The sequence below is a fragment of the Lepus europaeus genome, chromosome 5, assembly GCF_033115175.1.
Source record: "Lepus europaeus isolate LE1 chromosome 5, mLepTim1.pri, whole genome shotgun sequence".
Classification (NCBI taxonomy): Eukaryota; Metazoa; Chordata; class Mammalia; order Lagomorpha; family Leporidae; genus Lepus; species Lepus europaeus.
This window is the reverse complement of record NC_084831.1, coordinates 27,912,719-28,140,832: the sequence shown is the minus strand read 5'-3', so window position 1 is coordinate 28,140,832 and position 228,114 is coordinate 27,912,719. Positions and strand designations below refer to the sequence as shown.

At 43.9% G+C, this 228,114-nt stretch overlaps 2 protein-coding genes across 10 annotated transcripts; both read right to left on the bottom strand.

Moving 5' to 3' along the window:
* Positions 1-18,115: 18,115 nt before the first annotated feature.
* On the bottom strand, positions 18,116-152,774 carry LOC133759636 (protein argonaute-3). Of its 7 annotated transcripts, XM_062190953.1 has the most exons (20): positions 152,627-152,672; positions 151,230-151,307; positions 139,326-139,497; positions 104,081-104,201; positions 100,702-100,910; positions 99,422-99,558; positions 61,670-61,804; positions 57,210-57,297; positions 56,938-57,085; positions 56,413-56,532; positions 52,980-53,102; positions 52,516-52,649; positions 50,840-51,024; positions 41,682-41,841; positions 38,790-38,880; positions 32,376-32,570; positions 31,673-31,807; positions 28,981-29,082; positions 21,509-21,708; positions 18,117-20,957 (listed from the first exon to the last, which is right to left on the bottom strand). In XM_062190953.1, exons 3-20 carry the CDS (start codon positions 139,469-139,471, stop codon positions 20,849-20,851), a joined length of 2,538 nt encoding a protein of 845 aa, XP_062046937.1. In that variant the 5' UTR covers positions 139,472-139,497; positions 151,230-151,307; positions 152,627-152,672; the 3' UTR covers positions 18,117-20,848. The 7 variants fall into 7 exon arrangements, with proteins under 7 accessions (XP_062046941.1, XP_062046942.1, XP_062046943.1 ...); XM_062190957.1 differs by lacking the exons at positions 151,230-151,307; positions 152,627-152,672 and adding an exon at positions 121,449-121,513 and having other exon boundaries at positions 18,116-20,957; positions 139,326-139,412; XM_062190954.1 differs by lacking the exons at positions 151,230-151,307; positions 152,627-152,672 and adding an exon at positions 152,738-152,774.
* A 9,316-nt stretch (positions 152,775-162,090) lies between these two features.
* AGO1 (argonaute RISC component 1) lies at positions 162,091-203,787 on the bottom strand. Of its 3 annotated transcripts, none has more exons than XM_062190949.1 (19): positions 203,600-203,785; positions 198,391-198,574; positions 193,105-193,225; positions 192,522-192,703; positions 191,989-192,125; positions 191,629-191,763; positions 191,391-191,478; positions 190,627-190,774; positions 186,211-186,330; positions 185,750-185,881; positions 185,491-185,624; positions 181,268-181,452; positions 171,876-172,035; positions 171,569-171,659; positions 169,649-169,843; positions 167,511-167,645; positions 166,825-166,926; positions 166,137-166,336; positions 162,091-165,895 (listed from the first exon to the last, which is right to left on the bottom strand). In XM_062190949.1, exons 1-19 carry the CDS (start codon positions 203,622-203,624, stop codon positions 165,787-165,789), a joined length of 2,583 nt encoding a protein of 860 aa, XP_062046933.1. In that variant the 5' UTR covers positions 203,625-203,785; the 3' UTR covers positions 162,091-165,786. The 3 variants fall into 3 exon arrangements, with proteins under 3 accessions (XP_062046933.1, XP_062046934.1, XP_062046935.1); XM_062190950.1 differs by having other exon boundaries at positions 185,759-185,881; XM_062190951.1 differs by lacking the exons at positions 162,091-165,895; positions 166,137-166,336; positions 166,825-166,926 and adding an exon at positions 167,838-167,891 and having other exon boundaries at positions 167,561-167,645; positions 203,600-203,787.
* Between the last annotated feature and the right edge of the window lie 24,327 nt (positions 203,788-228,114).

Genomic DNA, 228,114 nt, shown 5'->3' with positions numbered 1-228,114 from the left:
GGGATTGCAGTGGAGGATGCCCCAGGTGCTTGGGCCCTGTACCCGCATGGGAGACCAGGAGGAAGCACCTGGCTCCTGGCTTCGGATCAACGCAATGCGTCACCTGAGGGGTGAACCAACAGAAGGTAGACCTTTCTCTCTGTCTCTTTCTCTCACTAACTCTGCCTGTCAAAAAAAATAAAAATACAAAAAATAAAAAAAAGAACATGGGAAAAAAAGGTCTTCCTTTTGCCGTGGGTTCACCCTCCAATGGCCGCCGCGGTAGGCGTGCTGCGGCCGGTGCACCGCGCTGTTCCGAAGCCAGGAGCCTGGTGCTTTTCCTGGTCTCTCATGGGGTGCAGGGCCCAAGCACTTGGGCCATCCTCCACTGCACTCCCTGGCCACAGCAGAGAGCTGGACTGGAAGAAGGGCAACTGGGATAGAATCCGGTGCCCCGACCGGGACTAGAACCCGGTGTGCCGGCGCCGCAAGGCGGAGGATTAGCCTAGTGAGCCGCGGCGCCGGCCAATAGATTTTTTTTTTTAAAGAAATATTTATTTGAAAGGGAGAGTGACAGATGAGAAAGGGAGGGACAAAGAGTCCTTCCATCTGGGGGCTCACTCCCCAGTGGCCGCATCAGCTAGGCCTAGGCCAAGAATTCCAACCCCGTCTCCCTTGTGGGTGGCAGAGACCCAGGCCCTGGAGCCATCGCCGGCTGCCTCCCAGGGTGCGTGTTTGTAGGAAGCCGGAATGGAAGGCGGGATGCGAGCGCCCCCAAGCGGCAGCTTAGCCACTGCGCCAAACGCCGGCCCCAACCCAATTAATGTCTTGAAAAGTACCCGCAACCCAGGCAAGGATCCCTATCCTAGCAGAATCTTCCCAGTGGTCAGACGGTGGAGATGCGGGAGCCTCACCTCTCTGAACTCTTGGCTCCCTTTCCGCGGCATGGTTCAACAAGTGGAACTCTGAGGTATTGTTTTTATTATTTAAAAAATATTTATTTGAAAGGCAGAGTTACAGAGAGGCAAGAGAGAGAGAGAGAGAGAGAGAGAGAGAGAGAGAGAGAGAGGTCTTCCATCCGATGTTCACTCCTCAAATGGTTGCAAAAACGGCCGGAGCTGGGCCAACCCAAAGCCAGGAGCCAGGAGCTTCCTCCAGGTCTCCCATGCGGGTGCAGGGGTCCAAGGACTTGGGCCATCTTCTACTGCTTTCCCAGGCCACAGCAGAGAGCTGGATCGGAAGTGGAGCAGCCGGGACTCAAACCAGTGCCCATATGGATGCCATCACTTCAGGCGGAGGATTAACTTACTGTGCCACGGTTTTGGTGTCTCCCCTCCACCCCAGGTCCATTTTTAAAACTGAGACCCTTTGGGAAAAATCACTTCAGCCTTCCTATCAGAGCTTTCTGTTGGTAACCTGTTTGTGTCTGAGCCCTGACAGTCTCCCTTGCCTTTGTTTTTCTCATCATATTCCTGCCCAGGTACCCTCCATATCTGAGTAACAAAGGGGAACACAGAGGGTGTATGGATGGCTCCAGGGAGTTTTCGTAGACCCAGGGTAGAACTGGAACAACCCCACAAGGAATGCACACCACTGTCCCAGGCTTCAGCTCAGATGTTAGCGCCCAGGTGGGCCGTGGCGCTGAGGCAGAAGGCAGGCCCCGCACGGGGCAAGGGCTCTGCAAACACCACCAGCTGAGCCTCCCGAGAGACGCTGAAGCGCCGAGCCGGAGCCACCGTCCGCCCCAAGCCCGAGGCTCCGCCGCCCGCCACAGGCCAGCTTACCCTGGAGCATATTCTTATTTTTTAAATATTTTATTTATGAGACAGAAAAATCTTCCATCTGCTGGTTCACTCCTCAAACGACCAAGCAGCTGGGGCTGGGCCAGGTTGAAGCCAGGCATTCTATCAGGGTCTCCCACATGGATGGCAGGAGCCCAAGCTCTTGGGCCATCATCCATTGTCTCCCAGGTGCATTAGCAGGGAGCTTGCTGGGACGGGAACTTGGCACTCCAACATGGGATGTAGGCTTCCAAGTGGTAGTTTAAGCCACTGCGCTTCAGTGCCTGCCCACGCTGGAGCACATCTTACCAACCAGAGCAATGGGCTGATGATGTGTGCCTGGCTAACTGTGGTGCTTTTTTGTTGGTACACTTGCCTATACAAGAGCCTCTGTGATTCTTTCAGAGCAGGGTCTTGGTGGCTTTGTCACACATATTTCCCCCATGTCACTGTAGGAATTTGGGTAAAGTTACTGTTTTGAATATTTTTTTTTTTTTGTATCAGTGTAGTTACTGGGCAAAGACTGACATAAAAATGATTCTCTTCAGCTTGTCAGATTTATCAACATACACAAACCATGTGAAAACAAGCTGAGTGGCAATTGTTAGCAAGCTTTAGTAACAAGATACTTAGAACACAGGCTGTCCTGTTGGGACTGTGCAGAGGTGGGGGACAGGGAGTGGGGAGAACAGTGGGTAGACAAGGCAATAGCAAGAAGGTACAGCACTTAATTCTCTGATACCTCTGGAGAACGTAAATAGGGTAAGTGGAAATTATAGAGCGGCATTTTTAAAAAATAAATATACAAGGCCGGCGCCGTGGCTCAACAGGCTAATCCTCCGCCTTGCGGCGCCGGCACACCGGGTTCTAGTCCCGGTCGGGGCACCGATCCTGTCCCGGTTGCCCCTCTTCCAGGCCAGCTCTCTGCTGTGGCCAGGGAGTGCAGTGGAGGATAGCCCAAGTGTTTGGGCTCTGCACCCCATGGGAGACCAGGATAAGCACCTGGCTCCTGCCATCGGAACAGCGCGGTGCGCCGGCTGCAGCGCGCTACCGCGGCGGCCATTGGAGGGTGAACCAACGGCAAAAAGGAAGACCTTTCTCTCTGTCTCTCTCTCACTGTCCACTCTGCCTGTCAAAAAAAAAAAAAAAATAAAAAATAAAAAATAAATAAATAAATATACTTACGCTGGAGGACTTAAAAGTAGTAACTCTCAGGGTGGGTATCAAGGCATAGAGCTTAGGCCACCACCTTGGAATGCCTGCATCCCACATCAGAGTGCCTGGATTGCAGTTTTGCCTTTGTTTCCCATCCAGCTTCTTGCTAACATGCACCCCAGGACGAAGCAGATGATGGCTCAAATGCTTGGGTCGCTGCCACCCATGTGGGACACTTGGATGGAGTTCCTGGTACCGTGGTCCAGCCTGGCCCAGTCTTGGTTGTTGCGGACATTTGGGGAGTGAACCAGTAAACGGGAGATCTCTCTTCTCTGGCTCTCTCCTTTTGTCTCTCTGCCTTTCAAATACACATTTTTGTTTGTTTGTTTGTTTTGTTTTGTTTTTGACAGGCAGAGTGGACAGTGTGAGAGAGAGACAGAGAAAGGTCTTCCTTTTGCTGTTGGTTCACCCTCCAATGGCCGCCGCGGCTGGCGCGCTGAGGCCGGCACACCGTGCTGATCCGAAGCCAGAAGTCAGGTGCTTCTCCTGGTCTCCCATGCGGGTGCAGGGCCCAAGCACTTGGGCCATCCTCCACTGCACTCCCTGGCCACAGCAGAGAGCTGGCCTGGAAGAGGGGCAACTGGGATAGAATCCGGTGCCCCGACCGGGACTAGAACCCGGTGTACCGGCGCCGCAAGGCGGAGGATTAGCCTGTTGAGCCACGGCGCCGGCCTGATACACAGTTTTTTAAAAGGTGGTAATCTCCAGGCAAGCAGCATGTCCCCAAAGGGATTCCTGCGTTGTTGGGGCCCTGACCTTTTTGCTAGGATTCCTTTAGTCCAGTGATGGCACAGGACAGCTCTACAAGCCCAGCACAGTGGCTGTGGCCATGGGGCTGGCTCCACCCCAAGGGGTCAGTCACCATTGCTTTCCTGATGGGAGCTGTGAAGGAATATTGGCAGTTAACAGATCTCATTTTTTTAAAAAGATTTATTTACTTATTTATTTGAAAGTGAGACAGGGGGAAAATATCTTCCATCTGCTGGTTCGCTCTCCAAATGGTCACAATGTTCAGGGCTGGGTCAGTTGGAAGCCTGAGCTTTACCCAGGGGCCCAAGCACTTGGGCCATCTTCCACTGCTTTCCTAGAATCAGATGGGAAACAGAGCAGCCAGGACTCGAACCAGCGCTCATATGGAATGTAAAACGTTGGCCCCAGAGATCTCCTCAGATGGCCACAGTGGTTGGGGCTGGGCCAGGTGGAAGCCAGGAGCCAGGAGCTTCTTTTAGGTTTCCCATGTGGGTGCAGGGGCCCAAGCACTTGGGTCATCCTCTGCTGCTTTCCCAGCTCATTAGCAGGGAGCTGGATTGGAACCAACATCCATAAGGGATGTTCACACTATAGGTGGTGGCTTAACCTGCTACACCACAGCACCAACCCTGAATATTCTAATTTTTAAATTTTTTGTGTATTTTTTTTTTTAAAGATTTACTTATTTGAAAGTCAAAGTTACACAGAGAGGAGAGGTCTTCCATCCGATGGTTCACTCCCCAATTGGCCACATCGGCTGGAGCTATGCCAATCTGAAGCCCCAGGAGCCAGCTTCCTCTGGATCTCTCACGTGGATGTAGGGGCCCAAGGACTTGGGCCATCTTCTTACAGTTTTCCCAGGCCATAGCAGAGAGCTGGATCGGAAGAGGAGCAGCCAGGACTCGAACTGGCACAGATATGGGATGTCAGCGCTTCAGGCCAGGGTGTTAACCCGCTGCGCCACAGAGCCGGCCCCTTTGTGTATTTGAAAGGCAGAGAGGGACAGAGACAGCATGCATTCCCATTCTCTAGTTCATTCCCCAAATGCTCACAGTAGCAATATCCATAATCCTCATCTCCCATCTGGATGGCAGGGCCCAAATGACTTACACCACCTGCCGCCTACCAGGGTTTACATGAGCTGGAAGCTGGAATTATGGTGCTAGAACTGAAACCCAGGCTCTCCAACATGGACTGCCAGCATTTTTTTTTTTTTTTTTAAGATTTATTTATTTGAAAGAGTTGCAGAGAGAGAGAGAGAGAGGCTTTCATCTGCTGGCTCACTCCCCAATTGGCCGCTTCTTCCAGGTCTCCCATAAAGGGGCAGGGGCCCAAGGATTTAGGCCAACTTCCACTGCCTTCCCAGGCCACAGCAGAGAGCTGGATTTGGAAGTGGAGCAACCGGGACTTGCACTGGCGCCCATATGGGATGCAAGCACTGCAGGTGGCGGCTTTACCCGCAATGCCACAGCACTGGCCCCCCCAAGTACTGTCTTAACTGCTGCACCAAAGGCCTGCCCCCAAATCGAGACTCCTGATTCTAGTTCAATAATTTCAATTCTAAAACAAAGTGACATACTGAAATTACACAGTTATGAGACTTGAGAGCTGGTTTCCAAAATTTTAGTCCAGTGTTTTCTTACCTGGGCTGTGCATCTACTTCTGTAAGGATCCTCCCACTTCACTCTGCTTTTTTTTTTTCCCCGCCCATTTTAAAATTTTTTCACCTTGGGGCAAAGTTTTTAAGCCTGTTTTTTTGTGTCTACCCATTTGTACTCCACCCAATATCCTTACTCAAGAAGTGCAAGAGGGGGGAAGAAGTAAGGAATTTTTTTAAAGTTTGAGCCTGCCGGCAGGCTTAGCCTAAAGGCTAAGACGCCCATTCCATAGGGGAGCAGTTGGGTTTGACTCCAGGCTCCAGCTCCTGATTCCAGCTTCCTGCTAATACAGACCCTGGGAGGCAGCAGTGACGGCTCGAGTAATTGGGAGACCTGGATTGAATTTTTGGTTCCCAGCTTTGGCCTTGGCCCAGTCCCCACCATCATGGGCATCTGGGGAGTAACTGTTGAAAAGGAAAACTTTCCCTCTCAAATAAAAACAAACCAAATAAATAAATAAATAACCCAAGGAAAAAACAAAAAACAAAACAATCCAGCAAACCTTCCAAGCTCCATTCACAGCAGCAGCATGTTGAACACTTTCCACACGTTATCTCACTTAAGGCCCAAACAGCTGCATTATCTTCTTTCTCATTGCAGAAAACCGAGATTTAGAGTCAAGGTTTGAATCCAGGCTGTTACGGCTGTGCAGCCCGAGTTTCCCCAGCCCAGTCTGCAGAGCTGCATGGTGACCACACAACACAAGGTCTGGAGCAAAAAGCATTTCTTTTTATTGCAGATATTAGTGAAAGTTACACTTCAAACTGAAGCTAAGCAACACTGAGACCATTAATTTTTCTTTAAATCAAGGATTAAAAACAAACATGATATAGAACCCTTCCACTACACAGAATGGCAGAGAAAAGGAGACGTGGTTCCGTCACAGGACATTTTAGCGACTGTTTGGCTCAGAAGGAATTATGACCATTTCTTTAGTGTAAATTATGACAAGTGACTGAATTGCTTAAAAACATGCTTCTTCAAGTTTCGCAATCACACCCCTTAAGGTTTTTTTGGTTGTAAATTTTTGGGGGAGTAATTTAACAGAAAGTAGAAAATTTACTGTCAAACTTCAAATAGTGAAAACAAGCACTTTAGTTTAAAAACTTTATTTGCCTCTGTTCATCATAATTACATAGCTTCAAAGAGTGAAAATGACAACCAAAGTCAGAGCCTGGCCCCAAGTACACAGTGATCACGTATCTATCCCAGATGTCCTCTCCCATCTACTCCTCGCCATTAAGTTCCAGTTTCCTCTTAGTAAAATGTGGCCGTCAAGTTTGGTATCACTCAGGTCTATTATCCACTGCTTTAAGTGATATTACTATGTAACCAGACATTCTAAGAGTTAACATTGTGAAGCACTACAGTAAATTGTCCTCACTTAGGAAAAACCAACGGAAAATATATAAGGCCAGGCCAGTCATAAGACACGACAGGTAGGGGAGATACGGAAGGAGGTTTGCGAGTCCTATCATTTTGCCTTGCTGAAACTTGGTATCAGTAGAAATATTTGGCAAGAACAGTTTGTGTGAAAAGGAGGATGGAGAAAAAGGTTAGTCTGATTATATGCAATAATTCAGTTTCAAAACATACTGGTATCAACCCCCCAAAATAGTAGTTCACATGTGCAATACAAATAGGCACACACGGTCAAGATGGTTAAAAAGTAAAATTTCAAAGGCTATTTGTCCATCTGCAGGACATTCTTCAGGTGGCCCTGCCCTCCGCACATGTCCTGCATTTACAACTTACTCTTCAGAAAAGCTCCTTTAAAAAGAATCCTACTTCTTCCTCCATGAGTTAAGGTTTTAAACAAGGCAGCAGTTGAAGTGGGAACAGTCAGCAGTGTCTTAGGGGTGTGTGTGTACGCGTGCACTGTGTGTGTCAGAAATTCCTCCAGAGTGTGACTGGTCAGATTACACTGGAATGGTCATACTTCAACTTTAGTCTCTTGTACACTAAAGAAAAGCTTTTTCCTACATAAATTTGTGTATCACACCTAGTGCTATGAAGTATTTCAATGTACACACACATTGCTGCCTCTCATGGCCTATGGATGCATCCACAAATGCTTATTCACAAAATCATCTTCATTCACAAGATCCAGTAATACTTTTTGCGGTCTATAACTGAAGAGAGACATTAAAGCTACATATTACAGCAAAACCTGTTTAAAAGTGTTCCTGATATATCCGTGCCAGCTACTCAGCGTACAACGTGGATTTTTGTTCTTTTACAATCATGAATCTCCCTACCTTTCATTTTCAGTACCTGAAATTCTCACTGTCCCATAAAACTAACGCCATGAGCTGGAAAAACCCAACTGCCTGCAACAAGGGGGAGGTGAGATCAACGTTGAACACTTCCATACCCTGTGTACCTAAAATACATCCATTTTTCTTTAAAAAAATTTCTTGTTACTTACAACAAGGAATTGCTGCACCTCCCTGTGGTGATATCCTAGAAACGGGCCACCTGGCCCCTGGGGAAGTGCATAAACCTGTTGAAATGTAAGGTCCATAAAGGCGATGGGGTCAGATACTTGGTGTCCCCTGCAGAGCTCAGAAATGAGTTAACATGGGCAAAGATGATAACTGGAATTGTTTAAGTAAAGCAAAGTTCAATGCTGCAAAGGACACTTTTCTTCTTACAACCAACCCCATAATCCAAAGAAAGGTACCAAACCTCTGCCGAGAAACAAGGGAGCAACCATCTGGCTGTACAGCAGCTCTGGTGCCCACAGCGCAGCAGGGGTGCCCGGAGGCGGAAGGCGAAGTTGATTTCTGAGTAACTGGTAGCTTCAGCACACGACTCTTAACTGAAAACACAGTGCAGCTGCCACAGCACCACTAAAAGGAGTTTGGCTTTTGAAAATCCTACACTTTTGCAAGGATTATTATGAAGAAAAATACAACCTGCGCATGGATATCTGGCAGCGAGGACAGAACAAGGTGGGTCTGTGAGTGAAGACCCCACGAGGACAAGCCTACGCTTCTCTTATGCCTGTTTCAACAATGATCTGCAGGGGCCGGGTGCTGTGGCATAGCAGTTTTAAGCTGCTGCCTGCAGCACCAGTGTCCTGTGTGGGCGCTGGTTTGAGTCTTGGTGGCTCTGCTTCTGATCCTGTTCCCTGCTAATGCACTTGGGAAAGCAGTGAAAGATGGACCACGTGCTTGTGCCCTTGCCACCCTTGTGGGAGACCCAGGTGGAATTCCAGGCGCTAGGCTCCTGGGTTTGGGCTGGCCCAGCCCTGGCCATTGCGGCCATTTGGGGAGTGAACCAGAAGACAGGAGATCTGTCTGTCTCTACCTCTTTCTCTGTAACTCTGCCTTTAAAATAAATAAAAATATAACCTTTAACGAATGAAAATAAAATGATCTACAGTAATCAAAGACATTCACAAACTGGGAAGGAATCCTTCACCATCACACCATTCTAGAATCCTGAACTTCTGAATAGCTTTTCCCTTGGAGAACACAAATATTTTCATGCATAAACATCATATTATTATTATAACAACTGAGTGAGGTAGTGAGGGCAGGTGTCATCACTTCCGTCCACCAGGGGAATCTAGGCACACAGAGCCGGGACACAACTCCAAGTCTCTGGCTCACTTCTTGAGCTCTTACTCTCAAAGGCAGTAGAGTTCTCAATAGTCTTTCTCCAGTTTGTTATCTTTTTAAAGTCCCTGCATTTGAAAGTCTCCTTTACAGCTTAGGCTAGATGAGGAAATGGGTGGAGTTAAAATTTTTTAGGGTGGAATTTTGCATTCGTCAAGGCTGACCTAAGAAATACAGCCATAACACTGAAGACAGAACAAATAAATACATTAAGAGGACTATGGCACCTCTGTGGCAGAGGACTGAAATATTACTTTCAAGAATCATCTTATCCCTTCGCGGTAACACCTCGTATCCCGGTTCACACGAGCACACTACAGCTAGCACAGTTAGGCTGGAGGGAGCACCTGCAACTCTAATTCTCACTTAACTGAGTTAGGGGTTCCTTTCATCTATATTAACTAAAGCTGCATTCTAATTATTCTATCTCCATCTTGCTTTACCCTCTCCCTCTTTTAGATCTAACGTTTATGTGTATGAACATATGTGTGGGGGATGAGAAGAACACGACTCATAAATGCCGTGAACACTGATTCTATCACAAGAATGGAGGCGCTCGAGGAAATCAAAGAACGGTATGTCAAAGGAAACAAACTTTAGAATGTGAAAAACATGCTAAAACACTCTTCCCCTCTTCTTAAAAATATTTATTTGAAAGTCAGAAAGACAGACAGGGAGGGTTCCCATCTGCTTGTTCACCCCCCAAATGCCTACAACAGCTGAGGCTGGGTCAGGCCAAATCCAGAAACTAGGAACTCAATCTGGGTCTCCCATGTGGGTGGCAGGGGCCCTACTATGTGACTCATCATCCCTGCCTCTCAGGTGTCATTAGCAGGGAGCTGGACTCCGACGTGCAGCTGGGACCAAGCACTCAGGTATCGGATGTGGGTGTCCTAAGCAGCATCTTGACTGCTATGCCAAGTGCCCACCCCATAACAGCCTCCTAACCCAGTTGTGACTTGTGACAGGTGACCCTCCTTTCCCAGGCATTTTAAAGTACCTTAAAATTACCCAAGTAATGTACCCATAGAAGAATTTTCTATAAACTGCTTCTATATTCTTTCACCTTTTTAAAAATTTTTTGTTTTAAATTTTTAAAACTTTAAAAAATTTTATTTATTTGAAAGTAAGAGTTAGAGAGAGGCAGAGGCAAAGGCAGAGAGAGGGAGGTCTTTCATCTGCTGGTTCACTCCCCAAATGGCCACAATGGCCAGAGCTGCACCGATCCAAATCCAGGAGCCAGGAGCCTCTTCCAGGTCTCCCACGTGGGTGTGGGGGCCCACTCACTTGGGCCATCTTCTATTACTTTCCCAGGCCATAGCAGAGAGTTGGATCAGAAGTGGAGCAGCCGGGTCTCCGCATATGGGATGCTGGCACTGCAGGTGGTGGATTTACCTGCTATGCCACAGCACTAGCCTGTTTTTTTCTTTTAAAAGAAGGGAAAGTGGCTGTATCCTGGGTTAATTAAGAAAGCTCCTGGAAAATTTTTAAAGAATCTTATAGGGGCAAACTACTAGAAAATTTCAGTTAGTGCCTGCTGTTTGTGGTTTTTGAATTAGAAAACGAATACATGCCCTTTTGCAGGGCAATCACCAATGTAAGAGGTCATTTCTGGGGCTGGCATTGTGGCATGGTGAGTAAAGTGCCGCCTATGACATCGGCATCCCATGTAGGTACCAGTTCATGTCTCGCCTGCTCAACTTCCAATCCAGCTCTCTGCTAATGGCTTGGGAAAAACAGTGGAAGATGGCCCAAGTGGTTGAGCCCCTGACACCCATGTGGGAGACCCGGATGAGAGTCTTGGCTCACAGCTTTGGCCTAGCCTGGCGCACCCAGTCCTGCCTGTTGTGGCCATCTGGAGAATGAACAAGCAGATGGAAGATCTCTCTCTCTCTCTCTCCCTTTCTCTCTCTCTCTCTCTCTGTAACTCTGACTTTCAAATAAAGAAATGTCTTTTAAAAAAAAAAAAAGAGCTCATTCCCATCTGAAACAGGGAGATATCTGCAATTAATTACCACTAGACACACTAGACATAGTCTGTTGCTACCAAAATCAAAGCTGTATCTTGTTAAAGGATCAATCTGTACCCATGAACTGGATTAGACTGGGCCAAAACTCCTTCTTCATCACCATCTACCAGTGTTTTCCCCAAATTGTTCACCAAAAACTCTCTCTTTACAGGATGGACAAGCTTGTCTGGAAAGGCCCCGTTTGGTGTTTTCTATGAAAAGGAGGAAACTGGAGAGGCTGTGTTGATAATAGTGCCATGGCTCTATTTAAGGACAAATACTTCATTTAATTTCTTTATTATCAAATGAATAAAAGCAACTTGTAAGATCTTTTAAAATGTACTGACAATAGATGCAGCTTTGGTCTGGGACAACAAAATATAAATTTAAATTATAGAGGCTCTCTTGAGTCTCTTCTGCAGGTTCAAAAACCAACAGCTGCTGTATTACTTTGTTAAGAATTTGACAAATATTTGAGCCAGGGTTGTGGGTTAGACCACTGCCTGCAGCGCTGGTATTCCATATGGGCACTGGTTTGTGTCCCAACTGCTCCACTCCTGATCCAGCGCTCTGCTAATGTGCCTGGGAAAGCAGCGGAAGATGGACCAAGTCTTTGGGCCCCTGTAACCATGTGAGAGACCCGGAAGAAGCTCCTGGCTTCAGTCTGGCCCACGTAAGACTGTTGTGGCTATTTGAGGAGAGAACCAGCATATGGAAGATCTCCTCCCCGCACCCCTTAACTCTGGCTTTCAAATAAAATTGATAAATCTTTTCAGAAATTTTTGACAAATATTAAACAATTGTAAGGTTTCTGTTCAAAGATCCCAGCAAATAAACCTTTTCCCCTTATTACATGCTCACAGATCCCACTAGTCCATTTCTCTGGGAAGACTTCCTATTTTCACAATTATAACACAGAAAAATAGAGCCACATCGTGTCACAATTTTGCAGAAAGAATCTGTCCTTCTTTGGTTCTAAGAAGATTATTAAAGGGCTAAATTAAGGGATTTTTATTTGTTCTAACCAAAAGCCATAAAGTAAAGACGGAAAGTTTAGGCACTAAAAACCAGAACAGTCTCCCTGTCTCCTCTCTGGTGCAGCCTTTTAAACTGCAGACACGGAGTCATGGATGTGCACACGGTCCATTTTTAGAAAGAATATGACCAACACAAAGTTCTACTGATCAACACGCCTGTCTGTTTTCTACTCTTAAGACTGCTCATGACAGTTCTGTTTTGGGGATGACCAATTACTGCACAAACCTATCTTTCTCAAGAGGTGGACTATAAACCCAAACAAGTCATCAAGTACTTCACTGTGCTAATGTAGTACTGATGCCAGGTGCCTGGATTTGTGGAGTCATTTGGTTAAAATAAGCTCTGTGTGCCAGGTTCCTATGAATTTTCAGGAGGAAAAATGAAAACACAGGACTAGAGACAGCCTTAAAAATGTTGGTCCTCAAGCATTACATGTCTGTCAACCCAGGACAATGTTGAAATATAATGCATAAAACAAAGTTATAAGCACAATGAATATCCTTAAAAGAGGGACATATACTTGCAGCAAAAACATATCTGACTGCTGGAAAAAGATTTGGTTCTTAGTTAGAAATAACACATTCCTATAATCAGAGTACCAATCTTTAATGAGTACTTGACATGAGGGTAAAGGAAATAACTTAGAGAAGTATATTATAAAGCAAACTAATGTAACGGGCAAAAATGCGTAAAGAAATGATATGACTAACGTCTGTAGGAAATCACATGCTGGTTCATTTTAAACTGTAAAACTTTACATAATATAAAAATAAAGTTTTCCTATTTATAGTTACTTAAAAAATTTTCCCATTTCCCTCCCTCTCAGTGGAACAGAATACAGTACAACAAAATGTTATACATTGAGCTCCAGTAATTTAGAATTTAAAAACCAGAGGATGGGATAAAGTTTATCTCTTAATCTCTTACAGAAAAAAGATTCCTTACCAAATCCATGGTGTAAACATACAATGGAAATATTTTTCCTTCTTAAGGGAGTACATTTTTCTCATGTACTTTTATGAAAAAGTTAATGTGCCAATACAAGTAACCTTGATTTATTCGCCAGGAAACTGGAGTTACTATACATGCTTTAAAGTAGTCTACTATTATACTTTTCACTGCCTTCCAATGAATTCACATTCATAAATCATTATTACTTAAGCAGTAAGAAGAAATACTCTTTTAATCGTCTATTTTCCTGGCTTTCCCTAGCCACTTTTTCTCTGGTTCCTTCACTGATAGCCCAGGGTGGAATCAACTTTAAAGGAATGCTAGGGAAAAGATCAGGGTAGCAGATCCTCCACATAACGTAATCACTGGGGGGGTGGTGGTGGGAATCCCATTTCAAAGTGAATCATTAGTGATTTCTGGATCCGTTGCTATTTGCTTTCCTGGTCTATTAAATGGTATCATAATCCTACTGCTGACCAATGTGGCCTTTTAAGCAGTTTCAATGTACCTAAAGTCAAAAAAAGAAGTATGATAATTTATTTGACAAGTTTTCTGAAAATTACTGTCAGGTAAAATAAATCCAATCTGCTACTGTCAGTTTGCTGGTACAGGAAAAAAAGATCTAACTTATTAGAAAAGCCCAACTTCTCTTCCACACATAGAAATCTGTCTAAAGTCTGTCTTTAATGCCCACTATATAAACAACATAAAATATTCTGAATTAGAAAATAGTATTAATGGTTTATTGGTAGAAATCCAAACTCTAGACCTTATAGAATTAGTAGTTTGGTGGTATATTAATACTCCATCTTAAATTTTGTTAACATTACAAAGAAGGAGGAAAAGCTCGAAATATCTATAAAATAAAATCTTAAAACCAACATCTAAGCAAAAATATAAAAGTTGCACACAAATTGCCAATGAATAGAAACATCACAATAGAAAAAAAAATCTTAAAAAAAATAAATCCATAATTGCTATGAGACATTAAAAAATGAGTTTAATGTGCATGTATATTTGCAAACAGAGTACACGCCAAACAATCAATTTTTGATTTTACTATCATTATTACATAATGCAGCATACAAGGTTACTGAGGTGTGGGTTTTTTTTTAGTATATTTCTTTTCTGGAGGAATGCTCACCAAATTCACAAGAACAGATTAGAGGATTGTTTACTGTTTCTTAGTGTGGGGGGAACTGTTTTCTGGTAGATTAGTAAATTTCTAGTAAGTATGTCTTGTCCTGTTTTTCCCCCTTCTTTTGTTATTTATGCCAAAGCCCACTTTCCCATGTTCTATTTTTAGAACCTGTGCCCTTTTAAATGCATTGTCATAATTTTTCATAGTTCCCCCATCTTAGGGAAAAAAAGAATCATTTAAAATATGCGTTAGTTTCTAAAAAAGAAAATTTCCCTTAAAGACAAATATAGCTAATACTTTGTTTTCTTTCTTAAAATCATCTCGATGATGACGTGGCTCTCTGTGAACAGTTTTCTCCAAAAATAATGACCAATTAGAAAAGGTTACCTCTACAGCCTTTAGTATCAATCTGTGCTGAATTAAAAAAAAAAAAAAAAGAAAGGTAGCATTTAACAATTCCCTGCAAGTTTCCTTTTCCTTTGTGAACCTGCTGCTATACCCAAAATCTGAATAAAAAGGACTAATTCTGTTAAAAATTTTGTTTTTAAATTTACAAACTAAATTTGGTGAGCATTTACTTAGCTACTTTACGGCAATAAAGCTTTCCTTGGTTCCTTGGTTCAGGACAACAAGTAACATTATTGATATTTGCATGAAACTGTCACATTCTTGGAGTTCTAAAATAATTTAAAATTTTAGCCTCATGCTATTTGAAAAATAAAAATCTACAGCACCATCTTCTGTAAAGGCACTTTCTAAGAACCGCCTTGCTTTAAAAAATGACCTAAAATTTAATTCAGAGTTGAACCTGAAGAACATCTTTGCTTTACTGAGGCCCCAACATAAATACAACATGAGGTTTTGGTTACTTCAGACACTGGTTTCCAGAAGGAAGGAAGCCCAATGGTGGGACAGATGATCTGACAGGATCCCTACTTTGTCACAATTACCTGATAATCCAATAGGGTTTCTCATTGGTAAGTTTTAACTTTCCTCATTAATCATCCTTCTATCTTTAATTCAAATATTTAACTTCTATAATCTAAGAACAAACGATTCTTGAGATTTTATCAACAATGTAAAATCTGAGTGCTACCTTTGATGGGTCAAATAAAATAAATTTGAGCTAGCAGTAGATAATACTAGCACAAGCCATTAAAAAATTTATGTTACATGGAAAATTATAAACTTAAATGTACCATTTTTAAAAGTACAAAAAAATCAAAACATCTTTTCCTTTTATGATACATACATACCCCTACTCCCACAAATGTATATTATGAAAAGAGCTATGAATGGATTTCAATTTTTTTTTTACACCAAAATAAACTTATCTTTTAATTCCATTTCCCACAAACTTTTTGAAGTACCTTTGTGTGTGTGTGTGTGTGTGTTTCCTCTCCCTCTCCTGGAACTCAGTTTGGCTTTCACTAATAATCACAGTATCATTTTTAACATTGCCTTTGATGAAGAATGTTCTTAGTATAAACAGGATTTTTGTTTTAAAGATTTTTTTTTGGAGAAAATTCTCTTTCCAATTTCTGTACTTTCTTTCTTTTTTTTTTGGACAGGCAGAGTTAGACAGTGAGAGAGAGAGAGACAGAGAGAAAGGTCTTCCTTTTTCCGTTGGTTTACCCCCCAAATGGCCACTATGGCTGGCGCTCTGCGCCGATCCGAAGCCAGGAGCCAGGTGCTTCCTCCTGGTCTCCCATGCGGGTACAGGGCCCAAGCACCTGGGCCATCCTCCACTGCCTTCCCGGGCCACAGCAGAGAGCTGGACTGGAAGAGGAGCAACCGGGACAGAATCTGGCGCCCCGACCAGGACTAGAAGCTGGGGTGCCGGTGCCGCAGGTGGAGGATTAGTCTAGTGAGCTGTGGCGCCAGCCCTGTACTGATTTTTACATATCCATTCTTAGCTTATTTTTGGCTCCTATAGAATCCCATAAGTGCTTTATGTGATCCAATGGGAGGGAAACAGGACAACAAGGAGAGACCCTAAATCAGGTTCATACTACCACTCAGGAAGGCCTCACTCGATGTGCAACCTCTCAGCCATCGCTACTGATGCTTTAAAGCATGGGTGGGGCAACTTTTTTTCGACCCAGAGGCTTTTGGATATTTATAACATCATTTGTGGGCCATACAAATGATCAACTTAAAAACTAGCCTGCAGTTGCCTTGGCAGGGCCAGACAAAATGATTATACGGCCCACAGGCTGAATGGTGCCACCTCTGCTTTAACACATCCACAAGTTCTCAAAAAGAATGAAAAGGACTAATAATTCAGATAGATTAGAAAGCCAAAATAAAGGGGGCATGGTGGGAAAGCTGCTGTCTGCAGTGCTGGCATCCCATATGGGTACTGGTTCAAGCCCTGGCTGCCCTACTTCTGATCCAGCTCCCTGTGAATTGGCCTGGGAAAGCAGTAGAAGATAGCCCAAGTACTTGGGTTCCTGCACCCATATGGGAGACCCAGAAGAAGCTCTTGGCTCCTAACTTTGGGTTGGCTCACTCTGGCTGTTGAGGCCACTTGAGGAGTGAACCAGGGGATGGAGGATCTCTCTCTCTCTTTCTCTCACTCTGTGTGTGTGTATCTCCCTCTTTCTGAAACTCTGACTTTCAAATAAATAAATCTTAAAAAAAAAAAAAATGGAGATGCCCAACTGCTGATGTCTTTTTGCAACTTGGCCAATTCATAAACAGTAACTGAAGTAGCAAGTCACTGTTAACGCCAGCCTTCCTCTTCAACAGGTGCACACCGGGGAGGAGGAGCTAAGCACACATTTAACTCCAGTTTATCGATACCCAGTGAAAACTATGCAGAGTTATCAGTCAAACTTCTTGGTCTAAAATTACCCTCAAGTTTGAAATAGGAAGACTACAAAATATTTTAGCTATGTCCAAGTGATGAGCTTCTTGAATTTCACAAAAAGCACAAGGGACATCACGTAGTGCTGAGTCACAGAGAACTTAGCTCAAAAAACTAGGACAGGTCTTCAGAGGCTGCAAGTCCCTAGGCTACAAGGCAGAGATAATCTTCATCAAGTGCCCTCCAAAACACGCAGTGTTTGGGTTTTTCTACTAAAATTCCTTCTAGAATCTCTTCTAGGAAGAAAAATAAATCAATAGGGTATAAACAGGAATATTTCCATACAACGATTTTCCCAAGAAATTTTTTAAAAGGTAACTAGTAAGAAAAAAGAAAGGGCATCTCTAGTTCTGTGAAAATGTGCCAAAAACCAGTACTGAAGAGGCTGAAGTACCCTTTGCAAACTGTAAAAGTCAGAAACTATACTTCTAAAATAATATTCTGGTTATTGAAATGTAACTAAAATGGCAGCACCCTTTGTCACCTTGATGATTTTATGTCCTTAATCTAATTTAGGAAAATGAAACAAAACAAAACAACAGGCGTAACACTAGCCTTGAATCACGCTCATCTCCTTAACGGTTTAGTGCACTAACTGTCAGACTCTACTTAAATAAATATAGCAGCTACAGTATTACCAACGTGTGGTCCTCACTGCCAGTCACTGGATACTGTAAGAACATGTATCAGCACTTTTCACAGACATTGCCATTAAGAATATACATTAAACTCCCAGCATTTCTTCACATGAAAATTATTTATAACAGTTGCTGGGATTGACATTTTAAAGTAACTCCTGTATGACATATCACAGAAAATAGCAGAATAAAATTTAGCATTCAATATATAATTAATGAGCAAGGGAAGAAGCAGAAAGGTCATTGTGAGTTTTATGATGTCTGAATTTAAAAAGAAACCCATAACAACCTTTTTAAAATTTTAAGATAAGAAAAGATCAGGAATTCTACACCAAAAGTGCAATAATAATTAGAACAAATTTCAAGATGTGCCACTTAGCCTTTATCTTAAAATGCTAAGCACAGGTTTTTAATAATTAGGTTTATATACCAATTTGTTAGTAAGCAAAATAGAAATATATTATACATATTCTTTCAAGTTAATCAACCTTAAACTAGCAGTGTTGGATAGTGTAAGACACTCTAAAAAAGAAATCACTCAAAAGGTAAAGCTTTATATTTTAGAAAAAATACTTTTCCTCTTAAAAAAGTCCCTCCAAGTACATTTAAATTAAGGGCTTCACTCTAGCACATATGAGACTAAGTGGCTGCAGATTAGGTTCAGCAGGGAGTAGTGAGAGGGTATCTACAGTTGCTCCCTGAAGCTTCCCAACGAGTCTATACAGCTCCCATGGATATAGGAAGATGTTTTACTCATTCCGAGCAAGCATAGACCAAACTTATTTCACCCAGGATACACTATTGTCTTCTCTAGCCCATGTTCCTGACTGTATTCAGTGAAGTTTCAATGTAAGAAAACAAACATGTTTTAAAGGAATTTTTTTTTGAGAAGGAGGCAGAAGGCTGGGAGAAAAAAAAGTATATACTATATAAATATTATTATGTAAAGTGCTTTGCAACAGTGTTGTAAATTTCATTTCAGACACTTCAAAAATAATAAACATACAAAATACAGTACTTTCTTAGTTTTCTGGCATTGGGCCAAAAGATTTCATGCCTGTTGGAGGACATGGGCTCAGATTTTAGGCTCAAAATACAGTAAATTGGCAATATTAGTGGATTACAAGTAAGAGACAAACTAAAGATCTAAATCCATTAGTTTTCATGTGCAGATGGAATTCTGAGAGGCTAACAACAATGCCCACTGGAAATAATCTGTAGTATTTACACTCTTAACCAGTGCAAAAAAAAAAAGTCAAAATGTAATTTTCATGAGTTACAAAGTGCAAAGCTCCCCTGAATCCAATGTTCTTGATAAAGTTAGTTTTGACAGCTTTTTAGTACTTTTAATATCTTAAAGTGAAATCAACAGACTGTAAAATTTGCCCCCACACTTCAGTGATTAAATCATTTAAAACGATCAAAGTCCTGACTTCCTTCGCCAGTATCACCTTAATTTTAAAAGGAAAGTCATACCAGTAGTAAATCAGCAAAAAACTTAAAATATCATCATTCATTTTTCTGATTCATTTTAGTAAGTAAAAATTGGCACCTAGCCAGTACAGTTCTTCAATAAACATGATCTCAGTCAAGAAATTTCACTTCCTTCATTTTCATTATGATTTTTAAAAGATATGCTTTAAAACTGAAAATTAGAAAACTTTCCTTCTGAAATTAAGGCTGTATTACTTTGCCCTTGTAAAATTACGGAGGTGCCTATTCCTCCCATTATCCATGGTAGAGATGTCAAAAAGACACAACTTTTAAAACTGCTTATTGCACTAAAAGGCAGCAAAAACAAGTTGTCAGTTCTTAAAATAAACATGATTATATTTCTATAAAAGATGTTAATATGGTTCTGTAATTATTAAAGCACTATTCTAATAAATACAAAAGAAAAGGAAGCTATACTTCAAAACACATACATATATGTTTATATATATACATATATATATAAAAATATATATATGAAAATCACATTAAGGTATGAGACGCAGCAAGTTACCTAGCAAAAAGTGAATCAAAACAAAACAAAAATTCCATAGCCTCTTCTCTTTCTCTACCCAATTTCAGAGGCCTCAACCCTACAGAGTTCCAATCTTTTAAAATATTTATCCTTTATAAAAGCTTTAAGGGATTTCCATGTCTATCCCAAAGAAACAGAAGGCTTTAGAATAGATACCACTTATCAGAGAGAAACAGTTACAACTTCTGACAAGGTTTCATATTTATAGCAGCTTTAACAAACTTGCTAAAGAAAAAGAATATTAGATTGCTACTGCTTATGTACACATTGCACAAGTGGCAAATGTTCAGTTCAGACAGGAGACACACAATCTCACCAAAACATTATATATATGTATATATAGATAGATAGATATAAAATAATTCTGTTTCTTAAGAAAGCACTATCAGGAGTTGAGGACTCAAAACTGTGTATGAGATAGGAGACAGGAAAAGGATGTGCAAAATAAAAATAGAAATCTAGTTTGCTATGCTTCACATTCAAATGAATTAGATATATGAACATTTGAATGTCACTGGTGGCATTAGGATAAAAAATATAGGTGATGAAGGCAAGGGATGTCAGAGAAATAAAGGTGGTAGTGAGGCAAGAATAAAGGGAAAGATAGTTTCCCAATGGAATGAACTATAAAATATATACACAGATACATATATATCTATTATCAATCTAGACCCAGATATATATGCACATGAAGTATACATGTATATATTTTAAAAATACAGACTCCTTTTACAAGAATATATGAGTGCACATTAATTTTTTTGCACACATAATTGTGAACAATCATTTTGATTATTCACATAGGTGTGTGTTTTTTAAACCATCATTTACATTTTCTTACTTTTTTTTGCAAAGATAGTTGTGCTGCCAAGCAACTTGAGGTAAAGGCATTAAAAGGGTTAGACTATAAGAAGTGAAAACAAAACAATCGCAATACTTCCTACAGAGACTGCACAAAAAGCAGTGGCTGGTTTCATATTGCATAATGGTGCCGACCTCCTTGATGAAGCAGACACTCTTCCTTGTATCACCAGAAGGATCAGACCCTGGCCCGACACAGTGTTGGTTTCTGTACGGCTGGAGGCGTCGCTCCCTACTCAATTGACTTTACTGGAAACATATAGCGTATGTCAATTCAGTTTTTCCTCTCAGAAAATATACTTGGACTCTTTAAGCAAAGTACATTGTGCGTAAGGTATCTTGGTGAATCTGTACAGCCTTGGCAAGAGCTTGAGGATCTCGCCCATTGCTCTGTCCTGAAACATGACTTCCTTCAGCACTGTAAGAGAAGTGACAATGAACACAAAAACAAACCTTCTATTCTGATGTAATAATTCTGAAAAATGTTATTGCAGCAAATTTCAAAATACAGACTTGTCTAACAAATCATGTATGCATCACCCAGCTTCCGTAATTATTACTCAAGGTCAATTTGCTTTACATCTCTTCTCACCCCAGGATTAGTTAGAAACAAATCACAGACATCATTTTCTCTACCAATATATGTATCACTTTACTAATATTATCGATATTCTCTTCTTTGAATTAGTTTTGTAAAGCAACTAAATTACTACATTATTCCACTACTTATGAGTCTTAGGTAGCATACTGCAATAGAAAACTTTATCTTGGGCAATGAGTTCTGACTTTCATGGCTTTTCACATGATCACTGGCCAAGGAACTTTAAATCTAAATAGCAGTACTTTATGGCAAATAGAGAGGCACATACTCCTAGGGAAGCACTTAAAGAATTTACTAGGAAAATCTTAACACTCAGATAATATTTGGATTTGGGTGAGAATCTGTACTCGATATGCTTTTTATATTACCTGTCATGTTCTTTGTCCACGAGATGATATCTGGCTCGGAATGCCACCAGGTGAGCATAATACGCTGGTGCAGGTATAGAAACAGACCGTGTACAGCGCACATACGTGTGGCAGAGTTGGTAAGTTAGCAGCTGAAGTTCATCTGCAGTAAAGCAGTTATCATCCCATAAAACATGATAGTGGGAAGGACGGCTGGTACCCTGCAGAGAAGGCAATGAATGGCATGTTCTTTTGATTTCCAAGCTTTTAAATATTCAGCATAGATTAAATTCTAGAAGAAAAAACAGCTTTGTACATTTGTAAAGCATATTGTAATTTAATAGTCAATTAAAAAAAATTGTTGATTCTGGGTATATACCAAGCAAGAGTGGAAGCAAGGGCTCTAACAGATGTTTGCACATCTATGTTCACAGCAGCATTATACATAACAACCCAAAGGGGGAAGCAACCCAAGTGTCCATCAGTCGATGCCTGGGTAAAAAAACATGGTATACATAAGCAATGGAATAGCATTCAGCTTGAAAAGGAAGAAAATTCTGACATATACTACAAAACAGATGAACCTAAATGAAATAATCTGTCACAAAATGGCAAACACTGTATGGTTCACCTACATGAGGTACCCAGAACAGTCAAATTCGTTGAGACAGAGAGAAGAATGGTGGAGGGGAAGAGGGCGTTGGTGCTTTATGGGTGTGATGAGTCGGGGCAGATTAAAACGTTCTGGAGAAGCATGGGGCCGAGGGATGCACAACAATGTGAATACACTTGATGCCACTGGAGTGCACATTTCAAAGTGGCTAAAATGGTAAATTTAAGGTAAATTGAACACACACACATAGGGTGTGTTATTTATTATGTTAGGTATTATAGACTGAAAACAAAACTCACAGAGATAAGGGTTTTTTGTCTTTTGGAAAACAACTTAGTACAGCAGAGGAGACAGAGCGCTTCCAAGTATAAAGCAACTAGTGAATGGTTATAGTACTACTGGTCATGTGTAGTCTTATAGGAGAATGCCAAAAAAAGTAATCGGGGAAGTGAGCTGTGGGGGGGTACTTCATCAAGGGGGGGAAAGTAAGAGTTGGCATTTTGGGGGCAGATAGAAAGAGGAAACACTAGGCAGAGTGAACAGCCTTAACAAAAGCACAGGGAACGTAACACTTCCTTTTTTTTTTTTTTTTTTGACAGGCAGAGTTTAGACAGTGAGAGAGAGAGAGACAGAGAGCAAGGTCTTCCTTCTGTTGGATCACCCCCTCCAAGGCCACTATGGCCGGCGCTGCGCTGATCCGAAGCCAGGAGCCAGGTGCTTCCTCCTGGTCTCCCATGCGGGTACAGGGCCCAAGCACTTGGGCCATCCTCCACTGCCCTCCCGGGCCACAGCAGAGAGCTGGACTGGAAGAGGGGCAACCAGGACAGAATCCGGCGCTCCGACTGGGACTAGAACCTGGGGTGCCAGTGCCGCAGGCGGAGGATTAGCCTAGTGAGCCGCAGCGCCGGCCTAACAATACCAGTTTTCAAAAGTATTCCTATCAGTTTATACTTCCACCAGTTTTTGAGAGGTCCAGTTGCTCCACATTCTTAACACTGTCTGCCTTGCTCATGTCAAGAGCACTGACATGTATCACTGACGTCATACATAAGAGTGTTAACTGTTAAATTAACAACAGGAGTCACTGTGGACTAACTCCTCATGCAGGACCTCTGTCCTCAATGAGTTGTTATTATGAGAGTTAACAGTAAAATTAGTTCTCAAATAGTTTGTGAGTGTGTGAGTTGTGTATGTGTGTGTGTGCGCACGCAAACTGTTAAAATCTTTACTTAGTATAGAGTTGGTCTTCTGTGTACAAAGTTAATTAAAAATGAATCTTAATGGAGAATGGGACTGGCAAGGGGAGAGGGAGGAGAGAGGGTGAGAGTGTGGGTGGGAGGGCTGATATGGTGGGAAGAATAACTATATTCCTAAAGTGGTACTTATGAAGTTTGTATTCTTTAAAAAATAAATTAAAAAAATATTGCCTGCCTTTTCAAACTGTAGACTTTCTGATGGGTGTACTTGGGCTATTTTTTTTTAAAAAATTATTTATTTGAAAGGTACAGTTACAGAATTAAGGAGAGAGAAAGAGAAAGAGAGATTCTCCATCCACTGGTTTACTCCCCAAACATCCACAAACAGCTAGTGCTGGGTCAAGCAAAAGCCAGGAGCCAGGAACTCCTCTAGGTCTCTGACATGGGTGGCAGGTTCCCAAGGAAGAACTTGGTCCAACCTCTGCTGCCTTCCCAAATGCATTAGCAGGAAGCTAATGGAAAGTGGAACAGCTGGGACTTGAACTGACAACCGTTTGGGATGCTGGTGTTGCAGGTAGCTTATGCTATTCTTTTTAAGGACAGTTTGGTGGTAAATGGAATAAAGACATGGGGCAATAACTTACTGAAGAACAGCAGGATCAAGGAACTATATATACATATATAAAAAAATATATATATTTATTTATTTATTGACAGGCAGAGTGGACAGTGAGAGAGAGAGACAGAGAGCAAGGTCTTCCTTTTCCATTGGTTCACCCCGCAATGGTCGCCACGGCTGGCGTGCTGCGGCCAGTGCACTGTGCTGATCCGAAGCCAGGAGCCAGGTGCCTCTCCTGGTCTCCCATGTGGGTGCAAGGCCCAAGCATTTGGGCCATCCTCCACTGCCTTCCCGGGCCACAGCAGAGCTGGACAGGAAGAGGAGCAACTGGGACAGAATCTGGCGCCCCGACCGGGACTAGAACCCGGGGTGCCAGGGCAGCAGGTGGAGGATTAGTCTAGTGTGCCGCGGCACTGGCCCAAATAAACAAGTCTTTAAAAAAAGAGAATGATGGCTGGCGCTGCGGCTCACTAGGCTAATCCTCTGCCTTGCGGCGCCGGCACACCGGGTTCTAGTCCCGGTCAGGGCACCGATCCTGTCCCGGTTGCCCTCCTTCCAGGCCAGCTCTCTGCTGTGGCCAGGGAGTGCAGTGGAGGATGGCCCAAGTGCTTGGGCCCTGCACCCCATGGGAGACCAGGAGAAGCACCTGGCTCCTGCCATCGGAACAGCGCGGTGCGCCGGTCGCAGCGCGCCAACCACGGCGGCCATTGGAGGGTGAACCAACGGCAAAAGGAAGGCCTTTCTCTCTGTCTCCCTCTACTGTCCACTCTGGCTGTCAAAAAAAAAAAAAAAAAAAAAAAGAGAATGAAGCTTCAAGGAGAATGAAGACCTAAGAAAGAAGATAACTGCTGAATTAAGGTCATCTTCAGGCAGGCAAGGGAGAATACTACAGAATGACCCTTTACTACGAAGGAGGAGCACAGAAAGTAGGGGGGTAATGTGCTGAATGTGGGGGCAACAAACCAAGGTTGGAAATCTAGGAAAACTGGCACAGAGAGCTAAGGAAAGGGACGTCAAAGGACTGTTAAACAGCAGTGAAGGCTGTCTTGGAAGTTTTGGAGATTGTATTAGGAGGTTATGATTTAGGGCACTGCCTACTCTCTTCTTCTACAGGAAGCAATTATTTTTTGGGGAATTTCCTTTGGTAGGTCAGACAGAGGGGTTACACGCTCTAAAAGTATGTCAATAGAGACTTTGCCCTTCTCTGCTGTTATGGAGTTTCAACTAAGGCTCAAAGGTGAGAAGAAAAGGTGTTAAAAATCCTACATTCTAAAGAGCTAGACACCATAGGCGCCTGGCATCTTTCCCAAGGGCCCACTGAAAGGAACCAGTTCAAGTCAGGCCTCACCATCAATATCCTGGGGTCTGGTTTCTTCTCACCTATCTTCTCAGTATAGGAAGAGTGATTGTGGGTTTTGTGGGAATATGTACTTTACCTCCGAGGAAAGTACATTCTCTCCCTTGAAGAGAAATAAGGGGGACTCCAAGAGACTCAGTCATAAAGATAAGAACCTATGGAGCCAGTGTTGTGGTATAGCAAGCTAAGCCTCCACCAGCGACACTGGCATCCCACATGGTGCCAGTTCTCAACCTGGCTGCTCCACTTCCAATCCAGCTCCCTGCTAATGTGCCTGGGAAACCAGCAGAAGATGGTCCAAGTGCTAGGGCCCCAGCACCCATGTGGAAGACCTGGAAGAAATTCCAGGCTCCTGGTTTTGGCCTGGCCCAGCCCCAGCTATTGCAGCCATTCGGGGAATGAATCAGCAGATGGAGGATCTCTCACTCTTTCTCTGCAACTCTGTCTCTCCTCCTCTAACTCTGCCTTTCAAATAATTAAAAAATAAACCTTAAAAAAAAAAAAAGATAATAGACCATTAGAAGTGGAGACTATCGGCCGGCGCCACGGCTCACTAGGCTAAACTTCCGCCTGCAGCGCCAGCACCCAGGTTCTAGTTGGGGTGCCGGATTCTGTCCTGGTTGCTCCTCTTCCAGGCCAGCTCTCTGCTGTAGCCCGGGAGTGCAGTGGAGGATGGCCCAAGTGCTTGGGCCTGCACTTGCATGGGAAACCAGGAGGAAGCACCTGGCTCCTGGTTTCAGATCGGCATAGTGCGCCAGCCTTAGCAACCATTTGGGGGGTGAACCAACGGAAGGAAGACCTTTTTCTCTGTCACACTCTCTCTCACTGTCTAAACTCTGCCTGTCAAAAAAAAAAAAAAAAAGTGGAGACTATTGGGGACCCCTTTTATGGCCTAGGAAAGCAGTGGAAGATGGCTGAAGTGCTTGGGCCCCTGCATCTGTGTGGGAGACCTGGAAGAAGCTCCTGGCTCCTGGCTTCAGATCAGCTTAGTTCTGGCCATTGTGGCCATTTGGGGAGTGAACCAGCGGATGGAAGACCTTTCACTTTGTCTCTCCCTCTCTCTGTAACTCTACTTCTCAAATAAATTAAAAAAAATAAAAAAAGTAAAAAATAAAAAAATAAAAAAAAGACGTGGAGACTATCATCTCATTCTCTACCTGGACGCTTCCTGAGAGTCCACAAGTCTGCAGTGCCAGCATCCCATATGGGTCCAGTTCGACTCCCGGCTGTTCCACTTCCAATCCAGCTATTTGCTATGGCCTGGGAAAGCAGTAGAAGATGGCCCAAGTGCTTGGGTCCCTGCACCCATGTGGGAGACCTGGAAGAAGCTCCTGGCTTCGGATCTGCGCAGCTCTGGTGTTGCGGCCATCTGGGGAGTGAACCAGTGGATTGAAGACCTCTCTCTCTTTCTTTCTGCCTCTCCTTGTCTGTAACTCTGCCTTTCAGATAAATAAAATCTTTTAAAAATTTTAAGTTTTAAAAAATTGTAAAAGGGTTGGTTGGGCATTTGGCATAAAAGTTGAGGCATTGCTTGGGACACAAAACAGATCCCACCCATACAGTAGTGCCTGGGTTGGAGTCCTGGCTCTGCTCTCAGTTCCAGTTTCCTGCTGATGCACACCCTGGGAAGAAGCAAGTGATGGCTCAAATAGTTGGGACCCTGCCACCTACATGGGTTCCCAGCTCCTGGCTTCTGCCTGGCTTAGCCCAAGCTGTTGTGGAAATTTGGGGAGTGAAGAGGCAGATGAGAGCTGTCTGTATTTGCCTCTCAAATATATAAAATTATTTAAAAAGAAGAAAAAATCTTAATAAAGCTGAGAAGACATATAAACAACAGTCTTTAGTCCCTGTGAAATATTCCACATTATTTGCTGACTAGAGCAGAAATCTGACACTAGTGTCCCAAAGGAAAACTGATCCCTAAGATTTTTGGTTAAATGTATGCTGCACCCATGTAGGAGACCCGGAAGAAGTTCCTGGCTCCTGGCTCCCGGCTCCTGGCTCTTGACTTCAGACTGGCCCAACTCCAGCTGTGGTGTGCATTTGGGGAGTGAACCAGCAGATGCAAGATCTCTCTCTCTCTCTCTGCAACTCTCTGTCTTCCAAATAAATAAATGAATCTTAAAAACAACAACAACAACAACAATAAAAAACTAACAAGGGCTGCAACTGTGACGTAGTGGGTAAAGCCACCGTCTGTAGTGTTAGCATCCCATATGGGTGCTGGTTGGAGACCTAGCTGCTCCACTTCCAATCCAGCTCTCTGCTATGGCCTGGGAGGGCAGTGGGAGTTGGCCCAAGTGTTTGGGCACCTGCACCCATGTGGGAGCCCTGGAAGAAGCTCCTGGCTCCTGGCTTTGGATTGGCCCAGCTCCAGCTATTGCAGCCATTTGGAGACTGAACCAGCAGGATGGAAGACCTCTCGCTCTGCCTCTGCCTCTTTGTAACTCTGTCTTTCAAATAAATAAATAAATCTTAAAAAAAGAGAAATATGTACTACATAGGGAGTATCATTATGTCTTAGAATTGTATATATGAAATACAAGAAATTTGTTCCCTTCTTATAAATAAAAAATAGAACAAAACAAAAAAAGAAATATGTGCTTTAGTGATACAGGCTTTATCCCTAGAAGGTGTCATTAACTTTATTTTTGTGATTGTTCCCACTCACTCTGAAGACATATAACATTGATTCTAAAGAGAAACTGACAGAAGAACATAGATAAAAGAGTGTGATAGGCCGGCGCCGTGGCTTAACAGGCTAATCCTCCGCCTTGCGGCGCCGGCACACCAGGTTCTAGTCCCGGTCGGGGCACCGATCCTGTCCCGGTTGCCCCTCTTCCAGGCCAGCTCTCTGCTGTGGCCAGGGAGTGCAGTGGAGGATGGCCCAAGTGCTTGGGCCCTGCACCCCATGGGAGACCAGGAGAAGCACATGGCTCCTGGCTTCGGATCAGCGCGGTGCGCCGGCCGCAGCGTGCCTACCGCGGCGGCCATTGGAGGGTGAACCAATGGCAAAAAGGAAGACCTTTCTCTCTGTCTCCCTCTACTGTCCACTCTGCCTGTCCAAAAAAAAAAAAAAAAAAAAAAAAAAGAGTGTGATAATATTTTAAAGATACGAGTTTGAAAGGGGTTAGTGCATGTGCGGCATGCGAAACTGTAAGACACAGCTGTCAAATAAGGTACATCTTTCTGAAATTTCTATCTTAAAGACAGATAACTTAAGAGAGTTTTGGGCTACATCCTCTCAGATACCCTTGGGATATGAGTTTACTTCTTATTGCTGCAAAGTCTGAGAAACACTAAATTAATTAATTATCAAGTAAAACGAACAAATTAATGAAAAGATTCTTTGGAAATAAGAAAAGATTCTTAAAATCATTTAACTGAAACAGAAAGCTATAATTCTGCAATTAAACTCTTTCACAAGCTCACTATCTACCAGGAAATATGAAAGTTTTCTATATAATATTATCAACAGGAAGCATAGTCGAAGGAACTCTTAGTTACTTTAAGTTTTTTCAAAGATTTAGGCTAAATTAAGGAAGATTTATTCTGTTACACTAATTGTATTCTAATTTTTATAAAAATAGCACATCTGAAGGTATGGGAAGAGTTGAAGAATACTTTCTTCTCCTTGTGAGATTTAAAAAATACACATAAGAACGTAAGTTTTTGCATTAAAAGATTTTGCCCAAATGGTAGGCTTACCTGTATTCCAGCATGGCTACAGAGGTAAAAATCAAACTCATATGGGTGTGTAATGTCTGTATCAACTGTTGTTCCAGCTGGGATATTGCCACTTCTGCCAACCTAGATTTGTTTGGTCAAAGTTTAAATAAATAAGACAAAGGTAAAGAACATATATGAAAAATATAATGTATACGCATTGGCACAGGTTGTGTTGCACAGCAGTTAAAACACTACTTGTGATATCCCACACTGAAGGGCCGGGGTCGGAGCCCTGGCTCTGCTCTCAGCTCCAGCTTCCTGCTACCGCGCATGCCTGAGGGCAGCAGGTGATTGATATCTGCCTATCATATCTTTGTCTACTTTTGTAATTGCAACCTTTCTGTGTTAGTTTGGTTTCAAGTACATTTCTTATAAACTTCAGACAGTCTGCTAGTATTTTACACATTTTGAAAATCATTTCAACTTAACAAATGGCAATATTCTGAAAATACCTCAGGTGGGTACTCTTCTATCAGTGAGTTAAGAAAACTAGAATTGTCCTTGGAGAACACTACACTGTATGTTTAGAAACAAAGAATGCTGACCACAAGATCAGCAGTAGTTACCACTTGTTAATTACTTACACGTCACTTAAATCCTGACAACAATCCTGCAAGTTAGGTATTATCCCATCTGTATGGGAAAACTGAGGTTCAGGACTCACATGCAGTATACGGAAGAACTGGGATTTGAACATAAACGTGACTTATAGGCTCTCTCCTTTTACTGCATATGGACAGTTTCACCATCTCTGAAGAAAACAGTTATCATGATTTTCCTCTGAGTAGGTATGTTACTGAAATAATTCAAAATTCCTGATAATGAAAAGCTCTCAGTAAAACACTTTTAAACTGTGTATTATACTCATATCTACCCCCTTATCAACAACACATTTAAAATCTTATTTGTATAGGTTTATATAGCTAGTAGATAAGAAACTATCTGACTGACTCAGACATTATTACTGCCATGTGAAGGATTGCTACTGCATAAGTGTCTTGAATTACAGATGTGTGGATTAACCAGCTAGACTTGCCAAGCCTAAAACAAAGACAACAGTTCATAATCTTCTCAATCATGCCTAATCTTAAAAAAAAGAAAACAAAAAAAAAAAAAACAAAAAACCACAAACTAATAAATTATCAACACATGAGCCTTTTATCAAAAGTTGCACTCTTGGTGGGAATTGTGGGGTGGGGTGTTCAGCTTAGCAGTTAGGGCACGTACCAGAGAGCCTGAGTTAGATTCCTAGTTTTGTCTCCTGATTTCAACTTCCTGCTAATGTGGACCCTGGAAAACAGGAGGTGATAACTGGCTGGATGAGTCTCTGACACCAGTGTAGGAGAACTGGATTGAGTTCCTAGATTCTGGCTTGGGCCTGGCCCAGTCCTGGCTGTTGCAGGCATACAGGGGAATCAAACAGTGAGTAGAAGCTCTGTCTGTGTTATCTCCCCAACTCTAATTTAAAAACAAGAAAGAAAATGTGCATGGATTGAATAATTTTTTTTTTTTAAAAGTGAGCTCTTGGGGGCTGGCACTATGGTGTAGATTAAGCTGTTGCCTGCAGTGCCAGCATCCCATATGGGCACCATATCCCACCTCGGCTGTTTTACTTCTGATCCAGCTCGCTGCTAATGTACCTGGGAAAGCAGTGCAAGATGGCCCCTGTACTTGGGCCCCTGAGCCCACGTGGGAGACCCAGAAGAATCTCCTGGCTCCTGGCTCCAGCCTGGCACAGCCCCAGCCATTGCAGCCATTTGGGGAATGAACCAGTGGATGGAAGATCTCTCTCTCTATGTCTGTAACTCTGCCTCTTAACAAAACAAAAAAGGGTACTCTTGTTTAGAGAGGCAGCAAAATGTCTGGATTCATATCACAGCCTCACTGCTTTCCAGTTGTGTGATCTAGGGAATGGCTTTTCATTTACTTATTTATTTTTTAAAGGTTTATTTATTTGAAAGGCAAAGAGAGAGGGAGAGAGAGTGAGTGAGCAAGTGAGCTATCTTCTATCTGCTGGTTCACTTCCTAAATGCCTGGCAAAAGCTGGGGCTGGGTCAGGTTGAAGCTAGGAGCCTGGAACCCCCTCTAGGTCTCCCACATGGTGGCAGAGGCTTAAGAACTTGGGTCATGTAATGCTGCTCTTCCAGGATTACTAACAGGGAGCTGGAACAGAAGCGGCGTAGCCAGGAGTTGAACTGGTACACATATGAGATGTTGGCAGTGCAGGCAGTGGCTTATCCTGTTGTGCTACAATGCTGGACCCTGGCTCCTCTGCTTCTGATCGTGCTTCCTGCTAATGCACCCTGGAGGCAACAGAAGATGGCCCAAGTGCTTGGGCTCCTGCCACCCATGTGGGAGACCTGGATGGAGATCCTGGCTCCTGGTTTTGGCCTGGCCAAGCCCCAGCTGATGTAGGTATTTGGGTAGTGAACCAGTTGATGTAAGATCTTTCTCTCTCTCACTCACTCACTCTGCCTTTCTAATAAATAAAAAGTAATAATTAACTTATTTGGGCACTGTTTTACTCATGCATAGTCCAGTGGTTGAAATCTGGTACTCTATAATGGAAATCCTGCTACTGGGAGACAGCCCTTGCCAAGTGCTCTGTGAATTATGTGAGCCAGGTTTAGCTTATGACAGTAATACAACAAGTAAACAAATATATGCTTACCCTTTCCGTCCTATCGGCACAAAATAATCGAGTGTGATGTCTCTTCTGAACTACAATGTAGGTTATTCCAGGTTGATAGTCTTTCTCCAAACTGATGCAGGCTTCTCGAATTGCTAATAATTCATAATATAAAACCTAGAGAAGATGAAATGGAAAGATTAAAATAGTTGTTCTCTTTTATACACTTCGAAGTAAGATATGACTTAGTCTTAGGATTTTTTTTAAAGATTTATTTATTTATTTATTTGAAAATCAGAGTTACACAAAGAGAGGAGAGGCAGAGAGAGAGAGAGAGAGAGAGAGAGAGAGAGAGAGAAGAAGTCTTCCATCTGTTGGTTCACTCCCCAGTTGGCTGCAACGGCCAGAGCTGCACCTATTTGAAGCCAAGAGCCAGGAGCCAGGAGCTTCTTCTGGGTCTCCCACGTGGGTGCAGGGGCTTCTACTGCTTTCCCAGGCCATAGCAGAGAGCTGGATTGGAAGTGGAGCAGCCAGGTTTCGAACCAGCACCCATATGTGATGCCACCGCTTGAGGCCAGGGTGTTAACCTGCTGTGTCATAGCACCAGCCCAACTTATGATTTCTTAAACTCATCATTTTATAACTAAGTATAGGAACTTGATGTTTTAAACTTGAGAACTAGAGGCCATATTACCAACACAGTATCTGATTCAACCACAGTCTGATGGGATTCCAGGCAACCAACCTGTCTAAATTGTCCCTCTGAAACACCATCCCGATAAAAGATGATACGAGTAGGTTTGAACCGAGTTGACTTATAAAACTGAATGAGAAGTTCCCGGACCATGGAAGCTAAATCCTGAATAATCTCCTGTCGGGGTCTCTGAACTCGAACTGTGGCACAGTATCTGCTTGGGTGGGCGTCCATACTACCTACAACCTGGCAGGAAAAAGTAAAGAAAAATGGAGATTGAGATAATAAAAAATACATGGATTTCATTTACATTTGTATTGTACTATAATCTTATTGTTTATAACCATTTTCTTTTTTGAAAATTTTTATTTTTTTTTATTTTTGACAGGCAGAGTGGACAGTGAGAGAGAGAGACAGAGAGAAAGGTCTTCCTTTTGCCATTGGTTTACCCTCCAATGGCCGCCTTGGCCGGTGTGCTGCGGCTGGCACACTGCGCTGATCCAAAGGCAGGAGCCAGGTGCTTATCCTGGTCTCCCATGGGGTGCAGGGCCCAAGCACTTGGGCCATCCTCCACTGCACTCCTGGGCCATAGCAGAGAGCTGGCCTGGAAGAGGGGCAACCGGGACAGAATCCAGAGCCCCAACCGAGACTAGAACCTGGTGTGCCGACGCTGCTAGGTGGAGGATTAGCCTGTTGAGCCATGGCACCGGCCACCATTTTCTTTGAAAGTAATCAAAACCAGCTAATTCTCAGTGAAAAACAATAATATATACAAAACAATAACATATACACCATATGGTAAAGAACTATTTTGTTGGGGTAGGCATTCAGCATGATAGTTGACACTTGGGACATGCAAATTTCATATCAAAGTGCCTGGGTTTGAGTCCCAGATCTACTTTTTTTTAAAGACTTATTTATTTGAAAGTTGGAGTTACACAGAGAGAGAAGGAGAGGCAGAGAGAGAGAGGTCTTCCATCCACTGGTTCTACTCCCCAGTTGGCCGCAACAGCTGCAGCTGTGCCTATCCAAAGCCAGAAGTAAGGAGCTTCTTCTGGGTTTCCCATGCGGGTATAGGGCCCAAGGACTTGAGCCATCTTCTATTGCTTTCCCAGGCCATAGCAGAGAGCTGGATCAGAAGTGGAGCAGCTGGGACTTGAACCGGCACCCATATGGGATGCCAGCACTGTAGGAGGTGGCTTTAACCACTACGCCACAGTGCTGGGCCCCCCAGATCTACTTTGATTCCAGTTTATGCTAACATATACTCTGGAGAGCAAGAGGTAGCGGTTCAAGTAGCTGAGTTCCTGCCACCCATGGGGGAGACCTGGATTGGGTTCTAGTGGACTGAACCAGGACTGCACCAGTGGATGGAAAATCTCTGTCTCTCTCTACCTTTCAAATACATCAAAGAAAAATTGAAAATAATATAAAGTGATACAATAAATGCCAATTTTATTCACTAATGAAAATCGTTTTGAAAACTAAATGAAAATTTTTATTTTATCATTTTCTTTTTTAAAAAACTTTTGACAGACTTAAAAAAAAAAAGATTTATTTATGGAGCCATATTGTGGCATAGCAGGTAAAGCCGCCAGCATTCCATATGGGTTTCAGTTGAATCCTGGCTGCTCTGCTTCCAATTCAGCTCCCTACTAATGTGCCTGGGAAAACAACGGAAGATGGCCCAGGTGTTTGGGCTACTGCACCCACGTGGGGAACCTCAAAGAAGCTCTTGGCTTCATCCTGGCCCAGTCTCATGGCATCTGGGGAGTGAACCAGCTGATAGAAGATCTCTCTTTTTTCTCACTTTTCCCAGCTACATCAGCAGGGAGCTGGATTGGAAGTAGAGCAGTCCGGACATGAACCGGCACCCATATGAGATGCTGGTGCTTCTGACAGTGGTTTAACCTGCTGCATAATAGTGCCAGCCGCTAAAAGAATTTTTTTAAGAAAGATTTACTGCTTATTATTTCAAAGACAGTGTGTGTGTGAGAGAGAGAGAAAGAGAGTGAGAGTGAGGAAGAGATCTTCCAACCACTGGTACACTTTTTTTTTCTTAAAAAATTTTTTTTGGCCGGCGCCGCGGCTCACTAGGCTAATCCTCCGCCTTGCGGCGCCGGCACACCGGGTTCTAGTCCTGGTCGGGGCACCGATCCTATCCCGGTTGCCCCTCTTCCAGGCCAGCTCTCTGCTGTGGCCCGGGAGTGCAGTGGAGGATGGCCCAAGTGCTTGGGCCCTGCACCCCATGGGAGACCAGGATAAGCACCTGGCTCCTGCCATCGGATCAGCGCGGTGCGCCGGCCGTAGCGCGCTACCGCGGTGGCCATTGGAGGGTGAACCAACGGCAAAGGAAGACCTTTCTCTCTGTCTCTCTCTCTCACTGTCCACTCTGCCTGTCAAAAAAAAAATTTTTTTTTAAGATTTATTTTTATTTATTTTATAGGCAGAGTTACAGAGAGAGGTAGAGACAGAGAGAGAGAGAGAGAGGTCTTCCACCCACTGGTTCACTTCCCAGATGACCACAACGGCTGGAGCTGCACCAATCTGAAGCCAGGAGCTAGGAGCCTCTTCTGGGTCTCCCACAAGGGTGCAGGGGCCCAAGGACTTGGGCCATCTTCTTCTACTATCCCAGGCCATAGCAGAGAGCTAGATGGGAAGTGGAGCAGACGGGACTAGAACTGGCGCCCATATGGGATGCCAGCGCTTCAGGCCAGGGCATTAACCCGCTGCGCCATAGCGCCAGCCCCCAAAATTTTATTTATTTATTTGAGAGGTAGAGCTACAGACTGAGAGAGGGAGAGACGGAGAGAAAGGTCTTCTATCCTCTGGTTCATTCCTCAAATGGCCACAATGGCTGGAACTGGGCCCATCCAAAGCCAGGAGCTAGGAGTCAGGAACTTCTTTCAGGTCTCACTCTTTCCAACCACTGGTTTGCTCCCTAAAAGACTGCAACAGCCAGAGCTGGGCCACGCTGAAGCCAGGAGCTGGAAAATCCACCCAGGCTTCCTGCATGGGTGGCAGGGACTGAAACAGTTGGGTCATTTTCTGCTGCCTTCCAGGTGCAGAACAAGAAGCTGGGTCAGATTTGCTGGCGCCGTGGCTTAACAGGCTAATCCTCCACCTTGCGGCGCCGGCACACCAGGTTCTAGTCCCGGTTGGGGCGCCGGATTCTATCCTGGTTGCCCCTCTTCCAGGCCAGCTCTCTGCTATGGCCCGGGAAGGCAGTGGAGGATGGCCCAAGGGCCCTGCACCCGCATGGGAGACCAGGAAAAGCACCTGGCTCCTAGCTTCGGATCAGCATGATGCGCTGGCCGCAGCGGCCATTGGGGGGTGAACCAACGGCAAAAAGGAAGACTTTTCTCTCTCTCTCTCTCTCTCTCACACTATCCACTCTGCCTGTCAAAAAAAAAAAAAAAAGAGAGAAGAAGTTGGGTCAGAGGCAGAGATAGGACTCGGTCCCAGGTACTCTACTGATATGAGAAGTGGCCATCCCCAATAACAGCTTAACCTACTGTATCACAAAGCTTGCTCCAGGGTTTATTTATTTGAAAGCCAGAAAGAGAGAGAGAGAGACAGACAGAGACAGAGAGAGACAGAGAAATATGTTCCATCTGCTAGTTCATTCCACAAATGCCCACAATTGGTAAGTCTGGGCCAAGCCAAAGCCAGGAGCTGGAATTCCATCCAAGTCTTCCACATAGATGGCAGGGATCCAAGTATTTGGGCCATCATTCCTGCCTCCCAGGGTGTACATTAACAGGAAGTTGGATGGGTAGTAGAGTCAAGACTGGAACCCAGGGGACAGCACAGTGGGTAAAACCACTGCCTGCAGTGCCAGCATCCCATATGGGTGTTGGTTCAAGTCCTGGCTGCTCCATTTCCGATCCAGCTCTCTGATATGGCCTGGGAAAGCAGTAGAAAATGGCTCAAGTCCTTGGACCCCTGCACCTGCATTGGAGACCCATAAGAGGCTCCTGGCTCCTGGCTTCAGATCGGTCCAGGTCTGGCTGTTGTGGCCATTTGGGGAGTGAACCAGCAGATGGAAGACTTCTCTCTCTCTCTCTCACTCTTTCTCTCTCTTCACCTCTCTAATAAATAAATAAATCTTAAAAAAAAAAAAAAAAAAAAAAAAAGACTGGAACTCAGGCATTCCTAAATGGGATGTGGATATCTCAAATGGTATCTTTTTTTTTTTTTATAGTATTTTTTATTTATTTTTGACAGGCAGAGTGGATAGTGAGAGAGAGAGAGAGAGAAAAAGGTCTTCCTTTTCGCCGTTGGTTCACTCTCCAATGGCCGCTGTGGCCGGCTCATCGCGCTGATCTGAAGCCGGGAGCCAGGTGCTTCTCCTGGTCTCCCATGCGGGTGCAGGGCCCAAGCACTTGGGCCATCCTCCACTGCCTTCCTGGACCATAGCAGAGAGCTGGCCTGGAAGAGGGGCAACCGGGACAGAATCCAGCGCCCCGACTGGGACTAGAAACCAGTGTGCCGGCGCCGCAAGGTGAAGGATTAGCCTGTTAAGCCACGGCGCTGGCCTTTTTTTTTTTTTTTAAGATTTATTTATTTATTTGAAATAGTTACACAGAGAGAGAAGTCTTCCATCCACTGGTTCACTCCCCAAATGGCTGCAATGGCTGCAGCTATGCCGATCTGAAGTCAGGAGCCAGGAGCTTCTTCCAGGTCTCCCATGTGGGTCCAGGGGCCCAAGGACTTGAGCCATCCTCTACTGCTTTCCCAGGCCATAGCAGAGAGCTAGATCAGAAGTGGAGCAGTCGGGACTTGAACCGGTGCTCATATGGGATGCTGGCACTGCAGGCCGTGGCTCTACCTGCTACACCACAGTGCTGGCCCTTCAAGGGTTATCTTAATTATTGCACTGAAGTTTTGCTACATCATCATTTCAAGGTTAAATAAGATTTACCAGATCATTAAAAAAATTTGTGTAAAGACTATTACAATGTTTGATAGGAAATATATATAAAGTCTTGTAGTACAATTTCTGAAATTTGTGAACTATGTCTAAAATATATTGCTATTTTCAAAATATTGCTATTTGTTAAGTTGAAATGATTTTCAAATGGGTAAAATATTCGCAAGCTGTCTGAAGTTTATAAGAAAAATACTTAAAACCAAATGAACACAGAAAGGTTACAATTACAGAGGTAGACAAAGTTATAATAGGTAGATGTTAGAAGTAAGAGTAGCAATATTAAAAAAAGAATTTAAGTGCAAAGGATTGAACTAGATGAATGTAGAAGACAATGTAGATTGAAAAAAAAAGTAGGGGCCAGCACTGTGGCGTAGCGGGTAAAGCTGCCGCCTGCAGTGCCAGCATCCCATATGGGCACTGGTCCAAGTCCTGGCTGCTCCACTTCCCATCCAGCTCTTTGCTGTGGCCTGGGAAAGCAGTAGAAGATGGTTCAAGCCCTTGGGCCCCTGCACCTGTGTGGGAGACCTGGAAGAAGCTCCTAGCTCCTGGCTTCGGATTGGCGCAGCTCTGGCAGTTGCGGCCAACTGGGGACTGAACCAGTGGATGGAAGACCTCTCTGCCTCTCTTTCTCTCTGTGTGTAGCTCTGACATACAAATAAATAAATCTTTAAAAAAGAAAAAAAGTGTAATCTACCAACTTTATATATAAGGTATCTTTTTGTAACAAATACACTACTGAAATACATAAACTCTTCGAAACCACAAAAAAGTAGCTGAAAATGTACAGTCATGGAGAGGCCAAGTAGACAAATTAAAATAGGACACAGAGCACTTGAGCATTGAACTTGATTTAATCAATATAGAGGTGAGTGTGGTGGTGCAGCAGGTTAAGCGGTGGCTAGGGACACCTGCATTTCATATTGGAGTACCTTGGAAAAGCCCTGCCTCAGCTTCAAATCCAGCTTCCTGGACGATCTCTCTTTTCCTACAGTTCACTCTATCACTCTGCCTTTGAAATAAAAATAAAACTTAGATACAAGTACACAAATCAGAATAAGCATTCTTTTAAAAAACTCAAGGAACATTTATGAAAATCAGCTACATTGAAAATATTAAAATTAAAAAAGTTGAAACCAAAGTTGCTCTGACGTTGAAAAAAATTTTTAATTATTTTTTATTTATTTGAGAAGCAGAGTGACAGAGAGGTTGGTCTTCTATCTGCTGGTTCACTCTAGTAATATCTACAACAGTTGGGAGCTGAGCCAGGTGAAATCAGTAGCCAGGAACCCCATCCAGGTCTCTCGCATGGGTGGCAGGAACCCAAGTACTTGGGCCATCAATCTGCTGCCTCCTAGGTAAATTAGCAAGAAGCTGGATCTGAAGTGGAGGTGAGACTCTATTCCAGTCTATCTGCTATGGAATTCCGGCATCCTGAGTGGCTTAATCTGCTGGGCCACATTGTCTGCCCCAGGGACCTGGACTTCTTAATCACTGGTCTAATCTTAAGATAAGATAAACCTAATGGTACTCACAGCAGCAATCGAAGGCTTCTTCCCATCACCAGCAGGTGGATGCGTGACATCTGCTCCCAAAAAGATCACTGGTTGCTGGAACACAGAAGGTCTTAAACACATTTTTTAAAAGGTTAGATAATCCATTTGTTCATTATCCATTTATTTATTTCACGATTGCAATATAAGTGCAAGTTATTGACAGGACAGAAGTCTGTAGATAGCGTCATAGGCCTGAACTACTGATTGCTATTAATTCATGAATCCCCAAAGAAGTAAAAGCTGCTATAACAGGTCTAGTCAATGTCTTCTTTGGAGCAGGTTTTTGTCTTAAGCAGTGGTGCTGGTGGTTGCTAAAGGCAACTGATACTAATGGTTTCTGTAACAGAAACAAAATGATAAACTTCCTCATATTAACCCACCAATTTTAATCAATCTTTTTTTTTTTAAATATACTTACATTTTAAGCCTATGTATTCACTCAAGGAGAAAAAGAAGCATTAACCTTCAGATTGGAAGGGATTATGTGAGCCTACTACTCCCCCAGTTCTGGCTAAAAGTATAAATTTGAAGAACATATTTAAAAGTCAAAAGGTAGTTAGTCTTTTAAATCTATTTATTTATTTGTTTTTTATTTTATCTAAAAGGCAAAAAGTGAGACAGATGGAGAGAGATCTTTCATCTGTTAGCTCACTCCTCAAATGCCCACAGACGAAAGCCAGTAGCCTGGAACTACAGCATGGTGTCACACATGAGTGGCAGGGATCAAAGTCCTTGAATCATCACCTAATGCCTTCCAGGGTGTCCAGTATCAGATTACTGGTTTTTTAAAAAACAATTTTTTAAAAAAGATTTATTTATTTACTTGATAGGCAGAGTTACAGGGAGAGAGAGAGGGGGAGAGAGAAAGAGAGAGACCTTTCATCTGCTTGTTCATTCCCTTAGTGGCTGCAATAGCTGGATCTGGGCCAATCCAAAGCCAGGAGCCAGGAGCTTCTTCCAGGTCTCCCATTTGGGTGCAGGGGTCCAAATAGTGGGTCATTTGCTGCTGCACTTCCCAGGCACAACAGCAGGGAGCAGGATTGGAAGTGGAGCAGCCAGGACTGGAACCAGTGCCTACATGGGATGCTGGCACAGCAGGTGGTGGCTTTACTTGCTATGCTACAGTGCTGGCCCCTGTTTTATGTTCTTCTTTTTTTTTTTTTTTAAAGATTTTATTTATTTTTTGAAAGTCATAGTTACAGGGGGCTGGTGCTGTGGCACAGCGAGTAAAGCCACCGCCTGCAGTGCCAGCATCCCATATGGGCGCTGATTTGAGACCTGGCTGCTCCACTTCCAATCCAGCTCTCTGCTATGGCCAGGGAAAGCAGAAGATAGCCCAAGAAGTCCTTGGTCCTCTGTACCTGTGTGGGAAACCCGGAAAAGGATCCTGGCTCCTGGCTAGGTTTGCCGCCAATTGGGGAATGAACCAGCGAATGGAAAACCTTTCTCTCTCTCTGCGTCTCCTTCTTTCTCTTTGTAACTCTGACTTTCAAATAAATAAATAAATCTGGAAAAAAAAATAAAGCAAGTCATAGTTACAGATAGAGACGGAGAGCAAGAGAGATTTTCCATATGTTGGTTCACTCCCCAGATGGAGTGGGGCTGGGCCAGGTTGAAGCAAGGAGACTGGAGTTTCTTCCTGTCCATGTGGGTGGCAGGGGCCCAAACACTTGGGCCTCTGCTGCTGCTTTTCCCAGGTCATTAGCAGGGAGCTGGATTGGGAGTGGAGTAACCCGACATGAACTGGTGTCCCCTATGGGATGCTGGCACTGCAGGCATCCCATACCAATGCCAGCCCTCCAAGTGCTGGTTTGAGTCCTGGGTACTCTGCTTCTCACCCAGCTTCCTGCTAATGCACCTGGAGAGGTAGCGGAGGATGGCCCAAGTATTTGAGTCCCTGCTACCCATGTGGGAGATTAGGCTAGAGCTCCTAGCTCCTGGTTTTGGCCTGTCTAGACCTGGTTGTAGCAGCCATTTGGGAAGTGAACCAGCAGATGGAAGCTCTTGCTCTCTTTCCTCCTCTATCTCTGAGGTTCTACCTTTCAAGTAAATAAATAAATCTTAAACTTTTTTGAATTGTATCTTTTAAAATCCAAAGGACTATCTCTTAGTTCTTAGACATGTTGACTAAATTCTATATTCACCTCATTCACTAATCTCATCTCATATTTACCAGGGATAGGAAGTAGAGGCAGGATGAAAAAGCAAGGGGAAAAAAGGCTTTGTGTCAAACACATGTGGGTCAATCTTTATTCTAAAGCCCATTTCTGGTGTTTGGGGGTCAAGACACTTAAATTTTGGAACTCCAGTTGCTTCACATATTGAAAGAGAACCTGTTGTTCGAGTTCTCACTGGCCTTTTCCCCAGCGACCTAGATAATGCACTACTTCCTGTTTCTATGTCACATATTTCCTAGGAACTCTAATGAAGGCCATCTACTACATGTGTTGTCCTACTGACTGTGGTAGGGTTAATATAGTTTACTTAATTGACTAGCCAAATGCTCACTCTATTCTTTCCCTCCCCACATTCTAAGCAAGCAAATAATCTCATGACAGAAACCAGACTAAAGACGATTTCAAGCTGTACTCTCCAGTGAAAATTATTAAGTTCTCAACACTTTCTGGCTAGGCAAGAGATACTTTGAACATACTAAATGAAAAGTGGGGTGGGGTGGGGAGTGAGATTTTCAAAAGGGAATCTCTTAACCTTGTCAATCCAAGCTATTTTAATCCAAACTATGTATCTCCCATGGCAGAAATAATTAAGGTAGTCTTTCATATACATTCTATAGTAATTATGGCTATAGTTGGAGAAATGGAAATAGAAAATCATCAAAATTTTCTGAAGTGATTAATTAGCTTAACTTACCTTTGATGAGGTACAAGAATATTATTGATCCCTCCGAGTTTAACATTTATCTTCAGGCACAAGTTTGAGAGAGTTTGAGGAGATGTTTTTATTACATTCTTGACTTGAACACACTGTGTAGCCATACCCAAAAGGGTGTCTCCCACACGTTTCACCTCCGCTATGGAACAAATGCAAATATCTCTAGTCAAAAAAAAAAAAAAGACCTGAAAATAAATTTACTAACTGGAAATAAAGATCGTATGATTCCCTTTTGAAATATATCATTGCATTACAAGACATCAAAAATTACACCAAAATTAAAACAAGGCTGTTAAAATTTAAAATACATTGCCTTGAAGATTAGCTTAAGCACATAATAATAAATTTGTATTTTTTTGCATAAAATTGCTCACTTTTACTATTGAGAGAAACCAGAATATGCCTCCCGAAGATCTGAAGGATTACTAATGAAGACCATTAAGATGCAGGGGAGCTCTCTGCTTCTCTCTCGGTTTGCTTAAAAGCAAGACACAGATTTATAAAGACAAAGATCTTTCTCACCCTCCCTTGTAAATTCTCCTTTATAAACCTTATCAGCTCAAAAGAATCTGGGAGCAGACTATATTCCATTACTGTTTCCATCTCTGAAAGCCCATGACTGCTTTTCTTTTCTTTTTTTAAGTTGTTCTGTGTTAAATACACTATGTAAGTCAGGACTCTTACAGCTTTGTCTTGCCATTTTTCCCCATGTGATGTGCACTGAACATGTTAATAAACTGGCTTTGTTTTTTTAATTAACCTGCTTTTGGTTACAGGAGTCTGTCCAAACTATAAACTGAGGAGGTTCAGGAAAAATCACTTTTTCCCCTTTCAGAACCACTATAAAAATAGAATACCAAAAATAACATAAGGAAAATTATAAATAATCCCTTGTTATCATTTTATTGCTTTTTCTCCAAGCAATTTTCTCATTTATATTATTTTAATGCACTTGTAACTACAGTATACTTAGAACTTTCAATTCTATTCTCTCATCTTTAAGAATGCAGAAGAATTATAGTATGAAAGAATAAAAAGATCTGTCCTTTCCCTTAGAGGTTTCAATATGCATAACTTCTTATATATAAAATACATAGAAAACATTTTAAAATAAAAACTGAAAACATACTATATATTCTATTTCTCAACTTGTCATCTCAACCTAATACAGTGTGTTCTCTTTTTTATTTTATTTTAAATATTTATTTATTTATTTGAAAGGCAGAGTAACAGAGAGGCAGAGTCAGAGAGAGAGAGAGAGAGAGAGAAAGAGACAAAGAGAGAGGTCTTTCATCCAAAGGTTCACTCCCCAAGATGGCTGCAGCAGCCGGAGCTGTACCGATTGGAAGCCAGGAGCCAGGAGCTTCCTCTGGGTCTCCCATGTGGGTGCAGGGGCCCAAAGAGTTGGGCCATCTTCCAGCACTTGCCCAGGCCATAGCAGAGAGCTGGACTGGAAGTGGAGCAGCTGGGACTCGAACTGGTGCCCACATGGGATGCAGGCACTGCAGGGAGAGACTTCACCCCCTATGCCACAGCCCCAGCCCCACAATGTGTTCTCAATCTCAATGTACAGACAGCTTTTTTTTTTTTTTAAAGACTTATTTATTTATTTATTTGAAAGTCAGAGTTACACAGAGAGAGGAGGAGAGGCAGAGAGAGAGAGAGAGAGGTCTACCAACTGCTGGTTCACTCTCCAGTTGGCTGCAATGGCCAGAGCTGGGCCAATCCGAAGCCAGGAGCCAGGAGTTTCCTGCGGGCACCAAGGACTTGGGCCATCTTGTACTGCTTTCTCAGGCCTTAGCAGAGAGCCGGATTGGAAGTGGAGCAGCCGGGACTCAAACTGGCGCCATATGGGATGCTGACACTGCAGGCGGCAGCTTTACCTGCTACGCCACAGTGCCGGCCCCCAGGCTGCTCTTATTATTTATAATAGCAGCAGTTATTCTGCTTTCAAATACCACAAAGTATATAGCCAGCCATATGCTGGTTATATTTTTAAGTTTTTTCAGGTTTTCATTATTTCAAACAATGCTATGAAGAATATCCTTATATGAATATATTTTATTTTGTTGTATAACTGTAATTTCAGGATACATTTCTATAAATAAATATGAAGGGTTTGGGCCGGCGCCGTGGCTCACTAGGCTAATCCTCCGCCTTGCGGCGCCGGCACACTGAGTTCTAGTCCTGGTCAGGGCGCTGGATTCTGTCCCAGTTGTTCCTCTTCCAGGCCAGCTCTCGGCTGTGGCCAGGGAGTGCAGTGGAGGATGGCCCAAGTGCTTGGGCCCTGCACCCCATGGGAGACCAGGAGAAGCACCTGGCTCCTGCCATCGGATCAGCGTGGTGCACTGGCCGCAGCGCGCCAGCCACGGCGGCCATTGGAGGGTGAACCAATGGCAAAGGAAGACCTTTCTCTCTGTCTCTCTCTCTCACTGTCCACTCTGCCTGTCAAAAAAAATAAAAAATAAAAAAAAATGAAGGGTTTGAACATATATGTATTTAACCTTGAACGACAGGGGTCGGCGCCGTGGTGCAGCAGGTTAAGCTGATGTCTGCAGCACCAGCATCCCATATGGGTGTGGTCTGAGTCCCGGCTACTCCACTTCCTATCTAGTTCCCTGCTAATGCACCTGGGAAAACAGTAGAAGATGGCCCAAGTCCTTGGTCCCCGGTACCCACGTGGAAGAACTGGAAGAAGTTTCTGGCTCCTGGCTTCAGCCTGGCCCAGCCCCAGCTGTTGCGGCCATTTGGGGAGTGAATCAGCGATGGAAGATCACTCTTTCAAATAAATAAATAAATCTTTATTTTTTTAAAAAAAAGGTAATGACAAACTGCCTTCCAAAAAGGCACATTCATTCACTCTACAAACTTTTTTTCCTAAAGTTTTAATTTATTTGTTTGAAAGGTAGACTTACAGAGAAAGAGGGAGAGACAGAAGGTTCATCCACCTGTTAGTTTACTCCCTAAATGGCTGCAAGAGCTGGGGCTGGGTCAAGCTGAAGCCAGGAGCCAAGAACTTCACCTGGGTCTCCCACATGCGTGCAGAGGCCCAAGTACCTGGGCCATCCTCCAATGCTCTCCCAAGGCATTAGTGGGGAGCTGGATCAGAAGTGGTATGTAGGGGCTGGTGCAGTGGCCTGAAGTGCTCACATCCCATATGGGTGCTGGTTCTAGTCCTGGCTGCTCCTCTTCCAACCCAGCTCTCTACTATGGCCTGGGATAGCAGTGGAAGATGGCCCAAGTCCTTGGGCCCCTGTACCTGCGTGGAAGACCCGGAAGAAGCTCCTAGTTCCTGGCTTTGGATTGGCGTAGCTCTGGCCATTGCGGTAATCTGGGGAGTGAACTAGCAGGTGGAAGAACTCTCTGTCTCTACCTCTCTTTGTAACTCTTTCAATTAAATAATTTTTTTTTTTTTTTTAAAGAAAGAAGTGGTATGCATACAGGATGCCAGCATTGGAAGTGTTGGCTCAGGCTTTAGCTCAATCCGCTATGCCACAAAACTGTCCTCCACTCAATGAACTTTTTAAAAATTGTTTTTTTTTAAAGATTTATTCACTTGAAAGTCAGAGTTACAGAGAGGCAGAGGCAGAGGCAGAGAGAGAGACAGAGGTCTTCCATCTGCTGATTCACTTCCCAAATGGCCACAATGGTGGGAGCTGGGCCGATCTGAAGCCAGAAGCCAGAAGCCAGAAGCCAGAAGCCAAGAGCTTTTGGGTCTCCCATATGGGTGCAGGGGCCCAAGAAATTGGGCCATCTTCCACTGCCTTCCCAGGCCACAGCAGAGAGCTGGGTTGGAAGCAGAGCAGCTGGGACTCAAAATGGTGCCCATATGGGGTGACAGCATTGCAGACAGCAGCTTTACCCGCTACTTTACCCCTGCTTTTATTTTTTAATTATTTATTTATTTGAAAGGCAGAGACACACACACACACAAACAGAGACACAGAGAGATTTTCCATCCACTGGCTCACTCTCCAAATATTGGCTGGGACTGAGCCTGAGCCAGAAGCAGGGTATATATTAGCAGTAAGCTAGAATTTGGAGTGGAGCCCAGATTCAAACCCAGGCATTTTTGATATGTGGTGTGGGAGTGCTAGTAAGCATTTTAACTGCTGCACCAGGCACCTGTCCCACAGATGTATATCTTTAAAAGATTGCAATGGACTTTGGTTATAGCTCTAACATTTATAGCATCATGAGTCACTGTTTCCATCCTCACAAGAAAAAAAAGCTGAATTGAAAGTCAATTACTGCTTTTATTTATCATTTAAAAATACTCATTTTTATGGCAGAGTGATACACACATACACACAAACACACATACACACAAACACACATACACACACACAGAGAGAGAAAGAGAGAAAGAGAGAGAGAGAGAGAGAGAGAGATATTTCCCATCTGCTGGTTCACTCTCTAAATGCCTGTAACAATTGGGGTTGGGCCAGACCATAGCCAGGAGCTAGGAACTGAGTCTGGGTCTCCCATGTGGGTGGCAGGAATCAAGCACTTGAGCCATCTCCTGTTGCCTCCTAGGCACATTTTTCATCAGCAGGAAGCTGGATTTGAAGTGGAGATGGGATCCATCTCAGGCACTCCTAGATGGGACAGATGTCCCAAGCAGCAGCTTAACCTGCTGTGCCACAATATCCATCCTCGTTACTGTTTTTAGATCCACCAGAAAAGGGCCCAAACAGACAAATAAAGAGAATAGCTGAGATCGGCCTACTCGGAGCAGAAGCAAACAAGACCAGTAACAAGAAAGAACACTTAAGGGCTGGTGTTGTGGCACAGTGGATTAAGCAACTCCTTGTGATGCCAGCATGCCATATGGGAGCATCTGTTTGAGTTTCAGCTGCTTCACTTCTGATTTGGCTTCCTGTGAAGGCATCAGATGACAGCCCAGATACTTAGGCCCCCATCACCCTTGTGGGAGACCCAAATGGACTTCCTGGCTTTCTGGCTTTAGCCTGGCCCAGTCCTGATAGTTGTAGCCATTTGGGGAGTGAACCAGGGAATGGAAGATCTCTCTGTTTCTATCACTTTGCCTTTCAAATACATCCTTTTTAAAAAAGAAAGAACAGGGGCAAGCACTGTGGTGTAACAGGTTAAGACTCTACCTGCAGAGCTGGCATCTCACATGGGCATTGGTCAGTGTCCCGGCTGCTCCTGTTCCTATCTAGCTCCCTGCTAATGGCCTGGGAAAGCAGTGGAAGGATGGCCCAAGTACTTGGGCCCTTGCCACTCATGTGTGAATAATTAAAAAAGCAAAAACAAAAACCAACACCCTAGACTCAAAAAAAAAAAAAAAAAAACCAAAACAAACAAACAAACAAACAAACAAAACCAAAAAAAACCTTTGGGGTGAGTGTTGTGGTATAGTGGGTTAAATGGATGCCTGGGATGCTGGCATCCGATATAGGCACCGCTCTGAGCCCGGGCTCCTGGCTCAGGAGCTGGGAACGTAACCTAGGGATTCTGATACAGAATGTTTGTGTCTTAATCTGGTTTTACTTAACTACCGAACATCTACTCTGTAGGGTTTTTTTTAAGATTTATTTTATTTATTTGAATGGAAGAATGACAAAAAGAGGAAGAGAAATAGAGAAAGAAATTTTTTATTTGCTAATTTATCCCTCAAATGACTTCAACAGCTGGGCTGGGTAAGGCTGAAGCCAGAACCCTGAAACTTCATCCAGGTCTCCCAAATGGGTGGCAGGGGCCCAAGCCCTTAGGCCCTCTTCCACAGCTTTCCCAGGAAGCCCTGAGGCCATCTTCCACAGCTTTCCCAGGTTCATTAGCAGGAAGCTGGGTTAACCCACTGTGCCACAACACTGGGCCCCCACCCTCAGTTTTTTTTTTTTTAAATCACAGGTATCATTATAAAAATTTTGGGCATATAGTGCTATCTCATTCTAAAAAAAACAGATGTTTTTCCTCTTTGAATCCAATTATCAATTTGCACAAATATTTTAAGTAATAAACTAGTCTATTGCTTCCATTTGTTGAAAATATTTTTCACAGTCTATTGAATTGTAGTACATTTGTGACACACAGAAAAATTTGATAGGTAGAGACACATGAGCACGTGCACACAGACACACACACAGCTCTCATCACCTAGCTCACTTCAAATGCCTGCAATGACCAGCGGCTGGGCCAGACTGAAGTTGGGAGCTAGAAATATAACCCAGGTGGCGGGGACCCAACTACCTAAGGATCATTTGTTGCCTCCCAGGGAGAACATAAGCAGGAAGCTGGAATCAGCAGCCAAAGCTGGGACTCAAACCTAGGTACTCTGATAAAGGACACAGGTACCTTAGCTGGTGTATTAACTACTAGCCCAAACATCTAGCAAAGTTGCTTGCAAGGCAGAGAGGTAGAGAAAGAAACAGGATAGACAGAGAGTGCTCTCATTCACTGGTTCACTTCTCAAATGTTCACAATGACTAGTGCTAGGCCAAGCTGAAGCCACTATTTAGAACTTAATCCAGATCTCCCACACGAGTGGCCTCCCACTTCTCAAGTGGTCTCCCACCTGAGCCACCACTAGTACCTCCCGGGGTCTGCATTAACAGGGAGCTGGAGTCAGGTGTTGAACCCAGGCACTCCAATATGGGAAGAAGTCATCTTAACTGGAATCTTAACCACTAGGCCAAACGTCTGCTGCTGCCCCAGAAAGAAGAAAGCATGCACTCCTGTGCGCTAGTTCATTCCCCCAATGCCTATTAACAGCCAGGGCTGCGAAAGGCCAAATCCTAGAGCTGAGAACTCAATCCAGGACTCCCATGTGGGTGTCAGCGACCCAGCTTCTCCAGCCATCACCTGCTGCCTCCTAGGGTGCCCATTAGTAGGAAGCTGGAACCGGGATCAGAGCTGGGAGTTGAACCAGGTATTATGGTATGGGATGTGAATGTTCCAAGTAGTGTACTAACTGCTACGCCACACAACTGCCCCAGAAAATGTAAAGCATACGATTTTTTGGTTTTTTTTGGTGCTCAGGAGAACTTCCTCCCACCCTCCCTTCCCTTACCCTCCCTCCCTCCCTCCCTCCCTCCCTCCCTTCCTTCCTTCCTTCCTCTCTTCCTCTCTTCCTCCCTCCTGCTTTTCCCTCCCTCTCTCCCTTTCTTCCTTCAATATTTATTTAAAGTCAGAATGACAAAGAGAGAGAAAGGGGGAGAGAGCGAGAGAGAAACAGAGAGAGCTCTTCCATTTGTTGATTCAATCCCCAAAAGACTGCACTGTGACAGGCTGGAGCCAGGACCCTGAACTCCATCCTGGTCTCCCACATGGGTGGCAGGGGTCTAAGCACTTAGGCCATCTTCCACTGCCTTCCTAGGTTCATCAACAGGGAGCTGATGGGAAGAGGAGTAGCTGAGACTTGAAATGGCACTCCAATACAGGCTGCCAGTAACCTGCTGCACTACTATGCTGGCCCTTAAGTCACATAATTTTCTTTTGTTATTTCTTCCATAATATCTAAGATTGAATGGTTTTATACCACTCAGTGGTTTGAGAATTCTATTTTCTTCAGGTTCTATGATTCAGTGATTTATATTTAGCATCAATTTCATAAAACTTATTTTTAATAATAATTAACATACTGAGTGTTTACTGTATGACACATATATTCTAGCCCTTTACATATGCAGATATATAAGATTTAATTCTTATAACCAACTCATATATGGGTAAGGTATTAGTATTGCAGTTCTACAGATGAACAAACTAAGGTTTAGTAAGTAATTCAGTCAAATCACACAATTGGCAATGCCTGAATACTAGGCAATGCACCATGGCACCAGAGCCTATGCTTTTAACTATTACATTATATACTGATACTCAAGTTATCTCAATGCAATTTTTACTAAATAATTGCTCCCTTAAGTGCTGTTCTGTGCTTTCTCCTTTAGTTACCAAAATTCTTTTTACAGGGTCCCTTCTTGAACTATTTAGTACTGGTCTGTCTTAAAGTAATAGTACATGGGGGCCGGCACTGTTGTGCAGTGGGTTAAAGCCTTGGCTTGAAGCACTGGCATCCCATATGGGCACCAGTTCTGGTCCTGGCTACTCCTATTTCGATCCAGCTCTCTGCTATGGTCTGGGAAGATAGTGAAAGATGGCCCAAGTCTGTGGGCCTCTGCGCCCACATGGGAGACCTGGAAGAAGCTCCTGGCTCTTGGCTTTGGATCGGTGCAGCTCCGTCCATTGTGGCCATCTGGGGAATGAACCATTAGATGGAAGATTTCTCTCTCTGTCTCTACCTCTCTTTGTTAACTCTCAAATAAATAAAATAAATCTTTAAAAGAAAAAGTAATAGGGGCTAGTGCTGTGGTGCAGCAGGTCAATGGCCTAGCCTGAAGCGCTGGCATCCCATGTGGGCACCGGTTCGAGACCTGGCTGTTCCACTTCTGATCCAGCTCTCTGCTATGGCCTGGGAAAGCAGTCTAAGATGGCCCAAGTCCTTGGGCCCCTGCACTCATGTGAGAGACCTGGAAGAAGCTCCTGACTCCTGGCTTCGGATCAGCTCAGCTCTGGCTGTTGTGGTCAATTGGGGAGTGAACCATCAGATGGAAGAATTCTCTCTCTCTCTCTGCTTCTCCTCTTTCTGTGTAACTCTGACTTTCAAATAAATAAAATAAATCTTAAAAAAAAAAAAAAGTAATAGTACATGGCTTTAAATAGGAGTTACTGTAACTTTTTTTTTTTTTTTGGACAGGCAGAGTTAGTGAGAAAGAGAGAGAGAGAGACAGAGAGAAAGGTCTTCCTTCCGTTGGTTCACCCCCCAAATGGCCGTTGCAGCCGGCACGCTGCACCGATCTGAAGCCAGGAGCCAGGTGCTTCTTCCTGGTTTCTCATGCAGGTGCAGGGCCCAAGCACTTGGGCCATCCTCCACTGCCTTCCCGGGCCACAGCAGAGAGCTGGACTAGAAGAGGAGCAACCGGGACAGAATCCGGTGCCCCAACCAGGACTAGAACCCGGGGTGGCAGCGCCGCAGGCAGAGGATTAACCTAGTGAGCCGCGGCGCTGGCCATAAAATATGTTTTAATACTTGAAAATTTTGGAATACACTTTAGTGCAATCCTAAAAGGAATATCAAGTATTTGCGGGAAAAGGCAGTTTTATGTTATCCTTACCATACACCGGTGTCTTCCCTGGCAGGATGACGATAATGAGCTGCAGCCCTGAGTAGGTGTTCTTGAGATGCCGGAACATGGGCTCCACGCTGTCTGCCCCCTGTGCGTATTTGCAGAAGCAAGGCTGACCCTGGATAGGCATCCCTGCATCCTTGGAAATCTTCCGCAGCTGGTCTGTGAACCCCCTAGAAGGAGAAACCACTAAATATAAAACTTGTGTCTAGTCATCAATACCTGCAAACAAGTAATGGAAAGTAAGGGAATGGTGGATGAAGCAAAGATCTGTGTGCTCCACATGTGAAGGGTCTTCACAAATGTTCATGAAAAAACATACATCATGAAAAAACTGCATGGATTTCAATTTTTTTTTTGTACCAGAATAAACTTTTAATTCCATTTTCCACAAACTTTTTGAAGTACTCTTCTATTTTGAGAAAAACAGTGGTAGGAAGAAAGCAATACAGGAGATGCTCCAGGAACCATTTACAACAGAGCCTAAGATTTCAGGGAAGAGAGGGAGTAGAATTTTGGAAGCCCAAGAGATTGTCAGGTAAATTAAAAATTCCAGATTAAAAAAAATTTAACAGAAAATTGTTTAGTACTTACAAGTTGAAGATAAGAATCTGAGGAAGAGGAAAAAAGTGGTGAAGAAGGAAGTCAAATTCTGGAAAGTAAGTAAGTAGAAACAAGAAGTCTAACCACTTTTTCAAGATCCTCAGTTGAGAAACAAGGATCTAACTTCACTTGGCAGGCAAGTACTATTATCTCTATTTTGCATAAGTGAAAACTGAAGAATAAGGGATTAAATAAATTATTCATGGTAACAAAGCCAGGAAGTAGCAAAGCTGGGAATTAAGTCTAACCAATCAGCCACCAAAAGACAGTGCTGCTACTATGCAAAAGCTAGTCTCTTAGGATGTTAAGAATAAATCAATGATTTTACTACGACTAATGAATTCAGGAATCTTTAGCAAACTATTGAGAAGAAAGACTCTGAAAGTTTCAGTGATAAACTATACTACAATATTGAGAAAATATTTGTTAGAACATTAGATGAGTAATTTATTTATTTTATTTTTTAAATATTTATTTATTTATTTGAAAGGCAAAGATACAGAAAGAGAAGGAGAGAGAGAGAGCTTCCATCCGCTGGTTCACTCTCCAAATGGCCACAAAGGCTGGGGCTGTGCTAGGCTGAAGGCAGGAGCCAGGAGCTTCTTCCTGGTCTCTCACATGGGTGCAGGGGCCCAAGCACTTGGGCCATCTTCTGCTGTCTTCTGAAGCGCATCAGCAGGAAGCTGGATTGGAAGTAGAGTAGCTGGGACTTGAACCAGCGCCCATATGGGATGCCAGTGCTGCAGGAGGAGGCTTAACCTTATATGCCACAGCACTGGCCCCAGAGATGAGTAATTTACAATGTAAACACAAGGGAAGGCAGCAGAAGATGGCCCGAGTGCTTGGGCCCCTGCATCCACGTGGGAGGCCCTAAGGAAGCTCCTGGCTGCTGGCTTCAGATTTACTGAGCTCCAGTCGTTGTTGCCATTTGGGGAGTGAACCAGGGGATGGAAGACCTCTGTCTGCCTGTAACTCTGCCTCTCAAATAAGTAGGTAAATCTTCAAAAAAAAAAAAATGTAAACACAAAAGGTCTTCAAAGCAAAGTAATGACATGCCTTACTTCAGTATTTCTTCTCTGCACTGCCTCTGTGTGGCAAAACAGGCAATTGCCCACATTTTTATTTCAACTCCTGTGTGGAATTGTTTTCCTCGCATGTCCCATACTCCATGGCTTGGTGTTGCTACTGTTCGATTCTGTAGAAGAGGGAGAAAGAGAAATAACAGGGCAGAAAAGAATAAAAGCTTAACAAACCATGTATCCCAATGAGCTGCAAATAAGTACTTCAAGTCACTGAACTGGTATATTTCTGATATTCTACATGGAATTGGCTGTTCTAAATTGATATTATTAATACTTTTATCATAAAAACCCATAATTTTGCTAAACTCAAGCAGACACTCATCTTGAAACAAAAACATGTACTTCCAGAACAACAAAACACTTTGTAAATTTCAAAGCTAGGATGCCTTTATCTCCAAACTTACAAATTATATGTGTGGTATTAAAACATCGAGAGCTTTTACCCGTCCTCCGTACTGGAGCATAGGTGCTGGCAGTACGCGTCCAGTTACATGTGCCATCTCATCCCGAACTTTAAACTGAAACTCCTGAACAAATGGATCTGTCTCATAATTTGCACTTCTTACCTATCAACAGAAAAAGTCTGCAGTTACTCTCAAAATCTCCTGAAATCCCCTACTTTACTCATTAGAATCCTCTTTGTTTTCATCACTGTGTCAACTATATGTTTTACAATGGGTTTATCCAATGGTCACTAACTATAGAGCACAGAATCTTAACCTGGAGACATGGGGTCATGAGTGCACTTGCAGGAAGACTGTGATCACCTGGTAATTTTTTTTTTTTTAATTTGACAGGTAGAGTTAGACAGTGAGAGAGACAGAGAGAAAGGTCTTCCTTCTGTTGGTTCACCCCCCCAAAATGGCCACTATGGCCAGCGTGCTGCGCTGATCTGAAGCCAGGAGCCAGGTGCTTCTTCCTGGTCTCCCATGCAGGTACAGGAGCCCAAGCATATGGGCCATCCTCCACTGCCTTCCCAGGCCACAGCAGAGAGCTGGACTGGAAGAGAAGCAACTGGGACTAGAACCCAGTGCCCATATGGGATGCCAGAGGTGCAAGCAGAGAATTAACCAAGTGAGACACGGCGCCGGCCCTCGCCTACTAATTTTTACAAAATTTAAATGTATATAGGTTGAAGAATAAAAAATTTTAACTATTTATGACTCTCAAAATTGTAACTTCTATGATTCAGCCTAATATGTTTTAGGAGGGAGGAAGAAGCACCTCACTTTAAAAATGGGAAGAGGGGTAAGCATTTGGCCTAACATTTAAGACCCCTGTGTCCCATACTGGAGTGTCTGGGTTTGACACCCAGCTCTGGCTCCTGACTCCAGCTTTCTGCTAATACAGACCCTGGGAGGCAGCGATTCCTCAAATGATTGGAGTCTTGCCACCCATGTGGGAGACCTGGATTTAGTTGTTGGCTTTTGGTTTTCACTAAGCATTTTGGGAGTGGAACAGTGGATAGGAGCTCTCTCTCCCTGTCTCTCTGCCTTTCAAATAAATTAAAATAAAGAAAGATCTTAACCTCTAATTACAGGAGATCCAGACACATACTACTAAAATTTATTTTATGTGGTCTGGTAGTAAATATTAAAAATACTAAAGCTTTTTTCTAATGACTTTATAACTTATACAAAATTTACTTTAATATTTTCAGATAAATAGTACCGTATTATGAAATTTACTTAATGGGGTATACTTCAGACAGACAAGAAAATCAGTACGAGTTATAGGCTATAATTTTGATATAGTATATTCATAAATCCAATCAAAGATAAAGAATTTATTGAGTCTCATTGTAAATTATGCTATATTAACTGTTTTCTAAAACATTTTTAATTGCTCTCAGGGTGAAGGTCAAATAAGGTTACCACAAAAATAGATGATGTTCAAGTCTGTGACTAAAAGTCCGTTTAAAAGGCTGTGTGTAATTTAAATATACAAACAGAATCTTCTCACAATAAGCAGGAAAAGTCATTTTCTAAATTAGGCGCTACTATCAAAGGAGGAGGTACCTTTCTCTGAAGGGAGGAGAGAACATCCATTTTGATTATGGCCCTGTCTAAATAATGTCAGAGTCTGTGAACTCAAGAGGCTTCCATAGCTTTGGCAGCTCATGACAAGAGGCTTGGGTGATTACTGACATCATAAATAAGAGTGTCAATTGTTAAATCAACAACAGGAGTCACTGTGCACTTGCTCCCCATGTAGGACCTCTGTCCTTAATGTGTTGTACTATGAGAATTGACAGTAAAACTTGTCTTCAAACAGAACTTTATACTTTGTGTGTCTGTGTGGGTGCAAACTGTTGAAATCTTGACTTAGTTTAGAGTTAATCTTCTGTATATAAAGATAATTAAAAATGAATCTTAATGAAGAATAGGATGGGAGAGGGAGTAGAAGGTGGGATGGTTTTGGGGTGGGAGGGCAGGTATTGGGGGAAGAACCACTGTAATCCACAAGCTGTACCTATGAGATTTATATTTATTAAATAAAAGCTTTCTAAACCGGCGCCGTGGCTTAACAGGCTAATCCTCCGCCTTGTGGTGCCGGCACACCGGGTTCTAGTCCCGGTTGGGGCGCCGGATTCTATCCCAGTTGCCCCTCTTCCAGGCCAGCTCTCTGCTATGGCCCGGGAAGGCAGTGGAGGATGGCCCAAGTGCTTGGGCCCTGCACCTGCATGGGAGACCAGGAGAAGCACCTGGCTCCTGGCTTCGGATCAGCACGATGAGCCGGCCGCAGCGGCCATTGGAGGGTGAACCAACGGCAAAAAGGAAGACCCTTCTCTCTGTCTCTCTCTCTCACTATCCACTCTGCCTGTCAAAAAATAAAAATTAAAAAAAAAAAAAAAAAAAAGCTTTCTAAAAAAATTAGACCCTAATGCATCTTTTTCTTCAGGCTTAATAGCCATTCATTTCCAGTGTGTACCTCCAAAGAAAGGTTGGAAAAAACAAGCATTTACCAAGACTTGCTGTGTGACATGCTTGATGCTAAGTGCTTAATAATTAATTTTCACCATTATCTTATAGCTGTAAAATTAGTTTTTTAAAAAAAATTATTTGAAGGGCCGATGCTGTGGCTCACTTGGTTAATCCTCCGCCTGAGGCACCGGCATCCCATATGGGCACCAGGTTCTAGTCCTGGTTGCTCCTCTCCAGTCCAGCTCTCTGCTGTGGCCTGGGAAGGCAGTGGATGATGGCCTGGGTGCTTGGGCCCCTGCACCCACATGGGAGACTGGGAGGAAACTCCTGGCTCCTGGCTTCGGATCAGCATAGCTCCGGCCGTAGCAGCCATCTTGGAGGTGAACCAATGGAAGGAAGGAAGACTTTTCTCTGTGTCTCTCTCTCTCACTGTCTAACTCTATCTGTCAAATAAAAAAAAATATTTGTTTTCATTTTATTTGAAAGGCAGAAAGAGAGAGAGAGAGAGAGAAAAACTGAGAGATCTTCCATGTACTAGTTCACTCTCCAAATACCTGCAACAGCCAGGGTTGGGCCAGGCTAAGTCAGGAGCCAGGTTCTTCAAGTTTGGCCATTTATATATGTATTTTTAATTGTATTTATTTGAGAGGCAGAGAGATAGAAAGAAGTGGGAGAGGGGGAGAGACAGAGGGAGCAAGCTTCTATTCGTGGTTCACTCCCCAAATGCCTTCAACAGTTGGGCCAAAGTTGGGAGCCAGGAACTCAACCCAGGTCTTCCCCAATGGGTGGTAAGAACCCATTGAGTCATTGCTGTTGCTTGGGAATCAGGAGCTGGAACCAGGGATCAAACGCAGGTACTCTGGACAGGACATGGGCATTTAATCACTAGGCTAAATGCCCACTACTGTATATAATATGTTTTAAATTCCCATTTCAGGAGTTAAGTACTAACCAATCGGCTAATTTCCTCTTGTCTATCTGGTGCAGATCTTGCTGTAGCCTTGATCATAGTGGAAGTCTGATTGTCTGTTAGCTTTTTGATACACCGTTGCCCTGCCACAATATTACAGACCTATAAGAGGAAATAAGTTTTATGCTAAATGTACAAATCTATTTTTTAGCTCGCACTCAATGCCAATTACATGTAAAATACAAACTTTAAATTTATTTCATCAAATCGCTTTTCAATATCATAAAAAAGTAGCCAACAAAATTCTTTATAATGATTATAAAGAGGAAAAATATATGCAGGATAAAAAGGCAGCAATTATCATACCAAAATGTTAATGGTGATTACATTAGAGTAGCAGGCTTATGAATGAACTTATTCCATATTATTACAGAAAATTTAAAATAAAATTTTCCAAACAGTTCATATTACAAAATAAATGTGAAAGTATGAGGTAAGTTATGGATCATGAAAGACTCCAAAAAATAGGGAAGGAGAGACTACTAATAAGCAGCATAAAGGCATTACTTCTAGGGGCAGGTAAGTATGCTTCTGCTCCTGCCCCACTTGCAGACAGGGAAGGTGTGGGTACTTCAGCTGAAGAGTATACTTTTCTCTGAAGTACTGCGCTACAGTTCTTTCCACAGTTTGGCCATTTTCTAACTGTAAAGGAAAGCTGAAAAAACAAGGTAAACATTAATGACTCTTATCCTATTATGAGCCAGCAAAACTCCCAACCCACCACTTAGAGCAAGGTGCGTCTCACTATCCCTGCTCAGACAAATACCATCTTTTCTTACGTTTGATGACTGGCAGGCCTTCTTGTTACATTACAAACACGGTATTTCCGCCTCATTGTTCCACAATGAGTCACTTCAACCTTCAGACCTGTTCCCAACAAGAAAAACAGAAGTTACAGAATTGTCTCATGTAAAATATGTATACTCCTAAAGCCTGCTCACTACTATAAAAATTCAATTCTGAACAGAGAGAAAATCTGTGGTACGATGTGAATTGAACAAAGGGTTTTATTTATAATACTGCTAATAATGGTTATAATCACAATAGACCTTTCCTCTACCCCATCAGCTCCATACATTAAAAAGTAGAATCATTAAATTTATAAAGTTCATATATCAAGGGAAAATTTTTCCATTAATAAAAAACATTGTAATAAAGTCAGGTATTTATTCCAGGAGAGGGAAAGAGGAACGGAAGAGGAGTTGCAGTAATACTCAAGGTATTTTGTAACCTTCAAAGTATGTGATATTTAAATGGCCTAAGTCATCACATACCAAATGAAGATCAGAATTTCCTAAAGTTCAAGGAGGAAGCTCTTCAAAGCTTTATAAAGCTGGAAGAAAAAAAGGCCAGGCCCTTAAAAGTGTAACATAGTGACACAGTTCTTTGACAACACTGATTACTGGAAATCAAATGCAAACAAAATAATTCTTAAAACAGGGGATCCCTTTCTTAGGGAGTCACTAACCCTTTTGAAAATCTGAAAACAATAACTTAGAAAATGCACATAGTTTAGCACACGAATTTAGGTGTTCCTAAGTTTCTGCAGTCCATCTACAGACTCTAGCAATTTGAGGTTCCCAGCCTAGCTCTAGAAAGTGAAGAAATGGGCTTTCAACCATCTGCTGACATTCCTGGGGATAAATTTGCTTAAGGAGTACTGTCAAACAGAATTAGTTCTGAGATGATGGAATGTTCCACATCTGTGCTAATAAAGTAATTACTAGTAATAGGTGTTAAATGTTAATGAGCACATGAAATGTGGCTAATACGCCTGAGAAACTGAGATTCCTAATTAGTTCAAATTCAAATAGCCACACATGGCTAGTGGCTATCATACTTGTCCACACAAGTGCAGTTTTGGAGCCCAGCCCTTTTGACAAAAGTGAGTGACAATTTTATTGAAGTATAATATAGTGACACAGACCTTTTACAATATTGACTATTCTAAATCAAATAGAGAAGGATTAATGATCAGATACACAGGGGCTACTAGTCACAGGTAAGCACCTCCATTTCTAAAGTTTGTTCTAGACTCCAATGGGTGAGACTCTAAATAGGGATAAATAGAGGACAATTTTTAGTTCCCTGATAATATTTATGGTTATCATTCTTTGTATTACTATGTTTTATATTTATGATTCCTACAGTGCTCCTACTAGGAGCAACTTTGTTCCTTAGGGGACATGTGGAGATGTCCGAAGACATTTTTGATTACTGCAACAGGGGGAAGGGGGAATGCTATTGGCATCCAGTGAGTAGAGGCCAGGGTACTCCTAAGTGCCCTACAGCATAAATAACAGCCTCACTCTGCATCCCAGCAAAGAACTACCTGGCCCACAACGTCAGCAGTGCCACATCTGAGAAATCCTGCTAGTGCGTAAGTTATCTTATCTAATTATTAACTATAATATCAAAGGTTCTTTCCTAGTAGATAACATTTTCTTCTAGGAGCACAAAGCAAGCCATTAAGCACACACAGTGTCCTGTACTAGAATGGTATGTATGAGCTTTTCTTGAGAAGTGCTCCTATTCAGTCAGTGAGTAGTTTTTTTTTTTTTTTACAACTATCTTTATAAAAATTTAAGATCAATTAAAATATTATGTCCTTATATCATAAAGGAGACTAGAAAATACAAGGGAAGGTCTTATAAGAAGGAAATACCAGTAACACAAAGTAAGCAAGATATACAAATATGTTTGGGGAAATCACAACAGAAAAATTTTAAAACAAATTTTTGCTATTTGTACCACTTAGCAATTTCTTTTTAAGCCTTCTCCCAAATTAAAATATACTAGTAAGCCTCTACAAGCCTATAGAATAAGCTTTTACCAAAAATAAATTGGTACTTTTATATAATATAGTACTTTTACCATATATTCCCCTCAGTATTTCTGTTGTTTAACTACCATGAATTATTGAACGGCAAAAAAATCATCCCACTGTTATTATTAAGTATTTAGGGGAAGTTCAACTGGAATTTGAATGTATTTCTAAAACTTATTCATCATAGCAAACTTTCTGTTTTAAGAGATATCATCAAATTCCTCATGCCAGCTAAAAATTAAAACCCAAATACACAGCACAGAACACAAAACTCTGATACTCTTCAGTTGCTGAGTGAGGAGTACAAGATGTATGTTAAAGAACCCTTTTTAAAAAAAGGTCCTTTGGACTCTGAATGGAGAAGAAAATCATCAGCTAATCAGAACAAATCCAGATTTTTCTGCCTCAAATCTGGTATTTAAGGGACCTAAGAATTAGACCAAAATCCAGGGACCAGCAAAAAAAGTGGAAACTTTAAAATTCTTTGCCCAAGTCCCTCCCCAAACCCTCCATCCAACCAAAAATATTTTTGGTTTAATAAATATTTAACCTATAAACTTGGCTTTACCTTCACTATAACATCAACTTTAACATGCTTTCTAGTCATTTTTTCAGTCATTTCTTTGGGCCCCTGAGCAGCTGAAGTTAAGCTCGAGTCCATGCTCTTCGGGCAGCAGTTGAACCCTGGTTCGGTACATCTCGTGTTCTCTGTGATAGAGTGGTGATATGAGTTGATTGCATAGTTACCGCAAAATAATGTTAAGTGACTTCATGATATCAGAGGTGGTAACTAAGCAGCAACTCTGCTGGATACCATGGCATATAGGTGATCAAATACATAATGGCAGATAATGCACTAACCTCCTGACAATTAACTGTGCAGTTAATACGGATCATGAACAGACAATGATATGATTGTAAAACAATTATATTGACAGTTTCTTATTTTGGTACTTATATAATCTGAGATCAATGGGTGCTTCTTTCTTTTTTTTTTTTTTTTTTAATTTATTTTTTTTGGACAGGCAGAGTGGACAGTGAGAGAGAGAGACAGAGAGAAAGGTCTTCCTTTTGCTGTTGGTTCACCCTCCAATGGCCGCCGCGGTAGCGCGCTGCGGCCGGCGCACCGCGCTGCTCCGATGGCAGGAGCCAGGTGCTTATCCTGGTCTCCCATGGGGTGCAGAGCCCAAACACTTGGGCCATCCTCCACTGCACTCCCTGGCCACAGCAGAGAGCTGGCCTGGAAGAGGGGCAACCGGGGTGCTTCTTTCTAAGACAGAAGGATTTCCTTTTAATGTTTTATTACAGTGATTGTCTCTCATTGTTACTGAATGGTAAAAAATGAATAGGTTACTGGAGCAAGCAGGATGCATTTAGCTACTCTAATTGATTCGGGAAACTGAAAGGTGTGCAGGGAACAAACTTGAATGCTTTATCAAACCACAAGCTGAAAATTTTCTGCAATAAATAGGTCAAATCTTAAAATAAAAACAGCAAGTATATTTAATATCTAATATTTAAACAGGTTTTAGACTATTCATCCTGATTAGAGAATATCTAATTTCTCTTCATATTTAAATAATAAACTAAATATAGTGGAGTCACATCTTACATGAGGATTGGATTCTAAAATCATTAACAAGACAAGAATTGCACATCATCAAAGATTATTCTTTAAAAATCCAGTAAATTGCAGGTAAAGTATAGTATATATCAGTTTGGACATAAAACTGTACATGTATATCAAAATTGTAGAGAAATATAGATTGATATAAAAAAGTAACCATATGTAAAAAATAAATTTTAGAATACTGTCAAAATTATTTATTTTCTTTTTGGGAAACTATACGGAAATGAATTTACATGAGTTAAATGTACATATGATGCGGCACCACTAAATAAATTTAGCTACTAAAAAACAGGTATCAATGATCAATTTTATAATGTACATCAATTAAATAGCTATCACAACTGTACAATACCACATTAAGCAGGCTATCTCATATTCATAAATTTTCAAAGGAATAAATAAGCCTATCATTTTAGAAAAATAAGGAAATCATTATGCTAGAATATGTTCAAACATTGAGTCTAGTTATAAAGTAATAATATTCTTACAAAATAAGCTTCCTATTTTTAACAGAATTATAGATGCATTTTCCCTTCAGCTGGTAAGGGAAAATATTAACAAAAAATTACTGGTAATGATATTGATTTCATTGGCATATCTTTCATTCAAATACTACCTAAGATGTGATAATAATGAATTTGTTGATAAATTTAATGTATGTAATTATCTGTATTTTTACTGGAGAAGTTACATAGATTTTAATTACAGAAAAACATTTCAATAAAAAGTTATACTATCCATGCATTTTATAGTTAAATTGTTCTAAATGTTAATTAATTCACCTTTTATCTCTTTGGTGAATTTTACCCGATGAGAATCAGTCAGAGGTCTTGGTTGTTCATCAATATTATGAATGTCAAGAACTTCACACATGAACTGAATTACAGGTTGTGCTTTGTAGAAGGCAGTGGCAGAAACTAAGAAGAAAAACACAAACAGTACAAATTAATGTCTTAGTAAAAGATTCAAAAATTTCATTTTAGGCTTCACGACAATTAACTAGCTAAGAGTTAAATTGACCCCTTACATACATTTATATACATACACTTACATATATAAAGATATATATATATTTGTTTTCATACATAATAAACATCATAAATTTCATATATTAACATATCAATTATAGACAAATATATCCTTAACATATTTTAACTGCAAAATTTAAAGTTTTAATTTGATCTCTGAAGCAAAGGAACACAAAGGCTAAATATTACAGCTATTACGGTCCTTCTTTCATCATAAGTAAATGAATCGGCCGTCACCGCGGCTCACTAGGCTAATCCTCTGCCTGCGGCGCCGGCACCCCAGGTTCTAGTTCCGGTTGAGGCGCCAGATTCTGTCCTAGTTGCTCCTCTTCCAGTCCAGCTCTCTGCTGTGGCCAGGGAGACAGTGGAGGATGGCCCAAGCGCTTGGGCCCTACACCTGCATGGGAGACCAGGAGGAAGCACCTGGCTCCTAGCTTCGGATCGGCACGGTGCACCGGCCGCAGCACGCTGGCTGTAGCGGCCACTTGGGGGGTGAACCAAGGGAAAAAGGAAGACCTTTCTCTCTGTCTCTCTCTAATTCTGTCTGTCAAAAAAAAAAAGATAACTGAATCACCCCAGATGAGAAGGTTAGGTATTCTTTTTTTTTTTTTTTTTTTTTTTAAGATTTTACTTATTTATTTGAGAGGTAGAGTTACAGACAGTGAGAGGGAGAGACAGAGAGAAAGGGCTTCCTTCCACTGGTTCACTCCCCAAATGGCCGCAACAGCCGTAGTTGTGCCGATCCCAAGCCAGGAGCCAGGTGCTTCTTCCTGGTTTCCCATGTGGGTGCAGGAGCCCAAGCATTTGGGCCATCTTCTACTGCTTTCCCAGGCCACAGCAGAGAGCTGGACTGGAAGAGGAGCAGCCAGGACTAGAACCGGTGTCCATATGAGATGCCGGCATGCTGGCGCTGCAGGCGGAGGATTAACCTACTGTGCCATGGCGCCGGCCCCTAGATATTATTTCTTTTTCTTTCTTTCTTTCCTTTTTTTTTTTTTTTTTTTTACCGCACCACCCCAGTATTATTTCTTAAAAAGGCTTTCTATGCCACTTCAGACTGTTTATCCTTTTTTTAAGATTATTATTATTATTGAGAGTTAGAGTTACAGACAGAGGGAGGGAGAGACAGAGAGGTCTTTGATCCATTGGTTCACTCCCCAAATGGCTACAATGGCCAGAGCTGGGCCAATTCTGAAGCCAGGAGCCAGGAGCTTCTTCCTGGTTGCCCACGTGGGTACATGGGCCCAAACACTTGGTCCATCTTGGACCAGATCAGAATAGGAGCAGCTGGGACTTAAACCAAGCCCATATGTATTGCCACAGTGTGGGGCCCCATGTTTATCTATTCTAATGGGAGTTTTTCTTGCCTTGTAATTATTTGAGAAGACAATGGTACTAAATGTTGTTGGTGCTAAACCAAGCTATAGTAGTGATATTAAGGAATATCTTCTAAATGTTACTGAGCAACAGTTGGTGGTTTTCTAACAATCAGTATGATTTGTTGGGTTTGGGAAGTTTAAGAAATTTCCACTAAGGGCCGGTGCTGTGGCACAATGATTTAAGCCCAGCCTGCAGTGCCAGCATCCCATATGGGCACTGGCTGAGTCCTGGCTGCTCCACTTCCGATCCAGCTCCCTGCTAATGCACCTGGGAAAGCAGCAGAGAATGGCCCAAGTACTTGGGGCCCTGCACACATGTAGGAGACCCAGAAGAAGCTCCTGGCTTTGGCCTGGCACAGCCCGGGCCGTTGCCCCATTTGGGGAGTGACCAAGCAGATGGAAGATCTGTTTCTGCCTCTCCTCTACCTTTCAAATAAACAAACAAATCTTAAAAAACAAACAAACAAAAAAAAACCAAAACTTCCACTAACAGTTAATAGATCATCATCACTCATTTCTTTGTTTTTTTTTTAAGATTTATTTATTTATTTGAAAGTTGGAGTTAAGGCCGGCGCCATGGCTCAGTAGGCTAATCCTCCGCCTGCGGTGCTGGCACCCCGGGTTCTAGTCCCGGTTGGGGCACTGGATTCTGTCCCGGTTGCTCCTCTTCCAGTCCAGCTCTCTGCTGTGGCCCGGGATTGCAGTGGAGGATGGCCCTAGTGCTTGGGCCCTGCACCCGCATGGGAGACCAGGAGGAAGCACCTGGCTCCTGGCTTCAGATCGGCGCAACGCACCGGTCATAGCAGCCACTTGGGGGGTGAACCAAGGGAAAAAGGAAGACCTTTCTCTCTGTCTCTCTTTCACTGTCTAACTCTGCCTGTCAAAAAAAAAAAAAAGGAAAGAAAGTTGGAGTTACACAGAGAGAGAAGGAGAAGCAGAGAGAGAGAGAGAGACAGAGAGAGAGAGAGACAGAGAGAGAGAGAGACAGAGAGAGAGAGGTCTTCCATCTGCTGGTTCACTCCCCAAATGGCCGCAACGGCGGGAGCTGCACAGATCTGAAGCCAGCAGCCAGGAGCTTCTTCTGAGTCTCCCATTTGGGTGCAAGGTCCCAAGGACTTGGGCCATCTTGTACTGCTTTCCCAGGCCACAGCAGATAGCTGCATCAGAGGTGGAGCAACAGGCACTCGAATCAGCGCCCATATGGGATGCCAGCACTGCAGGCAGCGGCTTTACCCGCTTTGCAACAGTGTCAGCCCCCCATCACTCATTTCTTAAACACATACTGATAGCTATTCCATGTTAAAAAAAATCACTGGTGAATACAATGATAAATACATCTAAAACAGACAATAAGCTGTGTTTTTTAACTAACTGACAAAGAAAGATTGATACAATTGTAATAGTATGCTGGACATCTTACTCTTAGAAAGCTCTTAGTATGGCCATACTGAAAATAGTAGTGGAGGGGCCAGCACTGTGGTGTAGCAGGTAAAGCTGCTGGCTGTTCCATTTCTGATCCAGCTCTCTGCTATGGCCTAGGAAAGCAGAAGATGGCCCAAGTCCTTGGGCCCCTGTACCTGTGTGAGAGACCAGGAAGAAGCTCCTGGCTCCTAATCGGGACAGCTCCAGCCATTGTGGCCATTTGGGGAGTGAAGCAAAGGATGGAAGACCTCTCTCTCTCTTTCTCTCTGCCTCTCTGTGACTCTTTAAAAAAAAAAAGAAGATATCACTTGCAATCAGAATAAAAAAATATAAGGCACTTGGAAGAAACTTGGCTGGCGCCGTGGCTTAAAAGGCTAATACTCCGCCTTGCGGCACTGGCACACCGGGTTCTAGTCCCGGTCTGGGCACCGGATTCTATCCCGGTTGCCCCTCTTCCAGGCCAGCTCTCTGCTTTGGCCCGGGAAGGCAGTGGAGGATGGCCCAAGTGCTTGGGCCCTGCACCCGCATGGGAGACCAGGAAAAAGCACCTGGCTCCTGGCTTCGGATCAGCATGATGCGCTGGCCGCAGCGGCCATTGGAGGGTGAACCAACGGCAAAAAGGAAGACCTTTCTCTCTGTCTCCCTCTCTCACTATCCACTCTGCCTGTCAAAAAAAAAAAAAAAAAAAAAGGCAAAAGATGCCCAAGACTATAGAAGTAACAGGTATTTAATCATTGAAATATATTATATTAAAAAAGGAAAAAAGAAAAATATTATAGAAGATCTAAATAAATGGAGTACATCCTATTAATATAAACTATACCCAAAATAATCTGCAAATTCTAAGCAATTTCAGTCAAAATACTAAGAGGAGGTAACCCTCTCACCCCCTGGAATTTAAGAAGCTGACACTATAAATAAAAATGAAGAAGCAATGAAACAAAAATAGCCAAGATAATTCTTAAATAACATGTATCCTATCATCCATCAAGATTTGTTCCAATAACATTCAAACCAAGGGACTATGGGGAGAGAAATACAGGTAACCACAATCAACTTGAAAGTCTACCTTACAGCATAAACAGAAGCAAATCCCTATTCAGAGAACTAAATATACAAAGGAAAACAAATATTAGAAAATGTAGAATTTGATATTAGAGGTAAAGAGAATTTCTTAAGATACAAAAAGAGAAAAATATGCCATAAAGAAAACTTTAAAAAAAACCCATGCATTAGAAGGCATGTACAATATTTATAACAAATAATTAGTATCTAGCATATGCAAAGAGTTCCTACAAATCAAGATAAAACAATAAATAATGGCAATGGTGGGAGGGCTGGCATTGTGCCATAACAGGATAAGCTGCTGTCTTGTGAGTGCTGGTTTGAGTCCTGGCTGCTCCACTTCCAATGCAGCTCCCTACTAATGCAACTGGGAAAGCAGCAGAAAATGGCCTAAAGGCTGGGACTGGGCCCCTGCCATCCTTGTGGGAGACCCAAATGGAGGTCCAAATTTTTGGCTTAGGCCTGGCCCAGTCCTGGCTGTTTCAACCATCTGAGGAGTGAACCATCAGACAGAAGATCTCTATCTCTGCCATTCAAATAAATAAATAATCTTTTTTTTTTTTTTAAAGCAACAGACATAAGCAGACATTTCATAGAAGGGAACATCTAAATTCCAAAAAATTGTAATACTTCACTAATCATCTTATTCATAATTAAGAAAATATATACAAGAGCACCTCAAAAAGAGTGACGGTATGGAAATTTGTCCTAGTGGTTAAGGTACTATTGGGACATCTGCATCCAATATTAGGGTGCCTCTATTTAATGCCTGCCTGCTCTGTCTCTTGACTGCAACTTTGTTAATATACATCCTGGTTGGTGGCCATGATGACTCAAGTAACTGGGTTCTTGCCACTCATGCAGGAGGCCTGGATTGAGTTCTCTATTCCCAGCCTCAGCCCGGACTAGTCTCAGCCACTGCTGGTATTGTGGGAGTGAACCAGTGAATGGGAGCTCTCCATGTGTATCTGTCTGCCTCTCAAATAAGCAAGCAAACAAAAAGATGTTTATATTGGTACAATAATTTTGAAATTCATGCACAGTTTTTTCATAATACACATTTTCCATGAACTTTTGAGGACTCTGTATACATGGGTTTCAAAAACTTTTTGTATTAAAATACATTAATTCTACAATTGTTAATTGTTAAAATTAATTTTACCTTTAAAAAAAGATTTATTTGAAAAGCAGAGTTACAGAGAGAGAGGGTGAAGCAGAGAGAGAGAGAGAGATCTTCCATCCACTAGGTCACTCCCCCAAATGGCTGCAATAGCTGGAACTGGGCAGAGCCAGAGCCAGGAGCCAGGAGCATCTTCTCGGTCTCCCACGTGGATGCAAGGGCCCAAGACTTGGGCCATATTCTGCTTTCCCAGGTGCATTAGCAGGGAGCTGGATTGGAAATGGAGCAGCTGGGACACAAATCAGTGCCCATATAAGATGCTGGTGCCACAGGTGGTGGCTTAACCCACTGCAGCACTGTGCTGGCCCCAAAAAGATATATTTGTTCGAAAGGCAGAGTTACAGAGGAGAGGGAGTGAGAACGAGAAAATCTTCCATCCACAGGTTCACTCCCAAATCGCCTTAACTGGCTGAAGCCAGGAGCCTGGAAATCCATCTACAACTCCCATGTAGTGGCAGGAACCTAAGCACCTGGGCCATCTTCCACTGCTTTCCCAGGTGCAACAGAAGGGAGCTGGATTGGAAATGGAGCATCCAGGACTTAAACTGGTGCTCATATGGGCTGCTCTATAGAGGCTTAACCTGCTGTGTCACAGTGTTAGCCCCACATAATGATTTTTTTTAATATATTTTTTGCCAGGCAGAGTTAGACAGTGAGAGACAGAGAGAAAGGTCTTCCTTCCGTTGGTTCACTCCCCTAATGGCTGCTACGGCCGGCGCTGTGCCCATCCAAAGCCAGGAGCCGGGTACTTCCTCCCTGTGGGGAAATTAGGCACACATGGCAATTCAAAGATGGCGCCCAAAGGAAGTAAGGTGGGCGGTACCCAAAGGCGTTTACCACCAAAGCTGATTGGCCATGCAGCATCAGGGAAAGTGACAACTGATGATGAGTGTACAGACATGTGGCTGGTCCTGTAAAAAGTCACCCTGTAAAATGACCTTTTAAGTAATTGGTTGGTCCTTATGCCCTGCCCCAGTAATCCTGCGGCCTTGTGCTTTATAAAGCTTTGCTACACGTGCAATAAACCGAGTTCTTGATTGCTTGACTTGACTCCCTGCTGTGTCTGATTGTCTCCGGGATCGGAGGCTGGGGAACGGCAAGCGAGCGGTGCACTTACCTTTCTTCGGACCCAGTCCATCCTCGTTTGGGTGGACTAAGACCCTGCATCTCCCAGTCTCCCATGCGGGTGCAGGGACCCTAGCACTTGAGCCATCCTCCGCTGCCCTCCCAGAGAGCTGGACTAGAAGAGCAACCGGGATTAGTACCCGGCGCCCCAACTGGGACTAGAACCCGGGGTGCCAGTGCCACAGGCAGAGGATTAGCCAAGTGAGCCACGGTGCCAGCCCCCACATAATGAGTTTTTAAAAAAGACTTTATTTATTTATTTGAGAGGCAGAGTTCCAGACAGAGAGGAAGAGCCAGAGAGAAAGGCCCTCCATCTTCTGGTTCACTCCCCAAATGGCCACAATGACCTAAACTGAGCTGATCCAAAGACAGGAGCTTCTTCTGGGTCTCCCATGCAGGTGCAGAGGCCCAAGCACTTGGGTCATCTTCCAATGCTTTCCCAGGCCATTAGCAGAGAGCCAGATTGGAAGAGGAACAGCTGGGACAGGAACCATGCCCATATGGCATGCTGGCGCCACAGGTGGAGGCTTAGCCCACTACACCACAGCACTGGCCCCAAAAATGATTTTTTATGGTAATAATTAGTAAGCACTTTATCTGCTTTGGGGGTCTCAATAAACATCTCTATTTCCTACATCATCTTGTACAACAAAATACTCAGGAAATATTGATAAAGGATTGCTTGTTGTATTTTCATGTAAAAAGTCATATGTTTATCAAAATGCATAAAATAGAAATCTGCCACTTAAGAAGTTACTATAAAGTGAATATCCATGTAATCATCACTCAGATCAGGGACTAAATATTGCCAGAACCCTAGAAGCCTTTTTGCTAGCCCCTTCCCAGCTCTTTCTCCTTTAAAGGGAACCAAAATTCTGACTTCTAAGGTAATCCTTTCCTTTTCTTTACAGATTTACAACAAACACATATCCTAATTTTCCTAGTTCTCATATTTCATGTAACTGGAAACATAAAGGTGTAATCTTTTCGAGACTTTCCCTGAAGAGTGCTTCTAACTCATCTGTATTAATTAAATGTAACTAGTTTCTTCACTTTCACTGATGCACAACTGTTGAAGAAATATCCTAGAGACCTTTGTGTTGGTACCTTTCTTTGGTTATTGTGAATAATGCTACAACACGCATAGATGTCTTTTTGATGTGCACACACACAAATTTCTCTAGTAAAACAGACTGCATCTGGGAGTGGAATTGATGGATCACGAGGGGCAGGTAACTCTAACTTTCTTAGGTAACACCAGATTCTTCCATAGTGGTTTTAACAACTAACCCACTTACAAGCAATGTGTAAGAGTCACTGTTATGTCAAATTCTCACCATTTGTTAGTATTGTCAGAACTGAATTACAGCCTTTCTGGTGAGTGTGTAGAGATATATTTTTGAAACAATTCTGAAATATAACTTCATATAACAAAATAATTTTTTTTTTAAATTTTTGACAGGCAGAGTGGACAGTGAGAGACAGAGAGAAAGGTCTTCCTTTTTCCGCTGGTTCACCCCCTAATGGCCGCTGCGGCTGGCGCGCTATGGCCAGTGCAAAGCGCTGATCCGAAGCCAGGAGCCAGGTGCCTCTCCTGGTGACCCATGCGGGTGTAGGGCCCAAGGATTTGGCCATCCTCCACTGCACTTCTGGGCCACAGCAGAGAGCTGGACTGGAAGAGGAGCAACCAGGACAGAATCCGGCGCCCCAACCGGGACTAGAACCCGGGGTGCCAGCGCCGCAGGCAGAGGATTAGCCTATTGAGCCGCGGCGCCGGCCCAAAATAATTTTAAGTATAAAGTTGAATGATTTTGACAGAGCATTGCAAAATTTCTGTGCTTTCCTGTCACTTCATATGAGTTCCTTTCACAAGCACTCCAGGTAACCCACTTATCTGTGTCCTTTCATAATAGATTAACTGATTCCAGAATTTCATATAAAATGGAATTATACCACACAGGCCACTTTGTGTTTGGCTGCTTCTACACGTTAATTAGTTGAGTTTCATCCATACTGTATGAATTAATAGACTATTTAAAAATTTTTATTGAAATGCATGTGTATATAATATATAATAAAATATATATAATAAAAAATATAAAGTCTGCTGGCTCACTCCCCCGTATGCATATTAGCAGGAAGCTGAATCAGAAGAGGATGTAGCCTGGACTGGAGCCAGGCACTCTGATATGGGATGTGACTTAATCTACCCATAGATTGTTCTTTTCAATTGCTGGGCAGCATTCCGTTGAGTGAGATTACACTTGGTTTCTCATTTGGATGTTCTGCTCTTGTTGGCACTTCGGAGTTTCCAGTTCTAGCTATTATGAACATGGAAACATACATGTACAAATCTAGGTATAAACATAAATTCTCATTTCTCTTGGGTAAATAAAGACTTAGGGACATAATTGTGGGTCACACGGGAAGAGAAACTGACTAAGTATTTTTCAAAGTAGTTGTACCATTTCATACTCTATTTCTAGTTGCTCCAAGTCCTTGTCAACACATGGTCTTGCCAGCCTTTTAGCCAATCTAGTGGGTATGAAGATGCATCTCTTTGTGCTTACTTGTATTTCCTATAGGTCTAATGATATTTATCATATTCTCAAGTGCTCACTGGCCATTCACTTATCTTTTCTGAAGAATCTGTGTTGAATCACTATTTTTTCCATTATCTTATGTGTTTTTTCATATATGAGTTTGGAATATAAGTCTTTTTGCTCAGATATATATTTTACAAAAAATGTTTTCTCAGAGATGTCATGCCTTTTGATATTTTTTAAAAGTTTGAAAAGCAGAGACACAGAGATACAGAGAAATTCATGCATGTATATAGAGGGGGGGATTTCCATCTGTGGGTTCATTCTCCAAATGTCCCAGGAGCCCAGAACCAAATCCAGGTCTCTCACGTGAGTGGAAGGGACCCAAGTACTTGAGTCATCATCACTTGCTGCCTCCCAAGATGTGCATTAGCAGGAACTGGATTAGAAGCAGAGGCAGGACTCTAACCAGCCACTCTGATATGGGATGCAGGCACCCCAACCACCACCTTAACAGGCCACATGCCCAGAAATTACATTTTTAAAAAGTTGCACAGGGTTTCAATTGCATTGAGATTACCAAGTTTATGGATCAATTATATTGTTTATAAATCAATTTTGGGAGAATGACATCTTAAGAATTTGAGTCTTCTGATTCAAGAACATGATATGCCTCTTTATATCTTTCTCAATAATGCTTTGTAGTCTTTAACATAGGGGCCTTGGACATCTTTCCTTGAATTTATTCCTAAATATTACATGTTTTGATGTTATCATAAACAGTCCTTAGTTTCTCCTCATTTTTCCAAATACTGAATTTGTTATATTGCTAGTATTCATTTTTTTGCTAGTATTCACTTTTGTATATGCAACACGTATATTGTCATTGTGCTAACTTAATCTAATTCTCATAGGATTTTTTTTTTTTTTTTTTGACAGGCAGCGTGGACAGTGAGAGAGAGACAGAGAGAAAGATCTTCCTTTTGCCGTTGGTTCACCCTCCAATGGCCGCCGCGGTAGCGCGCTGCGGCCGGCGCACCGCGCTGATCCGATGGCAGGAGCCAGGGGCTTCTCCTGGTCTCCCATGGGGTGCAGGGCCCAAGGACTTGGGCCATCCTCCACTGCACTCCCTGGCCACAGCAGAGAGCTGGCCTGGAAGAGGGGCAACCGGGACAGGATCGGTGCCCTGACCGGGACTAGAACCCGGTGTGCCGGCGCCGCAAGGCGGAGGATTAGCCTAGTGAGCCGCGGCGCCGGCCCAGGATTTTTTTTTGATATGGGCTTCTGCGGTTTTATTTCTTCCTTCACAATATTATGTCTTTTCTTTTTCTTGCTCACCAGTGATTGAAGCTGCCAGTATAATACTGGATATAATTAATGACAGCAACATCATTGCCTTTTTGTTCATCTTTGGCTGAAACTGTTTAATCTTTTAACCATATAAATGAAACATAAGCCTGTATTTTTTCACAGATTTGTTTGTAAGCTGAAGAAGTTCCCTTTTATTCCTAGCTGGCTGTAAATATTTATCAAGGGAATTAAATGTGTCAAATGATCTTCTGATGTGTTGAGCGGATTCTATGTCAGATATTTCTAGTGTTCTAGCTTCAAAAATGAGTTTTTGGAAGTCTTCTATTTTATCAAAGAATTCGTGAAAGGCTAGTATTATTTTGTTCTTAAATGTTAGATAAAATTTACCAGTGAAGTAATTTGGGACTGGAGTTGTCTTTATGAGAAATTATGATTCAATTTCTTTGCAACTGGGTTACTTAGACTATACTAGAGTCAATTTTAGTAAAGTTGTCCTTGTCAAGGAATTTGTTTAACCTAAGATATCAAATTATTTGGTATAAGCTGTTCATCACATTGCCTTATTAGTGTGTTTTAAAATGTTTATTTTCATTTACTTGAAAGGCAGAGTGACAGAGAAGGAGATCTTCTATCTGCTGTTTCACTCCCGGAATTTCCCCAACAGCCAGGGTTGGGTCAGGCCAAAGTCAGGAGCCTGGAACTCCATCAGGGCCTTCCATGTGGGTGGCAGGGACCCAAATACCTGAAGATGCATTAGCAGGAAGCTGGATGGGAAGTGCAGTAGACAGGCCTCAAATCAGCACTGATATATAGTATGGCCACATCCCAAGTGGCAGCTTAGTCTGCTGTGCTACCACGCCTGCCCCTTCCTTGTTAACTTTTTAATTCTGAAAGACCTTTAGTGATACCCCTCTTTTTTCCCCTGATACTGGTACTGCTTTTTTCTAGAGTTTATTTTATTAATTACTCTTTTTTTTTTTTAAATTTATTTGACAGATAGACATTGAGATAGAGAGACAGAGAGAAAGGTCTTCCCTCCATTGGTTCACCCCCCAAATGGCTGCTACGGCTGGAGCTACGCCGATCTGAAGCCAGGAGCCAGGTGCTTCCTCCTGGTCTCCTATGTGGGTGCAGGGGCCCAAGCACTTGGACCATCCTCCACTGCCTTCAGCAGAGAGCTGGACTGGAAGAGGAGCATTCAGGACTAGAACCTGGCGTTGGCCCCTTATTAATTACTCTTAAGCAACAAGTGGCTTCACTGATTTTCTGTACTGTTTGATTAATAATTTTGCTCTGATCTTTAGTATTTATCTTCTACTTTGTGCTTAACTTGCTCTTCTTTTTCTAGTTAGCTTAAGATAGAACTGCAATAGTAGCCAGCTTTTAGGATGGGCCCCAAGGAGTCTTGACTTAAAGGATTTACAGCTTTGTATAGTTCCTTCTCACATGAACATACCGGATCAGTGCAGCTAGAGGAGCACTGTGAAAATGGCAGAATGTAACTTTCACTGCTAGGTCTTAATCGTATTGCAGCTCTTGTCTTGCTCTCGCATCGATTACTTGCTCGGGAGAAGCCAGCCGTAAGGCTGTGAAGACACTCAGTCCTATGGAAGGTCCTACTGTAACAGACAACTGAGGTCTCCAGAATTAACTTGCTAACAATTGACTGGATTGTTCTGCAAGCATTCTGCAAGCGGGTCTTCCCAGCCCCAGTAAGCCTCCAGATGAACGAATGCTCACGAGGGGCCCTGAATCAGAACCAGCCAGATAAGCCTCTTGTAAATTCCTAACTCAAAGAAACTGTGTCAGACAGTGTTTATTGTTTTCAATCATTAAGTTTGGGGGCAATTTGAAATGTAGCGATAGATAACTAATAAAATAAGACTCACTTAAACTTTACTAAGTATCTATTGTATCACAGATTTTTTTTTTCTGAGTTAGAATTTAGAGATGAAACAAACCCTTGCCCGTTAAGAACAGATTCTAGATTAAGACGGCAGATGAAACATGACCTTCTCACAAAAGAAAAAAGGAGGCATAAACATGGAAAGAGGGGAGAACAGAATAGTAAATATATCAATGTTTTGGAATTTAGAACGTTAACTAGGAAAAGTTGTAACTGACAAATCGGACCCTCGAGAATGGTACCACATGCTAGCTGTGTTGGGAAAGGTAAGGACCAAGTATACTACAGAACCCTAAAATGGCACAAGGGGCAGTACTAGGTACCTCTGAAACTGGTGGGGAAAAGATGGGGGTGGTGCAGAAAACTAAAGAGAAAAGTAGTTTGAAAAGCAGGTAGAGTCCTAGATCCCCTCACTAGATCCACACTGCAGAAAAGCTGCTATTTCTTCACCCTTTTCGTAAATCTGGATACTTATGTTCTGAGAAAGGAATTTGTTGATATGATAATCTTTTCCAATATGTACATTGCAATTTTGGAATTTGTTGATATAATTTTCCAATATGTACGTTGCAAAAAAATTTGAACTTTTTTCTCATGAAGATTCTGAAAATTAAGAAAAATAAGGGGGCCGGCGCGGTATACAGTAGGTTAATCCTTTGCCTGCGGTGCTGGCATCCCATATGGGTGCTGGTTCTAGTCCCGGATGCTCCTCTTCCAATCCAGCTCTCTGCTATGGCCTGGGAAACAGTCAGAAAATGGCTCAAGTCCTTGGGCCCCTGCATAGATGTGGGAGACTGGAGGAAGCTCCTGGCTCCTGACTTTGGATCAGCACAGCTCTGGCCGTTGCAGCCATTTGGGGAGTGAACCAACGGATGGAAGACATTTCTCTCTGTCTCTCCCTCTCACTGTCTGTAACTCTACTTCTCAAATAAATAAATAAAATCTTTAAAAAAAGAAAAAGAAAAGGTGTAGAAAAGCAAAGAAATATTGTTACAGAAGCAAGAAGGAATTCTCCAGGGCAATAGTAAAGTGTGATTTCAAGAGAACAACTATGTACCAAAATATAAAAGGCACACTCAGGAGCTGGTGCTGTGGCATAGCGGGTAAAGCTACTGCCTGCAGTGTTGGCATCCCATAGCGGCACCAGCTGCTCCACTTCCTATCCAGCTCTCTGCTATGGCCTGGGAAAGCAGTGGAAGATGGCCCAAGTCCTTGTGCCCCTGAGCCGGAGTGGACAGACCTAGAAGCTCCTGGCTCTGGATTGGCACAGCTCCAGTCATTACGGCCATTTGTGGAGTGAACCAATGGATGGAAGACCTCTCTCTCTGCCTCTCTGTAACTCTGCCTTTCAAATAAATAAGTAAATCTTAAAAAAAAAAAAGGCACACTCAATCACACTGAAATGGTGTGAATCAAGAAAAAGATTTGATGAAGGCTGTCACCGAGTTCCTTACTGCCATTATACTGTTTTTCTGCCTTTCTTTTTTAAAGATTTATTTTAAAAATAGGCAGAGTAATAGAGAGAAAGATTTTCCAACTGCTTGTATACTCCCCAAATGGCCAAAACAGCCAGGTCTGGGCCAGGCTGAAGCTAGGAGCCAGAAACTCCATCCTAGTGTCCTGCATTGGTGGCAGAGGCCCAAGGATGTGGGCCATCTTCCGGCTGCTTCCTCAGGTGCATTAGCAGGAAGCTGGATTGGAAGCAGAGTAGCTGGGGCTTGAATCCGTACTCCAGTGTGAGATGCCAGCATCACAAATAGCAAGCAGGTCCCTATATACTGCTTTCCTAATGTGAGGACAGACTGCCTGAGTAAGCCTGCCCCAGTCACCTTTAGTTGGCCTTGCTTGACCACATGTTGATAAAGTCCTTGTGTGAATCAGCTGATAACTCATTCCAACCCCCCACAAAATATTCTGCTTTGATCTACTTCTGAAAGGACTAATTTGAATATTATAAAATTAAGTTATTTCTTAATCTTAGTAAGCTTATAAATGAACTCAAGGCAAACAAAAATAGTAATGCTAATATTGTGATTAATAAATTATTTACTGGAAGTCTGTTTTCCTTGCAGAGAAAACAAATTCAGTATAAGCTTCTGACTCTTAAGCACAGATAAATTAGAAAAACTAAATTCTGTAATCATTTATACATGACGACCACTCTTTGCCAGAAGCAAAATGGGCAATGAATATTTTATAGAAAGCTACTTTTTATTGAAAAGCACAAGAAAGTAAGGAAAAAAAAATTGTTTTAAGACTGAGATTCCGAGATTGCCTGCCAGGAGTCTTCTTAAGTGATACAGTACAGAGCTATGAATATTAAGTGCGTAAGTTTGAGTCAGAGAAGTTGACCTCTACCATTTAACTGCCAACCATGTGATTTTGGACAAGTGGCTTCGTCTCTAAACTTCTGCTGAGGGTATCATCTAACTCACACAGTGGTGGTGCAATAATTTATGTAAAATGCCTAGCATTCTTTCTTGTATATAGTAAATGCTAAATAAAAATATCTTAATGGAGATAAAATTAATAAATATCAGATTCACTGCGATGCTCTTCAAATGTGTGTATTACAATAACAAAATGCAGTTAGTTTGGCTTGAAGGCAGGCTAAACTAAAGAAATATTTGGCATTTCATCAAACCTAGATGCTACTGATGTAAGATGCAGCAGTATTTTATATATCTTTCAAAATGGAACCCATCGGGGCCGGCGCCGTGGCTCACTTGGCTAATCCTCCACCTACGGCACCGGCATCCCATATGGGTGCTGAGTTCTAGTTCCGGTTGCTCCTCTTCCAGTCCAGCTCTCTGCTGTGACCTGGGAAGGCAGTGGAGGATGGCCCAAGTGCTTGGGCCCTGCACCTGCACGGGAGACCAGGAGGAAGCACCTGGCTCCTGGCTTCAGATCAGCGCAGCACCAGTCATAGTGGCCATTTAGGGGATGAACCAACAGAGGGAAGACCTTTCTCTCTCTCTGTCAACCAAAAAAAAAAAAAAGAAACCCGTCAACTTAATTGTGACAAATCATCGATAATAAGATATATCCCCATTTCAGAAATGTTGAAATGTAAACAAAAAATTAGTCTTAGGATGATAAAATACAGTAAGTTTAATCACACAGTTGAAAATTAGTATATTAAATAGTAGAACCATCATTCTCAAGACAAGTTTAGTCACAATTAGAGAAAACTATAGAAAACTATATCACCTCCTTTCTTAGAGTACTTTTCCCTGATTATCTCTCCCACCAATCTCACCCAGCTCCCATCTGCCAGTTCCTTCAGGGAAACGTTCCTCAAGAGACTAGAATGGATTCCTGTTACGTGTTTCCATTGTACTTGATATTCTCTTCTGCAGAATTTATATTCCTCATAGCCAGTCTTCCCCATTTGATTTTAAGTTCAATGAAGGCTGTTTTGTTCAATGCAGAATACCAGTACAAGGGGTGCAAAAACAAAATCAAGGAAACAAGAAAAGAAATATAAGTAAGCGGTTTATGTGATATTTCTTCTCATTACTGGTAATTAGTAAACAAGCCCTTGGTACAGCCATATTGAAAATAGTAGTGAAGGGCCCGGTGCTATGGCATAGCAGGTAAAGCTGCCGCCTGCAGTGCTGGCATCCCAAATGGGCGCAGGTTCGAGTCCTGGATGCTCCACTTCTTCTTCTTCTTTTTTTTTTTTAAGATTTATTTATTTATTTGAAAGTTATAGAGAGGCAGAGGCAGAAAGAGAGAGATCTTCCATCTGCTGGTTCACTCCCCAGATGACTGCAACAGGCAGAGCTGGGCCGATTTGAAGTCAGGAGTCAGGAACTTCTTCTGGGTTTCCCACGTGGGTGCAGTTGGATCAGAAGTGGAGCAGCTGGGTCTCGAACCAGTGCCCACTGCAGATGGTGGCTTTACCCGCTATGCCACAGCTTCGCCCCCGCTCCACTTCTGATCCAGTTATTTGCTATGGCCTGGGAAAGCAATAGAAGATGGCCAAAGTCCTTGGGCCCCTGCAACTGCGTGGGAGACCCAGAAGAAGCTCCTGGCTCCTGGCTTCAGATTGGCACAACTCCGGCTGTTGCAGGCCATTGTGGCCATCTAGGGAGTGAACCAGAGGAGAGAAGACCTCTCTCTCTCTGCTTCTCAAATAAATAAATAAATCTTAAAAAAAAAAAAAAGAGAGAGAGAGAGAAAGAAAGAAAATAGTGGAAGTTCCTTAGAAAATTAAAAATGACGCTACCATATGATTCAGCAATACTTCTGAATTTATACCCAAAACCACAACCTCAAAGAGACATCTGCACTCCCACATTCACTGCAGCATTTTCCACAATGGCTAAGATATGGAAACAACCTCAATGTCCATCAACAGATGAGTGGACACAGCAAATAAGATATATTCATATGTAATAGAATGTTACTCAGTCTTAAAAAACAAGAAGTCCTGCCATTTGGGACAACATAAATGAACCTGGGTGAATGTTAGGTGAACTAAGCTAGATATAGGAAAATAAATACTGCATGATGGCCGGCGCTGTGGCTCAATAGGCTAATCCTCCGCCTTGCGGCACTGGCACACCGGGTTCTAGTGCCGGTCGGGGCACCGGATTCTGTCCCGGTTGCCCCTCTTCCAGGCCAGCTCTCTGCTATAGCCCGGGAGTGCACTGGAGGATGGCCCAAGTGCTTGGGCCCTGTACTCCATGGGAGACCAGGAGAAGCACCTGGCTCCTGGCTTCGGATCAGCGCGATGTGCCGGCCGCAGGGCGCCGGCCGCGGCGGCCATTGGAGGGTGAACCAATGGCAAAGCAAGACCTTTCTCTCTGTCTCTCTCTCACTGTCCACTCTGCCTGTCCAAAAAAAAATACTGCATGATGTCCCTTGTAAGTGGAACATAAAACAGTTGAGCTCATAGAAACAAGGGTAAAATGGTAGTAACCAAGGACTTGGAGTGTAGGAAATGGGGAAATGTTAGTCAAAGAGCACAAATTTTCAGTTGTAAGTTCTGGAGACCTAACGTATAGTAAGGTAAATACAGTTAATAATATTAAATTGTATACTGGAAACTTGCTGAGAGTAGATCTCAAGTGTTCTTGTCTCAAATGCACACACACAGAAACACAAAGGTAACTATGTGAAGTGAGATAAGTTAATTAGCTTAACTGTAGTAATCATAATATGTATACATATTATTGAAAGTCATGCTGTATACTTAAACATATACAATTTTAACTGTCAATGATACTTCAATAAAGCTAGGGGAAAAATAAACTCATTTGAGTATTTTAAGCTGTATTTTCATTTCCTTTAGATACCTGGGATCTTTTGAATAAAAGATCAGTCTTATTTCCTTACTTCACAATGGCACAAGTTATTCATTGTTCATACAAATAAATACTCTCATAGTTTTCTTAAACATGAAAACTTTTTGCTCTATCTCTTCTCCCTATACTAGCCAACTTTCCCATTCTTCTATGTTCTTTCTTCCTAAAGGGAATCACAATTGTAAATTTTGTAGGTATTAATCTTTTGTATATTTTTATGTTACTGCTTTTACAGATATTCAGTGTATATTTTTTGCTTTAAACTTATGTAATAGCATAACTTTTGCTTTTTACTCCTCCAATATTGTTTTTAATAGCCCATGTTGGTACATAGAGATCTGGTTCATTCATTTAACTGTTACAAAGGTGTACCAACCAGTGTCATGTAACAATTTATGTACTGTTTATTGATTCTGCTACTTCTATGAATTGAAGCTATTTCGAAATTTCTGCTATTACATAAAATGCCCCAGGCCCATCTGTAAGATATCACTATGGTATATTATAAGTTTGAAGATATGTGAACATTCATCGTTATGCTCTCTTTTCAAGATAATGAAAACTGTTCTCCAAAGCAGCTGTGCCAAGTCATATTTCTTCCAACAATGATTTGTGAGAGTTTCTTTTACTTCATCCTTATCAACTTTGGTACTTTATAAGACTTTTATTTATTTATTTATTTATTTTTTTGACAGGCAGAGTGGACAGTGAGAGAGAGACAGAGAGGTTTTCCTTTTGCCGTTGGTTCACCCTCCAATGGCTGCCACGGCTGGTGCGCTGCGGCCAGCATACCGCGCTGATCCGAAGGCAGGAGCCAGGTGCTTCTCCTGGTCTCCCACGCGGGTGCAGGGCCCAAGCACTTGGGCCATCCTCCACTGCACTCCCGGGCCACAGCAGAGAGCTGGCCTGGAAGAGGGGCAACCGGGACAGAATCCGGTGCCCCGACCGGGACTAGAACCCAGTGTGCCGGCACTGCAAGGCGGAGGATTAGCCTAGTGAGCTGCAGCGCCGGCCAAGACTTTTAATTTTATAAATGTAACAGGTGTGAAATGGTATCTTATTGATTTCATTTATAATATCTTGATTATTGAGTCTGAGAATCTTTTTTTTTTTTTTTGACAGGCAGAGTTAGACAGTGAGAGAGAGAGACAGAGAGAAAAGTCATTCTTCCGTTGGTTCACACCCCAAATGGTTGCTGCGGCTGGTGCACTGCGCCGATCCAAAGCCAGGAGCCAGGTGCTTCCTCCTGGTCTCCCATGCGGGTTCAGGGTCCAAGCACTTGGGCCATCCTCCACTGCCTTCGTGGGCCACAGCAGAGAGCTGGATTGGAAGAGGAGCAACAGGGACAGAAGCCAGTGCCCCAACTGGGACTAGAACCCGGGGAAGTCTGAGAATCTTCTTATGTGTTTACTGGCCACTGGGTTCCCTCTTTTGAGAACTACATGTTTCTTTATTCATCTGTCCTTTAATTTTGTAAAGCCCTCAGGTATATGAGCAGAAAATATTCTCCCAGTATTTTACCTTTGTTTATAGTGTCTTTTGCACCACACAAATTTAGGTAGTAATCAAGTTTATTAATATTTTAAGTTCATATTTTGTATTTTGTTCAGTGTTACAGATATTCTTATTTTTTCTAAAAAAATATCAGTTTTGCTTTTTCACATTTAGCATTATAATCCAAGTAGAAAATGTGTACAAGAGATGGATCTAATTAGTTTTTCAAATGGTTAACAATTGCATAAATACATTTTATTAAATATTCAACTCTTTCCCTGCTGTGAAATGTTACCTCAGACATTTACAAAGTTTCCATAAACATATAAGTTTGCCTTATTTCTAAGCTCTCTTTCTGCTTCATTAATATGTCTGTGCTTACACTAAGAAGTGTGTTATACTTCTTATGGTTATATAATAAGTAGGGCAATTCTTTCTTTTTTTGTTTTTCTTTGAAATTATATTGGCATTCTCTAGTCATTTGTTTTTCCAGATAAAGCTTACCATTAAGTTATCAAGTTTCCTGACATGCTTTATTGGGATTTTAATTAGAATTCTATTTATATATTAATTTCGGGAGAACTGCCCTCTTACAAGACTGAGTTTTCTCAGGAGGTCTATTTCATTTATTTAGATTTTCTTGTGTCTTTCAATCAAGTTTTATAATATTTCACAGACTTCTTTTATGCCTGAATACCTTCTTTTCTATTCAAACTCTTGATCTCATGATATATGTTAAAGCTCAGCTAAGACATGACTCCTATAAGTATTTCCAACCTTCTAGACTCTTGTGTATGCCCCTCCTTTATGGTCTTCGATTTATTCTTTTTTTTTTTTTTTTGACAGGTAGAGTGGATAGTGAGAGAGAGAGAAAGGTCTTCCTTTTTGCCGTTGGTTCACCCTCCAATGGCCGCTGCGGCTGGCACATCGTGCTGATCCGAAGCCAGGAGCCAGGTGCTTCTCCTGGTCTCCCATGGGGTGCAGGGCCCAAGGACTTGGGCCATCCTCCACTGCCTTCCTGGGCCATAGCAGAGAGCTGGCCTGGAAGAGGGGCAACCGGGATAGAATCCGGCACCCCAACCGGGACTAGAACCCGGTGTGCCGGCGCCGCAAGGCGGAGGATTAGCCTGTTAAGCCACGGCGCTGGCCCGATGTTTATTCATTCTTTGCTTACTATGACCAAGAGTTCTGCTACACGGGGAAGGTACACTGATGAGTAAGATGGACAGTCCTTAGTTTCATTCTGATAGGAGACATGGAACTGTAAAGATTTGTAATTCAGGGTAATGCATGCTATTACAGAGGTAAGTACACTGTGCTATGGGACTATGTAAGCGAAATACCTAACTCAGACTTGGGGGATGGCTGGATGGGGAGAAAAGGGTGAGACACTGCTTCTCAAGGAAGTAATATGTGGACAGAAACCTATAAGAAGAACAGAAGTTAGTAAACACAACAGTGACTACAAACCATAGCACTGATATTCTCATGTTGTTCTTATTTTACTGAGAAAGCTCTCACGGCTTAACTATGAGATCATCTGGTTTTTGAGTATGTTTTATGTTTCAGATTCTTCAACACTATTTTTTGACTCTCAAACTGCTTATGTTAATCATTACTTGCTTATAGGTTGTTCTTTCTTCCTTAAATGCCAGTATTCCCCATGTTTTTACCACCTTTCTCTTCCCTGTTCAATCTAACTACTATTCCTAAAGATTTTTTTCCCCTACTTTTGTTGTTCCATAAATGGGATTTATATTCTAAGTAGTCCCAACACTCTTTATTTTTTAGCTCCTACCGCTAAAGGTTTTCAGAAATTAAATTCGTTTGTTTTAAATGAATTATTTTATTTATTTGAAAGAGTTACAGAGAGAGGTAGAGGCCTTCCATTCTGCTGGTTCACTCCCCAAATGACCGCAACGGCCAGAGCTGAGCTGATCCAAAGCCAGGAGTCAGGAGCTTCTTCCAGGTCTCCCATGTGGGTGCAGGGGCCCAAGGACTTGGGCCATCTTCTACTGCTTTCCCAGGCCATAGCAGAGAGCTGGATCAGAAGAGGAGCAGCCGGGACTTGAACTGGCACCCATATGGGATGCTGGCGCTGCAGGATGGGGCTTTAACCCACTGCGCCACAGCGCCGGCTCCCAGAAATTAAATTTCTAACTATGAGATGTCTCTATTCATATGTTCCATAGAATCCTTAAGCTGATGTGGTGTAGCAGGTAAGGCCACCGCCTGCAGAGCCAGCATCCCATACGGGCACTGGCTTGAGACCCAGCTGCTCCACTTCTGATCCAGCTCTCTGCTATGGATGGCCTGGGAAGGCAGTGGAGGATGGCCCAAGTGCTTGGGCCCCTGCACCAGTGTGGGAGACCTGGAAGAAGCTCCTGGCTCCTGGCTTGGATCAGTTCAGCTCTGGCCATTGCGGCCAATTGGTGTGTGAGCCAACGGATGGACAATATCTCTCTCTCTCTCTCTCTCTCTGTGTAACTCTTTCAAATAAATAAATAAATAAATAAATCTAAAAAAAAAGAATCCTCAAGCTTTGTACATGTTACCATTTGATCTATTTATACATTTATACATTTGATCTATTATACAATATATACATATATATTGCCAACTAAACAGCAACAGCAACAGATCTACCTCCCATTATCAGTTGACAGTATCACCATTCATACCTGTTAAAAAATCCCAGAGTCAGGGGCCGGTGCCATGGTGCAGTGGGTTAAAGCCCTGGACTGCAGTGCCAACATCCCTCATGGGTGCCGGTTCAAGTCCTGGCTGTTTCACTTCCAACATAGCTCCTTGCTAATGTGCCTGGGAAAGCAGCAAAGGACAGTCCAAGTCCTTGGGCCCCTGTACCCATGTGGGAGACCTGAAAGAAGCTCCTGACCTCTGTGTTTGGATCAGCTCCAGCAGTTGCAGCCATCTGGGGAGTGAATCAGCAGGTGGAAGACCTCTCTCTCTCTCTCTCTCTTTCTGTGTGTGTCTGTCTGTCTGTACCTCTCTAACTCTTTCAAATAAAGAAAATAAATCTCTGAAAAAAAAAAAAATCCCAGAGTCACTATTGTGAATATATGCCCTTCTTGGAAGCCATTTTATGATACAGCATAGTCATTGAACTTGAAGGTTTTTTAAAAGGATTAAAGTAACCACAAAAATTTTCTGGCAGGCAGTTTTTTTGTTTTTTAATGCATCAACTTGGCTCAACTACTAGTTGCCATTCATTTAACAAAACACAAATGAAAGTGTTGCTCTGATGGTATTTTGTAGATGAAATTAAAGTCCATAATCAATTGACTTTAAATTAGGTAGACTACCCGACATAATGCAGATGGGCCTAATTCAATCTTGGAAGGCCTTACCAGCAGGGCTGAAGCTCCCTTAAGAGACAAAAAAGAAATTACACCTATAGACAACATCTTCAGCCTGGGCCCAAGATTTCTAGATTGTCCTTCCTGACAGCCTGCTGTAAGGATTTCACAGTTGCCTAGTTATCACCAACAACTGCATAAACCACATCTCTCAGTATACTCATATAGCTCCTATTGGTTTTGCTTTTCTGGTTAAACCTTTATGGATATACCAGACTTAGAGTTTATTTGCAAAAACAATTCCTTCAAAAACCTGGTAAAGCTTTTGGTCTACGTGTTTTTCAATCAGTTCCACATACCAGTACTATACCCCTCTCTGGACATGGCTTTTATACCTATTTTTCCCCACTCAATCCTTGTAATACATTCCTGCCTCTTCCTCCCACATTAGACCATCACCATCTCTTACCTGAACTAGTGATTGAAAAGCCTCCTAACTGGCTTCTCAGATTAGTTTTTTCTCCTCTATCTATTCTCCACACTGCTGCCAGAGGTCTCTTTCTGGAAAACAAATATGATCATGTCACTATTCTTAAAAAACCTTTGAATTCTCCCTACCTACAGGAGAGAAATAATTTTGTTTTTATTTATTTATCTCTAGTTTTATCTCTCATTTCTTTCTATTCTCTTTGCATTTAATTTCCTGTTATTTTTCTTATTTGTTGAAATGAATGCCTAGGTTAATGACGCATTTAGTTTTAAATTCTCTCTAAGCATTCCATAGCTGATCATATCTCTTCCGAATGTGCCATATTCATTACCTTTCAATTCAAAATACTTTAAATTTCCTTTGTGATTTCTTTGACCAACAGGTTATTTAATTATTTCTTAATAATGTTCAAAGTGGACTTCAAGTTCCAATGGGAACATAATAGCAATTTTGTTCCAATTTTTCCCATCTTTCTCCCAGAATTTGTATAGAGCATCAAAGAGACTGCTGAAAAGAAAACCTAAATATTTTCAATGAAACTAGGAGATCGTAAAACTAGAAAAATGCCATATTATAAGTAAATATGGTCCAAAGTACTTGGGACTAGTGGAACCTATGTAAGAAGTCACATCTGAACACGGGAGTATAAAGGACCCTGGTGGAAGAATTGCAAATTTTCACTCTCAGCAAGGATTCTATCCTAAGTGGGAACTGCAATGTTTAGAGCTGAGACTGAATGGAGATTCTCAGGAAGAGGAAGAGATGGGAAGTACAGAAAGTGTCATGAGAGTAAGTGGAGAGTGGTTTAGAAGTGCCACTCCCAGAAAGTACTACCCCTTCAAAAGTGATGCATGCACTTTTCCTTTGTTAATTTCTTATTTTGAAATAATTTCAAACTCAGAGAAAAGTTATACAAATAGTACAAGGGCCTCCTATATACTTTACACAAATTCTCCATTAACATATGAAGCAGGCAATTTAAAAGGCAGAAGCTTTATCCCTCAGTAACAGAAATGCGTGAGGACTTGGGGAGATTCACGGTTAGTTCACATTACTTAAGCCACTTCAGTTACAGAGAGGCAAAGAAGACATGATTATATTTTGAAGAAAGAATTCATCAAAACCAAGGACAGAGGGCTTGAGCAGAGAAATCTGGAAAAGTGCCCTGTTACTAAGGTGCTCCTAATGTTCCTGCTATATCCCTAATGTCCCTTCTAATAGGAGGTTTGGGGAATTTGAGCATAAAATGATAGTTACATATCCATACAAAGATACCAGAACACAATGCAGAAAAGCAGAGCAACATCTCTGACAACAAAAACTCAACACAGTATCATCACAAAACAGGAAAATTACAATGCTTTTTTATGAAACATAAATTAAAAAATTCTCAATGTAGATATGGAAGACAATCTCAGAGCAGAAATTTAATAACTCAAGAAGAGAGAAAGACAGTTAACCGGAGGAAGTGAAACAAGCAGAATTCAGGAATGGAAGAAAAATATTTTTAAAAATCCAAAAATGAAGACTATGGAGTTGGCATTGTGGCGCAGTGGGTTAAGCCATGCTTGCAATGCCAGCACTGCATATCAGAGTACCCACATTTGAGTCCTGGGTGCTCTGCTCTGATCCAGCTTTCTGCTCATAAGTCAGGAAGACAGCAGATGATGGCAGAGGAACCTGGCCCTGACACCCATGTGGGAGACCAGGATGGAGTTTCTGCTTCCCAGCTTTGGCCTGGCCCAGCCTTGACTGTTGCGGTCATTTGGGGAGTGAAACAGCAGGTGGAGGAACTCTCTCTCCCTGCTTTTCAAATAAATAAATAATAAATAACAAATCTTTTTTTTTTTTTTTTTTTTTTTTGACAGGCAGAGTGTGGACAGTGAGAGAGAGAGAGACAAGTCTTCCTTTTTCCGTTGGTTCACCCTACAATGGCCACTGCGGCCAGTGCGCTGCGGCCGGCGCACCGCGCTGATCCGATGGCAGGAGCCAGGTGCTTCTCCTGGTCTCCCATGGGGTGCAGGGCCCAAGCACTTGGGCCATCCTCCACTGCACTCCACACTAAGCTTGCCTGGAAGAGGGGCAACCGGGACAGAATCCGGCGCCCCGACCGGGACTAAAACCTGGTGTGCTGGTGCCGCAAGGTGGAGGATTAGCCTGTTGAGCCACGGCGCCAGCCCAAATCTTTTAAAAGAACCTCCATGAATATACTGTAAAATAATGCCACAAGGAGCACAGTAAGGGTCATGTAGAATAGAAACTTTTTAAAAAGAAACACAAAATGATAGATTAAAAAAAACAAAAACAAAAACACGTGGCTTGTACCAATATCTTCAGTGGAAATTTCATGTTCTTAAATAAAACTGACCGGCCGGCGCCGCGGCTCACTAGGCTAATCCTCCGCCTTGCGGCGCCGGCACACCGGGTTCTAGTCCCGGTCGGGGCACTGATCCTGTCCCGGTTGCCCCTCTTCCAGGCCAGCTCTCTGCTGTGGCCAGGGAGTGCAGTGGAGGATGGCCCAAGTCCTTGGGTCCTGCTCCCCATGGGAGACCAGGATAGGCACCTGGCTCCTGCCATCGGAACAGCGCAGTGCGCCGGCCGCAGCGCGCTACCGCGGCGGCCATTGGAGGGTGAACCAACGGCAAAAGGAAGACCTTTCTCTCTGTCTCTCTCTCTCACTGTCCACTCTGCCTGTCAAAAAAATAAATAAATAAAACTGACCCAAAATGGCCAACTAAAAAGAAAATCTAGGAAAATAGGAAAAAAATACTTTCAGCAAACAAAACGACAGATGCCTTCTAAGAAAAATAAAAATCAAGGTGACATCATACTTCTCCATTAAACATTCAATGTCAGAAAGCAGTGGAAAAATGCCTCCATGTACTGAATAATATAGCAGCAAAAAAGAGAAAGCAGAAATTATAGGAGATACAAGACAAAATAGAAACACACTAACAATAGTAAATTTAAATTTATTTCTCCTGGTCTGAGAGAACAAAACACCAAAATAAATAAGGAAATAAATGACACAGACAATATAATCAAAATGGTAGCTCTGATGGATAATAATTTCAATCTGCCCTAATAAATATACTTTATTTTGAAATATTCACTGAATTATCACAAATTAACCACATATTTGGCTACAAAAATATATCATCAAATTCTAAAAGTAGTAATACAAACCACATTCTTGGAATAATAACACAATGAAACTAGAAATTCCTAAGAAGCTAAAAACAAAAACACCTCCAATATGAAAATTTAGTTTCTCAAATATTTGGATAATAAGGGAAATAAAATGTGTGGTCTTTCTAGGAAACAATCTAATAAAATATTACATTTAGAAGCTTTGTAATGTAGCTAAAATAGTAATCAGAAGAAAACTCCTAAGAAAATATGAGGGGCTGATGCTGTGGAACAGCAGGTTAAGCTGCTACTCGCAATGCCAACATCCAACATCAGAGTGCTCTTTAGGAGTTCTGGCTACTCTGGTTCCGATCCAGATCCCTGCTAGCGTGCCTTGGAAGACAGAGGAAAATGGCTCAAGTACTTGGACCCCTTCCACCCATGTGGGAGTCCTGGATGGAGTTCCAGGTTCCTGGCTTGGGCCTGGACCAGCTCCAGTCATTGTGGCCATTTGAGGTGAACCAGCAGATCGAAGATATTCATATTCTCTCTCTCTCTCCTTTCTCTCTGTCACTCTACCTTTCAAATAAAATATGAAAGTAAATAAATTGCAAATCTAGTTAAAAAAGAGAAATAGCTTTAAATCAACTTGGCTAATTGAAGTAGAGAAAAAAATTATAAAGATAAAAGTAGAAAGTAAGAAGACAAAACTCCACAACATCAAAACAAACAACACACTTAAGAGATGGGCCAAGGACCGACCTCAATAGACATTTTTCAAAAGAGGAAATCCAAATGGCCAACAGACACATGAAAAAATGTTCAGGATCACTAGCAATCAGGGAAATGCAAATCAAAACCACAATGAGGTTTCACCTCACCCCGGTTAGAATGGCTCACATTCAGAAATCTACCAACAACAGATGCTGGTGAGGATGTGGGGAAAAAGGGACATGCACCCACTGTTGGTGGGAATGCAAACTGGTAAAGCCACTATGGAAGTCAGTCTGGAGATCCCTCAGAAACCTGAATATAACCCTACCATTCAACCCAGCCATCCCACTCCTTGGAATTTACCCAAAGGAAATTAAATTGGCAAACAAAAAAGCGGTCTGCACCTTAATGTTTATTGCAGCTCAATTCACAATAGCTAAGACCTGGAATCAACCCAAATGCCCATCAACAGTAGACTGGGTAAAGAAATTATGGGACATGTACTCTATAGAATACTATACAGCAGTAAAAAACAATGAAATCCAGTCATTTGCAACAAAATGGAGGAATCTGGAAAACATCATGCTGAGTGAAATAAGCCAGTCCCAGAGGGACAAATATCATATGTTCTCCTTGATTGGTGACAACTAACCGAGCATCAAAAAGGAAACCTGGTGAAGTGAAATGGACACTATGAGAAACAGTGACTTCATCAGCCCTTGTCATCACTGTTGATATACAATTTAAAACTTTATCCCTTTTAGTATTTTTTGTTGTTGTTGTTCTATTTAATACTATGGTTGAACTCTGTAATTAACACACAATTATTCTTAGGTGTTTAAAGTTAACTGAAAAGTGTTCTCTGTTAAATATAAGAGTGGGAATAAGAGAGGGAGGAGATGTACAATTTGGGACATGCTCAAGCCAACTTGCCCCAAGTGGTGGAGTTAGAAATGTGCCAGGGGATTCCAATACAATCCCATCAAGGTGGCATGTACCAATGCCATCTCACTAGTCCAAGTGATCAATTTCAGGTCACAATAGACCATAATGATAGGTCTAAGAGTCAAAGGGATCACACAAACAAGACTAGTGTCTGCTAATACTAACTGATAGAATAAAAAAGGGAGAGAACAATTCAACATGGGAAGCGGGATACACAGCAGACTCATAGAATGACAGATGTCCTGAACAGCATTCTGGCCTCGGACTCAGCCCTTAAGGCATTCGTATCTGGCTGAAGAGCCCGTGAGAGTACTTTAGGCATGGAAAGCCAAGACACTCTGGAAAAAAAAAAAAAAAAACCTAAATGAAAGATCTCTGCGAGTGAGATCCCAGTAGAAAGAACGGGCCATCAAAGAAGGAGGTATCTTTCTCTGAAGGGAGAACTCCCACTTTGACTATGGCCTTGTCGAAATAAGATCAAAGTCGACGAGCTCAGGGGACTTCCATAGCCTTGGCAACTCATGACTACAGCCTGGGGAGATTGCTGACGCCTTAAACAAGAGTGTCAATTTGTTAAGTCAACAACAGGAGTCACTGTGCACTTACTCCCCATGTAGGATCTTTGTCCTTAATGTGTAGTTCAATGTGAATTAATGCTATGACTAGTGCTCAAACAGTATTTTGCACTTTGTGTTCTGTGTGGGGGAAAACTGATGAAATCTTTACTTAATATATACTAAATTGATCTTCTGTTTAAAGATAACTGAAAATGAATCTTGATGTGAATGGAATGGGAGAAGGAGTGGGAGATGGGAGGGTTGCGGGTTGGAGGGAAGTTATTGGGGGGGGGGGGAATCCATTGTAGTCCATAAACTGTACTTTGGAAATTTATATCTACTAAATAAAAGTTTAAAAAAAAAAAAGTAAGAAGACAGAAAACAAAGCCAGAAAAATAACTAAAAAACAAAATTAAAAAATTCTATCACTGGGGAAAAAAAAAATCAATTGACTAAACTGCTAGCTATTTTAATCAAGAATAAAAAGAGAGTGGGCACAGTGGCCTGGTCCAGCATCCCATATTGGAGCATTGGAGCACCTGTTTGAGTACTGGCTGCTGTGTTTCTGACTCAGCTTCCTGCTAATGCACCCTGGAAGGCAACAGATTATGGCTCACATGCTCAGGTCCTGTCACACACCTGAGAGATCTGGATGAGATCTGGATGGAGTTCCAAGCTCCTGACTTCCACCTGACCCAGCCCTGGCTATTGTGAGCATTAAAGGGGACTGAACCAGCAAATAGAAGAACTCTCACTCTCTCACATTCTTTCTGTCTTTCAAGTAGATGAAAATAAATAAACATTTAAAAAAAAGTCAAAAGGACAAAGCATAAACATACAAAATAAGAAATAAAATTTCAAAAAAACTATGTTGTAAAACTCTATACAATTAAATTTAATATGGCTAAGAAAAATAATTTTCTAGTAAAATATGACCTACCAAAGTAAATCCAGACACCCTGAACAGATTTTCATAAAATAAATGGAGAAAGATTTAAGAGTTGCCCACCAAACAAGATGAAACAAAAAATATGAGTATTATGATTTTATAGGGGATTTACAAGAGTTGATAACTTTAATATTATTTTAAAACTACTATATGGGGCCAGTGCTGTGGCATAGCAGGTAAAGCTGCTGCCTGCAACACCAGCATCCCACATGGGTGTTGGTTCGAGTCCTGACTCTTCCACTTTTGACCCAGCTCTCTGCTATGGCTTGGGAAAGCAGTAGAAGATGGCCCAAGTCCTTGGGCCCCAGCACCCACATGGGAGACCTGGTAGAGGCTCCTGGCTCCTGGCCTTGGATCAGCCCAGCTCCAGCCACTGCGGCCATTTGGGGAGTGAACCAGTGGATGGAAGCCCTCTCTTTCTCTCTCTGCCTCTGCCTCTTTGTAACTCTGTCTTTCAAATAAATAATCTTTGAAAAAAAAAAGAGAGAGAGAAGAAAACACAGAATCTTCTTGTATTCAAGCACAAAAAAAGAACTGAGTTTGTGTTAAACCAAAAACCAAAGTAAGAAAAAAACAACTGCTGTACATTTTGGAAAATAGAAAGCTTTTGAATTTTTAATGAAATGTATTATTAATACTGTAATTTGGAAAAGATTGTACAAAGAGAAGTCTCCAGATCTTTTGTTTTTGTATTTTAATTTAAAAAGTAAAGTATTACCAAACAATATCACATTAAAGTGAATCTATGGGTTGAGGATTTGGTGTACTGGTTTAAGATGCCACTTGGTACACACACATCTCATACTGGAATGCCTGGGTTCAAGCCCTGCTTCTGCCTCCATTTAGCTTCCTGCTAATGTGCACCCTTGGGAGAAGGCAGGTGATTGCTCAGGTAAATGGGTCCCTTCCACCCACAGAGGAGACCCAGATGAAGTTCTGGCTTCGGCCTGGCCCAGCCCAAGCTGTTGTGGGCATTTGGAGAATGAACCAGTGGATGAAAGATACCTATCTGTCTCTCTCTGTCTCTGCCTTTCAAATAAAGTGAAAAATAAAATAAAATTGTTAAAAGATTAGAAGACTCTAGAGTAGCAGATGTTTAAGACATTCACATTCCATATCAGAGTGTCAGGTCAGTACCTGGCACTTGTTCCTGACTCCAGCTTCTTGCTGGTGAAGATCCTGGGAGTATGAAGTGTTGGCTCAAGAAGTTAGATCCCTGTCACCCACATGGGAGACCTGGTTTGAGCTCCCAGCTTCCAGCTTTGGCCTGCCCAGCTCTGGACACTGAAGGCATTTGGGAAGTGAATCAGCATATGGGAGTTCTGTCTCTCAAATAAATTGATTTTTAAAAATTCAGGAATGCCAGTTTGGTTCAATGTTTGTTAAAAGAAAAAATATAGGCCGGTGCCGCAGCTCAATAGGCTAATCATCTGCCTATGGCACTGGCACCCCGGGTTCTAGTCCCGGTCGGGGCGCCAGATTCTGTCCCGGTTGCCTCTCTTCCAGGCCAGCTCTCTGCTGTGGCCCGGGAGTGCAGTGGAGGATGGCCCAAGTGCTTGGGCCCTACACCCACATGGGAGACCAGGAGAAGCACCTGGCTCCTGGCTTCGGATCAGCACGGTGCACCAACTGCGGCGGCCATTGGAGGGTGAACCAATGGCAAAGGAAGACCTTTCTCTCTGTCTCTCTCTCTCTCACTGTCCACTCTGCCTGTCAAAAAAAAAAAAAAAAAATCATCAACTCTACAGATGCTAAAAAGGCATGTGCAAAATTTAATATGCATTCTTAATGAAAAGTTCTTAAAAAATAGGAATAACAATGTTCCTTAACATGATAATATATACCAACACACAGGAATGCATAAAACTTAATGCAGAAACACTGAGAACATTCATTCTAAAGCAATGAATGAAAAAAGACACCTACTAATTGCTACTGTTTAATATTATCATGTCTAATTAGTATATCTGATAAAAAATTAGAGGTATAAAAATTTAAAGGAAGAGATAAATCTATCACTGTAGAGAAAATGATCATAAGCTAGAAATCCCAAGAAAATAACTTGAATTCAACAAGGCAGAGAGATAAAAAGTTAGCACATGGAAATCAAAAGCCTTCATGTATATAAGCAAAAACCAGTTAGAACCTACAAACCTATTTAATAGCAACAAAAAGGAGAATAATTCCAGTAACAACATAAAACATGCAAAGTTTATGTGAAGAAAACTTAAAAACTCCTTAAGGAAACAAAAGTAATCTTGAACAAGCAGTATATGTTCTTGGACAGAAAGACTCAATATCTTAAATACAATCATTTTTTCTAACTTAATTTATAAATGTAATGAGTTTTCAATAACAATAACAACCTGTTCTTTCCTACTTACCTGATCTAGACAAGGGATTTCTAACGTACATAAGGTACAGTAAGAGTTGCCTTGAAAATCTTGAAAAGAAAAAATGGGACTAGCCCTACTAGATATTTTTTTTTTTTTGACAGGCAGAGTGGACAGTGAGAGAGAGAGACAGAGAGAAAGGTTTTCCTTTTGCCGTTGGTTCACCCTCCAATGGCCGCCGCGGTAGCGCGCTGCGGCCGGCGCACCGCGCTGTTCCGATGGCAGGAGCCAGGTGCTTCTCCTGGTCTCCCATGGGGTGCAGAGCCCAAACGCTTGGGCTATCCTCCACTGCACTCCCTGGCCACAGCAGAGAGCTGGCCTGGAAGAGGGGCAACCGGGACAGGATCGGTGCCCTGACCGGGACCAGAACCTGGTGTGCCGGCGCCGCAAGGCGGAGGATTAGCCTGTTGAGCCACGGCGCCGGCCATAGCCCTACTAGATATTAAAAGTCACAAAAGAAATCAGCAAATAATACATACATGTATGTGCACATGCCAACACACAAACTTCTGCATGGAAAAATTAAAAAATAAACAAACTAAAACTCCACTACGCCAACGGTCAAAAGACAACTCACGTAACAGACAAAATTAGGGGCCTGCATTGTGGTGCAGTGGGTTAAGCCCCTGCCCGTGAGGTCAGCTGGAGTGCTGGCAGGAGTCCCAGCTGTTCTGATCCCAGTTAATGCACCGAGGAAGGCAGCAGAAAATAGCCCAGGCTCAATAGGCTAATCCTCTGCCTTGCAGCACCGGCACATCGGGTTCTAGTCCTGGTCGGGGCACCAGATTCTGTCCTGGTTGCCCCTCTTCCAGGCCAGCTCTCTGCTATGGCCCGGGAAGACAGTGGAGGATGGCCCAAGTGCTTGGGCCCTGCACCCGCATGGGAGACCAGGAGAAGCACCTGGCTCCTGGCTTCGCATCAGTGCGGTGCACCGGCTGCAGTGCGCCGGCCGTAGCGGCCATTGGAGGGTGAACAAAGGAAGACCTTTCTCTCTGTCTTTCTCTCTCACTGTCCACTCTGCCTGTCAAAAAAAAAAAAAAAAGAAGAAGAAGAAGAAATAGCCCAGGTACTTGGGCCCCTGCCACCCACGTGGGAAATCTGGACAGAGTACTGGCCTGCTAGTTCAGCCATGGCTGTTGTGACCATTTGGGGAGTGAATCAGCAGATGGAAGATCTGTCTCTTTGACTCTTCCATTCTCTCTGTCACTCTGCCTTTCAAATGAACAAAATGAATCTTGGTAAAAAGAGAAAGAAAGCACTCCTAGTAAATCAGATAAAATATGCAACAAGAAAAAAAGTAAAAATGTAAACTAACAGTTCATTTAAAAACACAAATGGCCCTTACATATGTGAAACATCTGTCAAATGTACATTGAAAGTATGGGGTCGGGGCTGTGGAGTAGCATCCCATATGGGTGCTGGTTCGAGTCCCAGCTGCTCCACTTCCAATCTGCTATGGCCTGGGAAAGCAGTAAAAGATGGCCCAAGTCCTTGGGCCCCTACACCTACATGGGGGACCTAGAAGAAGCTCCTGGCTCCTGGCTTCGGATCGCCGCAGCTCTAGCCATTATGCCCGACTGGGGAGTGAACCAGCGGGTGGTAGACCTCTCTCTGCCTCTCCTCCTCTCTCTGTGTGACTCTGACTTTCAAGTAAAATAAATACATCTTTAAAAAAAAAAGAAAGTACATAACAGGGATGGTCATTTAGCATAGTGTTTAAGATACTGGTTAAGATACCTGTGTCTCAAATAGGAGTATCTGGGTTCAATACACACCTATCGATCCTGACTGAAGTTTCTTGCTAATGCAGATCCTGGGAGGTAGCTCAAGTACTTGATAGACCTGGATCAAATTTTTTTTAAAATAAAGAAATATGCAAACTACCAAATCTAATAAGAGTTTGAATCTCTAGTGGCTAAGATACAAGGAAAGAAGTTCTTTTACTCATTAATGTAAAATGTTTACAACCTCTATGAAGTTCAATTGGGCAAAAATGATCGAAGTTGCAAACACAGGGGAAGGCATTTGGCCTACTGGTTAAGACGCCAGTATACCCACTTGGGACAACTGTATCCCATCACAGGAGTGCCTGAGTTCAGGTCCAGCTCTGTTTTTTTTTTTTTAAACAATTATTTACTTATTTGAAAGGCAGAGTTTACAGAAAGAGAGAGAGGCAGAGACAGCTGGAACCGGGTCCATCTGAAGCCAGCAGCTTCTTCTGGGTCTCCCATGTGGGTTTAAGGGCCCAGGCACTTGGGCCATCCACTGCTAATTTCCCAGGCACATTAGCTGGGAGCTGGATCAGAAGTGGAGCAGCCGGGACTTGAACTTGAGCGACACAGGCAGCAGCCTCTATCAGCTATACCAAAACGTCGGCCCCTCCAGCTAAATTCTTGCCTCCAGCTTCCTGCTAATGAACTCCCTAAAAAGTAGCAGGTAATGGTTCAAGAACGTGAGTCCTTATTACCCACATGGGAGACCTGGAATGAATTCCTGCTTCTGGGATTTGGCCTGGCACAGCCCTGGCCATTGGCGGCATCTGGGAAGTGAACGAGCATATGGAGGATTTCTTTGTCTCTCTCTGCCTCTCAAATTAAAACAAACAAACAAACAAACAAAAAAAAACCACAGTACAATTACCCTTGAGCCATCAATCTCACTTCTAGGATTTATCTTACAGATGCACATATATCTAAATATATTGAAATGATGTTCTGATATGACGAATCATAAAATAGTCCTAGTATATGTATTAGGGAACTGGTAAATACTCCCTCCTTGGGGTGAACATTTGGTATAGTGATTGATATCCATTTCCCATACTGGAGTGCCTGGGTTTGATACCCAGCTCCAGCTCCTGACTCCAGCTTCCCACCAATGCAGATCCTGAGAGGCTGTGGTGATGGCTCAAGTGATGAGGTTCCTGCTCCCCATGTGGGAGACCTACACTGAGTCCCCAGCTCCAAGCTTCAGCCAATCATTTGGGAAAGTGAAAACTGTGGATGGGTTCTCTCACATTAAAAAACAAAAATAAAAAAAAAAGTTTTTTGAAAGTACATATTTCCCCCTCAATCATATTTCCACAATGGCAGATACAACTGAACACAATGAGGATACTATATACTGATGTGGAAAGATTCAGGAATCCTTGAAAGAATGGCTAATTATAAGTGCCAGGCAGGAAACATCAGACAAGCCTGGAATATCTTGCTGTGCCAGAAAGCAAGAAACTATCAAACATTAATAAACTGAAAAATTACCCGTTGGTAATTCCTACTGAAGTGAATTATTTGGATAACAATGATCAGTGAATACAACATCAGTAATTAAAAGTGGGAAATTTGGGGCCAGCGCTGTGGCGCAGTGGGTTAACGCCCTGGCCTGAAGCGCCAGCATCCCATATGGGCGCCAGTTCGAGACCTGGCTGCTCCACTTCCTGTCCAGCTCTCTGCTATGGCCCGGGAAAGCAGTAGAAGATGGCCCAAGTCCTTGGGCCCCTGCATCCACGTGGGAGACACGGAAGAAGCTCCTGGCCACTGGCTTCAGATCTGTGCAGCTCCAGCCGTTGCGGCCATTTAGGGAGTGAACCATCAGATGGAAGACATCTCTCTCTCTCTCTGCCTCTCCTCTCTCTGTGTAACTCTGACTTTCAAATAAATAAATAAATCTTAAAAAAAAAAAAAAAAGTGGGAACTTCACAAAGAGGGATCCTTATATCTAGTGATTAATTTCTGGACCTATAGATTCATCTTAGCCTCACTAAAATTAGGATCACTAGATACTGTATGCCTCCTAAAATGAAATAATATAAAACACTTAAGAAGTATTTTCAAGCAAAAGTGAATCAAACTTCTAAGGTCAATTTTTGTTTTCTAAGGAAATACAGGGGATAGAGGCAAGATAATGACACAGGAAAATAGACAAATTCAGATTTGAGGATATCCTACAGGTGGAGTGACTATAAGTTTCTGCAGTAGTCAAAAGCATAAAAAAGGAAAAAAGAAAATGACAGACAGAAGAAAATAGAATTATTAGGTTTAAAAAGGCATAACAGCCAAATGTGATACGTGAACCTGGTTTGGATTCTAGTTAGAATCAACCGGCCGGCGCCGTGGCTCAACAGGCTAATCTTCCGCCTTGCGGCGCCGGCACACCGGGTTCTAGTCCTGGTTGGGGTGCCGGATTCTATCCCGGTTGCCCCTCTTCCAGGCCAGCTCTCTGCTATGGCCCGGGAAGGCAGTGGAGGATGGCCCAAGTGCTTGGGCCCTGCACCTGCATGGAAGACCAGGAGAAGTACCTGGCTCCTGGATTCGGATCAGTGCGATGCGCCGGCCGCAGTGGCCATTGGAGGGTGAACCAACGGCAAAAAGGAAGAACTTTCTCTCTGTCTCTCTCTCTCTCTCTCACTATCCACTCTGCCTGTCAAAAAAAAAAAAAGAATCAACTAACCAGAGGCCGGTGCCGTGGTTTAACAGACTGATCCTCCACCTTGCAGCGCCGGCACACCGGGTTCTAGTCCCGGTTGGGGTGCCGGATTCTATCCCGGTTGCCCCTCTTCCAGGCCAGCTCTCTGCCCAGGAAGGCAGTGGAGGATGGCCCAGGTCCTTGGGCCCTGCACCTGCATGGGAGACCAGGAGAAGCACCTGGCTCCTGGCTTCGGATCAGTGCGATGCGCCGGCCACAACGGCCATTGGAGGGTGAAACAACGGCAAAAAGGAAGACCTTTCTCTCTGTCTCTCTCTCTCACTATCCATTCTGCCTCTCAAAAAAAAAAAAAAAAAAAAAAAGAAAAGAAAAAGAAAAGAATCAACTAACCAGAAAAAGACATACTTGAGACAAATAGGGAAATCTGACTATAAAGAGGATATTAGAGGGTAAAAATAAATAATTGTTTTTAATTTTCTTATATATGAAAATGACACTGCTGTGTAAGAGAACACCCATATTCTTAGTGGTGCACAGAGAAACAGTGGGAACAAAATAACATGCTGTCTGGGACTGATTTCCAAATACCACACTAGAGGAAAAAATGTAGATAAGTTAAGTAATGGTGGAAAAATTCTGGCAACTTGAATAACAGCTACATATATAGTGGTTCATCATAGTATTCCATTTTTTTTATAAACTTGAAAATATTTGTAAGGAAACACCTAAAACTGAATACAACTGGCACATTATGCACTAGCACCAGGCACAATGCCTGATGTGAGGCCACCATGACCAAAAAAAATTTTTTTTTAAAGATTTATTTATTTATTTATTTGACAGGTAGAGTTACAGAGAGAGAAAGAGAGACAGAGAGAAAGGTCTTCCTTCTGTTGGTTCATCCCACAAATGGCCGCTACGGCTGGCGCGCTGCACTAATCCCAAGCCTGGAGCAAGGTGCTTCCTCCTGGTCTCCCATTCGGGTACAGGGCCCAAGCACTTGGGCCATCCTCCACTGCCCTCCCAGGCCACAGCAGAGAGCTGAACTGGAAGAGCAGCATTCAGGACTAGAATCCAGCACCCATATGGGATGCCAGCACTGCAGGCGGAGGATTAACCAAGTGAGCCACGCGCTGGGTCCAAAACTCTTTCTTTTAAAATACCCATTTCCATGGCCGGTGCCGTGGCTTAACAGGCTAATCCTCCGCCTTGCAGCGCCAGCACACTGGGTTCTAGTCCCGGTCGGGGCACCAATCCTGTCCCGGTTGCCCCTCTTCCAGGCCAGCTCTCTGCTGTGGCCCGGGAGTGCAGTGGAGGATGGCCCAAGTGCTTGGGCCCTGCTCCCCATGGGAGACCAGGATAAGCACCTGGCTCCTGCCATCGGAACAGCGCAGTGCGCCGGCCGCAGCGCGCCTACCACAGCGGCCATTGTAGGGTGAACCAACAGCAAAAAGGAAGACCTTTCTCTCTGTCTCCCTCTACTGTCCACTCTGCCTGTCAAAAATTTAAATAAAAAAAAAAAATACCCATTTCCAGTGAAATGTTGACTCAGAGTTAAAAGGACAAAGGTGAGTTAAAATACAAGATTGCTCAGATGATCATGTTAGGGCTTTTAAATTTGTTTTCATGTACTTGTTTCATGTTCAGTAGCATTCCAAAACAAGTTCTTTGTAGAAGCATTCTAAACGCAATGTAATAAAAGTATAAAGGTTTTTCCTGTTGTCATAACATATCCAAATATTATGTCAAGTCACCAGTACATGCCATTATGTATAAAGTTTACACACACACACTCATGGGCCATATAGGAACCAACTGCCCAATATAGAATATGGCTTCAGTTCTCTTACCATCAATATTCAGCATCATTTTCCACATGGCAGGCCGAACAGACTGATGGAATCCAAACCATACTTCCCTGCCCCCTCCTAGAGGGTGGTCATATCCTTCTGGAGCTGAGAAAAAGGAGCGCCCCACAGGCGTATATCTAGAAAAATTAAAAAGGCATGTTCAATTCTTTCTTTCCAATACAAGCATACAAAAATCTGAATGAAGTACAGCGGAGACTAAAGCACAGACAACTAATTTATCATAATGATGTTTATCATTATAAATATATAAACCTAAACATTTTCCAAACTCATAAAAGCAAAAAGTAGCCATTCTAAATGAAAACATCCATTAGCATCCTCACTGATATTCTCAATGTTAGTTTGCATAATAATTTAAAAATACTTTGTGAAAAGTGGCTTAAAAAGTTAACATTCCAATTTTAAAAATGCTCAAGAGTAAATAATTATTGATCAGAAATCTATTTGTATAAATGTGTTTGTAAGACATACTATTTTTCTTTAAAAAATAATAGTCTGGTATATGTGTATATGTATATACACGTATACACATACATATGTGAGGTGACAGTGTGATTAAAAGAGTAGCAATTTCAAAACAATTTGAAGCTATTATACTGACAGTGAAATTTCTTTTAAAAAGCAAGGAGAGGGGCTGGCACTGTGACATAGTAGGCTAAACCTCTGTCTGGGATGCCGGCATCCCAAATGGACAGTGGTTCAATCTAGCTCTCTGCTATGGCCTGGGAAAGCAGTAGAAGATGGCCCAAGTGCTTGGGCCCCTGCACCCACATGGGAGACTTGGAAGAAGCTCTTGGATCCTGGCTTTGGACTGGTTAAATTTCAGCTGTTATGGCTGTTTAGGGAAGACCTTTCTCTCTGTCTCTCCTTCTTTCTGTCTGTAACCCTACCTAACAAATAAATAAGTAAAATATTGAAAAAACAAAAAAAAGCAAAATGATTTAACTATAGAAAGTATCTAAAATATATCAGTCACTCAAGGTTTACAGCTACTAAGAGAAAGGGTCAGGTATTTTTCTGTGAATGCATTAGTTAGAATAATTTAGCTAATTATGTGCATTTATTGGCAAATTTCAGATAATTTTTCTGTAACTTAATTCTCTCAATGAATTTACATATGCATGCGATTCCCGTTCAACTGAAATAATCAAAAGATACAAGATATGAAAGTTAACCAAGGGAGACCTGCACAACTTATTCTTAGAAGGAAAATCTTCATATTTAAAATGTAAAGAGGAATAAAAGCCAGAAGCACCCACTTCATGGAGGGCAGATGACGTAGCACCACATCAACGGCATGGACAGGGTTAGTGCTGATTGGCTTGTCTAATTCCAGTGGCTCAGGCAAGGTCCGTCCTGTCAGTACTTCATGCAGTAGGTGCCAACTCACCCGAGAAACAAATTTGATTGACACCTTGAAAGGTCGATCTTTTCCACCTTCCCCAGGTAATGTGACATCTAAATCTACCTGTTGATAGGAAAAGATTCAATTGGCAAATGCTGAAAAAGATAAATACAATTTAAAGTTTAACTTATAAAGAGATCGAAGATCTAAGAAAAAATAAGACAAAAATTTAAAAAATCAACCTCAATGTCAAATCAAATACAATAATTTAAATAACAGAGTTACTCATGTCAGCATAATCTGTCATTTAAAAATACTGGAAACTACCCAGACACTCTAACATTTAGGTAGCTATAACAAAAGGAATGGGGGTGGGAGTTTGTTTGGGATGCCGCTTGGGATGTCTGCATCCCATATTGGAGGGCTTTGGTTCAAGTCTCAACTGTACTTCTGACTCCAGCTTCCTGCTAAGGCACACCCTGTCAGGCAGCAGATAGCAGCTCAAGTATTTGCATCTCTGCCACCCATGTGGGAGACCTGGATTGAGTTTCATATTCCTGGCTTCCACATGGCCCAGCAGTGGGCAGTGAAGGCCTCTCTGTCTGTCTGACTCTGTCTCTCTCTGCCTTTCAAATAAAATGAAAATAAGAAACAAAAATTTTTTAAAAGGAATGAAAAATCTCTTGCAACTGATATGAAATAATTTCTAAACTATATTGTTAAATGCAAAATGCAGCAGTACAAAAGATTACAAATAGTATGACATCTTTTGTATGTGAAAGAAAGGAAAATGAGTAAATATTCATTTATTTGCTTATTTTTGCAAAAAGAAACAGTAGGTATGAACTGTACAAAAGAAAATTGGTTACTTTCTTTTTCTTTTTTTTTTTTTTTTTTAAAGATTTCATTCATTTATTTGACAGGTAGAATCACAAACAGTGAGAGAGACAGAGAAAGGTCTTCCTTCCATTGGTTCACTCCCCAAATGGCTGCAACGGCCGGAGCTGCACCGATCTGAAGCCAGAAGCCTGGAGCTTCTTCCGGGTCTCCCACGCGAGTGCAGGGGCCCAAGCACTTGGGCCATCTTCTACAGCTATCTCAGGCCATAGAGAGAGCTGGACTGGAAGAGGAGCAACCAGGACTAGAACCGGCACCCATATGGGATGCTGGCGCCACAGGAGGATTAACCCAGTGCGCCACAGCGCCGGCCCCAGGAAATTGGTTACTTTCAAAGGATGGGAAAGAATGGATTGGAAGAAAAAAGGGAGAAAAATACTGAGTACATTTTTTGGTACAATTAGGAAGCACATTGAAGTTATACACATTTAAATTTTTTTTAAAAATCAACAAGGATGGAAGGAAAAAATTAAAAGTGAATGTAGACATATTCAAATGAACCCAAATGTACTTCAAATGAATAACATAACTAGAATAAAAGAAATCACTAATGCAAGAAATTCTTTAATATAGTGTATTAACTATACCCTCAATTTAGGGGATGGAGATGAAGAAAAGGTAGGTTTAGAGGAACTGCATTAAAAATAAAAACTTAAATTCTCATTAGATCTTTTATGCAGTGGTATAAAATAATTCAGAAACTATCTTGTTTGAGCATATTTCAAAAAGTTCATGAAAACTGAATTAAAAGGTATGTTTATTTGGGTGCAAAAATTCTGAAATTCATGCATAGTTTTTTTTACAACACATATTTTCCATGAATTTTTTGAAGACCTTTCATATGAACTGCAGGACTGAGCAAATGAGAAAAGGTGAAATGTTCTGAGGCACCAGGGGACTAACTAAAGAATAAGGAAGACACAAACCTGGAATGGGGTTAGGAAAGGAAGAATCCTGGGAAAACAGAACTGGAAGAATCAGTGTGAACTCATGTTTCCAATAAACATATATAACTTACTAGACAAGTATATTTACTGTTTAATGTTTCTATTTTACTTACTTATTGGTCTATTTATTTATATTTCCTGCTTCAGTCTATTGAAAGGGCTTACAAGTACATATACTCTGGCAGCATCAAGCACACCTGGTTTCAAAATTGCATTCTCCAACTAAAAGAAATCAAGGCTCCTCTGAGAAACAGTCATTGAAGGGTTACAGCAGGGAAAACATAAAATGAACCTGGCACATTTTATTTTGCCATAAAGTAATGAAGTATTTGTGGAAAAGTGTTAAGGGGCTGGTGCTGTGGTATAGCAGGTTAAAGCTCCAGCCTGCAGTGCCAGCATCCCTTATGGGCACCAGTTCAATTTCCAGCTGCTCCACTTTCAATCCAGCTCTCTGTTATGGCCTGGAAAACCAGTACAACATGGTCCAAGTGCTTGGACCCCTGGACCAGCATGGGAGACCTGGAAGAAGCTCTTGGCTCCTGGCTTTGGATTGGCACAGCTCTGGCCGTTGCAGCCATGTAGCCAGCAGATGGAAGATTCTCTCTCTCTCTCTCTCTCTGCCTTTCAAATAAAAATAAAATAAATTTTTTTAAAAAAAAGTAATTCTGGGACTGATGCTGTGGCACAGTGGGTTAAGCCACCTTCCATGATGCCAGCATCCCATATGAATGCTGGTTCAATTGCTGGTTGCTTTACTTCTGATCTGGCTCCCAACTAATGAGCCTGCAAAACCATCGGAAGATGGCCCAAGTACTTGGGCCCCTGCCATCCACATGAGAGACCTGCCACTGTGGCTATCTGGGGAGTGAACCAGCAAATGGAAGATCTCTCTCTCTGTCTCTTCCCCTCTCTGTTAACTCTGCCTTTCAAACAAATAAGTAAACCTTTTAAAAATTACATTAACATTAAAGGGGCATGATGTGTGCCACCTATTCATGAATGGTTCAGGAAAAAAAAGTATGTATGTGTCTCTATTTAGCTATACCTACTGGTAGAAGGAACAAAGAGAGAGAGAAAGAAAAAGTGATATAATAAATATGGCAAATGTTAAGAATGTTGGTGATTCTGCCCAAACGGAAAATGAGAGCTCTCTGCATGATTCTTGCAGTCCTCTTGTTAAGTGTGAAAAGTTTATGGAAATGTTGTTATAAAAAACTATGCATGGTTTTCAAAATTTTTGTACCAAAATAAACATCTTTTAATTCTATTTTTCCACAAAAGCTTTGAAGAATCCTCCTATATTACACACATACACAAGTATTCAAATTTTTTAATTATATACAGAACAGATTTCATGTGTTTCATAACACATATTATAGTTTAAAATTATAATAAATTAATTAATTTAAAAGAAGACAATGCAAAAATATAAAGGAATGTGTATCTTACCCCAGTGGTTGCCACAGGAAGTGGATTGGCTGTATAAAGGCTTCTTTTTCCATCATAAACTGGTCTACGGTCTCCAAATATAGTTACTTTAAAATGCTGAACCATTGAGTCAACCACCTCCCTAAGAAGGGAAAAAAAAAAATCACTTAATCCTCTGCAAAATAGAATACCAAAATGCTAACTGAAGTAATTTCTAGTATTGCTTAAAGCTGTCAAAAATCTAAGATATTCATTCATACCTGATGCAGATTTTGCTTTCAGAGTTATGGCAGAGGTTACCAAAAATACTGATTACTATCCAAGATGACAGGCATTTCACCAAAGAGAAGAATAAACCCAGGACACAGCTGGCCTGCAAAATGCTCGTATTCTTAGAAACTGACTTAAAATCCCATTCACTTATCTCTAAGCGCTCCTTAACATATTTACCTCTCTTTCTCAAAGAGATACTCTTTCCACTTTACTAAAATAGCACCTAGGGCCAGCGCCGTGGCTCAATAGGCTAATCCTCCGCTCTGCGGCGCCAGCACACCTGGTTCTAGTCCCAGTCAGGGCGCCGGATCCTGTCCCGGTTGCCCCTCTTCCAGGCCAGCTCTCTGCTGTGGCCAGGGAGTGCAGTGGAGGATGGCCCAAGTGCTTGGGCCCTGCACCCCATGGGAGACCAGGAGAAGCACCTGGCTCCTGCCTTTGGATCAGCGCGGTGCGCCGGCTGCAGCGCGCCGACTTCGGCGGCCGTTTGAGGGTAAACCAACAGCAAAGGAAGACCTTTCTCTCTCTCTCTCACTATCCACTCTGCCTGTCAAAAAAAGAAAAAATAAAAAAAAATAGCACCTAGTACCTATCTCCATTAGAAACTTAGTCTAGGGGCTGGTGCTGTGGCATAGTGCATTAAAGCTCCAGCCTGCAGCGCCTGCATCCCATATGGGCGCCGTTTCGAGTCCCAGCTGCTCTTCTTCTGATCCAGCTCTCTGCTATGGCCTGGGAAAGCAGTGGAAGATGGCCGAAGTCCTTGGGCCCTTGCACAGTGGATGGAAGACCTCTCTCTCTCTCTGGCTCTACCTCTCTCTGTAACTCTTTCAAATAATTATTAAAAAAAAAAAAACTAGTAAATTATAATTATACATAATTCCTTTCTCTAAACAGTGAGCTTTGTGAGAGCAACAAACACACCAGAATCCCTTGTATTTCTCCATCCTTACCACAGTATCTAGCCAGTAAGGATATTTATGAACCTTCCATTTTTACCCAGCAGACATTTTGATCCCATATACTGACATGGAAAGACAGTCAAGACTTACACATTCTTTTGAAATTACAGACTATATAGAGAATGATACCAAATTCCCATAAATCATATTTGTAAAAACTACAAAACAGGATATCTGGAAAGATATGTGCCAGAGAGGAAATTGATGGGGTGATAGGGTGACTTTTGTTTATTCAATCTAAATATATTACAATGAGAGTAAACTCACCAGAATAATTTAAAATAAATTTAAGACATTCAAATCAAGCCCAACCATTTGAGGAGGAGTAGGCAGAAAAAGAAACCAGCAATTTCTGGTGGGAGTAGATAGGGAGTAGGGGGAGGTAACAAGTCATACTGAGAGTAATTTTTTCTACATGACACAAAGTTTTTATGTTTCCCTTCTTATTAATTTTGCTTTGCTGAAACTATTAATTCAATATCAAGTCTTTCTACAGTACATTTAAGAATAAAGATTTGATTCTCCTTCAGTTTTTGGTTTTAAAACAAATTTCAATGATTTTCTTTCATTTTAAAGTTTTCTTTTGAGGCCATTACTACGAAATCCAATTTCTCAGGTGAAATTTTACTGATCTAATTAGGATATTTTGACTATTGTGTCATTTCTTTCTTTTTTTTTTTTTTTTTTTTTTTGGACAGGCAGAGTGGATAGTGAGAGAGAGAGAGACAGAGAGAAAGGTCTTCCTTTTTGCCGTTGGTTCACCCTCCAATGGCCGCTGCGGCCAGCGCATCGCGCTGATCCGAAGCCAGGAGCCAGGTGCTTTTCCTGGTCTCCCATGCGGGTGCAGGGCCCAAGCACTTGGGCCATCCTCCACTGCACTCCCGGGCCATAGCAGAGAGCTGGCCTGGAAGAGGGGCAACCGGGATAGAATCCGGTGCCCCAACCAGGACTAGAACCCGGTGTGCCGGCGCCGCAAGGCGGAGGATTAGCCTATTAAGCTACGGTGCTGGCCTCATTTTTCTTTGTAAAAGATTTGTGGTTTTTTTTTTTTTTTTTTTAGATTTTTATTTATTTACTTAAGAGGCAGAGTTAACAAAGAAGAGACAGAGAGAGGTCTTCCATCTGCTGGTTCACTCCCAAAATGTCCACAATAGCCAGTGCTGGGCCAATCTGAAGCCAGGAGCCAGGAGCTTCTTCTGGTTCTCCCATATGGGTGCAGGGGCCCAAGCGCTTGGGCCATCTTTTACTGCTTTCCCAGGCCATAGTGGAGAGCTGGATGGAAGAAGAGCAGCCAGGACTAGAACCGGTGCCCATATGGGATGCTGGCATTGCAGGCAGAGGATTAATCTACTGTGCCACAGTGCCAGCCCCTATTTATATATCTGATAGTCAGAGTTACAGAGAGAGAGAGAGCTTTTCCATCCATTGACTCACTACCCAAAGTTACAAAGGCCAGGGCAGAGTCAGGCTGAAGCCAGGAGCCAGGAACAACTTCTGGGTCTCCCACATGGTTGATGGGGCCCAAGCCTGCTGCTTTCCCAGGTGCATCAGCAGGGAGCTGGATCAGAAGTAGAGCAGCCAGGACTTAAACTGGCACCCGTAGGGGATGCTGGCACTGCAGGCAGCAGCTTTACCGGGCACGCCACAGCGTTAGCCCCTTGCTGCAGTATTTTTTTCCACTAGTTTTCATTCCCGATTACCATCATTTTCAATTAAGACCTCAATTCCTAGTACCTACATTTTCTTAACTTTATTCTTTTTTATGTTCTCTAGTTTTTTCCTTCTGCAACCAATTTATACACCATTGCCAATGAGTCTACAAATTTCATTTTTATTCCTCAAGCACAAAAGCTTGAGTTCATCCAACTCCTCAGCTCATGACACACAACATTATCTATATATGACCCCTCTGGTAACTGATTTCTTCCCTTCCATCTCCTATCCTCATTTCCTTTCCCAACAAGTTGTTCCCTGCAATGTGTTTGGTGAATAGAATGCTGTTTATATTCCTACCTTTACCCTCCACACTAGATTTTTTTTTAAAGGGAGGGTATTATCTTTTTTTTTTTTCCAGATTTTTAAAATTTATTTATTTGAGAGACAGTTACAAATAGAGAGAGGGAGAGATAGAGAATCTTTCATCCACTGATTCATTCCCCAAATAGCCACAAAGGCCAGAGCTTGGCCAATCCGAAGCCAGGAGCTTCTTCTGGGTCTGCCAAACACTTGAGCCATCTTCTACTGCTTTCCCAGGCCATAGCAGAGAGCTGGATCAGAAGAGGAGCAGCCGGGACTTGAACTGGGACCTACATGGGATGCCGGCGCTGCAGGATGGGGCTTTAACCCACTGCACCACAGCGCCAGCTCCCAGAAATTAAAGTTGTGAGAATTAATCTCTGGTTATACAATCAGAAACAGACTATAGGTCAAAGTGAATTTTTAAAGATTTAATTATTTATTTGAAAGAGTTACACAGAGAAGGAGAGGCAGAGAGAGACAGAGAGACAGAGAGAGAGAGAGAGAGAGAGAGAGAGAGAAAGAGAGAGGTTTTCCATCTGCTGGTTCACTCCCCAACTGGCTGCAACGGCCAGAGCTGTACTGATCTGAAGCCAGAAGCCAAGAGCTTCCTCCAGGTCTCTCACATGGGTGCGGAGGCCCAAGGACTTGGGCCATCTTCCACTGCTTTCCTAGACTATAGCAGAGAGCTGGACTGGAAGTAGAGCAGCTGGGACTTGAACCAGTGCCCATATGGGATGCCAGCACCATAGGTGGCAGTTTTAACCACTACACCACAGCACCGGCCACAGAAACACTAAAAGCATGTTTTAATTTAGATTTATCTTAATGCTAATGAATTCGGCCATTCTTTCATCTGTCTACGCTTCTTCTTTTTATTTATTTATTTATTTATTTTATTTATTTATTTTTGAGAGGCAGAGTGGACAGTGAGAGACAGAGACAGACAGAAAGGTCTTCCTTTGCTGTTGGTTCACCCTCCAATGGCTGCCGCGGCCGAAGCACTGCGGCTGGCACACCGCGCTGATCTGAAGCCAGGAGCCAGGTGCTTCCCCGGGTCTCCCATGTGGGTGCAGGGCCCAAGGATTGGGCCATCCTCCACTGCACTCCCGGGCCACAGCAGAGAGCTGGCCTGGAAGAAGAGCAACCGGGACAGAATCCGGCGCCCCAACCGGGACTAGAACCCGGTATGCCAGCGCCACAGGCGGAGGATTAGCCTATTGAGCCGTGGCTCCAGCCTATGCTTCTTCTTTTGTAAATTCCCTGTTTCTTTTGCCTTAAAAAAAAAAGATTTATTTATTTATTTATTTATTTGAAAGGCAGAGAGACAAACAGAGGGTGAGACAAAGACCTTCCATCCATTGGTTCATCCTCCTGATGGCTGCAACAGCTAGGGCAGGGTGAAGCTCCAGTCTTCATGTTATAGTGAAGGTGTTTCTTTTGTATTCTAGTTATAAATGAGTTATTGATAGGTTTAGTTATTGCAAATAACTGCAACCAAAATGTTATCTGCCTGTTCAAAATGTCCATGTTGAATTGAAATCATATATAAAAATATATATTAATATATTTTATAATCCATAAATATATAAATATATATAATCCATATATAAATATAAAATTTGAAAAGCAGAATAAGACAGAAAGAGAGGGCCGGCGCTATGGCACAGTGGGTTAATGCTCTCGCCTGAAGCACCGGCATCCCATATGGGCGCCGGTTCGAGACCTGGCTGCTCCACTTCCAATCCAGCTCTCTGCTATGGCCTGGGAAAGCAGTAGAAGATGGCCCAAGTCCTTGGGCCCCTGCACCTGCATGGGAGACCCAGAAGAAGCTCCTGGCTCCTGGCTTTGGATCGGCGCAGCTCCAGCCATTGCAGCCAATTGGGGAGTGAACCATCGGATGGAAGACCTCTCTCTCTCTCTATCTCTCTCTCTCTTTGTCTCTCTCTCTGCCTCTGCTCTCTCTGTGTAACTCTTTCAAATAAATTAAATCTTTAAAAAAGAGAGAGAGAAAAAGAGAGAGAAGGAGGGAGGGAGGAAGGGGAAGAGACCAAGACAGAGAGATGTTCCATCCTCTAGTTCACTCTCTAAATGCCCACAATAGCTGGGGATGGGCCAAGCTGAAGCTAAGAGCCAAGAACTCTATCTGGTCTCCCACGTGTATGGCAGGAGTGAAAGTACTTAGGCATCATCTGCTGCATCCTGGGCACATTAGCAGAAAGCTGGATGAGAACAGGTGGCAAACCACATGGGAGACCCAGATGGAACTCCTAGCTTCAGCCGGGCCCAGCCCCAGCCATTATGGCCATCTGAGGAGTTAACCAGCAGATGCAAGCTCACTCTATCCCTTTTTCTCTGTAATTCTGCCTTTCAAACAGATAAATCTTGAAAAAAGACAAATATGAGGCAGGACTCAATCACAGGCACTCCACTATGGAATGTGGGTGTTCCCAGCAATAGCTTAACCTGCTGAACCACAATGCCTGCCTCTGAAATCCATAAATTTGACTTATCAAGTTAATTGTTTTTTTCTACCTCATGGTTTCAGGCTTTTAAAGTATTAAGAAATATTTTCCCAATACATGTTGAGTATCACTTATTGGAAATGCTTAGGACCAAAAGAATTCTGGATTTTGAAATTTTTGGATTTTGCAATATTTACATATACATAAAGAGATAGCTTATAGATAAAACCCAAGTCTAAATATAAAATTCATTCATGTTGCATACACACCTTATATACATACCTTGGAATATAGTATTTTAAATAATTTTGTGCATAAAATAAAATTTCATATTGTGTACTATTCATACTATTCATACTGTGGCATTATGTCATTACTCAAAAAGTTTTGCATTTGGAGTGTTTTGGATGTTTGGATTAGGAATATTCAACCTGTACTAAACAACAAATGTAAATTATGATTTATTAACTTAAATTGTGTAGTTTTATTTGTATTTTTAGAAAAGATTTATTCATTTATTTCAAAGGCAGGATGAAAGAGAGACAGACAGACAGATCTTCCATCTGCTGGTTCACTCCCCAAATGGCTGCAACAGCTGTGGCAGGGCCAGGCTGAAGCCAAGAGCTTGAAATTATATCCATGTTTCCTACATGGGTGGCAAGAACCCAAATACTTGGCCATCTTCCACTGCCTTTCCAGGTGCAGGGAGCTGGATAGAAAGCAGAGCAAAGAAAGAAAGAAAGCAGAGTGGCTGTGACTCAAATGGGCATTCGGATGTGAGATACTGGCGTTGCAAGTGGCAGCTGCATCCACTCTACCGTAACACAGGCCCTTGATCTGCATATTAACCCACTTAAGGGTTTCCTTTATACACAGGATCCAATTTTATCTTTTCTACATTATGGGCCACTTCCCCAACACCATATACTAAACAGTCTATACTTATCAATGTGTAATGTCATTTTTATCTTATTAAATTTTCATATAAAAATCAGGGTAGCGCCGGCGCCGCGGCTCACTAGGCTAATCCTCCACCTTGCGGCGCCGGCACACCGGGTTCTAGTCCCGGTCGGGGCACCGATCCTCTCCCGGTTGCCCCTCTTCCAGGCCAGCTCTCTGCTGTGGCTAGGGAGTGCAGTGGAGGATGGCCCAAGTCCTTGGGTCCTGCACCCCATGGGAGACCAGGAGAAGCACCTGGCTCCTGCCATCGGAACAGCGCGGTGCGCCGGCCGCAGCGCGCTACCGCGGCGGCCATTGGAGGGTGAACCAATGGCAAAAGGAAGACCTTTCTCTCTGTCTCTCTCTCTCTCACTGTCCACTCTGCCTGTCAAAAAAAAAAAAAAAAAAAATCAGGGTAGCAGGGATGGTGTTGTGGGATAACGGATTAAACCACCATCTGCAACACCGGCATTCCATATGGGTGCCAGTTCAAGTCTGGGCTGCTCCAATTCCAATTCAGGTTGACAAACCTGGGAAAAGCAGCGGAGAATGGCCCAAATTTTGGGCCCCTGCAACCACGTAGGAGGCCCAGAAGAAACTCCTGGCTCCTAGCTTTGGCCTGGCTCAGCCCTGGCCACTGCAGCCATCTGGGGAGTAAACCAGAAAATGGAAGCTTCTCTCTCTGTGTCTCTCCCCCTCTTTCTAACTCTGCCTTTCAAATAAATAAAATAAATCTTTAAAAAAATCAAGCTGGCAGTCAACGGAGGAGTGAATCAGTAGACAGAAGATCTCTAATTCCCCCCCTGCTGCTCTTTCAAATAAGTAAACAAATCGGCTGGCGCCTTGGCTCCGCCTAGCGGCGCCGGCACACCGGATTCTTGTCCCAGTCAGGGCACCGGATTCTGTCCCGGTTGCCAGCTCTCTGCTATGGCCCGGGAAGACAGTGGAGGATGGCCCAAGTGCTTGGGCCCTGCACCCCATGGGAGACCAGGAGAAGCACCTGGCTCCTGCCTTTGGATCAGCGCGGTGTGCCGGCTGCAGCGCGCCGTGCCGGCTGCAGCGCGCCAGCCGTGGCGGCCATTGGAGGGTGAACCAACGGCAAAGGAAGACCTTTCTCTCTGTCTCTCTCTCTCTCACTGTCCACTCTGCCTGTCAAAAAATAAAAATAAATAAATAAATAAAAACTTAAATAAGTAAACAAATCTTTTTTAAAAAATCAAGCTGGTTCTGAGTTCTTTATACTTAATGTTTCAGTGACCTATGTTTATGTTCTTGTGTTAGTACTGTATGTTTTTACAATTATTAGTATGTTTGGCCGGCGCCGTGGCTCAACAGGCTAATCCTCCGCCTTGCGGCGCCGGCACACCGGGTTCTAGTCCCAGTCGGGGCACCGATCCTGTCCCGGTTGCCCCTCTTCCAGGCCAGCTCTCTGCTGTGGCCAGGGAGTGCAGTGGAGGATAGCCCAAGTGTTTGGGCTCTGCACCCCATTGGAGACCAGGAGAAGCACCTGGCTCCTGCCATCGGAACAGCGCGGTGCGCCGGCCGCAGCGCGCTACCGCGGCGGCCATTGGAGGGTGAACCAACGGCAAAAGGAAGACCTTTCTCTCTGTCTCTCTCTCTCTCACTGTCCACTCTGCCTGTCAAAAAAAAAAAAAAAATAAGAAAAAAAAAAAAGTATGTTTTATTGTGTTGTAACATGGGGCAAGACAAGTTCCTTTACTTCTTCTAAGTCATTTTGAATTTTTAAGGAAACATAACTTTCTACTCTAGAAAACTATCAATATTGTAAGCAAAGTAAATACATCTAGTATCCTATACATAATAAATAATCAATCAGTATCTGTTTTGTTAAGGTACTCCCAAATGCCACATAATTGGGAGATGTGACTAATATGCCATAAACATAAATCAGTATGTTAAAAGCTACTAACAAAGTACAGCATGAACCAAATGAAGATTAACCATAATAATGGCAACATTAACATCCAAATACTTAAGATTTGAGAACTTTGGCCAGCGTTACTTAAGATTTGAGAACTTTGGGTGGCGCCGCAGCTCAATAGGCTAATCCTCCGCCTTGTGGCACCGGCACAGCGGGTTCTAGTCCCGGTCAGGGCAGCGGATTTTGTCCCGGCTGCCCTTCTTCCAGGCCAGCTCTCTGCTATGGCCCAGGAGTGCAGTGGAGGATGGCCCAAGTCCTTGGGCTCTGCACCCACATGGGAGACCAGGAGAAGCACCTGGCTCCTGGCTTCGGATCAGTGCGATGCACTGGCTGCGGCGGCCATTGGAGGGTGAACCAACGGCAAAAGGAAGACCTTTCTCTCTCTCTCTCTCTCACTGTCCACTCTGCCTGTCAAAAAAAAAAAAAAAAAAAGGCCGGCGCCGCGGCTAACTAGGCTAATCCTCCGCCTTGCGGTGCCGGCACACCGGGTTCTAGTCCCGGTCGGGGCACCGATCCTGTCCTGGTTTTTGCCCCTCTTCCAGGCCAGCTCTCTGCTGTGGCCAGGGAGTGCAGTGGAGGATGGCCCAAGTGCTTGGGCCCTGCACCCCATGGGAGACCAGGAGAAGCACCTGGCTCCTGCCATCGGAACAGCGTGGTGCGCTGGCCGCAGCGCGCTACCGCGGCGGCCATTGGAGGGTGAACCAATGGCAAAAGGAAGACCTTTCTCTCTGTCTCTCTCTCTCTCACTGTCCACTCTGCCTGTCAAAAATAAAAAAAAAATAAAAAAATAAAAATAAATAAAAGAAAGAAAAAAGAAAAAAAAGAAAAAGATTTGAGAACTTCAACCACAGTAAGAACAAATTAGAGGGTCTCAACCCACTGCTCCTATGGAAAGAGGATTTAGATGATAACAAGGCCAAAAAGAGCTCATAGAGTAGGGCTGGCAGGTTAAGCATCTGCCTGTAGCACTAGCATGCTACAAGCACACCAGTTTGAGTCCTATCTACTCCAATTCCAATCCAGCTCCCTGTTGTTGGCCTGGGAAAGCAGAAGATGGCCCAAGTGTTTGGCCCTGCACTCATGTAGGAGACCCAGAAGAAGCTCCTGGTTCCTAGCATCAGATTGACCCAGCGCCAGCCATTGTGGACATTTGGGGAGTAAATCAGCAGATGGAAGACCTCTCCCTGTCTCTCCTTCTCTGTGTAACTCTGCCTCTCCAGTAAATAAATAAATCTTCAAAAAAATTTAAAAATTTAAAAAAGAGCTCAAAGTGTGATCTTGCTTCTTTAAAATCAAAGAATTCAGGTTGCATACACTGTAGTATCCAAATACCTGGATAATAAGGCAGGAACTATCTTAAAATATATTACATAGATCATTTAATGTTTTGGAGTAAACTGTTCAATTTGGGAAAAATTTAAGGCCCCCAAAATTGAAATAGAACCATAAGAAAGCAATCCTAATGGGAACTCATGTAATATGAGTAAAAATAAATCAAACTAGGAAATTTTAGTCTGGAATAGAAAAGACTCAAAGGAAATTATGTAACTGTTCAGCTATTTTGATATTGTTGTGAAAAAAAATATAAGTAGAGGGACCAGCACTGTGGCACAGTGGGTTAAAGCCATGCCCTGCAGTGCCGGCATTCCATAAAGGCACTGATTCCAGTCCTGACTGCTCCACTTCTGATCCAGCTCCCTGCTAATGCCCCTGGGAAAGCAGCAGAAGATGGCCCCAGTGCTTAGGCCCCTGCACTCGTGTGGGAGACTCAGAAGAAGCTCCTGGCTCCTGGCTTTGGCCTGGCCCAGCCTGGTGGTTGTGGCCATTTGGAGAATGTACCAGTGGATGGAAGACTCTGTCTCTCCTTCTTTCTCCCTGTTCTCTGCCTTTCAAATAAATAAATCTTTTTTTTTTTAAAGTAGAAAATGTATTACATATTGAGGATAGGACTAGAAGAAAGAGTTGGAAAAAATATAGGAAGCTGGAATTTGAACAAAAACTTCCAAAATTTTCTAACAGCCAGAGTTATTAATAAAGTATATTATAGGGCCAGCGCCGCAGCTCAATAGGCTACTCCTCCGCCTGCGGCGCTGGCACACTGAGTTCTAGTCCCAGTCGGGGCGCCAGATTCTGTCCCGGTTGCCCCTCTTCCAGGCCAGCTCTCTGCTATGGCCCAGGAGTGCAGTGGATGATGGCCCAATCCTTGGGTCCTGCACCCCATGGGAGACCAGGAGAAGCACCTGGCTCCTGCCAACAGATCAGTGCGATGAGCCGGCCGCAGCGTGTTGGCCACAGCGGCCATTGGAGGGTGAACCAACAGCAAAGGGAGACCTTTCTCTCTGTCTCTCTCTCTCACTGTCCACTCTGCCTGTCAAAAAAAAAAAAAAAAAAAAAAAAAGCATATTATAGGCCGGCGCTGCGGCTCACTAGGCTAATCCTCTGCCTTGTGGCACTGGCACACCGGGGCTGGCACCCTGGGTTCTAGTCCCGGTTGGGGTGCCGGATTCTGTCCCGGTTGCCCTCTTTCAGTCCAGCTCTCTGCTGTGTGGCCCGGGAAGGCAGTGGAGGATGGCCCAAGTGCTTGGGCCCTGCACCCCATGGGAGACCAGGAGAAGCACCTGGCTCCTGCCTTCGGATCAGCGCGGTGCGCTGGCCGCAGCGCGCCAGCCACGGCAGCCATCAGACGGTGAACCAAGGGCAAAGGAAGACCTTTCTCTGTGTCTCTCTCTCTCACTGTCCACTCTGCCTGTCAAAAAAAAAAGGGGGGGGGGGGGCGGCGCCGTGGCTTAACAGGCTAATCCTCCGCCTTGTGGCGCCGTCACACCAGGTTCTAGTCCCGGTTGGGGCGCCGGATTCTATCCCAGTTGCCCTTCTTCCAGGCCAGCTCTCTGCTATAGCCCGGGAAGGCAGTGGAGGATGGCCCAAGTCCTTGGGCCCTGCACCCACAAGGGAGACCAGGAGAAGCACCTGGCTCCTGGCTTTGGATAGGCACGATGCACCAGCCGCAGCGGCCATTGGAGGGTGAACCAACGGCAAAAAGGAAGACCTTTCTCTCTGTCTCTCTCTCTCACTATCCACTCTGCCTGTCAAAAAAAAATAAATAAAATAAAGTATATTACAGGCCGGCGCTGCGGCTCACTAGGCTAATCCTCTGCCTGCGGCACTGGCACCCGGGGTTCTAGTCCCGGTTGGGGCACCGGATTCTGTCCCGGTTGCTCCTCTTTCAGTCCAGCTCTCTGCTGTGTGGCCCGGGAAGGCAGTGGAGGATGGCCCAAGTGCTTGGGTCCTGCACCTGCATGGGAGACCAGGGGGAAGCACCTGGCTCCTGGCTTTGGATAGGCACAGCGCACTGGCCTTAGTGGCCATTTGGGCGGAGAACCAAGGGAAAAAAGGAAGACATTTCTCTCTCTCTCTCACTAACTCTGCCCGTCAAAAAAAAAAAAAAAAGTATATTATATATACCTTATAGAGAATCTGAGTTCATCCTTGCTTGAATGACTCAGGGGCAGCTATGTGTCCAGTTTCAGGGAAGATATAAGATTTTTTTAAAAGAGTTATTTATTTATTTGAAAGTCAGAGTACACACAGAGAGGGAGAGGGAGAGGGAGGGTGTGAGGGAAGGAAGGGGAGAGGGTGGAAGGGAGGAGGTGAAGAGGGAGGGAAGGAGGGAAGGAGGGAGGGAAGGAGGGAAGGAGGGAGGGAGGGAGGGAGGGGAGGAGGGAGGGAGGGAGGGGGAGAGGGGGGGAGGGGGAGAGAGAGAGAGAGAGAGAGAGAGAGAGAGAAAGAGAGAGATCTTCCATCTGCTGGTTCAGATGGCTGCAACAGCCAGGGCTGTGCCAGGCCAAAGCCAGGAGCCAGGAACATCTTCCAGGTCTCCCATGTGTGCCCAAGCACTTGGAGTATCTTCTACTGCTTTGCCCAGGCCATTATCAGGGAGCTGGATGGGAAAGTGGAGCAGTAAGGACTCAAACCAGCGCCCATATGGAATGCTGGCGTCGCAGGCTTTATCCACTACACCACAACATGGTACCCGGGAAGATAGAAGTTTACAACTGAAATGGGTAATCTCTGCAATGCCCTCTGACAGTCAAATATAATTATGATACTACCAGCTAATGAAAAGCTGTAGAGTTTATAATGGCATCAAGTACAGAAACATTTTTATGAATAATTCCACTTATATGTGATAATTTGCTTCAGAGCCTTAACAGAATGGCATTAGAATTCTGTAATACACTGGGCGATTTTATTACTCAACTACAAAGGGAATCAGCTTTCAGAGGATCAACAGTTATCATCACATGTCTTAACTTTAATCCCTTGCTAATATGATGTTATTATCTGATATACTTGGATTTCAATGAACTTTGGGTATGCAAGTTAACAAAATGACAAATCCTGGAACTGCACATTCTTATTCCTTATCTCAAAAGACACTATGGCAAAGGGTAGTTTATTAGAATGATTGTGAGGCAGACATAGCAACTTGAGAGAAAACTGCAACCTTAACATATCCAGCTTCTCAGTCAGCTGTGGCAGCAAAGGTACTACTGCATTATGAATAAAGTTGGAATCAGGAAATTGCCAACTTGAGAAATCTTTAAATGTATGTTACACAAGTAATACAGAAGAAACAAGTAGACACGAGTTTTTACCTTCACTTTGCCACTAAGTTGTTATTTAAGTTACTTAACATCTCTGACTTCAGTTTTAGGATAATTGTCTCAGGGATTAAATGGGATACTAGAGAAACTGTAATTGGATGAGGGAGCAAATGCATATGATACTATTTTTATAGAAAAATTTAAGCATAATTATATCATCAATATACTTCAGGAATTATTATATAGTTTTCAAAAAAAAATACATGGATAGGCCACAATGCTTTAGTGTCAAATATAGTAAGCTAACAAAAAGAATGAATTCTGGTAATTAACAGAAACTGTTAATTGAGTTTTCTATGTAGTTGTTGAATACCAGCCTTTTGGGTGGAATCTTCAGCTTGATTGCAGAAATTCTAGCAAAATATTTGAGTATATTGTTGCTATACCGTGTTAGATATTTAAGAGATGTTTCCAAATACAAGTATTCTTAAAATTTATAGAAGGCATTGGACCTTCCAATAAATGTTTTCATAAGTTGTTATTTAATGGTTGAAACTGCTTGCTAAGTTTTCATTTAATATTGTTATTGTCAGTAAGCTATCTGGGAAGCCTGACTTTTTCCATCATTTCTCTATTCTCTTAAGATGGGAAACTGACTCTGTACCGAAGGACTCTCCAGGATGTACAGCTTGATTTGGGGATCTTATAAAAAGGATGGCTAACATTTTTTAATAGCATAGCTAGAATGAGAGCTTAAATTACAATGTCATGGGTAAATTTACTTTGCCATGGGCACAGTAAACAGGCAAATCTCCCTTTCAGACCAAACAAAGGGAAAGCTTTAAAGTAAGGATGTAGCTTTCCTCATGAGCACTGTCTACCTCACAGAAAAACCACTATGGGGCCAGCGCTATGGCGCAGTGGGTTAACGCCCTGGCCTAAAGCACTGGCATCCCATATGGCGCAGGTTCAAGACCCGGCTGCTCCACTTCCTGTCCAGCTCTCTGCTATGGCCCAGGAAAGCAGTAGAAAATGGCCCAAGTCCTTGGGTCCCTGCACCCACGTGGGAGACTGGGAAGAAGCTCCTGGCTTCTGGCTTTGGATCGGCACAGCTCCGGCTATTGCGGCCATCTGGATAGTGAACCATCGGATGGAAGACCTCTCTCTGTTTCTCTCTCTCTGTGTCTCTCTCTCTGCCTCTCCTCTCTCTGTGTAACTCTTTCAAATAAATAAATAAAATATTTTAAAAAGAAATTTACTCTAAAAAAAGAAAAGAAAGACAAACCACTATCAGAACATGCCTGTGACTATAAACATCTAGTTTAGGCCACTGAAGATTAGAGGTGGGACTTGAGCACCCTCCTTGACTTGCATCCTCTGGTCTGCTTTAACAAAAACCAGGAGGTAAAGAAAGCTAGACATCAGAAGCCATGTAAAGCTAGGTAGCAGGCCAATTAATGGCTGCTTTCCACAGTGATTTGCCATCAAGGAGAACTAACAGGCAAGTCCACTGCATTGGTTTATATGGAAAGCCAGGGCTTCAGCAGAAGTCAGCTTATGAAGAACTCTGGCAACTCTGCCAACCAAGAGTTGGGTCACTGGAAATAGAACTGCCCTGGAGTTGAAGGACTTTAGGTCAGAGCCACAGAACTTGCTGGCTCTACGCTGAAAAGCCCTTCACTCAGCCCAGCTTCCAAAGTAACCACTGCTGCTGAGAGGACGGCTAAGTAGGGTCAGCAACACTGCCAGCAGAACTGTAAATTTCCTGCTAGAGATGCCACCTGCCTTCACCTGGTCAGCTCTCCTCCCAGATCAGCTAGGTAATGGAAGTCAACAGGGTGCCTTCCCAAGGAGGTTCACACCTCCCTTAGGATGTATTACATGGGGAGAGATAGATAGGTTTGGGCCCCATAACTGGTAAGGCCATAAAACCCACGAGATTATTATCAGGCCCCTTCTGTCAGTTTAGTTTGGCCTCTTCATCGGAAAACTTATTTGTGGCTTAGACAGAACCTTTCTTAGGTCCTCCAATAATGACTCTGTCCGTTGTTCTAGACCCTGTCTAGCCCACTTGGAGCCTCATTCCTTTGTAATCATGGCCTCTACTCTAACATCAATGGCTCTACTCCCAAAATCATACCAGGCATCTTCTTGGACCACAATGGAATTTGTAACTGTAAAGCAGTATAGTTCAGCATACATTCCTATGGACTTACTCCTAAGGGGATAGTTTAAAAACTTGTCACGGGACTCTAAATCCCATTAAACTTGGTGGTAAAAATGCCATTTTAATTGTTGAAGTGATCATATTAAGTGTTAAAGTGAACATATAGATAGGATTAAGTGTTAAAGAGATCATATAAATAGGATCAAATGCCTGGTAATTATAGATAGAATTAAAAAGAGAGAATGTCCAACATGGGAAGCAGTCCACATAGCAGACTCATAAAATGACGATTGCTTTAAGTAATACTCTGACCTCAGAATCAGCCCTTAAGGCTTCCTGGTCTGGCTGAAAAGCCCATGAGAGCATTTCAGGCATGGAAAGCCAAGACATTATGGCAAAAAATGTTCTAAATGAAGGATCTCTGTGAGTCAAACCCCAGTGGGAAGAAGTGGCCATCAAAGAAGGATGTACTTTTCTGCAAAGGGAGGAGAGAACTTCCACTTTGCTCATGGCCTCGTCCAAATACTGACGGAGTTAGTGCACTCAAAAGGCTTCCGTAGGCCGGCGCCGTGGCTCAACAGGCTAATCCTCCGCCTTGCGGCGCCGGCACCCCGGGTTCTAGTCCCGGTCGGGGCACCGATCCTGTCCCGGTTGCCCCTCTTCCAGGCCAGCTCTCTGCTGTGGCCAGGGAGTGCAGTGGAGGATAGCCCAAGTGTTTGGGCTCTGCACCCCATTGGAGACCAGGAGAAGTACCTGGCTCCTGCCATCGGAATGGCGCGGTGCGCCGGCCGCAGCGCGCTACCGCGGCGGCCATTGGAGGGTGAACCAATGGCAAAAGGAAGACCTTTCTCTCTGTCTCTCTCTCTCTCTCACTGTCCACTCTGCCTGTCAAAAATAAAAAAAAATAAAAAAAATAAAAAAAAGGCTTCCATAGCCTAGGCAGCTCATTTCAAGAGTCTCGGGTGGTCACTGATATCATACATAAGAGTGTTAACTGTTAAATTAACAACAGGAGACACTGTGCACTAATTCCCCATGCAAGACCTCTGTCCTCAATGAGTTGTACTGAGAGTTAACTGTAAAACCAGTTCTCAAACAGTTTTGTGTGTGTGTGTGTGCAAATTGTTGAAATCTTTACTCAGTACAGAGCTGGTCTTCAGTATACAAAGTTAACTGAAAATCAATCTTAATGGAGAATAGGACTGGGAAGGGGAGAGGGAGGAGGAGGAGGGGTAGGAGGGCTGATGTGGTGGGGAGAATAACTATTTTCCTAAAGTTGTACTTATGAAATTTATATTCCTTAAAAAATAAATTTATAAAAAAAAGTATATTGTTGCAGCCAGCTCTTTGGCATAGTGTGTAAAGCTGCAGCCTGCAGTGCCAGCAACCCCTATGGGTGCTGGTTCGAGTCTCAGCTGCTTCACTTCCAATCCAGTTCTGCTATGGCCTGGGAAAGCACTAGAAGATGGCCTAAGTCCTTGGGCCCCTGTACCCATATGGGAGACTCAGAAGAAGTTCCTGGCTCCTGGCTTTATATCATCCCAGCTCTGGCCATTGTGGCCATTTGGGGACTGAACCAGCAGATGGAAGACCTCTCTCTCTCTGCCTCCGCCTCCCTGTAACTCTGCCTTTCAAATAAATAAATAAATAAATAAATAAATCCTAAAAAAAAAAAAAAAAAAGAGTGTACTGTTGAGCCAGTTTCTTAGCTTATAACATGAGGTACGACTCTAATAACCAAAATACATAAACTATTTTCACTTCCAAAACAGTACTTAGGAAAGCGATTTGGGAAAGAAAATCTGAGGAAATGGGGAAAAAACCTTTTACCTGTCTTCAGTGGCTTCCTTTCACTACTAACCCTTAGTCTGAGTAGACAATTCTTGCAGATTATATGATGCATTTTTTTCAGAACCTTAAGCTAAAATGTAAAAATCCTTAAGGGTAACTGGTAATTACTCCAAAAATGGAACCTACCGAGTATGTTAGGTTTTATAAAGGTCTACAGCCTACCTTCCCACTCTTACCTCAACCACCACTCCCTACATTCTGGTACCAAGTCTTTTGACTCCATCATGCTCTGGTGCACAGACTGCAAAGTAAAATTGAATAGTGATTCAAGTAAGTTCCATTTTACCACCTTATTCACACAGCAGAAAAATGATAGGAGAGGGAAATTTTAATGGTAGAAAGAGAAGAAATTATTTTTCTGTGAATTCTTACTATAAGCTCATAGAGATGTACTTTCATCTCATTTTTAGGTCTCTCTTAAGTCTCTGCTCCCAAAAGGTAAAATGGGAAATATTCTAATCTATAGAAGATGATATGAAAGTGTATTTTCCCCAAAAGCAGGTTCACATTAGTTTAGTATTCACAGCTACAATAAATTAATCTGTCATTATAGGATAGGTGGAAAGAAGGAAGATTACTAAGGCATTAACAAAATGCCAAAATCGTCCACGGCTTTATAAAACACAACTGATGGCCAGTGCCGCAGCTCACTAGGCTAATCCTCCGCCTGCGGCGCTGGCACTCCAGGTTCTAGTCCTGGTTGGGCACCAGATTCTGTCCCGGTTGCTCCTCTTCCAGTCCAGCTCTCTGCTGTGGCCCGGGAAGGCAGTGGAGGATGGCCCAGTTCCTTGGGCCCTGCACCTGCATGGGAGACCAGGAGGAAGCACCTGGTTCCTGGCTTCGGATCTGCGCAGCACGCCTACCGTAGCGGCCATCTGGGGGTGAATCAACAGAAGGAAGACCTTTCTCTGTCTCTCTCTCTCACTGTCTAACGCTGCCTGTCAAAAAAAAAAAAAAAAAACAAACAACCCACAACTGACACAGCTGGCAGCCTCTCCTATGTCCTTCCAATATCTAATTTATCTTCATAACTCTGTGGTAAGCAACAGATAAGGTAGCCAATGGATACTTTTGCAGCAAGATAAAGTTCAGCAGATGTAGTAGAGAAAGCAATTGTATTTTAGATAAAATTTTTAATAGCTTATAATATAAAATCTGTAGTACACCAGAGCATTTTACTGTATACTATCTCTGTAGTCATTCACATATAAATTATATTAAAAACTAGATTGGAAGAACTATTGCATTCTCATATAACAGTGTAGTAAAATTTCTAGTACTGTATTCACAAATAATTGAGAGATTACTTTAAACTTTGAAAAAATATTTTTAACTTTTTTATTTATATAAAGGGAACAAATTTTATGTATTTCACATATACAGTTTTTAGAGCAAAAATTTTAAAATTAATCTTGTTTTCATGAACAACTCTCCTTTACTTTTTTTTTTTTTTGACAGGCAGAGATATAGACAGTGAAAGAGAGAGAGACAGAGAGAAAGGTCTTCCTTCTGCTGGTTCACTCCCCAAATGGCCGCTAGGAGCCAGGAGCCAGGTGCTTCTTCCTGGTTTCCCACACAGGTGCAGGCGCCCAAGCACTTGGGCCATCCTCCACTGCCCTCCTGGGCCATAGCAGAGAGCTGGACTGGAAGAGGAGCAACTGGGACTAGAACCCAGTGCCTATATGGGATGCCAGTGCCGCAGGCGGAGGATTAACCAAGTGAGCCATGGCGCTGGCCCAGAACTCTCTTTTAGAAAATTTTTCCCTCAAACCACCAACTTAACACCCACATGTAATGGCCTCTTCTTAGATTACACTTCTGGCTTCTTTTAGGTTTTGCTACTGTGATCAAATTTTGTTATTCAAAAAAAAATCACAATCCATGCCTTGCCTTCTCCGAAATAGCTTCAACTTTGTCCTGGTTCTCCTCCCTTTCCAATCTCTATGTGTTTTCACTGGCAAACCTGAAGTAATATCCTCAGAGATCTAATCTATTCTCTTTTTAAAGATTTAGTTATTTATTTGAAAGGCAGACTGACAGGGAAAGGGGGGAGAAAAGAGGGAGAGGGAGAAAGAGAGGGAGAGGGAGAGGGAGAGGGAGAGGGAGAGGGAGAGGGAGAGGGAGAGGGAGAGGGAGAGGGAGAGAGATATAAAATCAATGGATCTTCTATCTGCTGTTCACTCCCCCTCTGTCCACAACAACCAGGGGCCTGTGACTCCATCCAGAGTCTCCCAGGTGAGTGTCAGGGACTCAAGTATATGAGCCATCATCTCCTGGCTTTCCCAGGTGCATTAGCAAGATGGATTGGAGGCACAGTAGCCAAGACTCAAACCAGGCACTATCATATGTGATATGGCCATTTCAAGCAGTGGCTTAACTTGCTGTGCCACCATGCTCAACCCAGTTATCTTGACTCTACAAACTTCCCTAGCCTTCCACTTTTCATTATTTATTTACTTATTTATTTGAGAGGCAGAGAGACAGAGGGAACTCCCATGTGCTGGTTCAGTCCCCAAATGCCCTTGAAAACTGGGGTTAAAGCCAGGAACTAAGAACTCAATCTAAGCCTCCCATGAGGGTGGCAGGGACCCAACTACTTAAATCATTACTGCTGCCCTTCGGGGTTTACAATAGCAGGAAGCTGGAGCCAGAACCAGGAATCAAACCTAGGCACTCCAAAGTTTTAACCACTAGGCTAAACACTTGCCCCTCTTCCCTAGATTTTAACTATCATGCTGACATGTCTTAAATCTCAGTGTCCATTGGGACTTATATCCTGAGTTCGTGGCATTTATTTCCAACCCACTGAACTACTCCATTTGATATTCCTTATACAATTCAACCTCCAAATATTCAAAATGGAATACAAAAAACCTGGTCTTAGGCCACCTATATTTCTGGTAATGCCATCATTAAAAAGTTAAGTTATAAAGCCATTGTTATCTCCCTACACACCTAAATTATTCATTCTTTTTCTAAAACTTACATCTATGCCCTTTCTCATCATCACCATTGCCACAGATCTTAGAACAAATTATCTTTAATCCAGAAAAATATGCACTTGAACTTCCAGGAAGTATGCTGGAGTATGAGAACATTTAGAAATATTTATATTTAATTTCATTTGACAATTAGTAATTATGATTTCCTAATATTCATAAACATGGATTGACACTGGTGCCTTCACTTAGTCCATATCAGATAGTCATGTATGATGTATGGTATATCAGGAATTGAGAGAGTAACAGGAATTCGGCAAAAGAAGAGTTAACAATGAAGCTCTCATTATTCATTTTCAGCATGTTGCAACATACTGTACTCCATGTGGGTGGCACATATTTAATCAGGTTTCTGATGTCATTTCTCTGAAATGTTAAAGTTATTTAAATATATTATAGGTAGTTTATTTCAAAGTATTATTTATTCTTTTAATTTTTCTGTAACATTAAAATAGTATATATCAATAAGTTATAACTTAAAATGTATATATACATAGTTATTTATTTATTGCTGAGTACCTGGTCAAATAGATTTCAATTAAAGGGGATGTGTGATCAATGGTATGAAGACTACTGATTTGAACTTCTACAATCAACTTCCAAATGTTCTCTAACTCATCTTTCTCTTCCATAATTTATTCTCCACCCTGCCATCACTATGGTTTTAAACACAGATAGTTCTCTCATTTGCTTGAAAGTCTCCAATGACTCTCTAGTTTCTGAATTTATAAGCCTTAGCACAGAATTAAGATTCTTCAGGGGCCAGTGCTGTGTCGAAGCAGGTAAAGCCACCATCTGCAGTGCCAGCATCCCATATGGGTGCTGGTTCAAGACCTGGCTGCTCCACTTCCGATCCAGCTCTCTGCTATGGCCTGGGAAAGCAGTGGAAGATGGCCCAAGTCCTTGGGCCCCTGCACCCGCATAAGAAGACCCAGAGGAAGTTCCTGGCTCCTGGCTTTGGATCGGCAAAGTACTGGCTGCTGCAGCCAACTGGGGAGTGAACCAGTAGATGGATGACCTCTCTCTCTGCCTCTCCTTCTCTGTGTAACTCTGATTTTCAAATAAATAAATAAATCTTTTTAAAAAAAAAAAAAAGATTCTTCTTAACCTACCACTCCCTGGTTAACTTCTCAGGCTTCTCTCTGGCTACTCTATTTATACTGACCTACTTTCATTACACAAACATGTCTGCTTTTGCCCATGCTTTCTCTTTATAAATTCTTCTACCTTCCCCACTAAACAACTATTCCACTCAGAATCCATGTCATATACTTATATCCTCCTTACTCAAAGGCAGGAATTATTACTCTTTCATCACGTACATCTCACAGGTTTGTCACTACACACATACTATGAAATTTCTTTTAAAATATTTGCACTAATTTAAAATGAACAATTTTATCATTAAAGTTGTTATGTATTTACATTTTATTTGAAAGACAGAAAGACAGACAGATGATATTCCATTTGCTGATTCACTTCCCACAAGCCCGCAATAGCCAGAACTGGGCCAGGCCAAAGCCAGGAGCCAGGAACTCAATCCTGGATGGCAAGGACCCAAGTATTTGAGTCATCACCTGAAGCTTCCTAGGGTGCACTCTAACAGGAAGCTCAGTAAGAATTGGCATAGCTGGCTCTCGAACCAGGCATCTTATAAGATTTATTTGAGGCCGGCGCCGCAGCTCAATAGGCTAATCCTCCACCTGTGGCACCGGCACACTGGGTTCTAGTCCCGGTCAGGGCACCGGATTCTGTCCCGGTAGCCCCTCTTCCATGCCAGCTCTCTGCTGTGGCCCGGGAGTGCAGTGGAGGATGGCCCAAGTGCTTGGGCCCTGCACCCCATGGGAGACCAGGAGAAGCACCTGTCTCCTGCCTTTGGATCAGTGTGGTGCACCGGCCATGGCGGCCATTGGAGGGTGAACCTAAGGCAAAGGAAGACCTTTCTCTGTCTCTCTCTCTCATTGTCCACTCTGCCTGTCAAAAAAAAAAAAAAAAAGATTTATTTGAAAGTCAGAGTGACAGAGATCTAATTAGGCATCTTAACCACTAAGCTAAACACCAACCCCAAGATTATGAAATATTTAAAAGGGGTCATGTCTTACCTACCTCATCTTCAGAACCTAACACGGTGCTTGACACTAAACAGGAGTACAATAAATTAAGTATGCATTGAAAATGCAGATGACCCAAAAATGATCTTTGACAAAGTGAATGCAGGATTTATAATTATAATTCTAGTCATCTCTAGTCCAGTTATATCCTTTAAATCTTGTACCAACAGCATTCTACTTTGATACAACCATATGGTAAATTCAGATAACTGTTTAAATTGTTTAATTTAACTTAGGGGAAAAAAACTGGATCAGACTAAAAGTAAATCAAGAATCAAGGCACAGCTATACAAACGAATACCACCAAGTTTTTAGAATTTAAATCTACACAAATGGATAGACGTTAGTAATACTGATCAACATAACCCCGGATGTTTAGACATACATGTATATTTATTTATAAAAGTATCTTCAAATTTCAAATATATTGTTAAGAATATAAGCCAAAATCCCAAATTCTACTGAGTACTTCATTTAGATGATATTTTTAAAGAATCTGGAGATTTGTAGTATTTATCATCTGTTAGCTTTCCTATTTTCCAAGTGATTAACAAAGAAATAAAACTTATTAACTGATGGATTTCATATGGTTGTATTTTGTATCGTTTTGTATTTTGTATGGTTGTATTTTTTAGTTTCCCTAAGATATCTAAACCCTCAAAGCTAAACCACTTGGGGCCAGCACTGTGGCAGAGTAGGCTAAGCCAATGCTGCTGCACTGGCATCCATATGGACGCTGGTTTGAGTCTTGGCTGCCCTTCTTCCAATCTAGCTCTCTGCTATGGCCTGGGAAAGCAGTGGAAGATGACCCAAGTACTCAGGCCCTTGTATCCGTGTGGGAGACTCAGAAAAACCTCCTGGCTCCTGGCTTCAGACTGGCCCAGCCCTGGCCATTGTCATTTGGGGAGTGTACCAGTGGATGAAGGACCTTTCTCTCTGTCTTTCCCTCTCTCTTTGTCTGCAACTCTGCCTCTCAAATAAATGAAAAAATCTTAAAAAAAAAAAAAAAAAAAAAAACTGTACCACCTGATCCTTACTGACAATGTTTTCTGATATATGTCCTCTAAATCATTTTATATAGGTATACTCATATTCCAAAATGACAACAAAAGCACAAATGACAGAAAAAAAGTCAGACATCATCAAAATTAAAAACATTTCTTTTGTGGGGCACACTGTGAGTCACAGGGGGGTAAGCTGCTGCGTGGGACACCTGCACCCCGTATCAAGGTGCCTGTGATAGAGCTCTGCCTCAGTTTCTAATCCAGCTTCATGCTAATGGGCCTAGGGGGAAACAGCAGCTGATGGCTCAAGTATTTCGTTCCTTTCACATCTAGATGTAAAACCCCAGCCTTGGCTGTGGTGAACATTTGAGGAGTAAGCCAGTGGATAGATTTCTCTCTCTTCCTCTCTCTCTAACTCTGCCTTTCAAATAAATAAAGTCAAAAATAAAGTAAAAAAAACTTGTGCTACAAAGCGCATGATCAAAAAAGTAAAAAAGGCAACATAGAGAAAGGGGAAAAATTTTGAAAACCATGTATCACATAAGGGACTTTTATGTAGAATATATAGTGAATTCCTACAATTTAACACTGAAAGGACATATGATCCAATTTTAAATTGAGCAAAGGACTTCAGTAGACACATCTCAAAAGAAAATATACAAATAGCCTGAAAATAAGTGAAAAGACACTCAACAACATCAATCACCAGGAAAACACAAATCCAAATGACAATGAGATACTATTTCACACCCAATAGCATGTTATATTATATTTTAATAATAATAATAATAAAGGACAATAAATATTGGGGAGGATATAGAAAAACTGGAATCCTCATACACTGCTGGTGAGAATGTAAAATGGTGCAGTCACATTAGAAAAGAGTCTAGCAGTTTCTCTAGATTAAATATAGTTCCCACATGATTCTACTATTAGGCATACACCCAAGGGAAAAGAAAACATATGTTCCCACAAAATGCAGTATATAAATGTTTACAGTAGCATTATTCATATTAGCAAAAACAATGGAAACAACTCAAATGTCCATCAACTGATGAATGGATAAACACAATGTATCATACTCATACACTAGAATATTACTTAATAAAAAAAAAATGAAACCACAGCCTTGATACCTTGAAAACAAAATGATTGAACACTGAAAGAGAAGGAAGTTACAAAAGGCCACATATTTTATGATTACATTTATACGAAATGTCCAGAATGGGCAAATCTATAGAGACAGAAATTAGACTAATAGTTGGCAGGGGTCATGGGGAATAAGGAAAATGGGAAGTGACTGCTAATGAGTACAGGTTTTCTTTTGGAGAGAATGAAATTTTCCAAAATTAGACTGTGGTGAGAGGTGTATGTGATCTCTGTGAATATACTAAAAACCACTGATCTGTATACTTTAGAGTTATATGGCTAGTGAATAATGTATCAATAAAATTGTTATTAAAAACAGAACACCCGGGGTGGCTCACTTGGTTGGTCCTCTGCCTGTGGCGCCGGCATCCCATGTGGGCGCTGGGTTCTGGTCCCGGTTGCTCCTCTTCAGGTCCAGGTACTTGGGTGCCTGCACCTGCATCGGAGGCCGGGAGGGGGCACCTGGCTCCTGATCAGCAAAGCTCCCGCCGTGGTGGCCATTTGCGGGGTGAACCAAAGGAGGGAAGACCTTTCTCTCTGTCTCTCTCACTGTCTAACCTTTCAAGCAAAGGTGAAACAAATATTCCAGAGTCCTGACTTAGTAGTCATTAGGAAATATTTTATAAAAGAGGAAGGATTCAGTTAATCTTAAACAGTTGGTAGAATTTTGGGTAAGAGAACACCCCACACACATATTTTTTTTTATTTTGGAGGAGGGCAGCAATAACAAAAGTACAAGGTTGAGAAGAACCAGGCATATTGAGCCTAAGTCAGGCTTGACGGGGAAGGTTCTAGTCAAATATTATCTTAAGCTACAATCCTAAGCTTGCCAACGATTTCACCTCTTTCCTAAATTTCATACTGACACCTGAAAGTCCTAAAGTACTTCAAATGCAAGTCAAAACTACTCTTTCTTGATTCCCATACCCACACTTTGCTCCTGCTACTTCATGTTTTTTTCTACCTAAATACCTAAACTTCCAGGTTTGACTTTTTTTCCTCCTATTGGTTATCAAGTCCTATTGCTTTAATTTCAGAAGCATTCCTTAATCTGGCCCCCCTTTTTTTTTAAAGCCCATTCCATTGGACAACCTGAGCAGCCCTCTGGACCGAGCAGGACAGTCTTTCCAAGGCCACTGTTGCACACCATAAGACAGATAGCAACAGGAAAATACCCAAATCCTCCTCGACGCCCACGTGCCAGCCTTGAAGAAGTTACAGAAAACAGAACTCCATCCATAATCCCAAAGAAGAATTTTGGGTATTACCTCTTGAGGGGGGAATGTTAGGTAGGAAGTCAGTTATGAGCTTATGTGTGTGTAACAGGCCTAAAGAGAAGACATCTATGTCCAGCATATGCATCTGCATCTCAAAGTCATCCCGATAATGTTTCAGGGGCAGCCTGGCCCTCGCATCCTGCCCTGCCCCCTTCTGCCTGACAATCTTCCACAATCTCCAAGGTGCAGCCTAGTATCTGCATCTCAAACACCCTGCTAGCTTCCTCCTGTCTGATAACATTTGCACCCATAAAGTCCTTTGTTTCAGACCTTCAAGAGAAGTTTTTCTATTTACATCCAAAAAGCCCTTTGTTCCAAGAGGAGCAGGGGTGGGGAAGCAAAACCCATCTCCTTAAAAACCCCCAGCCTCAACTGGACTGCGTGCTCAGCTCTCTGCATCTTTGCTGAGCCGTGCGCCTGGCCTGGTCAGGTGTAATCTCTCCACTCAACATGTAACCTCCCTCCTTCCTCCTCCCCAGTCTCTCAGGCTCTTTCTGGAGAGGTGCCCATCCGTCCTTACAGATGTCCCTTCCTAATAAACCTTGCTATTTTACCTCCCACTAAAAAAAAAAAAAAAAAAAGATTTTTTTTTTTTTAATTTATTTGAAAGTCAGAGTTACATAGAGAATGAAGGAGAGGCAGAGAGAGAGAGAGAGAGAGAGAGAGAGAGAGGGAGAGACAGAGAGAGAGGTCTTCCATCCGCTGGTTCACTCCCCAGTTGGCCACAACAGCCAGAGGGGCGCCGATCTGAAGCCAAGAGCCAGGAACTTCCTCCAGGTCTCCCACATGGGTTCAGGGGCCCAAGGACTTGGGCCATCTTCCACTGCTTTCCCAGGCCATAGCAGAGAGCTGGATCAAAAGTGGAGCAGCCAGGACTCGAACTGGTGCCCATATGGGATGCCGGCACTGCAGGCGGCGGCTTTATCCTCTATGCCACAGCGCTGGCCCCAATCTGGCCCTTTTCTATCCACACTGCTGCCACCTTGGTTTCAGACCCTTATTTTTATCTTGATCTTGTAATTGGTATCTCCTAACACTTGTCTCTCTTCATTCTAGTTAAGTACCCATACATCCAGCATAATTCTCTCTCTAAACAAGAAATCTGATTATCTCACTCCCCTACTTTAAAATTTTAATCAGCTCCCTGTTGCCTACAGAAAACATCTGAAATTTAGTAGGACAGCATATGCTATTTTTTTTTAAGATTTATTTTATTTATTTGAAAGAGAAAGGTAGAGCCAGAGAGAGAGAGAAAGATCTTCCATCCACTGGTTCACTCCCCAAATGTCTGTAATGACCAGAGCTGAGCTGATCTGAAGCTGGAAGCCAGGATCTTCTCCTGGGTCTCCCATGTCGGTGCAGGAGCTTCTACTGCTTCCCCAGGCCATAGCAGAGAGCTGGATTGGAAGCGGAATAGCTGGGACTCAAACCAGTGCCCATAAGGGATGGTGGCGCTGCAGACTGGGCCTTTAACCTGCTGTGCCACAGTGCCAACCCACATAGGCTTCTTAATTTGATAGTAGCCAATATCCTTTTCCATATTCTGTTACTCTTCCTGAAATGCCTTTTCTATGCTTATCAATCTGGCACATACTTATTTTTCAAGACAAACTTCTTCTTCTTCTTCTTCTTTTTTTTTTTTTTTTACAGGCAGAGTGGATAGTAAGAGAGAGACAAAGAGAAAGGTCTTCCTTTTTGCCGTTGGTTCACCCTCCAATGGCCGCTGCGGCCGGCGCATCGCGCTGATCCGAAGGCAGGAGCCAGGTGCTTCTCCTGGTCTCCCATGCGAGTGCAGGGCCCAAGGACCTGGGCCATAGCAGAGAGCTGGCCTGGAAGAGGGGCAACCGGGATAGAATCCAGCGCCCCAACCGGGACTAGAACCCGGTGTGCCGGCGCCGCAAGGCGGAGGATTAGCCTGTTAAGCCACGGCGCCGGCCCAAGACAAACTTCTTGAACTCCAGAGTCAGATGGAAGTTTATTCTTCTGTGACCTGCAGTACTTGGTGTACACTTCCGTTATGGTATTTTTTAGTACATTGTGGTATTTATTGTGCCTCCCTTCCCCTTCATGAAAACACCTTCATGAAAAGGTATGTTCTTATCTTCCTTGTAGCCCTGATTTTCGTCTAGTGATTGGCATAGAATACTCAGTACAATAAATAAAAGCCCTATAAAAGTAAACAGAGTGCATGGGATGATGGAGGGCAGTCAGGAAAACTGGGTAGGGATAGTTACTTGGGTACAGCAGGTTAAGCCACTGCTTGGGATGTCTATATCCCATATTGAAGTGCTGGTTTGATCCCTGGCTCCTCTGCTTCTGAACCAGCTACCAGATAATGTGCCTGGGAAGGTAGCGGATGGATGAGTACTTAGTACTTGGCTTCCAGTCACCCACATGGGAGACCCTGATGGAACTGCAGGCTGGTGGCTTTGGCCTGGCCCAGCCTTGGCTATTGCAGGCATTTGAGGAGGGAATCCAGCAGGTGTAGATCTCTTTCTCTCCCTCTATCTCCATTATTCTGCTTTTCAAATAAGTAAAAAATTTTTAAAGGAAAACTGGGTTTATTGATTTTAGGAAAGCTCTTAACTGTGTAGGTGTCTAATGCAGGTTTTTGAGCTAGAGCACTTACTGATTTTGAGCTGGATTCCAGCTTCCCTGCCCAGAAGTAAGTATAATCTTAGCAGTATATAGTGGAGAATTATTGTAGGTTATTAAACAGGAGAATTATATGATACAAATATCAGAAAAACATAATCACTTGAAACAAAATGAGTTGGGGAATGGTGGGGGACTGAGGCTTGGTAAGCCATTTGGGGTGCCTTTAATATTCTTGATGAGTTATGAAGAACTAAAATAATATTAGGTAAAAGAAACAGAATTTTTCATTAGATTTGTTCTTTCTCCTACCCAACACATTTGTTTTGTTTTTTGGGTTTTTGGTGGAGTTGTGAGGGTAAGAGATTTTGTGTGTTATATATGTGTATATAAAATTATATATGAAAGTTTCACATGCTCAATATATTACATTTGGGAGAAAAAACTATGTAATAAATTAGTGTAGTACATTCTGGTTTTAACTTGTAATTTTATTGGCATCCCTAATTTCATTTTTGTTAAAGATTTTATATTTTTTTTTTTAAGATTTGCTAATTTATTTGAGACAGAGCTACAGAGAGAGGGAGAGAAAGAGAGAAGTATTCCATCCGCTGGTTCACTCCTGAATAGCCACAACAGCCAGAGCTGGGCTGTTCTGAAGCCAGGAGCCAGGAGCTTCTTCCAAGTCCCTGACATGGGTGCAGGGGCCCAAGCACTTGGGCCATCTTTCACTGCTTTCCCAAACACATTAGAAGAGAGCTGGCTTGGAAGTAGAGCAATCCTAAGGGATTGACTCCAGACCACTCTATGGATACCAAAATTCATGGATGGTCAAGTCCATGGCATAGTATTTTTATATAACCTCCATATACTTAAAATCATCTCTAGGTTACTTCTAATATCTAACACAATGTAAATGCTATGTAAGTAGTTGTTTTTTTTTTTTTGTTTTGTTTTTTGTTTTTTGTTTTTTTTGACAAGCAGAGTGGACAGTGAGAGAGAGACAGACAGAGAGAAAGGAGAAAGGTCTTCCTTTGCCGTTGGTTCACCCTCCAATGGCCGCCGCAGCCAGCGCACCACACAGATCCAAAGGCAGGAGCCAGGTGCTTCTCCTGGTCTCCTATGGGGTGCAGGGCCCAAGCACTTGGGCCATCTTCCACTGCACTCCCGGGCCATAGCAGAAAGCTGGCCTGGAAGAGGGGCAACTGGGGCAGAACCCGGTGCCCCGACTGGGACTAGAACCCGGTGTGCCGGTGCTGCAAGGTGGAGGATTAGCCTATTGAGCCATGGCGCCGGCTGTAAGTAGTTTTCATACTGCATTGTTTAGGGAGTAATGATAAGAAAAATGTCTTTATGTGTTCAGTACATATACATTTTTCTGAATATTTTGATCCATGATTAGTTGAATCTGCAAATGCAGACTCATGGATATAAGAGGGCCAACCATACTTTGTTAATAATATTGCCTTGATTTAATGTCAAGATCTGCAAAGCTTCTTTAATTTCTTCAACAGGCTTGTTTTTTATAGTCTATCTTTACAGTATTATTGCATAACTAGGCAGTTAAACCTGTTTGTGACCTTCCAAAATTGGTGGTTTAGGTCTTATACTTCAACAACTGGAATTCTAGAAGTTAGAAAGAACTAGGTAGCATTTTACAATTCCTTTTCAATATTAGCAAGTATTAAGTGCCAAAATGCAACAGTTCAGTTAAATGTAATTTAACTTGTCCAAAATGGTTAAAATTAATGCAGATTGTTTTGTGTTGTATTAGTGTACAGGTTTTTGTCATTGCTTTCTGTAGAGTCATAGTGATTGTCTTCTAAGTGACTTGAGATTTTAAAATTCAGATCAACACGTGTGATGTTTCTCTTGTCCAGATGCCACATGAGCAAATATTTGGCATTAAGACATTGTTCATAGTAATAGAATGATGTATTGCAGCCAAATATGTTTCCACTTTAGTCAGAAGAGTTTTTTTGGGGGGCAAATTATGCAGGAAATGCTTTGAATAATTTTTTGAGTCAACTTCTGTACAAATTTATTCTTTAAATTTTATGCCTGTGGCTTTTTTGTCCTTTAATCACCCCTCCTTTTTTTTTTTTTTTTTTTGTAGGAAGAGAAAGCCTTTCTTTTTTCCCTACTAAGTGGTTTTGATTGAAAATGATAATTTGATAAAAGAGCATATTTGTTAAACAGGTTTCATATATTACTGGTTTAGGATTTTTTTTTTAAAACAAGAGAATGGTCTCAACTAAAACCAAGTATCTTTGGAAATATTGTGACCTAGAGTATAAAATCTGTAACTTAAGATTTTATGATAGTCTGCTCAACTGCTAAATATATATGGGCTTACACCATCAGAATAGGGGCCGGTGCCGTGGCTCACTTGGTTAATCCTCCGCCTGCAGCACCGGCATCCCATATGGGGGCCGGGTTCTAGTCCCGGTTGCTCCTCTTTCAGTCCAGCACTCTGCTATGGCCCGGAAGGCAGTGCAGGATGACCCAAGTGCTTGGGCCCTTGCACCTACATGGGAGACCAGGAGGAAGCACCTGGCTCCTGGCACTCTGAGCTCCTGGCTCAGAGGGACGGCCATAGCGGCCATTTGGGGGGTGAACCAGCGGAAGGAAGACCTTTCTCTCTGTCTCTCTCTCACTAACTCACTAACTCACTAACTCTGCCTGTCAAAAAAACAAACAAACAAACAAACATCAGAATGTTATTTATTCAAAATCATTAATTGATATAATAGATACATTTGGAAAAAGTTACATAGACAACATGATTATAACTGCAGATCTATTTTAACATGAATAAAAATTTGAGGGATCTTGAAATAGTGGATAGCAGATTGTGGTTGAATATTTTGGGTTAAGTTTTCTTGTACAAATTAAAGATTATCTTCAAAGGTCCAGTAATAAAGTAATGTCAAGGAAGATAATGTTGATTACCCTGACTTGATGAGTATACATTGTATATATGTATTGAAATGTCACACTGTAACCCATAAGTATATACAGTTATTGTTAATTTTTTAAAAAGATTTGTTTGCTTGAAAGGCAGAATGATAGAAAGGGAGACACAGAGAGAGATCTTCCATCAACCCCAAAATGGCCACAGCAGCCAGGCCTGGACCAGACAAAGCCAGGAGTCTGAGGGTGGCAGGGCCCAAGTCCACTGGTCATCTTGTGCTGCTTTCTCAGGAACATTAGCAGGGAGCTGGTTCACAAGTGGGGCAGCCAGGACTCAAATCTGTACTCTGACATGAGATGCTGGCATTATAGTTGGTGGCTTAACCTACTGTACCACGATGCCAGACTCAATAAAAAGTTTTTAATAAAAAATAATTTAAATCTAAGATAGCATTATCTTATGGTCATTTTACTATTACATTTCTTTTTTTTTTTTTTTTTTGACAGGCAGAGTGGATAGTGAGAGAGAGACAGAGAGAAAGGTCTTCCTTTTTGCCGTTGGTTCACCCTCCAATGGCTGCTGCGGCCGGCGCATCGCGCTGATCCGAAGCCAGGAGCCAGGTGCTTCTGGTCTCCCATGCGGGTGCAGGGCCCAAGCACTTGGGCCATCCTCCACTGCACTCCCGGGCCATAGCAGAGAGCTGGCCTGGAAGAGGGGCATCTGGGACAGAATCCGGCGCCCCAACCGGGACTAGAACCCGGTGTGCCGGCGCCACAAGGCGAAGGATTAGCCTGTTAAGCCACGGCGCCGGCCTTACAGCTGTTACATTTCTATAATGATTAATAGTATAATACCAACATAGTGCATATTTATGTAATACTGATGATTGAATTTTAGAAGGAAAAAAATCTGGATACCATTTTGGCTTCTTAAATGAAAATGTCAGCTCAGTAGAGTATTTGAAGAAAATTATGCTATTAGGAATATTAATGGTATACTATTATGACTGGAAAGCATGCTAACAGGGGTGTTCTGTTTTTTTTTTTCCCCCCTAAGTATTTATTTATTTATTTATTTGAAAGGCAGAATTACAGAGAGGCAGAGATAGAGGTGGGGGTGGAGGGTGTCCTCCATCTGCTGACCCACTCCCCAGATGGCAGCAATGGCTGGAGCTGTGCTGATCTGAAGCCAGGAGCTTTTTCCCAGTCTCCCACACAGGTGCAGGGGCCCAAGGACTTGGGGCATCCTCCACTGCCCCTCCACAACAGAGAGCTGAATTGGAAGAGTAGCAGCTGGGACTCGAACCGGTGCCCATATGGGATGCCGGCACTGTAGGTGGCGGCTTCACTCGTTAGGCCACAGCATCGGCCCCTGGGTGTTCTTTTTTGTTTGTTTGTTTATTTGTTTTTTGACAGATAGAGTATAGAGAAAGAGAGATCTAATCTGTTCATTCATTTCCCCCAAGTGCCCTTAAGAGCTGGGGATGGGCCAGGTCTGAGCAAGGAGAAAGAAATTCAATTCAGGTCTCCCATGTGGGTGGCAAGAACCCAAGAGCTTGAGTCATCACCTGCTACCTCCCAGGTCTGCATTAGCAGGTGGCAGATCAAGCACTGAAGCCCAGGCTCTCCATATTTCTTCCATATCTATCTCCTTTACTAATTAACAAGAACTATCTATGTATCCTTTTAAATATTTTATTTATTTATTTGACAGGTAGAGTTACAGACAGTGAGAGAGAGACAGAGAAAGAGGTCTTCCTTCCATTGGTTTACTCCCCAAATGCCGGCAACGGCCGGAGCTACACCGATCCGAAGCCAGGAGCCAGGTGCTTCCTCCTGGTCTCCCACGCGGGTACAGGGGCCCAAGCACTTGGGCCATCTTCCACTGCTTTCCCAGGCCATAGCAGAGAGCTGGACCGGAAGAAGAGTAACCAGGACTAGAACCGGCGCCCATATGGAATGCTGGTGCCACAGGTGGAAGATTAACCTAGTGAACCACAGCGCTGACCCCCTATCTATGTATTTTAAAAATTTTTTTAATCTACTTATCTAAGTAGAGAGAGAGAGAGAGAAAGAGAGCTCCCATCTGCTGGTTCACTCCCCAAATGCCTGTGATGGCCAGTGCTGAGCAGGGTAGGTGGTCAAAATCAGGAACTGGGAACTCAGGTCAGTCAGTAGCTGGAGGTGGTACTAAATCCAAGCAGTCCAATATGGGGTGCAGGCATCTTAACCCCTAAGCCAAATAGCCACCCCATGAGGCACCTATGTCTTAAACAAAGGCCTTTCATAATACGTATTAAAGGGGCCGGCACCGTGGCTCACTTGGTTAATCCTCCTCCTGCGGCGCCGGCATCCCATGTGGGCGCCAGGTTCTGGTCCTGGTTGCTCCTCTTCTAGTCCTGCTGTGGCCCGGGAGGGCAGTGGAGGATGGCCCAAGTGCTTGGGCCCTGCACCCGCATGGGAGGCCAGGGGGAAGCACCTGGCTCCTGGCTTCGGATTGGCACAGTGCTGGCCGTAGTGGCCATTCGGGGAGTAAACCAACGGAAGAAAGACCTTTCTCTCTGTCTCTCTCTCTCTCACTGTCTATAACTCTACCTGTCAAATAAAAAAAAAAAATTAAAAAAAAAATAATTATTAAAGGGGTAGACATTTCAGTCAAGAGTTAAGTTGCTGCTTGGGAGGTTCATATCCCATATAAGAGTGCCTGGTAGAGGTTCCAGATACTCACTTGTGATCCAATTTCCTGCGAATTGTACATCCTGAAATATAGCAGACAATACTTGAGTTCTTGCTACCCATGTGGAAGACCCAGACCTTGTCTAGCTCTAGCTGTTGCAGATACTTGGGGAGTAAATAAGCAGATGGAAGCTCTCTGTCTCTTTGCCTTTCAAATAAAGTTAAAAAAAAAAAAAAAAAAGCTGATCAAATAAGAAAAGGCTGGGATAATAAAGCCAAAGTGCTAAATTAAATATCATATTTTTTTAAGTGCGCTGTCTTTTTCTAAATCAGAATATAACTTGTATATATTACATCATAAATTTCTCTTATATTCTCTGTATTACCTAAACCACCACCAGTTATAAATGTGTCATTTGGGGGAAGGTAGTAGAAGTTTATTACAAACAGATGGATACATTTTTATCTACTATATGAGTATATACTCAATCCCATGTAATAGTAAAGACAAGTTAGGAATTGAGGATAAGGAGAACAGAAAGCATGACAACCAGCATTGCTACCCATAATTTTTTTTTTTATTTTATTTTTTTATTTTTGACAGGCAGAGTGGACAGTGAGAGAGAGACAGAGAGAAAGGTCTTCCTTTGCCGTTGGTTCACCCTCTAATGGCCGCCGCGGTAGCGCGCTGCGGCCGGCGCACCGCGCTGATCCGAAGGCAGGAGCCAGGTGCTTATCCTGGTCTCCCATGGGGTGCAGAGCCCAAACACTTGGGCCATCCTCCACTGCACACCCTGGCCACAGCAGAGAGCTGGCCTGGAAGAGAGGCAACCGGGACAGGATCGGTGCCCCGACCGGGACTAGAACCCGGTGTGCCGGCGCCGCAAGGCGGAGGATTAGCCTGTTGAGCCACGGCGCCGGCCAGCATTGCTACCCATAATTGCTACCACCATCACCATCCTCTTAGAGGAAACATTAAAAAAGCAGCAAGTAAGGTGGGATGGGGAGAAGACAGTAAGCATGGATATACTACCTAATAGCAAGGAAAAAGATATGCTCAGGATGCTCCACTTCATTTCAACAGCATGTAGAAATGACATGGGTCTTTTCTATTACCAAAAACAAGGGAGTTCATGTTATCATGGAATAATTTCAAGGCTGTTTGCAGATTTTTCCCACCATCATATCTGAAGTAATCCATTTCAAAACAAACTGTCACAAGTTCATGGGTATACTGTTACATGCTATCCTGTTATTCAACATACAAAACAAATAACTACCAAAGCAAAGAGGAACAGCAAGGGATCTCCAAAGTTACATGACTCTTACCTGTTCACTCTCCTAGGACACTTGTCTGGTTTAATATCTACCTCATAGAGGTAGACATCAATCTTTGGGATTTCAACTTGAAAACAGTTAGCCAGCAATTTAATGGGTTTTCCCATGGTGCCATAGCCAGGTCTTCTGGGCACCATGAGTAGGGGCTGGGCCCCAACGGGTCCTGCCAAGGAGAAGAAAAAGAAGAGTCACGCTATTACACACTGCATTTGCTACCACTTTCAACCACAGTTAGAATTATAAGTACAGCTGATAATGGTTAAAGCCTATTGCTAAAAGATGACATCTTTCCTAACACTTCAAACTTCCTTCACCCCAACTTCATTTAAAACATAAACTTCATTAAAAACATAAACTGTATACTCTAAATTATTCTGGAAGGCAGGCCTCTCTCTCTATCTCTTTGCCTCTATAACTCTGCCTTTAAAAAAAAAAAAAGATTTATTTATTTATGTGAAAGTCAGAGTTACACAGACAGAGGAGAGGCAGAGAGAGAGGCAGAGAGAGAGAGAGAGAGAGAGTTTTCCATCCGCTGGTTCACTCCTCAATTGGCCGCAACAGCCGAAGCTGCGCCAATCCGAAGCCAGGAGCCAGAAGCTTCTTCCAGGTCTCCCATGTGGGTGCAGGGGCCCAAGGATTTGGGCCATCCTCTACTGCTTTCCCAGGCCACAACAGAGAGCTGGATTGGAAGAGCAACTGGGACTAGAACCAGCGCCCATATGGGATGTTGGTGCCACAGGCAGAGGATTAACCTACTGTGCCACGGTGTCGGCCCCAACAGTATAGTTTCAGTTTTGCAAAATTAAGAGTTCTAGAGATTGGTTGAGCAACCATGTAGATATACTTAGCAAAATTGAACTGTACCCTTAAAAATAATTAAGTAGCTGTAGCGTAGCAGGTAAAGCCTCCGCCTACAGTGCCAGCATCCCATATGGGTGCCATTTCGAGTGCCTTCTGCTCCACCTCTGATCCAGCTCTCTGCTATGGCCTGGGAAAGCAGTACAAGATGATCCAAGTCCTTGGGCCCCTGCACCCGTGTGGGAGACCCGGAGGAAGCTCCTGGCTCCTGGCTTCAGATTGGCACAGCTCCAGCCGCTGCGACCAATTGGGGAGTGAACCATCGGATGGAAGACCTCTCCCTCTCTCTCTGCCTCTCCTTCTCTCTCTGTGTAACTCCGATTTTCAAATAAATAAATAAATATTTAATTAAAAAAATAATAATTAAGGAGCCAGCATTGTGGATAGTGGATAAATCTGCCATCTGCACTGACATCCCCTATGGGCACCAGCTTGTGTCGAACCTGCTCCTCTTCTGATCCAACTCCCTGCTAATGACCTCGGAAAAGCAGCAGAAGATGGTCCAAGTGCTTGGGCTCCTGGCCACCCATGTGGAAGATTTGGAAGAAGATCCTGGTTCCTGGCTTTGGCCTGGCCCAGCAGTGGCTGTTGTGGTCATCCAGGGAGTGAACCAGCGGATGGATGAAATCTCTCTCTCTCACCATCTCTCTTTCTCTCATCTCTTTCAAACAAAATAAATATTAAAAAAAAAAAAGTTGTTACATCTTTTTTTTTTTGTAAAAATTTTATGTATTTATTTGAAAGGCAGAGTTAGAGAGAGAGGGAGAGATAGAGAGAAAGGTCTCTATCTGCTGGTTTACTCCCCAAATGGCTGCAACAACTAGAGTTGGGCCAATACAAAGCCAGGAGAGTTTCTGCAGGGTCTCTCACATGGGTGCAGTGGCCAAGCACTTGGGCCATCTACTACTGCTTTCTCAGGCCATTAGCAGGGGGCTGGATCAGAAGAGGAGCAGACGGGACATGAACCAGTGCCCATATGGGATGCAGGTACTGCAGGCAGAGATTTAGCCCACTACACCACAGCACAGGACCCAGTTACATCTATTTTTTAAATTAATGAATTTAAATGGCAGAGAGAGAGAGAGAGAGCATCACCCATTTGCTGATTTAGTCCCCAAATGCCCACAACAGCCAGGGCTGGGCTAGACCAAAGGTGTGTGAAAGAGAACTCAACACAGGCTGTCCACGTGGTTGGCAGGGACCCAGTCTCTAAAGCTATCATCTGCTGCCTCCCAGGAAGCTGGAATGGAGAACGGGGCCAGGACCCAACATAAACACTCAAACACGGGACATGGGCATCCCAATAGGTGTCCTAACTACTAAGCCAAATGCCACCCCTAAATGTTGAATTTAATAGTTTATATGCAAGGAGCCTTCAAAAAGCTCACAGAAAATACATATTATAGAAAAAACTGGGGCCGGCACTGAGGCTCAGTAGGTTAATCCTCCACCTGCAGCGTCAGCATCCCACATGGGCGCTGGTTCTAGTCCTGGCTGCTCCTCTTCCAATCCAGCTCTCTGTTGTAGCCTGGGAAAGCAGTAGAAAATGCCCTAAATGCTTGGGCTCCTGCACCCGCATGGGAGACCAGGAAGAAGCACCTGGCCTCTGGCCTGGGATTGGCGCAGCTCCGGCCGTGGCAGCCATTTGGGGAGTAAACCAGCGGAAGGGAAGGAAGACCTTTCTCTCTGTCTCTCCCTCTCACTGTCTGTAACTCTGTCAAATAAATAAATAAAATCTCTAAAAAAAAAAAAAAAAAATTAGTGGTTTTCAAATGCTCTTGCACTGAGATAAACTCATTTAAATTTCATTTTCTCGTGAAGTTTTTCAAGTCTTCTGGCATTTTATCACAATCTTAAAATCTAAGTGATATAGATCACTAGATTTTTTTCTTATTAAGATTTATTTATTTATTTTGAAAGTCAGCATTATATATAGAGAGGAAGAGATAGAGACAGAGAGAGAGAGAATCTTCCATCTGCTGGTTTACTCCCTAGATGGCCACAAAGCCAGGGCTGGGCCAAGAGTTTCATCTGGGTCTCCCACATGAGTGGCAGGTACCCAAACGCTTGAGCAGTCTTCCACTGCTTTTTCCCAGACCATTAGCAGAGAGCTGGACCAGAAGTGAAGTAGCTGGGACACGAACTGGCACCCGCATGGGATGCCAGCATAACAGATGGCTTTACCCACTAAGCCACAACACTGGCCCTTACCACTAAATTTTTAAGCCAAAAAATGGTGTAGTTTTATTAATCAAATGATAAGTGCAGTTAATAAGTAACTACTACCTGAATAAACTAAAAATTACATTTGAAAAAATCTGAAAAATTTTTGACAATTTTAAAAACATTAAATCCATAAACATTTCCATATACATTTAAGAAAAAATAATGATATCATTTCTTCCAAAAATTAATGACGCCAGAAAAATTCTGATACTAAAAGATAACAAAAATCGGCCGGCGCCGTGGCTTAATGGGCTAATCCTCCGCCTTGCGGCGCCGGCACCCAGGGTTCTAGTGCCGGTTGGGGCGCCGGGTTCTGTTTTTGCATGCTCTTCCATGAGGTTGATGTGTGACTTTCCTTTTTCTTTTCTTTTCTTTTTTTTCTTTTTTCTTTTTTTTTTTTTTTTTTTTTGACAGGCAGAGTGGATAGTGAGAGAGAGAGACAGAGAGAAAGGTCTTCCTTTTGCCGTTGGTTCACCCTCCAATGGCTGCTGCGGCTGGCTGGCGCACCGCGCTGATCCGAAGCCAGGAGCCAGGTGCTTCTCCTGGTCTCCCATGGGGTGCAGGGCCCAAGCACTTGGGCCATCCTCCACTGCACTCCCGGGCCATAGCAGAGAGCTGGTCTGGAAGAGGGGCAACCGGGACAGAATCTGGCGCCCCAACTGAGTCTAGAACCCGGTGTGCCGGCGCTGCAGGCGGAGGATTAGCCTGTTAAGCCACGGCACAGGCCACTGAATATTTAAAGTCCCTAAATCTCCGAATCTAGAAAATGGTAAAAAGATCAGACCTGCCTCATTTTTATGAATCTTATCAGGATCAAAGTAGATAATGTATAATAGATAAAATTTATCAAGCTCTTACCACGTCTTGGGCAGCTAAGTGCTGTACTTCTGTTATCGACAAACAAACCATACAAAGAAATGAATCATTTTACAGATGAGGAAAACACAAACTGCCTAAAATTTCATAACTAGTATAACTCACATTGTTACCTGCAATCCTGTGACTCAATTCTGTTCCACTGATCTACTTGTCTATTCTTTCAACAAAACTACACTGTCTTGATTACTGTTGCTTATTAGTAAATATTAAAGTCAAGTACTGCCAATCCTCAGAGTTCTCTGGGTACTGAGTCAAGAAGTATTACAACCTTACTTAATTTTAAAGATTTATTTATGTATATGAAGGGCAGAGTTTACAGAGAGATTTTCAGCCCACTGGTTCACCCCACAAACGGCTACAACGACTGGAGCTGGGCAGGGACCAAAATCTTCTTCCAGGCCTCCCACATGGGTGCAGGGTTCCAAGCACTCGGGCCATCTTCTACTGCTTTCCCAGGCACATTAGCAGGGAGCAGGATAAGAAGTGGAGCAGCTGGGACTCGAACCAGTGCCCATATGGGATGCAGGCGCTGCAGGTAGCTGTGTTACCCGCTGCACTACAGGGCAGGCCTCCTGACTTCAACTTTTTAAAAATGGAGAGTAGGTGTTTGGTGCAAAGGCTACGGCATCACTCAAGATGCTTGTATACTACGTCGAGTGCCTCCACTTCTGATCCTGCTTCTTGTTAATGTGCACCCTGGGAGGCAGCAGGTGATGCCTCAAATAGTTGAGTCCATGCCACTCACATGGGAGACCTGGTTTGCGTTTCTGGATTCTGGTTTCTGCTTGGCCCAGCCCTGGTTGTTGCAGGCACTTAAGGAATACACAATTAGATCTCTCACTGTCTGTCTCTATTTCTCTGCTTTTCAAATAAATAAATAAATATTTTTTTTTTAAATTTAAAGGATCACTCCAGCTGCTCTATGAAAGAGTATATATAAGAGAACTAGCGGAAAGACCAGTTAATAGGTTATTTGGTTGTGCTGTCAAAGGATAAAGTTGACTAGGGCTAAAATAACAAAGTAGGGGCCGGTGCTGTGGCGCAGCAGGTTAATGCCCTGGCCTGAAGCGCTGGCATCCTATATGGGCGCCGGTTCGAGACCTGGCTGCTCCACTTCTGATCCAGCTCTCTGCTATGGCCTGGGAAAGTAGAAGATGGCCCAAGTCCTTGGGTCCCTGACCCGTGTGGGAGACCAGGAAGAAGCACCTGGCTCCTGGCTTTGGATCAGTGCAGCTCTGCCGTTGCAGCCAATTGGGGAGTGAACAAGTGGATGGAAGACCTCTCTCTCTCTCTCTCTCTCTGCCTCTCCTTCTCGCTCTGTGTAACTTTCAAGTAAATAAATAAATCTTTTTTAAAAATTGACATAAAGTAACAAAATAACAAAAGTAGCTGTGAAAAATATTACAAGGTAAGCCCAATAGGAATTGCTGATTAGATGTGAGTATTCAAGGAAAGGATCCTCAAGGATTTTTTTTCTACAAAGCTGAAAAACTGTCATTTACTGAGTGATATTTACTGAGACAGAAAAGACTCAGAGCATCAGATTTGAAGAGGAAATCAAGATTTTCAGAACATGTTAAGTTTGAGGTCTCTAAACAAGCAGGTATCTAGTAGCAGTCAATTAGAGTGACATGGTGGAGTTCCAGGGAGGGGTCCAGGCTGGAAATACAAATGTGGGTTTGCTCAGCACACACCGTATTTAGTTAGGGGAGATCACTCAGAATGAGGCACAGATACAGAAAAACACTAAGCCCTGGGACACTCCCAGTATTTTGAGATTGGGTAAAATAATGAAAAAGCAGCAAAAGAACCAGCAAAGTAATGGCCAAGTGATACCCCAAAAACCAACTGAAAAAACTGTTTCAAGAATAAAGTAAATCAGATGGGGATGAAATGCCAAATAAAATGAAATTTTAGGAACTGACTGTTAGATTCATGAAAGCCTTTGATGAGCTTGATAAAAACAACTTTATTGAGGGGGTGGGGTCAAAAGCCCAACAGAAATAAATTCAAAACAAAGGGCTAGAACCTCACCAAGCCTTAGATTGACTAGCAGTTTATTGGAAATCCAGAGGAACATGTTACATTACATTGTGAAGATGGAATTAGCAAAACCCAAACTGAGAAACTTTAGAAGGATAAATAACTTAAAAAAAGACAGGTAAAAAAAAAAAAGAAGAAATGTATAATTAAAATACATTTGAAAAACATATCACTCAATCAATGTGTCGAATTTAGTTGGCTCCTGACTCCAAAAATGAGAAAAAAGGGCAAAGTGCATTTTTTAAAAAAAATTTCTAAAAATTTATAATCTTCTGTATGACAAAAACACAAACTTTAAATAAAGTCAAAAGACAAATAAAAAATTGTGGGAAGTATGACCAACTCATACCACTAAAAAAAAAAAGAACTGTTGAAGTATATTTGAAAATAAGTAGAAATTTAAACAATGACAAGATGTTTAATATAAAGGACTATTGTGATTATTTTGCTGTGATAATGGCACTGTGACTCCATTTAAATATAATCTGGGATGGGAGTTTGGGGCAGCAGTTAACATGTTACCCTGCTCGGGACATCTGCATCCCATATGGGAGTACCTGGGTTCCAGTCCCAGTTCCACTTCTGATTCCAGGTTCTTGTTAATGTGTAGGCTGGGAGGTAAGCAATGATGACTCATGTAGTTGGTTCCTTACTGCCCCAAAATGAGATAGGGCTTCTGGCTTCAGCCTGGACCAACTCTAGCTGTTGGGGCCATGTGGGGAGTAAAACAGTGGATGAAAAGACCTTTCCCTCTTTGCCTACCAATAAAATGAAAACAAATAAATAAAAATGTAAAAGAATACATAAGGGCAGGTATTTGGCAATCAAGATGCCCACATCCCACACTGGAATGTCTGAGTTCCATTCAGGACTCCGGCTCTGGAGTCCAGCTTCCTGCTAATGCTGATCCTGGGAGGCCTAAGAGATGGTCCAAGTGATTGGGTTCCTGACACCCACGCGAGAAACCTGGATTAGGTTTCAGGCTCCTGACTTTGGTCAAGGCAAGGGGTTGGAGGGTGAGCTCCCCACTTTGTGGTAGGCACTTGGGGAATGAACCAGTGAATTGGGAGGGCTCTCTCAAAACAAAATCTTTTTTATTAATTTTTTAAGATAAACTAAATAAGTAACACCTAATTTTAACACATTTTATACTTTAAGGTAGTTTTAGGTTCACAGGAAAATTAAGCAGAGGGTAGAGGTTTCCCATAAACCCCCAACCTCTCTCACCAAAATAATGTTATTTGTTAGTTAAACTTAACATTGACAAATCATTAAAAAGTCTCAGTTAGGTAGCCCATTTTGTAATCTATTCTTTAACAATTTTTTAAAAATATATTTATTTATTTGAAAGATAAGAGTTACAGAGAAAGGGAGAGACAGATCTTCCATCTGCTGGTTCACTCCTCAAATGACCACAACAGCCAGAGCTGTGCCAGGAGCTTCATTCGGGTCTCCCACGTGGTGCAGGAGCCCACGCACAAGGCTAACCTCGGCGGCCTTCCCAAGAGCAACAGCAGAGATGCTGGATCAGAACTGGGGAAGCCTGGACACGAACTGGTGTCCACGTGGATGCAGGCACTGCAGGCAGCAGCTTAACCCACTCTGCCACAATGCTTTTAAATCCCTCTTTTAAATCCAGAGAAATACTCTCTTGTGTTGTCAGAAGACTTAGAACTCACTTAAAAGATCAAGTATTAGTAATAACTCAAAAATAGTATTACATAAGACTACAATTGAAAATATTTTCTTGCAAAATTTCTTTGACAAATGAAAAACCTAAAAATACCTGTCTAAATTTTATAAATACCTTTTAATTTTCTAAGAACTAACTAGCTGATGTAAAACAAAAAATTCCTCCAGAATATTTCATTAAACCGACATTTCAGAATAATGCACATAATTTTTTATTGTAACCAAACCACAAAATGTCCACATTTAAAGTATGAGAAAGCATCAGTTGTGTGACAAAGTTTTGCTGAATCTCAATTGTCTTTTTTTGTCTTTCCCTTTAAGCCATGGTTAGCCAAATAAAGTCATTAATATTAACACAAATAATGGCAAAAAACCACAGAAACTCCAAATACAGAAAGGCTGTTCATGCATCCTAACAGCATAACCATTATGGTTGAAAAACCACACAATATTCTTTCTCACATCTGTTTTGTTAATGAGCCAAGAATGAGGGTCTACTGAATATCCTAGACAACTGAATTAGAAAGTAGGAATGTCTAGTGAAGACTGTCCATCCCAACATTCTGAGACTAGCCAGGTCTGGAAAGGATACTTATCCTAAGCAAATCATCTTTTCAATTTTGTGTTCCCGAAAACAAAACTTCACTTTGCCCTTTTTCCCTATTTAAAAAAAAAAAAAAAAAAAAGCCCTTAGACTTCATTAATTTTAAAATCCTAGTATTAAGCACTGTAAGAGAATATATTTTGTTAGGTTAAAAAATATTTCAATTCGCCTGTGGTGCTGGCACCCGGGTTCTAGTCCCGGTTGGGGCGCCGGATTCTGTCCTGGTTGCACCTTTTCCAGCCCAGCTCTCTGCTGTGGTCCGGGAAGGCAGTGGAGGATGGCCCAAGTTCTTGGGCCCTGCACCCGCATGAGAGACCGGGAGGCGGCACCTGGCCCCTGGCTTTGGATCAGTGCAGCACGCCGGCCATAGTGGCCATTTGGGGAGTGAACCAACGGAAAGGAAGACCTTTCTCTCTGTCTCTCTCTGTCTAACTCTGCCTGTCCATAAAAAAAAACAAAAAAGAAAAAAAATATATTTCAATTCATTTTTCAGGTAGATTCACAAGTATTTTAAGAACATGGAAAGCAATGTGAAACTAGTTGATTCTGTTATAAAGCAAAATGGTATTCAACTAGAATTCAACAGCTTATGGCAATTTGGCAGATTTCTACTCCTAGCTAGGGTTTTTCCACATACAACTGAGATCTCTTCCAGGAGATGTCCCCTGCAGGGCCCCAGGCCTCTTTGCACACTGTCAGGTCAGGCTTATCCATACAAATGCAATGTTCCCATTGAAAAATAAATACATATTAGTTCTGAATTATCAAATTACTACATAAAATTCTCCAATAGAGCAAAAGGAATTAGCTTCAAAACTCATCGTGCTTTCCAAAATAACTTAATTTTTAAAAATAAAAATACATTAGTTTAGATTTTGGTTTAAAAACATAAAGAATCCGGGTGATGGAATGAAGGGTAGCTTTTTTAAATGTCTTTGTCATGGCAACTAAATTACATTTGAAGTTTACATATATGTTCTCTCTTTTTTTTTCTTATTTCTAGGTCATTGTTTAAAAGAAAAAAGTTGTTTCTTGTCTTTTCAGTTTTCCCCATGGTGTCCCATCACTGACAAAAAGAAAAATTCTGTAACAAAAGTCAAAGTAGTCTTGCATGCTTTTTAAGTCCCACTGTCAGTCACAAGTGGCAAATGCTAAAGAACAACCAAAGTTACAATGGTAACTCCAAGGCAGCACAAGCCAAAATTTTAAGTGACAACTGAGTAGAAAAACCTTCATTATTTTCAAAATTCATGCCCATAAGACAAAGCAGCAATGTGACAGTCTTTCCTTCAAGACAAAAACAAGTGAGAAAATTTATTTAACAATAAAAACATTTCCCAAAATGACTAAAGAAGATTGTTTTGAATACTAAACTGAGAACTTGTCAGTGCTATATATTTTAGCGTTATGAAACTACAACTTTTATGCATCTCATTCAAATCCCTATACTGACTTAGTTCTAGTTTTCCATACATGCAACTTCTGTCCCTTTGATACTTGATCCCAAACGACTTTTTTTAAAAAAAGATTTCATTTATTTATTTTGAGAGCTAGAGTTACAGACAGTGAGAGACAGAGACAGACAAAGAGAGAGGTCTTCCATCTGCTGGTTCACTCCCCAAATGGCCTCAATGGCTGGAGTTGAGCCCATCTGAAGCCAGGAGCCAGGATCATCTTCCTGTCTCCCAAGTGAGTGCAGGGGCCCAAGCACTTGGGCCTTCTTCTACTGCTTTCCCAGGTCACATCAGAGCTCCATCGAAGAGGAGCAGTCGAGGCTATATCCAGTGCCCGTATGGGATACTGGCAGCAGCGACACAGGCGGAGGATTAACCTACTGTGCCATAGCGCTGGCCCCCCGAAATGACTTTTCTATTTGGTATTATTAAAGAAATTCAAAGCTCTAAAACTATATTGACATATGAATTTATAAGTACAACTAAGAAAGAAAGAGTCTGATTCACTTTTGCAAGACCATGTATGAAGCAACTATCTATGGGGCAGGTGTTGTGGCATGGTGGGTTAATTTACCGCATGCCACACTGGCATCCAATATGAACGCCAGTTTGAATCCAGTTACTCCACTTCAGATCCAGCTCCCTGCCAATGTGCCTGGGAAAGCAGCAGAAGGTTGCCCAAGTGTTTGGGCCCCTGTCACCCATGGGGTGACCTAGATTGAGTTCCAGGCTCCAGGCTTTGACCTGGCCCAGCCCCAGCCATTGCCACCATTTGGAGAGTAAATCAGCAGGTAGAAGAGCTCTCTCTTTAATTCTGCCTTTCAAACAAATAAATCTTAAACAAAAAACCAACTAGCAAACTTTACATCAATTTGCATATTATTAATTCAGGGTAAAAGTAAATATTTGCCTTCCAATATTAAGTATAACTCCTTCCATTCTAAACAATAGTCTGACTTAACCTAAAAATAGAATAGTATGTTCTAAAAAACAAGTACCTAGACATGATATCTCAAGGCACATTTCTGCTGTCCCTATTCACGCTTTGTTTGAACAATCTATCCTTTTAGTTTGGCTGCAATTAGACCATAAACAAACAGGGTTTCGTCACAAGTTCCCCTAAAGAGTCACAGGTACAGATGCTAAACTACAATTATTAGTTAAAAAAAAAAAAAACTAATTATGTCAGCTTTTTGGTTAAATCAAAGTTCAGACAGTACTGAATCAGTAGACTGTATGACATATTTAAAAATCATTTAAAATATTTCATGTGAAAGGGAAGAACAGACAAATATTAACTTTTAGTAAGGAATGATTCACCAAGAAACAATTTCACGGGGCTTGGCATTGTGGCACAGTGAGTTAAGCCACCACCTGTGAATGCTGGTTTGAGTCCCAGCTGCTCCATTTCCCATCCTGCTAACATCCCTGGGGAAGCAGCAGAAGATGGTTGGGTCCCTGTCACCCATGTGGGAGATCCAGATGTAGTTTCAAGTTCCTGACTTTGGCCTGGGCTGGCCCCGGCCGTTATATGCATTTGGGGGAGTGAACCAGCGTAGGAAAGACCTCTCTCTCTTTCTCTCCCTAACTCTGCCTTTCAAATAAATACATAAATAGAAGAGGCAATTACATGGTATCTGTATCTGAAGTCATCTAACGTACTGAATAGTTTTCTATGTGTCAGTTTAACAACTAGAATTTAAAATATCCTATCATAACATGACACCTGAAAATCTCCACACACACACAAAGCCACCAGGATTTAATACCAACCGAATATTCTATTAGAGAACACTTACAAGTAAACAATTTTAAACTACATATGTATCTCAAACTCTGGATTTAAAAGTTAGCTGCACACGCTTCTCCGTTATGCTTTCAACTTCCCATTCAGCATAACAATTACATATAATTCTCAGAAAAAAATAAAAGTTTTGTTTTTGATGACAATCTTGAGCCAAAGCATAGCTTGTTAGACTACAGTCAATAACATATAAACTGCACTGAAGAATACGTTTCAAGATGGACAAGCGCATGGTTGATGAATCTATAATTTCTCAGATGTGAAGGCTGCTAACTGGGTATATATTTCAGCAATGGGCACCAAAAAGAAGAGATAAAACTTTTTCAGAGCCATACTTAGCTAGTTGCCCCAGTTAAGTAGGTGGTTTGATGGCACAAGTATCTTCCAAGATGTTGCCATTTATTTGGGCACAACTTCATATGAAAAAGAGAAAGGAGAAAACCATTTCAAAAATTTTTCTAAATATCATTAAAAATTATAGGATGATTAATAAAGTATTTGACTTTCATGCTTTGTTTTTCAGGCTTGAAAACAGGACAGTTATGGAAAACTCATCTATAGCCCTAAATCACTTTTCCTGCACAGTAAAAACAAATCCTTAGGTAGAAACAAGGGCAGACACAGTTTTGGAATCAAATTATTGAGAATTAAGAGAGGCTGAAACAAATGTTCTATTTTCAAGAAGATATGGAGAAAATTCCATTTAATCAAACTTATAATAAACTCTCCCAGTCCCACACCCACCATTTCTGACTGCTCTATTAAAGCCATTTGACAATAACATCCATAACCTATTCAACAAACTATTTCTCTTTATGTCATTGGTTCCTTTTACATAAGCTTTTGCTGTGTTCAGGTACCTCTCCAGTTGGCAAAAAGAGATGTGAAACTCAGGATTGTAATAATATTAGTAATAAGATACCCTACCTCAAATATTTCAAATTAATTTATAAACATATCACCTGGATGAAGCAGACATCCAAAACTGACACACCAAGCATGATCACTTGGTAAACAAACCGTTATGTAACACCTACTTTATACCCCTAACTAATTACTTTAGAACCACAGAGACTGCCTTTGCTTTTTAAAAGACAAGTCCTGTCCTTGTTGCAATTGTTCCCTCTAGACGCCCCTGTTTCCCCCAGGGAGAGAAGGTAGTTTTTCTAAAATCCAAAATTTCCAAGAATATGATAACTGCTTCTCTAGGTAATGGAGCCTGGGGAGGTGGTGGTGGGGGATGCTATCAGCGATTTCAAGATCCATCTCCTAAAAGCAGCGATCCAGGCCGATTCCAAGGTAGCTCGAGAACTCCTCTCCATGCAGCCGCAGACAGCGGCGGGGCGCTCGGGGACGACAGCAATGCCATCTTGCGCTGGCCGTGGCAGCAACACCGATCTCACAGCGAATTCTCCTCGGTCACCTCCGTGTGCCTCCCCAGCTACCTTCAGAGGCAGGTGCGGCGGGACACGCACCCGCCGCACCGTCAGCCGGCCTAACAGCCGCGACGAGCGCGGGGAGGCGGCGTCACCGCGCCCACAGAGCCCCACTCCCGGCCCCTCGGAGCAGGTGGCCCCCAGGGCCCCGCGGCGGGCGCTGCGGGGAGGCCGCGGCGGGGCGGGAGACGGAGGACGCAGGCGCCGCGCTCACGTCGCCCACCTGGGCCGGGGCAGGGGGAGCCGCGAGGCTCGGGGTGACGCCGCCACGCACCCGGCAGCTCTGCCGCACTCACCTGCGGAGCCGATTTCCATTCATGGAGCTGGGGGCAGTGCTTCCAGCGAGAACGGGGCCGCCACTGGGGGCCGGGAGGCGGTGCCGGGGGGCGACGCGGCGCGACTCGCACCCTTCCTCTGCCCCGAGGCGGGGGCGGCGGCGGCGGCTTCCCCTCAGCACCCGCACTCCGAAGGCGCCCGGCCGGAAGAGCCGCCGTCGGGAGACGGCACAGGGTAGACCAGAGGAAGGGGAGACGTGAGGCGACGAGAGGGGAGCCCCGTCCGGAACTTGCGTCGCCCGCAGCCGCTGACGCTCCCGCCGCTCCTCCACGACTGCGGGCCGCCGCCGCCGCCGCCGCCGCCGCCGACCTCCCCGGGGCCGCCCCCGGAAGCCCGCCGGCGTCAGTTCCGCTGCCCGGCTCGCCCCGCGTCCGCGCCGCGCCGCGCCTCCGGGGCCCGAGCGGTGCGGGAGCGGCCAGCGCGGAGGACGCCGGGGAGGTGTCAGTCCCCGGTGGGGGAGACAGCCGCACGTCGCGCGCCTCCCTGGCGAGGGCGGTGCCCTGCCTGAGGCGACAGAGCGCGGCCCCGGCCCCGGCTTACCTGAGGCGCCCCGACCTGCCTCCCTACCGTCCCGGCCGCGCCCCGCTGAGGCGTCCCACGCCCGGCTGCCTCGCAGGCGGTCAAGTGACCTCCTGCGAGGGATGTCCCCTGCGAGGGATGTCCGAGCCCATAGCGTTGTCTTAACGACCTCCCCCACCCCCCGCCGGGGTGGGGGCGGATATGTACAATACGGTTTGGGAAACAATGGTGAAGAAAGAAGCTGTTACATAATTTGCACGTTTAAAACTTTAATAGCGCCTCGTCACACTGAACAACCCAAACTCCTTTCCGGGGTTAAAACGCCGTTCTGCTGAGACACAGTCTGCCTCTTGCCTGTGCCATAGCTACGCCATAGTTCCCCCAGGCGGTCAAGTGCTGCTTTGGATCTGACTTGGAGCCTCCTGGCTTCTGGTTCCCTTGGCCAGGAACCCTCTCCTCCTCCCCTTGACTCACTCTGCACACACACACACACACGCACGCACACGCCCCTCTCTGCTGCTTCTCTTGTGCCAGTCATCTCGGAGCGCTCTTTCCTGGACCACCCGTTACTCTCACAGCTCTCCCCCGAGTCTAATTCGTTTAGTTTACTTCATCCTGTGCTCCCCCCTTCCCGCACTAGAACCTATGGTTTGTTAAGAAAACCAGGTGCAGCCATTGTCAGGCAAATAGTCGGTCCTTAGTCCCTGTTGCCTTAATGAAACATGATTCAATTTTGTGCAGGCTAAGCAATGACTCAGGATTTTCCCTATGTCCCTAAGCATCAGTAATGGTTAGACTTTGCTTAATCTAAACTCATTGACTTTTTTTTTTTTTTTTTTAAACAGGCAGAGGGGACAGTGAGAGAGAGAGACAGAGAGAAAGGTCTTCCTTTGCCATTGGTTTACTCCCCAATGGCCACTGCGGCCGGCACACCGCGATGATCCGAAGGCAGGAGCCAGGTGCTTCTCCTGGTCTCCCATGCGGGTGCAGGGCCCAAGCACTTGGGCCATCCTCCACTGCACTCCGGGCCACAGCAGAGAGCTGGACAGGAAGAGGAGCGACCAGGACTAGAACCCAGGGTGCCGGCGCCGCAGGCAGAGGATTAGCCTATTGAGCCGCGGCACTGGCCACTCATTGACTTTTTAAAAGGAAAGATTAAAAACAAAACAAAACAAAACAAAAAAAAACAACAACAACCCTATCTTCATATCTTCATCTCCCACCCCCTCGGAGTGGGACTTTGGAGCAGTCATTTGACCTCTTTAGGCCTCAGTTTCCTCATCTGAAAAACGGGAAGAACAGCAGGTACCTTACGGAGTTGCTGAGGTTAGGGAACAAAGAACAATGAAAACTCCCTGAATGTTATAAGTAACAAAAGCATTTACTATAGTCACCACTTGAAGCACTGATTGGCTGCATCTACCATATAATAAATACATAATAATTGGAGGAAACTGAAAACCTTGACCTCAATTCTGCCTCTTCTTCCTTCAGATCCCTACCCCCATGACTGAAAATACCCTCCCCATTTTTAAAATATCAAATGTCACCAGATGAAACACTAACTGCATTTAAAAGTCATTTTCAATCATTGTACACAACTCAAATCTTGGTGGCAACATCTTACAGGGGAAATACCAACTCTGCAAGGGTCTATCACATCCTCAAGACACAATCCTTGTGTCAAAAATCTGTTTGTTCCCCAAACGAGTGCAAACTTCCTTAGCTTCTCCCAGAAGACATGGTGATGAACCCTCAAGGTAAGCTACTATCATTCTGACACTGATGGAGCAGGATTTGAACACTGATTCAATCCAATTCAATAAAAGATTTGAATGAAAGGTAGTGACAAAGAGGTCTTCCATATTTACTGGTTCACTCACCAAATGCCTGCAACAGCCAAAGCTGGCCCAGGCTGACACAAGGACAATGGAACTCCAACCATGTTGTCCATGTGGGTGGCAGGGACCCAAGCACTGGGGTCATCGTGTGCTGCCTCCCAGGTGCGTCAGCAGGAAGCAGCATCAGAAGCACAAGGTAGCCAGCACTCAACCCAGGCACTCCTTCCCTACGTGGAATGCAGCATCCCAAGCAGCCCCTTATCCTGTTGCTCCACAACATTCATTCAAGTCTCTAAACAACTACATGTCTTCCTATCTACTTCTGCGATCCAAGACTCTTTAGAAATGAGCCCTGCAGAGCTGGCATTGTGGCATATTGGGTAAAGCCACAGCCTGCAACATGGGCATCCCATATGAGCACCTGTTTTGAGTGCCGGCTGCTCCACTTCTGATCCAGCTCCCTGCTAATGTGTCTGGGAAAGCAGCAGAGGATGGCTGGAGTATTTGGGCTCCTACAGCCACATGGGAGACCTCGAAGAAGCTCCTGGCTTCAGATCCGCCCAGCTCTGGCCATTGTGGCCATTTGGGGAGTGAACTAGTGGATGGTTCTAACCCTGCCTTTCAAATAAGTAAAAAGAAAGGAGCCCATGTAAGGGGCAGGCATTTAGTGCAGCACTTGAGATCCCTTAAGCTCACCTCCCATATTGGAGTGCCTGGTTTGAGTCCCAGCACCTCTGCTTCTGATCAGCTTCCTGCTAATTCACACCCTGGGGAGGCAGCAGATGATAGTTCTAGTACTTGAATCCCTGCCACCCACATGGGAGTCTCAGATGGAGTTGTAGGATCCTGGCCCAGTTCTGGCTGTTGCAAACACTTGGGGAGTGAACCAGCAAATAGAAGATTGTGATTTTCAAATGAAAATAAACATTTTCTTTTAAAAGTGAAAGGCTCATGAACTGTATTATCAGGCAGTAGGAAGACAAAGTGTGAATGGTTCTGGCAACAGTAAAGCTGTATGAATCGCTCCCCTGACCACAGACACACCCCATTTTGGATAACTCATTCCCAGCTAAATCTGTGCTGCTTGAAGGCACAGAGCAGGGTGTATTTGTTACTGCCATAGCCCCCCAGTCCTAAAGCAGTACCAATGTCCAGCACATGGCAGCAGTTAGTAAATACCTTTTGGATGGATGAAAAAGGAATGAGATTCGAGGACAGGGGTCAGGAAGCGGGCTAAAACTGCCCTCATCCCTGTTGACACTAGTTCTCTCAGAAAAGAACTACAGAAATAGTACAAGGGGCAGGTGTTTGGCACAGTGGTTTAGACATCACCTGTGTCCCACATTGGAGTGCTTGGGGTTCAAGTCCTGTCTTCACTTCCAATTCCAGCTTCCTGCTAATGTGCACTCTTGGAGGCAGCAGGTGATAGCTTAAGTAGTTGTGTCACTGCCATGCTTATAGTTTGAGGCCCCTAGGTTTGGCCTGCCCCAGCCTTGACTATTTAAGGTATTTACGGTGTGAACCAGCAGAAGGGAGAGCTTTTTCTGCCTTTCAGATGTTAAACATTTTAATTCTCTTCAAAATAAAAAGGCAAGCCACAGACTGAGAGAATATATTTGCAAAACATATCCAATAAAGGACTTGTGTCCAGAACTTATAAAGAATTCTTACAACTCAGTAAGAAAACAGAATTTTATAATGGGTAAACAGAGCCAACATTGTGGAACAGATTAAGCTGCCTATGATGCCAGCATCCCATATGAGCAATGATTTAGTACTGGCTGTTCTAATTCTGATCCACTTTGCTGCTAATTCACCTGAGAAAGCAACAGAAGCTGGCCTAAGTGTTTGGAGCTCAGCCACCCTCATGGGAGACAAAGTTCCTAGCTCAAGCCTGGCCCAGCCCTGGCCATTTGTGGCCACTTGGGGAATGAACCAATGGATGGAAAATCTCTCTTTCTCTCCTTTGTAAGTCTGCCTTTCAAATAAATGAGTCCTTTTTTTTTTTAAAAGGGTAAATAATATTAACAAAGAAGATATTAGGATGGCAAATAAGCAGTAAACATTGGTCATTAAGGAAAGGCACAATGGGCTACCAAATAACCAGTGTTCAGAAAGATAGGGTGGCGTCCTGCGCTTTGGCTCACTAGGCTAATCCTCTGCCTGCGGCACTGGCACTCCGGGTTTTAGTCCCGGTTGCTCTTCTTCCAGTCCAGCTCTCTGCTGTGGCCCGGGAAGGAAGTGGAGGATGGCCCAAGTGCTTGGGCCCTGCACCTGCATGGGAGGCCAGGAGGAAGCGCCTGGTTCCTGGCTTTGGCCATTTGGGGGGTGAACCAATGGAAGGAAGACCTGTCTCTCTCTCACTAACTCTGCCTGTCGAAGGAAAGAAAGGTAGGGTGGCAAATGACTACTTTAACTGCTGGCACTTAGATCAGTATTTTCTACAAATCAGAAAGCAAGCTAGTTTGTACTGAAGCAAGATACACTATAAGGCTTAAGTGCTTTAGACACAGAACTAACTGATAACCTTCTACTACTCACTGTGATCATGGGAAAGTCTGAGATTTTTGTTCCTTATTTGTAGATTAGAGTACTTGTAGAGGGGCTGGCACTGTGGTGCAGCAGATGAACACCCAGACCTGAAGCGCTGGCATCCCATATGGGCACCGGTTCAAGAGCTGGCTGCTCCTCTTCTGATCCAACTCTGTGCTATGGGCTGGGAAAGCAGTAGAGGATTGCCCAAGTCCTTAGGCCCCTGCATACACACGGGAGACCCGGAGGAAGCTCCGGCCATTGTGGCCAATTGGGGAGAGAGCCATCGGATGGAAGATTCTCTCTCTCTCTTTCCTATCTCTGTGTAACTCTTTCAAATATTTTTTAAAAAAGGGTTCTTGTGGGAAGCAGATGCTGCTGGATGTATACCCAATAGTCCTTCTCCCCTTTCTTACTAGTAGATATTACTAGACTTTCTTGTCCACGTATTTCAGAGGATTGATTCCTGTTCATCTAAGCCACTCATGATGAATGATCTTATCTACTTTGCTGTCAACAGCAGTGAGATGACCCATTTCTAGCAAATGAGACACAAGGCTGAGATCTGCTTGGGGCTTTTAGGGAAAGATTTCCTTACTTTAGATCTTTGATGCTATCACTGAGCTGCTGAAATCAACCTTCAAGTCACATTAAATGAGGATGTCTATCATGTGAAGTGATAGTGTTTTTACTTAAGCCAATTGAATTAAAATTTTGTAATACACAATTGAAGGTAACTGATAAAGTACTGCATATGTAAAGATGCAATTATGTAACAGACACTATATAAAATACTTCAAAGTTCCCAAGCCACTCCTTTTGCAGCTCACTCCCACTTACAACCCACAGACCTTTCCCAATGACCTGGCTGGGAGTTCTCACTGCCTGTTTTTAGAAGAAAGTTTCCCACCTCTGGAATATAGGGAAAAGGGCCAAAGGCTCCTAGAAAGGTTCCTCAATATTACATGGTCCCCAAAAGACATCCCCAAGAGTATGGTGGTAGAGCTGCTACAGTCTAGAACACAAGAACATCAAATTCCTGCAGGATAAGCCCCGACCTAAGAAGCCTGACTATGGTATCCTGGGGAAATCAGCTGTAGTTCAGAACTTCTAAATGCACCTCATCATCCAGTAAGTCCACTTTTTCAGTTCCATCTCCTTGACAAAGCAGCTTTGAAGGAGTGTTTTCGTCACGTTGTGTAACTACTAACCTGCCAACTGTCCCCAGCCTGTAGCTAGAGAAATAAATGTATGGAAAGCTGGAGACAAAAAGGGAGAACTAATTTTCCAGAGCAATGATAACTTTCTACTCAGTGAGTACATACAGCAGCCTGCAGATAGCCGGCTCAGAACTTGAAACTAGACCTCTTTTACCATCAAACTCTAATTGCCATGGGATTCTGGGGCCTGATGAACGAAAACATACCTAACAGATACAAGGCCTCACTCTGTCCCAAGGTAACAACCAGATAAAAATGTGTTACAATGTATTTTTCCAATTGACAGGGCAATGAGAAGGCTGCTCCATTAATGCTGAGAAAGGACGCCTAGGGGTGGGAGGAAAAATCTTCTCACTAAACTTTAGGCCCCAGAATCAGACAATCCAGATCTGGGGCTCCCAGTATTGCTTGAGTAGCAACCAACAGCCGAACTCTGAAGCCATTTCAACATCAGTTGTTTCTAAAACTCAAGTTCATAGCAAAAGTTTGCCATAATGGTCATCCATCTACTCCTTCTGTTAAATACTTTATTTCTGCCTCACTCAGTGTCAAATTGATTTCCATGTTCCAATTTGTTCTTCAGGTTCAACCAGCCTCACTCACCCTTGCTGCTGAAAAGGAGCAGAGGTCAGACTGGCTGTTTCCCAAGGGAATCTGGCAGATAGTAGCCACAGGTTAGGTTCTGCAATTTGAAAAGTCACAACACTTGGTCTCCAGAGGAATGCAGGCCCATTATGTACACACTGGCTGCCAGCGATGATTTCTTACTGGGCTCTCTGCCAGAATCTTTCCCTGAGCCATCTTCCCCCAGTGCACAGAAATAACAATGCTCTGGCAGTATTAGGAAGGAAGAGCAAAACTGACATGTTTAACAGCTGAATTACTAGCTGAAGGAACAAAACATAGAACCTCCAAGGTGGGGTGAGAGTTGGGGGGAGATGATCATTTGCTTTTGTTTCTGCTTACCTGAAAATCCAGGAATGCTGAGTCCATCCTGCACGCTCAGAATCACTTCTTGATCTCCCTCCATGCCCACCCTGCCCACCCTGCCCCATCCTCATGAACCACATGGATTTCTAGCTCCTTTTAATTCTATTTACAAATATCAATTCCTTGTTATAAGCTATGGCCTGGAGATGACACAAAACCAGTAGATCATAGGTTTCTGCTGCTAGGAGTTCACAGGCCCTGGGGAAGAAATGTCACTGAAAACAAAGCAAGAGACTAACTGCTTTCTAGTACTTTGGTTAGGAACAAAATTGGGCTTTATTTTGTTCTTTATCTCCTAAGGATAAGAGGAAGTTTGAGGTACTGGTGGTAGTTGTGAACAACTTGGAAGTCTTAGATTTATTTTAACTGGGTTTTTTCAAAGCTCATTTTCAAGAAATATGTTGCACCACTCAAGTCAGTCATATATAGTTGTAAGATTCCAAACATGGGGAGATCAATAAAATGAGCAGAAAAATACATTCTTTCTGTAGCAGTTCATGTTGTTAATCACTCCCTTCTTGGACCATCTTAAGGTCTTGATTTTTTTTCTTACCTTATTAATCCACTCAATAAAATGTAATGATGTGTCACTTCAGGCTCTATTTTTCCCTATCCCCTAAACTGAGTTTCCAAAAGTTGTACTCTGCTTCTCTCTTGGCAATCTTATTCATGTCAACCATCTGTGTAACTCCCGTTATCTATAACTGCGGCTTTATAATCTTACCTGAGTACCAATTCTATGTTTACTGGAAACCTTAACCTCATTGCCCGAGGGGAACTCAGTCTACCTAAGGCTTTCTTCAAAAAGTGTACCACATTCCTTCCTTAGTCTCCTCTCATCCCCATCTGGATTAGAAGGATGTCCCAACATACTTACATGCTCAGGTAGAAACTTGGGCCCTAGCCTCTATTCCTCTCCTTTTCCCCCACCCCCAGCACCAGCCATTGGTTTCTATTAATTCTATCTCCTGTCTCCCAAATCTTCCCTTCTTCTCTATTTTCATTGCTATAGCCTTTTTCCAATCCATCACTATCTTTCTCCTGTATAGGGGACTTTTTGACCAATCATAGCCTCCCCCCTCCAAAAAGAATCATTAAGCTCCTTAAGGAGACACTGTTTTTCCCTCATTTTTGAATTGTGTCTGTCCTCTCCCCAGTACTACTGGCATGGTATTTTGCATGTCTGTTTAATGAAGAATAAATGTAGGCCCTGTGAAGTATTATTGTGTAATGACCTATTATTCTAACCAAGAACCTATCAGAGATGTAATTAATCCCAACAGTTTGTTTTGCTGGTAGAAAAAAAGAAAGAGACCATACTTTAGAAATAAAAGCCACTGTTGTCTTTATAAAACACAGAATTGTGCTGCTGCTGTTGCTTGCTTCAGAAGGAACTGTACATTACAGCTGCTGGGATAATTTCACAATGGACTAGACAAGGTACAGCTCAAAGCAGGACACAAACACAAGTCTCAAAGGAAACAAATGCAAACAAGTACACAGCTGTGGGGCTTCAGGGACATTTCCCCATCCATGCTGGACTTGAGAGGGATAAAAAGTTTAGAAACTAAAGTGAAACCCAGAGTAGTCACACATGCCCACCACATGGCTGCTAAGTGCAACATCACACACCAATCAGGTTGGACTGTGTGCCCAGGGAAGTAATTTCATTTTTCCTTATTGCTACTACATCAGGGGACTCAGTGCATTTGACACATTGTCTTTACTTGCACAATTCTTGGAGGGTTTCCTATTTTCCTTTTAAAAGAAGGAAATCTGCCTTTCCCACTTCATTCTGCTTGAGCCCATTTCTTCCACTCCCTTTCTTGAGCTCCCAAACAGCAGCCAGAGGTTCTAAGTCAGTAGGAGTAGAGTAAGGGGAGAGCACCAACCCAGCCTCTCTCCCTACTCAGGGAGAAGGCAAGTCCAAGTAGTGAGGAGAAGAGAAAACCAGAGAGGCCCTCCTCCCCAGTCTGCTTAGAAGGCCAAACAGGAAAGAGTGCCTTGCGTATCCCTGCCATGATCAGACTTCAAGAAGGAAGGCATCCCAGCTACCATCCTGGATTGGCCTAGGCCCAGTAAATAAATAAAAATAACTTTCTCCGACATAATTTCCAAAACTGCCTTTTGGCTAGTTTGAGATGACTTTTCTACCCTAACGGGGAAGAAACTTTCACCCTTATTTGTTATACATGATGCCAGCTCTAAAACACTGTCCCGCTCAGCCTTGCAGACATCCTACGGGCCAGCTAAGAAAGAAGTCAGTGTCCCCTTGGCTGCCCATCACAAGTGAATTCTCAGTCACAGGATTCTGGACCAAAAAAAAAAAAAAAAAAAGAAAAGAAAAAAAAGAAAGAAAGAAAAAGAAAAAGAAAGACCCAAACTATCCAAAAACGTTGCTGCTTAGCCAAAGAGGAGGCCACAGAAAAGCTATCTAGCAGATGGGAACTGAGAGCATTTTAGGGAAATTTTACACTTTTAGGTGCCTACTTCTTCAGCTTTATCCTAAGCCTAAGTTCCCAGCAACAGTAGCCCCAGGCTTATCCCCAAAGGCCAGCAATAGCACCTCAACCCCACCATGGGTCAGGCTGGACTGGATAAACAATCAAAGAGCAGTGCTCTCCTTTCCCACCTTTTAGCCAAACTCTCTCCATTCTCATCTCTTCACTCTCTGCTTCCCTATGTCCATCCCTTAACTTCCCACCCTGGCTACCCAGGTAGCTCAACCCTAAAACATCGTCAAGAAAAGTGAGGCCCCAGATAGAGAGAGAAGGAAGCAGATTTAGAAAAAGCAACAAGAGAAATCAGTTCAAAGGAGTGGACAGGTATGGAAACTGCCAGAAGCCCTCCCAATTTCATGCCAGCTGGGCAGGCCTGCTACTCTGCCCCAGTGGAAGCTTGGGAAAAGAGAACAGTCCAACCCAGGGTTAAGAGTTAACACTACCGGGTATGCGGAGTAAGTTCTTGGTCTTCTGCAGTCAAGGAGCTAAGCCTGTCTTGCCAGCTAACAATGGGGTCACTGCAGCCATGCAGAGAATTCATCATCACATATGCAGACGGGCAGGCAGGCAGGCAAGCAAGCTAAGTGATTAGGGGGAAAAGGAAAAAGGAGCCATGGAAAGTGAGAAGAGGAAAAGGAAGGCAAAACAGTGGAACAAAGGAAACAAAGGGAGTGAGAGACCTGTCTAAGAGGTTGAGGTTGGGTTCCCCCGGTGTTACCTCACAGCTTCAGTAAGAAGCACCTCTCAAACCGAATCCAAGCAAAGCTTCCTGCTAACTCCACTTTTTAATCTCCATGTACCACCTTTCAAACAAGAATAATCCAAAAGATCAGTGGTATTTTTCAAGTCTCAAGCATCCAATAAACAAGCAAAAATCAAAGCAAGAATTTATTTCCTTGTCATTGCCCAAGCATGGCCGGTGCAATGCCAAAGGGCTAAAAATGCATTTTAAGCCCCAGCTCAAAACCCAACCGGAGAGAGTGAGGCAAAGAGGGAAAAGGAGAAACACGTAAACTTGTTGCTGGGAGTAGTAGCTGTCACCTGGCTTCTTATGGGCATTTGCAAATGCTGGTGAATGACTGGACCCTCCAGGAATAGTGCCCTTACTCCAGCCCCAAAATGTACCCAAGTAGAGAACATGCAGAGCCCATTGTCCTAGGAGAGCTCCCTCCCCAAAGGGTGACGGAACACGAAGTAGACTGTTTATGAAGGCGATGGACAGGGCAGATGGAGTGTTGGCATCACTCTCTTTAGGCACTTGTGTAAGGAATGTAGGCTCTCCAGTGAGCTGCCTCCTCCCAGAGCCCTCCATTCTGTTCTTCAGCTGGGCTTGTGCCCATGGGGCACCCATGCTATAGCCAGCAGGAAAAAAGCAAAGGATTAGGAGGAGTTTATTCAACAGTCCTGATGCTTTCTCCATAATGAATATTTGTGCTACATTTTGTGAAGTTGCTGAACAATGTAGCCAACCAGAACAGAACCTGGGAAAGATTGTTTTGCATAGCAAATCTGGGTCTGTACAAGGGATGCTCAGGAGAAGACAGGGCAGCTCCAACTCCAGAGGCCAGGATTCAGACCCTCCTTCCTTTGACTGGCCTCTAAGCCTGGGCTAGGCCTAAAGTATCATGGCTTCATCACCAGAGTGGGGCAAATCCAAGCCCAGGCTCTTCAAAAGGGGGAATTTCCACACTGAAGTTTCAAGTCCCCATCCAAGCAGTGGGGAAGGAAAAAAACAAAACAGTCAAGGAAAGAAGGGACTTTGCCTCAAGGTCAGCAGGGACCAAGTTAGAACCCCCTTCTTCTTCAGTCCTGCGAAACAGTCAAACCCCTTATCTCAAGACAGAAAAGAAAAGAAAAAGCCCATGCCACCCACTCACATGCCCTAGTGGGAAACCAGGAAAAATTCATTTGTGTAAACAGAAGCATTTGGGAGCAGCAAAATTCCCCAGCCTGTCCACAGGACATGCTGGAATTTGGGATGAGCCAAAGGGTCAAAGGACAGCCCAGAGGAAGGGGAGATGCACTTGCAGGGGAGAGTGCCGGACAGTGCAGAGGAGGGAGCCTGTAGCAAGAAAAGGTTTTATCTGCACAGAGGAATGATGGGGCTGAGCCCCACCTTGGGGAATTAACCAGCCCCTACCTAGCCAGGCCAGAGAATAAGTCAGGTACAGCGTTCCTTCTGATGGCTCAATGTTTTCAGGATGTAAACTCATCAGGCATGGGAAGGACTTCCAGATTTTGGCAACAGACTCAAGTTATGATATAAAAATAATATTTAGTTTTTTTTTTTTTTTTTTCTTATTTTGGACCAGGATCATTTGTTGTAAGATATCCCAGTTAAGAAATATTGAAACTTAAGAGACCTGACCATCAGGAAAAAAAAGACACCAACAGTGAAAAATGCTATGAAAGTTAACTCCGGGCCTGGGCAGGGTAGGAGGTAGAGGTGACAGGGAAAAAAGGAGGCTTAAGGGGAAAGGCCTGGGGCCAGTCATCTCAGCAGCTCCTAGACTGGTCACGTCTGAAAGTGCAAATGTCAATGGATTTTAACCATCTTGAGGTTATGATCTTTTTAAAAGCTTAATGAATGTGGAAGTCAATTCCTTCAAATGCAAAAAAGCTGGCATTCTGGCTGGAGGCTCGTTGGTTTCTGGATAGTTCTTCCCCACCTATCTCCTCTCCCACCCCACCCCATCTCCCAAAGAAAGGTACAAAAGGTTGCAGTTCTGCAGCATTACCGTTACAGGGAAGGCACTGGTTACCCACCAGCAGGCGGAAGGAAGACAGGGTCGTGTCACTTCAGAGCTAAGTGCCATAGTGCCTTAAGTGTTACTAGGGGCTAGATGTCTGTCAGGGAGAAGGTGGGGTAGAACATGTGGAGAGAGAGGAATAAGGGCAAGGGTGGTGGCAGCTGGGGGAGGAGCAACCAAAACCATTAGCATTAAAAATCTTGCTACAAACTGGATTCTGAACCCATTAAAACATCTAGTATCCTAAAATATTGATCTGGGTCTGGTTTCATTTTTCTTCTTAAACAAATCTAGACCTTTTCTGATTAAGGCTCCTAAAAAATCCTTCCCTCTCCCACCCACTTTCTCAAGCCCCTCACTTTCCCATCTAAAGTATCAAACCCAAACCTACCAGCTTTGTCCACAGGGCTGCAGAGCCGACCTTAGCAAGCTGTCAAGCATGAGTCTTTAGCACTGTGAGTCACATGAGACACCTGTGTGTATGGTGGGCACCAGTGCTGCCCCTCTTGGTCCAGTGGGGTCAGGGCCAGATGTGACAAGTTGGGGTGAGGGCAAGGGACATAGGGTTGATATTAGAGATTTCTGGCTGGTGGTCTGTCTTGCTGGCCCTGTTTCCAAAGCTCACACCCCGCTGTAGAAAGAAACAAGGCCTCCTGCACTCCTCCCTAGCCCACCTCCCTCCTCCTTGCTTCCTCTGGATTTGGGCGGCACAACTCCTGGGGCTTGGAAAGCTTTCTTCTATCCAGTGAGGTAACAGCATTCTGCCTTCAAGCGAAGTACATGGTGCGCAGAGTATCCTGGTGAACCTGCACAGCTTTGGCCAGAGCCTGGGGGTCCCGCCCATTGCTCTGCCCCGATATGTGGCTCCCCTCTCCACTGAAAAAGGAAAAAATGAAAGAAGTTCTTCCTGGTGAACTGAGCTCTGCTAATTCCCTCACCCATCCGTGGCTTGCCAAATTCCCACACCAACTTGAGAGAAAAACAACCCAGGTTTGGGCAGATGACCCCAATGGCACCAAACTAGACAGCACCCATTTCCTTCTGTGCAAGGAAAAGTGAGAGAGGCTGGTACGGTGACCTGAAGCAAAAAGGAAGCAAGCCTGACCCCAGGCCTCACCTGTCATGCTCCTTGTCCACCAGGTGGTATCGTGCCCGGAAAGCCACCAAGCGGGCATAGTAGGCAGGTGCTGGGATAGAGACGGAACGTGTGCATCGTACATAAGTGTGGCACAGCTGGTATGTCAAGATCTGGAGCTCATCTGCTGTGAAACGGTTGTCATCCCAAAGGACATAGTAATGGGAAGGTCGGCTGGTACCCTGGGAAGACAGGAAGGTGAGGGGCCCCAGGTTGGGCAGAGGGGATGGCTGATGATAAGGAACAAGATTACTGTTAAGAATATAGCTGGGTTTTCTGACCCACCCATTAATAGGCAGATACAAAGCCACTAATGTCATACAACACCCTTTTGTTGCTGGCACTGCAGGGAGTTAAGCCACTACCTGAGATGCCAGCATCCCAAGTACCAGCAGTGCCAGCTATTACAATTCTGATCCAGCTTCCTGCCAATGTGCCTAGGAAAGCAGAAGAATATGGGCCCGTGTACTTGGTTTCCTATCATCGGTGTGGGAAACCAGGATGGCCATACACACTCTTCTAATAATGGGAAACCAGCAAATATACTCAGAGCTTACCAAGAGAACAATCTTGATTTGAATGCATTCAGTGATGAATGATGTATTCTATAAGCAATGGGATAACCAACTCTTTTTGACCCATTAGAAACCCCAGGATATAGCCCGGCTACCTGGATGCCTGCGTGGCTGCACAGATAGAAGTCAAACTCAAAAGGGTGGGTGATGTTGGTGTCCACAGTGGTCCCAGCTGGGATGTTACCACTCTTCCCAATCTGTATAGAGACAAATACAACCAAGATCCCAAGACCTGCCTGGCCCTAACTAGGGCCTTGGCTGAATTCTATGCTGATGCCACCAGAACCCCAAGAGCAAAGCAAAAGGTACTGTTCCCAGAGGTTACAGGGTCTTAAAATAACAGGTTTCTAAAGTCACATACACCCATTTCCAAATCTTGGTTTTGCCATTTAACACCTGCATGATCTTACCAAGTCATTTAACCTTTCTGAGGTTAACCCGGAGTTAGCAACAGTACCTACCTCACAGGATTGCTGTGAGGAAGATACCTTGTACAGTGCCTGGCATATAACAGTTCAATAAATGGCAGTGCCTTTTCCTTTTTCTGGGAGCTGGTCTATATATAAGGGGACTAGGCCAGGGAGTTAGGAGGAGGGAAAGTTTAAGTGGAGGAGGAAGACACTAAAGGAAGGAAGTGGGAGAGGAAAGACATAAGAGCTAGGGGCAAGGATGGGACCAGGGAGGATGGCTAGGACAAGTATGAAATTCCCAGACTTTTATCTTCCCTATCAAAGCAGAGACAGGAGTAGGGAGCTGGTGGTCTCCTCAACTGCTCACTCACTCGCTCATTCTTGTCAGCACAAAAAAGGCGGGTGTGATGGCGTTTCTGCACCACGATGTAAGTGATCCCAGGCTGGTAGTCCTTTTCCAGTTTGATGCAGGCATCACGAATGGCCAGCAGCTCATAGTGGAGGATCTAGGCACAGGGAGAGGAGGGGGACAAAGACACAAAGCTCCTCTTGAGTTCACACATCTTTCTGAACTAAAGCATTGCCACCTGAGATAAGGCTTTTTGCTCTGCCTCCCTTTATATGCTGATGCCCAACAATTAGAGATGATAGGCCCTTCTTGAAAAATCAGCCTTATACTTAATTCACCTGATATGTACCTATAAAACCTTGACTGGGTGACTTCACATCAGGAGAGAACAGTCGCCTGGGTCCTAAGCATAAAGAGACCTAACATCAGGACACAACCAAAGTTCACAGAGAAATCACTAAAATCACAATGTCCCAAAGTAAGTTAATTTCACTCAGGATCAAGAGGGTACTAGCAGTTCCCTTGTGAGCTCCAAGAGGAGACAGGATTTGGACCGCTGCAGAACAGAGAAACAGAGAAAATACCGTGGCTAGAGAAGCCACCACAGGTAATTAATCACAAGCAATAGTTGCCTATGGCCATGGATATCAGATACAGGGAGTCCAAACTGTACGGCAGAAAAGGATGGAGTTTGGATCAATTAGAATGAGGTTAAACGCAGCCTTTATAGCTGTATTTCCTTCAGCAAGTTATTCAACCCCTCTAAGTTTCATTTTCTCCACATCTATTAACGTTCCAAATAAGACGTTTTACAAAGCTGTTGCGAAGACTAAGATAACTTGGTAAAAGCACAGAAAACCTAGGAGGGCTTAATAACTGCTGGTTGTTTTGCTAATCATTTGAATTTTAACCCAATGCTATGTGAAACCACTAGATACTTCTGATCAAAGTAGTAATATGGGGAGCTAGCACTGTGGTACAGTAGGCTAAGCCTCCGCCTGCAGCATCGGCATCCCATATAGGCACCGGTCCGAGTCCCGGCTGCTCCTCTTCCAATCCAGCTCTCTGCTAATGTACCTGGGAAAGCAGCAGAAGATGGCCCAAGTGCTTGGGCCCCTGCATCTGCATAGGAGACTCAGAAGAAGCTCCTGGCTCCTGGTTTCAGATTGATCCAGCTCTGGCCATTGTGGCCATTCGGGGAGTGAACCAATGGATGGAAGATCTTTGTCTCTGTTTCTCCCTCTCTCTGTCTACCCCTCTTTCTTTCTGTAACTCTGCCTCTCAAATAAATAAATAAAATCCTTAAAAAAAAAAGTAACATGGATAAATTTGTCTGGTGTTTTAGGAAATACTAAATGACCTGGAGGAAATTGAGCACGATGGTTAAGAACATGTCCTCTGGAATCAGACCATTGTGTTGGAATCCCAAGTCCTCTGCTTATTAGCTTGGATGACACTGAAAAATCATTTTGACATTTTCAAGCCTCAGTTTCCTCATCTGTCAGTGGGTATAATAAAACCTATTTCACGGAGTGATTATAAGATTTAAAAGGATATAAATGAAGTAGTTAGCACAGTTCATGGCACATAATAAGTGCCCATTAATGGGAATTAAAATACTACTAAATGACAGTTTAGGAGACCAGCTTGTTCTACTAACTAGTCTAAAAAAAACCAGAATATGCAGGCTTAGCACTGAGAACAAATAAGAGGAACATTGTGAAGGAAGGTCAGTGCAGCAGTGGTTCTCACAGCGTGAACTCCAGACCAGAAGCATCACCCAGAACTTGTCAGAATTGCAAATTCTAGTGTTCTCTGCTAGCCTCACCAAAACAGAAAACTCTTAGATTCCTGCAAACTGTTTTAAACAAGCCTTCCAGGTGATCTTCTTGATGTATGCTAACACTGAGGGTCACTGGTCTACACAGTCTTCAACATGAACCAAACAGTAAATAGGCACCAAGGGCTCTCTGTTACAAGGACTATAGATACTACCTGGACACTGCACCTCCTCAGCTGTGATCTTTGTCCCCAAGCCAACTCCATTTAGCAAACCCCCCAGGAAGCGGCACACCTCCTAGTGCCAACAGCTTTGAAAAGGTAAAAGCAGCTAGCTCTCGGCCTCAACATGAAGGTTTCTCCTTCTAAGATGGACTCTACCTGTGGGAGCTGGCCCTCAGGGACCCCATCTCGGTAGAAGATGATTCGGGTAGGCTTGAAGCGGGTGGACTTGTAAAACTGGATGAGCAGCTCACGCACCATGTAGGACAAGTCTTCAATGATCTCCTGCCGTGGTCGCTGAACCCGCACAGTAGCACAATATCGGCTGGGGTGGGCATCCATACTGCCTACTACCTGACATTCAAAGAGAAAAGAACAGCTCCCAGAAAGTTCATTCAAACTTGCTGCCACACCATGGGCTTGGAGAGAGGCTTCCCAGCAAGAAAACTGCGACTGAATGAGCAGGGCTGGGGATTCAATGAGCCCTAGCTTCAATTCCTATTCTACCACACATGCAGAATTTACTTAATTCAACTGATAAGAACATGCTCCTTCAGTGCTATTGTGGTCCATATAAAGTACATTGAACAAGGCCCAGCCCACAGTAGGTACTAGATAAACGTGATTTCCCCACTCCTAGCAGAGGGGCATGTAAAGGTCTGGCACTACTACCCAGTCCAAGGTTACTCTTTTTTTTTTTTTTTTTTTTTTTGACAGGCAGAGTGGAGAGTAGAGGGAGACAGAGAGAAAGGTCTTCCTTTGCCGTTGGTTCACCCTCCAATGGCTGCCGCGTTAGGCACGCTGCGGCCGGCGCACTGCGCTGTTCCGATGGCAGGAGCCAGGTGCTTCTCCTGGTCTCCCATGGGGTGCAGGGCCCAAGCACTTGGGCCATCCTCCACTGCACTCCCTGGCCACAGCAGAGAGCTGGCCTGGAAGAGGGGCAACCGGGACAGGATCGGTGCCCCGACCGAGACTAGAACCCGGTGTGCCGGCGCTGCAAGGCGGAGGATTAACCTACTGAGCCGCGGCACCGGCCAAGGTTACTCTTTTTGTTCCACTCTACAGCTACTCTACCTAGGAACCATGACCATAACAAGGTTCTTATGGCCAAAATCTAGGAAGCGTGGCCACAAGGAAAACAGGGATAAAGCATATTTCAGGATTTCACTGCACTTCCCAGGCTGTTTAGAGAAATGAGAGGGTTCAGGAAACAAAAGTAGCCAGGCAGGCCTGAAGCCTGGCAATTTGGAAGCCCACATGGGGTAGGGAGCAGAAAAAAGCAGGCAAGGGACTGGAGAGACATCTAACCTACGAAATGAATTAGAAGTGGGGGTGGGGGGCTGGCGCCGTGGCTCAACAGGCCAATCTTCCGCCTTGCGGCGCCGGCACACCGGGTTCTAGTCCCGGTGGGGACACCGGATTCTCTCCCGGTTGCCCCTCTTCCAGGCCAGCTCTCTGCTATGGCCCGGGAGTGCAGTGGAGGATGGCCCAAGTCCCTGGGCCCTACACCCATATGGGAGACCAGGAGAAGCACCTGGCTTCTGCCTTCGGATCAGCGTGGTGCGCTGGCCGCAGCACGCCGACCACAGCGGCCATGGGAGGGTGAACCAACGGCAAAGGAAGACCTTTCTCTCTGTCTCTCTCTCTCACTGTCCACTCTGCCTGTCAAAAAAAAAAAAAAAAAAAGAAGTGGGGGTGGGCTAGAGAGAACAGTCCCAGCAACTAAGTCAGTCTCTTAAAAGAGATTCTAGACAAGAGAGATGGCACTCCTACATATCCCAAGAGCAGTCTTGGAAAGAAACAAAAAAATTCAAATGCAGAATACGAGTGGTGGGGAGAAAGGGGCAAGTCTTTGGTTACAGGCTGTACTTTCACTATTCTCCCTGACAAAAAGACATCAAACCATACAAAGTTAACTTTAAGAAGATGACAAGGGAGGAAGCAATGGGGATGGTGAGCTGGCGAGTTGATCTTAGGAAGGGTTAAGGGCCAGAGATGAGGGAAAAGAAATCCTGCGTAGTATTTGGGACATGGGGCCAAGAGGAGAACTTTGTGAGGAAGCTGGAAAGTCTCACTCACTGCTGTAATAGAAGGTTTCTTCCCATCCCCAGCTGGGGGGTGTGTAACATCTGCTCCCAGGAATATCACTGGCTGTTGAAAGACAGCAGAGCTGAGCAAGGAAGGAAAAACAAAATGGTGAGGAATTGGGTCTTCTCTCTCTAGTACCATCCAGCACCCATTCTGGTCTTCTCTCTCTAGTACCATCCAGCACCCATTCTGGTCTTTCCCCTTATGTCTGATTCACTCTGCCTGGTCAGGATCCTATCTCTTCATTAGTCCCCACTATGGTACCTTGACAAGGGCAAGCAGACAACAGAGTTCATACCGCTGGTGTGGAACTAGGATGTTGTTAATGCCACCGAGTTTGACATTGATCTTGAGGCAAAGGTTGGACAGAGTCTGAGGCGAGGTCTTGACCACGTTCTTCACCTGCACACACTGTGTAGCCATTCCCAAGAGCGTATCTCCAACACGTTTCACCTCAGCTATGGGCAGAGAGAACTGGTTAGTGCACTCAACAAATAATTACTGAATGCCTATTCAATGTCAGGCAGTATATGAGGTGCCAGGAAATACAATGGTGACCAGAAACACATGAAGTCCCTACTCTTAGTGTGTTTTTTAAGTAGTGACTAACGTTAAAAACCATGAAAATCCCAATATTGACATATGCTACAACAAAACTTGCTGGAGCTGTAAGAATGTATAACCAGGGACAACAACCTAGTCAGGAAAGGATGACTGGTAACGACTAAATTGAAATCTGAATGCAGCAAAGAACACAGAAAAGAAAAGGAGGGTTGGAGAAGGTACTTCAGGCAGAGGAAAACAACATGGCAAAAATGCACTCTTTTAGAAGTTTGCAAAATGTTTGAGAAACTGGTAGAGCACAGTAACTACAGAGGCAAGCAAGAGGACCACGCTGTGGGAAAAAGAACAGGCTTCTGCGGCTGATCGACAGAAGAGGCGATGACAGTGCAGATTAAGAAGGCAGATGAGGGGCCAACGTTGTGGCGTAGCAGGTAAAGCTGTCGCCTGTGACGCCGGCATCCCATATGGATACTGGTTCGAGTCCCAGCTACTCTACTTCAGATCTAGCTCCCTGTTATTGCACCTGGGAAAGCAGCAAAAGATGGCCCAAGTGCTTGGGCCTCTGCACTCATATGGGAGACCCAGAAGAAGCTCCTGGCTCCTGGCTCCGGTCTGGACCAGCTCTGGGCGTTGCAGCCATTAAAGGAGTGAACCAGTGGATGGCAGATTGTCTGTCTCTCCCTTTCTCCCTGTAACTTTGACTTTAAAATAAATAAAACAAACCTTAAAAAAAATGCAGATGAGTTGTCAAGAAACAAATAGACTAAAGAGATATTTAAGGGGCTCTGTTAGACTAGATACATAAGGGAACAGATTTTTACAAATAACTTTGAAGTTTTTAGCTTTTATAATAGAAGACAGATTATAAATTCTTTTTGAGACATTTTGGGTTTGTGCTTTTTGATCATCCCAGCAAGGATGTCAACCAGGCAAATGGGTATAGTTGTTAGAAGCTCAACAGAGTAGTCTGAAACAGAGATGCAAATTTTTGCAATATTTAGGTACAGGTAGTAAGTGAAGGCACGATTTTGATGAGATCACCAAGGAGGATAGCAATGAAAAGAGAAGAGGCTTAGATAGAAATCCTGAAGAACTGTCAGAATTTGTAGTACAGGAAGATGACACCTGCCACGGAGAAAAATCCAGAGCTAGAAGAAAGTCCAAGACAGTAACTTATCATGCATGCCAAGTAAAGAAAAAACTTTCAAAAAGAAACAGTGGTCACAAAGTCACAAGTAACTAGATAAGGTAAAACAAGGAGGAGAAATGTCTTTTGGATATAGTGATGTTGACGCAAAAGCTGTTTTGGTGATATAATGTACAAGCAAGAGATGCAGGATCAATGAAAGTGTTGGTATGTTTTCGCTGAAAGACTCGCATATGTTTAGAAAGCTAAAATGATAATTTAAATTTCTTTCTTTCTTTCTTTCTTTCTTTCTTTTTTTTGGACAGGCAGAATTAGACAGTGAGAGAGAGAGAGACAGAGAGAAAGGTCTTCCTTTTGTTGGTTCACCCCCCCGAAATGGCCGCTACGGCCGGCGCACTGCAGCCGGCGAGCTGCGCCAATCCAAAGTCAGGAGCCAGGTGCTTCTCCTGGTCTCCCATGCAGGTGCATGGCCCAAGCACTTGGGCCATCCTCCACTGCCTTCGCAGGCCACAGCAGAGAGCTGGACTGGAAAAGGAGCAACCGGGGCAGAATCCGGTGCCCCAACCAAGACTAGAACCCGGGGTGCCGGCGCCGCAGGCGGAGGATTAGCCTAGTGAGCCGTGGTGTCAGCCGATAATTTAAATTTCTAAGAGAGATGGAATAATCAGTGGCAAACCATTTTCTCTGTAGAGAACATTCAGAAAAGCCAGGTAAAATACAGAAATCATCTTTCTGAAGGCACCAGGTATTAAGACTTAAGGACTGAGGCTGGCGCCATGGCTCAACAGGCTAATCCTCTGCCTAGTGGCGCTGGCACACCGAGTTCTAGTCCCCGTCGGGGTGCCGGATTCTGTCCCGGTTGCCCCTCTTCCAGGCCAGCTCTCTGCTGTGGCCCGGGAGTGCAGTGGAGGATGGCCCAAGTGCTTGGGCCCTGCTCCCCATGGGAGACCAGGATAGGCACCTGGCTCCTGCCTTTGGATCAGTGTGGTGTGCCGGCCGCAGCGCACCGGCCGCGGCAGCCATTGGAGGGTGAACCAATGGCAAAAAGGAAGACCTTTCTCTCTGTCTCTCTCTCTCTCACTATCCACTCTGTCAAAAAAAAAAAAAAAAGACATAAGGACTGGAGAGGTTAAAACTCCAGAGAGAGAGAGAGAGAGAGAGAAAATCTCAGAGGAGAGCTACCTTTAGCAGCTTCTTTTATCCTGGGTACACTTATGGATTCTAGGTATGGGCAGTAGACTGAGAATCCAAGCTCTGCACTACCAGAGGGACCACCACCAGCAGATAAGCAACAAGAGCTTTTTGATGTTTTGCGACATCAAAACATGTACTAAATGTGAAAGTTCTAAATGTGAAAGTTTTAAAATAAAGACAGTAAAGGAAAACATAGTTATTTTCATAACATTGGAATTTCTTAACTAGGACACAGAAAGTACTAGCTAGGGGGCCAGCACTGTGGCACAGTAGGTTAGGGGCCAACTGCAATGCTGGCATCCTATATGGTCACTAGTTTAAGTCCCAGCTACTCCACTTCTGATCCAGCTCCCTGCTAATGTGCCTGGGAAAGCAGCAGATGGCTTAAGTATTTGGGCCCCTGTCACCCACATGGGAAGCTTGGGTGAAGTTCCTGGCTCGTGACTTTCACCTGGACTAGCTTGGGCTGTTGTGGCCACCTGGGGAGTGAACCAGTGGATGAAAGATCTCTCTCTCTTTTCTGTTTCTCCCTTTCTCTCCATAAGCCTGCCTTTCAAATAAAATAAAACCTTTAAAAAAAGAGTACTAGCTGAAATACTAATAAGCTGGACTATATTAAAATTAAAATGTTCTTCTCAACAAAAGATACCATTAAGAGAGTAAAAAGGCAAGTCAGAGAATATGTGTAACATACATACATATTCAATAAAGGAATGATAAAGAAGGCCTATAAATTAATAAGTAAAAGGCAGTTAAGTCAACTATTTAAAAAAAGGAAAAAACTTTCAGACTTGAGCAGGCACTTTACAAAAAAGTGCTAGTGAAACAGCCAACAGAGATGAAGACAAACAACTTTATTAGTCATCAGAGAAATCAAGTGAAAATCACAAGGAAAGACAGCATTAAACACTCACAAGAGTGGCTATATAGAAAATATGACATTTGGTAAGGATGTGAAACGTTTAGAATTCTTTCTCCTATGCTGCTGGTGGAAGTATATATTGGTATACTTAAAATCCATTCCTAGATACACACTGAACAAAAACGGATATATATATTCAAAGTAGATATACAAGTGTTCAATGAAGCATTGTTTATAATTGCCAAATACTAGAAATAATTCCAAAATGTAGTTTTAAAAAATTTTTTAACAGGCAAAGTTAGACAGAGAGAGAGAGACAGAGAGAAAGGTCTTCCCTTTCCGTTGGTTCACCCCCCTAAATGGCCGCCACGGGCGGTGTGCTGCGCCAATCTGAAACCAGGAGCCAGGTGCTTCCTCCTGGTCTCCCATGCGGGTGCAGGGCCCAAGCACTTGGGCCATCCTCCACTGCCTTCCCGGGCCACACAGCAGAGAGCTGGACTGGAAGAGGAGCAACCAGGACAGAATCCAGCACCCCAACTGGGACTAGAACCTGGGGTGCCGGCGCCGCAGGCGGAGGATTAGCCAAGTGAGCTGTGGCGCTGGCCTCCAAAATGTATTTTAATAGAATGGATAAATATATTTAAATTGTGCTATAATCATATCACGGGAGAGCTGTAATAAACTACAACCAGACATAAGGAAGAACTCAAACTTAATGCTGAGTGAAAGAAGCCAGACACGGGGGCCTGTACTGTGGTACAGTGGGTTAAAACTTTGGCCTGTAGTGCTGGCATCCCATATGGTTCAAGTTCTGGTTGCTCCACTTCAGATCCAGCTACCTACTAATGTGCCTGGGAATGCAGAAGAGGATGGCTCGAGTCCTTGGGCCTCTACACCCATGTGGGAGACCTGGAAGAAGCTCCTAGCTCCTGACTTCAGATTGGCTAAGCTCCAGCCATTGTGGCCGTTTGGGGAGTGAACCAGTGGATGGAAGATCTTGCTCTATCTATCTCTACCTCTCTCTGTAACTCTGTCTTTAAAAGTAAATAAAAATAAATCTTACAAAAAAGAAAGAAGGAAAGAAATAAAGAAGCCAGACACAAAACAATATACATTGTGGTCGGCGCTGTGGCATAGTATGTTAAGTCTCCACCTGCAGCACTGTCACCAACATCCCCTAATGGCACTAGCTAGTTCGTGTCCAAGCTGATCTTTTTTTTTTTTTTCAATATTTTATTTATGTATTCAAGAGGTATAGTTACAGACAGTGAGAGGGAGAGACAGAGAGAAAGGACTTCCATCTGCTGGTTCACTCCCCAAATGGCTGCAACCTCCGGAGCTAAGCCAATAAGAAGCCAGGAGCTGGGAGCTTCTTCCAGGTCTTCTATGTGGGTGCAAGAGCCCATGGGCTTGGGCCATCCTCTAATGCTTTCCCAGGCCATAGCAGAGAGCTGGACTGGAAGAGGAGCAGCTGGGACTCGAACCGGCGCCCATATGGGATACTGGCACTGCAGACGAGGATTAAGCTACCATACAGCGCGCTGGCCCCTCTGTTCCTCTTCTGATCCAGCTCTCTCTGCTTACCCTATCGATGTCTGTAACTGTATCTCTTAAAGAAATACATAAAAAAATCTTTTTAAAAATCTAAAAAAAAGTACATATGATATGATTCCATTTATATAAAGTTCAAAAATAGGCAAAACTAATCTATGATGTTATAAACCAGAATAGTAGTTCTCATTGGGGGAGCTTTATAGGTACTGGTGTAATGTTCTCCTGGATACTGGTTACACTGGCATGACACTATGGGAGCCAGTTCAAGTCCCAGTTGTTCCACTTCCAATCCCTGCTGATGCGCCTGGGAAGGCAGCAGAGCCCCTGCACCCACATGGGAGACCCAGAAGAAGCTCTTAGCTCCTGGTTTCATACTGGTCCAGCTCCGACCTTGTGGCCATTTGGGGAAGGAATCAATGGATGGAAGATCTTGCTCTCTGTCTCTCTTCTCTCTTTCTCTGTAACTCTGCCATTCAAATGAATAAATAAAAATCTTAAAAAAAAAAAAAAAAGTTCACATAAAAAAAAGCCAGTAGTAAGAAGTTAATAGAGCCCAGTTTCAGCATTGTTTCCCAGGCCACGAGACACCTCTTTCCTGGGGCTGTCACAGTGTCACCAGCCCCTGGGGTGTTAGTTCTCCAACACCTGCTCCCTGACTGACAGTCATGCAGGGAAGAGCCTTGGTGGGGAGAGGTAAGCCCCAGGCCCCGGGGGACCCACAGGGACAACAGCTCCTTGGGTACCTGGAGAGAGGGGACGAGTGATAGGTCAAGTGGGTCTCCAAAGTTTGAGATCCTGGAAAACAACAGGTAGCTCGTATTTGTTTTAGTTTAGGATTAGTCAAGCTCCTGGATTGCGGAAGCCAGGAAATGTCACCCAGCTGAAGACTGGTGGCAGAGGCTGTTTTAAGGGGGCAGACTCCTGGGTCATGTCCTGGGGCTTTGGGGCCGGGCTGGCAGGGTCTGCCCTTTGTGCAGATCCTGACCCTGGTGCCTGTGAGGTTGGGGTCACCCCTTCCTTGGTCCTTGAATCAAAGCTGTTTGTATTTTATGTGTTTTCTATATTTACTCAGTTGTTTGAAAAGGAATAATAGAAATAAATTGTTTGCTTCAGGAAAAAAAAATAAGTTACTGGAGAAGAAGGAATTAAATACACTAAAGACAGGATTTGCAGCATGATTCCAGATCAAAATTGGATAGATGTCTTCCTGTCTTTCTATACTCTCAGGGCAACGACAATGCCAATGGGACTTTGATTCACCCAGGACAGGAAGAATGTCATTCCACCCAGCCTCTCAGGAGGAAGGGCAAAACGTCTTTAGAAGAATGTGACTTCTCTTATCTATTGGCTAAGTTTCTAGGCACATGCTCCCATTGCCAGGAGGCATAACCAAGGAACTGTAAATGAAGAAACTCAACATCCTTACAAAGGTATGAGGCTGACATATATAACATTACTGAGCCCAGGAAGAGAAAATTTTAAATAAATGCTGCTTTCCCAAGTATGTTGTATTCACACACAAGCTTTTCAAAAATTTTTACACCAAAATAAATTTGTCTCTTAATTCTGTTTTCCTACAAACTTTGTGAGGTGCCCTCATAGCCCAAAGATAAGCCAAAAGACTGGATTCACCCCTTAATGAGGAGAGCCAGAAATATGGATACTTAACTCAAGGCAGTACTCCTAACAAGCATCCCTATCTCCTATCTCAGGTCATCAATTTAAAGCCCAAGTGAACTATGGACTGGAGATCAACTAACTTTACTCCATAAATAATTACTGAGTTACCATATTGATGGAAGACTCTATCTTAGGTGTACATATGCAGAGGGAAGAAGGTTTCAAAGTAGAATCAGATCTGCTCTATGCTCAAAGTTAACATCAAGCAAGGTGGTAAATGATCAGTGCCAATAAACTAGAAGAATCCAGAAAGAGACAAGTTTACCCTTGACGACAAGAATAATAAGTAGCATTTAAATTAGGTGTGGAAGGATGGAGACGACTTTAAGGGCAAGAAGAAGAGTATCCAGATATTCCAGGCAAAGGCAGATGATGTGAGCAAAGTCAGAAACTGGAAAGCACAGACGAGGAATGAGCATTTATAATGCCTACTAGACGCCAGGCACTGTGCTAAACGAATTCTTCTACATAATTAATTGATGAGACTTAGAAAAGTTAGGTAATTTACTTTAGCCAGTTGACTGGCAAAACCAGGATTGAAACGCAGTTCTAATTCCAGGACTAGTGATCTTTCTAGTATATGTGAACAGTACAAGATAAAATGGAAAAGATGAAAGTTTACCAGGGCCCTGAAAACCTTTTATGTAGTGGTCATTGGGAATCAATTAATTTTTTCTTTGGTAGTACAATCAAAATCTTATTCAGTAATTATTTAAGAAAGATTTGAGGGGCCAGCATTATGGCGTAGCAGGTTAAGCTGCCACCTGCAGTGCTGGCATGCCATATGGGCTCCAGTTCAGGTCCTGGCTGCTCTACTTCTGATCTAGTGTGCCTGGGAAAGCAGTGTGTACCTGAGAAAGCAGTGTAGGATGGCATAAGTGCTTGGGCCCCTATGCGTACGTAGAACCCAAGGGGGCTCCTGGCTCCGGCCTGGTCCAGCCTCGGCCATTGCGGCCATTTGGGGAGTAAAGCAGTGGAAGGAGGTTCTCTCTGTCTCTCCCTGTCTCTTTCTCTCTGTGGCTCTGTCTTTCAAATAAATAAAATGGATCTTTAAAAAAATAAAAATAAAAAAGGGGAGGCCGCCATTGTGGTGCAGTGGGCTAAACCTCTACTGGCGGGGCTGACATCCCATATAGGCACTGGTTCATGTCCCAGCTGCTCCACTACCAATCCAGCTCTCTGCTCATGGCTTGGGAAAGCAGTGGAAGATGGCCAAAGTACTTGGGTCCTGTGTGGGAGACTTACAAGAAGCTCATGGCTCCTTGCTTTGGATTGGCCCAGCTCCAGCCTCTGCAGCCATTTAGGGAGTGAACCAGAGGATGGAAGACCTCTCTCTTCGTAACTCTGACTCTCAAATAAATAAATAAATAATTTTTTAAAAGAAAGATTTAAGAAGAAATGCTACAACTACGTTGGGAAGTATGGATTGAGAGCAGGAGATATTTCTTGAGAAAGATTATGAAAAAGAATACTAGAAGGGAAAATAGCCTGCCTCCAAAGTTTGAATGAAGGTCCCCAAGAGCAATTCTGATGCCCAACACAGAAGGGAGAATTAAAGAGAAAAGTTCATGGAGGAGAGAACAGCTAGTAAAGAGATGTTCCACCAGAACTCCTTGAAAGGCAGATTGTCACTACTACTCTGCTACCAGTGAACCCAGGATCTAGCACTGCGTTTCATGCACAATAGTTGGTCAATATGTTCTTGCGGAAGGGAGACAGAAAAACAAATAGTTCAAGGATTGGAGCAAGATTTTAATAATGTAACAAATAATAACAGGCGATGACTGAAACAACTGAAATGATGGGAATTTCAACAGAATGTAAATATGGAGAGTGAAGGCAGAGGACAGAAACCTAGAAAGTATCAAACATTCCCAATAATGACAAAAATAAGTAAAGAGGAACAGAAGAAAATATTCAGAAGTCAAGGGAAAAGGAAAGTTGAGCAAGGTCACTCCTTTGCAAAGGAGGTTTAAGAAACAGGAAGATAGAAAACAAGATTAAAAAGAGCTAAAGAGTAAGTGGCTGGTGAGGAAGTGAGCATACAGAATTAAGAGAACCATTCAAAAGGCGTGATCCCGAAAACAGGAGAACGAAGCTAATGGAGATGGTAAAATTATGATAGTATGCTCTAGGATGGGGAATCTGAAGATGTTTGAGGGTTGAAAGGGGATAGAAACAATCACACAGAGGAGTTGAGCCAAGTAAGAAGATACCTCTTCCTTTGAATTTGAAGCAAGAGAGGTAGTGATGGAAAATGGAGTAAAAGTGCTGAGCTAGAAAGGTATACAGTCATTCCTATTCTAAAACAGAGAAGGCAAAGGAGGAAAGAAAACTTCTCAGAAAGTCCTAACCATTACCAGGCAGCAGAAGCATCACACACTCTGCTTGGAGGTGCTACACAATGTCCCGATAAACAGCGCAGTGCTAAGGATGTGAACTGGGACTCATCCATCTCTGTATCTGGACCAGCTTAGCCTGGCATAAAGAAAACCCAGTAAATGTTGCTGGGAGGGAGTGTGAACAGGTAGGCAGGATATGGATGAATTAGTGGTTCATGTAGGCTGACATTTCTCCTATATTTCCCCTGATATTAAGGAACAGCTCTGGCTAGAGTCCTCCTTAAAAGCCCCCAGGAAGCTACCCTGAGAGCAGTACTATCATCACTACTGTCCCAAAAGAACTGTACCATACACCGGCGTCTTCCCTGGCAGGATGACGATAATGAGCTGCAGCCCTGAGTAGGTGTTCTTGAGATGCCGGAACATGGGCTCCACGCTGTCTGCCCCCTGCGCGTATTTGCAGAAGCAAGGCTGACCCTGGATAGGCATCCCTGCATCCTTGGAAATCTTCCGCAGCTGGTCTGTGAAGTTCCTGTAGTATGGTCAAGACAGGAGGCAGTAAGTCTCACTTTAACATCTCTAATCAAATGCCTCTGTCTTAGGTGCTCAGCATTATGAGGCACTGAGAGATTCTAACATGAATGAGAATGAACATAGCTAGTAGAAAAAATACATTTATAGTTGATTAACACGTGACAGAGCTTGTTAAGTGTTCAAAGGGATAAGCAGAGAGCTAAAGGAACCCAGAGAAGGGACCTGTGGGAATTATCAGGATCCCCACCTTATCCCAACCAAGCAGTCAACTCTTGTGCTCCATTACATGTCCAAAGAAATACACAGATGCCCTAGATAAGGTCTTTTTGCTCAAAACAAACGAGTTTGCAACAGTGATAGGAACACAGGAGATGCTCAATAAAAATGAGCTCTTTCCTGCCCTACTGGATCTTTAGAACCTAAGAGCTGACCAGTCAAGCTACATAAATACAGTACAGACTGAAGTGGGCAACAGAAAATGTGGTATGTGGATCTTGCATGTACATTAAGAGAAGCAATGTACAAACAGAGAGTAAAAGCAATTGTTTAGGAGATGTTACATGGCATATAAATATCTTGATAGTTTAGTACAAAACTAAGCCTAATCATATATTTAGTAAAGTACACACAAAAAAGGTAAATACAATATGATAGTGTCAGGCAAAATTTTAAATCATTTATGTACACATATTCACATTTATTTATACATATACAACTGGATAAAAAGGTTATAATAATTTATGACAATGACCATATCAGAAAGAACTGGGGGGAACAGGTGTTGTGGCACAGTAGGTTCAGCAACAACCATATCCCATATTAAGGTCCCAGCTTATTCAGCTCCCAGTCCAGCTCCCTGCAAATGTACCTAGGAAGGAAGGAGCAGATGATGGTCCAAGTGCTTAGCCTCCTGTGGCAGACCTGGAGCAGTTCCTGACTCCAACCTGGCCAAGTCTCAGCTATTGTGGCCAGCTGGGGAGTGAACCAGCAGATGGACGATAGCACATTCTCTCTGTAATTCTGCCTTTCAAATAAATAAAACTTAAAAGAAGGAAGGAAGGATGGTACTAAGATAAAGGATACACATGAGTGTCAAACTTATCTGTAGTATTTCATCTACTTTTTCATTAGAGAGAGAGAGATATCTTTCATTAGCTGGTTCATTCCTCAAATGCTCAGAACAGCTTGGGCCTGAGCCATGCTGAAAAACCAGGAACTCCAGGTGTCCCAAGTGGGTCCCAGGGGTCAAGCACTTGAGCCACTACCTACTATCTCCCAGGGTTCCCATCAGTAGGAACCTGGAATTGGGAGTAGAGCTGGGACTTGAATCCAGGTACCCTACATGGGATGTGGGCATCCCAAACACTATGCCAAATACCTGCCCCTCATTTACTGTAGAAAAAAGCATAAAGTAAATGTGATAAAATTCTGGAAGAAGGATACATGGATGCTTGCTATTATTCACTGCATTTGTTATTTAAATTTTTTGCAGTGGGGCTTGGGACACAGCAGGTTTAAGCCCCTGCTTGCCATGCTGGCATCCCATATTGGAGTGCTGGTTCAAGCATTGGTTTCTCTCCTTCCAATTCAACCTCCTGCTTATGTGCCTCAGAAGGCAGCAGAAGATGGCCAAGAACTTGGGCCCAAGGGGCCGGCGCTGTGGCGCAGTGGGTAACGCCCTGGCCTGAAGCGCCAGCATCCCTTATGGGCGCCGGTTTAAGACACAGCTGCTCCACTTCCGATCCAGCTCTCTGCTGTGGCCTGGGAAAGCAGGAGGATGGCCCAAGTCCTTGGGCAACTGCACCCATGTGGGAGGCCTGGAAGAAGCTTAAAAAAAAAAAAAAAGAACTTGGGTCCCTGCTACCTACTTTAGAGACCAGGAGGATGGAGTTCCTGGCTCCCAGCCTTGGCCTGGTCCAGCCCTGGCTGTCGCAACCATTTGGATAGTGAATCAGTAGATGGAAGCACTCTTTCTCCCTGTCCTTCAAATAAAATCTTTTAAAAAGAATTTAAAAATTTTAAAATAAATGCTAGAACAAATAAATACAACCTAACCATTGTACTACGAACTATTAAGAGTATTCTTTGGTGCATTGTATACAACTGCAGTGTAGCTATTAAAACAGCCCAATGTGTTACCAGATTTTATCAATAGTGGGTCTCTACTTCAAGGAAAGTGATATTCCAAATCATCTCTCTACTATAAGATCACATTTGCTATACTGTGTTCAGTGCTGGGGGCTGGAAAGTATTGGGAGATGTCTAGGATAGGAAAAATTTTAAAGCCTGTCCTAAAAGTGATATAATTAAAGTAATAGGGACTCTTTAGTCAGAAGAAAAATTCTAAGGGTTGAACCTGGAACTCCCTCATCCATCCCCAATTATCAATATCTCCAAGTCCATACCAGCAGCTTCCATGTCTTCCCCTGACCCCTAGCCCTTTCCATTGCAAAAGATGCCCTTTCTCTGTGCTCTGGATCTCATTCCCTCATACACATTTAGGAATGTTGCTCCATTTCTTTGCAGTTTCTCAGAGTTCTATTTTCAGCATATGTTTACTATGCATACTCTCCCTGGACATCTCATGTACTGCCATGGCTCAAGACTCAGAAATCTTTATCTTTAGCCCCAGATCATCCAATGGAGTATTACTGACCCACATGCACAAGCAACGTTCTTACTCCCTGATTATATGGGTCACCAGAAAAAGAGGATGCCTATTGAACTGACCCTTTCCAAGTCTAAGGCTAGGTTTAACAATACCTGGTAACTCAAAATGGTCAAAACAATGAATTGTTTCCCAAAAGAACTGGACAGGAGCTGGGGCCATGGGAGTAAGAGAGAAACATACAGAACAGAGTTACCAATGAGGTGACTATGGCCCAAAGGCAAAGGGCTGGCAGTCTTTTCATTATCACTAAGGGCCATCTCTCCAATGTCAAGCTAAGGGATAGAAGGAGCAAATAAGAACTCACTTAAGAGAAATTACATTTGTGATGGGGGTGGCTATGTATCTGAGGGTACAGGGGGACGAGGGAGAGCATGGATCCATCAACAGCTGCTAGAACTAATTCTCATGAATGCTGCAGGCCAGCTGTCTGCACTAGGGCACACGTCTCTATCATCCTTGTCACTAGCTATCCTCAGCCCCAGCATACACTGACCCCACTCCCCACCCACAGGGAATGAGAAGCCATCACTTTAAAAGACCACAAGAACCATCAAACTGTACACTTCAAGTAGGTGAGTTCTGCGGTATTTTAAACATATTTCAATAACATATTTTTGTTTTTTGTGAAGACTGCATGGGAATGGCCTGTGATTTCTCCACTCACTTATTCATTCCCTGGAGCCATTACTCCCTAACCTGTTTCCTTAAACCATTTGACTATATCACCTTCCTCTCTGATGCCACCCACACCCAGACCTTCAACCATGGTGACACAGAGGCCCTTACAATTCAGGTTCATCTACTTCACTTGGAAAAGACTGAAATAAATTCTGTGCACAAGGAGGACAGCTCAGAGGACTAGTGAAACAAGGTACTCTTTTTTTGTTTTCAATCAGGAACACATGTTTTGAAGCTCCTATCTGATTTGATCCCAACTCTGACACTTTTGATCATATGCAAACTTTGGACAAATTACTTAATCTCTTTGAGCCTCAGACTCCTGCAAATGGAAATATCACCACCTACTCACTGTAAAGATGAAACAAGAGAAGAAAAATTAGGTACCTAAGTACAATGTTGGCATAAACATTATAGTTTATTACTATTACCAATGATAATAACTACTAAAGAACAAAGTTTCCCTTAGGAGATTCATGCCCCCAAATCATCATCTAACCCCTTATCAAAGGCTCACAGCCACAGATTGACAGAAAGGACACAGGTGAAAGTCTGAGCCAGAAAGCTCAGGTAGGTAGAGTCAATACAGAAAGCCAAACTACTGGCCAATCTTAGCCCTTGGGAGACAGGGAGAGGCAGCTCTAGGGTCCTTCCCTCCCTTCCACCCCAACACCCAACCCTCCTTACTTGAGCACCTCTTCTCGACATTGTTTTTGGGGTGCGAAGCAGGCGATGGCCCAGACTTTGATCTCAATCCCATTGTAGAACTGTTTCCCCCGCATGTCCCAGACACCCTGGTTGGGTGTGGCAATGGCCCGGTTCTGGGGATAGACAGAGGGGGCGTCCAGGTGAGCCTCAGTAGAGTCAGGTAGGTAGGGGAACAAAATCCCCTGGCTGTACAACCCAACCACCCACATAGGCCCCAGAGATGTTGTCTGGCCCTGACCCTGCTCACCCGGCCGCCGTACTGCAAGATGGGCGCCGGCAGCACTCGCCCTGTCACCTCCGTCATGTCATCCTTCACTTTGATCCCAAATTCCTGGATGTAGGGATCTAGGTTGTAGCTGGCATTCTTCATCTGCAGGGCAAAAGGACGGGATCTCAGAAGAGTAGCAGTTTGGTAATACTGCTCACCCTCTGGGTTTCCAAAGAGAAAGTCCCGAAGAGAAGATAGGGATGGCAAGGAAGAGCCCTAAAAAAGTGGGAGAAGTAATACAGGAGGAGAGAGGAGATAGGAAACAAAGTAGCTCCAGGGTCAGGAGGCAAGAGCAGCCCTGTGGAGTCCCAGGCAACAACTCCAGACTTGGGTCAACTACTGGAGGGTTACTGGGGCACAACAGCATGTTTGCTAGCAAGGGCTCTAAGGACTGAGGAAGTGAGCATGCATGTCTGTGCAGTCCCACTGACCAGGCGACTGATCTCCTCCTGTCTGTCTGGGGCCGACCGAGCCGTAGCCTTTATCATGGTCGAAGTCTGGTTGTCAGTCAGTTTCTTAATGCAGCGCTGCCCAGCCACAATGTTACAGACCTGAGGAAAGGAAAAGGACAGGTAGCTCTGGCTCCAGAGTCCCACAGTAAGGAAACAGACCTTGGCTATCAGCCATGGGAAGGGGACTGCAAAATTCCTTGTGCACACATATATTCTCCTTTGAGTTTTACTTGACAGATACATTGGAAAATAATAATGTACAATGCAAAAGGTAATACAACCACTTTATGATTAAACAGCTGAAATCCAGAACCGTATCTGGACTCAGGTCACATATGTTAAATAAAAACAGTAACAATCTTACAGAGTTGTCGAGATCAAATAAAGTTAAAAACTTAAGGCAAGGACAACAGTTCTGGGACATAGTAAACACTTAACTTTTAGCATACAATTATTTTTTTTTTTTTTTTTTTTTTAACAGGCAGAGTGGACAGTGAGAGAGAGAGAGAGACAGAGAGAAAGGTCTTCCTTTGCCGTTGGTTCACCCTCTAATGGCCGCCGCGGTAGCGCGCTGCGGCCGGCGCACCGCGCTGTTCCGATGGCAGGAGCCAGGTGCTTCTCCTGGTCTCCCATGGGGTGCAGGACCCAAGCACTTGGGCCATCCTCCACTGCACTCCCTGGCCACAGCAGAGAGCTGGCCTGGAAGAGGGGCAACCGGGACAGGATCGGTGCCCCGACCGGGACTAGAACCCGGTGTGCCGGCGCCGCAAGGCGGAGGATTAGCCTGTTGAGCCACGGCGCCGGCCTTAGCATACAATTATTATTTACCAAAGGACCAAGTATGGAACTCTTTTGAATACTGAAAAACGCAGTATACACAAGTTAGATTCCTAAGGCAACTCTCTCCAGTGGTAGCAGTTAGTTGTTCCATCCTGCAACCCACCAGGAAGACCATAGATGGTTCTAAACTCTTTTTTTTTTTTTTTGACAGGCAGAGTGGACAGTGAGAGAGAGAGACAGAGAGAAAGGTCTTCCTTTTTGCCGTTGGTTGGTTCACCCTCCAATGGCCACTGCGGTAGGCGCGCTGTGGCCGGCGCACTGCGCTGATCCGATGGCAGGAGCCAGGTGCTTCTCCTGGTCTCCCATGGGCTGCAGGGCCCAAGCACTTGGGCCATCCTCCACTGCACTCCCTGGCCACAGCAGAGAGCTGGCCTGGAAGAGGGGCAACCGGGACAGGATCGGTGCCCCGACCGGGACTAGAACCCGGTGTGCCGGCGCCGCAAGGCGGAGGATTAGCCTAGTGAGCCACAGCGCTGGCTAAAAAGGTAAATTTAATATAAAATGTTTTTGATTAAAATGGTAAAATTTACTATAATTTGAAAAAAAGGACTAAGGCAGGAATGAACCACAATTTGAACATGAACAAAAGCTTTTGGTGATACTTTTGCTGGCATAGATAACTGTTTAAGGAAGACATAAATGTAGACTGGAAGTACTGGCTATTTCTAGTCTTTAGCTGTAGAGATTCAAATAATCCATATTGTTCTCCTTAAAATCTTCTAATGGATCCCTGTTATAATCAGAATAAAATTCCACCTGGACAGTAATTGGAATGCTTATTCATTGTTGATGGGAATGTAAAATGGCATCGCCATGGCAGCTCCTTCAGATGATAAACACAGTTATGTATGATTTCACTCTTAGTATATACACAACAAAATGAAAACATGCTCACACAGACACACGTGTATGAATCTTCACAGCAGCATTACTCATAATAGCCAAAAAGTGGAGACAACTCAAATGTCAATCAACTGATGAACAAAATGTGATCCTTCTAGGGGCCAGCGTTGTGGCACAGTGGGTTAAGCTACCACCTGCAACACCAGTATCCCATATGAACGTCAGTTCAAGTCCCAGCTGTTCCACTTTGGACCCACTCCCTGTTAATGCTCCTGGGAAAGCAGCAGAAGATGGACTGAGAATATGGGCCCTTGACACCCATGTGGGAGACATGGATGGAGTTCTAGGCTCCTGGCTTTGGCCTGGCCCAGCCTTAGTCATTATGACCACTGACTTGAGAAGTGAACCTGCAGATGGAAGACATTTTCTCTCGCTCAATTTTTTTTTCTTCCCTTCTTTCTGTAACTCTGCCTTTCAAAAAAAAGAAAATGTGATACATCTATACAATGGAACAATATGGATGAAACTTAAAAACATGCTAAATGAAAGAAGCCAGCCACAAAAGGACACATGTTACATTATTCTATTCATATTATATGCCAAAATAGGTGAATAGATAGAAACAAAAAGTAAATTAGTAGTTACTAAGGGAATGGCAAGTGACTGATAATAAGTATGGTTTTATGGAGGTGATGAAAATGTTTTGGAAATAGGTGGTGGTGAAAGTCTATGAACATATGAATTGCATATTTAAGAGAATAAATTTTATGGTATGTGAATGGTATCTTGGTACTGCCATTGCCGTTGGTTTACCCCCCAAATGGCTGCTATAGCTGGTGCACTGAGATGATCCAAAGCCAGGAGCCAGGTGCTTCCTCCTGGTCTCCCATGCGGGTGCAGGGACCCAAGCACTTGGGCCATCCTCCACTGTACTCCCGGGCCACAGCAGAGAGCTGGACTGGAAGAAAAGCAACCAGGACAGAACTGGTGCCCCAATCGGGACTAGAACCTGGTGTGCCGGTGCCGCAGGTGGAGGATTAGCCAAGTGAGCCATGGCTCGGGCTGGTACTGTCATTCTTAAAAAAAGAAAAACAAAAAACAAACAAAAAAAAACACCTGGCTATAACAGCTTATGTGATTTAAACCTACATCTCTAGCCTCTAATTTTTTTTTAAGCATCATCTTCTACTTTTCCCCTCATCTAACACATTTGAGACACCAAGGCCCTCTATCTATCCCTGATTTAAAGCCCTTGGATTTGTTATTCCTCCTACCAGGAAAGTTCTTCCCTCAGGTTGTTACAGGTTGGTAACCAGAATTTGGTACCAGCTTAAATGTCTCCCAAAAGAGATCTTGCTTGACAACAAAAATTTAAGTAGTTCTCTATCCCCTTTACCAGTTTTATTATTCTTAATGCACTTATCACCCTCTGAAAGTATATTATGTGTTTATCAATTAAAATTGTCTTCTAGGATGACAGCTAAGACTTTTATCTCCATATTCCTGGAACCTAAAAAGAATATCTGACCCATAGTAGGAGCCCAATAAATGCTTGTTAAATAAACAATAAAATTCAAGATCTAAGCCATTACATGAATTATTCACCTTGTAAACCATTGTTTAAACAGAAATAACGTTAATTGGCTAGCAAATCGCAGTTTGCAGTAGATACCATCTAGTATTTACTTAGCTGGGATCATCCCTAAAGGCTTCTGTTGATACTTCAGAGAATAGACTGCCTTCCTCCCACTGTCTGTGCATCAACAGCTATTAAACAAGTCAAGAGTTCTAGACTATGGGGAACTCCTCTCTCCCCTCAGATTCATTCTGACAGCCTAGAAACACACAGAAAGCTTGAGCTTTAGAACAAGCCACCTGACTCCTGCTACTGAAATAAAGAAGACAATCCAGGCTAATGCTTCTCTATTTGTAAATGTGCATCTGAGTTCACTTTGGATCTTGTTAAAAAATAGAGTCTGACTCATAGATATGGGTAGAGCCTGAGATTCTGCATTTTAAACAAGTTTCCAGGTGATGTCTGTTGGTATCCTGACACTATTTTTTTAATAGAACAGAACTAGCTAATAAAGCAATCAGCAGTAACTTCTCTTTAGACATTGTAGTTACCATATGTAAAACCAAATACAGTCCAATGATTCTGCATTTGTATTCTATGACTTAAAAAACATTACTATTCTTTCATAGCAGAATTTCAAAGTCTTCTGAAATATCATAGTATGACAAATCTTGGAGCTAAAACTTTTTCAAAAGGAACACATTAATCCCAGGGGAAATAGAATTTACATTATATGTAATGTTCTTCTCCATTTTCTATAGAATCAAATACACCTGTATCTCAGATCACTTAAGGATCCCCAGTTCCAGATAGCAGGAAAAGAGAAAGTAAGAGTACATAAGTGTGGGTATCTGAAACCTCTGAATGAATACTTATTTATTAAACACTAAATACAGCTTGTACTTCTGCCTGGCAGTCCTGAAAAGACATGAGTAGTATAGGGGATAAGAAAGGAATTCAGTAGGGAAGAACGAGGCCTAGATTTCATAGGAGAATTACCTTACACCTTCTCAGAATGTCAAGTTTCCTAAATTTAAAGTGCGAATGACAAACTACCAATGGAAAACAGACCTCTGATGACCAGAGTTCAGGTACAATGCCTGTTCTCCAGCCCAGCCGGTACTTGGCAGCCTCACCTCTAGGGGCAGGTAGGTATGCTTTTGTTCCTGGCCAACTTGCAGGCAGGGCAGATGGGGATACTTGAGCTGAAGGTTGTATTTCTGCTTGAAATACTGTGCCACTGTACACTCCACAGTCTGTCCACTCTCCAGCTGCAAGGGAAACCTGTTTGGAAGAAGGGAAAGGCAGTGTCACAACCCAGCATTCAATCCAAACTCTCTAGATTTACAGCTGTGGGAAGCCTCACACTATGCTCCATCATCCTACCCGACATCTTTGAACATTGCTACTCACGGGAATGGCTCCAAAGAAGGAGTCAAAGACTTGAGAGGCAAGTCAAAGATCAGAGCCATATTGGATTAATCTTTATTTCTAATGTTGAGCTTAAAGCCTGACACACAGTGGGTATTCCTAGTCCAGCGTGACCTGAAGTGAAAAATGGGAATGGAATCACTGCCAATTTTTCCAAGATTAAGCCGAGGAGCTTGGCTTCCTTTTTCTGGGAGGAAGAACCAATTGGGAGGGATTCTAACACTTACAGTAGTACACAGGAACCCGCAATGAGCTTGCTCCACAGAAAAGGCCCAAGAAGGAAAGAAAGTGATCTAAAAGGCATCAACAGATCTGGGAAGGCATGGGCGGGGTGAAGGATTCCCACAGCTTATCTTCAAAACAAGGCCAGCCTTGGCTCACTTGGGGGGTGGGGGTGGATATAGGGAGTAAGGAAAATGTGTCTGAAAATCTCAGCCCTCGTTCATGGACAGTACCCCTGTCAACTTACGTCTGATGGCTAGCAGGACGGCGGGTAACATTACACACGCGGTATTTCCTCTTCATCTGTCCACAGTGGGTCACTTCCACCTTCAGGCCTGAGACACACACACTGCTTGTCAGGGTTAGAACAGCTTGCTCATGTGCCCAGGCTTGGTCTTTCCCCTGAACATATCCCAAGGGGATTTCCTTTTAGGACTAAAGAGAAAGCAGCAACGCTTCCCCTCCCCAGCTGGTTGGGTCCTCACCCTTGATCTCCTTGGTGAAGCGAACACGCTGCGAGTCCGTGAGGGGCTTGGGCTGCTCGTCTATGTTCCTGATGTCCAGCACCTCACACATGAACTCAATCACTGGTTGTGCCTTGTAGAAAGCAGTGGCTGAGACTGTGGGGACAGGGTAAGGATGGCTCAGCTCAGGCCCTGTCTTCCGGAATCAATGGAGCTACTATAATTTACACCTTTTTCCTTATAGGGTATTGGGATGGGGGGCAAGGGGTGCCAGGGCTGTTGGATTAGACTAGGATTGTGGTAGTAGAACTGGGAGGGATGAGGCTGGGAGTGTGGTCACTGGACTTGGGGTGCCCCTGGCTCCATACTCTCCCCACTCACCATCAATGTTGAGCATCATCTTCCACATGGCTGGGCGCACAGACTGGTGAAAGCCGAACCAGACCTCGCGCCCACCCCCCAGCGGGTGGTAGTAGCCCTCAGGCGGTGAGAAGAAGGAGCGGCCCACAGGGGTGTACCTGGCAGGGACAGGCAGAGAACTGGTCCCTCGGGCACAGGCCCCCACCCTGTGAGGCATCCTGGGCACGGAGGAGCCCTGGCCTGGAAGGCAGGACACCAGGGCTTTAATGCCAGCTCTGATCCTTTACTAGTTATATGACTGACCTTGTGCAAATCTCTACCTTTTCTCTGCCCTGCAGGGACAGATGGGGTGAGGCCCAAAGATATCTAAGGACAGGGCCAGGGCTTTAAACTATTTAAACACAGATGTACACTTGCCTGGCAAACAGTAGGACTTTAAGTAATTTTGTTCTTTGAATGGCACACTGTGGGACCCTATTACGCATTCCTTCCCCTCCTCCCCCAACAGCACTTCTGCCAACACCAGTAGCCCAGATACTAACTATACCCAGTACCTCATAGATGCCAGATGTCTCATGGCCACATCCAGGGCTTGCACAGACTCCAGGGGAACAGGGATCTGGCCACTGACCAAGGCCTCATGCAGCATGCGCCAGCTCACAATGGCTAGCCACTTGATGGAGACCTTAAAGATTCGATCCTTTCCTTCCCCAGGGATTGTCACCTCAAAGTCGACCTTCAGGAGAGTAAGAGAAGTGAAGGACTGCCAACACTTTGCCACAGAACCAGCATTCCCTGCCCCAACTATGCCTGTTCCGTGGATTTGCCAACTATGGATTTGCTCCACAGTTGATGGGGCACACAAGGAAGATCACACAGTTCAGCCCTTTAGTTTCCAGTTATCTTGGCTCAGTGCTTCTGTCCCTCTCAGCTATCAGGAAATCCTCTAGGTCTATTTTAAGTCAATCTCAGTCTGTTTATGAAATTAAACAGCATGTACCCACCCATGATTAAAACACACTTTTGCAGCACAAAAGAAGAAAAGGATCTTTGGACTACCAGGCTCCAGATGGGTTTATGTGAGCATTATTCTACCCCAGACTCCTGACACAGGCCTTGCCTGACTCCCAACCTTACCCGTTCGTTGCCAATGGGCAGTGCTGTGACAGTATAAATGTTCTTCTTTCCATCATACACGGGCTTGCGATCACCAAAGATCTGAGGCTTGAAATGCTGGACCATGTATTCCACCACTTCCCTGTGGGGGATAGGAGTGGCCTGTAGAAGCTGAGAGACTACCACTTCAAGATTTTGGAAGGAACCCAATGTCCAGGCAATGTCCCATCTACTATATTTGCTCCTAACATCTACTCTGACGGTATTCTCAAACTTCAGCATTGCTCTGAAACAACTACACACCGTTAAAATGCAGATTCTGACCCGGCAGGTCTATAGCACAACCTGAAATTTGTGTTTCTAACATGCTACCAGGTACTACTGCTGATCCTTAGTTCACCAAGGCTCTAACAGACCTAACAGAGTGGGTAAGGGTGCCTTATGAGAAGAGAAGGAGGTTGAGGAGAGACAGGCTTGATCCCAAGGTCTATCCAGAATCCAGGCTGCTCCAATCCCAGTTTGATAAGAAAACACGGTAGAAAGGGAAGGAACCTGAGCTGAATACAAATAAATTATGGAAGACCGTCATCTCTTCCACCTCTCTAAAGCCCCTAGTTCTCCAATCCTGTTTTCTCTCTATTAACCATCTCCTACCTTGATTTCACTTCCTGTCCTTATCACGTAGATCCCAGCCCTTCCAAACACATGACCTCTCTCCATTCTGAACCAAAGGTTTTGAGTACTACTAGTTAAAAACACTCAAGGTGGGGGCCGGCACTGTGGTGTAGTGGGTAAAGCTGCTGCCTACAGTGCCAGCATCCCATATGGGCACTGGTTCAAGCCCCGCTGCTCCACTTCTGATCCAGCTCTCTGCTATGGCTGGGAAAGCAGTAAAAGATGGCCCAAGTGCTTGAGCCCCTGCACCCAGCCGTTGTGGACAATTAGGGAGTAAACCAGCAGATGGAAGACCCCTCTCTCTCTCTCTCTGCCTCTCCTCTCCCTGTGTTAACTCTGACTTTCAAATATAAAAAAAAAAAAAAAAAAAAAAATTCAAGGGGCCGGCGCTGTGGCATAGCAAGTAAAGCCACTGCCTGCAGTGCCAGCATCCCATATGAGTGCTGGTTTGAGTCCCGGCTGCTCTACTTTCGATCCAGCTTTCTACTATGTCCTGGGAAAGCAGTAGAAGATGGCCCAAGTCCTTGGGCTCTTGTACCTGCATGGGAGACCCGGGGAACCTCCTGGCTCCCAGCTTTGGATCAGGGCAGTTCTAGCTGTTGTAGCCATTTGGGGAGTGAACCATCGGATGGAAGCGCACGCGCACTCTCTCTCTCTGCCTCTGCCTTTCTGTAACTCTTTCAAATAAATAAAATAAATGTTTAAAAAAATTAAAACACTCAAAATGGTGCACTGGAACAACCATGGTACATGATTTCAATCCCAATTAGGCTTGTGCTGCCTAGCAATCTTTATCATATGCCTGATTATTCCCAACCCTCACAGACTATGCTAAACCTGCGTTTCAACCATCCTTTAACTCTAGAAACCATTCTTGCGGCTGGCGCTATGGTAAAGCCATCACCTGCAGTGCCAGCATCTTATATGGGCACCAGTTCAAGTCCCAGCTGCTCCACTTCTGATCCAGCTCCTTGTTAATGTGCCTGGGAAAGCAGTGGAACATGACCCAGGTCCTTGGGCCCCTGCACCCACATGGGAGACTCAGAAGAAGCTCCAGGTTCCTGGCTTTGGATCAGCTCAGCTTTGGCCATTGCAGCCATTTGGGGAGTGAACCAGCAGATGAAAGACACTCCCCCCCATATATATTCTTACATAATAATATTATTATATAATATATTATATATGATGTTATATTACAACAAAAATATAATTATATAATATAGTAACACATTATTATATATGTTATATATTATATGTAATATATCATATATTATACATTATATAATATATAATTATATATTATAAATTATATGTAATTTATATATAAATAAGTATATTATTATAAAGTACATATATTATATATTACAATATATTATATCATTATTATAATCTTTGCCCCCTCCCTCTTTGCCTCTCTGTAACTCTGTCTTTCAAATAAATAAATAAATCTTAAAAAGAGGAGGAGGAAGAAGAAGAAACTATTCTTGCCTACCATCAAAAAGCAGCTCTAATATCCCTGGAGACTAGAGGACAGCAGGCAAGCCACCCTCAAATTCTGAGACCTACATACAAACATATTTACTTACACATGAATGTTTTTTCACTCCCTTGAAGTGCCCCTTCTATATAGAATTGTTAACATATGAAAATATATTGTTTCTCATCAGAGATTAACAATTCAAAATTAGACTGTTTATCAGAATGACAAAGATGAAAAAAATCTGATATGTAGGATTGATGCAGGTAGGTGAAATGGTCACTGTAACACCTTGCTTATGGGAATATAAATTGGTCCAACTAACTTTTTAAAAACTGACACTATCTTAAACTTGAAAATGTATTGAGCCAGCAATTCCACTCCCAGAAATGTATCCTTCAGGAACACTGATATGAGTGCAAAAATGTATCTGTATATAATATTCAACACAGTTTCATTTTTACAGAAGTCTAGACCCACCTAAATGGGCCTTAATAGATTTATTAAATGAGTTGCAAACAAAGCCATTCAGTGGAACTCTTATAGAGAGCTATGCAAAAAGAATGACAGACCCGTGTGAACTGATATGCCAAGGAACTGCAAAAAATTTATTTTCATTTTTATTTAAAAGACAAAGACGGCTGGCACTGTGGCTCAACAGGCTAATCCTCCACCTAGCGGCGCTGGTACACCGGGTTCTAGTCCCAGTCGGGGCACCAGATTCTGTCCCGGTTGCCCCTCTTCCAGGCCAGCTCTCGGCTATGGCCAGGGAGTGCAGTGGAGGATGGCCCAAGTGTTTGGGCCCTGCACCCCATGGGAGACCAGGAGAAGCACCTGGCTCCTGCCTTTGGATCAGCGCGGTATGCTGGCCACGGTGCGCCGGCCGCAGCGTGCCGGCCGCGGCAGCCATTGGAGGGTGAACCAACGGCAAAGGAAGACCTTTCTCTCTGTCTCTCTCTCTCACTGTCCACTCTGCCTGTCAAAAAGAAAAGACAAACACATAGACAAAAACTAATTTTCCATTCTCTGGTTAACTTCCCAAATTCCTGCAATGGCCAGGCCAAAGCTAAGTACCCAGAACTCAACTTGGGTCTCCTACTTGGATGGCAGGGACCCATGTACTTGAGCCATAATCTGCTACCTTGCAGAGAGCATTAGCATTAGCAGGAAACTGGATGTGAAGCTAAAGAGCTAGGACTTGAACTAAACACTTCAACATGGGAAGCAGGCATCCTAAGCAGCATCTTAACCATGGTGCCAAAAGCCCACTCAAGACCCTATATTTTGCCGGTGCTGTGGCGTAATGGGTAAAGCTGCCACCTGCAGTGCCGCCATCCCATATGGGCGCCGGTTCGAGTCCCAGCTGCTCCACTTCCAGTCCATTGCTCTGCTATGGTCTGGGAAAGCAGTGGAAGATGGCCCAAGTCCTTGGGCCCCTGCACCTGCATGGGAGACTCAGAAGCTCTTGTCTCCTGGCTTCGGATAGGCTCAGCTCTGGCTCAGTTGTGGCCAACTGGAGAGTGAACCAGAGGATGGAAGACCTCTCTCTCTCTGTCTCTACCTCTCTGGCCACTGTAGCCAATTGGGGAGTGAACCAGAGGATGGAAGACCTCTCTCTCTCTCTGCCTCTCCTTCTCTCTCTGTGTAACACTGTCTTTCAAATAAATAAATAAATCTTTAAAAAAAAAAGACCCTATATTTTGTGCATTTAAACAATCATTATCTGAAGTGGGTTTTAGTCTAGCAGTTAAAGACACCTGTGTCACACATAGAAGTACCTGGGTTTAATTTTGAGCTCTGGCTCCTGACTCCAGCTCAAGTAACTGGATTCTTACCACTCTGGATTTAGTTCCCAGCCTTGGCCTTCACACACATTTGGGAAATGAACCAGCAGATGGGAGTTCTCCATCTTCCTCTTAAGTTAAAAAATGTTTTTAAATATTATATATGGTTTGGGGAGTGAACCAACAAAAGGAAGACCTTTCTCTCTGTCTCTCTCTTTCACTGTCTATAACTCTACCTGTCAAATAAAAAATTATCAAAAAATATTATATATGCATGTATGTTTGTGTATGCACAGAAAAATCTGAAAGCACTAAGGAATGGTAACGAATAATGACTCTGGGGGAAGGAACTGAGAGATGGGAACCAAGGTAATAAGGAGACATTCCTCACTGCACTCTTCTTGAAAAACTAAAAATTTTTAAATACTCTATATACAGTCTCAACAGGTTAGTTTTAGAAGGAAATACTATTTCTGCTTAAGGCTAATCTCTTCGACTGTGCATCCTGCAACATACTCCTGCCTCAGCAAGGACAATTCATCTGGTGCTTCCCTTTGTTCTACAACTGTTAACTTCTCTACTAGCCCCTTCTCCTCAATCCACAAACTATCCATGTCTTATTCTTAAACTTGTTCATTCATTCATTTCAACATGTTGAAATACGCTAGGCACTACACATGGCCTTTATAGTCTTCTCTAGTCAACATATTTTCTCTCTCCAGTGGACTGCTAAGTTACCTGGAAAAAAGCTATCTGTCCTCACTGCTCCAACCACATTACCATCCCTTATTCGTTACCTCACTATAATTAGATTAGTTCAACTACTCTACTGAAATTGCTCTGACAAAAACCAATTGTCTTGTTTTTTTTTTTTTTTTTAGAATTATTTTATTTTATTTGAAACACAGAGTTACAGACAGAAGTAGACCCAGAGAGGTTTTCCATTCTGCTGGTTCACTCCCCAGATGACCACGACCAGAGCTGAGCTGATCCGAAGCCAGGAGCTTCTTCTGGGTCTCCCACGTAGGTGCAGGGGCCCAAGGACTTGGGCCATCTTCTACTGCTTTCCCAGGCCACAGTAGAGAGCTGGATTGGAAATGGAGCAGCTGGGACTTGAACCGGTGCCCTGTGGAATGCCAGTGCTGCAGGCTGGGGCTTTAACCAACTGTACCACAGTGCTGACTCCCCAACTGTCTTCTAATAGTTATACGTAATGATTTATTTTTGCACTTATCTTCCTGGCATCTCCTCCTCAAAAAATTTCTTGGATTTGGTGATACTATCCCCTACTGGTTTTCGTTGTACTTTTCTTGTCCCTCTTTCAAGGTTCTGAGACTTCTGGGCTTAGTGGCTTAAAGGTGTATCACTTACCTGTTAACTCTGCGAGGACACTTATCAGGCTTGATGTCCACCTCGTAGTGGTAGACGTCGATCTTAGGTATGTCCACCTCAAAGTAATTGGCCAGGAGCTTGATTGGCTTCCCCACAGTGCCAATGCCAGGCCGGCGAGGTGCCTGGAACACCTGCTGCAGGGGGGGCAGGTAGGCACCTGCAGCTACAAGACAAAGAGGCTAGTAAGGGTAGAGTCTGGCATTCTCCTAGCTACTCTGATCAGAGAAGGCATGAGGTCTCCTAGTTCTAGGAGTGGGAGAGAATAGGGAAAGCCTCTTTCCGCTATTCAACACACTGAGGGCTTCCACTAACTCACACATCCCAGGCTCACTCTTTTTTTGTGGTTTGTTTTTTTAATCTCTCTCCATTTAGGGAAATTATCCTTATTATCTACCACAAATTTTTCAAGTGAATAAATAATAAGCTACTATTAGAGGTTAAGCAGAGGGGCTACATATGGGTCCTAGTAACAAAACTCTTTATTCCCTCTATTGGTTTAAGAGGTCTACCTCCGCCAGGGATCTAGCACACCAAGAATGCCCTACTCTCTGCCAGCCAGATGGTCATATCACACGTCATCATCCAGAGCGCCTCTGCAATGGAGGCAGGAGGAAGAGTCAAAGGTGGCCCAGCTGGGGAGGGCAGAGACAGTATTTAAGAAAGGATTAAGGTAACTAAATAGTTAGGGTTTGAGAGAGAGAAAAGTTTAAAAGGATAGAATCTGGAGACTCAGAAAAGGAGAGGTTGAAGTAGGAGGCCGAAGAAGGGGCCACAACAGAAAAGGGCTTGAAATGGCCATGGGGAAGGAGGAGGCTAGGGCAGGAGGGCAGCAAGGTCGCGACTGGGGGACTATGAAGAAAAGTGTGCAGAAAGAGCTGAGAGGCCTGGAAAGGAGAGGCAGCAATTAGAATGCTGGAGAAGGAAAAGGCACTGGCTCTGGATAGGAAAACACAAACTTTTCTCTATGTCCCCGCAGATTTTTCCATACAGAGGTGAAGTGGGCAGGCATATAGGTTAAAATCGATTAGGTTTGTGAGCTGGAAGACCACGCCTTCGCTACGCCCCTGTGTGTCCTCATCCCGTACCTGGCCACACCTGGGTGCCCACCAGCCAATCAGGTTAATTAACCACTCCCCTTTGGAGTGGGTTAAAAGCCTAGGGCACAGTGTGCCTGGGCCCTGCTCTTTTTCCCTGGCCTCTTGCTAGGTAGGGGCTTGCTGCAGCCCCGTGCCTCCAGGGCGCATGGCCTTCGGGCCATGTGCTCTAGGCTTCCTGGCCTAGATGCTCTTCCATGTGGCTGGTTCCTGGTGCTCGGTATGAACCCCCATTCACTTCTCTCTCCTAAGTAAAGCTCTCACTCTCTTATGCATCTTTCTTACTAAATAAAAGCTTAAAACATACCATGCTGCCTCGTTTTGTCTGTATCGGTATTTAGAATTCTCTAAATATTTTCCGATTTCAGAGGGTCCAGATGGCAGCACAAGAGATCAATTTGAAGAAAGAGGGGACCCTTGGGAAAAGTCTAGGACAGGGCCAGCTCCAGCCACTTTCTCCTCTCCAGCCACCATCCTAATTGCTGCCTCAGTCTTATTTTCTAGCTTGGGGGGAAAGAGGAAAAAAAAAGAGAAACTGAGAGAAGCCTTTGTCCTGAGCTACTATTGTCCTGGCCGGCAGATCAGCCCAGGTGGGAGGAGAGAGGGATAAACCAGCCCAGAACCTCCCATTCTCAGAGCTCTGCTTTCACAGTCAGACAGCCTGGGGGGGATGGGGCCTGTCCTTAGCCAGAGGGTCAGGAAGAGGTCAGCATGATTCAAGGGAGAGGCACACTTCCAGAGATAAACTGCAGTCTCCTTCGAACCACCTGACAAGCCTGGCCCCACTCCGCAGACAGGAAGATGGAGGCCTTCAGCTGCATGGGGAAGTGAAAGCCTGACTACTGGCACCTGGCTGCCAACCCCAGAGAGGGTCGGAAACTGTGCACAAGCCCACAGACACACACACACTTAGGCCCTGACCATTACTCTCACACACCCACCCCTCACCATCCTCAACTGAGTTCTGCACAGACAGGACTTGTGTTCAGCACACAGATAGGAAAAGAACAAATATGCCACGGGCAGACTACACGAACACACACACAGAACAACTCCAACTGCCCAGGACAAACATGCACCCTTGTGGGCAAGGCTGGTAAGGGAGACTCCTCCTCACGTTCTTAGATTCCATTCACCTCCTTAGTGTCTCAGGCTCAATAATTATTTGGGGCCTTAGGAGGAAGGCACTCCCTCAGAGCTGGAGGCTGGGCAGAAGTGATGGGGGATGGGACAGACATTCTAGCCTCAAAGCCTTCTCTTCCTGGGAAACAGGACTACACACCAGATTTAGCCTAAGCGTACCTTCTTGTCCAAGGGGGCTTTGGGAAAACAGGGGAGCCCACAGCACCTCTTCACCCACCCCCCAAGCCAGGGAAGGCTGGATGAAGCGGGAACCTCTCTTCCATTCCATCCCTTTAAAAGTCTCACAGCTGTACAAAATACCCCCCTCTACCCCACCCTGCCCCCAGCTTTTAGACACTTCCCTTCAGATCCAGACAGGGACAGACGGCCACTTTGTAATGCAGATGAGGGCCCCAGCACAGAGAGGACAAAGCTTGGGCCTAGGGGGAAAGAGGCGGGGCCCTTCCCTGCAGACAAAAGCAAGGAGGGAGGGGCCCGGCAGAGGACACTCCCCCTCCCCCACCCCCAACCAGCCCAGAGAAGGAAAGTACCACAGCTGAAATCCTGGCTCAGGATTTCTTCCCTAGTTCTGAGGCCCACACACCTCCCGAGGAGCCAGACTGCCTGTTCAAAAGACACAAACTCAAAGCTAGGTTAGCTGGTGGATCAGCAAAGAGGAAGAGACCAGTCTCTAAAAGGGATTTGTCCACACACGAATACACACAAATTATTAAAGATCCTCTTAAGTTTACACTTGAATGTGATGCGATTCCATTAATCAACGTATATTCACTTGTTCCAAAGCTAAACAAGACACTGCCTCTCCCCTCAGGGAGCTCAGTCCAGTACGTACGCCTGGAACGCACCTAAGCACAGAAGGCACACATGGACATGCGCCCCTGAGATCAGAAACAATGCCTCAGTTCTGTGTGTCTCCTCAGGACACCACTCCCAGAGAATAACCGTCCACATGTAGGAAAGAGGCAGTGATGGGCCCCACATGGGCAACTTCTGGGCAAACTTCAATTACACCCGTGGATGATTCAAGACTGTCCACTAGGCTTTTCCCAAGGCTACAGCTGACTACAGACACCAACCCTCTCCCTAGAAGCTTATGTCTTATAACAAACCAAAAAATATTTTTTTCATCACACCAGAGCCAATTAGAAATTCATCAGGGTAAAATCATTAGCAGTCTGGAATGGGTGCCAGCTCTCAGCAATCCACTGGACCTCAGGGACAGGTAAAGTCTCCAGCCTAGAAAAGCTAGAGAGTTCCTGGGATGGAGAGAGGGTAGTTTGTGCTCCCTGAACTCTACCTGAGGACCTACACGGTCTGGATGAGGTTGTTTTTGCTTGGGAGAAAGCAATCTGTAAGCATCTGCAGGTCACTGCATGGACTGCTTGAATGAGTTGTTAAAAGCTATTTCCTGGGATGCTGAGATCAGGCCTGGTCTAAAAGACAAAGATTCTCCCACCAGGTAAAGAAAAGAAAGTTTATGGCTCAAATGGAAATTCTATTCCTAATTCCAGACCAAGTGGAAGGAGGTGGTGAGAGATGATCTAACAGCCTTATGTCCAGATTGCTCCTCCCATCACAAAATAAGAGACCCAGGACACCAGAGGTCCCAGTACCCCATCGCCCACACTGAGGATGCCAGTCTTTTTGGGGGGACAGCTGCGCCTCAGTGTCTCTCTGTTCCTTTCATCTCCTTTTCTGCCTGTGAATAAGAAGTAGAGCTGTCACCATGGTGAAGGTGATAAACACCACTCCCCCTCCTCTAAACAGTTTGCTGGGAGGGCAAACCTGGCTTTAATGACACGGCCCTGCCAGTTTCTGGGCTGTAGACAGGAAAAAAAAAAAACACACACCTGGTGGGACACAACAGCCTTGGAAATATTGAAGTACAGCAAGAGATCCGACTGTACCCTCAAAAGACAACTCAATAGCAAAGGTCATCCTGGGATTAAAGCTCTCATTTCTATTCACTATGGGGCCAAAAACTTGCCACCCAGGCAAACCTCTTCCAAGTACACCTGGTCCTGCCCGTCCGTGGCTCCTCAGGAACCAACACCTCTTCGAAAGCCTCTCTTCAGGACCCTCCCCCAGAACACGGCTTCAGTCCCAGACTTTCCTCAAGTGACAGAAAAGGCACTTTGGCAGTTTCCCTCAACTGATTATTGGCAAATTGTGAGGGTCAAGTGTAAGCGCCCCAGAGATGGAAGAGGGGGACATTTCCATCTGCACTCTGCAGCATAGCCCTAAGAAAGAACGCACCCCAACAGCGCGCTCCTTTTTCCACGCCAAACGGGGCGGGGGTGGGGGTATTCGGGCAGCCACGCCCCCACCACGTCGGGCAGCCCCTTCCAGCTGCCACCTCCGCGCATGCTCCAGTACCTCCGCTCTGTTCCCCAGCCTCACGGGGGGGAATCCCCGGGCTGGGTCCCCACCCACCGCCCCCTGACCCTCGCCCCCGCGTCAGGCCCGGTTGGGGCGGAGCTCATAGCCCAGCTCTGGCGCCTTCTCCCAAGAGACAGTACCCTAGCCCAGCCCAGCCCAGCCCAGCCCGGCTGAGCCCCCGCCCCCCGCATGCGGTAGCTCCGGGCCCATCTGTATCGCCACCCCCTCTCCTGGACACCTGGAGCCCGCCCCCAGCCACCTGCCGGGCCTCTCCGTAGGCCTCCTCGGATCTCCCGGAGTCCTTCCTTGCGCTCAGGCCCTTCTCCCCGATTAATTCCCCCCCCCCCACGTCTGCACACCGCCTCCTTGGACAAACAGCCCCCATCTCTGGGCTCTCTTCACATGGTTCTCCCCCCGGAACTGCACGCAGCCCTCTCGAAACTGGGCCCCCCATCCCATGAGAGCCCCCCTCCTCAATCAGGAGCCCTTCCCACCATCGGGAGCCATGCTCTCCACGCGGGAGCCCCCTGGTCTTTGCAGCACGCACCGTTCCCCCTCCCAGGGGCCCTTACCTGCTCCCGAGGGTCCCGCTTCCATCCCATATACCCGTGCGGAGGTCAGGCGGCCCGGAGACTGTGGAGTCCAGCGTGAAGGGCCTAGGTACCCCTCACTCTCGCAGCTCGGGCTCCCGGGCCGGGCTCGGCTCCCCCCCCAAGCCCGGCCGCTAGCGCCGTCGCCCCCGCAGCCTCCGTTGCCGCCGCCGCCGCGGAGCCTGCAGCAGCTCCCCCTGCGAGCGCCCGGCCAGCTACCAGTGCGCAGGCGCGACCGCCAGGCCCAGGGGGCGGACGGGAACGAGTCAAGCGGGGCGCTCCGACGGCAACAAAGGCCAATGCAGAGGGGCGGGGGCACCGGGGACCGGAGGCAGCGGCCCCTGGCGGTCACCCGACGCCATGCAGCTCGGCAGGAGGGCTCCGGTAGAAGCGCCGCGGAACCGCGCCGTGGCGTCAGTGGGGCGGGGCGACCCCCGCCCGCCTCCGACTGCCTCGGGCCGTCTGTTCTCCAAAGAGGTCCCTTCAAACCTGCATAAAGCCCGCGCCCTTCGCCCAGAGCCACGCGCGCATTCCGGAAGCCCCATCTCATGCCCAGGCCCCCTTACAGACCAGCACCCCATCGCGCAGGGGCCTTGCCTCCCACCTCTGCTCCCAATCACTCTCATCCTTCAAGCCTTGGCTGCAAAGCGACTGCCTCTGCGAAGTTTTGCTCTGTCCCCGGTCACTGAACTCAATGACGCCACCCTCTCTCTCTTCCAGGCCGTGCGCTGGGCGCAGAGACCACAGATATGTAAAGGACCCTGCTTATCCTGGAAGATGTCGCTCTCGGTTGAAGTACGGTTACCGGACTTTATCCGCCGCATCTGCGAAGTACCTGCCCCCACTTCCTCATCTACAGCTCACGCTTAAACTATCAGCCTGATCTGTTCTCGCCAGGTCACTTAAATGGCTTTAGAAAAAATATGTATTTATTTGAAAGGCAGAGTTACAGAGAGGTAGAGGCAGAGAGAGAGAGAGAGAGATCTTTCATCTGCTGGTTCACTCCCCGGAGCTGGGCCAATCCGAAGCCAGGAGCCAGGAGCTTCTTAGGGTCTCCTACGTGGGTGCAGGGGCCCAAGGACTTGGGCCATCTTCTGCTGCTTTCCCAGGCCACAGCAGAGAGCTGGATCAGAAGTGCAACAACCTCGGTGCCGTGGCTTAACAGGCTAATCCTCCGCCTTGCGGCGCTGGCACACCGGGTTCTAGTCCCAGTTGGGGCGCCGGATTCTGTCCCGGTTGCCCCTCTTCCAGGCCAGCTCTCTGCTATGGCCCGGGAGTGCACTGGAGGATGGCCCAAGTCCTTGGGCCCTGCACCCGCATGGGAGACCAGGAGAAGCACCTGGCTCCTGGCTTCAGATCAGCGAGATGCGCCGGCCGCAGTGGCCATTGGAGGGTGAACCAACAGCAAAGGAAGACCTTTCTCTCTGTCTCTCTCTCACTATCCACTCTGCCTGTCAAAAAGGGGAGAAAAAAAAAAGTGCAGCAACCAGGACTCAAACATGTGACCATATGGCATGCTGGCAGTGCAGGCGGCGGCTTTACACCACAGTGCCAACCCCTTAAATGGCTTTTTAAAATGTCCAAATCCAAAGGATAATTTTCAGTTATTTTCTTCCACAATATCTGATATTACTTCTCTTTTTCTGAGACTTCTACTCGACTTCAGCCTTTTGTGAAGTCTCCTATTGCCTAAGTCCTTTTATTCTTCCTCAGGGCGTCCTTCTTCCTTTTGCCCCATTAAATAACTTTACTGTGCTTCCAAGTCTTCTCAGTCCACTCTCCATTCTCCCATCAGAGATCTCATCCACATTGAGGGCCCAGCCGTATCTCAGACTCGCATTTCCAAGTCTCTGCTGGACAGCTCCAGCTCGATCTCCTCCCAGAATGTCCAATGTAAAGGGTCCAAATCAAACCCTTTATCTTTACCCCACAAATGTACACTATTGTTCTATACTTCTTGTCTCAGTGAATGACACCTTCATAACAAAATGACAAATCCTCTGATGCCTTCCTCCAATTCAGTTACTGAGCACATCTTAACAGGTTTACCTCCTGAGATGCTTGCTAAGCGATTCCTCTGTCATTCTGATGGTTCTTTGTGCTGGTCACTTGTCACATTGTGCCACAAATACCACAACCACTTCTGTGCTGGTCTCACGAATTTTGAAAACACCCCTCCTATTTGGTCTGCTGCAGTGGTAGGTTGGTGATAACTAAAAGACCCGGCTCAAACATCACTGTCCCATCTACTCATTTGTATTACTCCTTCATATATATATATATATATATATATTTTTTTTTTTTTTGACAAGCAGAGTGGACAGTGAGAGAGACAGAGAGAAAAGTCTTCCTTTGCCGTTGGTTCACCCTCCAATGGCCGGCACACCACGCTGATCCGAAGCCAGGAGCCAGGTGCTTATCCTGGTCTCCCATGCGGGTGCAGGGCCCAAGAACCTGGGCCATCCTCCACTGCCTTCCCGGGCCATAGCAGAGAGCTGGCCTGGAAGAGGGGCAACCGGGACAGAATCTGGTGCCCCGAATGGGGCTAGAACCCAGTGTGCTGGCGCCGCAGGCGGAGGATTAACCTATTGAGCCGCGGCGCTGGCCCATATGTATTTTTGATGCCTGCTTAGCACTAGATTCTGGGCCAGAGGGCTAGAAACTTGGCCATATTTAAGCCTTATCCATGAAGATATTAATTTCTAACACTTTTTGCAGCATGGCCAGTTTCTCTCCAGCAGATTCTCAGCCAGCATCCATGATAATCACCCAGAGGGTATGTTAAAACACTGACTGCTGAACTCTGCCTTCAGAGCTTGTGGTTCAGCAGGTCTTGGGTAGAATCCAGGAATGTGCACCTCTAACAAACTTTCAGAGAAGGCTGAGGCTGCTGAGCTGGGAACCACACTCTGAAAACTATTGATTAAGAACAAGATCATAGCCAAAGCTGGTTTCCAGTCTTGGTTTCCGTTGTGGCCCTACCATTTACTACCGTGTAACACTGGGCAAATTACTTGATTTCTCTGTGTCTCAGTTTCCTCCTCTATAAAATGGTGGTGATAATAGAAGCTACTTCATTATGCTGTTGTGAAGATTGAGTTAATAAATTTAAAAAAGACTTTAGAACAGATGCCCAGAGAATACAAACATAAGCTGCTACCACAATCATTAGCTGCCTCTCACATAATATTTTAAGTTCCTTAAAGATAGAAACCACATCAGATACTTTCCTCCCCCCTTTAACGCCAAGCACAAGTAGTGCCTAGAATGATTAGTAAATTTTTGTTTCCCTGAATCAAAAAGATGGCTTCCAAAGCTCTGAGAAACAGCAAGACCCCTGCTCTGGTGTAACTGAATTTGAAGCTCAGCTTTCCCAAAAAAAGAGTCTGAATATTCTGTTGTAAATAGTCAGTCTCATAATTACCTTTGTGGAAAAGCCCTGGTCACTATTCTGATCCATCTCAAAGTAGCTAGTGAACCAACATCTGACTCAGCCCCTAAAGTTCATTCTACAGCATGTCCCTGTCATCAGGAATTTTATTATTGGATAAGCAAAGTGGTAAAATATAAGAGAAATTCAGGCAGCATTTTGCTTTATATGTCGACGCAAACTTCTCTCAGTAATTTTTTTAAAAGATTTATTTTATTTATTTGAGAGGCGGAGTTACAGAGAGGTAGAGCCAGAGAGAGACAGAGGTCTTCCATTCCACAGGTCAACTTCCCAAATGACCACAACGGCCAGAGCTGAGCTGATCCAAAGCCAGGAGCCAGGAGCTAGTTCTAGGTCTCCCATGTGGGTGCAGGGGCCCAAGGACTTGGGCCATCTTCTACTGCTTTCCCAGGCCATGCCAGAGAGCTGGATTGGAAGAGGAGCAGCCAGGACTTGAACAGGTGCCCATATGGGATTCTGGCGCTGTAGGCTAGGGCTTTAACCCACTGTGCCACAGTGCCAGTCTCTCTTTCAGTAATTCTTAATGTATATTACCAGAAATATATTCGCTACTTGTTTCCAGTTCACTCTTTGCATCTCAGTCTATGGCTAACACACACCTAAGGGGCTCTGTTGTGTAAGCCAGAGCCCTTGTCTATACACCTTTATACCCAGAATATTCTGAAGCTAAAATGAACCAAAAAAAAAAAAAGGCATCCTTATCTTTATATTTTTCCCTTTTTAATATAAAAAGTACTGAGGACAAATTAATAAAGTATAACTAGTAGACTAAATGGGAAGATTGAAGAAAATGGGCAAGAATCTGTAACATCCGCTGCTGGTACCAGTTAGTAAAATCAAGCTGGAAACTCTAATAGTAAAATTTCAGTTAAAAAATTAGAAAAAAAATTTATGACATGTGTGTAATCTAGATGAGAAAATCTAGAAGAGCCAATAAGAAAACACAGAATGAAATCTGAGATGAGTGTTGTGGTGCTGGAGGTTAAGCCAGCATTTGGACACCTGCATCCAGAGCAGAGCGCCTAGCCTGAGTCTTGGCTACCCTGCTAACGCACCTGGAAGGCAGCCAGTGATGGCCCAAATATTTGAGTTCCTGCCACGCATGTAGGAGACCAGTTAGGGAGTTCCTGGCTCCTGATTTCAGCCTGGCCCAGCCCTGGCTGTTGCAGGCATTTGGGGAGTGACCCAGCAGATGGAAGATATTCTCTCTCTCTCTCTCTCTCTCTCTCTCTCTCTCTTTTTCTTTCTCTCCTATTCAATCTTTCAAATGAATCAATTTTTTTTTGACAGGCAGAGTGAACAGTGAGAGACAGAGAGAAAGGTCTTCCTTTTCTGTTGGTTCACCACCACCCCCCCAATGGCTGCTGCGGCCTGCGCGCTGCGCTGATCTGAAGCCAGGAGCCAGGTGCTTCTCCTAGTCTCCCATGTGGGTGCAGGGCCCAAGCACTTGGGCCATTCTCCACTGCACTCCCGGGCCACAGCAGAGATCTGGACAGGAAGAGGGGCAACCGGACAGAATCTGGCACCCTAACCGGGACTAGAACATGGAGTGCCGGTGCCACAGGCGGAGGATTAGCCTAGTGAGCTGCAGCGCTGGCCATGAATCAATATTTTTTAAAAGAAGAAGAAGAGTTAATCAGAGAGAAAGGCCAAGCTCCTGGCTGGAAAAACCAAATGATGTAATAATTTCTATCAGATCCTTTCTACTCCAGCCTTAAGTGAAGAACTATTTCTATAGAAAATTTTCTAGTTCATGGCCGGCGCCGTGGCTTAACAGGCTAATCCTCCACCTTACGGCGCCAGCACACCGGGTTCTAGTCCTGGTCGGGGCGCCAGATTCTGTCCCAGTTGCCCCTCTTCCAGGCCAGTTCTCTGCTGTGGCCCGGGAAGGCAGTGGAGGATGGCCCAAGTGCTTGGGCCCTGCACCCGCATGGGAGACCAGGAGAAGCACCTGGCTCCTAGCTTCAGATCAGTGTGGTGCACCAGCCGCAGTGGCCATTGGAGGGTGAACCAACTGCAAAAGGAAGACCTTTCTCTCTGTCTCTCTCACTGTCCACTCTGCCTGTCAAAAAAAAAGAAGAAGAAGAAGAAGAAAATTTTCTAGTTCAGAAATCCCAAAAACATGGAAAAATTTTAGAATTTAATAATTATTTTAATTGAGTATCAGGTATTTCACCCATTCCCATGTACTACATTACAGAAAAACAGATACAAGGATTAAGTTGAACCATTCCCCACCCTTAAAAAGAGACAAATACATATATAGGTGCTATTGAACAAAAATATCATATGACCTACAAATGTAGCTTAAGAATTTCTATTAGCCACGTTACAAAAAGTAAAAAAGAAACAGATGAAATAAACTTTAATAATGTATTTTAGTTAAACTCCAAAATACTTTCATTTCATGAGGCCATCAATATACAAATTATTAATACATTATACTCATTCTTTTCTTTGAAATGCCATGTGTATTTTGCCCTTATAACATTTCTCAATTCAGACTAGCTGCATCTCAAGTTCTTGATAGATGTGGGTAGTGACCACTGTCCTGACTAGCACAAATGATAATTCCAATACGGCTTTTGAGTTGAATAAGAGAAGAACATGGGTGATACAGAACTAAGAGGAGGTATCTCTCATGGAATCTGGGGTAATCAGGGTAGACCTCCTAAAGAGCTGGGAGCATGAGCAGGAATCATTCAACCAAAGGAGGGCTGGGAGAAAGGAATACTAGGCAGCACAGGGTAGGCTGGTGAGAACCAGCACATAAGACAGGAACTAGTGATTAGTGGTATTCTACCATAAATATGGAAGCAAGAAGCAATGAGAAAAGAGGTGAGAGGACTAGACCAAGATCAAATCTGCCCACTCGCTCCCTAGCCCAAGCCAGGGGAGGAGCATCCAAGACAACAGGAGGAGCTGTCCCTGGTTCTGACACCTAAGGCAGATTCATAGTATAATTCTTCCCTGATTCACAGTTCAGTTCCAGACAGACCTGACCCAGATCAAGTTGTTGTTGTTGTTTTTAACCTGCTTGTTCTGTGATGTACATGGAGTCCAAAAACTTTTACATCTGTCCTGGAAGAACAGGAGAGCCTAGAAGCTTTGAGCAGGCTGCCCCTAAATGGGTTGGAGAATCTTAGCAACATTTAAGTCTAGGAATTAAAACTGTAGGATATTGACATTTGGGGTGAAGTATAACCAGGATTCCTCCATGAAACAGAGATAGATATACATATACTATACCAAACAAGCTTCAAAGATGGTAATCATGGAGTAAATGTTGTGGTGCAGCCTGTGATGCCAGCATCCCATATTGGAGCACCAGTTGGACTTGCAGCTGCTCCACTTCTCATCCAATTCCCTGCTAATGTACCTGGGAAAGCAGCAGAATATGGCCCAAGTGGTTGGGCCCCTGCCATTAATGTTGGGATAGAGTTCCTTGCTCCTGGCTTCAGCCTGGCCCAGCCCTGGCCATTGTGGCCATTTGGGGAGTGAACTTACAGATGGAGGATCTTTTTCTCTTTCTCTGTCATTCTGCCTTTCAAATAAGTAAAATAAATCTTTTTAAAAACAGGATGATATTCAACAAGGGTGTCTCATTTTGATTTCTTAGAGAATATGAACTGATAACTCATCTGTTCAGAATCTGCCTGGATAGATGTCACCAAACTGCTGATCTGATCAGTGGACAGGATAAGTGCCAAATTAACTGCAATTATCTTTTCTCACCTCCATTAATCCATGATAGGGCTCAGTGTAAGAATATTTACAATAAATATGGCCTCAAGAGGAAGCACCTGGCTCCTGGCTTTGGATCGGCGCAGCGCGCCTGCGCCGTAGCAGCCATTTGGGGGGGGTGAACCAATGGAAGGAAGACCTTTCTCTCTGTCTCTCTCACTGTCTAACTCTGCCTGTCAAAAAAAAATATATATATATGGCCTCAGCATATCAATGGGTCAAAGAAAAGGACAATCTGCACAAGTAAGACTATATAATTTTCGGCCAGTGCCATGGCTTAACAGGCTAATCCTCCGCCTTGCAGCACTGGCACACCGGGTTCTAGTCCCGGTTGGGGTGCCGGATTCTGTCCCGGTTGCCCCTCTTCCAGGCCAGCTCTCTGCTATAGCCCGGGAAGGCAGTGGAGGATGGCCCAGGTGCTTGGGCCCTGCACCCCATGGGAGACCAGGAGAAGCACCTGGCTCCTGGCTTCGGATCAGCATGAAACGCCGGCTGCAGTGGCCATTGGAGGGTGAACCAGCGGCAAAAAGGAAGACCTTTCTCTCTGTCTCTCTCTCTCTCACTATCCACTCTGCCTGTCCCAAAAAAAAAAAAAAAAAAAAAGACTATATAATTTTCATTCACTGATAAAGTCAATATAGAACAATAATTATATACCCATTAATTTAAAATTTTTTATTATGTACTCAAGGACCAAGAAATAATGGTGGAGCAACAGGTTTGCATTACAGTGGATTAAGCTGCCTCTGCCAGTTCAAGTCCCAGCTTTTCTGCTTCTGATCCAGCTTCCTGCTAATGTGCTTGAGAAAGCAATAATGGTGGTCCAAGTACTTGGGCCCCTACTACCCATACAGGAGACCCAGATGGAATTCCTGGCTCCTGCTTTCAGGCTGACCAAGCCCTGTGTGTTGTGTCCATTTGGACAGTGAACCAGCAGAAATGAAATATCTCTCTCTCTTCCTTTCAAATAAATAAATAATTTTAAAAAATGCTTCAGGGGCCGGCGCTGTGGCTCACTTGGTTAATCCACCGCCTGCAGCACCAGCATCCCGTATGGGGGCAGGGTTCTAGTCCCAGTTGCTCCTCTTCCAGTCCAGCTCTCTGCTGTGGCCCAGGAAAGTAGTGGAGGATGGCCCACGTGCTTGGGCCCCTGTACCCGTATGGGAGACCAGGAAGAAGCACGTGGCTCCTGGCTTTGGATCGGCACAGTGCCGGCTGTAGCGGCCATTTAGGGGGTGAACCAACAGAAGGAAGACCTTTCTCTCTGTCTCTCTCTCACTAACCCTGTCACATAAAAAAAAAATGCTTCAAGAGATACTATTATGGAACAGGGGCATTTTACACCAATATGATCCTGTAGAAACAAAGTTGGCAATATTTATCAACAACAATAACAATGTTTCTGTTCTTTGTCTTTTTCTTCCACCCTGTTACATATTGAAACAGTTGGAATCAGACAAACATGGGTGAAATCCCAGCTCCACCACCTGTAGACATGTGACCTTGAGCAAGCCCAGGTCCTGCCACAAACTGCAGTTTCCTCATCTGTGAAAATCTCAGGACTGTGGAAAGATTAAATTAATAAATGAATAGTGGCAAACCAAGCACAGAGCTTAGCACCTATAGGTGTGGAATACATGACAATTCCCACGGTTTTCTGCTCTGCTCATAAGACAGCTTTTCTTTTCTTTCCACAAAGGTACTTCAAACAGTTCATGAAAAATGGAATGAAAAGTAGGAGGATTTCTTACTGTAAAACCTTTTTTTTTTTGGACAGGCAGAGTTAGACAGTGAGAGAGACAGAGAGAAAGGTCTTCCTTTTTTGAAGAACCTGCATTCCAGTTCTGGATCCATTTTTTAAAATTATTTATTTATTTGAAAGAGTTACTATAGAGAGAGAGGGAGTGATAGAGAGTTTCCATCCACTGGTTCACTTCCCAAGTAGCCACAACGGCCAGAGCTGAGCCAGGCAGGAGCCAGGAGCCAAGAGCTTCATCTGAGTCTCCCATGTGTGTGGCAGGGACCCAGGCACTTGGGCCATCTTCTGCTGTTCTTCCCAGGCCATTAGCGGGAAAGTAGATTGGAAGTGGAGCAAGCGGAACTAGAATTAGTGCCCATATGGGATGTCTGCTATGCCACAACACTGGCTCCCTGGCTCCACTTCCGATTCTACTTCCTGATAATGTACCTGGGAAGCAGGAAATAATGGCTTAAATACTTGAGTCCCTACCACCCATGTGGGAGATCTGGATGGAGTTCCTGGCTTCTGGCTTCAACTTGTCTCAGCCCTGTTTACTGGGGTCATTTGGAGAGTGAACTAGCAGTTGGAAGGTTTCTCTTTCTCTCACTCGCTCTCTCTCTCCCTGTCATTCAAATAAATAAATTAATCTTTAAAAAAATTAGAGATGGTGACTACTTCATGTATATGGTCAAGAAGGGTAGAGGTTATTTTTTTAACAGGGTAGAATTAAATAGCCATTCAACAGTAGGTTAAGTAGGCAGGTAGGATGATCAAAGTTAGTGTTCTAAGGGCCTGTGTACAATTTAAGACAAGGATAAAGGACTTGGTAAGTATATATCACAAATGTTCAATTAAAAAAAAAAACTAAAAAAACAGAAATAGAACTTTCAATCCATTAGCTAAAACACTTTAGAATTATTGAAGTAATATAGTCCATAATTAATAACCACATACACACAAATCAAATGTTACAGGTACAGCTCTACTGAATGTTCAAAAATAACAGTTTATTTCAATCTTATACACATTTTTCCAAAGAATAGAATTTGGAATTCACCTCATGTCATTATAATATTTATCTCAAATCAACAAGGACTATACAAAAACAGACATTGCAGGCCAGACTCAGAATGAATAAGGATATAAAAGACTGGGGCTGGCACAGCGGGTTAAAGCCCTGGCTTGAAGTGCCAGCATCCCATATAGGCACCGGTTCTAGTCCTGGCTACTCCTCTTCCAATCCAGCTCTCTGCTATGGCCTGGGAAAGCAGTACAAGATGGCCCAAGTCCTTGGACCCCTGCACCTGCATGGGAGACCAGGAAGAAGCTCCTGGCTTCGGATTGGCGCAGTTCCAGCTGTTGCAGCCAATTGGGGAGTGAACCATCGGATGGAAGATCTCTCTCTCTGCCTCTCCTCTCTCTGAGTAACTCCGACTTTCAAATAAATAAAAAAAAAAATCTTTAAATACAAAAAAAAAAAAAAAACCCAGAAAGAAAGAAAAAAAAAGGAGTGGATTTTGGGGAGTGGAGTCAATCAGCTGATGGAAGCATTCTCTCTCTCTCTCGCTCTCTCTCTCCCCAATAAGTAAAATTTAAGAAAAAAATAAACTTCTTGGGGCCAGCGTTATTTGCAGGAGGTTAAACTGCTGTCTGCAATGCTGGCATCCCATGTGGGCACCAGTTCCAGTTCCAACTGTTCCACTTTTGATCCAACTCCCTGTTAATGCACCTGGCAAAGCAGTGGAAGATGGCCCAAGTCCTTGGGCCCCTATACCCAAGTGGGAGAACTGGAAGAAGCTCCTGGCTCTTGCCTTTGGATCAGCCAGCTCTTTTCTTTGTGGCCATTTGGGGAGTGAACCAGCTGATGAAAGACCAATCTCTCAGCGGAGTGGCTTAAACGCCCGGGTGCAGTGCCAGCATTCCATATGGGTGCAGGTTTGAGTCCTGGCTGCTCCACTTATGATCCAGTACTCTGCTATGGCCTGGGAAAGCAGAAGAGGGCTCAAGTGTTTGGGCCCCTGCATCTATGTGGGAGACTCGGCAGAGGTTCCTGGCTCCTGACTTCAGATCAGCTCAGCTCTGGCCATTGAGGTCATTTGGGGAGTGAACCAGCAGGTGGAAGACCTCTCTCTCTGTCTGGCTCTGCCTCTCTCTGTAATTCTGTCTTTCAAATAAATAAAATAAATATATTTTTTAAAAAAAGACCAATCGGCTGGCACTGCGGCTCAATAGGCTAATCCTCTGCCTGCGGCGCCAGCACACCAGGTTCTAGTCCCGTTCAGGGTGCCGGATTCTGTCCCAGTTGCTCCTCTTCCTGTCCAGATCTCTGCTGTGGCCCGGAAGTGCAGTGGAGGATGGCCCAAGTGCTTGGGCCCTGCACCCACATGGGAGACCAGGAGAAGCACCTGGCTCCTGGCTTTGGATCAGTGCAGTGTGCTGGCTGCAGTGCGCCGGCTGCAGAGGCCACTGGGGGTGAACCAACGGCAAAGGAAAGACCTTTCTCTCTGTCTCTCACTGTCCACTCTGCCTGTCAAAAAAAAAAAAAAAAAAGACCAATCTCTTTCTCTCTGCCTCTGCCTCTGTAACTCTGCCTTTCAAATAAATAAATAAATCTTTGGGGGAAAAAAGGTGTTTTTCCTATACATACATATCTATGAAAAATTTATTGATTAGGCACAGTAAGAAATTAACAACAATAATATAGGACAATCATACCATTATACTATAATAAAAGTTATGTGAATGTGATCTCTCTCTCAAAAACCTTTTTTTAAAAAAAATATTTATTTATTTACTTGAAAGGCAGAGCCACAGAGAGGCAGAGGCAGAAGGAGAGAAAAAGCTTGCATCTGCTGGTTCACTCCTGGAATGGCCTCAATGGCCAGAGCTGCGCCAATCCAAAGCCAGGAGCTAGGAGCCTCCTCCAAGTCTCCCACGTGGGTGTGGGGGTACAAGGACCTGGGCAGTCCTCTACTGCCTTCCCAAGCCACAAAAGAGAGCTGGATTAGAAGTGGAGCAGCCCGGACTCGAACCAGCGCCCATATGGAATGCTGGCACTGCAGGCAGCGGCCTTACCTGCTATGCCAGAGCACCAGCCCCCAAAAACCTTTTTTGTAAAAGGCAAGTGGTCTTTTTCTCTTCAGTTTATCTATTTATTTTCAACTACTTGAAAGACAGAGAAAGAAAGAAATTCCATCTGCTGATTCACTCTCCAAATACCCACAGCAGCCAGGACTGCAGTAGGCTGAGTTCAAGAGCCTAGAACTTCATCTGAGTCTCACAGGTGGGTGGCAGGGACCCAGCACTGGAGCCATCATCTGCTGCCTTCCAGAAGCATTATCTGGAAGCCGGATTGAAAGCAGATGTTCCTGGACTCCAACCAGCACTCTGATGTGAGATGTGGCGTTTCAAACGTTAGCTCTATCTGCTGCACCACAACCACCACTCTAGGAATAACTTATTGTAATTTCACCTTTTTTACTTGAAACAAGACTTTATGACCCTTCTTTGGCATATCCACGTTGCCAGTATCACTACTTTTGTTTTGGGGCTGTTACAAAGTAAAGAAATTGTTACTTTTTTTCTGCCCCATGCCCCAAGAAATTGTTACTTGATCACAGCACTTGGGTAAGATGACTATGAAGTGGGGCTGGCGCTGTGACGCAGCGGGTTAATGCCCTGGCCTGAAGCGCCGGCATCCCATATGGGCACCGGTTCGAGACCCAGCTGCTCCTCTTCCAATCCAGCTCTCTGCTATGGCCTGGGAAAGCAGTAGAAGATGGACCAAGTCCTTGGGCCCTTGCACCTGCATGGGAGACCTAGAAGAAGCTCCCTGGCTCCTGGCTTTGGATCAGCACAGCTCTAGCTGTTGCGGCCAATTGGGGAGTGAACCAGAGGATGGAAGACCTCTCTCTCTTTCTGGCTCTCCTCTCTCTGTGTAACTCTGACTTTAAAATAAATAAATAAATCTTAACAAAAATAGATGACTATGAAGTTACTAATGGGTGAGTAGCATAGGCAAGTAGCACAAACAGCATGGATCCATTGAAAAAAGAGATGTTTCTGGAGCTGGCGCTGTGGCATAGCAAGTAAAGCTGCCGCCTGCAGTGCCAGCATCCCATATGGGTGCTTGTTCAAGTCCCAGCTGCTCCATTTCTGATCCCACTCTCTGCTATGGCCTGGGAAAGCAGTGGAAGATGGCCCAAGTCCTTGGGCCCCTGCACCCATGTGGGAGACCTGGAAGAAGCTCCTGGTCCTGCCTTTGGATTGATGCAGCTCTGGCCGTTGCAACCAACTGGGGAGTGAACCAGTGGATGGAAGACCTCTTTCTTTCTCTCTCTGCCTCTCCTTCTCTTTGTGTAATTCTGACTTTCAAATAAATAAATCTTTAAAAAAAAAAAAAAGAAAGAGAAAAAGAAAAAAATAGATGTTTCACATACCAGGCTGGACAGCACAGGATTCCATCATGCTACTCAGAATAGTGCACAATTTAAAACTTCTGAATTATTTATTTCTAGGATTTCCCATTTAATATTTTTAGATCATAGTTACTGTGGGCAAATGAAACCACAGAAAGTGAAACCTTGGATAAGAAAGGACTACTGTACAGAGACTGGAAACAGACCCATGTAAGGAAATGTATATATGGAAATAATGTTCATATGACGGAGGTGATAATGCATACCACTAGGCAAAGGATAGGCTAGTCAATATTGGAATTGAGACAATGAGTTATCAATATGGAAAAAATTTAAAATTGATCCCTATCTCAATTGTTGGCATCCTATATGAACACTGGTTTGAGTCCCAGTTACTTGGTTTCCCATCAACTTCCCTACTAATGTGCCTGGGATGGTGGTGGAAGAGGGTCCAAGTACTTGGGCCCTTGCCACCCTCATGGGAGATCTGGATGGAGTTCCAGCTTCCTGGCTTCAGTCTGGCCAAGTTCTGGGCTATTGTGGCCATTTCATGAATGAACCTGTCCATGGACAATCTCTGTCTCTCTGCCCTCTCCACCCCCCCAACTCTCTTTCAAATAAATAAATCTTAAAAAAGAAGACTATTGATACAACCAGATTAAAATTAAGAATGTAAGTTCTTTTTTATTTGAGAAGCATAGAGTCAGCGTGGTGCGCCAGCCACAGCATGCTGGCCGCAGAGGCCATTGGGGGGTGAACCAACAGAAAAAGGAAGACCTTTCTCTCTGTCTCTCTCTCTCACTGTCCACTCTGCCTGTAAAACAAACAAACAAACAAACAAACAAACGAGTTGCAGGGCCAGCGCTGCAGTTCACTTGGCTAATCCTCCACCTGTGGCTCCGGCACCCCAGGTTCTAGTCCCGGTTGGGGTGCTGGATTCTGTCCCCGTTGCTCCTCTTCCAGTCCAGCTGTCTGCTGTGGCCCGGGAAGGCCGAGGAGGATGGCCCAAGTCCTTGGGCCCTGCACTGGCATGGGAGACCGGGGTGGGGGGTACACCTGGCTCCTGGCTTCAGATCGGCGCATTGCACTGGCCTTGGCGGCCATTTGGGGGGTGGGCCGGTGGAGGGAAGACCTCTCTCTCTGTCTAACTCTGACTGTCAAAAAGAAAAAAAAAAAAGTTGCAGGACAATGCTTATGGTATGACTCTAATTATATCAAATTTTAAAATAGCAAAAGTAAAATATATATAGTTTAAGGAAACAACCATATTTATTAAACAATACAAAAAAGCAGGAATGATAAACCCAAATTTCAAAATGGCAGTTACATCTGGAGGAGAAAGAATGGGACTGGTTATAAAGGAGCACACACAATACTTCAAAAGGTAAAGGTGAAAAAACAAAAACAAATGCAAAAACAATAGTCTCCTTTTTTGCTGTGGTTAAAATGAATGGCGGATAATAGGTGTTTGCCATATCGTTTTTCTTTATAACATACATATGTTATAAGTACACTTTTGTAACCATGTGTGTGACCTTAGGCAACTAATTTTATCTCCTTTTGCCTAAGTCTACTCATCTATAAATCAAGAATAAAATTGTATACATCTCTATATGGCTGTTGGAGAAATTAAATTGTATAACACATATATTGTGCTTACAATATTGCCTTAACACTGAGGGCACAAACATTCACTTAATGCCTATTTTCAATGCAGTATTCTGGACCACAATTATACCTAACATCTCCTAGGCTAGGATTGTTTTATCCTCTGCAGAGAATAAACACTCAATCTTTCTAAAAGTCTGGATAGATTGGAGATAGGCAGTCATCTGATTGTTGTGAAGTTGGAGGATCTGGGAGTCTAACTTTTTTTTTTTTTTTTTTTTTTACAACTCTTTAAGCTTAGCCTCCTATTTTCAGCCCCATCTTCACCACTATGTCCTCAGATTTTTGTGGTCTCTCCACCAACTCCTGATTTTTTTGTGTGTCTTTTTGTGTGAGGAGAAGGGAGATGGTCTGCAGAAAAAAATAGTTTGCCTTTTGGCTTTCTCCCATCTCATCTTAGGATATTTAGCTTTCTGGGATGTGTTGAGTCAGTTACCATTTTCTAATCTCCAAATTTCTGTTCCTATTTTATCCTCTTCCTGGCTCTGTGTCCTAATGAATCTATGCTTTTTAAAAAATCCATTTATTAGGCCGGCGCCATGGCTTAACAGGCTAATCCTCCACCTTGCGGCGCTGGCACACTGGTTTCTAGTCCTGGTTGGGGTGCCGGATTCTGTCCCGGTTGCCCCTCTTCCAGGCCAGCTCTCTGCTATGGCCGGGGAAGGCAGTGGAGGATGGCCCAAGTGCTTGGGCCCTGCACCTGCATGGGAGACCAGGAGAAGCACGTGGCTCCTGGCTTTGGATCAGCGCAGTGCGCCAGCCGCAGCAGCCATTGGAGGGTGAACCAATGGCAAAAAGGAAGACCTTCCTCTCTGTCTCTCTCTTGCACTATCCACTCTGCCTGTCAAAAAAAAAAATCTATTTATTATTGTTTTTGTGAGGTTAGTGGAGGGAAGAAAGGTAATTGTGGGTGTGTAATCTACCATCTTCAACCAGAAGCCAGGTCTCACTCTTAAATATGAGGCAGTCTAGAAGAGTGGTCAAGAACACACGTCCTTGACCATGACTGCCTTGGTAAATATCTAGCTCCAACACCTGTGACCTTTGTAAAAACTCAAACTCTTCTTTCCTTCATTTCTTTTTTTTTCTTTTTTTTTTTTGACAGGCAGAGTGGATAGTGAGAGAGAGAGAGAGAGAGAGAAAGGTCTTTCTTTGCCTTTGGTTCACCCTCCAATGGCCGCTGCAGCCAGCACACTGCGCTGATCTGAAGCCAGGAGCCAGGTGCTTCTCCTGGTCTCCCATGCGGGTGCAGGGCCCAAGCACTTGGGCCATCCTCCACTGCCTTCCCGGGCCATAGCAGAGAGCTGGCCTGGAAGAGGGGCAACCGGGACAGAATCCAGCGCCCCAACCGGGACTAGAACCCGGTGTGCTGGCGCCGCAAGGCGGAGGACTAACCTGTTAAGCCACGGAGCCGGCCTTTCCTTCATTTCAACATTTATAAACTGGAGGCAGTAGCACCTAGTTTATAAGTTATAATGAGGATAAATAAAGTAATATTTGAAAGATCTCAGAACTTTGCGCATAACACTATGAGGTCTCAATAAATGTTAACTACTATTATTATTATTTGAGGAAAGTCTCCAAGATGAAATAAAACAAAACAAACAGTGAACACAACTCAGAGGAAAGATATTTGAAAACTGTTCCTGCAACAATAAAATAAACAATCCAGTTAAGAAATGGGCAAAGGACTTGAACAGGCATTTTTCAAAAGAGGAAATTCAAATGGCCGATATATGAAAAAATGCTTAGGATCACTAGCCATCAGGGAAACTCAAATCAAAACCACAATGAGGTTTCACCTCACCCCAGTTAGAATGGCTCTCATAGAGAAATAAACAAACAATAAATGCTGGAGAGAATGTGGAGGGAAAAGGTACTCTAATCCACTGTTGGTAATAATGTAAACTAGTACAGCAATTGTGGCAGATAGTATGGAGATTCCTCAGATAGTCAAAAATAGATAAACTATATCACCCAGCATTCTCACTCCTTGGAATTTACCCAAGGGAAATGAAATCAGAATATGAAAGAGTTACCTGTATCTCCATGTTTGTTGTAGCTCAATTTATAATAGTTAAGATATGGGATCAACCCAGATGTCCATCAACTGAAGACAGAATAAAGAAATTATGGCATATATATATATATATATATATATATAAAGAAATCTATTCATCCATAAAAACGAATAAAATCCTGAATTTTGCATTAAAGTGGATGCAACTGGAAACTACTATATTTAGTGAAATAAGCCAGTCCCAAAGAGATAGATACCATGTTTTCCCTCATCTGTGGTAACAGAGTACCAAAAATGTAATGTATAGGAGTGAAAATTACATTTTGAGATTCAATGATTGTTTACAGTCCTAGACCCTGTTGAGGAACAGTGTTTTTCTTCTTGCTATTCGTTGAATTCACTTTAGAGAGGAGGAAAAATTAAGAAATTATCGCCGGCGCCGCGGCTCAATAGGCTAATCCTCCACCTTGCGGCGCCAGCACACCGGGTTCTAGTCCCAGTCGGGGTGCTGGATTCTGTCCCGGTTGCCCCTCTTCCAGGCCAGCTCTCTGCTGTGGCCAGGGAGTGCAGTGGAGGATGGCCCAAGTGCTTGGGCCCTGCACCCCATGGGAGACCAGGAGAAGCACCTGGCTCCTGCCATCGGAACAGCGTGGTGCGCCAGCCGCAGCAGCCATTGGAGGGTGAACCAACAGCAAAAAGGAAGACCTTTCTCTCTGTCTCTCTCTCTCACTGTCCACTCTGCCTGTCCAAAAAAAAAATAATAATAAAAAGAAATTATTAAAGAGCTAATACAAAAAAACTTTCTCAGAACTAAAGAGTGTGAGTTTCCAGAGAGAAACAGGCATTCTATGCATCTGTGTTCTGTGCTCAGCACACTGAGAGAAAAACAGAGGGGGAAAAAACATACACATAAGAGCATATCATGGTAAAATTGCAAAATTTTAGGAAAAAGAATGAAGATACCAAAACTTCCTAACAGAGCACTTAACACGCTTTTTTTTTGTGATTCTGTCTGCACATAGCACAGGGAGAATGTCCACCTTCCTCACATGATACACCCTGTGCCAAGCACATGCCTAGAAAAGAATGGGAGACTCAGGTGATCACTGACGTCATACATAAGAGTGTCAATTGTTAAATCAACAACAGGAGTCACTGTGCACCTACTCCCCATGTAGGACTTCTGTCCTGAATGAATTGTACTATGAGAATTAATGGTAAAAGTTGTCTTCAAACAATACTTCATACTTTGTGTGTCTGTGTGGGTGCAAACTGTTAAATTCTTTACTTAGTATAGAGCTGATCTTCTGTATATAAAGATAATTAAAAATGAATCTTAATGAAGAATGAGATGGGAGAGGGAGTAGGAGGTGGGACGCTTTGGAGGTGGGAGGGTGGCGGGGGGGAGAACCACTATATTCCAAAAGCTGTACCTATGAAATTTCTATTTGTTAAATAAAAGCTTTCTAAGAAAAAAAAAAAAAGAGTGGATGCATAACATTTGTTGATTTAATCTTGTGGAATTTTTGAAAACACACAAATCCATCCACATGCCCTCAGAAATCCCACCTTACTTTTTGAATTATTTATTATTTTTAAAGACTTATTTATTTATTTATTTGAAAGGCAGAATTACACCGAGAGAGAAGGAGAGGCAGAGAGAGAGTGGTCTTTCATCTGATGGCTTACTCCCCAACTGGCTGCAACAGCCGGAGCTGTGCCCACCTGAAGCCAGGAGCCAGGAGCTTCCTCCAGGCCCCCATGCTGGCACAGGGGCCCAAGGAGTTAGGCCATTTTCCACTGCTTTTTCAGGTCACAGCAGAGAGCTGGATTGGAAGTGGGGCAGCCGGGCCTCGAACCGGTGTCCATAGGGTATGCCTGCACTGCAGGCGGCAGCTTCACCCACTACACCACTGCGCCGGCCTCAATCCCCCGCTTACTTATGGTGGGCATTTCAGGCTGATAATGTCATCACATGGATTAAGACAGAAGGATCCCAAAATGAATATGAAATGTTTTTAGATTTGCATTATGCTTTAAATGAAAAACCTCAGAGTCTGACGCCAAAAAGTCCCAGATTTCAGTCCTGGCTCTTCCAAGATCAGAAGAGGTATGGCTCCTGCGGTGTGGTGTGGCCGTAGACAGAATCCTGGCTCTTATAACAACCCATGCAACCTGAATTCAGTTAAGCCTTCAACAAAGACTCATGAGGCATAGGCCATGGGCAGAGGGGTGCCTTAGGGAAGGGACACCTTGGTGATGAGTATGGAACGCTCCCTTCCCTCAAGTTCATGGTCCAACAGGAAGACGGACAAAAAAAGGGAAGAAAAGAAAGAACAGAGAAGAAAAAAAGGAATGACATAGAAGAAGGAAGGGAAGGGAAGGGAAGGGAAGGGAAGGGAAGGGAAGGGAAGGGAAGGGAAAACAGGGCTGGCGCTGTGGCACAATGATTAGGGCCCTGGCCTGAGGCGCCGGCATCCCATATGGGCGCCGGTTCTAGTCCTGGCTGCTCCTCTTCCAGTCCGGCTCTCTGCTGTGGCCTGGGAACTCAGTGGAAGATGGCCCAAATCCTTGGGCCCTTGTACCCATGAGGGAGACCCAGAAAAAGTTCCTGGCTTCTGGCTTCGGATTGGTGCAGCTCCAGCCATTGTGGCCATCTGGGGATGGAAGACCTCTCTCTCTCTCTCTCTCTGAGTAACTCTGACTTTCAAAGAAATAAATAAATATTTAAAAAAATAATTTACATTCAATACACTACGCATTTATAAAGATGACTTTTGACACTAGTTACACACTGAACCATCTCAAGTTTCCTCTTACCCCTTGTTTCCCATCTGCTGTCCCTCCTTGCCTTCTCCCTTGCAACAACTGATCTGTGCTCTGTCACCCTAGAGTAGCTTTCATTTTCCATCATTTCATATAACCGGAGTACTTTTTTTAAGGGGAAATGGCTGGCTCTTTTCCCTCACTACAGATCCTGGATATCAATTGTTTGTTCCTTTGTATTGCCGAGTAGAGTTCCATTGCATGCATATACTCATCTACATATTGATGGACATTAGTGTTGTTTTCAGGTTGGGATCTTTACAAGTAGACTGCTATGAACATTTTTTTTTTTTTTTTTTGACAGACAGAGTGGATAGTGAGAGAGAGACAGAGAGGAAGGTCTTCCTTTTGCCGTTGGTTCACCCTCCAATGGCCGCCGCAGTAGGCGTGCTGCGGCCGGCAGACCGCGCTGATCCGATGGCAGGAGCCAGGGGCTTATCCTGGTCTCCCATAGGGTGCAGGGCCCAAGCACTTGGGCCATCCTCCACTGCACTCCCGGGCCACAGCAGAGAGCTGGCCTGGAAGAGGGGCAACCGGGACAGGATCGGTGCCCCGACCGGGACTAGAACCCGGTGTGCTGGCGCCACAAGGCGGAGGATTAGCCTATTGAGCCGCGGCGCTGGCCTGAACATTTGTCAACAAGCTTTTGGACATTTGCTTTCATTTCTCTTGGGTAAACAACTAGAAATGAAATAACTGGGTCTTATGGTAGGTGCATAACTTGGAAAGGCAAGCTTGGAGCACTTTTTAAGCAGTAGTCAAATTGTCTTCCAAAGAGTTTGTGTTTTATATTCTTATCAGATGTGCATGAAAATTCTGGTTCTACATCTTCCTGAACACTTGGGGTGCACAATCTTTGTTCCAATGAGAATGTGGTGGTTTCTCATTGTGGTTATAATTTACATTTCCCTAATGAGAAATTATGTTGAGCGCCTTTTCAAGTGCTTATTTGCCATTTGTATATTTTCTTAGGTGAAATATGTGTTCAGATCCATTATCCATTTTCAAATTGGGTTATTTGTCTTATTAAGTTGTAAGAATGTGTTTTTTTTTTTAAAGATTTAATTATTTATTTGAAAGTCAGAGTTACACAGAGAGAGGAGAGGCAGAGAGAGAGAGAGAGAGAGAGAGAGAGGTCTTCCATCTGCTGGCTTACTCCCTAGATGGCTACACAACGGCCGGAGCTGTGCCGATCTGAAGCCAGGAGCCAGGAGCTTCTTCCGGGTCTCCCACATAGGTGCAGGGGCCCAAGGACTTGGGCCATCTTCTACTGTTTTCCCAGGCCATAGCAGAGAGCTAGATTAGAAGAGGAACAGCCGGGACTAGAACTGGTGCCCATATGGGATTCCAGTGCTTCAGGCCAGGGCCTAAACCCACTGCACCACAGCACCGGCCCCACTAGAGTTTTTGGTTGCTTTTTTTTTTTTTTTTTAAAGATAGAGTTAGACAATGAGGGAGAAGACAGAAAGGTCTTCCTTCTGTTGGTTCACCCCCCAAATGGCTGCTACAGCCAGTGTGCTGTGCCGATCCGAAGCCAGGAGCCAGGTGCTTCCTCCTGGTCTCCCATGCAGGTGCAGGCTGCCTTCCCAGGCTACAGCAGAGAGCTGGGCTGGAAGAGGAGCAACCGGGACTAGAACCTGGTGCCCATATGGGTTGCCTGTGCCGCAGGTGGAGGATTAACCAAGTGAGCCATGGCGTCGGCCCCAGAATGTTTTATACATTCTAGATGTAAGTCCTTTGCCCGAAATACAGGGGTACTTCAAAAGGCTCATGGAGAAGAGACATTTGGTCCAACAATTAAGAAGCTGGTGAAGATGCCTTTGTTCCACATGGGAGTGCTTGGGTTCTATATTCAGCACCCCCTCCTGACTCCAACTTTCTGTTACTGCAGACTCTGGGAGGTGATAGTGATGGTCAAGTAATTGGGTCTCTGCCACCTGTGTGGGAGACCTGGATTGAGTTCTTGGCTCTTGGCCAAGCTTTTCTTGGCATTTGAGGAGTGAATTGGTGGATAGGAGCTGTCTCTCAAAAGAAATAAACCTTTTTTAAAAGTTTGTGCAAAGTGGGATTTAAGGATAAGTTATCTTGGTGAAAAAAATTTTGAAATTCATGAATATTTTTTTCATAATGTGCATTTTCCATGAACTTATTGAATATTTGTTTTGCAAATATTCCTTCAGTTATATATTACCTCCTCATTTTCACAACAAAATTGGATAATTAGATAATTTATAATAAATTTTTATTCAAAAAATTTATTAAATCCAATTTATTTATGCTATTCTTTTAAAGTTAATGCTTTTGTGTTATGCTTTAAAAATCTTTGCCAGAGTCAACTTTGTATAATGAGTTAACCCACTGCTTGTGACGCCCATATTGTAGTGCTGGTTGAAGTCCCAGCTGTTCTGCTTCCGATCCAGCTTCCTGTTGGTACACCTGGAAAACCACTGGAAAATGGCCCAAGTAGTTGGGAGACCTGGATGGATTCCTGCTACTGGTTACAGCCTGGCTCAGCCCTGGCCAATGTGGTCATTTGTGGAGTGAATCTCTCTCTCTCTCTCTCTCTCTCTCTCGTCCTTCTGCCTTTCAAATGAATAAATCTTTTAAAAAATCCTGTCCAAACCCAAAGTCACTAAGACTGTCTTCCATGTTTCCTCCTAAGAGTTTTGCAGTTTTTGACTTTTACATTTAGGCAGGTGATCCATTTTGGGTTAATTTTATATATGGTGAGAAATAAAGGTCAAGGTTCTTTTGTTTTGTTTTTGCACATAGCTATCCAACTGTTCCAGAATCATTTTTTGAAAATATTTCCCTATTAAATTGCTCTGTTTGTATTAAAAGGCCATTTGCTATGTATTTATGGGCATATTTCTGAACTCTCTTTCATTCCATGTATCTATCTATCTTTATGCTAATATATCACTATCTTGATCAGTGTAGTTATACAATGTCTTGAATTCAGATAGTGTATTAATTATCAATTGTTGCATAGTGAACTATCACAAATGTAGGGGCTTAATACAATGCACAGTTGAGTGTCTCAGAGTTCCTGCAGGTCAACATTCCAGGCATGGCTTAACTAGATGTTCTGCTTTGCATAACCACAGACTGCAATGGAGGTGTATCCAAGCTAGGGCTAGATTCTCATCTGGAGGTTTGACTGGGAAGAATCCACTTCGCAGCTCACATGGTCTTTAGCAGCATCCAATTTTCTGATAAAATCAAGAGCCTCCGTCTCTCTGTTGCTTGGTAGTTGAAGGACACCCTTAGCTCCTAGAGACCCCTCACAAATCCTTGCCACATGGGCTCCCCCAGCATGATCAGCAAGGACTGGGAGAAGTGGAGAAGAAAGACTCTATGGTAAGTCTTCTGGTTTCTTTAAGAAGTTATTTGAAAGGCAGAGTTACAGAGAGGGAGAGGCAAAGATGAAAAGAGACATCTTCCATCTGCTGGTTCACGCCCCAAATGGCCACAATGGTCAGGGCTGGGCTAGGCCAAAACCAGGAGCCAGGAGCTTCATCTGGGTCTCCCATATGGTTGCAGGGGTCCAAGGACGTGGGCCATCTCTGCTGCTTTTCCCAGGCCATTAGCAAGGAGCTGGATAGGAAAGGGAGTGTCTGGAACTCCAACTGGTACCCATATGGGATGCCAGTGCTGCAGGTGGTGGCTTTACCCACTATGCTGGGCCCAGCAAGACCGTTTTACTTTTTTTTTTTTTTATAAAGATTTATTTATTTGAAAGTCAGAGTTACACAGAGAGAAGGAGAGGCAGAAAGAGAGAGAGAGAGAGAAAAGTCTTCCATCTGCTGGTTCACTCCCCAATTGGCTGCAACAGCCAGAGCTGCACTGATCCGAAGCCAGGAGCCAAGAGCATCCTCTGGGTCTCCCACACAGGTGCAGGGGCCCAAGGACTTGGGCCATCTTCTACTGCTTTCCCAGGCCATAACAGAGAGCTGGACTGGAAGTGGAGCAGCTGGGACAGAACTGGTGCCCATAGGGGATGCTGGCACTCCAGGCGTTAGCTTTACCCACTATGTCACAGCCCCAGTCCTGCAAGACAGTCTGATATGAGAGGGATTCATAAAGTTTGTGGAAATGCATATTATGAAAAAACTATTCATGGATTTCAAAAATTTTGTGCCAAAATGAACGTCTTTTGAAAAATTTAATATATATAGGAAGAGACCGAGACAGACAGAGCTTTCATTTGCTGGCTCACTCCCTAAGTGCCCATAACAGTTAGGACTGGGCCAGTCCAGAACCCAGAGCCACAGTACAATCCAGGACTCCCATGCTGGTGGCAGGGTCCAGCCACTTTACCCATCATCTGCTGAGCATATCAAAAGATGCTCAATATCATTAGCAATCAGGGAAACGAGAGGCAAAACCGCCATAAGATACCACTTTACACTCAGTACAGTGGTTTTTATTACAAAACAAAAATACAAGCAAAAAAATACAAGTGTTGATGAGAATATGGAGAAACTGCATGCTGTTAGTAGGAAGGTAAAATGGTGCAGTTATTGGGGCCAGTGCTGTGGCACAGCAGGTTAGGATGCTGCCTGTAGCACCGGCATCCTGTATGGGTGCTGGTTTGTGTCCCAGCTGCTCCTCTTTCAATGCAGCTCT

Excerpts from the sequence above, each read along its gene's own strand:
- AGO1 (XM_062190949.1), bottom strand. The coding sequence starts at position 203,624 with ATGGAAGCGGGACCCTCGGGAGCAG. Across the intron at positions 193,226-198,390 it reads TGTCCTCGCAGAGTTAACAG|GGAAGTGGTGGAATACATGG; the intron begins GTAAGTGATACA and ends TATCCCCCACAG. Across the intron at positions 185,625-185,749 it reads ACGGCGGCCGGGTGAGCAGG|AACCGGGCCATTGCCACACC; the intron begins GTCAGGGCCAGA and ends GTCTATCCCCAG.
- LOC133759636 (XM_062190952.1), bottom strand. Across the intron at positions 53,103-56,412 it reads AAGAGGAAATTAGCCGATTG|GTAAGAAGTGCAAATTATGA; the intron begins GTTAGTACTTAA and ends TTCTGTTGATAG. Across the intron at positions 51,025-52,515 it reads TGCAGAGAAGAAATACTGAA|GGGGTTCACAGACCAGCTGC; the intron begins GTAAGGCATGTC and ends TTCTCCTTCTAG.